We start from the raw sequence: 226,038 nt of genomic DNA, 5'->3' as shown, positions 1-226,038 counted from the left end.
TCTTCCATTCCCCCTTCTTTCCTTCCTTTCTCCTATTCTTTCCTTCCCCTCTCCTATTCTTTCCTTCCCTTCTCCCATTCCTTCTTTCCTTCCCTTCTTCCATTCCCCTTTTTTCTTCCCTTCTCATTCCTCCCATTCTTTCATTCACCCCTTTCTTTCCTTCCCTTCTCCCATTCCCCTTTTTTTCTTCTCTTCTCTCATTCTTCCCATTCTTTCATTCCCTTTTCCTTCCCTTCTCTCATTCCACCTTTTTTCTTCCGTTTTTCCATTCTCCCTTCTTTCCTTCCTTTCTCTCATCCTCCCCCCCATCTTCCCCCTTCTTCCCTTCCCCCATTCTTTCCTTCCCTTCTCTCATTCCTCCCATTCCTTCATTCCCCCTTTCCTTCCCTTCTCCCATTCCCCTTTTTTCCTTCCCATCTCTCATTCCTCCCATTCTTTCATTCCCCCTTTCTTTCCTTCCCTTCTCCCATTCTCCCCTCTTTCCTTCCCTTCTCCCATTCCCCTTTTTTTTCTTCCCTTCTCTCATTCCTCCCATTCTTTCATTCCCCTTTCTTTCCTTCCCTTCTCTCATTCCCCCTTTTCTTCCTTCCCTTTTTCCATTCTCCTTTCTTTCCTTCCCTTCTCTCATCCTCCCCCCTCTCATCTTCCCCCTTCTTCTCTTCCCTTTTCTCATCCCTCCTTCATCCCTTCTCCTCTTTCTCTTCCCCCCCTCACCTCCCAGCTGTCTCCCCCACCACTTAATGGCATTTGTGAAGCACACACTAAATAATAATAATGATAATGACATTTATTAAGCACTCACTATGTTGAAAGCACTGTTCTAAGCCCTGGGGAGGTTGCAGGGTGATCAAGTTGTTCCACGGGGAGCTCGTAGTCTTAATCCCCATTTTACAGATGAGGTAACTGAGGCCCAGAGAAGTGACTTGCCCAAAGTAAATGTGAAACCCTGTTCTAATCTCTGGGGTAGATGCAAGATAACCTGGTCAGGAACAGTCCTTATCCTCCATGGGGCTCACAGTCGAAGTAGGAGGTTGAACAGGGATTCAATTCCCATTGTGCAGTTGAGGAAACTGAGGCCCCGAGAAAACTTGCCCAAGATCCCTGGGAGTCAAGTGAGCTCCAGCTGGCGGAGGGGGTTATGTGGGAGAGAAGGGAGGGAGGTGGGGGAGAAAGAGAGGGGATGAAGGAGAGGGGGTCCGGGAGAGATTTCTATTTCTATTGATGTCTGTTTATTTGTATCGACGTCCATCTCCTCCCACCCGCCCCCCCCAGACTATGAGCTCTTTGTGGGCAGGGATTGTCACTTTTCATTGCTGTACTGTACTTTCCCAAGCGCTTAGTACAGTGTTCTTCACACAGTAGGCGCTTAATCCCAGCTCCGCCACTTTTCAGCTGTGTGACTTCGGGCAAGTCACTTCTCTTCTCTGGGACTCAGTTCCCTCATCTGTCAAATGGGGGGGGAGACTGTGAGTCCCACGTGGGACAACCTTGATTACCTTGTAATAATAATAATACTAATGGCATTTATGAAGCGCTTACTATTTGCAAAGCACTGTCCTAAGGGCTGGGGAGGTTACAAGGTGATCAGGTTGTCCCACGGGGGGCTCACAGTCTTAATCTGTATATATGTTTGTACGTATTTATTTCTCTATTTATTTATTTTACTTGTACATATCCTATTTATTTTATTTTGTTAATATGTTTTGTTTTGTTCTCTGTCTTCCCCTTCTAGACTGTAAGCCCACTGTTGGGTAGGGACCGTCCCTATATGTTGCCAACTTGTACTTCCCAAGCGCTTAGTACAATGCTCTGCACACAGTAAGCGCTTAATAAATACGATTGATTGATTGATTGATTAATCCCCATTTTCCAGGTGAGGTAACTGAGGCCCAGAGAAGTTAAGTGACTGGCCCAAAGTCACACAGCTGACAAGTGGCGGAACCAGGATTTGAACCCATGAACTCTGACGCCAAAGCCTGGGCTCTTTCCACTGAGCCTTGCTGCGCTTAGAACAGTGTTTGGCACATAGTAAGTGCTTAACAAATACCAACATGATGATTATTATTAATTATTATTAGAAGCAGCATGGCTCAGTGGAAAGAGCCCCGGCTTTGGAGTCAGAGGTCACGGGTTCAAATCCTGCCTCCGCCAATTGTCAGCTGTGTGACTTTGGGCAAGTCACTTCACTTCTCTGGGCCTCAGTGGCCTCACCTGGAAAATGGGGATGAAGACTGTGAGCCCCCCGTAGGACAACCCGATCACCTTGTAACCTCCCCAGCGCTTAGAACAGTTCTTTGCACATAGTAAGCTCTTAATAAATGCCATTATTATTATTATTATTTCTCTGGGCCTCAGTGACCTCATCTGTAAAATAGGGATGAAGACCGTGAGCCCCCCCCGTGGGACAACCCGATCACCTTGTAACCTCCCCAGCACTTAGAACAGTGCTTTGCACATAGTAAGCACTGTTGGGTAGGGACCGTCTCTATATGTTGCCAACTTGTACTTCCCAAGCGCTTAGTACAGTGCTCTGCACACAGTAAGCGCTCAATAAATACGATTGATTGATTGATTAATAAATGCCATCATCATTATTATTATTATTATTATAAATTCGATTGAGTGAATGAAAGGGAAAGTGGAGGGGATCGGGTCCAATCTTGAATCTACCCCAGCGCTTACTACGGTACGTGGTACCTAGTAAGGCCTTAACAAATACCATTTTTAAAAAACCAGCAACAAGTAGGCCACGAACGGAAAGCTCAAAGCAGCAGCGGCCCAGCACGTGACACTGGGGGACGTGCGGATGGCAGATGGGGTTGTCGCCTGGGAGCCCGACGGGGCCGACCTGAGGGAGGGCCAGCTGGGGGAGGTGGCCCCTTGTCCAGTTCATCATCATCATCATCATCAATCGTATTTATTGAGCGCTTACTGTGTGCAGAGCACTGTACTAAGCGCTTGGGAAGTACAAGGTGGCAACATATAGAGACAGTGGGCTCACAGTCTAAAAGGGGGAGACAGAGAACAAAACCAAACATACCAACAAAATAAAATAGACTAGAGATGTACAAGTAAAATAAATAAATAGAGTAATAAATATGTACAAATATATATATATATATATACACAGGTGCTCTGGGGAAGGGAAGGAGGCAAGATGGGGGAAGGAGAGGGGGACGAGGGGGAGAGGAAGGAAGGGGCTCAGTCTGGGAAGGCCTTCTGGAGGAGGTGAGCTCTCAGTAGGGCCTTGAAGGGAGGAAGAGAGCCAGCTTGGCGGATGGGCAGAGGGATTGGGGGCATTCCAGGCCAAGGGGAAGAGGTGGTCCGGGGGTCGACGGCGGGACGGGCGAGAACGAGGCCCGGTGAGGAGGTGAGCGGCAGCAGAGGAGCGGAGGGTGCGGGCCGGGCTGGAGAAGGACAGAAGGGAGGGGAGGGAGGAGGGGGCCTGGGGATGGATGGACAGCCTTGAAGAGCAGGGTGAGGAGTTTTGGCCTGATGTGTAGGTTGACTGGTAGCCACTGGAGATTTTTGAGGAGAGGAGTGACATGCCCAGAGTGTTTGTGCACAGAGATGATCCGGGCAGCGGCGTGAAGTATAGACTGAAGCGGGGAGAGACAGGAGGATGGGAGATCGGAGAGGAGGCCGATGCAGTCATCCAGTCGGGATAGGATGAGAGATTGAACCAGCAGGGTAGCGGTTTGGATGGAGAGGAAAGGGCGGATCTCGGCGATGTTGCGGAGCTGAGACCGGCAGGTTTTGGTGACGGCTGGGATGTGAGGGGTGAACGAGAGAGCGGAGTCGAGGATGACACCGAGGTTGCGGGCTTGTGAGACGGGAAGGATGGTAGTGCCGTCAACAGTGATGGGAAAGTCAGGGAGAGGGCAGGGTTTGGGAGGGAAGACAAGGATTTCAGTCTTGGACATGTTGAGTTTTAGGGGGCGGGCAGACATCCAGATGGAGATGTCCTGAAGGCAGGAGGAGATGCGAGCCTGGAGAGAGGGGGAGAGAGCAGGGGCAGAGATGTAGATCTGGGTGTCATCAGCGTAGAGATGATAGTTGAAGCCGTGGGAGCGAATGAGATCACCAAGTTCCAAACCGTGGCCGTGACCCGGGCCCCAGCCCGGCACCGATACGGACCCGGAGGCTTCGGTGTTTGGGTTCTGACGACTTGACACCTGTCCACATGTTTTGTTTTGTTGTCTGTCTCCCCCTTCTAATAATAATAATGGCATTTATTAAGTGCTTACTATGTGCAAAGCACTGTTCTAAGCACTGGGGAGGTTACAAGGTGATCAGGTTGTCCCACGGGGGGAGCTCACAGTCTTAATCCCCATTTTCCAGAAGAGGTAACCGAGGCCCAGAGAAGTGAAGTGACTTGCCCAAAGTCACCCAGCTGACAACTGGCGGAGCGGGGATTTGAACCCATGATCTCTGACCCCAAAGCCACCGAGCCACGCTGCTTCTCCAAGTATTAGAGCCGGGGATTAGAAGCCGGGTCTCCTGACTCCCAAACCGGGGATTTTTCCAGGAGACCACGTTGCTTTTCGACTGAGTGGGATGGGGTGCGCCCAGGGCGGCGGAGGGGGGCAGGGAAGCCTCTGAGGGTAAAAGGGCAGAAGTGAGGAGGAGGAAGAGGAGGAGGAGGAGGAGGAGGAGGAGGACATGGGAGGTTGATGTGTGGCTAAGCGTGTTGTCAGCCCAAACACGCATTGCAACAGTCGTGTCCCAAGTAGCAACAAGGCCCCGGAGCCTGCCATCCTCCCTCCCCGGAGGCCTTCCCAAGGTGACCCACGTCACGGCCCGCTCTCTCGGCTCCCAACCTGGGCCGGCCAAGAGCTCATTCATTCATTCATTCATTCAATCGTATTTATTGAGCGCTTTCTGTGTGCAGGGCACTGGACTAAGCGCTTGGGAAGTCCAAGTCGGCAACATAGAGAGACGGTCCCTACCCACCAACGGGCTCACAGTCTAGAAGGGGGAGACAGGCAATGAAACAAAACGTGTGGACGGGTGTCAAGTCATCAGAACAAATAGAAATAAAGCTAGATGGACATCATTAACAAAATAGAATAGTAAATATGTACGAATAAAATAGAGTAATAAATCTCTGCAAACACATATAATAATAATAATAATGGCATTTGTTAAGCGCTTACTGTGTGCGAAGCGCTGGGGGGATACAAGGTGATCAGGTTGTCCCACGTGGGGCTCACAGTCTTCATCCCCATTTTATAGTTGAGGGAACTGAGGCACAGAGAAGTGATTTATTTTATTTGTACGTATTTATTCTATTTATTTTGTTAATATGTTTTGTTTTGTTCTCTGTCTCCCTCTTCTAGACTGTGAGCCCACTGTTGGGGAGGGACCGTCTCTATTTGTTGCCAACTTGGACTTCCCAAGCGCTTAGTACAGTGCTCTGCACACAGTAAGCGCTCAAGAAATACGATTGACTGAATGAATGAATGAGCCCCACATTCATTCATTCATTCATTCAATCGTACTTATTGAGCGCTTACTGTGGGTAGAGCACTATACTAAGCGCTTGGGAAGTACAGTGAGACTGGGACGGTGTCCAACCTGATTTGCTTGTATCCAACCCAGCACTTAGTACAACTCTTGGCGCATAGTGAGAGCTGAACTAATACAGCAGTTTATGATTATTATTATTATTATTCATTCATTCAGTCATATTTATTGAGCACTTACTGTGTGCAGAGCACTGTACTAAGCGCTTGGAAAGTACCAATCAGCAACAGTCTTCTAGACTGTGAGCCCACTGTTGGGTAGGGACCGTTTCTATATGTTGTCAACTTGTACTTCCCAAGCGCTTAGCACAGTGCTGTGCACACAGTAAGCGCTCAATAAATACGATTGAATGAATGAATGAACATATAGAGACGGTCCCTACCCAACACAGGCCTCGGTTACCTCATCCATAAAATGGGGGTGGAGACTGTGAGCCCCACACTCATTCATTCATTCAATCGTATTTACTGAGCACTTACTGTGCGCAGGGCACTGTACTAAGGCCTCAGCTACCTCATCTGGGAAATGGGGATTAAGACTGTGAGACAACCTGATCACCTTGTAACCTCCCCAGCGCTTAGAACAGTGCTTTGCACCTAGTAAGCGCTTAATAAATGCCATCATTATTATCATTATTATCCATCATCATCATCATCGTATTTATTGAGCGCTTACTGCGTGCAGAGCACTGTACTAAGCGCTTGGGAAGTACAAATTGGCAACATATAGAGACAGTCATCATCATCATCATCAATCATATTTATTGAGCGCTTACTGCGTGCAGAGCACTGTACTAAGCGCTTGGGAAGTACAAATTGGCAACATATAGAGACAGTCCCTACCCAACATTGGGCTCACAGTCTAAAAGGGGGAGACAGAGAACAAGACCAAACATACTAACAAAATAAAATATTTATCCATCGTCATCATCATCAGTCATATTTATTGAGCGCTTACTGCCTGCAGAGCACTGTACTAAGCGCTTAGGAAGTACAAGTTGGCAACGTATAGAGACAGGGAAGTACAGTGAGACCGGGACTGTGTCCAACCCGATTTGCACTGTACTAAGCGCTTGGGAAGTACAAGTTAGCATCATATAGAGACAGGGAAGTACAGCGAGACCGGGACTGTGTCCAACCCGATTTGCACTGTACTAAACGCTTGGGAAGTACAAGTTAGCATCATATAGAGACAGGGAAGTACAGTGAGACCGGGACTGTGTCCAACCCGATTTGCACCGTACTAAGTGCTTGGGAAGTACAAGTTGGCATCATATAGAGACAGGGAAGTACAGTGAGACCGGGACTGTGTCCAACCCGATTTGCACTGTACTAAGCGCTTGGGAAGTACAAGTTGGCATCATATAGGGACAGGGAAGTACAGTGAGACCGGGACTGTGTCCAACCCGATTTGCACTGTACTAAGCGCTTGGGAAGTACAAGTTGGCATCATATAGAGACAGGGAAGTACAGTGAGACCGGGACTGTGTCCAACCCGATTTGCACTGTACTAAGCGCTTGGGAAGTACAAGTTGGCATCATATAGAGACAGGGAAGTACAGTGAGACCGGGACTGTGTCCAACCCGATTTGCACTGTACTAAGCGCTTGGGAAGTACAAGCTGGGATCATATAGAGACAGGGAAGTACAGTGAGACCGGGACTGTGTCCAACCCGATTTGCACTGTACTAAGCGCTTGGGAAGTACAAGTTGGCATCATATAGAGACAGGGAAGTACAGTGAGACCGGGACTGTGTCCAACCCGATTTGCACTGTACTAAACGCTTGGGAAGTACAAGTTGGCATCATATAGAGACAGGGAAGTACAGTGAGACCGGGACTGTGTCCAACCCGATTTTCTTGTATCCGACCCAGCACTTAGTGCAATTCTTGGCGCACAGTGAGAGCTGAACTAATACCGCAGATCATTATTATTATTATTTTATTATTATTATTAGAGACACGCTCACCCAGCTCAAATGGAAGTAGCACCTCCTGGTGCCAGGGGCCCTGGCAGGGGCGGTGATCGCGGTCCTCTGTCTGGGCGCGGAGCTGAGCGGGGACATAGTGGCCTCCGCCGCGGGAGTTGTGCGGGCCCTTGGGGTGCGGGGGGAGTGTGTTTGTGTGGGTTTTGGGAGTTGGCATTTACGGTCAGCGCCGGGGACTGACCAGCCGGAACCGGCCCTACGATGGAGCGGGAGGAGAGGAGGGGCCCCGGCTCTATAAGAGCCCAGGGGCCAGCAGCTGGGGGCCACTGGCCACCAGCCTCCCCGGGGAGCCCACCTACGGATGCCCCGTCCTGCCCGCGGGGGTCGGTGAGTAGGCCCGGCGGGCGGCGGAGGACAGGGGGTGGTGAGGATGAGGATGCTTTTAGACTGTAAGCCCACTGTTGGGTAGGGACTGTCTCTATATGTTGCCAATTTGTACTTCCCAAGCGCTTAGTACAGTGCTCTGCACACAGGAAGCGCTCAATAAATATGATTGATGATGATGATGATGCCCACCCTGAGAGCCGGGAGGTCCCGCTTCCTGGTAGTAAGGTCTCACACAGGACTCGTAAGAACGGGGATTGAATCCCCATTTTGAACGTGAGGCATAGAGAAGCAGCGTGGCCCGGTGGAAAGAGCCCGGGCTTGGGAGTCAGAGGTCGTGGGTTCAAATCCCGGCTCCGCCGATTGTCAATCAATCAATCAATCGAGGCGCTTACTGTGTGCAGAGCACTGTACTAGGCGCTCGATCAATCAATCGTATTTATTGAGCACTTACTGTGTGCGGAGCGCTGGACTAAGCGCTTGGGAAGTCCAAGTCGGCAACATATAGAGACGGTCCCTACCCAACAGCGGGCTCACGGTCTAGAAGGGGGAGACAGAGAACAAAAGCAAACATACTAACAAAATAAAATAAATAGAATAGATATGTACAAGTAAGGTAAATAAATAAATTGAGTAATAAATATGTCAGCTGGGTGACCTTGGGCAAGGCACTTCACTTCTCTGCGCCTCAGTGACCTCATCTGTCAAATGGGGATTAAGAGTGTGAGCCCCACGTGGGACAACCTGATCACCTTGTATCCTCCCCAGCGCTTAGAACGGTGCTTGGCATCATCATCATCATCATCAACCGTATTTATTGAGCGCTTACTGTGTGCAGAGCACTGTACTAAGCGCTTGGGAAGTACAGGTTGGCAACATAGAGAGACAGTCCCTACCCAACAGTGGGCTCACAGTCTAAAAGGGGGAGACAGAGAACAAAACCAAACATACCAACAGAATAAAATAAATAGAATAGATATGCACAAGATAAATAAATAAATTGAGTAATAAATATGTCAGCTGGGTGACCTTGGGCAAGGCACTTCACTTCTCTGCGCCTCAGTGACCTCATCTGTCAAATGGGGATTAAGAGTGTGAGCCCCCCGTGGGACAACCTGATCACCTTGTATCCTCCCCATCATCATCATCATCATCAATCGTATTTATTGAGTGCTTACTGTGTGCAGAGCACTGTACTAAGCGCTTGGGAAGTACAAATTGGCAACATATAGAGACAGTCCCTACCCAACAGTGGGCTCACAGGGGCTAAAAGGGGGAGACAAAACCAAACATACTACCAAAATAAAATAAATAGAATAGATATGTACAAGTAAAATAGAGTAATAAATATGTACAAACATATATACATATATCCAGGTGCTGTGGGGAAGGGAAGGAGGTAAGATGGGGGGGATGGAGAGGGGGACGAGGGGGAGAGGAAGGAAGGGGCTCAGTCTGGGAAGGCCTCCTGGAGGAGGTGAGCTCTCAGTAGGGCCTTGAAGGGAGGAAGAGAGCTAGCTTGGCGGATGGGCAGAGGGAGCAGGGCATTCCAGGCCCGGGGGAGGACGTGGGCCAGGGTGCTTGGCCCATAGTAAGCACTTAATAAATGCCATCGTTACTATTATTATTATTCCCCCATGGAAATTTTCCCCAGGAAATGGTGGGGGTCGTGAGTTGGGCGGGGGGAATCGGTCCGGACTCTGCTGAGTTGAGCTGGGAGTGGTTTCTGGGGGCCACAAATGGGGGGGAGTGAGTCCCGGCTCCTCACGGGCCTTGGGGTTCCCATCTACTGACCCCTAAAAGACCTCCGGCCAACGACCGGGGTCACGGGCGTGAGGGGCAGCCAGCGAATTGTTCATTCATTCATTCATTCATTCATTCATTCAATCATATTTATTGAGCACTTACTGTGTGCAGAGCACTGGGCTAAGCGCTTCGGAAGTCCAAGTCGACAACAGATAGAGACGGTCCCCTCCCAACAACGGGCTCACAGTCTAGAAGCAGCGTGGCTCAGTGGAAAGACCACTGGTTTGGGAGTCAGAGGTCATGGGTTCAAATCCCGGCACTGCCAACTGTCAGCTGGGTGACTTTGGGCAAGTCACTTCACTTCTCTGGGCCTCAGTTCCCTCATCTGGAAAATGGGGATGAAGACTGTGAGCCCCCCCCGTGGGACAACCTGATCACCTTGTAATCTCCCCAGCTCTTAGAACAGTGCTTGGCACATGGTAAGCGCTTAATAAATGTCATCATTATTATTATTATTATTATTAGAAGGGGGAGACAGACAACAAAACAAAACATGTTTGTTGCAGGGAGAGTTGGGGACAGTGGCTAGAGTCTGGGCCTGGGGGGTCAGAAGGCCCTGGGTTCTAATCCCGACTTTGCCACTCATGTGCCGTGAGACCTTGGGCAAGTCACTTCACTTCTCTGGGCCTCAGTTCCCTCACCTGGAAAATGGGGATTACGACTGTGAGCCCCATGTGGGACAGAGACTGCGTTCAACCCCATTTTCTTGTAATAATAATAATAATAATGATGGCATTTATTAAGTGCTTACTAAGTGCAAAGCACTGTTCTAAGCGCTGGGGAGGTTACAAGGTGAACAGGTTGTCCCATGGGGGGCTCAAAGTCTTAATCCTCATTTTTCCAGATGAGGGAACTGAGGCCCAGAGAAGTGAAGTGACTGGCCCGAAGTCACACAGCTGAGAAGCGGCGGAGCCGGGATTTGAACCCATGATCTCTGGCTCCAAAGCCCGGGCTCTTTCCACTGAGCCACGCTGCTTCTCACGGGAGTGAGGGGCAGACGGTGAATTGTTCATTCTTTCATTCAATCATATTTATTGAGCGCTTACTGTGTGCAGAGCACTGGACTAAGCGCTTCGGAAGTCCAAGTCGGCAACAGATAGAGACGGCCCCTTCCCAACAACGGGCTTACGGTCTAGAAGGAGCGTGGCTCAGTGGAAAGAGCCCAGGCTTTGGAGTCAGAGGTCATGAGTTCGAATCCCGACTCCACCACATGGCTGCTGGGTGACCTTGGGCAAGTCACTTCTCTGAGCCTGTTACCTTTCATTCAATTGTATTTATTGAGTGCTTACTGTGTGCAGAGCACTGTACTAAGCGCTTGGGAAGTCCAAGTTGGCAACATATAGAGACAGTCCCAGGGGTTTCTGGACAAAGACAATCCGGGCAGCGGCGTGAAGTATGGATTGAAGCGGGGAGAGAAGGGAGGATGGGAGATCGGAGAGGAGGCTGATACAGTAATCCAGAGGGGATCATCATCAATCGTATTTATTGAGTGCTTACTATGTGCAGAGCACTGTACTAAGCGCTTGATAGGATGAGATAGGATGAGATGGGATGAGATGGGATAGGATGAGAGCATCTGTAAAATGGGGATTAAGACCGTGAGCCCCACGTGGGACAACTTGATCACCTTGAATCCCCCCAGCGCTTTGAACAGTGCTCTGCACATAGTAAGCGCTTCCCAAATGCCATCATCATTATTATTAAATATTCATTCATTCATTCAATCGTATTTATTGAGCGCTTACTGTGTGCAGAGCACTGTACTAAGTGCTTGGGAAGTACAAATTGGCAACATATACCGCAGTTATTGTTATTACGGAGCAGAGCGGTCCCCGGGGTGGGGCGGTGGCGTTGACATTACTCACCCAGGGCTGCGAGGTGCCCCAATCTGGGAACAAAGGGCAGTGCCCCGTTGGGGTGGCACGAGGGAGGGTGTGAACGGAGAGGAAGTTGGCAAGGATAAAGGGCAGCCCGGGCACCTGGGTGTGCCCCTCTTCCCCTCGGGCCAGGAGCTCCGGACGCAGCCCCGACCCGGACCCACCGTCCATCACACCGTCCCCCGGAGGATGAAAGGTCGTGGCTGCCGCTACACCCTGCTGGTACGTGGGTCTTCCCCAGCTCTTTCATTCATTCACTCTGTTTATTGAGCGCTTACTATTCATTCATTCAATCGTATTTACTGAGCGCTTACTGTGTGCAGAGCACTGGACTAAGCGCTTGAGCAGTCCAAGTTGGCGACATCGAGAGACGGTCCCTACCCAACGGCGGGCTCACGGTCTAGAAGGGGGAGACAGAGAACAAAACAAACTAAATAGAATAAATATGTACAAATAAAATAAATCGAATAATAAATCTGTGCAAACATATATACATATATACAGCTGCTGTGGGGAGGGGAAGGAAGGAAGGCGGGGGAGATTCATTCATTCATTCAATAGTATCTATTGAGCGCTTACTGTGTGCAGAGCACTGTACTAAGCGCTTGGGAAGTACAAGTTGGCAACATCTAGAGACGGTCCCTACCCAACAGTGGGCTCACAGTCTAGAAAGGGGAGACAGAGAACAAAACAAAACGTAGTAACAAAATAAAATAAATAGAATAAATATGTACAAATGAAATGAATAAATAAAGAGTAATAAATATGTACAAACATATATACAGGTGCTGTGGGGAGGGGAAGGAGGTAAGGCGGGGGGGATTGATTCATTCATTCATTCAATCATATTTATTGAGCACTTACTGTGTGCAGAGCACTGGACTAAGCGCTTGGGAGGTACAAGTTGGCAACATATAGAGACGGGGACGGGGAGGAGGGGGAGAGGAAGGAGGGGGGCTAGAAGCAGCGTGGCTCAGTGGAAAGAGCCCAGGCTTTGGAGTCCGAGGTCATGGGTTCAAATCCCGGCTCCGCCGACTGCCAGCTGTGTGACTTTGGGCAAGTCACTTCACTTCTCTGGGCTTCAGTGACCTCATCTGTAAAATGGGGGTTAAAACTGTGAACCCCCCCGTGGGACAACCTGATCACCTTGTAACCTCCCCAGCGCTTAGAACAGTGCTTTGCACATAGTAAGCGCTTAATAAATGCCATTATTATGATTATTATTATAGTAAGTGCTAAAAAAATACCATTATTATTATTATTATTAAGGCCTCCTGGAGGAGGTGAGCTCTCAGTAGGGCTTTGAAGGGAGGGAGAGAGCGAGGTTGGTGGATGTGCGGAGGGATTGGGGGCATTCCGGGCCAGGGGGAGGACGTGGGCCGGGGGTCGACGGCGGGACGGGCGAGAGCGAGGCCTAACGGTGAGGAGGTGAGCGGTGGCAGAGGAGCGGAGGGTGCGGGCTGCAATGGAGAAGGACGGAAGGGAGGGAAGGGAGGAGGGGGCCGGGGGATGGACAACCTTGAAGCCCAGGGTGAGGAGTTTTGGCCCTCTTTCCCTTCCCCTCCTTGGGAGACACCCCCAGGACTACCCGGGGCCCGGCCCAGTCTGACCTCCAATTGTGGGAGTGCTCCCGGAACCCCCACACCCTTTCATTCACTCCTTCGATCGTATTTACTGGGAAGCAGCGTGGCTCGGTGGAAAGAGCCCGGGCTTTGGAGTCAGAGGTCACGGGTTCAAATCCCGGCTCCGCCAATTGTCAGCTGGGTGACTTTGGGCAAGTCACTTCACTTCTCTGGGCCTCATTGACCTCATCTAGAAAATGGGGGTTAAGACTGTGAGCCACCTGATCACCTTGTATCCTCCCCAGCGCTTAGAACAGTGCTTTGCACATAGTAAGCGCTTAATAAATGCCACTATTATTATTACTATTATTCTCTGGGCCTCAGTGACCTCATCTGGAAAATGAGGATGAAGACTGGGAGCCCCCCATGGGACAACCTGATGACCTTGTAACCTCTCCAGCGCTTAGAACAGTGCTTTGCACATAGAAAGCGCTTAATAAATGCCATCATTATTATTATCCACCCATTCAATTGTATTTACTGAGTGCTTACTCGGTGCAGAGCACTGTACCAGACACTTGGGAGAGTCCAATATAACAGACACAGTCCCAGCCCATCCCTTCCCCGAACACCCACCGGTCTCAGAGCCTTTTCATTCATTCATTCATTCATTCATTCAGTCAGTCATATTGATTGAGCGCTTACTGTGTGCAGAGCACTGGACTAAGCGCTTGGGAAGTCCAAGTTGGCAACATATAGAGACGGTCCCTACCCAACAGCAGGTTCACAGTCTAGAAGAGAAGCAGCATGGCTCGGTGGAAAGAGCCCAGGCCCAGGCTTTGGAGTCAGAGGTCATGGGTTCAAATCCCCGCTCCGCCAATTGTCAGCTGGGTGACTTTGGGCAAGTCACTTCACTTCTCTGGGCCTCAGTGATCTCATCTGGAAAATGGGGATTAAGACTGTGAGCCCCCCGTGGAACACCCTGATCACCTTGTAACTTCCCCAGCGCTTAGAACGGTGCTTTGCACATAGTAAGCCCTTAATAAATGCCATCATTAGAGAAGCAGCGTGGCTCAGTGGAAAGAGCCCGGGCTTTGGAGTCAGAGGTCATGGGTTCAAATCCAAGCTCCACCCCGTCTGCTGGGCAAGTCACTTAACGTCTCTGAGCCTCAGTTACCTCATCTGTAAAATGGGGATTAAGACTGTGAGCCCCCCCGTGGGACACCCTGATCACCTTGTAACATCCCCAGTTCTCAGAACGGTGCTTTGCACATAGTAAGCGCTTAATAAATGCCATCATTATTATTATTCCTGCGCTTAGAACGGTGCTTTGCACATAGTAAGCGCTTAATAAATGCCATCATTATTATTATTATTCCCGCGCTTAGAACGGTGCTTTGCACATAGTAAGCGCTTAATAAATGCCATCATTATTATTATTATTATTAGAAGGGGAAGACAGACAACAAAACTAAGCATATTAACCAAACCTTCCTCATCCGGGGTTGGGGTCCCACCCAGGCCGGCCAGCTGGACGAAGACGAGGACCGGGCCGCGGCGGCGGGCCCCGCTGACCCGGCGCCCGTGGGCGAGGAGGAGGAGGAGGAGTGGGCCCCATCTTTGGCCGAGGAGAGCAGGGTCCTGGGGGCGGAGGAGCTCAGGCAGGTAAGGGGAAGGGGACACAGGGTGGGTCCTCACCCCCAGTCCCACCAGTACCCCCCTTCCTCCTTCCCAACGCTTGCCCCACCTGTGCCCCTTTCCCCTGGGCCCTGACCCCCAGAGAGCAGCCCCTTCCCCTCTCGGCCCCCCAGCTGGCCCCTCATCTCCCCCCACGAGTGACCTGTTGCCCGTGGACCCTACTATTCTGCACGGCCCGCGACGGATTCAGCCTGCGGACGCTCTACCGGAGGATGGAGGGGCTCAGCGTGGCCGTGCTGCTTGTGGTCCGGGACACCGCCGGACAGGTGAGGGGGACGGGCCCGGCCCACCTGCCGCCCGTCTGTCCTTCAAACCAGTTTGCCCAGTTGTCAGCTGGGTGACTGTGGGCGAGTCACTTCAAATTTGGGACTCACCTCGGGGGGCCCGGGAGTGACCGCGAGGCCCGTCTTGGCCTGTGCCGGAGCTCAGGGCTGGGAACCTGATAATAATAATAATATTAAGTGCTTACTATGTGCAGAGCACTGTTCGAAGCGCTGGGGGGGATACAAGGAGATCAGGTTGTTTCACAGAGGTCACTGAGGGCTCGGGGCTGGAGACCTGGTAATAATAATAATAATAATATTAAGCACTTACTATGTGCCAAGCACTGTTCGAAGCGCTGGGGGGGATACAAGGAGATCAGGTTGTTTCAGGGAGGTCACTGAGGGCTCGGGGCTGGAGACCTGGTAATAATAATAATAATAATATTAAGCACTTACTATGTGCCAAGCACTGTTCGAAGCGCTGGGGGGATACAAGGAGATCAGGTTGTTTCACGGAGGTCACTGAGGGCTCGGGGCTGGAGACCTGATAATAATAATAAGAATAATATTAAGCGCTTACTAGGTGCAAAGCACTGTTCTAAGCGCTGGGGGGGATGCAAGGAGATCAGGTTGTTTCACGGAGGTCACTGAGGGCTCGGGGCTGGAGACCTGATAATAATAATAATAATAATATTAAGCACTTACTAGGTGCCAAGCACTGTTCGAAGCGCTGGGGGGATGCAAGGAGATCAGGTTGTTTCACGGAGGTCACTGAGGGCTCGGGGCTGGAGACCTGATAATAATAATAATAATAATATTAAGCGCTTACTATGTGCAGAGCACTGTTCGAAGGGCCGGGGGGATACAAGGAGATCAGGTTGTTTCACGGAGGTCACTGAGGGCTCGGGGCTGGAGACCTGATAATAATAATAATAATAATATTAAGCGCTTACTATGTGCAGAGCACTGTTCGAAGGGCCGGGGGGATACAAGGAGATCAGGTTGTTTCACGGAGGTCACTGAGGGCTCGGGGCTGGAGACCTGGTAATAATAATAATAATAATATTAAGCACTTACTATGTGCCAAGCACTGTTCGAAGCGCTGAGGGGATACAAGGAGATCAGGTTGTTTCACGGAGGTCACTGAGGGCTCGGGGCTGGAGACCTGATAATAATAATAAGAATAATATTAAGCGCTTACTAGGTGCAAAGCACTGTTCTAAGCGCTGGGGGGGATGCAAGGAGATCAGGTTGTTTCACGGAGGTCACTGAGGGCTCGGGGCTGGAGACCTGATAATAATAATAATAATAATATTAAGCACTTACTAGGTGCCAAGCACTGTTCGAAGCGCTGGGGGGATACAAGGAGATCAGGTTGTTTCACGGAGGTCACTGAGGGCTCGGGGCTGGAGACCTGATAATAATAATAATAATAATATTAAGCGCTTACTATGTGCAGAGCACTGTTCGAAGCGCTGGGGGGATACAAGGAGATCAGGTTGTTTCACGGAGGTCACTGAGGGCTCAGGGCTGCAGACCTGATAATAATAATAATAATAATATTAAGCACTTACTATGTGCAAAGCACTGTTCTAAGCGCTGGGGGGGATGCAAAGAGATCAGGTTGTTTCACGGAGGTCACTGAGGGCTCGGGGCTGGAGACCTGATAATAATAATAATATTAAGCGCTTACTATCATCAATCATCATCATCAATCGTATTTATTGAGCGCTTACTATGTGCAGAGCACTGTACTAAGCGCTTGGGAAGAACAAATTGGAAACATCTAGAGACAGTCCCTACCCAACAGTGGGCTCACAGTCTAAAAGGGGGAGACAGAGAACAAAACCAAACATACTAACAAAATAAAATAGACTAGATATGTACAAATAAAATAAAAAATTACTATTCTAAGCGCTGTGGGGGGGATACAAAGAGATCAGGTTGTTTCACGTGGGGCTCCAGTCTTAATCCCTGCTTTACAGATGAGGTCACTGAGGCTCAGAGAAGTTAAGTAACCTGCCCAAGGTCACGCAGCAGGCATGTCGAACCCATGACCTCTGACTCCAAAGCCCGTGCTCTTCCCACTGAGCCACGCTGCTTGCCGTGTGGTCCAGTGGGTAGGGCCCGGGAGTCAGAAGGACTTGGGTTCTCATCCCGGCTCCGCCGCTTGTCTGCTGGGTGACCTTGGGCGAGTCACTTCACTTCCGTGGGCCTCCGTTGCTTCGTCTGGAAAATGGGGATGGTGACTGTGAGCCCCACAGCTCGATTAGCTTGTCTCGACCCCAGCACGTAGGATGGTGCCTGGCATATAGTAGGCGCTTAGCAAATACCACACTTACTATTATTATTATCCCCCCGGCCAGGTTATTCATTCATTCATAATAATAATGGCGTTTATTAAGCACTTACTATGTGCAAAGCACCGTTCTAAGCGCTGGGGAGGTTACAAGGTGATCAGGTTGTCCCCCCGGGGGGCTCACGGTCTTAATCCCCATTTTACAGATGAGGTAACTGAGGCCCAGAGAAGTGAAGTGACTTGCCCCAAGTCACCCAGCTGACAAGTGGAGGAGCCAGGATTTGAACCCCTGACCTCTGACTCCAAAGCCCGGGCTCTTTCCACTGAGCCACGCTGCTTCTCATTCATTCATTCAATCGTATTTATTGAGCACTTCCCTTCCCTGAGCACCCACAGGTCCCGGAGCCCCTTCATTCATTCATTCATTCATTCAATCGTATTTATTGAGCGCTTATTGTGTGCAGAGCACTGTACTAAGCGCTTGGGATGTACAAGTTGGCAATGTATACAAGCTCACGGTCTAGAAGGGGGAGACGGACAACAAAACAAGACACATAGACAGGTGTCTAAATCATCAGAACAAACAGAATTAGAGCTATATATGCACATCATCATTGAGGAGAAGCAGCGTGGCTCAGTGGAAAGAGCCCGGGCTTTGCAGTCAGAGGTCATGGGTTCGAATCCCGGCTCCGCCACATGGCTGGTGTGTGACCTTGGGCAAGTCACTTAACTTCTCTGAGCCTCAGTTACCTCATCTGTCAAATGGGGATGAAGACTGGGAGCCCCACGTGGGACAATCTGATCACTTTGTATCCCCCCCGCAGCGCTTAGAACAGTGCTTTGCACATAGTAAGCGCTTAACAAATGCCAACATTATTATTATTATCATTCACAAAATAAACAGAATAGTAAATATGGACAATTCAAATAAATAGAATAATCTGTCCGAACATCTATACAAGGGCTGTGGGGAGGGGAAGGAGGTAGGGCCGGGGGGATGGGGAGGAGGAGAGGAAAAAAGGGGGCTCAGTCTGGGAAGGCCTCTTGGAGGAGGTGAGCTCTCCCAATCCCTCCTAACTCCAGCCAGGGGTGAGGGTGGGCGTCCAGCGGGGGCCCGGAAAGAAGGTGGAGAGGGCGAGGAGCGGCGCTGCTCCCAAGCACTGAGCACGAAAGGCTGTTAGTCGCCTTTATTGAGCGCTGACTGGGTGCAGAGCACTGTAATAATAATAATAATGTTGGTATTTGTTAAGCGCTTACTATGTGCAAAGCACTGTTCTAAGCGCTGGGGTAGATACAAGGCAATCAGGTTGTCCCACGAGGGGCTCACGGTCTTCATCCCCATTTTCCAGATGAGGGAACAGAGGCCCAGAGAAGTGAAGTGACTTGCCCAAAGTCACACAGCTGACAAGTGGCGGAGCTGGGATTTGAACCCAAGGCCTCTGACTCCAAAGCCCGGGCTCTTTCCACTGAGCCATGCTGCTTCCCACTGTACTAAGCGCTCGGGAGAGTACACTGCCCCTGTGGCACTTGAACCTATATATATGTATATATATATATATATATATGTATATAAGTTTGTACTTATTTATTACTCTATTTATTTTACTTGTACATATCTATTCTATTCATTTTATTTTGTTAGTATGCTTGGTTTTGTTCTCTGTCTCCCCCTTCTAGACTGAGAGCCTACTGTTGGGTAGGGACTGTCTCTATATGTTGCCAACTTGGACTTCCCAAGCGCTTAGTCCAGTGCTCTGCACACAGTAAGCGCTCAATAAATACGATTGATTGAACCTTGTACATATTTACTATTCTACTATTCTATTTATTTTGTTAATGATGTGCATCTAGCTTTACTTCTATTTATTCTGATGACTGGACACCCGTCCGTATGTTTCGTTTTGTCGTCCGCCTCCCCCTTCTAGACCGTGAGCCCTTTGTCGGGTAGGGACCGTCTCTAGATACACCTGTATATATGTTTCTACATATTTATTACTCTATTTATTTATTTATTTTACTTGTCCATATCTATTCTATTTATTTTATTTTGTTAGTATGTTTGGTTTTGTTCTCTGTCTCCCCGTCTTAGACTGTGAGCCCGCTGTTGGGTAGGGACTGTCTCTATATGTTGCCAACTTGTACTTCCCAAGCGCTTAGTACAATGCTCTGCACACAGTAAGAGCTTAATAAATATGATTGATTGATTGACAAATGTGGCCGGCTTGGACCTCCCAAGCGCAGGTGGGACAGGGACCGGGTCCAATCTGATTAGGGAAGCAGCGTGGTTCAGTGGAAAAGAGCCCGGGCTTTGGAGTCAGAGGTCATGGGTTCAAATCCCGGCACCGCCAACTGTCAGCCGGGTGACTTTGGGCAAGTCACTTCACGACTGTGAGCCCACCGTTGGGTAGGGACCGTCTCTCTATGTTGCCACCTTGTACTTCCCAAGCGCTTAGTCCAGTGCTCTGCACACAGTAAGAGCTCAATAAACACGATTGATGGATTGATTGACTCTCTAGGCCTCAGTTCCCTCATCTGGAAAATCGGGATTCAAACTGGGAGCCCCCTGGGGGGGGGCAACCTGATCACCTTGTCACCTCCCCAGCGCTTAGAACAGCTGAGTAACAATAAGCGCTTAGTAATACTAATGATGGCATTTGTTAAGCGCTTACTATGTGCAGAGCGCTGTTCGTTATTTTTTATTTTATTTTATTTTGTTAGTACGTTTGGTTTTGTTCTCTGTCTTCCCCTTTTAGACTGTGAGCCCACTGTTGGGTAGGGACTGCCTCTAGATGTTGCCAATTTGTACTTCCCAAGCGCTCAGTACAGTGCTCTGCACATAGTAAGCGCTCAATAAATACGATCGATGATGATGATGATGCTCTGCACACGGTAAGCGCTCAATAAATACGAACGAATGAACGAACCCCATCCCGGCTGCTGCGGACGGGGCCCCGCTGACCTGGTTTTTGTTCGGTCCAGATATTCGGGGCTTTCTCCTCGACGGCCATCCGCATCAGCAGCTGCTTCTACGGCACCGGGGAGACCTTCCTCTTCTCCTTCTCCCCCGAGCTCAAGGTGACGCCGCCCCGCTCCGGGGGGCTTCTGGCGGGGGGCTGGGGAGGACGGGGAAACCGACGGCCCAGTGGATGAAGCAGCAGCGTGCCTCAGTGGCAAGTTATCACTCTATTTATTTTCCTTGTCCATATCTATTCTATTTATTTTATTTTGTTCGTATGTTCGGTTTGGTTCTCCGTCTCCCCCTTTTAGACTGTGAGCCCGCTGTCGGGTAGGGACCGTCTCTAGATGTTGCCAACTTGGACTTCCCAAGCGCTTGGTATAGTGCTCCGCACACAGTAAGCGCTCAATAAATACGACTGATTGATTTGGAGTCAGAGGTCGTGGGTTCAAATCCCGGCTCCGCCAACTGTCAGCCGGGTGACTTTGGGCCAGTCACTTCACTTCTCTTTTAGACCGTGAGCCCACTGTTGGGTCGGGACTGTCTCTATATGTTGCCAACTTGGACTTCCCAAGCGCTTAGTTCAGTGCTGTGCACACAGTAAGCGCTCAATAAATACGACTGATTGATTCTCTGGGCCTCAGTTCCCTCATCTGGAAAATGGGGATTAAAACTGTGAGCCCCCCGTGGGACAACCTGATCACCTTGTCACCTCCCCAGCGCTTAGAACAGTGCTTTCCATATAGTAAGCGCTTGATAAATGCCATTATTATTATTATTATAAAGCTTGGGTGTCATTCATTCATTCAATCGTATTTATTATTATTATTAATAATAATAATGATGGCATTTGTTAAGCACTTACTATGTGCAGAGCACTGTTCGAAGCACTGTGGGGGGATACAAGGTGATCAAGTTGTCTCACGGGGGGCTCACAGTCTTAATCCCCATTTTACAGATGAGGGAACTGAGACTCAGAGAAGTTAAGTGACTTCCCCAAGGTCACACAGCAGACATGTGGTGGAGCTAGGATTTGAACCCATGACCTCTGACTCCAAAGCCCGTGCTCTTTCCACTGAGCCATGCTGCTTCATTTATTGAGAGCTTCCTGTGTGCAGAGCACTGGACTAAGCGCTTGGGAAGTCCAAGTTGGCAACACATAGAGACGGTCCCGACCCAACAGTGGGCTCACAGTCTAGAAGGGGGAGACAGAGAACAAAACAAAACAGATTAACAAAATAAAATAAATAGAATAGATATGTACAAGTAAAATAAATACATAAATAGGGTAATAAATCCGTACAAACATATATACATATATCCAGGTGCTGTGGGGAGGGGAAGGAGGTAAGGCGGGGGGGATGGAGGGGAGGAGGAGGGGGAGAGGAAGGAGGGGGCTCAGTCAGGAGGACCTGGGTTCTAATCCTGGCTTCGCCACTCGTCTGTTGAGGGACTTTCGTTTCTCCGGGCCTCAGTTCCCCCATCTGGAAAATGGGGATGGAGACTCTGAGCCGCACGTGGGACAGGGACTGTGTCCAATCTGATTAGGGAAGCAGTGTGGCCTGGTGGAAAAGAGCCCGGGCTTTGGAGTCAGAGGTCAGGGGTTCAAATCCCTGCTCCGCCACTTGTCAGCTGGGTGACTTTGGGCAAGTCACTTCACTTCTCTGGGCCTCAGTTCCCTCATCTGGAAAATGGGGATTAAGAATGTGAGCCCCCCATGGGACAACCTGATCACCTTGTAACCTCCCCAGCGCTTAGAACAGTGCTTTGCACATAGTAAATGCTTAATAAATGCCATTATTATTATTAGCTTGCCTTGACCTCAGCACTTAGTACAGTGCCTGGCACATAGTAAGCGCTTAACAAATACCCTAATTATCATCATAATAATAAATAATAATGGCATTTATTAAGCACTTACTATGTGCAAAACACTGTTCTAAGTAATAATAATAACAGTGCTTTTGCACACAGTAAGTGCTTAATAAATACTATCAAGCACTGGGGAGGTTACAAGGTGATCAGGTTGTCCCACGGGGGGCTCACAGTCTTCATCCCCATTTTCCAGACGAGGTAACTGAGGCATGGAGAAGTGAAGTGACTTGCCCAAAGTCACACAGCTGACAGTTGGCAGAGCCGGGATTTGAACCCATGACCTCTGACTCCAAAGCCCGGGCTCTTTCCACCGAGTCACGCTGCTTTGCTGGGGAGGTTCCACGGTGATCAGGTTGTCCCCCGGGGAGCTCCCAGTCTTCATCCCCATTTTCCAGATGAGGTCACTGAGGCCCAGAGAAGTGAAGTGACTTGCCTAAGGTCGCACCGTGGCTCAGCGGATAGAGCCCGGGCTTTGGAGTCAGAGGGTGTGGGTTCAAATCCCGGCTCTGCCAATTGTCAGCTGTGGGACTTTGGGCAAGTCACTTCACTCCTCTGGGCCTCAGTGACCTCATCTGTCAAATGGGGATGAAGACTGTGAGCCCCCCGTGGGACAACCTCATCACCTTATAACCTCTCCAGTGCTTAGAACAGTGCTTTGCACATAGTAAGCGCTTAATAAATGCCATTATGATTATTATTAAGTGGTGGAGCCAGGATTTGAACCCATGACCCCCAACTCCACAGCCCGTGGTCTTTCCATTGAGCCACGCTGCTTCATCAGCCCGGGCGTCCAGCAGTGGGGAAGGGGCACCAGGCCCCGGCGCAGTCCCCTCCCCTGCTCCAACAAGTTGTGTTGCCAACTTGTACTTCCCAAGCGCTTAGTACAGTGCTCTGCACACAGTAAGCGCTCAATAAATACGGTTGATGATGATGATGCTCCGGTCTCCCAGCTGACGCCGGACCTGGTGGTAGACTGTGAGCCCGCTGTTGGGTAGGGACCGTCTCTATACGTTGCCAACCTGTACCTCCCAAGCGCTTAGTACAGTGTTCCGCACACAGTAAGCGCTCAATAAATACGATTGATTGATTGATTGATTCCCCTTTGCAGGTGTTCAAGTGGACGGGAAGCAACTCCTTCTTCGTCAAAGGCGACGTGGATCAGCTGGCGATTGGCAGTGGCGGGTCTGTAGCTCTCTCACCCCAGGATGCCATCTTCCAATAATAATAATAATAATAATAATAATAATGGCATTTATTAAGCGCTTGCTATGTGCTAAGCGCTGGGGAGGTTACAAGGTGATGAGGTTGTCCCACGGGGGGCTCCCAGTCTTCATCCCCGTTTTTCAGATGAGGGAACTGAGGCCAGAGAAGTGACTTGCCCAAAGTCACCCAGCTGATAAGTGGTGGCGGGGGGATTTGAACCCATGATCTCTGACTCCAAAGCACGTGCTCTTTCCACTGAGCCACGCTGCTTCCCAGCTTTTAGACTGTTAGCCCACTGTTGGGTAGGGACGGTCTCTATATGTTGCCAACTTGTACCTCCCAAGCGCTTAGTACAGTGCTCTGCACACAGTAAGCGCTCAATAAATATGATTGATTGATTGATCAGGCTGTCTCCCACTTCTAGACTGTGAGCCCACTGTTGGGTAGGGGCTGTCTCTATATGTTGCCAACTTGGACTTCCCAAGCGCTTAGTACAGTGCTCTGCACACAGTAAGCGCTCAATAAATACGATTGATTGTTTAGAACAGTGCTTTGCACATAGTAAGTGCTTAACAAATGCCATTATTATTATTATTATCCATCAGGGGCATTTCTTGAGTGCTTCCCGGGTGCAGAGCACTGCACTAAGCACTCTCCCGGCGGTTCAGTCATTCGTTCATTCGATCGTATTTACTGAGCGCTTCCTGTTTGCGGAGCACCGACTAAGCGCTTGGGAGAGTACCACAACGAACAGACGCGCTCCTGCCCACAAAATGGGACAAAATTCATTCATTCATTATCATCAATCGTATTTATTGAGCGCTTACTATGTGCAGAGCACTGTACTAAGCGCTTGGGAAGGACAAATCGGCAACATATAGAGACAGTCCCTACCCAACAGTGGGCTCACAGTTTAAAAGGGGGAAGACAGAGAACAAAATCAAAAATACTAACAAAATAAAATAAATAGAATAAATATGTATTCATTCATTGAATCGTATTTATTGAGCGCTGCCTGTGTGCAGAGCACTGCACTAAGCGCTTGGGAAGTACAATTCGGCAACGGATAGAGACAGTCGCCGCCCAACAGCGGGCTCACAGTCTAGAAAGGGGAGACGGACAACAAAACAAGTAGACGGGCGTCAATAGCATCAGAGAAGCAGTGTGGCTCAGTGGAAAGAGCCCGGGCTTTGGAGTCAGAGGTCATGGGTTCGAGTCCCGGCTCCGCCAATTGTCAGCTGTGTGACTTTGGGCAAGTCGCTTCACTTCTCTGGGCCTCAGTGACCTCATCTGGAAAATGGGGGTGAAGACTGTGAGCCCCCCGTGGGACAATCTGATCACCTTGTAACCTCCCCAGCGCTTGGAACAGTGCTTGGCACATAGTAAGCGCTTAATAAATGCCATCGTTATTATTATTAGAAGGGGGAGACGGACAACAAAACAAGTAGACGGGCGTCAATAGCATCAGAGAAGCAGCGTGGCTCAGTGGAAAGAGCCCGGGCTTTGGAGTCGGAGGTCATGGGTTCAAGTCCCCGCTCCGCCAATTGTCAGCTGGGTGACTTTGGGCAAGTCGCTTCACTTCTCTGGGCCTCAGTTCCCTCATCTGGAAAATGGGGGTGAAGACTGTGAGCCCCCCGTGGGACAACCTGATCACCTTGTAACCTCCCCAGCGCTTAGAACAGTGCTTGGCACATAGTAAGCGCTTAATAAATGCCATCGTTATTATTATTAGAAGGGGGAGACGGACAACAAAACAAGTAGACGGGCATCAATAGCATCAGAGAAGCAGCGTGGCTCAGTGGAAAGAGCCCGGGCTTTGGAGTCGGAGGTCATGGGTTCAAGTCCCCGCTCCGCCAATTGTCAGCTGGGTGACTTTGGGCAAGTCGCTTCACTTCTCTGGGCCTCAGTTCCCTCATCTGGAAAATGGGGGTGAAGACTGTGAGCCCCCCGTGGGACAATCTGATCACCTTGTAACCTCCCCAGCGCTTAGAACAGTGCTTGGCACATAGTAAGCGCTTAATAAATGCCATCGCTATTATTATTAGAAGGGGGAGACGGACAACAAAACAAGTAGACGGGCGTCGATAGCATCAGAGAAGCAGCCTGGCTCAGTGGAAAGAGCCCGGGCTTTGGAGTCGGAGGTCATGGGTTCGAGTCCCCGCTCCGCCAGTTGTCAGCTGGGTGACTTTGGGCAAGTCGCTTCACTTCTCTGGGCCTCAGTGACCTCATCTGGAAAATGGGGATGAAGACTGTGAGCCCACCGTGGGACAACCTCATCACCTTGTAAACTTCCCAGTGCTCACAACAGTGCTTTGCATAGTATGCGCTTAATAAATGCCCTTATTATTATTATCAAAATAGATAAATAGAATTATAGACACATACACACAGCTAATCGGGTTGGACCCAATCCATGTCCCACTTGGGGCTCACAGTCTTTATCCCCATTTTCCAGATGAGGAAACTGAGGCCCAGAGAAGTGAAGTGACTCGCCCCAAGTCACACCGCTGACAAGTGGCGGAGCCGGGATTTGAACCCATGGCCTCTGACTCCCAAGCCCGGGCTCGTTCCACTGAGCCACGCTGCTTCTCTAAGTGACTCGCCCGAGCTCACACGGCAAAGTGTTGCCGAACTGTACTTTCCAAGCGCTTAGTACAGTGCTCTGCACACAGTAAGCGCTCAATAAATACGATTGATTGATTGATTGAATGAAAGTGGTGGAGCTAGGATGAGAACCCACGACCTTCTCACTCCAAGGCCCAGGCTCTATTCACTCATTCATTCAATCGTATTTATTGAGCGCTTACTGTGTGCAGAGCACTGGACTAAGCGCTTGGGAAGGGCAAGTCGGCAACATATGGAGATGGTCCCTACCCGACAACGGGCTCACGGTCTAGAAGGGGGAGACGGACAACAAAACAAAACAAAACACGCGGACGGGTGTCAAGTCGTCACTACGCCCCGCTGCTTCTCTCTGTGCCACAGTTCACTCACGCGTGGCTCAGTGGAAAGAGCCCGGGCTTGGGAGTCAGAGGTCGTGGGTTCAAATCCCGGCCCTGCCACTTGTCAGCTGGGTGACCTTGGGCAAGTCACTTCGCTTCTCTGGGCCTCAGTTCCCTCATCTGGAAAATGGGGATGGAGATTGTGAGCCCCACGTGGGGCAACCTGATTACCTTGCATCCACCCCAGCGCTTAGAACAGTGTTTGGCACATAGTTTTGTTGAACCTTTGTTGAACAAAACATAGTTTTGTTGAAGCAGCGTGGCTCGGTGGAAAGAGCCCGGGCTTTGGAGTCAGAGGTCATGAGTTCAAATCCCGCCTCCGCCAATTGCCAGCTGTGTGACCTTGGGCAAGTCACTTAATCAATCAATTGTATTTATTGGGCGCTTACTGTGTGCAGAGCACTGTACTAAGCGCTTGGGAAGTCCAAGTTGGCGCCATATAGACGGTCCCTACCCAACAGTGGGCTCACAGTCTAGAAGGGGGAGCCTCTGAGCCTCAGTTACCTCCTCTGTAAAATGGGGATGAAGACTGTGAGCCCCCCGTGGACAACCCCATCACCTTGTAACCTCCCCAGCGCTTAGAACAGTGCTTTGCACATAGTAAGCGCTTAATAAATGCCATTATCATAGTAAGCGCTTAAATACCAACATTCTTATTATTACTATCTGCAAAATGGGGATGAGGGACCTGGATAATAATAATAATAATGATGGCATTTGTTAAGCGCTTACTATGACAATGGCATTTACTAAGCGCCGGGGAGGATACAAGGTGATCAGGTTGTCCCACGGGGGGGCTCACAGTCTTCATCCCCATTTGACAGATGAGGGAACTGAGGCACAGAGAAGTGAAGTGACTTGCCCAAGGTCACACAGCTGACCGTTGGCAGAGCTGGATCAATCCCAGCGCTTACTACGGTGTTTGGCACATAGCGCTTAACAGCTTAACAAATACCACAATACATCGCCCGTCTGCGCCCACTTGGCCAACTCTAACGCACACACGTGAGTGCTTAACAAATACCACAATTATTAATACATCGCCCGTCTGCGCCCACTTGGCCGACTCTAACGCGCACACAAGTGTGTGCGTCGGGGTGGGGGGGATTGTCCCACCCACGTACGTCTCGGGCTGGGGTCCCGTTGGTCGGGCACGGGGTTTGAGGCCGAGGGCTCCCGTCCCCGTTCCCAGGGGCCGGTTCGGGCTGTGGCTGGACGGAGACCTGAACCACGGCGGGAGCCATCCCTGCGCCACCTTCGACAACGAGGTGTTGTCTCACCGGGAGGAATTCTTCATCCAGGAGCTGGAGGCCTGGGCCCCGAGCTGAGGCCCGGCCCCCCACGCCACCCCGCGGACTCTGCCCGTCCCCCTCAATTAAAATCCCGACCCAGGCCGACCCCGCCGACCGAGCACGTGTGGACGAGACAAGGCCTTCCGGTGGGCGCCGCGGCCGGAAAGACTCGGAGCCGAGTCGCCCCGGTGGGACGGGGGTGAAGCCGGGAGGACGGACGGGATTCCCGTGCCCGCTCCTCGGTGAGGGCGGGCGACGGCCTGCGGGGTTGGGAAAGGAGGCCAGGCCCAGAAGGAACGGCGGGACGGAAGGAAGAGAGGGAGGACCGAGGTACATTCAGGAGGTTTTATTGTTAAGGGTCACCGGACCCCGCTGGGCAGAGAGACCCCGCGGCCCCCTTCCCGCCGGCCGAAGGTCCCACACCCTGAAATCCGGGCCACGGGGACGGGGCGGGGTGAGATGCTGACTTTTGCACAGTAAAATCAAAAGATACGAGACCCCGGTTTGCGTACTCACGTCCCGACGCGCCCCTGGGGAGAGCCCGCCGCGAGGCAGGGCCCCTCCGGGAAACCGAGGGTGAGGCGGGTGGTCGCCGACGGCAACCGCGGGATGCTCTTGGCCCGGCTGCGGTCCCAGCTCTCCCCCGAATCCTTCCGTTGTCCCTTTCAGCCGGCAGGGCCCGGGCCTCCCCCGGCCCCTGAAACCGGCCCCACAACGATCCTCCAGTCCGGTGTCGGGGCGGGGAAGTGGACGGGACACCCCGCTCCTTTGGGAACTTGCGGGGGAGGTAGACGGCGACTCCATATGTGCGTGTGTGACCCCAGGCGGCCCGTTGGTCGCCGCCGGCCCCGAGCCCACCGACTATTCGATTTTCGGTCAGTTGAGACTCGGGCCTGGTGGTGAGCGAGGTTTGCTAGCGGATGATGCTTTCCAACAGTAAGCCCAGGAAAGGCTGAGCAGCACGTGACATTCGGGGAGGGAGGGAAGGACGGAGGATGGACGGTTCTGCGAGGTCCTCAGGCCACGGCTAGCGTGCGAACCATCCGGACCCCTGAGGAAAGCCCCTCGTCCCGCTTCCCCGGATGGAGGACGGCCTCCTATCCCGGGGGGCGGAGGCCCGCGGATGTGAGCCCGACGGCTTGGCAGATCTCGCCGGCCCGGGGCCCGGTCAGACTTGCCCCCCGTGAGTCGCAGAGGTGAGAAGCGGAGGAGAGAAGCAGAGGGGAAGGAGGAGGGGGACGGCGAGAGGACGTGAGGATCGGGATCGCTTCAGTCTTCCCACACATAGGAGGCTTTCGCCGGGGAGCGGGGGTCCCCGATACGTCTATTTCTGGCTCGAAGAGTTCTCGGAGCATGAGGGGGGACATCCAACTCAAAACCCTCCACGAGGTACGTCGGGTGGCCCGGGGGCGTCTCCCGAACCCGCCTCCCGTGCCCCTCCCTGGAGGCTGTCGGTATTCCTGACGGAGCGTGAGGATGCTCCAATGGGGAATGCCGCGCCCCGGCCCCCCCGTTATAAAAGGACCACCCCCTCCCCCCCGCCGGGAGTTCACCACGGACACCGGAGCCAGACGCCGAGCGGGGCAGACGTCCTCCGGCCCGAGACGGCCGGGAGGGGGGGGGGTCTTCCCGCGGCCGGCGGTCACTTATACAGCCTGGTTCTGGCCTTCTTCCCGTCTTGGAGGGCGGACGATCTATTCCAGTTGGGTTTCCGGGGCGTCAGTGTCGGGGCCACAATGTCCCCATCCTGGCAGGGCGGGAGGAAAGGGTGGCCGGGATGCTCCCGGCTCTCGCCGTCAAGTGCGCCTTCCCCCGCCTCCTCGGACTCCCCCTCAGCGCTTAGAACTGTGCTTTGCACATAGTAAGCGCTTAACAAATACCATCATTATTATTATTATTACAGTCCGGTGGGCTTCCCAGCTGCAGCCGCTGAGCGCGGGCCCGGAAGACCTCTCTCCCTGATTCAGAGCCTTACTGAAGGCACACCTCCTCCAGGAAGCCTTCCTGGACTGCGCCCTCCTTCTCTCTTCTCCCACTCCCTTCCGCGTCACCCCGACTTGCTCCCTTTACTCATCCCCCTTCCCGGCCCCTCAGTGCTTAAGCCCATATATGTCATTAATAATAATAATAATAATAATAATGATAGCATTTATTAAGCGCTTACTATGTGCAAAGCACTGCTCTAAACGCTGGGGAGGTTACAAGGTGATCAGGTTGTCCCACAGGGGGCTCACAGTCAATCCCCATTTTACAGATGAGGCAACCGAGGCCCAGAGAAGTCCAGTGACTTGCCCAAAGTCACACAGCTGACAGTTGGCAGCCGGGATTTGAACCCATGACCACTGACTCCAAAGCCCATGCTCTTCCCACTGAGCTACGCTGCTTCTCCGATTTCTATTAATGCCCGTTTCCCTCTCTAGACTGTCAGCTCGTTGTGGGCAAGGAATGTGTCTTTTTATTGTTAGGGTGGACTCTCCCAAGCACTTAGTACAGTGCCCTGCACACGGTAGGCGCTCAATAAATATGACCTACCGACCTAAACTGGCCCATGTCAACCGACGAAGCCTTCGCTGGCCTCGGGCCCCCCATCCTGGCCCAGCTGGTGGCCCCGGCCGCTCTGTCCAGACAGGCTCACTCCTAGGGGGTGGGTTCTCCTTTCACTCATTTACTATTTCATTCATTCAATCCTACTTATTGAGCACTTACTGCGTGCAGAGCACTGTACTAAGCACCTGGGAGAGTATGATATAATAAACAGTTACATTCCCTGCCCTGTCCCGGCCCAGCTGATGGCCCCGGCCGCTCTGTCCAGGCGGGCTCACTCCTAGGGGGTGGGGGTGGCTTCTCCTTTCATTCATTTATTCTGTCAATCATTCAATCCTATTTATTGAGCACTTACTGCGTGCAGAGCACTGTACTAAGCACCCGGGAGGGTATGATATAACAATAAACAGTTACATTCCCTTCCCTGTCCTGGCCCAAATGGTGGCTCCGGCCGCTCTGTCTAGAGGGGCTCACTCCTAGGGGGTGGGTTCTCCTTTCATTCATTTATTCTTCCATTCATTCAGTCCTATTTATTGAGCACTTACTGCGTGCAGAGCACTGTACTAAGCATCTGGGAGAGTACGATATAACAATAAACAGTCACATTCCCTGCCCTGTCCCGGCCCAGCTGATGGCCCCGGCTGCTCTGTCCAGGCCGGATCACTCCTAGGGGGTGGGGGTGGCTTCTCCTTTCATTCATTTATTCTTTCATTCATTCAGTCCTACTTATTGAGCACTTACTGCGTGCAGAGCACTGTATTAAGTGCCTGGGAGAGTACAATATAACAATAAACAGTCACATTCCCTGTACCATCCTGGCCCAGCTGATGGTCCCGGCCGCTCTGTCCAGATAGGCTCACTCCTAGGGGATGGGGGTGGCTTCTCCTTTCATTCATTTATTCTTTCATTCATTCAATCCTACTTATTGAGCACTTACTGCGTGCAGAGTACTGTACTAAGCGCCTGGGAGAGATGATATAACAATAAACAGTCACATTCCCTGCCCTGTCCCGGCCCAGCTGATGGCCCCGGCGGCCGCTCTGTCCAGACAGGCTCACTCCTAGGGGATGGGGGTGGCTTCTCCTTTCATTCATTTATTCTTTCATTCATTCAATCCTATGTATTGAGCACTTCCTGCGTGCAGAGCACTGTACTAAGCACCTGGGAGAGTACGATATAACAATAAACAATTACATTCCCCGCCCTGTCCTGGCCCAGCTGATGGCCCCGGCTGCTCTGTCCAGACGGACTCACTCCTAGGGGGTGGGGGTGGCTTCTCCTTTCATTCATTTATTCTTTCATTCATTCAATCCTACTTATTGAGCACTTACTGCGTGCAGAGCACTGTACTAAGCGCCTGGGAGAGATGATATAACAATAAACAGTCACATTCCCTGCCCTGTCCTGGCCCAGATGGTGGCTCCAGCCACTCTGTCTAGACGGGCTCACTCCTAGAGGGTGGGTTCTCCTTTCATTCATTTATTCTTTCATTCATTCAATCCTACTTATTAAGCACTTACTGCGTGCAGAGCACTGTATTAAGCGCCTGGGAGAGTACTATATAACAATAAACAGTCACATTCCCTGCCCTGTCCTAGCTGATGGCCCCCGCCGCACTGTACATTCATTCATTCATTTATTCAATCGTATTTATTGAGCGCTTACTGTGTGCAGAGCACTGTACTAAACGCTTGGGAAGTCCAAGTTGGCAACGTATAGAGACGGTCCCTACCCAACAGCGGGCTCACAGTCTAGAAGGGGGAGACAGACAACAAAACAAAACATATTCACAAAATAAAATAAATAGAATAAATATATACAAGTAAAATAAATAAATAAGTCCAGACGGGCTCACTCCTAGGGGGTGGGGTCTCCATTCATTCATTCATTCTTTCAATCCTACTTATTGAGCACTTACTGCGGGCAGAGCACTGTACTAAGCACCTGGGAGAGTACGATATCATCATCATCATCAATCGTATTTATTGAGCGCTTACTATGTGCAGAGCACTGTACTAAGCGCTTGGGATTTAACACTAAACAGTCACATTCCCTGCCCGCAAAGAGCTGACAGTCTGGGGTCGGGTTGGGGGGGGGGGGGGGGGATTTCGTTGGTTTGGACTCTCCCAAGGACTCAGTCCAGTGCTCTGCACATAGTAAGCGCTCGATGAAGGTCTGTCGCGTTTGGGGAGGGAGGGCGTCCCAGGCCAGGGGCGGGATGTGGGCGAGCGGCGCGACAGCCCCCCGCAGCACGGGAGCTGCATCAGTCGCGATAATAATAATAATAATAATGATGGCATTTATTAAGTGCTTACTATGTGCAAAGCACTGTTCTAAGCGCTGGGGAGGTTACAAGGAGATCAGGTGGTCCCACGGGGGGCTCACAGTCTTAATTTCCATTTTACAGAGGAGGGAGCTGAGGCACAGAGAAGCTAAGTGACTTGCCCGGTCACACAGTTGACAATTGGCAGAGTCAGGATTCAAACCCACGACCCCGGACTCCAAAGCCCGTGCTCTTTTCCACTGAGCCACGCTGCTTCTCGGATGAGGACACGAGGGATGAGGACAGTGGTACGAGGTTGGGGTGGCGGGATTGGGAAAAGGAGAGAAGTACAGACGCAAGGAGGCAGACAGGCAGAGAATCGGCCGCTCAGTGGTAATTCCCGAGCGCTTACTGCGTGCAGAGCACTGTACTACGCACTTGGGAGAGTACGATGATCCTGAGCGCTTAGTACAGTGCTCTGCACACAGTAAGGGCTCAATAAATACGGCTGAATGAATGAATGAATCCTGTATGTCTAGCGGTCAGGCAGGCCCCCTTTGCGTGGCTCAGTGGAGAGAGCCCGGGCTTTGGAGCCAGAGGTCATGGGTGCAAATCCCGGCTCCGCCCATTGTCAGCTGGGTGACTGTGGGCAAGTCGCTTCACTTCTCTGGGCCTCAGTTCCCTCATCTGGAAAATGGGGATGAAGACTGGGAGCCCCCCCGTGGGACACCTGATCACCGTGTAACCTCCCCAGCGCTTAGAACAGTGCTTTGCTCCTCCAGGAGGCCTTCCCAGACTGAGCCCCTTCCTTCCTCTCCCCCTCGTCCCCCTCTCCATCCCCCCATCTTACCTCCTTCCCTTCCTCACAGCACCTGGATATATGTATATATGGTTGTACATATTTATTACTCTATTTATTTATTTTACTTGTACATTTCTATCCTATTTATCTTATTTTGTTGGTATGTTTGGTTCTGTTCTCTGTCTCCCCCTTTTAGACTGTGAGCCCACTGTTGGGTAGGGACTGTCTCTATGTGTTGCCAATTTGTACTTCCCAAGCGCTTAGTACAGTGCTCTGCACATAGTAAGCGCTCAATAAATACGATTGATTGATTGATTGAACATAGTAAGCGCTTAATAAATGCCATTATTATTAGAGAAGCAGCGTGGCTCAGTGGAAAGAGCCCGGGCTTTGGAGTCAGAGGTCATGGGTTCAAATCCTGCCTCTGCCAACTGTCAGCTGTGTGACTTTGGGCGAGTCACTTCACTTCTCTGGGCCTCAGTGACCTCACCTGTAAAATGGGGATGAAGACTGTAAGACCCCTGTGGGACACCTGATCACCCTGTAACTTCCCCAGCACTTAGAACAGTGCTTTGCACATAGTAAGCGCTTAATAAATGCCATCATTATTATTAGTAGTAGTGTTAGAAGGCTCTCAGACCACCAACACCGCTGCTGGGATCGGTTCGGGGAGGGAAGATTCGCGGAGGGCAGGGAATGTGTCTGTTCACTGTTGTACTGGACTCTCCCAAGCGCTTAGTACAGTGCTCGGCACACAGTCAGAGCTCCATCAATACGACGGAAGGAGTACATTCATGAATGAATGGTTTCAAATCCCGGCTCCACCAATTGTCAGCTGTGTGACCTTGGGTAAGTCACTTCACTTCTCTGTGCCTCAGTTACCTCATCTGTCAAATGGGGATGAAGACTGTGAGCCCCTCGTGGGACAACCTGATCACCTTGTATCCTCCCCAGAGCTTAGTCCAGTGCTCTGCACACAGTAAGCGCTCAATAAATACGACTGAATGAATGAATGAGCCCGGTGATGGTTTTGAGAAGCGGCGTCGCCCAGCAGGTACAACCCGGGCCTGGGATTCAGAAGGACCTGGGTTCTCATCCCGGCTCCGGCTGGGTGACCTTGGACAAGTCATTTCATCATCATCATCAATCGTATTTATTGAGCGCTTACTGTGTGCAGAGCACTGTACTAAGCGCTTGGGAAGTCCAAGTTGGCAACATATAAAGACAGTCCCTACCCAACAGTGGGCTCACAGTCTAAAAGCCTCTCCAGGCTTTGGTTCCCTCATCTCAAAAACGGGAGCCCCAGATGGGATGGGGACTGCGGCCAACCTGATTAGCTTGGATCTACCCCAGCGCTTAGTACAGTGCCGGGCACCTAATAAGCGCTTAACAAAACTGAGAAGCAGCGTGGCTCAGTGGAAAGAGCCCGGGCTTGGGAGTCATAGGCCATGGGTTCTAATCCCGGCTCCGTCACTTGTCAGCTGGGTGACTTTGGGCGAGTCACTTCACTTCTCTCTGCCTCAGTTATCACATCTGTAAAATGGGGATTAAGACTGTGAGCCCCACGTGGGACAACCTGATTACCTTGTATTCCCCCCACCACAAGCGCTTAGAACAGTGCTTGGCACATAGTAAGTGCTTAACGAATACCATTAAAATTAAACAAATGCCGCTATTATTATTTTTGGGTGGAGCCTAGGCCTGAGAGTCTGGTGTCAACTGGTCACGGCTCTTAATAATAATAATAATTATGTTGGCATTTGTTAAGCGCTTACTATGTGCAAAGCACTGTTCTAAGCGCTTGGGGGGCTCTTGTCTGTCGTATGACCTTGGGCAAGTCACCTAGCTTCTCTATGCCTCAGTTGTTTCATCTGCAAAATGGTGATTAAGATTGGGGGCTCCATGGTGGGACGCAGACTGGGTCCAACCAGCTTGGATCTACCTCGGCGCTTAGTACAGTGTCGGGCACATAATAAGCGCTTAACAAAACTGAGAAGCAGCGTGGCTTGGCGGAAAGAACCCGGGCTTGGGAGTCAGAGGTCGTGGGTTCAAATCCCGACTCCGCCACTTGTCAGCTGTGTGACTTTGGGCGAGTCGCTTCACTTCCCTGGGCCTCGTTTACCTCACCTGTATAATGGGGATGAAGCCCACGTGGGACAACCTGATTACCTTGTATTCCCCCCCAACCACAAATGCTTAGAACAGTGCTTGGCACATAGTAAGCGCTTAACAAATACCATTAAAATAAACCAAATGCCACTATTATTATTTTTGGGTGGCGCCTAGGCCTGAGAATATGGCGTCAGCTGGTCACGGCTGCTTGCCTGTCGTATGACCTTGGGCAAGTCACCTACCTTCTCTATGCCTCAGTTGTTTCATCTGCAAAATGGTGATTAAGATTGCGGGCTCCATGGTGGGACGCAGACTGGGTCCAATTAGCTTGGATCTACCTCGGTGCTTAGTACAGTGTCGGGCACATAGTGAGCGCTGAATAAATACCACATACCTGTGGCTTGGTGAAGTTATTCTTCATACACCACTCGACAAAATGGTGCCTGGCGGCAAACAGGCTCTCGTCGTCGGTCTTCTTGCAGTAGACGCGGATGAGCTGTTCGGCAAATCTCTCCGGCAGGAACTGGGACACCTGGAGTATCAATCAATCAATCGTATTTATTAATCATCATCATCAATCGTATTTATCGAGCACTTACTGTGTGCAGGGCACTGTACTAAGCGCTTGGGAAGTCCAAGTTGGCAACATAGAGAGACGGTCCCTACCCTACAGTGGGCTCACAGTCTAAAAGACTGGGAAAGAGAGAGGGAGACAGGGTGGCGTTCACGCATCCATTCAATCGCATTTACTGAGCGCTTATTCATTCATTCATTCACTCCATCCTATTTCTGGAGTGCTTACTGCGGGTGGGAGCACCGTACCACGAGCTTGGAGAGTCAAATTCGGCAACCGATAGGGACAAACCCTATCCGACAAAGGGCTCACAGCAAAGCACTGTACTGAGTGCTCGGAGAGTACAACAGGAACAATAAACATTCGTTCATTCAATCGCATTTATTCAATCAATCAATCAATCGTATTTACTGAGCGCTTACTGTGTGCAAGGCACTGTACTAAGCGCTTGGGAAGTCCAAGTTGGCAACATAGAGAGACGGTCCCTACCCTACAGTGGGCTCACAGTCTAAAAGACTGGGAAAGAGAGAGGGAGACAGGGTGGCTTTCACGCATCCATTCAATCGCATTTACTGAGCGCTTATTCATTCATTCATTCACTCCATCCTATTTCTGGAGTGCTTACTGCGTGTGGGAGCACCGTACCACGAGCTTGGAGAGTCAAATTCGGCAACCGATAGGGACAATCCCTACCCGACAAAGGGCTCACAGCAAAGCACTGTACTGAGTGCTCGGAGAGTACAACAGGAACAATAAACATTCGTTCATTCAATCGCATTTATTCAATCAATCAATCAATCGTATTTACTGAGCGCTTACTGTGTGCAGGGCACTGTACTAAGCGCTTGGGAAGTCCAAGTTGGCAACATATAGAGACGGTCCCTCGCCAACAGTGGGCTCACAGTCTAAAAGACTGGGAAAGAGAGAGGGAGACAGGGTCGCTTTCACGCATCCATTCAATCGCATTTACTGAGCACTTATTCATTCATTCATTCACTCCATCATTCATTCACTCCATCCTATTTCTGGAGTGCTTACTGCGGGCGGGAGCACCGTACCACGAGCTTGGAAAGTCAAATTCGGCAACCGATAGGGACAATCCCTACCCGACAAAGGGCTCACAGCAAAGCACTGTACTGAGCGCTCGGAGAGTACAACAGGAAAAATAAATATTCATTCATTCAATCGTATTTATTCAATCAATCAATCAATCGTATTTATTGAGCGCTTACTGTGTGCAGGGCAATGTACTAAGCGCTTGGGAAGTCCAAGTTGGCAACATATAGAGACGGTCCCTACCCTACAGTGGGCTCACAGTCTAAAAGACTGGGAAAGAGAGAGGGAGACAGGGTGGCGTTCACGCATCCATTCAATCGCATTTACTGAGCGCTTATTCATTCATTCATTCACTCCATCCTATTTCTGGAGTGCTTACTGCGGGTGGGAGCACCGTACCACGAGCTTGGAGAGTCAAATTCGGCAACCGATAGGGACAAACCCTATCCGACAAAGGGCTCACAGCAAAGCACTGTACTGAGTGCTCGGAGAGTACAACAGGAACAATAAACATTCGTTCATTCAATCGCATTTATTCAATCAATCAATCAATCGTATTTACTGAGCGCTTACTGTGTGCAAGGCACTGTACTAAGCGCTTGGGAAGTCCAAGTTGGCAACATAGAGAGACGGTCCCTCGCCAACAGTGGGCTCACAGTCTAAAAGACTGGGAAAGAGAGAGGGAGACAGGGTGGCGTTCACGCATCCATTCAATCGCGTTTACTGAGCGCTTATTCATTCATTCATTCACTCCATCCTATTTCTGGAGTGCTTACTGCGGGTGGGAGCACCGTACCACGAGCTTGGAGAGTCAAATTCGGCAACCGATAGGGACAAACCCTATCCGACAAAGGGCTCACAGCAAAGCACTGTACTGAGTGCTCAGAGAGTACAACAGGAACAATAAACATTATATTGTATTTATTCAATCAATCAATCGTATTTATTGAGCGCTTACTGTGTGCAGGGCACTGTACTAAGCGCTTGGGAAGTCCAAGTTGGCAACATATAGAGACAGTCCCTACCCAACAGTGGGCTCGCTTACTGTGTGCGGAGCGCTGTACTAAGCGCTTGGGAAGTACACGTTGGCGACATATAGAGACGGTCCCTTATGTTGGTCTCCCCCCTTCTAGACTGTGAGCCCGTCGTGGGCAAGGATTGTCTCTCTTTGTTGCTGAACTGTACCTTCCGAGTGCTCAGTACAGTGCCCTGCACACAGCAAGCGCTCAATAAATACGATGGAAGGAAGGAATGAATTCCCCACCCACCATCAGTTTACAGCCCAGAGACGAGTCTAGCCTCACGGCCTCGAGCCCCAAATGTGGGACCATCTTGAGGACGGCCCTACCAGGGCCCCGGTTTCACGTTTATCGACCGGTGCTATTTATTGAGCGCTGACTGTGCGCAGAGCACTGTACTAAGCGCTTGGGAGAGGACAATCCCACCGAGTTGGTAGGTGCCATCCCGGCCCGTGAGTTTGCGCACCCAACTGATCAAAACTATTCTATTTATTTTCATTTCTTATTATGTTTTGTCTTGTGTCCCCCCCTTCTAGACTGCGAGCCCGTTGTTGGGTCGGGACCGTCTCTATATGTTGCCGACTTGGACTTCCCAAGCGCTTAGTACAGTGCTCTGCACACAGTAAGCACTCAATAAATATTATTATTATATGTGTGTATGTTTGTACAGATTTATTACTCTATTTATTTTACCTGTCACATATAGGGTGGTGCTTAACGGGCACCACAATCATTATTATTAGGGCGCTTCCCAAGTACCCTACGAGTGACGACTCTTACCTGGTCTTTGGTGATGATGATGGCTTGGCTCTCGTTGCTCTTGCAGTAGAAGCGGACTTTGTCGATGGGATTTTCGTCTTTCATGCCGTAATCCATGTTGATAACCTGGGCGGGGAGAACGGCTCTTTATGGGCGGGGGCGTGCTCTCCTCTCCCAGGCGCTTAGTACAGTGCTCTGCACACGTTCATTCATTTATTCAGTCGCATTTACTGAGCCCTTACTATGTGCAGAGCACTCTACGAAGCGCTTGGAGAGCAGTGAGTGCTCAATGAATACCGCTGAGGGAGAATCAATCAATCGCGTTTATTGAGCGCTTACTGTGTGCAGAGCACTGTACTAAGCGCTTGGGAAGTATAAGTTGGCAACATATAGAGACAGTCCCTACCCAACAGTGGGCTCACAGTCTAAAAAAATAGGCCGCACTCCCCGGAGGCCCTCAGGGTTCTTCCCGCAAGCCAACTTGTACTTCCCAAGCGCTTAGTACAGTGCTCTGCACACAGTAAGCGCTCAATAAATACGATTGATGATGATGATGAAGCCCAGTTCCCCATGGAAATCAGATCCCCCACCACCGCCTCATTCATTCATTCATTCAATTGTATTTATTGAGCGCTTACTGTGTGCAGAACACTGTACTAAGCGCTTGGGAAGTACAAGTTGGCAACATCTAGAGACGGTCCCTACCCAACAGCGGGCTCACGTTCTAGAAGGGGGAGACGGACAACGAAACAAAACATGTGGACGGGTGTCAAGTTGTCAGAATCAACAGAAATAAAGCCAGATGCACATCACGAACAAAATAAATAGACAACAAAACAAAATGTGGACGGGTGTCAAGTCGTCAGAATCAACAGAAATAAAGCTAGATGCACATCGTTCACAAAATAAATAGACAACAAAACAAAACATGTGGACGGGTGTCAAGTCGTCAGAATCAATAGAAATAAAGCTAGATGCACATCGTTAACAAAATAAATAGACAACAAAACAAAACATGTGGACGGGTGTCATCAGAATCAATAGAAATAGAGCTAGATGGACATCGTTAACAAAATAAATAGACAACAAAACAAAACATGTGGACGGGTGTCAAGTCGTCAGAATCAATAGAAATAAAGCTAGATGGACTTCGTTAACAAAATAAATAGAATAGTAAATATGTACAAGTCAAAAAGAGTAATCAATCTGTCCAAACATATATATACAGGGGCTGTGGGGAGGGGAAGGAGGTAGGGCGGAGGGGATGGGGAGGAGGAGAGGAAAAGGGGGCTCAGTGTGGGAAGGCCTCTTGGAGGAGGTGAGCTCTCAGTAGGGCTTTGAAGGGGGGAATCAATCAATCAATCAATCGTATTTATTGAGTGTTTACTGTGTGCAGAGCACTGGACTAAGTGCTTGGGAAATACAAGTTGGCAACACATAGAGACGGTCCCTAACTAACAGTGGGCTCACAGTCTAGAAGGGGGAGACAGGGAACAAAACCAAACATACTAACAAAATAAAATAAAATAGAATAGATATGCACAAATAAGAGTAATAAATATGTACAAACATATATACATACATACAAGTGCTGTGGGGAAGGGAAGGAGGTAAGACGGAGGGGATGGAGAGGGGGATGAGGGGGAGAGGAAGGAGGGGGCTGAGTGTGGGAAGGCCTCCTGGAGGAGGTGAGCTCTCAGTAGGGCCTTGAAGGGAGGAAGAGAGCGAGGTTGGCGGATGTTTGGAGGGATTGGGGGCATTCCAGGCCTGGGGGATGACGTGGGCCGGGGGTCGACGGCGGGATGGGCGAGGACGAGCCCCGGTGAGGAGGTGAGCGGCGGCAGAGGAGCGGAGGGTGCGGGCTGGGCTGGAGAAGGACAGAAGGGAGGGGAGGGAGGACGGGGGCCAGGGGATGGACAGTCTTGAAGCCCAGGGTGAGGAGTTTCTGCCTGATGCGTAGGTTGACTCGTAGCCACCGGAGATTTTTGAGAAGGGGAGTGACCTGCCCAGAGCGTTTCTGCACAGAGATGATCCGGGCAGCGGCGTGAAGTATAGACTGAAGCGGGGAGAGACGGGAGGATGGCAGATTGGAGAGGAGGCCGATGCAGTCATCCAGGCGGGACAGGATGAGAGATTGAACCGGCAGGGTAGCCGTTTGGATGGGGAGGAAAGGGCGGATCTCGGCGATGTCGCGGAGGTGAGAGCGGCAGGTTTTGGTGACGGATCGGATGTGAGGGGTGAATGAGAGAGCGGAGTCGAGGGTGACACCCAGGTTGCGGGCTTGATAGATGGGAAGGAATTGGCGAGTTAAGGCAGCATAAGATTTCTCTGAACATTCTTTAGCAAACAGCTCTGCCGCTTGTCTGCTGTGTGACCGTGGGCAAGTCACTTCACTTCTCTGGCCTCAGTTGCCCCATCTGTAGAATGGGGACGAAGACGGCGAGCCCCACGTGGGACAGGGACTGTGGCCAACCTGATTAGCTTGGATCTACGCCAGCACTTAGTACAGTGCCTGGAACACAGTAAGCGCTTAAATACCACAATTATTAATATTATTGTTACTATATTTGTGGAATGCCCACCCCAGGGGGGAGTGGGGTGAGAGAAATCAATCAATCAATCGTATTTATTGAACGCTTACTGTATGCAGAGCACTGTACTAAGCACTTGGGAAGTACAAGTTGGCAACATATAGAGACAGTCCCTACCCAACAGTGGGCTCACAGTCTAAAAAGGGGAGACAGAGAACAAAACCAAACATACTAATAAAATAAAATAAATAGATAAAATAAAAAGAGAGAGAGAGTGTGTGTGGGTGTATATGTGGTGGTCTCTGGTGATTAATAATGATGATAATTGAGGTATTTGGGAAGCACATAACCTGTGCTAAGCTCTGGGATAGAAGCAGTGTGGCTCAGTGGAAAGAATATGGGCTTTGGAGTCAGAGGTCATGGGTTCAAATTCCCACTCCACCGAAAGTCAGCTGTGTGACATTGGGCAAGTCACTTCACTTCTCTGGGCCTCAGTTCCCTCATCTGTAAAATGGGGATGAAGACCGTGAGCCCCACGTGGGACAACCTGATCACCTCGTGGCTCAGCGGAAAGAGCCCGGGCTTTGGAGTCAGAAGTCATGGGTTCGAATCCCGGCTCCACCACTTGTCAGCTGTATGACCTTGGGCAAGTCACTTCACTTCTCTGGGCCTCAGTGACCTCATCTGGAAAATGGGGATGAAGACTGTGAGCCCCCCGTGGGACAACCTGAACACCTTGTAGCCTCCCTAGCGCTTAGAACAGTGCTTTGCACATAGTAAGCACTTAATACATGCCGTCATTATTATTATCACCTTGCATCCCCCAGCGCTTAGAACAGTGCTTTGCACATAGTAAGCGCTTAATAAATACCGCCATTATTATTATCACCTTGCATCCCCCAGCGCTTAGAACAGTGCTTTGCACATAGTAAGCACGCTTAATAAATGCCGTCATCATTATTATTATCACCTTGCATCCCCCAGCGATTAGAACAGTGCTTTGCACATAGTAAGCACGCTTAATAAATGCCGTCATCATTATCATTATCACCTTGCATCCCCCAGCGCTTAGAACAGTGCTTTGCACATAGTAAGCGCTTAATAAATGCCGTCATTATTATCACCTTGCATCCCCCAGTGCTCAGAATAGTGCTTTGCACATAGTAAGTGCTTAATAAATGCCGTCATTATTATTATCACCTTGCATCCCCCAGCGATTAGAACAGTGCTTTGCACATAGTAAGCGCTTACCAAATACCATCATCATTATTATTATTATTATTATTATTACTATTTAAAATCTTCAGGTGGGACACACTCCCCGTCCCACCTGGGGGGCTCCAGTCTAAGTAAGGGGAAGGACAGGGATGGGATCCCCAATTGGGAAATGGGAGGCCCAGAGACGGGAAGCGACTTGCCCACGGTCGCCCAGCAGGGAAGGGGGTTTTACGGGCGAGGCTACTTACGTCCACTATGAAGTCCTCCGCCGTCAGTTTCGCCTTCAAGTCGATGCCGGTCGGAGAAGACGCGGCGACTTCCCTCCGGAGTTTATCGTACTCCTCCTGGGGGACCAACGGGTGGCACGCCCATCACCCGCAACCCCCGCAGCCCGGACCGCGTGGGTCATCATCACCATCATCAATTGTATTTATTGAGCGCTTACTGTGCGCAGAGCACTGTACTAAGCGCTTGGGAAGTACAAATTGGCAACATATAGAGACAGTCCCTACCCAACAGTGGGCTCACGGTCCCGGGGATGGGCACCCTCCCGCCCGCTCCTGGGAGGACCCCACGTCCGCCCGAGTCGGGAGCAAGGAGGGTTTTCCGAGCCTGAGCTGATGTCCCGGCGAAGGGGTTGGACGCGCTATAATAATGATCGCATTTATCTATTTATATTATATCTTTATTTATATTATATTATTATATATTATATTATATAATTATAATATTATACTATATTATACTATTATATATCACATATATTATTTATTTATATTATATCTTTATAATATATTTATTTTATATAATTATTATATTTATATCTATTATATTTATTTATAATAATGATCACCCTACTGAGAGCTCCCCTCCTCCAGGAGGCCTTCCCAGACTGAGCCCCTTCCTTCCTCTCCCCCTCGTCCCCCTCTCCATCCCCCCTGCATCTTACCTTCTTCCCTTCCCCACTGCACCTGTATATATATATATATATATATACATACATATATATATATATATATATATATATATATGTTCGTACATATTTATTACTCTATTTTACTTGTACATATCTATTCTATTTATTTTATTTTGTTAGTATGTTTGGTTTTGTTGTCTGTCTCCCCCTTTCAGACTGTGAGCCCACTGTTGGGTAGGGACCGTCTCTATATGTTGCCAACTTGGACTTCCCAAGCGCTTAGTACAGTGCTCTGCACACAGTAAGCGCTCAAGAAATACAAGTCATCATGATTTATTAAGCGCTTACTATGCGCAAAGGCACTGTTCTAAGCGCTGAGGAGGTTACGAGGTGATGAGATTGTCCCACGGGGGGCTCACAGCCTTAATCCCCATTTGACAGATGAGAGAACTGAGGCCCAGAGAAGTGAAGTGACTTGCACTACAGGCTTTGTTCTAGTGCCGCCTAATAACAACAATAAAGTCGGTATTTGTTAAGCGCTTACTATGTGCCAAGCCCTGTTCTAAGCGCTGGGGGGGATACAAGGTAATCAAGGTTGTCCCACGTGGGGCTCACAGTCTTAGGGGAAGCAGCATGGCTCAGTGGAAAGAGCCCGGGCTTTGGAGTCGGAGGTCATGGGTTCAAATCCCGGCTCCACCAACTGTCAGCTGGGTGACTTTGGGCAAGCCACTTGACTTCTCTGGGCCTCAGTTCCCTCATCTGTCAAATGGGGATGAAGACTGTGAGCCCCCCGTGGGACAACCTGATCACCTTGTAACCACCCCAGCGCTTAGAACGGTGCTTTGCACATAGTAAGCGCTTAATAAATGCTATTATTATTATTATTAATCCCCATTTTCCAGATGAGGGAACTGAGGCCCAGAGAAGTGCTCAAGTCATGCGGCCTGACAAGTGGCGGAGCCGGGACCCATGACGTCTGACTCCCAAGCCCGTGCTCTTTCCATTGAGCTACGCGCTAAGCGCTTAGTACAGTGCTCTGCACACAGTAAGCGCTCGATAAATACGACTGAATGAACATCCTGGTTAGGCACAAAAGGGAAAACCGAGGCTTCCCCGGCCCCCTCTAAACTATGATAATAATAATAATGACGGCATGGAATGTACCTATTGCTATATTGTACTCTCACAAGCACTTAATACAGTGCTTTGCACAGTAATAATAATAATTCATTCATTCAATCGTATTTATTGAGCGCTTACTGTGTGCAGAGCACTGTACTAAGCGCTTGGGAAGTCCAAGTTGGCAACATATAGAGATGGTCCCTACCCAACAGTAGGCTCACAGTCTAGAAGATATTAATGATGGCATTTATTAAGCGCTTACTATGTGCAAAGCACTGTTCTAAGCGCTGGGGAGGCTACAGAGTGATCAGGTTGTCCCACGTGGGGCTCACAGTCAATCCCCATTTTCCAGATGAGGTAACCGAGGCCCAGAGAAGTGAAGTGACTCGCCCAAAGTCACCCAGCTGACAATTGGCAGAGCCGGGATCTGAACCCATGACCTCTGACTCCAAAGCCCGGGCTCTTTCCACTGAGCCACGCTGCTTCGAGTACAGTGCTCTGCACACAGTAAGCGCTCAATAAATACGACCGAATGAACATCCTGGTTAGGCACAAAAGGGAAAAACCGAGGGTGCGGTCGGGAGAAACAGGGACGGACCACCCACACCAGGCTATCACCTCCCTGTGGGTAAGAAATGTACCTATTGCTATATTGTACTCTCCCAAGCGTTTAATACAGTGCTTTGCACACCGTACCTCGTTCTCGCCTGTCCCGCCATCGACCCCCGGCCCACGTCCTCCCCCGGGCCTGGAATGCCCCCAATCCCTCTGCCCATCCGCCAAGCTGGCTCTCTTCCTCCCTTCAAGGCCCTACTGAGAGCTCACCTCCTCCAGGAGGCCTTCCCACACTCAGCCCCTTCCTTCCTCTCCCCCTCATCCCCCTCTCCATCCCCCCATCTTACCTCCTTCCCTTCCCCACAGCACCTGTATATATGTTTGTACATATTTATTACTCTATTTATTTATTTTACTTGTACATATCTATTTTATTTATTTTATTTTGTTAGTATGTTTGGTTTTGTTCTCTGTCTCCCCCTTTTAGACTGTGAGCCTACTGTTGGGTAGGGACTGTCTCTATATGGTGCCAACTTGGACTTCCCAAGCGCTTAGTACAGTGCTCTGCACACAGTAAGCGCTCAATAAATACGATTGATGATGATGCTGCTGCACACATTAAGCACTCAATAAACACGACTGAGTACATGAAAGCACTCAGAGAAGAGAAGCAGCGTGGCTCAGTGGAAAGAGCCCGGGCTATAGACCGTCTATAGACGGCTATAGACCGTCTCTGTATGTTGCCAACTTGTACTTCCCAAGCGCTTAGTACAGTGCTCTGCACACAGTAAGCGCTCAATAAACACGATCGATTGATTGATTGATTGAAGTGACTTGCCCAAAGTCACACAGCTGGAAGTTGGCGGAGCTGGGATTTGAACCCATGACATCTGACTCCGGAGCCTGGGCACCTTCCACTGAGCCACGCTGGATATCTGTAGCATGGCTCAGCGGAAAGAGCCTGGGATTTGGAGTCAGAGGTTAGGGGTTCGAATTCCGGCTCCGCCACGTCTGCTGTGTGACCTTGGGCAAGTCACTTCACTTCTCTGAGCCTCAGTTCCCTCATCTGTCGAATGGGGATTAAGACTGTGAGCCCCACGTGGGACAACCTGATCACTTTGCATCCCCCCCGAGCACTTAGAACAGTGCTTTGCACATAGTAAGCGCTTAACAAATGCCAACATTATTATTATTATTATGATGATGATGATGATGATTATTATTATTAAGCAGCTACCCAGCCCTCCTGCGATCCCCCCGCCCCAGATGTGGCCGGAGCGGCCCGCCCACCCTACTCACGGGCCAGATCTTCCTGTCGTGGGACGGCTGCGTCTCGCCCACGTACTTGTACAGCTCCCGGCGTTCCACTTTGTGCAGGATCTCCTGGGCCTCCGCCAGGTTGGGATCCGAGGAGTGCAAGATCTCCAGAAAGATGTGATCTGCCCAATCAAACAATCAATCAGTCAATCAATCGTATTTATTGAGCGCTTACTGTGTGCAGAGCACTGGACTAAGCGCTTGGGAAGTCCAAGTTGGCAACATATAGAGACAGTCCCTACCCCACAGTGGGCTCACAGTCTAAAAGGGGAGCCCGGGCCCCCGAGGCCGGGAAATCGAGCCATCCGTCTTCCCGCTCCCGGAGGGGCCCGTGAGCTCGCTGGGGGCGGGGAACGCGGCTCCCACCCCGGTTGTGTTGTCCGGCCCCAAGCGCTTGGCCCAGTGCTCCGCACACAGTCAGCGCTCAATAAATTATTGTGGTAATAATAATAAAGTGGCATTCATTAAGCGCTTACTATGTGCAAAGCACCGTTCTAAGAGCTGGGGAGGTTAATTATACTATACTATACATACTATATATGTACAGTAAGCACTCAATAATAATAATAATAATGGCATTTATTAAGAGCTTACTATGTGCAAAGCACTGTTCTAAGCACTGGGGAGGTTACAAGGTGATCAGGGTGTCCCGTACGGGGCTCACAGTCTTCATCCCCATTTTAATTAATTAATGATGGCATTTATTAAGTGCTTACTATGTGCAAAGCACCATTCTAAGCGATGGGGAGGTTACAAGGTGATCAGGGTGTCCCATGGCGGGCTCACACTCTTCATCCCCATTTTAATTAATTAATGATGGCATTTATTAAGTGCTTACTATGTGCAAAGCACCGTTCTAAGCGCCGGGGAGGTTACAAGGTGATCAGGGTGTCCCACGGGGGGCTCACAGTCGTCATCCCCATTTTAATTAATTAATGATGGCATTTATTAAGCGCTTACTATGTGCAAAGCACCGTTCTAAGTGCCGGGGAGGTTCCAAGGTGATCAGGGTGTCCCACGGGGGGCTCACAGTCGTCACCCCCATTTTAATTAATTAATGATGGCATTTATTAAGTGCTTACTATGTGCAAAGCACCGTTCTAAGTGCCGGGGAGGTTACAAGGTGATCAGGGTGTCCCACGGGGGGCTCACAGTCTTCATCCCCATTTTAATTAATTAATGATGGCATTTATTAAGCACTTACTAGGTGCAAAGCACTGTTCTAAGCGCTGGGGAGGTTCCAAGGTGATCAGGGTGTACCACAGGGGCTCACAGTCTTCATTCCCATTTTAATTAATTAATGATGGCATTTATTAAGCGCTTACTATGTGCAAAGCACTGTTCTAAGCGCTGGGGAGGTTACAAGGTGATCAGGGTGTCCCACAGGGGGCTCACAGTCGTCATCCCCATTTTAATTAATTAATGATGGCATTTATTAAGCGCTTACTATGTGCAAAGCACCGTTCTAAGCGATGGGGAGGTTACAAGGTGATCAGGGCGTCCCACAGGGGGCTCACAGTCGTCATCCCCATTTTAATTAATGATGGCATTTATTAAGCGCTTACTATGTGCAAAGCACCGTTCTAAGCGCTGGGGAGGCTACAAGGTGATCAGGGTGTCCCATGGGGGGCTCACAGTCTTCATCCCCATTTTAATTAATTAATGATGGCATTTATTAAGCGCTTACTATGTGCAAAGCACCGTTCTAAGCGATGGGGAGGTTACAAGGTGATCAGGGTGTCCCATACGGGGCTCACAGTCTTCATCCCCATTTTACAGCTGAGGTCACTGAGGCACAGAGAAGTGAAGTGACTTGCCCAAAGTCACACAGCTGACAACTGGCGGAGCCGGGATTTGAACCCATGACCTCTGACTCCAAAGCCCGGGCTTTTCCCACTGAGCCACGCTGCTTCGCTATGTGCCAGGCACTGTACTAAGCGCAGGGATGGATGTGATCTAATCAGGGCGGATGCAGCCCCAATCCCGCACGGGGCTCCCAGTCTCAATCCCAATTTTACGGATGATGCCCAGAGAAGGGGAGCGACTTGCCCAAGGCCACACAGCAGACGTGGCGGCGCCGGGATGAGAACCCAGGACCTTCCGACTCCCAGGCCCGGGCTTGGCTCAGTGGAAAGAGCCCGGGCTTTGGAGTCAGAGGTCACGGGTTCGAATCCCAGCTCCGCCAGTTGTCAGCTGGGTGACTTTGGGCCAGTCGCTTCCCTTCTCTGGGCCTCAGTTCCCTCATCTGTCAAATGGGGATCATCATCATCATCATCAATTTATTGAGCGCTTACTATGTGCAGAGCACTGTACTAAGCGCTTGGGAAGTACAAATTGGCAACATATAGAGACAGTCCCTACCCAACAGTGGGCTCACAGTCTAAAAGGGGGAGACAGAGAACAAAACCAAACATACCAACAAAATAAAATATATAGAATAGATAGGTACAAGTAAAATAAGTAAATAAATAGAGTAATAAATATGTACAAACATATATACATATATACAGGTGCTGTGGGGAAGGGAAGGAGGTAAGATGGGGGGGATGGACAGGGGGACGAGGGGGAGAGGAAGGAAGGGGATGAAGACTGTGATCACCCTGTAACCTCCCCAAGTGCTTAGAACAGGGCTTTGCACATAGTAAGAGCTTAATAAATGCCATTATTATTATTATTATTATTATTATTCCGGCCGATCGAAGGGCCTCGCTCACCGGTCAGCTTGGTATAGGCTTCCATGTCGTCGATGGCGGTGGAGATCCGGAACGTTTCCTGGCCCTTGGCCCCGCGGATCTGCACAAAGGGGTCCGCTTTGAGGAAGGCGTCGGTGATCCTGTGGAGGATCCAGAAATCCACCGTGTTAACTGAGCGCTACAGCGTGGCTCGGTGGAAAGAGCCCGGGCTTTGGAGTCGGGGGTCATGGGTTCAAATCCCGGCTCCGCCACTTGTCGGCTGGGTGGCTTGGGGCGAGTCACTTCACTTCTGCGGGCCTCAGTTCCCTCGTCTGGAAAATGGGGATGAAGACTGGGAGCCCCACGTGGGACAGCCTGATCACCTTGTATCTACCCCAGCGCTTAGAACAGTGCTTGGCACATAGTAAGCGCTTGACAAACACCAACATTATTATTATTATTATGCCCACAGCACTGGATTAAGTGCCAGGGAGAGGACAAGAGAACGAGAGTTGGTAGCCACGTGTCCTGCCCACAAGGAGCTGACGGTCTAGAGGGGGGAGACAATACTAATAATGACGATAATAATAATGACATTTGTTAAGCACTTACTATGTGCCCAGCCCTGTTCTAAGCACTGGGGGAGAGATAAAGTAACTGAGTTGTCCCACGGGGGGCTCACAGTCTTAATCCCCACCTAACAGATGATGGAACTGAGGCACAAAGAAGTCAAGTGACTTGCCCGAAGTCACAAAGCTGGCAAAAACAATAATAATAAGATTAGAATAAATTCAATAAATGAATATGATTTAATAATATCAATATACTATCTATATATATATCAATATATTCAATAAATATGAATGAATGATTGAATGAATGAAAGTCACCCAGCTGACAACTGGCAGAGCCGGGGTTTGAACTCATGACCCTCTGACTCTTTCCACTGAGCCACGGTGCTTCTCTATAAATATGATAATAAATAAATAAATAGGATTGAATGAATAAATTCAATAAACGAATATGATTTAATAATATCAATATACTATCTATATATATCAATATATCAATATAATATCAATATATATCAATATATATATTCAATAAATATGAATGAATGAATGAAAGTCACCCAGCTGACAACTGGCAGAGCCGGGGTTTGAACTCATGACCCTCTGACTCTTTCCACTGAGCCACGGTGCTTCTCTATAAATATGATAATAAATAAATAAATAGGATTGAATGAATAAATAAATTCAATAAATGAATATGACAATAATATCATTATACTATCTATATATATCAATATATTCAATAAATATGAACGAATGATTGAATGAATGAAAGTCACCCAGCTGACAACTGGCAGAGCTGGGGTTTGAACTCATGACCCTCTGACTCTTTCCACTGAGTCACGGTGCTTCTCTATAAATATGATAATAAATAAATAAATAGGATTGAATGAATAAATTCAATAAATGAAAATGATTTAATAATATCAATATACTATCTCTCTCTATATATCAAAATATAGCAATATAATATCAATATATATCAATATAGTCAATAAATATGAACGAATGACTGAATGAATGAAAGTCACCCAGCTGACAACTGGCAGAGCCGGGGTTTGAACTCATGACCCTCTGACTCTTTCCACTGAGCCACGGTGCTTCTCTATAAATAGGATAATAAATAAACAAATAGGATTGAATGAATAAATAAATTCAATAAATTCAGAGATGTGAAGTGAATTCAATAAATGAAAATGATTTAATAATATCAATATCCTATCTATATATATCAATATATATCAATATAATATCAATATATACATATCAATATATTCAATAAATATGAAGGAATGATTGAATGATTGAATGAATAAATGAATGAATGAGTAGCCCAGTATAAGGTGATGTCCCAAACTCCTAAATCACGAGCTGGTCTAATACAGAGGCGCCGCGGCCACTCACATGGTTTCGATGATGTTGCCGACCTTGTGCTGATACGCGCGGCGATGGAGGGAGTTCCTCGTGTGGAACATGTCGTAGAGATTGCCAACTTCCTGCGGGGAAAAGGGCAGCCGTATGTCAGGGGCGTCTACTGCGGGCGCGGAGAGCCGGGCTGGACGCTTGGGACGGGATGCCCAAGCGCTTAGTCCAGTGCTCACAGTAAGCACTCAATAAATACAATTGATTGATTGATTGATCCCAGCCGACCGGGAACGTACGGTCTAACGGAGTGGGAACGCCGCGCCCGACGAGGCCAAAGCCTTGGGAAGCAGCGAGGCCTGGTGGAAAGAGCCCGGACCCGAGCGGTGTCGGAGGACGTGGGGTCTAATCCCAGCTCCTCCGGTTAGGTCTGTTGGGTGACCTTGGGTAAGTCACTTCACTTCTCCATAATAATAATAATAATGGTGGCATTTGTTAAGCGCTTACTTTCATTCATTCAATCGTACTTATTGGGCGCTTACTGTGTGCAGGGCACTGGACTAAGCGCTTGGGAAGTCCAAGTTGGCAACATACAGAGACGGTCCCTACCCAACAAGTGGGCTCACAGTCTAGAAGGGGGCTCACGGTCTAGAAGGGAGCATTTGTTAAGCGCTTACTATGTGCAAAGCACTGTTCTAAGTGCTGGGGGGATACAGGGTGATCAGGTTGTCCCACGTGGGGCTCACAATCTTAATCCCCAATGTACAGATGAGGTAACTGAGGCTCAGAAGGTTTTTTTTTTTAATGGCATTTATTAAGCGCTATGTGCAAAGCACTGTTCTAAGCGCTGGGGAGGTTATATGTTGCCAACTTGTACTTCCCAAGTGCTTAGTACAGTGCTCTGCACACAGTAAGTGCTCAATATGATTGAATGAATGAAGGAATGAACAGTGCTTTGCACATAGTAAGCGCTTAACAAATACCATCATTATTATTATTATGTCTGCTGTGTGACCTCGGGCAAGTCACTTAGCTTCTCTGGGCCCTCAGTTCCGTCATCTGTAAAATGGGGATTAAGACTGTGAGCCCCAAGTGGGATAACCTGATCACCCTGTAACCCCCTCAGCGCTTAGAACAGTGCTTTGCACATAGTAAGGGCTTAACAAATGCCATTATTATTATTATTATTATTAACATAGACTACAATTATTATTTTTTTTTCAGGCCTATTTGGAAATCAGTGCTTAGAACAGTCCTTTGCACATAGTAAGCGCTTAATAAATGCCATCAAAAAAAAAAAAGATAAACCCACAACTTCCCTCCAGTATCGTTTCTTTTTTTTATGGTATCTGTCAAGTGCTTAACCATGTGTCAAGTGTTTACTATGTGCCAAGCACTGTTCTAAGTGCTGGGGAAGATACAAGCAAATCGGGTTGGACACAGTCCCGGTCTCACATGAGGCTCACGGTCTTCATCCCCATTTTCCAGATGGGGGAACTGAGGCCCAGAGAAGTGAACTGACTCGCCCAAGGTCACGCAGCAGACAAGTGGCGAAGTCGGCACGATCCTTTTGACTCCCAGGGCCGTGCTCTTGTGACGTTTAGAGGAGCAGCACGACCTGGTGGAAAGAACCCAGGCCTGGGAATCAGAGGTCCAGATTTCTGATGCCGGCTCTGCCACGGGCCTGCTGTGGGGCCTTGGACGGGTCACTTCCCTTCTCTGGGTCTCAGTTACCTCATCTGGAAAATGGGGGTTCAATCCCTGTTCTCCCTCTTACTGAGATTTTGAATTTCATGTGGGACAGGGACTGGGTTTCATTCATTCATTCATTCAATTGTATTTACTGAGTGCTTAACTGAGTGCTCAGTTACCTCATCTGGAAAATGGGGGTTCAATACCTGTTCTCCCTCTTACTGAGATTTTGAATTTCATGTGGGACAGGGACTGGGTTTCATTCATTCATTCATTCAATTGTATTTACTGAGTGCTTAACTGAGTGCTCAGTTACCTCATCTGGAAAATGGGGATTCAATCCCTGGTCTCCCTCTTACTGAGATTTTGAATTTCATGTGGGACAGGGACTGGGTTTCATTCATTCATTCAGTCAATCGCATTTATTGAGCACTTAACTGAGCGCTCGGTTACCTCATCTGGAAAATGGGGATTCAATACCTGTTCTCCCTCTTACTGAGATTTTGAATTTCATGTGGGACAGGGACTGGGTTTCATTCATTCATTCATTCAATCGTATTTATTGAGCGCTTAACTGAACGCCAGTTACCTCATCTGGAAAATGGGGGTTCAATACCTGTTCTCCCTCTTACTGAGATTTTGAATTTCATGTGGAACAGGGACTGGGTCTCATTCATTCATTCATTCAATTGTATTTATTGAGTGCTTAACTGAGTGCTCAGTTACCTCATCTGGAAAATGGGGATTCAATACCTGTTCTCCCTCTTACTGAGATTTTGAATTTCATGTGGAACAGGGACTGGGTTTCAATCATTCATTCATTCAGTCAGTCAATCGTATTTATTGAGCACCTAACTGAGCACTCAGTTACCTCATCTGGAAAATGGGGGTTCAATACCTGTTCTCCCTCTTATTGAGATTTTGAATTTCATGTGGAACAGGAACTGGGTTTCTTTCATTCATTCATTCATTCAATCGTATTTATTGAGCACTTAACTGAGCACTCCGTTACCTCATCTGGAAAATGGGGATTCAATACCTGTTCTCCCTTTTACTGAGATTTTGAATTTCATGTGGAACAGGGACGGGGTTTCATTCATTCATTCAGTCAATCGTACTTATTCACTCATTCAATCGTACTTATTGAGCACTTACTATGTGCAGAGCACTGTACTAAGCGCTTGGGAAGTACAAGTTGGCAACATATAGAGACGGTGAGCACTTAACTGAGCGCTTGGTTACCTCATCTAGAAAATGGGGATTCAATACCTGTTCTCCTTCTTACTGAGATTTTGAATTTCCTGTGGGACAGGGACTGGGTTTCATTCATTCATTCATTCAGTCAATCGTATTTATTGAGCGCTTAACTGAGCACTCAGTTACCTCATCAGGAAAATGGGGATTCAATACCTGTTCTCCCTCTTACTGAGATTTTGAATTTCATGCGGGACAGGGACTGGGTTTCATTCATTCATTCATTGTCAATCGCATTTATTGAGCACTTAACTGAGCACTCAGTTACCTCATCTGAAAAATGGGGATTCAATACCTGTTCTCCCTCTTACTGAGATTTTGAATTTCATGTGGAACAGGGACGGGGTTTCATTCATTCATTCAGTCAGTCGTACTTATTCACTCATTCAATCGTACTTATTGAGCACTTACTATGTGCAGAGCACTGTACTAAGCGCTTGGGAAGTACAAGTTGGCAACATATAGAGACGGTGAGCACTTAACTGAGCGCTTGGTTACCTCATCTAGAAAATGGGGATTCAATACCTGTTCTCCCTCTTACTGAGATTTTGAATTTCCTGTGGGACAGGGACTGGGTTTCATTCATTCATTCATTCAGTCAATCGTATTTATTGAGCGCTTAACTGAGCACTCAGTTACCTCATCTGGAAAATGGGGATTCAATCCCTGTTCTCCCTCTTACTGAAATTTTGAATTTCATGTGGGACAGGGACTGGGTGGGTTTCATTCATTCATTCAGTCAATCGTATTCACTGAGCGCTTAACTGAGCGCTCAGTTACCTCATCTGGAAAATGGGATTTAATCCCTGTTCTCCCTCTTACTGAGATTTTGAATTTCATGTGGAACAGGGACAGGGTTTCATTCATTCATTCAGTCAATCGTATTTATTCATTCATTCAATCGTATTTATTGAGCGCTTACTATGTGCAGAGCACTGTACTAAGCGCTTGGGAAGTACAATTTGGCAACATATAGAGACGGTGAGAGCTTAACTGAGCGCTCAGTTACCTCATCTGGAAAATGGGGGTTCAATCCCTGTTCTCCCTCTTACTGAGATTTTGAATTTCACGTGGGACAGGGACTGGGTTTCATTCATTCATTCAGTCAATCGTATTTATTGAGCGCTTAACTGAGCGCTCAGTTACCTCATCAGGAAAATGGGGATTCAATACCTGTTCTCCCTCTTACTGAGATTTTGAATTTCATGTGGAACAGGGACGGGGTTTCATTCATTCATTCAGTCAATCGTACTTATTCACTCATTCAATCGTACTTATTGAGCACTTACTATGTGCAGAGCACTGTACTAAGCGCTTGGGAAGTACAAGTTGGCAACATATAGAGACGGTGAGCGCTTAACTGAGCGCTCAGTTACCTCATCTGGAAAATGGGGGTTCAATAACTGTTCTCCCTCTTACTGAGATTTTGAATTTCATGTGGAACAGGGACTGGGCTTCATTCATTCATTCAGTCAATCATATTTATTGAGCGCTTAACTGAGCGCTCAGTTACCTCATCTGGAAAATGGGGATTCAATACCTGTTCTCCCTCTTACTGAGATTTTGAATTTCATGTGGGACAGGGACTGGGTGTCATTCATTAGAGAAGCAGCGTGGCTCAGTGGAAAGAGCACGGGCTTTGGAGTCAGAGGTCATGGGTTCAAATCCCGGATCCGCCACTTGTCAGCTGTGTGACTTTGGGCAAGTTACTTGACTTCTCTGTGCCTCAGTTCCCTCATCTGTAAAATGGGGATTAAGTCTGTGAGCCCCACGTGGGACAACCTAATCACTTTGTATCCTCCCCAGCGCTTAGAACAGTGCTTTGCACATAGTAAGCGCTTAATAAATGACATCATCATTATTATTATTATTCATTCAATCATTCATTCAGTCAATCGTATTTATTGAGCCCTTAACTGAGCACTCACTTACCTCATCTGGAAAATGGGGATTCAATACCTGTTCTCCCTCTTACTGAGATTTTGAATTTCATGTGGAACAGGGACTGGGTCTTATTCATTCATTCAATCGTATTTATTGAGAGCTTACTGTGTGCAGAGCACTGTACTAAGCGCTTGGGAAGTACAAGTTGGCAATATATAGAAACAGTCCCTACTTGACGGGCTCACAGTCTAGAACGGGGAGGCAGAGAACAAAACAAAACATGTGGACAGGTGTCAAGTCATCAGAATAAATAGAGATAAAGCTAGACGCACATCATTAACAAAATAAATAGAATAGTAAATATGGACAATAGTACGTATTTATGTTTAAATAGTAAATATTGTTAAATGGTAAATATGAATGTTTCACCTGATTACCTTGCACCTTCCCCAGTGCATAGAACAGTGCTGAACACATAGTAAACGCTTAACACATACCACAATCATTATTATTACGACTATTATTATTACCATTATTATTATAATCTAATCAATCCTATTTATTGAGCGCTTACTGTGTGCAGAGCACAGTACTAAGCGCTTGGGAAATACAAGTTGGCAACATATAGAGACAGTCCCTACCCAACAGTGGGCTCACAGTCTAAAAGGGGGAGACAGAGAACTAAACCAAACATATTAACAAAATAAAATAAATAGAATAGATCAATCAATCAATCATGTTTATTGTGCACTTACTGTGTGCTAGAGCACTGTACTAAGCGCTTGGGAAGTCCAAGTTGGCAACATATAGAGACAGTCCCTACCCAACAGTGGGCTCACAGTCTAAAAGGGGGAGACAGAGAACAAAACCAAACATACTAACAAAATAAAGTAAATAGAATAGATATGTACAAGTAAAATAAATAGAGTAATAAATATGTACAAACATATATACACATATACAGGTGCTGTGGGGAAGGGAAGGAGGTAAGATGGGGGGTGGAGGGGGGACGAGGGGGAGAGGAAGGAAGGGGATATTTTAATATCTGTTATAACAGATATTATAATATCTGTTAAGTCTTATGTACCAAGCACTGTAATAAGTACTGGGGAAAATACAATTCAATCTGGACACAGTAACTACGGTTAAGAGGGAGGAAGAATCGGTATTTCATCCCATTTGGCAGTTGAGGAAACTGAGGAACAGAGAAATGACTTCCCCCAAGTCACCCAGCAGACAAATGGCAGAGCTGGGATTAGAACCCAGGTCCCCAACTCCTAGGCCCATGTTCCTTTCCAATAATAATAATAAAAATAAAATAATAATAATAATACCACCATTTATTAAGCCATGTGCAATGTTCAAAGCACTAGGCCTCTGCTTCTCTGACCCAAATGAAAGCAAGGCTCCAGCTTGGAGCTAATCAATGGTATTTATTGAGCCCTTACTATGTGCAGAGCACTGCACTAAGCGCTTGGGAGAGTTCAATACAACAGAATTAGCAGATACTTTCCCTGACTGTGACGGATTTACAGTCTTGTGTAAGTTTACAGTAGAACTGAACGCTCTGCACATAGTAAGCGCTCAATAAATACGATTGATGAACTGAGATCATTTCTGGGACTTTAGAGAGAAAGGGATCATCAGGAACCCATTGTTGGGTAGGGACCGTCTCTATATGTTCCCAACTTGTACTTCCCAAGTGCTTAGTAATAATAATAATAATAATAATAATGGCATTTATTAAGCGCTTACTATGTGCAAAGCACTGTTCTAAGAGCTGGGGAGGTTACAAGGTGATCAGGTTTTCCCATGGGGGGGCCTCACAGTCTTAATCCCCATTTTATTCATTCAGTTGTATTTATTGAGCGCTTACTGTGTGCACAGCACTGTACTAAGCGCTTGGTACACTTTACCAATTACCATTTTACAGATGTAAAGTTACCATTTTACAGATGAGGGAACTGAGGCCCAGACAAGTGAAGTGACTTGCCCAAAGTCACCCAGCTGACAATTGGCGGAGCCGAGATTTGAACCCGTGACCTCTGGCTCCAAAGCCCGGGCTCTTTCCATTGAGCCACGCTGCTCTGCACACAGTAAGCGCTCAATAAATATGACTGAATGAATGAATGAATCAGGAAATTCAGCCCGAACCAAAACAGAAACTCCAGAGTTTTTTTTGTCATGTTACAACATTGAAACAGATGGCTGTGTGAGAGCGCAAAAATCATAAATGAAGCGTGGTGATTTTCCCCTTTGAAAAGTGATGAATTAAAAGAAAACTCCAACGGTGAGACACCACTGGAGAGGCAGCGCAGCTCAGCGGAAAGAGCCCGGGCTTTGGAGTCAGATGTCACGGGTTCGAATCCCGGCTCCACCAACTGTCAGCTGGGTGACTTTGGGCAAGTCACTTCACTGGGCCTCAGTTCCCTCACCTGGAAAACGGGGATTGAGACTGTGAGCCCCCCCCGGGGGACAACCTGATGACCTTGTAACCTCCCCAGCGCTTAGAACAGTGCTTTGCACATAGTAAGCGCTTAATAAATGCCATTATTATTATTATCATTATCTCTTCCTTTCCTTTTCCAATCCCCGATGGCATTTGTTAAGTGCTTACTCCGTTCCAGGCACTGCACTCAACTCGGCGTACGTACAAGCTGATCGAATCGGACACGGTCCACGTCCCACACGGGGCTCACAGTCTTAACCCCCCCATTTTACAGACGAGGTTAACTGAGGCCTAGAGAAGGGAGGTGACTTGCCCCAAGTGGAGCAGAGGAGCAGGATTAGAATCCAGGTCTTTCCGGCCACCGGACGACGCAGCTTCTCTCCCTTTCCTCTGTCGGCTCCTTTCCTTCGCAAGACCTTACCTTGTCTCTGGTACAGATGTGCTTCTTCTTGTCGACGTCGCAGACCCGCGCGAACTTGATGAAGCGCTTGTAGTCGAAGGTATTCTGGATTCCCAGGTGGTGGCAGTCCCTGCGGAGACAGTCCGGGGAGACTGAGTTATTCTGGATTAATAATCAATCAATTAATCAATCGTATTTATTGAGCGCTTACTGTGTGCAGAGCACTGGACTAAGCGCTTGGGAAGTACAACTTGGCAACATAGAGAGACGGTCCCTACCCAACAGTGGGCTCACAGTCTAGAAGGGGGAGACAGAGAACAAAACCAAACATACTAACAAAATAAAATAGAATAGATCAATCAATCAATTAATTGTATTTATTGAGCGCTTACTGTGTGCACAGCACTGTACTAAGCGCTTGGGAAGTCCAAGTTGGCAACATATAGAGACAGTCCCTACCCAACAGTGGGCTCACAGTCTAGAAGGGGGAGACAGAGAACAAAACCAAACATATTAACAAAATAAAATAAATAGAATAGATCAATCAATCAATCGCATTTCTTGAGCGCTTACTGTGTGCAGAGCACTGTACTAAGCGCTTGGGAAGTACAAGTTGGCAACATATAGAGACAGTCCCTACCCAACAGTGGGCTCACAGTCTAAAAGGGGGAGACAGAGAACAGAACCAAACATACCAACAAAGTAAAATAGAATAGATATGTACAAGTAAAATAAATAGAGTAATAAATATGTACAAACATATATACAGGTGCTGTGGGGAAGGGAAGGAGATAAGATGGGGGGGATAGAGAGGGGGACGAAACGTCATTAATAAGCATAATGACGGCACTTGTTAAATAATAATAATAATAATGGCATTTGTTAAGCACTTACTATGTGCAAAGCACTGTTCTAAGCGCTGGGGGATACAAGGTGATCAGGTTGTCCCGCACGGGGCTCACAGTCATCATCCCCATTTTACAGATGAGGTAACTGAGGCTCTGAGAAGTTAAGTGACTTGCCCAAGGTCACACAGCAGACATGTGGCGGAGCCGGGATTTGAACCCACGACCTCTGACTCCAAGGCCCGGGCTCTTCCCACTGAGCCACGCTGCTTCTAATAATAATGATGGCATTTGTTAAGCGCTTACTTTGTGCAAAGCACTGTTCTAAGCGCTGGGGGGATATAAGGTGATCAGGTTGTCCCACAGGGGGCTCACAGTCTTCATCCCCATTTTACAGATGAGGGAACTGAGGCCCAGAGAAGGTAAGTGACTTGCCCAAAGTCACACAGCTGACAATTGGCGGAGTCAGGATTTGAACCGATGACCTCTGACTCCAAAGCCCGGGCTCTTTCCACTGAGCCACGCTGCTTCTCGTGCTGCTTTATTCAATGTTCAGCGCTTACGATGTGCAAAGCACTGTTCTAAGCGCGGTCCCTGCCGAGAAACCACGTTAATTCTCGATTCCAAGGGACGGAGGTCCCTGCAGAAGGAATCTAGGGAAACCGTGTTGGATTAGAATCCAAGGAGATAGTGGATCCCTGCAGAGAGAGTCATTCATTTATCAATCAGTCGTATTTATTGAGCGCTTACTGTGTGCAGAGCACTGGACTAAGCGCTTGGGAAGTCCAAGCTGGCAACATATAGAGACAGTCCCTACCCAACAGTGGGCTCACAGTCTAGAAGGGGGAGACAGAGAACAAAACCAAACATACTAACAAAATAAAATAAATAGAATAGATAGGTACAAGTAAAATATAGAGTAATAAATATGTACAAACATATATACATATATACAGGTGCTGTGGGGAAGGGAAGGAGGTAAGGCGGTGGGGGGGGATGGAGAGGACATTTCAGAGAATGTGTCTGGGGTATGGTACTCTCCCAAATGCTTAATACAGAGCTCTGCACACAATAAGCGCTCCATCGACCCGAGCGATTGGTTGAAGGTGCAGAACTGCGCAGTGGATAGAATGCACTTAATAATAATAATGATAGTAATGATGGCATTTGTAAAGCGCTTACTATGTGCAAAGCACCATTCTAAGCACTGGGGAGGATACATGGTGTTCAGGCCATCAACGTGGGGCTCACAGTCTTAATCCCCAGATGAGGTGACTGAGGCATTCATTCATTCAACTGTATTTATTGAGCGCTTACTGTGTGCACAGCACTGGACTAAGCGCTTGGGAAGTACAGATCGGCAACATATAGTCCGGAGAAACCTAAGGGATCTAGGGAAACCATGTTGTTCTACAGTCCAAGGAGATAGTGGATCCCTGCAGAGAGAGTCATTCATTCAATCGTATTTATTGAGCGCTTACTGTGTGCACACTGGACTAAATGCTTGGGAAGTACAGATCGGCACATTTAGTCTGGAGAAACCTAAGGAATCTAGGGGAACCGTGTTGCATTAGAATCCGAGGAGATAGTGGATCCCTGCAGAGAGAGTCATTCATTCAATCAATTGTATTTATTGAGCGCTTACTGTGTGCACAGCACTGTACTAAACGCTTGGAAAGTACAGATCGGCAACATATAGTCCGGAGAAACCTAAGGGATCTAGGGAAACCATGTTGTTCTACAGTCCAAGGAGATAGTGGATCCCTGCAGAGAGAGTCATTCATTCAATCGTATTTATTGAACGCTTACTGTGTGCACAGCACTGGACTAAGCGCTTGGGAAGTACAGATCGGCAACATATAGTCTGGAGAAACCTAAGGGATCTAGGGAAACCATGTTGTTCTACAGTCCAAGGAGATAGTGGATCCCTGCAGAGAGAGTCATTCATTCAATCGTATTTATTGAGCGCTTACTGTGTGCACAGCACTGTACCAAGTGCTTGGGAAGTACAGATCGGCAACATATAGTCCGGAGAAACCTAAGGGATCTAGGGAAACCATGTTGTTCTACAGTCCAAGGAGACAGTGGATCCCTGCAGAGAGAGTCATTCATTCATTCATTCAATCGTATTTATTGAGCGCTTACTGTGTGCACAGCACTGTTCTAAGCGCTTGGGAAGTACAGATCGGCAACATATAGTCCGGAGAAACCTAAGGAATCTAGGAAAACCATGTTGTTCTAATGAATAATGATGGCATTTATTAAGCGCTTACTATGTGCAAAGTACTGTTCTAAGTGCTGGGGAGGTTACAAGGTGATCAGGTTGTCCCACTGGGGGCTCACAGTCTTAATCCCCATATTACAGATGAGGGAACTGAGGCCCAGAGAAGTGAAGTGACTTGCCCAAAGTCACACAGCTGACAAGTGGCGGAGCCAGGATTTGAACTCACGACCTCTGACTCCAAAGCCCGGGCTCTTTCCACCGAGCCACGCTGTTTCTCTGTTCTACAGTCCAAGGAGATAGTGGATCCCGGCAGAGACATTCCAGAGGAACAAAGTTATTATAGTAATAATTCATAATTATGGTATTTGTTAAGCGCTTACTATTCAAGTGCTTAGTAATAATAATAATAATAATAATGATGGCATTTGTTAAGCGCTTGCTATGTGCAGAGCACTGTTCTAAGCGCTGGGGGGGAATACAAGGTGATCAAGTTGTCCCACGGGGGGCTCACAGTCTTAATCCCCATTTTCCAGATGAGGGAACTGAGGCTCAGAGAAGTGAAGTGACTTGCCCAAGGTCACACTTAGTACAGTACTCTGCACACAGTAAGAGCTCAATAAATACGACTGAATGAATGAGCACTGTTCTAAGCGCTGGGGTAGATACAAGGCAATCAGATCGTCCCACACGGGGCTCACACTTCTAATCCCCGTTTTACAGACGAGGTCACTGAGGCCCAGAGATGTGAAGTGACTTGCCCAAAGTCACCCAGCTGACAAGAGGCGGAGTTGGGATTAGAACCCACGACACATGATCAATCAATCAATCAATCAATCGTATTTATTGAGTGCTTACTGTGTGCAGAGCACTGTACTAAGCGCTTGGGAAGTACAAGTTGGCAACATACAGAGACAGTCCCTACCCAACAGCGGGCTCACAGTCTAAAAGGGGGAGACGGAGAACAAAACCAAACATACTAACAAAATAAAATAAATAAAATAGATATGTACAAGTAAAATAGAGTAATAAATATGTACAAACATATATACATATCAATCAATTGTATTTATTGAGCGCTTACTGTGTGCAGAGCACTGTACTAAGCGCTTGGGAAGTACAAGTTGGCAACATCTAGAGCCAGTCCCTACCCAACAGCGGGCTCACAGTCTTAAAGGGGGAGACAGAGAACAAAACCAAACATACTAACAAAATAAAATTAATAGAATAGATCTGTACAAGTAAAATAAATAGAGTAATACATATGTACAAACATATATACATATATGCAGGTGCTGTGGGGAAGGGAAGGAGGTAAGATGGGGGGATGGAGAGGGGGACGAGGGGGAGAGGAATCAATCAATCAATCGCATTTATTGAGCGCTTACTGTGTGCAGAAGACTGTGAGCCCATTGCTGGGTAGGAACCGTCTCTGTATGTTGCAAACTTGGACTTCCCAAGCCCTTAGTGCAGTGCTCTGCACCCAGTAAGCGCTCAATACGATCGAATGAATGAATGAATATTTACTTATTTATTTTATTTGTACATATTTATTCTATTTATTTTATTAACATGTTTTAGTTTTGTTCTCTGTCTCCCCCGCCTAGACTGCGAGCCCATTGTTGGGTAGGAACCGTCTCTGTATGTTGCCAACTTGGACTTCCCAAGCGCTTAGTGCAGTGCTCTGCACACAGTAAGCGCTCAATAAATACGACTGAACGAATGAATGAGTGAATATTTATTTATTTATTTTATTTGTACATATTTATTCTATTTATTTTATTTTGTTAATATGTTTTAGTTTTGTTCTCTGTCTCCCCCGCCTAGACTGTGAGCCCACTGTTGGGTAGGGACCGTCTCTAGATGCTGCCAACTTGGACTTCCCAAGCGCTTAGTCCAGTGCTCCGCACACGGTAAGCGCTCAACAAATACGACTGAATGAATGATTCCCAAGCCCGGGTTCTTTCCGCTAAGCCACGCTGTTTCTGGATCTCTGGTCTCTGCAGAGGAGCCGAGTTGTTTTGGACGCCCAGAGGGTGGCCATCCCTGCAGAAGAATTTCGGAGAGCCCAAGAGCCGGGGCCACACTCCAGAATCAATCAGTCGTATTTATTGAGCGCGTCCTGTGTGCAGAGCACTGTACTGAGCGCTTGGGAAGTCCAAGTTGGCAACATTGAGAGACGGTCCCTACCCAACAGTGGGCTCACAGTCTAGACGCGCCCCCCGCCCCGCCAATTTTCAGCGAAGAGACCGCGGGCGAAACCTGGGCGCCTTGTGCTCTTCTGAGAACGCCGCTGGGTACCTGGCAAAGTAGTCCCACTTGTCCACGTCGATGCCGTTCCTCTTGTTGGCCACGATCTCGTAGAGAAAGCTCTTTTCTTCGGGCCGGCCTTGATAGGGCCACGGGGAGAGGGCGGAGTCCTCCTGGTGGCCGTCGACAAGTGACCTCATCTGTAAACAAAACACAACTAAAACCTATTAACATAATAAGATCAATAGAATAAATATGTACAAATTAAATAGATAAATAAATACGCACTCATTCATTCATTCAATCGTATTTATTGAGCGCTCACCCGCTCATCCCCGTGCCCCCCGAGGGCTGCCCACCTCCCGCCACTCTGAGCTGCTCACCGGCAAGATGAACGGGGGGCGGGAGGGAGGGATTGGGTGGATCAATCAATCAATCAATCGTATTTATTGAGGCAGAGCACTGGACTAAGCGCTTGGGAAGTCCAAGTTGGCCACATAGAGAGACGGTCCCGACCCAACAGTGGGCTCACACAGTCCACAGTCTAGGGTGGGTGGACGGATCGATGGAGCCCCCCTCCAAGCCCCCCAGCTCGGTCCCTGATGTACTCGCGGAACCGGACGGACAAAGCCCGCCCCTGCCCAGTGCCCATAATAATAATAATAATAATGGCATTTATTAAGCGCTTACTATTTGCAAAGCACTGTTCTAAGCGCTGGGGGGGTTCAAGGTAATCAGGTTGTCCCACGTGGGGCTCACAGGGTTCATCCCCATTTTCCAGATGAGGGAACTGAGGCCCAGAGAAGCGAAGTGACTCGCCCAAAGTCACCCAGCTGACAAGTGGCGGAGCCGGGATTTGAACCCCTTCCTTCCTCTCCCCCTCGTCCCCCCTCCATCCCCCCCATCTTACCTCCTTCCCTTCCCCACAGCACCTGTACATATGCATATATGCTTGTACATATTTGTCACTCTATTTATTTTACTTGTACATATCTATTCTATTTTATTTTGTTAGTATGTTTGGTTTTGTTCTCTGTCTCCCCCTTTTAGACTGTGAGCCCACTGTTGGGTAGGGACCGTCTCTATATGTTGCCAACTTGGACTTCCCAAGCGCTTAGTCCAGTGCTCTGCACACGGTAAGCGCTCAATAAATACGATGGATTGACTGATTGATAGGGACCGTCTCTCTATGTTGCCAACTTGGACTTCCCAAGCGCTTAGTCCAGTGCTCTGCACACAGTAAGCTCTCAATAAATACGATTGATGATGATGAGGCGCCAAGGTGCCCCAACCCGGCAGGCGGTTGCCAGGGAGACTCCACCGGCCCCCGGCCCAGCCCTTCCGTCCCGTCCGGCGACTCACCGAGGCGTCCTCGGACCAGGCCTCAGTGGGCCCTCCGATCTGCTCCTTGATGAAATCCAAGTCCTCGGGCAGGACGAGACCGTAAGACTCCATGACCGCTTCCAGCTTGTTGGCGGAAACCAGGTGGTCGAACATTTCGATGGATGCCACTTCGTGCTGAAAAATGGGGAGGGAAGGGAAGCACGGTGGCCCAGTGGCTACAGCCCGGGCCCCGGGCCCAGAAGGGCCTGGGTTTTAGTCCCGGCTCTCCCACTCGTCTGCTGGGTGACCTTGGGCCAGTCGCTTCACTGGGCCTCGGTTCCCTCATCTGGAAAATGGGGATGAAGCACGGCTCAACGGAAAGAGCCCGGGCTTGGGAGTCGGGGGTCATGGGTTCAAATCCCGGCTCTGCCAACGGTCAGCTGTGTGACCTCGGGCAAGTCACTTTCAACTTCTCTATGCCTCAGTTACCTCATCTGTAGGTAAAATGGGGATGAAGACTGTGAGCCCCACATGGGAAAACCTGCTCACCTTGTATCCTCCCCAGTGCTTAGAACAGTGCTTTGCACACAGTAAGCGCTTAACAAATGCTATCATTATTATGTGAGCCCACTGTTGGGTAGGGACTGTCTCCGTATGTTGCCAACTTGGACTTCCCAAGCGCTTAGTACAGTGCTCTGCACACAGTAAGCGCTCAATACGACTGATTGATTGATTGATTGATGAAGACTGTGAGCCCCAGGATGGACAGGGACTGGGTCCAACCTTATTAATTTATATCTACCCCGGCACTTAGAACAGTGCTTGATACATAGTAAGCACTTAACAAATACCATCATCATCACCATTGTTATTATTATGACAATAATAATAATAATAATGGCATTTATTAAGCGCTTACTAGGTGCAGAGCACTGTTCTCAGCGCTGGCCAGATTTTTCATAACCTCCTTTTCCTTCTCCTCTTCTTCTCGCCCACTGTTGGGTAGGGACCGTCTCTATGTGTTGCCAACTTGCACTTCCCAAGCGCTTAGTACAGTGCTCTGCACACAGTAAGCGCTCAATAAATACGATTGATTGATTGATTCTCCATTCCCGCTTTTCCTCCTCCTCTCGTTTGGACTTCCAGCTGGGCTCGTCCACCTGCTCAGAGACTTTTCCCGCTGGAGGGCCGCCCCCGGCCTCCCCCAAAATAATCCCCCGCCCCCCGTCGGGTCCAACTCCTCCGGAATAATCCTCCCTCAGCTCTAGCTCCCCGAAAATAACCCTCCCGGCTCCAGCTCCCCAGGAATAATCCTCCCTCAGCTCCAGCCCCCCAACCCAAAATGACTCTCCCCCAGCACCAGTTCCCCCCAAATGGACCCTTCCCCCTACGTGGGGGCCTGGGCCAGTTCGTACCTTCCACTTTTTATCCGGGCGGGCCTGGGGAATGAACCTTCCATCAAACATGTGGGAAAAGGGCCCGTGACCTAAAAGAGATGCGGAGGAGCCGTGAAAGAAAGAGCCCGGGCTTTGAAGTCAGAGGTCAGGGGTTCAAATCCCGGCTCCTCCAACTGTCAGCTGGGTGACTTTGGGCCAGTCACTTCACTTCTCTGGGCCTCAGTTCCCTCATCTGGAAAATGGGGATGACGACTGTGAGCCCCCCGTGGGACAACCTGATCACCTTGTAACCTCTCCAGTGCTTTGCACATGGTAAGCACTTAATAAATGCCATCATTATTATTATTATTATCTGTCTGCTCTGTGACCTTGGGCAAGTCGCTTCACCTCTCTGGGCCTCAGTTCCCTCATCGGTCAAATGGGGATGAAGACGGTGAACCCCTGTGGGACAGGGGCTGGGTCCAACCTGATTAGCTTCGATCTACCCCACAGCTTAGTCATAATAATAATAATAATGGCATTTATTAAGCGCTTACTATGTGTCGAGCACTGTTCTAAGTGCCGGGGAGGTGATCAGGTTGTCCCACGGGGGGCTCACAGTCTTAATCCCCACTTTACAGATGAGGTCACTGAGGCACAGAGAAGTGAAGTGACTCGTCCAAAGTCACCCAGCTGACAACTGGCGGAGCCGGGGTTTGAACCCATGATCTCTGACTCCAAAGCCCGGGCTCTTTACGCTGTGCCACGCTGTTTCTCTGTAGAGTTGGTAGAGTCCGTGGCGCCTAGTAAGTGCCCCAAAACCCCAATTACGGTGATTTTCGGGACTGGAAGGCTTACCCAAGTCGTGGCAGAGCCCGGCGATTTGAACACAGAGCAGGTCCCTGTTGCTGATCTGCAGTTCTGGCTGCTTCTCTTGCAGGGCTCTGACCAAACATCCAGCCAGGTAGCCGACCCTGTCGGAAGAGGATTCGGGGGAATCCATCGGTGGGGTTTACTGAGCGCCGCCCGGGTGCACAGCGATGGACTAAATGCCGAGGGGAGTCCAATATAATACAGTTGGTAAGCACAACTCTCACCCTCAAGGAGCTGATGTGGTATTTACCGAGCGCTGCTTGCGTACAGAGCACTGGACTAAATGCCAAGGGAGTCCAATATAACAAGAGTTGGCAGGCACAACCCTTGCGCTCAAGGAGCTGACAATCTACCGATAAATCCGAGGTATGTAGTGAGCGCTCTCTGTGTGCAGGGTGATGGACTAAACACCTAGGAGAGTGCAATACGAAAGAGCTGTTTGGAGGATCTCTGTGCTCAAGGAACTGACGATGATGACGGTATTTCTTAAGCGCTCACTATATGCCGGGCACCGTTCTAAGCGCCGGACCGGTAATCTACCAAGCGATCCGAGGTATTTATCGAGCCCTCCCGATGTGCAGAGCACTGGACTAAACGCTTAGGGGAGTCCAGATAGAATGGAGTTGGTAGGCACGATCCTTGCCCTTACGGAGCTGACAATCTAATCGCTCGATCTGAGGTACTTCTTGGACGCTCTCTGTGTGAGGAGCACTGGTCTAAGCGCTTGAGAGAGGACAAGAGGACAATAATAATAATAATAATAATAATAATAATACGGACAAGTGTTTAGGTCAGCGCTCTGAAAACAGTAAGCGTTCAATAAAAATGATAATGAAAGAACAAAGCTTGCTGTGGGCAGGGGATGTCTGCTTATTGTTATATTGTACGCTCCCAAGCGCTCTGTACAGTGCTGTGCATGCAGCAAGTGCTCAATAAATATGACTGAATAAATGAATAAATGACAAGAGAACAGCACGGCCGAGTGATAAGAGCCCGGGCTCGGGAGTTAGAGGTCTGCTGTGTGACCCTGGGCAAGTCACTTCCCTTCCCTGGGCCTCGGTTCCCTCATCTAGAAAATGGGGATGGGGACGGTGAGCCCCGTGTGGGACAACCTGATGACCCTGTATCTCCCCCAGGGCTCAGAACAGTGCTTGGCACATAGTAAGCGCTTCACAAATACCATCATTATTAATTATTATTATTATTATTAACAGAGTCGGTAGCCACGTTCCCTGCCAACGATGTCCTCCTCAATGGACGGACAGAGGAGGCGGCTCGGTTTGGAGGCCCCCGGGGAGGTGGTGTGGGGGACCCCCTTACCCCAGGGAGTGTTCAAATCGGTTGTGGGAGGCTCCTGGGAAGACGTAGTAGGTGCCCCCCAGCTGCTTGATGTAGCGGAGGCGCTGGAACTGGGGCGTGTCGATGATGCGGACGAGGAGGGGGTGGAGATCGAAGTGGCCGTGAATAGGATCGTTGAACACCTGCGGAAACAGCGTGGGGATTCATTCATTCGATCCTATTTACTGAGCGCTTACTGTGAGCAGAGCACCGGACTGAGCGCTTGGGAGAGGACAATACAACAATAAACAGACATACTCCCTGCTCACAATTAGCTGACATTCATTCATTCATTCAATCGTATTTATTGAGCGCTTACTGTGTGCAGAGCACTGGATTGAGCGCTTGGGAGAGGACAATACAACAATAAAACAGACATACTCTCTGCTCACAACGAGCTGACATTCATTCATTCATTCAATCGTATTTATTGAGCGCTTACTGTGTGCAGAACACTGTACTGAGCGCTTGGGAAGTCCAAGTTGGCGACATATAGAGATGGTCCCTACCCAACAACGGGCTCACAGTCTAGAAGGGGGAGACAGACCGCAAAAACGAAACAAGCAGACAGGTGTCAACACCATCGGAATAAACAGAATTACAGCCATCTTCACATCATTAGTGGAAAGAGCCCGGGCTTGGGGGTCAAAGGTCATGGGTTCTAATCCCGGCTCCGCCACTTGTCCGCTGTCTGACTTTGGGCAGGTCACTTCACTCATTCAATCGTATTTATTGAGCGCTGACTGTGTGCAGAGCACTGTACTAAGCGCTTCGGAAGTCCAAGTTGGCAACATCTAGAGACGGTCCCTACCCAACAGTGGGCTCACAGTCTAGAAGGGGGAGACAGAGAACAAAGCCAAACATATTAACAAAATAAAATAAATAGAATAGATATGTACAAGGAAGATAAATAGAGTAATAAATACGTACAATAAATATGCAATAAATTTATTTATTTATTATAAATAAATTTATTGTTTATTATTTAAATTTATTATTTTAAATAAATAAATAGAGTAATAAACACATACAATAGAAAGGCAATAAATAAATAAATTTATTTACAATAAATAAATAGGCACTTCACTTCTCTGTGCCTCAGTTCCCTCATCTGTAAAATGGGGATAAAGACTGTGAGCCCCACGTGGGACAGCCTGATCACCCTGTATCCTCCCCAGTGCTTAGAACAGTGCTTTGCATAGTAAGCGCTTAACAAATGCCATCATTATTTTTTATTTTTTTAAATTAAAATAAATAGAGTAATAAATACGTACAAATATACTCAAGCGCTTAGAGAGGCAGCGTGGCTTAATGGACAGACCTCAGGCCTGGAAGTCATGAGGACTTGGGTTCTAATCCTGGCTCCGCCACCTGTCTGCTGGGTGACCTTGGGCAACTGTTGGGTCGGGACCGTCTCTATATGTTGCCAACTTGGACTTCCCAAGCGCTTAGTACAGTGCTCTGCACACAGTAAGCGCTCAATAAATACGACTGAATGAATGAATTGAATGAACTCGCTTCACTTCTCTGGGCCTCAGTTACCACATGTGTAAAATGGGAATGAAGAGCGTGAGCCCCACGTGGGAGAGGGCCTGTGTCCAACCTGATTCATTTGTATCTACCTCAGTGCTTAGCACAGTGCTGGGCACATAGTAAGCACTTAACAAGTACTATTAGTACTTACAAATTTAACATATTTATTCCATTTATTTTATTTTGTTAATATGTTTTGTTTTGTTCTCTGTCTTCCCCTTCTAGACCGTGAGCCCACTGTTGGGTAGGGACCGTCTCTATATGTTGCCAACTTGGACTTCCCAAGCGCTTAGTCCAGTGCTCTGCACGCAGTAAGCGCTCAATAAATACGATTGAATGGAATAATATCCCGGCTCCGCCGACTGTCAGCTGTGTGACTTTGGGCAAGTCACTTCACTTCTCTGGGCCTCAGTTCCCTCATCTGGAAAATGGGGATGAAGACTGTGAGCCCCCCGTGGGACAACCTGATCACCTTGTAACCTCCCCAGCGCTTAGCACATAGTAAGCGCTTAATAAATGCCATTATTATTATTAATAATAATAATTTGTTCATTCAATCGTATTTATTGAGCCCTTACTGTGTGCGGAGCAGTGGACTACGCGCTTGGGAAGTACAAATCGGCAACATATAGAAACGGCCCCTAACCAACAACGGACGCACAGTCTAGGAGGGGGAGATAGACAATAAAACAAATTATGTTTAAGGTTGTTTAAGGGGTAATTGTATAATGCCTTAAAGACACAGAGGTGCTACTACCTCCCCCGTGACAAGTCCCCTGCGGTGAAAAGACCCCCCTTTTTGGCCTCACTCCTCTTGGTCGCACTGATATCTTAAGAAGGTTTAAGGCTGGATCGTGTAATTCATTCATTCAATCGTATTTATTGAGCGCTAACTGTGTGCAGAGCACTGTACTAAGCGCTTGGGAAGTCCAAGTTGGCAACGTAGAGAGATGGTCCCTACCCAACGGCGGGCTCACGGTCTAGAAGACAGAAGGCCCTAGTGAGATATGAACTCGCGACCCCTGATTGACAAGACCGGTGCTTTAAACCTTACGCGATAGGGCCATTTTTAGGGAGCAGAGCGGGAGGTGGACAACAAAACAAGACATATTAACCAAATAAAATAAACAGAATAAATATGTACAAATAAAATAGAGTAATAAATATGGACAAACATATATACAGGTGCTGCGGGGAGGGGAAGGAGGTAAGGTGGGGGAATTTATTATTTACATTTATTATTTTAAATAAATAAATAGAGTAATAAATACATACAACAGAAAGGCAATAAGGCGGGGTAAGGCGGAGGTAAGGCGGGGGGGGTGGAGAGACTGTGAGCCCACTGTTGGGTAGGGACTGTCTCTATATGTTGTCAACTTGTACTTCCCAAGCGCTTAGTACAGTGCTCTGCACACAGTAAGCGCTCAATAAATACGATTGATGATGATGATGATGGAGAGGGGGAAGTGAATAAAATATTAGGCCTCCCAAAGATGCCGCCTTTCAGTGTGGCATTTGGGGAGTTTTCCGTCCTCTACCAGTACATATTTGTACATATTTATTACTCTATTTATTTATTTTACTTGTACATATCTATTCTATTTATTTTATTTTGTTAGTATGTTTGGTTTTGTTCTCTGTCTCCCCCTTTTAAACTGTGAGCCCACTGTTGGGTAGGGACTGTCTCTCTACGTTGCCAACTTGGATTTCCCAAGCGCTTAGTCCAGTGCTCTGCACACAGTAAGCGCTCAATAAATACGATTGATTGATTGATCACCAGTCTCAGCTATGGGAGGGAGAGTCAAGCTGAGGCCTGGCCAGTCCATCCCGAGCTTGGCTAGCGAGAGGAAAGCCAACTGCTACAAGTCCAAAGTCCCCTGTCCCGGGCAGCAGGGAAACGGGATTGAGTCGAGGACGGAGAACCGTTTACTGTGAGGAAGGAGGATTCCGTATTTTTCCCAAGAAAACTCTCTGGATTCACAATGAGAACGACCGCGGATGGAGGGAGAGATGCGTCCGTGGTGTCGCCACGGGTCGGAAACGACTCGACCGCGCAAGGCAAAAGACTCTAAGGCCAGAAAGCAAGGACTGGTTGGTGCTAACGGGATCATCCGGACATACACAGAGAAGCAGCGTGGCTCAGTGGAAAGAGCCGGGGCTTTGGAGTCAGTGGTCGTGGGTTCAAATCCCGGCTCCGCCAACTGTCAGCTGTGTGACACTGGGCAAGTCGCTTCACTTCTCTGGGCCTCAGTCCCCTCATCTGGAAAATGGGGATTGACGGTGAGCCCCAAGTGGGACAACCTGATCACCTTGTAGCCTCCCCGGCGCTTAGAACAGTGTTTCGCAATTAGCAAGCGCTTAACAAGTGCTCAATCGTGTTTATTGAGCGCTTACTGTGTGCAGAGCACTGTACTAAGCGCTTGGGAAGTACAAGTTGGCAACATGTAGAGACGGTCCCTACCCAACAGTGGGACAAGGACTGTGTCTGACCTGATTATCTCATATCTACCCCGGCGCTTAGTGCAGTGCTTGACACGTAGTAAGCACTTAATAAACACCAATTTTTTTTTAAAAAGGACTCCACCACCTGTATGTATAAATAATAAATAATAATGATGGCACTTGCCCAAGGTCACACAGTAGGCATGTGGCGGAGCCGGGATTCGAACCCATGACCTCTGACTCCAAAGCCCATGCTCTTTCCACTGAGCCACGCTGACTGTGAGCCCACTGTTGGGTAGGGACTGTCTCTATATGTTGCCAATTTGTACTTCCCAAGCGCTTAGTACAGTGCTCTGCACACAGTAAGCGCTCAATAAATACGATTGATGATGATGATGATGATTATTATTATTATTGCTATTATCATCATTGAAGAGCCCGGTGCATGGCACGTAGTAAGCACGTAACAAATACCAACATTATTGGCTTGGGAGTCAAAGGTCGTGGGTTCCAATCACTGCGCTTGGAAAGTACAAGTCGGCAACATCTAGAGACGGTCCCTACCCGACAACGGGCACACGGTCTCGAAGGGGGACACAGACAACAAAACAAAACAGGTGGATGGGTGTCAAGTCGTCAGAACAAATAGAATCAAAGCTAAATGCACATCATTAACAAAATAAATTGAATAGTAAATATCAATCAATCGTATTTATTGAGCGCTTACTATGTGCAGAGCACTGTACTAAGCACTTGGGAAGTACAAATTGGCAACACATAGAGACAGTCCCTACCCAACAGTGGGCTCACAGTCTAAAAGGGGGAGACAGAGAACAGAACCAAACACACCAACAAAATAAAATAAATAGGATAGAAATGAACAAGTAAAATAGATAAATAAATAAATAAATAGAGTAATAAATATGTACAACCATATATACGTATATATAGGTGCTGTGGGGAAGGGAAGGAGGTAAGATGGGGGGATGGAGAGGGGGACGAGGGGGAAAGGAGGGAAGGGGCTCAGTCTGGGAAGGCCTCCTGGAGGAGGTGAGCTCTCAGCAGGGCCTTGAAGGGAGGAAGAGAGCTAGCTTGGCGGAGGGGCAGAGGGAGGGCATTCCAGGGCATTCCAGCAAATATGCCTGCTGAGAGACTTTGGGCAAGTTGCTTCACTTCTCTGGGCCTCAGTTCCCTCATCTTTAAAATGGGGACCCAATCCTACTCCCTCCATTTTAGACGGTGAGTCCATTATAATAATAATAATGTTGGTATTTAAGCGCTTACTACGTGCCATGCACTGTTCTAAGCGCTGAACCACGCTGCTTCTCATACCAGATACTACTACTACTAATAATGACGGCATTTATTAAGCGCTTAGTATGTGCCAAGCACTGTTCTAAGCGCTGGGGAGGTTACAAGGTGATCAGGTTGCCCCACGGGGGGGCTCACAGTCTTCATCCCCATTTTACAGATGAGGTCACTGAGGCCCAGAGAAGTCACCAAACAATCCAAACACCCAGTCCGTTTCGGGGTTCACACACACACACACACAAACCTTCATTTTGTCCACGGGGTTCGGCAGGGAGAGGTCCCGGATGCAGCTCAGCAGCTGCTGCTGCTCGTCCCGGGAGCTGGGGAGCAGAAACCAAAGGTCAGTCAGGTCATAAATTCGTTCATCCAATTGTATTTATTGAGCGCTTACTGTGTGCCGAGCACTGGACTAAGCGCTTGGGAAGTCCAAGTCGGCAACGTAGAGAGACGGTCCCTACCCAACGGCGGGCTCACGGTCTAGAAGACAGAAGGCCCTAGTGAGATACGAACTCACGACCCCTGATTGATAAGACCGGTGCTCTAAATCTTACGTGATAGGGCCATTTTTAGGGAGCAGAGCGGGAGGTGGACAACAAAACAAGACATATTAACCAAATAAAATAAACAGAATAAATATGTACAAATAAAATAGAGTAATAAATACGGACAAACATATATACAGGTGCTGTGGGGAGGGGAAGGAGGTAAGGCGGGGGGGATGGAGAGGGGGACGTGAATAAAATATTAGGCCTCCCAAAGATGCCGCCTTTCAGGGTGGCATCTGGGGAGTTTTCCGTCCTCCACCAGTACATATTTATTACTCTATTTATTTATTTTACTTGTACATATCTATTCTATTTATTTTATTTGGTTAGTATGTTTGGCTTTGTTCTCTGCCTCCCCCTTTTAGACTGTGAGCCCACTGTTGGGTAGGGACTGTCTCTTAATGTTGCCAACTTGGACTTCCCAAGCGCTTAGTACAGTTGGTTATCGTATTTACTGAGCGCTTCTTGTGTGCACGGCACTGGACTGAGCCCTTGGGAGAGTCCAACTGCACAACAGAACGGACACAGTCCCGACCCACAACCAGCTGAGGGTCTAGACGGGGAGACAGACAGGGATGTTAAGAAAACGAGGGATAATGAGGGCTTGGAGGGGGGGAACAATCAATCAATTAATCAATCGTATTTATTGAGCGCTTACTGTGTGCAGAGCACCGTACTAAGCACTTGGGAAGTACAAGTTGGCAACATATAGAGACGGTCCCTACCCAACAGTGGGTTCACAGTCTAAAAGGGGGAGACAGAGAACAAAACCAAACATACTAACAAAATAAAATAAATAGAATAGATATGTACAAGTAAAATAGAGTAATAAATATGTACAAACATATATACATATATACAGGTGCTGTGGGGAAGGGATAATAATAATAATAATGATGGGATTTGTTAAGCGCTTACTATGTGCAAAGCACTGTTCTAAGCACCGGGGAGGTTACAAGGTGATCAGGTTGCCCCATGGGGGGCTCACAGTTTTAATCCCCATTTTACAGATGAGGGAACTGAGGCACAGAGAAGTTAAGTGACTTGCCCAAAGTCACACAGCTGACAGTTGGCGGAGCCGGGATTTGAACCGATGACCTCTGACGCCAAAGCCTGGGCTCTTTCCACTGAGCCACGCTGCTTCTCTATGAATAAAGGGAGGAACTCAGGGTGACGCACCACCATCGTCACGATTTGCTTTACATGCGATTTTCATTCGATCGTATTTATGATCGTATTTATTTACAGAGAATGAGCGTGGCTCAATGGAAACAGCACGGACTTTGGAGTCAGAGGTGATGGGTTTAAATCCCGGCTCCGCCGCTTGTCAGCTGTGTGACTTTGGGCAAGTCACTTCACTTCTCTCCCCTTCTCTCCTTCTCCAGCCCAGTCCGCACCCTCCGCTCCTCTGCTGCTAATCCCCTCACTGTACCTCGTTCTCGCCCGTCCCGCCGTCGACCCCCGGCCCACGTCCTCCCCCGGGCCTGGAATGCCCCCAATCCCTCTGCCCACCCGCCAAGCTAGCTCTCTTCCTCCCTTCAAGGCCCTGCTGAGAGCTCACCTCCTCCAGGAGGCCTTCCCAGACTGAGCCCCTTCCTTCCTCTCCCCCTTGTCCCCCTCTCCATCCCCCCATCTTACCTCCTTCCCTTCCCCACAGCACCTGTATATATGTATATATGGTTGTACATATTTATTACTCTATTTATTTATTTATTTATTTTACTTGTACATTTCTATCCTATTTATTTTATTTTGTTGGTATGTTTGGTTCTGTTCTCTGTCTCCCCCTTTTAGACTGTGAGCCCACTGTTGGGTAGGGACTGTCTCTATGTGTTGCCAATTTGTACTTCCCAAGTGCTTAGTACAGTGCTCTGCACATAGTAAGCGCTCAATAAATACGACTGATTGATTGATTGATTCTCTGGGCCTCATCTGTAAAATGGGGATGAAGACTGGGAGCCCCGATGGGACAACCTGATCACCTCGTAACCTCCCCAGCACTTAGAACAGTGCTATGCACATAATAAGCGCTTAATAAGTGCCATTATTATTATTATTATTATGAGGTGCTCACTGCGTGTAGAGCACTGTACTAAGCGCTTGGAAAGTACAATTCGGCAACAGATGGAGCCAACCCCTCCCCAACAACAGGCTCACAGTCTTGAAGGGGGAAGACAGACAACAAAACAAGTAGACAGGCATCAATAGCATCAAAAGAGATTAACAGAATTTTATATATATATAAAATATATAAATATTTTACATATATATACATATATAAAATATATACATGTATATATAAATATATACATCATTGGTAAAATAGAGAAATATATATGTACTGATAGACACATGATTTCCTCAGAGACTGCGACTCCCCCATCCCAGAACCACCAGACACCCGCCAGAAAACCTTGGGACCCCAGTCTCGGTGTTTAATATTGCTAATAATAACTGTGGTATTTGTTAAGCGCCTACTACGTAGCTGGGGCGGGGGGGGGGAGGGGGCGACACCCCCTGGCCCAGAATGCCCTCCCTCCGCACATCCGCCACTCTTCCTCCCTTCAAAGCCCTACTGAGAGCTCACCTCCTCCAGGAGGCCTTCCCACACAGTCTTCTAGACTGGTTCCTGGTAATAATAATGATAATAATAATGATGATGATTGTGGTGTCTGTTAAGCGCTTACTACGTGCCAGGCACTGTTCTTTTAGACTGTGAGCCCGCTGTTGGGTCGGGACCGTCTCTCTATGTTGCCAACTTGTACTTCGCAAGTGCTCAGTACAGTGCTCTGCACACAGTAAGCGCTCAATAAATACGATTGAATGAATGAATGAGCCCCCTTTTTCCTCTCCTCCTCCCCATCCCCCCCGGCCCTACCTCCTTCCCCTCCCCACAGCACCTGGATATACGTTTGTACAGATTTATTCCTCTAGTTATTTTACTGTTCCCAAGGCCAGGCTCTTTCCACTAGGCCACGCCGCTTCTGGGCGAGAGAAGTCAAAGGACTTCCCCAAGAGGCAGAACCGGGATCCGAACCCAGGCCCGGGCTCTTCCCACCGGGCCGATTTGCCTTCACCGGGAAAATCCAACCTCTGGGTTCACCCCCTCCTGCTTGCGTGCACGTGTGTGTTCGTTCAGGGCGGGAAACGGGAAGCAGCGTGGCTCAGTGGAAAGAGCCCGGGCTTTGGAGTCAGAGGCCATGGGTTCAAATCCCAGCTCCGCCACTTGTCAGCCGGGTGACTATGGGCAAATCACTTCACTGGGCCTCAGTGACCTCATCTGGAAAATGGGGATGAAGACTGGGAGCCCCCCGTGGGACAACCTGATCACCTTGTGAACTCCCCAGCGCTTAGAACAGTGCTTTGCACATAGTAAGCGCTTAATAAATGCCATTATTACTATTCTCTGGGCCTCATTCATTCATTCAATCATATTTATTGGGCGCTTACTGTGTGAAGAGCACTGTACTAAGCGCTTTGGAGGTACAAGTTGGCAACATATAGAGACAGTCCCTACCCAACAACAGGCTTACAGTCTAGAAGGGGGACACAGACAACAAAACAAAATATGTGGTCAGGTGTCAAGTCATCAGAATAAATAGAAGTAAAGCTAGAAGCACATCACTGACAAAATCAATCAATCAATCGTATTTATTGAGCGCTTACTGTGTGCAGAGCACTGTACTAAGTGCTTGGGAAGTACAAGTTGGCAACATATAGAGACGGTCCCTACCCAACAGTGGGCTCACAGTCTAATAGAATAGTAAATATGTACCAGGCCTTAGTTCTCTCATCTGTAAAATGGGGATGAAGACTGTGAGCCCCACTTGGGACATCCTTGATTACCTCGTATCCCCCCTGGTGCTTAGAACAGTGCTTGGCCCGTAGTAAGCTCTTAACAAATACCAACATTATTATTAGTGGATAAAGCCCGCGCCTGGGAGCCCGAAGGACCTGGGTTCTAATCCTGCCTCCGCCGTATGTCTGCTGTGTTTGGACAGGTCACTTCATTTATTCAGCCAATCGTCTTTATCGAGCGCTTACTGCGTGCAGAGCACTGTACTAAGCGCTTGGGAGAGGACAATACAACAATAAACAGACATATTCCCTGCCCACAACGAGCTGACGGTCTACAGGGGAGGAGACAGACATGAATATCATCACCATCATCAATCGTATTTATTGAGCGCTTACTATGTGCACAGCACTGTACTAAGCGCTTGGGAAGTACAAATTGGCAACATATAGAGACAGTCCCTACCCTACAGTGGGCTCACAGTCTTAAAGGGGGAGACAGAGAACAAAATCAAACATACTAACAAAATAAAATAAATAGAATAGATATGCACAAATAAAATAAATAAATAAATAAATAAATAAATAGAGTAATAAATATGTACAAACATATATACAGGTGTTTGGGCACTTGGAAAAGGGTACAGACTCATGCTGGGAAACTCTTTAGAAGTACAGCTAGCACTATGCATGATAATTTTTAAAATTACTTACCACATAAGGTAATGCAAATTCTTCACACATTTCTACAGCAGTGTAGTCTGCTTTCTGAATTCCTACACCGCTATCCACTAACAAAAATGTTCTCGACAGGCTCTGCCTGTCAGTCAAGGACAAAAGTGCTGTGAGGCTGGCACAGGGGAAGAACAAAGCGAGCGAGTCCGCGTGACGCAGAAGGGCGTGGGAGAAGAGTACAGTGCTTGGCACGTAGTAAGCGCTTAACCAACACCATCATTATTAAGAGGAATAGTCGGGGAAGACCTCTTGGGGACTTCCCTTCTCCGGGCCTCGGTTTCCTCATCTGTAAAATGGGGATTAAGACTGTGAGTGCGGGACAACCTGATTACCTGTATCTACCCCAGCGTTTAGAACAGCGCTTGGTACATAGTAAATGCTTAAATGGAGCGTTATTAAATGGAGGAGAAAAGAAGAAGTGGGGGGGGGGGGTCCCTGGAGATTTCTGGCCCACGCCCTTCCTGCGTGCCGGGAAAGAGTGCAAGCATCCCCCACACTCCCTCACACGCTCACAGACTCCTTCTCCGTCTCTCTGTCCTCCGGACACTTTCGCAATCATCATCAATCGTATTTATTGAGCGCTTACTGTGGGCAGAGCACTGGACTAAGCGCTTGGGACGTACAAGTTGGCAACATATAGAGACAGTCCCTACCCAACAGTCGGCTCTGCAGGCTCAGAGCCAGGCAGGGCTGGGCCGATCAGTCAGTGGTATCTACTGAGCGTTCAGTAATAATAATAATAATAATGGCATTTATTAAGCGCATACTATGCGCAAAGCACCGTTCTAAGCGCTGGGGAGGTTACAAGGTGATCGGGTTGTCCCACGGGGGGCTCACAGTCTTCATCCCCATTTTGAAGATGAGGGAACTGGGGCCCAGAGAAGTGACTTGCCCAAAGTCACCCAGCTGACAGTTGGCGGAGCCGGGATTTGAACCCATGACCTCTGGCTCCAAAGCCCGGGCTCTTTCCTGCTGAGCCACGCTAAGGGAGCAAGGAGGGCCCAGTCAGGGAAGGCCTCTTCTTCCTCCCCTCTCTGAGTCACCCTGCTTTGCTCCTTTTTTCCTCCCCCCACGTCAGTCCTACACCACTTAAGTCCAAATCTGCCATTTATTTATTTCTATTAGAAGAATATTATATTAGAAAATATTGCATTAGAGAAGCAGCGTGGCTCAGTGGAAAGAACCCGGGCTTGGGAGTCAGAGGTCACGGGTTCGAATCCCAGCCCCGCCACATGTCTGCTGTGGGACCTCGGGCAAGTCACTTCACTTCTCTGAGCCTCAGTGACCTCATCTGTAAAATGGGGATTAAGACTGTGAGCCCCCCGTGGGACAGCCTGATCACCCTGTATCCGCCCCAGTGCTTAGAACAGTGCTTTGCACATAGTAAGCGCTTAACAAATGCCATCATTATTATTAATGTTTTGTCTCCCATGGACTAGATTGTCAGCTCCTTGTGGGCAGGGACTGCGCCTGTTTAATGTTGTATTGTCCTCTCCCTAGGACAGTGTTCTGCACACAGTAAGAGTTCAATAAATACAACTGACAAGTACTCAGTGGAAAGAGCCCGGGCTTTGGAGTCAGAGGTCATGGGTTCAAATCCCAGTTCTGCCAACTGTCAGCTGTGTGACTGGGCAAATCACTTAACTTCTCAGTGCCTCAGTTACCTCATCTGAAGAATGGGGATTGAGACTGTGAGCCCCCCGTGGGACAACCTGATCACCCGATAGCCTCCCCAGTGCTTAGAACAGTACCTTGCACATAGTAAGTGCTTAATCAATCAATCGTATTTATTGAGCCCTTACTGTGTGCAGAGCACTGTACTAAGCACTTGGGAAGTACAAGTTGGCAACATATAGAGACTGTCCCTACCCAACAGTGGGCTCACAGTCTAGAAGGGGGAGACAGACAACAAAACCAAACATATTAACAAAATAAAATAAATGGAATAGATATGCACAAGTAAAATAAATAAATAAATAGAGTAATAAATACGTACAAACATATATACAGGTGCTGTGGGGAAGGGAAGGAGGAAAGACGGTGGGGATGGAGAGGGGAACAAGGGGGAGAGGGAGGGGGCTCAGTCGGGGAAGGCCTCCTGGAGGAGGTGAGCTCTCAGTAGGGCCTTGAAGGGAGGAAGAGAGGTCTTAATAAATGGCTTAATAAATGCCATCATCATTATTATTAAGTACGGGCTCTACACACAGCAAGTGCTAAGTAAATATCACCGATGAACCGGTGCCCTTCCGGTGCTGTATTCATTTTGCCCCAAACCAGATGTCGGGTGGTCTGGGGGAGGTAGATAAAATCTTACCTGCAAAGAAAGGCCTTTTCTTAAGCACTCAACATCTCCATGGTAACTTAAACAAAGTAGAGTATTTATAAACCTTCAGAAACTTCCTTTTAGGGGCTACCAACTTCCTCCTCTGCCCAACCACCGACCCCAACGCCCCCAGCCTCCCCTCCCCTTACCATCCTCCTGCTAATAATGATATATAGGTTTGTACAGATTTATTACTCTATTTAGTTTACTTGTACATAGTTACTATTTATTTTGTCAATGATGTTCTTCTAGCTTTTCTTCTATTTATTCTGATGACTTGACACCTGTCCAACATGTTTTGTTTTGTTGTCTGTCTCCCCCTTCTAGACTGTGAGCCCGTTGTTGGGTAGGGACCATCTCTCTATGTTGCCTTCCCAAGCGCTTAGCACAGTGCTCTGCACACAGTAAGCGCTCAATAAATATGATTGAATGAATGATAGCATTTATTAAGCGCTTACGATGCGCCAAGCACCGTTCTAAGCGCTGTGGGGGGATACAAGGTGATCAGGTTGTCCCACGGGGGGCTCACGGTCTTCACCCTCATTTTACAGATGAGGTCACTGAGGCGCAGAGAAGTGAAGCGACTTGCCCAACGTCACTAATGTCTCCCTTGGGCTGTTCTCTAGGACACTGCCTTTGGGCGTTCTCTACAGCACTCCCTCCTCCACCCCCTTTTCCCTTACTCTCTTCTTTTTTCCCCTCCTCCTCTTCTTCACGTCTTCACCTTCTCACTGTCTCTGGACCTCTCGCCCACGTCTTCCCTCTGGCCTGAAACGGTCCCCCCTCGTCATAGCCCACAGAGGATCGCTTTCCTACCCCCTTCAATCAATCAATCAATCAATCAATCGTATTTATTGAGCGCTTACTATGTGCAGAGCACTGTACTAAGCGCTTGGGAAGTACAAATTGGCAACACATAGAGACAGTCCCTACCCAACAGTGGGCTCACAGTCTAAAAGGGGGAGACAGAGAACAGAACCAAACATACCAACAAAATAAAATAAATAGGATAGAAATGTACAAGTAAAATAAATAAATAAATAAATAAATAAATAGGGTAATAAATATGTACAACCATAATAAATATGTACAACCTTCAAACCCGACTGAAGACCCACCTCCTCCAAGGGGCCTTCCCTGACTGCGTCGTTGCCCTGACTTGCTCCTTTTATTCATAGGGAAGCAGCGTGGCTCAGTGGAAAGAGCCCAGGCTCTGGAGTCAGAGGTCAGGGGTTCAAATCCCAGCTCCGCCAACTGTCAGCTGTGTGATTTTGGACAAGTCACTTAACTTCTCTGGGCCTCAGTTACCTCATCTGTAAAACGGGGATGAAGACTGTGAGCCCCCCGTGGGACAACCTGATCACCTTGTAACCTTCCCAGCGCTTAGAACAGTGCTTTGCAAATCTCTAGACTGGGAGCCCGTTGTTGGGTAGGGACCATCTCTATACGTTGCCAACTTGTACTTCCCAAGTGCTTAGTACAGTGCTCTGCACACTGTAAGCGCTCAATAAATACGATTGAATGAACTGTACTTCCCAAGAGCTTAGTACAGTGCTCTGCACACAGTAAGCGCTCAATAAATACGACAATGAATGAATAGGAAGTGCTTAATAATGCCATCATTATTATTATTATTCATCCCTCCTCCCAGCCCCACACCACTTAATGTCGCTATTTGTCACTTATTTCTATTAATGTCTCTCTTCCCCTTTAGACCGTAAACTCGTTGTGGGCAGGGAATGTGCTTATTTATTAATCAATCAATCAATCGTATTTACTGAGCGCTTACTGTGTGCAGAGCACTGGACTAAGCGCTTGGGAAGTCCAAGTTGGCAACACAGGGAGACGGTCCCTACCCAACAGTGGGCTCACAGTCTAGAAGGGGGAGACAGACAACAAAACATATTAACAAAATAAAATAAATAGAATAGATATGTACAAGTAAAATAGAGTAATAAATACGTACAATCATATATACATATATACAGGTGCTGTGGGGAAGGGAAGGAGGTAAGGCGGGGGGGTGGAGAGGGGGAGGATTATTATTGTATTATACCCTCCCAAGTGCTTAGTAGAGTTCTGCACAAAGTAAGCGCTCAATATAAATGAATTACTGAGTACTGAGCACTTGGGAGAGCCCGCTACAACAGAGTTGGTAGACACATTCCCCACCCACAACACTCTTCCTCCTCATCCTCCTCCTCCCTCTAATTCAACCGGACATCTTCTCACGACTTAGCTAGAGTGCGATGCAAATTCCGGGCTTACCTTAATCTGAGTTTTTCGAGACCAGCTTTGTCGAGGCAAGGTAACTTTGCGCCCGTGACTTGGTTTCCTTTAAAAATAAAAAGGAGAGGGAGAAAAGTGCACATGTAAAAATTGCATCTGTGTACGTCAGAGCCACTGAATAGAATTATTCCCAATAATAACGATGGTATTCGTTAAGCGCTTACTCAGTACCAAGCACTGTCCCAAGCGCTGGGGCAGGGACAAGGTGATCAAGTTGTCCCACATGGGGCTCGCAATCTTAATCCCCATTTTACAGATGAGGTAACTGAGGCCCGGAGAAGTGAAGTCATCAATCATCAATCGCATTTATTGAGCGCTTACTATGTGCAGAGCAAGAGTGACTTGCCTAAAGTCATACAGCTGACAAGAGGCGGAGCCGGAATTTGAACCCACGACCTAAGCTTTTGTCCGGCGCTCTGCGCAGAGTAAGCGCTCAATAAAAAGCCTGGCCTTTGGAGGCAGAGGGCGTGGGTTCGTATCCCGCCTCCACCACAAGTCTGCTGTGTGACCTTGGGCAAATCACTTAACTTCTCTGAGCCTCAATGACCCCATCTGTAAAAATGGGGATTAAGACTGTGAGCCCTACGTGGGGCAACTTGATCGCACTGTATCCCCCCCAGCGCTTAGAACAGTGCTTTGCACGTAGTAAGCGCTTAACAAATGCCATGATTATTATTATTATTATAAATACGATTGAATGAATGAATGACCTAGGCATTTGGCTTTTTAGGGTGGGTTGCGGAAGGATGGGGAATTCAAGGCCCTCTCGGCCCCACAGCGTGTAGGTCCCAGCCGTATTTTATTTTAATTCCCATCTCCTTGTGGGTCCCTGCCCATCACCTCTGCTGGACTGGACTCTCCCAAATGCTTAGCACACAACGTGCTAAGCGCTCAATAAATAGCCCTGATTGACTGACAGAGGTTATGAGCCCCTAGAGGGACAGGGTCCGTGTCTAATTCCCACCCATCTACTCTTTCCCCACTCTTAGTACAATCAACGCTCTGCGCTCAGTACGTGCTTCATAAATATTACTATCAACCAATCCAATCGTAGTATTTAAGCAGCGTGGCTCAGTGGAAAGGGCCCGGGCTTGGGAGGCAGAGGTCATGGGTTCAAATCCCGGCTCCGCCAATTGTCTGCTGTGTGACTTTGGGTAAGTCGCTTCACTTCTCTGGGCCTCAGTGACCTCATCTGGAAAACGGGGATGAAGACTGTGAGCCCCACGTGGGACAGCCTGATCACCTTGTATCCTCCCCAGTGCTTACAACAGTGCTTTGCATCATCATCATCATCAATCGTATTTATTGAGCGCTTACTATGTGCAGAGCACTGTACTAAGCGCTTGGGAAATACAAATTGGCAACCTATAGAGACAGTCCCTACCCAACAGTGGGCTCACAGTCTAAAAGGGGGAGACAGAGAACAAAACCAAACATACTAACAAAATAAAATAAATAGAATAAATAGAATAGATATGTAACAAAATAAAATAAATAGAATAGATATGTACATAGTAAGCACTTAACAAATGCCATCATTTTTTTTTAAGTGCTTACTGTGTGCAAGGCACTGTATTAAGTGCTTGGGAGGGTTCAGTATAACAGTTGGTAGGCAAGTTCCCTGCTCAGGACAAGCTTATTAATAATAACAATAATAATAATGGTATTTGTTAAGCGCTTACTATGTGCCAACCACTGTTCTAAGTGCTGGGGCAGATACAAGGTTGTCCCACATGGGACTCACAGTCTTAGTCCTCAGGACTAGAACTCAGGTCTCCGGGCTCCCAGAGCCGAGCTCTTCCACCCACCCCCAGCAAGGACCGTAGAGCTTCTGATAATAATAATAATGATGGTATTTGTTAAGCGCTTACTATGAGCAAAGCATTGTTCTAAGCGCTGGGGGGGATACAAGGCGATCAGGTTGTCCCAAGGGGGGCTCACAATCTTAATCCCCATTTTCCAGATGAGGGAACTGAGGCCCAGAGAAGTGAAGTGACTTGCCCAAAGTCACCCAGCGGACAGGTGGCGGAGCCAGGATTTGAACCCATAATAATAATAATGATGGTATTTATTAAGCGCTTACTATGCGCAAAGCACTGTTCTAAGCCCTGGGGAGGTTACAGGGTGATCAGATTGTCCCACGGGGGGCTCACAGTCTTAATCCCCATTTTACAGATGAGGGAACTGAGGCACAGAGAAGTTAAGTAACTGAGGCACAGAGAAGTTAAGTAACTTGCCCAAAGTCACACAGCTGAAAAGTGGCGGAGCCGGGATTTGAACCCATGACCTCTGACTCCAAAGCCCGGGCTCTTTCCTACTGAGCCACGCTGCTTCTCTAATCCTGATCCTCTTCTAATTCTGGATAAATCTCCCCCTTTTAGACTGTGAGCCCACTGTCGGGTAGGGACTGTCTCTATGTGTTGCCAATTTGTACTTCCCAAGCGCTTAGTACAGTGCTCTGCACATAGTAAGCACTCAATAAATATGATTGATGATGATGATGATGATGATAAATCTGGATAGGATAATTCTGATCCTCTACCTGGGACCCCCAAGCTCTCACTGGACACCCCCAAAGGGTTCTCTGTCGCCTTAGGGATGCCACAGTTGTGAGCCAACATGGTTTCTAGATTGTGAGCCCGTTGTTGGGCAGGGATTATCTCTACTTGTTGCCAAATCGTACTTTCCAAGCGCTTAGTACAGTGCTCTGCACACAGTAATAGTAATAATCATAATAATGGCATTTATTAAGCACTTACTATGTGTTCTAAGCGCTGGGGAGGTTACAAGGTGATCAGGTTGTCCCACGTGGGGCTCACAGTCTTCATCCCCATTTTCCAGATGAGGCCCAGAGAATCAATCGCGCTTAATAAATGCCATCATTATTATTATTCTTATCAATCAATCAATCGTATTTATTGAGCGCTTACTGTGAGCAGAGCACTGCACTAAGCGCTTGGGAAGAACAAGTTGGGGAGTGAAGTGATTAGCCCAGAGTCCCACAGCTGACAACTGGCAGGGCAGGGATTCGAACCCATGACCTCGGACTCCAAAGCCCAGGCTCTTTCCACTGAGCCACGCTGCTTCCCATAAGCGCTCAATAAATGCGATTCAGTGAGTGAATGACTGTGCTGGGGGGCCCCGGGGGGGGGGGTAGGTGGGACGCCTTCGCGGAAGTTGCGATTCTGTTATTTTGCGATCGAGATCTCGGCTCCTCTGGGCGTAATCGAAAGCGAGAGAATGACTAAGGCAACCAGAAATTCCCCTCTGTTTCTAAGCATTTCGCAGAAACCATTTTGGCAAGGGTCCAAACCCGCAGCTGGGGGCTGGGGCGGAGGAGGGAGGGGAAAAGGAGAAGCAGCGGGGCTCGGTGGAAAGAGCCCGGGCTTTGGAGTCCGAGGTCATGGGTTCGAATCCCGGCTCCGCCGCTTGCCAGCTGGGTGACTCGGGGCAAGTCACTTCACTTCTCTGGGCCTCAGGTCCCTCATCTGGAAAATGGGGATGAAGAATGGGAGGCCCCCCCCCCCACCGTGAGAAGCAGCGTGGCTCAGTGGAAAGAGCCCGGGCTTTGGAGTCAGAGGTCATGGGTTCGAATCCCAGCTCCACCACATGTCTGCTGTGTGGCCTTAGGCAAGTCACTTAACTTCTCTGAGCCTCAGTTACAGCATTTGTAAAATGGCGGTTAAAACTGTGAGCCCCCCGTGGGACAACCTGATCACCTTGTATCCCCCCAGCGCTTAGAACAGTGCTTTGCACATAGTAAGCGCTTAACAAATGCCATCATCATTACTATTATTATTATTACTGTCACCTCCCCAGCGCTTAGAACAGTGCTTTGCACATAGTAAGCGCTTAATAAATGCCATCATTATTATTATTATTATAACCTCCCCAGTGCTTAGAACAGTGCTTGGCACATAGTAAGCGCTTAACAAATGCCATCATTATTATTATCATTATTGTAACCTCCCCAGCGCTTAGAACAGTCCTTGGCACATAGTAAGTGCTTAATAAATGCCATTGTTATTATTATTATTATTGTAACCTCCCCAGTGCTTAGAACAGTGCTTTGCACATAGTAAGCGCTTAACAAATGCCATCATCATTACTATTATCATTATTGTCACCTCCCCAGCGCTTAGAACAGTGCTTTGCACATAGTAAGCACTTAATAAATGCCATCATTATTATTATTATTGTAACCACCCCAGCGCTTAGAACAGTGCTTGGCACATAGTAAGTGCTTAACAAATGCCATCATCATTACTATTATTATTATTATTGTCACCTCCCCAGCGTTTAGAACAGTGCTTTGCACATAGCAAGCGCTTAATAAATGCCATTATTATTATTATTATTATTATTGTCACCTCCCCAGCGCTTAGAACAGTGCTTTGCACATAGTAAGCGCTTAACAAATGCCATCATCATTACTATTATTATTGTCACCTCCCCAGTGCTTAGAACAGTGCTTTGCACATAGTAAGTGCTTAATAAATGCCACAATTATTATTATTATTATTGTAACCTCCCCAGTGCTTAGAACAGTGCTTGGCACATAGTAAGCGCTTAATAAATGCCATCATCATTATTATTATTATTATTGTAACCTCCCCAGCGCTTAGAACAGTGCTTGGCACATAGTAAGCGCTTAACAAATGCCATCATTATTATTATTATTATTATTATTATTATTATTGTAACCTCTCCAGCGCTTAGAACAGTGCTTGGCACATAGTAAGCGCTTAATAAATGCCATCATCATTATTATCATTATTATTGTAACCTCCCCAGCGCTTAGAACAGTGCTTGGCACATAGTAAGCGCTTAACAAATGCCATCATTATTATTATTATTATTGTAACCTCCCCAGCACTTAGAACAGTGCTTGGCACATAGTAAGCGCTTAATAAATGCCATCAAATAAAAAGGGCTCAGCTCCCGGCTCTGCCAGGCTCCTTACCCGGGAGGACTCCTTTCTCGACTATCTGGTACCTCAGGCGGGCGAGGAGGGCGGGCATCTGGAGTGGGGAGGTTGGCACAGAAGCGCCCAGGGCGGGATGGGTGATGCCTCCCGTTGCCAACCCCGGCGTCAGAGGGAATTTGGGATCGGGAAGGCCGGGCTGTTTGGGAAGCTGAGGGATCGACCAGGGTGGCTGGGAAAGGGCTCTCCTGCCCACACTACGGCGCTCAAACTATCCTTTCCCAAGCGCTTAGTAAGCGCTCAATTTAATAATGATAGTAATAACGATGGTATTCGTTAAGCGCTTACTATGTGCCAAGCACCGTCAATACGATTGACGGCCTAGCGCCCGCACTGTCATTCCTGCGCTGTGATGCTGGGTGACTTTGGGCAAGTCACTTCACTTCTCTGGGCCTCAGTTCCCTCACCTGGAAAATGAGGATGAAGACTGTGAGCCCAACTGCGGGACAACCTGATCACCTTGTAACCTCCCCAGCGCTTAGAACAGTGCTTTGCACATAGGAAGCGCTTAATAAATACCATTATTATTATTATTATGATAACAATGGTATTTGTTACGTGCTTACTACGTGAAAAGCACTGTTCTAAGTGCTGGGGGGGGTACAAGGTCACCACATTGTCCCACGTGAGGCTCACAGTCTTCATCCCCTTTTTACAGATGAGGTTACTGAGGCCCAGGGAATAATAATAATAATAATAATAATGGCATTTATTGAGCGCTTACTATGTGCAAAGCACTGTTCTAAGCACTGGGGAGGTTACAAGGTGATCAGGTTGTCCCAAGGGGGGCTCACAGTTTTAATTCCCATTTTACAGATGAGGGAACCGAGGCACAGAGAAGTTAAGTGACTTGCCCAAAGTCACACAGCTGACAAATGGCGGAGCTGGGATTTGAACCCATGACCTCTGACTCTAAAGCCCGGGCTCTTTCCACTGAGCCACGCTTGACTTGCCCAAAGTCACCCGGCTGACAAGGGGCGGAGCCAGGATTAGAACCCATGACCTCTGACGCCCAAGCCCGTGCTCTTTCCACTGAGCCACACTGCTTTTCACCCAAGGTCAGTCGTCTTTATTGAGCGCTTACTGTGTGCAGAGCACTGGACTAAGCGCTTGGGAGAGGACAACAGAGCAGACACTTTCCCTGCCCACAAGGAGCTTAATTAGAGAAGCAGCGTGGCTCAGTGGAAAGAGCCCGGGCTTTGGAGTCAGAGGTTATGGGTTCAAATCCCGACTCCACCCCCTTTTTATTTATTGAGCGCTTACTATGTGCACAGCACTGTACTAAGTGCTTGGGAAGTACAAGCTGGCAACACATAGTGAAGGTCCCTACCCAACAATGGGCTCACAGTCTAGAAGGGGGAGACGGACAGCAAAACAAAACACGTGGGCGGGTGTCAGCTGTGTGACTTTGGGCAAGTCACTTAACTTCTCTGTGCCTCAGTTCTCTCATCTGGAAAATGGGGATAAGACCGTGAGCCCCCCATGGGACAACCTGATCACCTTGTATCCACCCCAGCGTGGCTCAGTGGAAAGAGCCCGGGCTTTGGAGTCAGGGGTCATGGGTTCGTATCCCGGCTCTGCCAATTGTCAAGCTGGGTGACTTTGGACAAGTCACTGCACTTCTCTGGGCCTCAGTGACCTCATCTGTAAAATGGGGATGACTGTGAGGCCCCCCGTGGGACAACCTGATCGCCTTGTAACCTCCCCAGCGCTTACAACATCATCATCATCATCATCAATCGTATTTATTGAGCGCTTACTGTGCGCAGAGCACTGTACTAAGCGCTTGGGAAGTCCAAGTTGGCAACATATAGAGACAGTCCCTACCCAGCAGTGGGCTCACAGTCAAAAAGGGGGAGACAGAGAACAGTGCTTGGCACATAGTAAGCGCTTAATAAATGCCATTATTATATTATTATGATTATTATTATCCAGGTGAGCAGCCCCGCTGAGATCTTCTGGCAGGGCCTCGGTCTCACCCCCCAAGGGCCCGTGGCGGGCAGGGCGCCTGGCCAAGTTGAGTGCGGTTCCCCACATGGCCCCGGGGCCCCCATCACAGGAAGTGCTCCCTGCCAAGGAGGAAACCCAAAGGGGAAATGGCAGTGTGATGGCCGCTCCGCCCAACCCCTTCAGCTGCAGCTAGCTGGAACCTGGAACCCCTCGAGTCCCTGACCCCGGAGCCTGGTTCAAATCCCGGCTCCGCCACTTGTCAGCTGTGTGACCTTGGGCAAGTCACGGCGCGGCTCAGTGGAAAGAGCCCGGGCTTTGGAGTCAAGAGGTCACGGGTTCGAATCCCGACTCCGCCACGCCTGCTGTGGGACCTGGGGCAAGTCACTTAACTTGTTGCCAACTTGTGCTTCCCAAGCGCTTAGACTGGGAGCCCACTGTTGGGTAGGGACTGTCTCTATATGTTGCCAACCTGTACTTCCCAAGCGCTTAGTCCAGTGCTCTGCACACAGTAAGTGCTCAATAAATACGACTGGTTGATGGATTAGTACAGTATTCTGCACACAGTAAGTGCTCAATAAATATGATTGATTAACTTCTCTGAGCCTCAGTGACCTCATCTGGAAAATGGGGATGAAGACTGGGAGCCCCACGTGGGACAACTTGATCCTTGTATCCCCCCCCCCCCCAGCGCTTAGAACAGTGCTCTGCACATAGTAAGCACTTAACAAATGTCATCATTATTATCATTATTATTCTCTGGGCCTCAGTTACCTCATCTGGAAAATGGGGATGAAGTCTGTGAGGCCCCCATGGGACAACCTGATCACCTTGTTAACCTCCCCAGCACTCAGAACAGTGCTTTGCACATAGTAAGCACTTAATAAATGCTATCATTATTATTATTAAGTCACTTCACTTCTCTGTGCCTCAGTTCCCTCACCTGTAAAATGGGGATTAAAACTGTGAGCCCCACGTGGGACTGACTGATCACCTTGTTAACCTCCCCAGCGCTTAGAACAGTGCTTTGCACATAGTAAGCGCTTAATAAATGCCATCATTATTATTATTATTAAGTCACTTCACTTCTCTGTGCCTCAGTTCCCTCACCTGTAAAATGGGGATTAAAACTGTGAGCCCCACGTGGGACCAACTGATCACCTTGTAACCTCCCCAGCGCTTAGAACAGTGCTTTGCCCACAGTAAGCGCTTAACAAACGCCATCATTATTATTATTCTTCTCTGGGCCTCAGTTACCTCATCTGAAAAATGGGGATTTAAGACTGTGAGCCCGATCACCTTGTGACCTCCCCAGCGCTTAGAACGGTGCTTGGTGCATAGTAAGCGCTTAATAAATGCCATCATTATTATTATTAGGAGCCCCCAAATCCCGGAGTCCCCTGACCCTGGGGTTCTAGGAGCCCCTTGCCCCCACTCTTTAACCCTGAGTTTCCTCTGTGTATGTTGGGGATTGGGGGGAGGGGGGGTCAAAGGACCTGACTTGGCCGTCCACCCCACTGCCCTTCCCCCCGTCCTGCCTTTCCCTTCACCCCCAGCTCCGTCCCCCTTCCCCAATCCCCTTCATCGCCCTCTGCCCACTCCGACCTTCGCCCCTCAATCAATCAATTGTATTTATTGAGCGCTTACTGTGTGCAGAGCACTGTACTAAGCGCTTGGGAAGTACAAGTTGGCAACATATAGAGACAGTCCCTACCCAACAGTGGGCTCACACCTTCCTCGCCCCCTCCCATTTCCCTCCGTCCCCCCAGTCTCCCTCCCCTCTATCTCCCCCTTCACCCACCCCCCTCTGTCTCCCCAGGCCCCCTCCTCTCCTATTTTCTATCATCATCAATCATATTTATTGAGCGCTTACTGTGTGCAGAGCACTGGACGAAGCGCTTGGGAAGTCCAAGTTGGCAACATCTAGAGACAGTCCCTACCCAACAGTGGGCTCACAGTCTAAAAGGGGGAGACAGAGAACAAAACCAAACATACTAACAAAATAAAATAAATAGGATAGATAAGTACAAGTAAAATAAGTAAATAGAGTAACAAATATGTACAAACATATATACATATATACAGGTGCTGTGGGGAAGGGAAGGAGGTAAGATAGTAGGGATGGACAGGGGGACTAGACTGTGAGCCCGCTGTTGGGCAGGGACCGTCTCCATCTGCTGCCGACTTGTAATAATAATGACATTTTTATTAAGCGCTTACTATGTGCCAAGCACTGTTCTAAGCGCTGGGGGGATACAAGGTGATCAGGTTGTCCCACGGGGGGCTCACAGTCAACCCCCATTTTCCAGATGAGGTAACTGAGGCCCAGAGAAGTTAAGTGACTTGCCCAAGGTCACACAGCTGACAAATGGCGGAGCCGGGATTTGAACCCGCAGCCACTGACTCCAAAGCCCGGGCTCTTTCCACTGAGCCACGCTGCTTCTCTTGTACTTCCCAAGCGCTCAGTACAGTGCTCTGCACAAAGTATGTGCTCACTAAATACGATTGAATGAATTTTCCCCTTCACCCCCTTTCCCATCCCCTTCTGTCCTCCCCGGCAGCCTCCTATTTTCCCCTTCACCCCCCTTCCCATCCCCTTCTGTCCTCCCCGGCAACCTCCTATTTTCCCCTTCACCCCCCTTCCCATCCCCCTCTGTCCTCCCCGTTGGCCTCCTATTTTCCCCCTTTTCATTCATTCATTCAGTCGTATCTACTGAGCGCTTCCTGTGTGCAGAGCACTGTCCTAAGCGCTTGGAAAGTACAATACAGCAATAGAGACAATCCCCACCCCACTCTGTCTAGGGGACAGAGAGAGACATCAAAACAAGTACACAGGCAGTACACGGGCCCCGCCCCCCCACCTTTCATTCATTCATTCCCATTCATTCATTCATTCATTCCCAGCTTGCCTTACTGCACCAACCTCCCCGCGGACCTCCCTGCCTCCAGTCTCTCACCTCTCCGGTCCATACTTCACTCTGCTGCCTGGATCGCTATTCTCAAATGTCGTTCGACCACCCTCCCATTCCTCAAAGACCTCCAACGGTTACACAATTCCTCCCTGCATCAGGTAGAATCTCCTTTTACATCCCTTTTTCAGCTGGGCCCAGGAAAACCGCCCCCATTCCATTTCCCCAGTTCTTCTCCCATTTTATGCTGTGAGCCCACTGTTGGGTAGAGACTGTCTCTATATGTTGCCAACTTGGACTTCCCAAGCGCTTAGTACAGTGCTCTGCACACAGTAAGCACTCAATAATCAATCAATCAATCATATTTCATCATCATCAATCGTATTTATTGAGCGCTTACTGTGTGCAGAGCACTGTACTAAGCGCTTGGGAAGTACAAGTTAGCACCTGTATATATGTATATATGTTTGTACATATTTGTTACTCTATTTATTTATTTATTTTACTTGTACATATCTATACTATTTATTTTATTTTGTTAGTATGTTTGGTTTTGTTCTCTGTCTCCCGCTTTTAGACTGTGAGCCCACTGTTGGGTTAGGGACTGTCTCTATATGTTGCCAACTTGTACTTCCCGAGTGCTTAGTACAGTGCTCTGCACACAGTAAGCGCTCAATAAATACAATTGATTGATTGATTACCGCCCCCTGACAGCAACACGGTCCCCGGGACTTTTCTAAACCCTGACTCTGTTAGCCGCCCTCGGCCCGGCTCTGGGCCTTACTCTCTCTCTGCCTACAGAACCGGGCTAGGCACCTGTATATTTGTATATATGTTTGTACATATTTATTACTCTATTTATTTATTTATTTTACTTGTACATTTCTATTCTATTTATTTTATTTTGTTACCATGTTTGGTTTTGTTCTCTGTCTCCCCCTTTTAGACTGTGAGCCCACTGTTGGGTAGGGACTGTCTCTAGATGTTGCCAACTTGGACTTCCCAAGCGCTTAGTACAGTGCTCTGCACACAGTAAGCGCTCAATAAATACGATTGATGATGATGAAATACTATTGATTGATTGATTACCGCCCCCTGACAGCAACACGGTCCCCGGGACTTTTCTAAGCCCTGACGCTGTTAGCCGCCCTCGGCCCGGCTCTGGGCCTTACTCTCTCTCCGCCCACAGAACCGGGCTAGGCACCTGTATATATGTTTGTACATATTTATTACTCTATTTGTTTATTTATTTTACTTGTACATTTCTATTCTATTTATTTTATTTTGTTACCATGTTTGGTTTTGTTCTCTGTCTCCCCCTTTTAGACTGTGAGCCCACTGTTGGGTAGGGACGGTCTCTATATGTTGCCAACTTGTAATTCCCAAGCGCTTAGTACAGTGCTCTGCACACAGTAAGCACTCAATAAATACGATTGATTGATTGATTCATTCGTTCATTCATTCAATCGTATTTACTGAACGCTTCCTGTGTGCAGAGCACTGTCCTAAGCGCTTGGAAAGTACAATACAGCAATAAATACAGACAATCCCCACCCAAACGGGGTTTACGGTCTAGGGGACCAAGAGAGACATCAAAACGAGTACACAGGCAGTACACACGCAACCCCCCCTCACCTTTCATTCATTCAATCGTATTTACTGAGCGCTTACTGTGTGCAGAACACTGTACTAAGCGCTTGGGAAGTACAAGTCAGCAACATATAGAGACGGTCCCTACCCAACAGCGGGCTCACAGTCTAGAAGGGGGAGGCAGACAACAAAACATATAAGCCAAATAAAATAAATAGAATATGTACAAGTAAAATAGAGTAATAAACATGTACAAATATATATATGTATACATATATTATGTATATATGTTTGTACATATTTATTACTCTATTTATTTATTTATTTTACTTGTACATATCTATTCTATTTATTTTATTTTGTTAGTATGTTTGGTTTTGTCTCCCCCTTTTAGACTGTGAGTCCACTGTTGGGTAGGGACTGTCTCTATATGTTGCCAATTTGTACTTCCCAAGCGCTTAGTACAGTGCTCTGCACACAGTAAGTGCTCAATAAATACAATTGATGATGATGATGATGATTCATTCAATCCTTTCTAGACTGTGAGCCCGCTGTTGGGTAGGGACCGTCTCTGTATGTTGCCGACTTGTACTTCCCGAGCGCTTAGTACAGTGCTCTGCATACAGTAAGCGCTCAATAAATACGACTGAATGAATGCATGAATGAATGAATTTATCGGGTGCAGAGCACTGTTTTAAGCGCTTGGGAGAATCTACTTCAACACCTAACACCTTCTAGACTATAAGCCCGGTGTGGGCAAGGGTCGTCTCTCTCTATTGTCGTATTGTAATAATAATGATGGTATTTGTTAAGGGCTCACTATGTGCCGAGCACTGTTCTAAGCACTGGGGTGGATACAAAGTCATCAGGTTGTCCCACGGGGAGGCTCACAGTCTTCATCCCCCATTCTACAGATGAGGTCACTGAGGACCAGAGAAGTCAAGTGACTTGCCCAAAGTCACCCAGCTGATCGGTGGCGGAGCCGGGATTAGAACCCATGATCTCTGACCTCCAAGGCCGGGTTCTTTCAGTGTTTAGGACAGCGCTCTGGACACAGTAAGCGTTCAACAAATATGGCTGAATGAACCAAACAGGCCCATTCCCTGCCCACCACGAGCTCCCCTCCCCTTCTGTGGTGCCCAACCCCTTAAAAATAAGAATAATAATGACTGATGATGATGATACAGTGCTCTGCACATAGTAAGCGCTCAAGAAGTACGACTGAATGAGTGAATTGAATGAATGAAATTCACCAATGCGCTCCGGAGGCTGATGGCGATTCATAATAATAATGATAATGGCATTTATTGAGCGCTTACTATGTGCAAAGCACCGTTCTGAGCGCTGGGGAGGTTACAAGGTGATCAGGCTGTCCCATGGGGGGCTCACAGTTTTAATCCCCATTTTCCAGATGAGGTAACTGAGGCACAGAGAAGTGAAGTGACTTGCCCAAAGTCACACAAATGACAGTTGGCAGAGCTGGGATTTGAACGCATGACCTCTGACTCCAAAACCCGGGCTCTTTCTGTTACTATTATTATTCATAATAATAATGATAATGGCATTTATTGAGCGCTTACTATGCGCAAAGCACGGTTCTAAACGCTGGGGAGGTTACCGAGGTGATCAGGTGGTCCCCCGCGGGGGGCTCCCAGTCTTCATCCCCATTTTCCAGCGCTTAGAACAGTGCTCTGCACATAGTAAGCGCTTAACAAATGCCATCATTATTATTATTACTTTCCAGATGAGGGAACTGAGGCCCAGAGAACTGAAGTGTCTTGCCCAGAGTCACCGAGCTGCAGCTGGCGGAGCCGGGATGTGCTGAGCGCCGCGGTGACTAGACTGGGAGCCCACTGTTGGGTAGGGACCGTCTCTATATGTTGCCAACTTGTACTTCCGAAGCGCTTAGTCCAGTGCTCTGCACACAGTAAGCACTCGATAAATACGATTGATTGATTGATTGACCATCTCTAGATGTTGCCAACTTGTACTTCCCAAGCGCTTAGTCCAGTGCTCTGCACACAGTCGGTGGGCGCTCAATAAATACGATTGATGAATTAGATGTGGCCAACTTGGACTTCCCAAGCGCTTAGTCCAGTGCTCCGCACACAGTAAGCGCTCAATAAATATGACTGAATGAATTAGATGGGGCCAACTTGGACTTCCCAAGCGCTTAGTACAGCGCTCTGCGCACAGTAAGCGCTCAATAAATACGACTGATTGATTGATTGACCATCTCTATATGTTGCCAACTTGTACTTCCCAAGCGCTTAGTCCAGTGCTCCGCACACAGTAAGCGCTCAATAAATACGATTGAATGAATTAGATGGGGCCAACTTGGACTTCCCAAGCGCTTAGTCCAGTGCTCTGCACACAGTAAGCGCTCAATAAATACGATTGAATGAATTAGATGTGGCCAACTTGGACTTCCCAGGCGCTTAGTCCAGTGCTCCGCACACAGTAAGCGCTCAATAAATACGATTGAATGAATTAGATGTGGCCAACTTGGACTTCCCAGGCGCTTAGTCCAGCGCTCCGCACACAGTCGGCGCTCAATAAATACGACTGAATGAATTAGATGGGGCCAACTTGGACTTCCCAAGCGCTTAGTCCAGCGCTCCGCACAGTATGCGCTCAATAAATACGATTGAATGAATTAGATGGGGCCAACTTGGACTTCCCAAGCGCTTAGTCCAGTGCTCCGCACACAGTCGGCGCTCAATAAATACGACTGAATGAATTAGATGGGGCCAACTTGGACTTCCCAGGCGCTTAGTCCAGTGCTCCGCACACAGTAAGCGCTCAATAAATACGATTGAATGAATTAGATGGGGCCAACTTGGACTTCCCAGGCGCTTAGTCCAGTGCTCCACACACAGTAAGCGCTCTATAAATACGATTGAATGAATTAGATATGGCCAACTTGGACTTCCCAAGCGCTTAGTCCAGCGCTCCGCACACAGTAAGCGCTCAATAAATACGACTGAATGAATTAGATGGGGCCAACTTGGACTTCCCAAGCGCTTAGTCCAGCGCTCCGCACACAGTCGGCGCTCAATAAATACGACTGAATGAATTAGATGTGGCCAACTTGGACTTCCCAGGCGCTTAGTCCAGTGCTCCGCACACAGTAAGCGCTCAATAAATACGATTGAATGAATTAGATGGGGCCAACTTGGACTTCCCAGGCGCTTAGTCCAGTGCTCCTCACACAGTAAGCGCTCAATAAATACGATTGAATGAATTAGATGGGGCCAACTTGGACTTCCCAAGCGCTTAGTCCAGTGCTCCGCACACAGTAAGCGCTCAATAAATACGATTGAATGAATTAGATGTGGCCAACTTGGACTTCCCAAGCGCTTAGTCCAGTGCTCCGCACACAGTAAGCGCTCAATAAATACGATTGAATGAATTAGATGTGGCCAACTTGGACTTCCCAGGCGCTTAGTCCAGTGCTCCGCACACAGTAAGTGCTCAATAAATACGATTGAATGAATTAGATGGGGCCAACTTGGACTTCCCAAGCGCTTAGTCCAGTGCTCCGCACACAGTAAGCGCTCCATAAATACGACTGATTGATTGATTAACCATCTCTAGATGTTGCCAACTTGTACTTCCCAAGCGCTTAGTCCAGCGCTCCGCACACAGTAAGCGCTCAATAAATACGATTGAATGAATTAGATGTGGCCAACTTGGACTTCCCAAGCGCTTAGTCCAGCGCTCCACACACAGTATGCGCTCAATAAATACGATTGAATGAATTAGATGGGGCCAACTTGGACTTCCCAAGCGCTTAGTCCAGTGCTCCGCACACAGTCGGCGCTCAATAAATACGACTGAATGAATTAGATGGGGCCAACTTGGACTTCCCAGGCGCTTAGTCCAGTGCTCCACACACAGTAAGCGCTCAATAAATACGACTGATTGATTGATTGACCATCTCTAGATGTTGCCAACTTGTACTTCCCAAGCGCTTAGTCCAGCGCTCCGCACACAGTAAGCGCTCAATAAATACGATTGAATGAATTAGATGGGGCCAACTTGGGCATCCCAAGCGCTTAGTCCAGTGCTCCGCACACAGTCGGCGCTCAATAAATACGACTGAATGAATTAGATGGGGCCAACCTGGACTTCCCAGGCGCTTAGTCCAGTGCTTCCCACACAGTCGGCGCTCAATAAATAGGACTGAATGAATGAATGAATTGAATGAGGGCGGCGCGGCGTCCCACCTCGGACCCGTCGGAGCAGCTGCGGGGCGTCCCAGCGGCTCGGCTCCGGGCCCTGGCCGTCCTCCACGTCGTCGTCCTCCTCCTCCTCCTCCACCTCGTCCTCGTCATTGTCGTCGTCGTCGTCATGGCGACGGGGGTGAGGAGGGCGGTACCGGGCCCGCTTCGGGGCTGTGGCGGCGGCCGCCCGGCTCCCGCTCCCGCTCATGGCGCGGCCGCCTCAGGAGGCGCGAGGACGGACTGACGGACAGCCTGCGGCCCGCTCGCGCAGGCGCACTGCGCTCACCCGCCGGAGGGGCGGGGCTGCGGCGCGCGGGCCTGGAGGGGCGGGGCCCTCGTGGGGGCGTGGCCATCATGAGGGGCGGGGCCTAACGCGAGACGGGGGCGGGGCCTCGCCGCGAGAAGGGGACGGGGCCTCTGTGGGGGGCGGGGCCCTCATGGGGGCGGGGCCGGGCGCGCGGACGGGAGGGGCGTGGCCATCGTGAGGGGCGGGGCTGAGGCCGGAGAGGGGGCGGGGCTACCATGAGGCGGGTCCGAGGCGCGAGAGGGGGCGGGGCCATCATGGGGGCGGGGCCCGGCGCGCGGTCTGGAGGGGCGTGGCCATCGTGAGGGGCGGGGCTGAGGCGCGAGGAGGGGGCGGGGCCTACCGCGAGACGGGGGCGGGGCCTTCATGGGGGGCGGGGCCTCGCCGCGAGAAGGGGACGGGGCCTCTATGGGGGGGGGGCATCATGGGGGCGTGGCCGGGCGCCCGAAGGGAGGGGAGCGGCTGAGGCGCGACAAGGGGGCGGGGCCTACTGCGAGACGGGGGGGCCGGGGCTGAGGCGCGAGACGGGGGCGGGGGCCTCTCTGGGGGCGAGACGGGGGCGGGGCCATCATAGGGGGCGGGGCATCGCCGCGAGATGGGGACGGGGCCTCTCTGGGGGTCGGGGCCGGGCACGCGGACGTGAGGGGCGGGGCCACGTCGCGGGGCAGGGCTGAGGTGCAAGAAGGGGGCGGGGCTTCGTTGGGGGCGGGGCCTCGCCGGGGCGGGGCCCACCGGGAGACGGGGCGGGGCCTCGCCGCGAGAAGGGAGGCGGGGTCGTGCGCGCGGACATGCAGGGGCGGGGCCTCTCTGGGGGGCGGGGTTGAGGCGCGAGAAGGGGCGGGGCCATCATGGGGGCGGGTCGGAGGCGCGAGAACGGGGCGGGGCCTCTCTGGGGGCGGTGCTGAGGTGCGGGAAGGGGCGGGGCCTACAGCGAGACGGGGGCGGGGCCATCACAGGGGGCGGGGCCTCACCGCAGGAAGGGGACGGGGCCTCTCTGGGGGGCGGGGCCGGGCACGTGGACCTGAGGGGGCGGGGCCACGCCGCGGGGCAGGGCCAATCATGGGGGGCAGGGCTGAGGCGTGAAAAGGGGCGGTGCCCGCCGCGAGACGGGGGCGGGGCCAGGCGCGCAGACGTGAGGGGAGGGGCCACGCCGTGGGGCAGGGGCGGGGCCACCATGGGGGGGCGGGGCGGAGGTGCGGGGAAGGGGGCGGGGCCCGCCGCGAGACAGGGGCGGGGCCGTGCGCGCGGACCTGGAGGGGCGGGGCCTGTCGGGGGCGGGGCCGCCGCGCGAGACGGGAGCGCGCGGACCTGAAAGGGCGCGGCCTCCCCGCGAGACGGGGACGGGGCCAGCGTGGGGGGCGTGGCTGAGGCGCCAGAAGGGGCGGGGCCCCCCAGTGGGGCGGGGCCACGCCGCGGAGCCATCGTGGGGGCGGGGCTGAGGCGCAGGGAGGGGGAGGGGCCTCTCTGGGGCGGGGCCCACCGCGAGACGGGGGCGTGGCCTCGCTGCGATAAGGGGGGGCGGGGTCGTGCGCGCGGACCTGGAGGGGCGGGGCCCCTCTGGGGGGCGGGGCGGGGGCGCGCGGACCTGAGGGGCGGGGCCGCGCCTCGAGACAATAGCGGGGCCATCATGGGGTGGGGCCGAGGCGCGGGGCGGGAGCGCGCGGACCTGGAGGGGCGGGGCCTCCGTGGGGGCGGGGCCGAGGCGCAAGGACTTGGCGGGGCCGCGCCGCGAGACGGGAGCGCGCAGACCTGAGGGGCGGGGCCGCCCCGCGAGGCGGGGTTGGGGCCGAGGCACGGAAAGGGGGCGGGGCCTCGCCGCGAGAAGGGGGTGTGGCCGGGCGCGTGGACCTGGAGCCTCCAGTGGCTGCCAATCAATCTGCGCATCAGGCCGAAACTCCTCCCCCTGGGCTTCCAGGCCGTCCATCCATCCACCCATCCCCTGGCCCCCTCCTCCCTCCCCTCCCTTCTCTCCTTCTCCAGCCCAGCCCACACCCTCCGCTCCTCCGCCGCTAATCTCCTCACCGTTAGGCCTCGTTCTCGTCCGTCCCGCCGTCGACCCCCGGCCCCCGTCCTCCCCCGGGCCCGGAATGCCCCCAATCCCTCCGCCCATCCGCCAAGCTCGCTCTCTTCCTCCCTTCAAGGCCCTACTGAGAGCTCACCTCCTCCAGGAGGCCTTCCCACACTCAGCCCCCTCTTCAAGCGCTTAGTACAGTGCCCATTTTATTTGTACATATCTATTCTATTTATTTTTTGTTTATATGTTTGGTTTTGTTCTCTGTTTCCCCCTTCTAGACTGTGAGCCCGCTGTTGGGTAGGGACTGTCTCCATATGTTGCCAACTTGGACTTCCCAAGCGCTTAGTCCAGTGCTCTGCACACAGTAATCGCTCAATAAATACGATTGATTGATTGATTGCCAGCTTGGACTTCCCAAGCACTTAGTCCAGTGCTCTGATTGCCAGCTTGGACTTCCCAAGCACTTAGTCCAGTGCTCTGCACACAGTAAGCGCTCAATAAATACGAATGAATGAATGAATGAATGAATTTGCTACTTGGGAAGCAGCGTGGCTCAGTGGAAAGAGCCTGGGCTAGGAATGTAGTTCTCTGAGGAACCACAAAGCTGAAGCGCGATATGGACGATCTGGAGGAACCAAAAGAGAATGATAGAAATCAATCAATCAATCATATTTATTGAGCACTTACTGTGTGCAGAGCACTGTACTAAGCGCTTGGGAAGTCCAAGTTGGCAACATCTAGAGACAGTCCCTACCCAACAGTGGGCTCACAGTCTAGAAGGGGGAGACAGAGAACTAAACCAAACATACTAACAAAATAAAATAAATAGAAATGTTTAAAGTCAGGTTAAATGAAAGATTAGAAGCAAGATTAAAAATGGGCTTCCCTGCTTGGAGAACGTGAGAGGCCTTAATCAAGGAACCCAAGGAAGTGAAGGAATAGCATACCTTCTAGATATCTTCTAGACTGAGCCCGTTGTTGGGTAGGGATTGTCTCCATCTGTTGCTGAATTGTACTTCCCAAGCGCTTAGTACAGTGCTCTGCACACAGTAAGCACTCAATAAATATGATGGAATGAATGAATGAATGAGTCAGAGGTCATGGGTTCGAATCCCAGCTCCGCCAATTGTCAGCTGGGTGACTTTGGGCAGTCGCTTCACTTCTCTGGGCCATAGTGACCTCATCTGTAAAATGGGGATGAAGCCTGTGAGCCCCCCCCGTGGGACAACCTGATCACCTTGTAACCTCCCCAGAGCTTAGAACAGTGCTTGGCACATAGTAAGCGCTTAATAAATGCCATCATTATTATTATTACCTGAGGTGCTCAGTAAATGCGATGCAATACGTGGGCCCCTGAGGGGGAAAGAAGGCAGGCGTCGCTAATTCACGGGCGATAGTCTCCAAAACCGCGGGCCGTTTATTACCGAACGGCGTAATTCAACCAAGCGAAAATCGCTCCCCATCTCCCCTTCCGTGGGCCAAGCACCCCATCTCTCGAGGCGCCCGGGGAGGTGCTCACACAACGCACCCCTCTCCCCACAGAGCGGGGGGGGCCCCCAACGTGGGGCCGAATTACACGGAAATAGGTACACAGACAGACAGACAGACGCTCCGGCTGGGCCACGCCGCGATTGTCTTCCTACTTTGTCACGGCGAAGATAGAAAAGGACGGAAAATCCAAAGGTTTGTAAGTTGAAGAAAGAAACTTCTGGGAGGGCGGGTGAAAAAGAAGACGGGAGGGGGTGTAGAGGCGTGAACGAGGGGAGGTAGAAGGGATGGGGGCCCGGGGGGTCTCCCCCAGCCCTGCCCTTTCGGCGGGGAATCCGCGGAGAGAATTCGGCCCTGATCCCCCCAAACTACTAGTTTCTCTAGGCCGTGAGCAGGCCCTCTCCCAAGCGCTTAATTCAGTGCTGCGCACCCCGTCGAGCGCTCAAAAAATACCACCGATGGACTGGGCGACTTCCCGGTTCCGTCTTTCTCCCGTCCGCCAAGGCAGACGGATATCCGGGAGGGACGAGAGCCGGCGCACTCAGGTTTTTTTTCCCTCCCCTCCAGAGCCCGAATTAAGGAAGACACTTAATGGGCCCGGCCGCGGCGGCCTGACTCCGGGGAGGCCAACCTCCCGCGGCGGGAGGGCATCAGTGCGGAGTGGTCCGGGTGGCCCGACCGGGTTGAGGGGGAACCCGACGGGGAGGGCGGGTCAGTGGTTAGCCCGCTCGCTGACCACGTCCTGCAGGCGCTTCAGCAGCACGTCGTCGTTCTCCTGGCAGAGGCGCTTGGCGGACCGATCGGCCTCGCCGTCGATGCTGAGCGCTCGCTTCTTGCTCCTCGGCTCGCCTCGCTGGATCATGTTGTTAATATCCTTCAGGCTCTGTCCGGAAACACAGAGGATATTAGGGAGGCAGCGTGGCTCAGTGGAAAGAGCACGGGCTCTGGAGTCAGGGGTCATGGGTTCAAATCCCAGCTCCGCCACATCTGCTGTGTGACCGTGGGCATGTCACTTAACTTCTCTGAGCCTTAGTTCCCTCATTTGTAAAACGGGTATTAAGACTGTGAGCCCCACGCGGGACAACCTGATCACCTTGTACCCTCCCCAGTGCTTAGAACAGTGCTTTGCACATAGTAAGCGCTTAACAAATGCCATTATTATTATTATTATTATTAACAACATGATCCAGAGAGGCCGCCTTCCCCGCCTCAGCCCCCGTTTCCTTTTCTCCCGCTCCCTTCGTTCATTCATTCAACCGGATTTACTGAGCGCTTACTACGGCCCAAACGCTGTACTGAGTACGCTATAAAAATAAACAGACACACATTCCCTGCCCACAGCGAGCTCACGGTCTGAGGGGGAGAAAGACATGAACATACCTATAGAAATTAATAAATTACAGATATATACCTAGGTGCTGTGGGGCTGGGACGGGGGGGATAATAATAATAATAATAATAATGATGGCATTTGTTAAGCTCTTACTATGTGCAGATAATAAGTATGGCATAGGGATAGAGCAAGGGCCTGGGAGTCACAAGGTGAAGACTGTGAGCCCCGTGTGGTACAGGGCCTGGCAAGCGAGCGTTCAGTACATACCAGAGATCACTAGATAACCATCGATAGATAAGCAGTAGGGCATAGGGATAGAGCACGGGCCTGGCAAGCGAGCGCTCAGTACATACCAGAGATCAATAGATAACCATCGATAGATAAGCAGTATGGCACAGGGTTAGAGCACGGGCCTGGGAGTCACAAGGGTAAGACTGTGAGCCCCGTGTGGGACGGGGCCTGGCAAGCGAGCGCTCAGTACATACCAGAGATTACTAGATAACCATCGATAGATAAGCAGTATGGCATAGGTATAGAGCACGGGCCTGGGATTCACAAGGTTAAGACTGTGAGCCCCGTGTGGTACAGGGCCTGGCAAGCGAGCGCTCAGTACATACCAGAGATCACTAGATAACCATCGATAGATAAGCAGTATGGCATAGGGATAGAGCACGGGCTTGGCAAGCGAGTGCTCAGTACATACCAGAGATCAATACATAATAATCGATAGATAAGCAGTGTGGCATAGGGATAGAGCATGGACCTGGGAGTCACAAGGTTAAGACTGTGAGCCCCGTGTGGGACGGGGCCTGGCAAGCGAGCGCTCAGTACATACAAGAGATCACTAGATAACCATCGATAGATAAGCAGTATGGCATGGGGATAGAGCACGGGCCTGGGAGTCACAAGGTTAAGACTGTGAGCCCCGTGTGGGACAGGGCCTGGCAAGCGAGCGCTCCGTACATACCAGAGATCACTAGATAACCAGCGATAGATAAGCAGTATGGCATAGGGATAGAGCACGGGCCTGGCAAGTGAGTGCTCAGTACATACCAGAGATCACTAGATAACCATCGATAGATGATAAGCAGCATGGCATAGGGATAGAGCACGGGCTTGGGAGTCACAAGGTTAAGACTGTGAGCCCCGTGTGGGACAGGGCCTGGCAAGCAAGCGCTCAGTACCTACCAGAGATCAGTAGATAACCATCGATAGATAAGCAGTAGGGCATAGGGATAGAGCATGGGCCTGGCAAGTGAGCACTCAGTACATACCAGAGATCACTAGATAACCATCGATAGATAAGCAGTATGGCAGAGGGATAGAGCACAGGCCTGGCAAGCGAGCGCTCAGTACATAACAGAGATCAATAGATAAAGTAGTATGGCATAGGGATAGAGCATGGGCCTGGCAAGCGAGCGCTCAGTACATACCAGAGATCACTATATATAACCATCGATAGATAAGCAGTATGGCAGAGGGAGAGAGCACAGGCCTGGCAAGCGAGCGCTCAGTACATACCAGAGATCACCAGATAACCATTGATGGATAAGCAGTATGGCATAGGGATAGAGCATGGGCCTGAGAGTCACAAGGTTAAGACTGTGAGCCCCGTTTGGGACAGGGCCTGGCAAGCGAGCGCTTAGTACATACCAGAGATCACTAGATAACTATCGATAGATAAGCAGTACGGCACAGGGATAGAGCACGGGCCTGGCAAGTGAGCGCTCAGTACATAACAGAGACCACTATTTAACCACCGATAGAAAAGCAGTATGGCATAGGGATAGAGCACGGGCCTGGGAGTCATAAGATTAAGACTGTGAGCACCGTGTGGGACAGGGCCTGGCAAGCAAGCAGTCAGTATATACTAGAGATCACTAGATAACCACCGATAGATAAGCAATAGGGCATAGGGATAGAGCACGGGCATGGCAAGTGAGTGCTCAGTACATACCAGACATCACTAGATAACCATCAATACATAAGCTGTATGGCATAGGGATAGAGCACGGGCCTGGGAGTCACAAGGTTAAGACTGTGAGCCCCGTGTGGGACAGGGCCTCGTAAGCGAGCGCTCAGTACATACCAGAGATCACTACATAACCATTGAAAGATAAGCAGTATGCCATAGGGATAGAGCACGGGCCTGGAAAGCGAGCGCTCAGTACATACCAGAGATCAATAGATAACCATCGATAGATGAGCAGTACGGCATAGGGATAGAGCACGGGCCTGGCAAGTGAGCGCTCAGTACATACCAGAGATCACTAGATAACCATAGGTAGGTAAGCAGTACAGCATAGGGATAGAGCACGGGCCTGTCAAGCGAGCGCTCACTACATACCAGAGATCACTAGATAAACATTGATAGATAAGCAGTATGCCATAGGGATAGAGCACGGGCCTGGGAGTCACAAGGTTAAGACTGCGAGCCCCGTGTGGAACAGGGCCTGGCAAGCGAGCGCTCAGTACATACCAGATATCACTAGATTACCATCGATAGATAAGCAGTATGGCATAGGGATAGAGCACGGGCCTGGGAGTCACAAGGTTAAGACTGTGAGCCCCGAGTGGAACAGGGGCTGGCAAGCAAGCACTCAGTACATACCAGAGATCACTAGATAACCATCGATAGATAAGCAGTATGGCATAGGGATAGAGCACGGGCCTGGCAAGCGAGCGTTCAGTACATACCAGAGATCATTACATAACCATCGATAGATAAGCAGTATGGCATAGGGATAGAGCACGCGCCTGGCAAGCGAGCGCTCAGTACATACCAGAGACCACTAGATAACCATCGATAGATAAGCAGTATGGCAAAAGGATAGAGCACGGGACTGGCAAGCGAGCCCTCAGTACATACCAGAGATCACTAGATAAACATTGATAGATAAGCAGTATGCCATAGGGATAGAGCACGGGCCTGGCAAGTGAGTGCTCAGTACATACCAGAGACCGATATATAACCATCGATAGATAAGCAGTATGGCATAGGGATAGAGCACGGGCCTGGGAATCACAAGGTTAAGACTGTGAGCCCCGTGTGCTACAGGGCCTGGCAAGCGAGCACTTAGTACAAACCAGAGATCACTAGATAACTATCAATAGATAAGCAGTAGGGCATAGGGATAGAGCACGGGCCCGGCGAGCGAGCGATAAGTACATACCAGAGACCACAAGATAACCATTGACAGATAAGCAGTATGGCGTAGGGATAGAGCACGGGCCTGGGAGTCACAAGTTTAAGACTGTGAGCCCCGTGTGGGACAGGGCCTGGCAAGTGAACGCTCAGTACATACTAGAGATCACTAGATAACCATCGACAGATAAGCAGTAGGGCACAGGGATGGAGCACGGGCCAGGGAGTCACAATGTTAAACTGTGAGCCCCGTGTGGGACAGGGCCTGGCAAGCGAGCGCTCAGTACATACCAGAGATCACTAGAGAGCCATCGATAGATAAGCAGTATGGCATAAGGATAGAGCACGGACCTGGCAAGCGAGCGCTCAGTACATACCAGAGATCACTAGATAACCATTGATAGATAAGCAGTATGGCATAGGGATAGAGCACGGGCCTGGCAAGCGAGCGCTCAGTACATACCGGAGATCAATAGATAACCATTGATAGATACACAGTATGGCATAGGGATAGAGCACGGGCCTGGGAGTCACAAGGTTAAGGCTGTGAGCCCCGTGTGGGACAGGGCCGGCAAGCGAGCGCTCAGTACATACCAGAGATCACTAGATAACCATCGATAGATAAGCAGTATGGCATAGGGATAGAGCACAGGCCTGGGAGTCACAAGGTTATGGCTGTGAGCCCCGTGTGGGGCAGGGCCTGGCAAACGAGTGCTCAGTACATACCAGAGATCACTAGATAACCATCGATAGATAAGCAGTATGGCATAGGGATAGAGCACGGGCCTGGGAGTCACAAGTTTAAGACTGTGAGCCTCGTGTGGCACAGGGCCTGGCAAGCGAGCGCTCAGTACAAGCCAGAGATAACTAGATAACCATCGATAGATATGCAGTATGGCAGAGGGATAGATCACGGGCCTGGCAAGCGAGCGCTCAGTGCATACCAGAGATCACTAGATAACCATCGATAGATAAGCAGTATGGCATAGGGATAGAGAATGGGTCTGGCAAGCGAGCGCTCAGTACATACCAGAGATCACTAGATAACCATCGATAGATAAGCAGTATCGCATAAGGATAGAGCACGGGCCTGGCAAGCGAGTGCTCAGTACATACCAGATATCACTAGATAACCATTGATAGATAGGCAGTATGGCAAAGGGATAGAGAACGGGCCTGGCAAGCGAGCGCTCAGTACATACCAGAGATCAATAGATAACCATCGATAGATACGCAGTATGGCATAGGGATAGAGCACGGGCCTGGGAGTCACAAGGTTAAGGCTGTGAGCACCGTGTGGGACAGGGCCTGGCAAGAGAGCGCTCAGTACATACCAGAGATCACTAGATAACCATCGATAGATAAGCAGTATGGCATAGGGATAGAGCACGGGCCTGGCAAGTGAGTGCTCAGTACATACCAGAGATCATTAGATAACCATCGATAGGTAAGCAGTATGGCATAGCGATAGAGCACGGGCCTGGGAGTCACAAGGTGAAGACTGTGAGCCCCGTGTGGGACAGGGCCTGGCAAGCAAGCGCTCAGTACATACCAGAGATAACTAGATAACCATCGATAGATTAGCAGTATGGCATATGGATAGAGCATGGGCCTGGCAAGCGAGCGCTCAGTACATACCAGAGATCACTAGATAACCATTGACAGATAAGCAGTATGGCAAAGGGATAGAGCACGGGCCTGGCAAGTGAGTGCTCAGTACATATCAGAGATCACTAGATAACCATTGATAGATGATAAGCAGTATGGCATACGGATAGAGCACGGGCCTGGCAAGCGAGCGCTCAGTACATACCAGAGATCACTAGATAACCATCGACAGATGATAAGTAGTATGGCATAGGGATAGAGCACGGGCCTGGGAGTCACAAGGCAAAGACTGTGAGCCCCGTGTGGGACAGGGCCTGGCAAGCAAGCGCTCAGTACATACCAGAGATCACTAGATAACCACCGATAGATAAGCAGTATGGCATAGGGATAGAGCACGGGCCTGGCAAGTGAGTGCTCAGTACATATCAGAGATCACTAGATAACCATTGATAGATGATAAGCAGTATGGCATACGGATAGAGCACGGGCCTGGCAAGCGAGTGCTTAGTACATACCAGAGATCACTAGATAACCATCGACAGATGATAAGCAGTATGGCATAGGGATAGAGTACGGGCCTGGGAGTCACAAGGCTAAGACTGTGAGCCCCGTGTGGGACAGGGCCTGGCAAGAGAGCGCTCAGTACATACCAGAGATCACTAGATCACCATCGATAGAGAAGCAGCATAGCATAGGGATAGAGCATGGGCCTGGCAAGCGAGCGCTCAGTACATACCAGAGATCACTACATAACCATCAATAGATAAGCAGTATGGCATAGGGATAGAGCACGGGCCTGGGAGTTACAAGGCTAAGACTGTGAGCCCCGTGTGGGACAGGGCCTGGCAAGCGAGCACTCAGTACATACAAGAGATCACTAGATAACCATCGACAGATAAGCAGTATGGCATAGGGATAGAGCACGGGCCTGGCAAGCGAGCGCTCAGTACATACCAGAGATCACTAGGTAACCATTGATAGATGATAAGCAGTATGGCATAGGGATAGAGCACGGGCCTGGGAGTCACAAGGTTAAGACTGTGAGCCCCGTGTGGGACAGGGGCTGGCAAGCGAGCGATCGGTACATACCAGAGATCACTAGATAACCATCGATAGATAAGCAGTATGGCATAGGGATAGAGCACGGGCGTGGCAAGAGAGCGCTCAGTACATACCAGAGATCACTAGATAACCATCGATAGATAAGCAGTATGGCATAGGGATAGAGCACGGGCCTGGGAGTCACAAGGTTAAGACTGTGAGCCCCGTGTGGGACAGGGCCTGGCAAGCGAGCGCTCAGTACATACCAGAGATAACTAGATAACCATCGATAGATTATAAGCAGTATGGCATAGGGATAGAGCACGGGCCTGGGAGTCACAAGGCTAGGACTGTGAGCCCAGTGTGGGACAGGGCCTGGCAAGCGAGCGCTCAGTACATACTAGATAACCATCGATAGATAAGCAGTATGGCATAGGGATAGAGCACGGGCCTGGCAAGTTTGTGCTTAGTACATACTTGAGATCACTAGATAACCATCAATAGATAAGCAGTATGGCAAAGGGATAGAGCACGGGCCTGGGAGTCACAAGGTTAAGACTGTGAGCCCCGTGTGGGACAGGGCCTGGCAAACGAGTGCTCAGTACATACCAGAGATCACTAGATAACCATCGATAGATAAGCAGTATGGCATAGGGATAGAGCATGGGCCTGGCAAGCGAGCGCTCAGTACATACCAGAGATCACTAGATAACCACTGACAGTTAAGCACTATGGCAAAGGGATAGAGCACGGGCCTGGCAAGTGAGTGCTCAGTACATATCAGAGATCACTAGATAACCATCGATAGATGATAAGTAGTATGGCATAGGGATAGAGCACGGGCCTGGGAGTCACAAGGCAAAGACTGTGAGCCCCGTGTGGGACAGGGCCTGGCAAGCGAGCGCTCAGTACATACCAGAGATCACTAGATAACCATCGATAGATAAGCAGTATCGCATAAGGATAGAGCACGGGCCTGGCAAGCGAGCGCTCAGTGCATACCAGAGATCACTAAACATTGAGAGATAAGCAGTATGGCATAGGGATAGAGCACGGGCCTGGGAGTCACAAGGTTAAGATTGTGAGCCCCGTGTGGGACAGGGACAGGCAATCCAACGCTCAGTACATACCAAAGATCACTAGATAACCATCGATAGATAAGCAGTATGGCATAGGTACAAAGGAAGGGCCTTGGAGTCACAAGGTTAAGACTGTGAATCGCGTGTGGGACAGGGCCTGGCAAGCAAGCGCTCCGTACATACCAGAGATCACTAGATAACCATGGATAGATAAGCAGTATGGCATAGGGATAGAGCACGGGTCTGGCAAGTGAGTGCTCAATACATACCAGAGATCACTAGATAACCATCGATACATAAGCAGTATGGCATAGGGACAGAGCACAGGCCTGGGAGTCACAATGTAAAGACTGTGAGCCCCGTGTGGGACAGGGCCTGGCAAGCGAGCGCTCAGTACCTACCAGAGATCACAAGATAACCATCGATAGATAAGCAGTATGGCATAGGCATAGAGCACGGGCCTGGCAAGCGAGCGCTCAGTACATACCAGAGATCACAAGATAAACATCGATGGATAAGCAGTATGGCATAGGGATGGAGCATGGGCCTGGCAAGTGAGCGCTCAGTACATACCAGGGATCACTAGATATAGCCATCGATAGATAAGCAGTACGGCATAGGGATAGAGCACGAGCCTGACAAGTGAGCGCTCAGTACATACCAGAGATCACTAGATAACCATCGATACATAAGCAGTATGGCATAGGGATGGAGCACGGGCCTGGGAGTCACAAGGTTAAGACTGTGAGCCCCGTGTGGGACAGGGCCTGGCAAGCGAGCGCTCAGTACATACCAGAGATAACTAGATAACCATCGATAGATTATAAGCAGTATGGCATAGGGATAGAGCACGGGCCTGGGAGTCACAAGGCTAGGACTGTGAGCCCAGTGTGGGACAGGGCCTGGCAAGCGAGCGCTCAGTACATACTAGATAACCATCTATAGATAAGCAGTATGGCATAGGGATAGAGCACGGGCCTGGCAAGTTTGTGCTTAGTACATACTTGAGATCACTAGATAACCATCAATAGATAAGCAGTATGGCAAAGGGATAGAGCACGGGCCTGGGAGTCACAAGGTTAAGACTGTGAGCCCCGTGTGGGACAGGGCCTGGCAAACGAGTGCTCAGTACATACCAGAGATCACTAGATAACCATCGATAGATAAGCAGTATGGCATAGGGATAGAGCATGGGCCTGGCAAGCGAGCGCTCAGTACATACCAGAGATCACTAGATAACCACTGACAGATAAGCACTATGGCAAAGGGATAGAGCACGGGCCTGGCAAGTGAGTGCTCAGTACATATCAGAGATCACTAGATAACCATTGATAGATGATAAGCAGTATGGCATACGGATAGAGCACGGACCTGGCAAGCGAGCGCTCAGTACATACCAGAGATCACTAGATAACCATCGATAGATGATAAGTAGTATGGCATAGGGATAGAGCACGGGCCTGGGAGTCACAAGGCAAAGACTGTGAGCCCCGTGTGGGACAGGGCCTGGCAAGCGAGCGCTCAGTACATACCAGAGATCACTAGATAACCATCGATAGATAAGCAGTATCGCATAAGGATAGAGCACGGGCCTGGCAAGCGAGCGCTCAGTGCATACCAGAGATCACTAAACATTGAGAGATAAGCAGTATGGCATAGGGATAGAGCACGGGCCTGGGAGTCACAAGGTTAAGACTGTGAGCCCCGTGTGGGAAAGGGACAGGCAATCCAACGCTCAGTATATACCAAAGATCACTAGATAACCATCGATAGATAAGCAGTATGGCATAGGTACAAAGGAAGGGCCTTGGAGTCACAAGGTTAAGACTGTGAATCCCGTGTGGGACAGGGCCTGGCAAGCAAGCGCTCCGTACATACCAGAGATCACTAGATAACCATCGATAGATAAGCAGTATGGCATAGGCATAGAGCACGGGCCTGGCAAGCGAGCTCTCAGTACATACCAGAGATCACAAGATAAACATCGATGGATAAGCAGTATGGCATAGGGATGGAGCATGGGCCTGGCAAGTGAGCGCTCAGTACATACCAGGGATCACTAGATATAGCCATCGATAGATAAGCAGTACGGCATAGGGATAGAGCACGAGCCTGACAAGTGAGCGCTCAGTACATACCAGAGATCACTAGATAACCATCGATACATAAGCAGTATGGCATAGGGATGGAGCACGGGCCTGGGAGTCACAAGGTTAAGACTGTGAGCCCCGTGTGGGACAGGGCCAGGCAAGCGGGCGCTCAGTACATACCACAGATCACTAGATAACCATCGATAGATAAGCAGTATGGCACAGGGACAGAGCACGGGCCTAGCAAGCAAGCGCTCAGTACATACCAGAGATCACTAGATAACCATCGATAGATAAGCAGTATGACAAAGGGTTAGAGCACGGGCCAGGGAGTCTCAAGGTTAAGACTGTGAGCCCCGTGTGGGACAGGGCCTGGCAAGCGATCGCTCAGTAAATAACAGAGATCACTAGATAACCATCGATAGATAAGCAGTATGGCATAGGGATAGAGCACGGGCCTGGCAAGCGAGCGTTCAGTACATACCAGCGGTCACTAGATAACCATCGATAGATAAGCAGTATGGCATAGGGATAGAGCACGCGCCTGGCAAGCGAGCGCTCAGTACATACCAGAGACCACTAGATAACCATCGATAGATAAGCAGTATGGCATAGGGATAGAGCACGGGACTGGCAAGCGAGCCCTCAGTACAAACCAGAGATCACTAGATAAACATTGATAGATAAGCAGTATGCCATAGGGATAGAGCACGGGCCTGGCAAGTGAGTGCTCAGTACATACCAGAGATCAATATATAACCATCGATAGATAAGCAGTATGGCATAGGGATAGAGCACGGGCCAGGCAAGCGAGTGCTCAGTACATATCAGAGATCACTAGATAACCATCGATAGATGATAAGCAGTATGGCATAGGGATAGAGCACGGGCCTGGGAGTCACAAGGTTAAGACTGTGAGCCCCGTGTGGGACAGGGCCTGGCAAGCGAGCACTCAGTACATACCAGAGAGCACTAGATAACCATCGATAGATAAGCACTATGGGAGAGGGATAGAGCACGGGCCTGGCAAGCGAGCACTCAATATATACCAGAGATCACTAGATAACCATTGATAGATAAGCAGTATGGCATAGGGATAGAGCATGGGCCTGGCAAGTTTGTGCTTAGTACATACTTGAGATCACTAGATAAGCATCGATAGATAAGCAGTATGGCAAAGGGTTAGAGCACGGGCCTGGGAGTCACAAGGTTAAGACTGTGAGCCCCGTGTGGGACAGGGCCTGGCAAGCGAGCGCTCAGTACATACCAGAGATCACTAGATATCCATGGATAGATAAGCAGTATGGCATAGGTATAGAGCACGGGGCCGGCAAGTGAGTGCTCAGTACATAGCAGAGATCACTAGATAACCATCGATAGATGATAAGCAGTATGGCATAGGGATAGAGCACGGGCCTGGGAGTCACAAGGTTAAGACTGTGAGCCCCGTGTGCGACAGGGCCTGGCAGGCGAGCGCTCAGTACATTCCAGATATCACTACATAACCATCGATTGATAAGCACTATGGCATAGGGATAGAGCACGAGCCTGGCAAGCGAGCGCTCAGTACATACCAGAGATCACTAGATAACCATCGATAGATAAGCAGTGTGGCATAGGGATAGAGCACAGGCCTGGAGTCACAAGGTTAAGACTGTGAGCCTCGTGTGGCACAGGGCCTGGCAAGCGAGCGCTCAGTACAAGCCAGAGATAACTAGATAACCATCGATAGATAAGCAGTATGCCATAGGGATAGAGCACGGGCCTGGGAGTCACAAGGTTAAGATTGTGAGCCCCGTGTGGGACAGGGCCTGGAAAGCGAGCGCTCAGTGCATATCAGAGATCAATAGATAATAATCGATAGATAAGCAGTATGGCATAGGGATAGAGCATGGGCCTGGCAAGTGAGCGCTCAGTATATACCAGAGATCACTAGATAAAACCATCGATAGATAAGCAGTATGGCATAGGGATAGAGCACGGGCCTGGCAGGCGAGCGTTCAGTACATACCAGAGATCACTAGATAACTACCGACAGATAAGCAGCATGGCATAGGGACAGAGCACGGGCCTGGGAGTCACAAGGGTAAGACTGTGAGCACCGTGTGGGACAGCGCCTGGTAAGCGAGCGCTCGGTACATACCAGAGATCACTAGATAACCATCGATAGATAAGCAGTATGGCATAGGGATAGAGCACGGGCCTGGCAAGCGAGCGCTCAGTACATACCAGACATCACTAGATAACCATCGATAGATAAGCAATATGGCATAGGGATAGATCACGGGCCTGGCAAGCGGGCGTTCAGTACATACCAGAGATCACTAGATAACCATCAATAGATAAGCAGTGTGGCAGAGGGATAGAACATGGGCCTAGAAAGCGAGCGCTCAGTACATACCAGAGATCACTAGATAACCATCGATAGATAAGCAGTATGGCATAGGGATAGAGAACGGGCCTGGCAAGCGAGCGCTCAGTACATACCAGAGATCACTACATAACCATCGATAGATAAGCAGTATCGCATAAGGATAGAGCACGGGCCTGGCAAGCGAGCGCTCAGTACATACCAGAGATCACTAGATAACCATTGATAGATAAGCAGTATGGCATAGGGATAGAGCATGGGCCTGGCAAGCGAGCGCTCAGTACATACCAGAGATCACTAGATAACCATCGAAAGATAAGCAGTATGGCATAGGGATAGAGCACGGGCCTGGGAGTCACAAGGTTATGGCTGTGAGCCCCATGTTGTACAGGGCCTGGCAAGAGAGCGCTCAGTACATACCAGAGGTCACTAGATAACCATCGATAGATAAGCAGTATGGCATAGGGATAGAGCACGGGCCTGGGAGTCACATCGTTAGGACTGTGAGCCCCGTATGGGACATGGCCTGGCAAGCGAGCGCTCAGTACATACCAGAGATCACTAGATAACCATCGATAGATAAGCAGTATGGCATAGGGATAGAGCACGGGCCTGGCAAGCGAGCGCTTAGTACATACCAGAAATCACTAGATCACCATTGATAGATAAGCAGTATGGCATAGGGATAGAGCACGGGCCTGGGAGTCACAAGGTTAAGACTGTAAGCCCTGTGAGGGACAGGGCCTTGCAAGCGTGCGCTCAGTACATACCAGAGATCACTAGATCACCATCGATAGATAAGCAGTATGGCATAGGGATAGAGCACAGGCCTGGCAAGCGAGCACTCAGTACTTATCAGAGATCACTAGATAACCATCGATAGATGATAAGCAGTATGGCAGAGGGATAGAGAACGGGCCTGGGAGTCACAAGGTTAAGACTGTGAGCCCGTGTGGGACAGGGCCTGGCACGCGAGCGCTCAGTACATACCAGAGACCACTAGATAACTATCGATAGATAAGCAGTATGGCATAGGGATAGAGCAAGGGACTGGGAATCACAAGGTTAAGACTGTGAGTCCCGTGTGGGACAGGGCCTGGCAAGCGAGTGCTCAGTACATACCAGAGATCACTAGATAACCATCGATAGATAAGCAGTATGGCATAGGGATAGAGCACGGGCCTGGCAAGAGAGCGCTCAGTACATACCAGAGATCACTAGATAACCATCGATAGATGATAAGCAGTATGGCATAGGGATAGAGCACGGGCCTGGCAAGCGAGCGCTCAGTACATACCAGAGATCACTAGATAACCATCGACAGACATATAGAGACGGTCCCTACCCAACAGTGTGACCTTGGGCAAGTCACTTAACTTTGAGCCTCAGTTACCTCATCTGTAAAAATGGGGATTAAGACTGTGAGCCCCACGTGCGACAACTTGATCACCTCGTATCCCCCCCCAGCGCTTAGAAGAGTGCTTTGAATGTAGTAAGCGCTTAATAAATGCCATCATTATTATGATTATTACTAAGCGCTTGGGAAGTACAGCTGGGCGACATATAGAGAGAGTCCCTACCCAACAGTGTGACCTTGAGCAAGTCACTTAACTTCTCTGAGCCTCAGTTACCTCATCTGTAAAAATGGGGATGAAGACTGTGAGCCCCACGTGGGACAACTTGATCACCTTGTATCCCCCCCAGCGCTTAGAACAGTGCTTTGCACATAGTAAGCGCTTAACAAATGCCATCATTATTATTATTATTGGAACTCGGGTCCCCCGTGGGCAGCGGGGACTCTTGACTGTCACGAAGGAAGCCCCCACCCCGGCCCCGGGAGCACAGCAGGAACACCGAGGGGGTCTGGCCGCCCACAATGGGAACCCCGAAGGGCATCCGCCGTCAGGCCCTGGGGTGGGCGCCCCTACCTTGGAAGGGCTCTTCTGGAACTGGTACAACAGGGCGGTCCTGGGGGTGAGGCAGGCCCTGCTCTTGTGGGGGGACACATACACCGAGTGATGCTGGGAAACCCGCCGCGGGGACACTGGCTGAGCCTGCTGCTTCGCCGTCGGGAAGGGCGACAGCGGCGGGGCTTCCACCTGTCGGAGAATCCCGCTTAGGAGGGGCTCACCCGCCCCCGGAGACCCCCTGCCCCCCGGCAGCCCCCTGGGCCGAAACCAGCCCCGCTCATTGCTCTCCTCGCCCTCGCCCGACCCAGCGACGGTAGGACGGAAACAATCTCCCCGCCGACACGAGGTTCAGCGCCCGGCGGAACAACAGGCGGGATCCGACCACCCCTGGAAGCGCCCGGTCGTGGCCGGCTTTCCCACTCGCTCCCCCCGGCCCCAAACCCGGCCTGCTTTCAACTGGTGCCGTTCCGGGAGGGGACTCGCGTACGGTGGGATCCTGCGGCAACACATTGTACTTCAGGGCGAAGGATTTCGCTCTCTTGACGTAGACGGCGTTGTAAAACTGGATTATGTCCCCTCTCTCCTCCTTTCCCGGCGGCGTGGGAGAACCCAGGGCTTCGCCCATGGCTGGGGTGCTCTGGAACTCTGTTTCTGTTTAAAAGGAAGGAGATATCTCCATCCCCCCCGCCTTACCTCCTCCCCTTCCCCACAGCACGTGTATATATGTATATATGTTTGTACGGATTTATTACTCTATTTTATTTCTACATATCTATTCTATTTATTTTATTTTAATATGTTTGGTTTTGTTCTCTGTCTCCCCCTTCTAGACTGTGAGCCCACTGTTGGGTAGGGACCGTCTCTAGATGTTGCCAGCTTGGACTTCCCAAGCGCTTAGTACTGTGCTCTGCACACAGTAAGCGCTCAATACATACGACTGAATGAATGAATGAATGAATGAGCAAAGCACTAAGTGAAGCGGCATGGCTCAGTGGAAAGAGCCCAGACTTTGGAGTCAGAGGTCATGGGTTCAAATTCCAGCTCCGCCAATTGTCAGCTGTGGGACTTTGGGCAAGTCACTTCACTTCTCTGGGCCTCAGTTCCCTCATCTGGAAAATGGGGATGAAGACTGTGAGCCCCATGTGAGACAACCTGATCACCTTGTAACCTCCCCAGAGCTTAGAACACTGCTTTGCCCATAGTAAGCACTTAATAAATGCCATTATTATTATTATTATTATTCTACCCCACTTTCCAACATGCTTATGTGTCCCTTATCCTAAAAAGAAAAACCCTCCCTGGACCCCATCTCCCTCCTATCATTTCTGTTCAGACTTACCAAGCTATTTATACCCATTTCCACTTCCTCTCCTCCAGACTTTTTCTCCGTCCCCTTCAATCTGGCTTCCGCCCTCTTCATTCCATGGAAACAGCCCTCGTTAAGGTAATTAATGACCTTCTTCTCAGCAGATTTCATGGCCTCTCCTCTACCCTAATCCTCTCAGACCTCTCAGCTGCCTTATAAACTGTCAACCAGCTGCTTCTCCTGGAAACTTTATCCAGCCTTGGCTTCCCTGACTCTGTCCTCTCTTGGTTTTCCTCCGATCTCGCTTACCGCTCCTTCTCAGTCTCTGTTGCTGGCTCCTCCTCTGCCTCCCACCCTCTGACAACGGGGAGACCCTCAAGGTTCAGTTCGGGGTCCCCTTCTTGTCTCCCTCCACACCTTGTAGAACTCACTCGCTCCCACGGATTCAACTGCCACCACTCTACAGGTGATTCCTGAATCTCCATCTCCAGCCCCGACCTCTCTCCTTCCAGGCAATCTCACATTTCCTCCCGCCTTGAGGACATCTCAACCTGCAATGCATCTCAACCTCACACTAAACACATCCAAAACCAAACTCCTTACCTTGCCGCCCAAATCCTGGCCGCCCCATCCTACTGTAGACAACCCCAGTATCCATCCTATCTCAAAAGCCCGTAACCTTGGCGTTGTCCTCAAATCATCTTTCATCCCACCCACGTATTCAATCTGTTACCAAACCCTGTCGGTTCTATCTTCGCAACGTGGCCCAAATCCGTCCCTTCCTCATCATCCAAACTGCTTCCACGCTGATCCAAGCAGTGATCCTTATCCCGACTCAATTACTTTATCAGCCTCCTGACCTCCCAGCCTCTTGTCTCTCCCCACTCCAGTCCACACTTCCCTCTGCTGCTCGGCATTTCCGGATGCCAGCACCCGAGGGATTCTCTCTCAGCATCACTTATACCCAAGGATGTCGCCACACTTATGACACTTTTTTTTTAACATGATATGTTAGGTGCTTACTACAGGCCAGCCACTGTACTAAGTCAAATTGTCCACTGCCCCACATGGGGCTCACAGTCTTAAGCCCCATTTTCCAGCCAAGGCCCAGAGAAGTGAAGTGACTCGCCCGAGGGCACACAGCGGGACAAGAATGCTGGTCTTTCTGATTCCCAGGCCGGGGCTCTTTCCACGAGAGACTAGGGACGGGGACTGTGTCCAACCCAACTCGCCTGTAGCCACCCCAGCGCTTAGCACGGTGGCTGGAATGTAGTAAGCGTTCGGAAACCGCAATTTTTACTATTATTATTACCACAGTCGACCATTTCCACGTCCTGACTGGTGCTTCCGTCGCCTGAGGTGGCTCCTCCGGGCCCGGCCTTCAGGAGGACGCTCCGATAAACCTGAAGGATGGAAACGGGAAGTCCGACCCAGGGCGATCTTCGCACCGCTCCATCGGAAAGCCATAGGGTGGGAGAGAGGGAACGGGAAAGGGGGGAAGGGGTCCGGATGGTCACCGGGAATGCTTTGGGCTCCAGAGGTTGGAAGTTCACCCCGCCCCCAACCCCACGGCGCTCACGTCTCCATCTGCCTGACACATAGTAACCGCATAATAGATACAATTATTATTATTTAAATTCTACATTAGAAATCACTTATTTATTCATATCCATGTGTCTCCCCCTCTAGACTGTCAGCTTGTTATGGGCAGGGAACGCGTCTGCTCATTCTGTTGCGTGTAGTCTCCCAAGTGCTTAGTACAGCTCTGCAAAACCGTGAGCGCTCAATAAATAACACGGATGGACCGATAGGGAGTGCCGCGGGAGGAAGAGCAGCAGCGTGGCTCAGTGGAAAAGAGCCTGCGCTTTGGAGTTAGAGGTTATGGGTTCAAATCCCGGCTCCGCCAATTGGCAGCTGTGTGACTTTGGGCAAGTCACTTCACTTCTCTGGGCCTCAGTGATCTCATCTGGAAAATGGGGATTAAGACTGTGAGCACCCTGTGGGACAGCCTGATCATCTTGTCACCTCCCCAGTGCTTAGAACAGTGCTTTGCAAATAGTAAGCGCTTAATAAATGCCATCAGTATTATTATTATTAAAAGGAGGCAAACGCCAGCCAGCCTCAAGGAGTCGTAGGTTAGGGGATGTGCTGAGCACTGGAAACTCATTTTTTTTTATGGTATTTGTTCAGCGGTCACTTCACTTCCCTGGGCCTCAGTTCCCTCATTTGGAAAAATAATAATAATAATAATAATGATGGCATTTATTAAGAGCTTACTATGGGCAAAGCACTGTTCTAAGCACTGGGGAGGTTACAAGGTGATCAGGTTGTCCCACGGGGAGCTCACAGTCTTAATCCCCATTTGACAGATGAGGTCACTGAGGCCCAGAGAAGTGAAGTGACTTACCCAAAGTCACAGAGCTGACAAGCGGCGGAGCCGGGTTTTGAACCCATGACCTCAGACTCCAAAGCCCGGGCTTTTTCCACTGAGCCACGCTGCCAGTGGGGATTCAGACTGTGAGCTCCGTGTGGGACGGGAATTGGGTCCTACCGGATTGACTTGTTCCTACCCTGGCGTTTAGTACAGTGCCTGGCACATAGGAAGCGCTGAACAAACACCACAAAGAGCCTTTTTTTAAAAAGGACTTCCACTGAGGATTTTCCAATTCGTTCCTTACGTAGCTATTGGCTTGGGGTTGGTTCCGGTAGTTCTTCATGATGTCCTGAAAGGTCCTTTCTTCTTTCGTCACCTACGGAGACAGAGACACCACGCTGCTCAGGCAGGGCCGAACGGAAACCCGTTAGCTCGCCCGTAGACGGACACGAGCCCGGGCTTGGGAATCAGAGGTCATGGGTTCGAATTCCGGCTCTGCCAATTGTCCGCTGTGTGACTTTGGGCAAGTCACTTCACTTCTCTGAGCCTCAGTTACCTCATCTGTAAAAGGATTAAGACTGTGAGCCCCACGTGGGACAACCTGATCACCCTGTATCCCCCAGCGCTTAGAACAGTGCTTTGCACATAGTAAGCGCTTAACAAATGCCATCATCATCATCAAGTCACTTCACTTCTCTGGGCCTCAATGGGGATTAAGACTGTGAGCCCCATGTGGGACCACTTGATCACTTTGTATCCTCCCCAGCGCTTAGGACAGTGCTTTGTCCATAGTAAGTGCTTAACAAATGCCATCATCATCAAGTCACTTCACTTCTCTGGGTCTCAATGGGGATTAAGACTGTGCTTAGAACAGTGCTTTGTACATAGTAAGCGCTTAACAAATGCCATCATCATCATGATCAAGTCACTTTACTTCTCTGAGCCTCAATGGGGATTAAGACTGTGAGCCCCATGTGGGACAACTTGATCACTTTGTATCCTCCCCAGTGCTTAGAACAGTGCTTTGCACATAGTAAGCGCTTAACAAATGCCATCATTATTATTATTACAGAGCTAGTCCGGGCGAGGCCGAAGGCGGAGGCCTAGGCCGCCGGTGACTTAGTACAGCGCCTGGCACGTAGTAAGCGCTTAACGAACACCACCACAAAAAGAAAATGAACACCGGTCTCATCCCCCGGGGCCGCTCCGCTCTCCCCGCTCGCAGCGGCTGAGCCAGCCGCCCTCCTTCCCTTCCCGGGTCCCGAGGGCGAGGCCCTGCGGGTACCTTGGCCATGAGGTAAAAGGCGCAGAGCAGGAGCTGATCTAAGTGGCGGTCCCGCAGGAGGTCGGTGCAGTGAACCAGCGTGAATTCAAAGCAGGTCCAGATCTTCCTCCGCAGGTCGTTGGACACGTCCAGCTTCAGGCACAAGTCCCGCAGGCGGACGCTGGCTAGGTGGTAGACCTGAGGAGCCGGGGGCGGGACGGTGAGCCCGGAGGATTCTGCGAGAACCGGGAGCTGAGGGAGGGAATGCCCTCCAACGGCAGCCACTCAATCAATCAATCAATCAATCAATCGTATTTATTGAGCGCTTACTGTGTGCAGAGCACTGTACTAAGCGCTTGGGAAGTCCAAGTTGGCAACATCTAGAGACAGTCCCTACCCAACAGTGGGCTCACACCTCGCTGGAACACCAAGGCGTAACTCCTCCAAGAGGCCTTCCCTGATGGCGCCCTCCTTTCCTCTTCTCCCACTCCCTTCTACGTCGCCGAGACGTGCTCCCTTTATCTAATCATTCATTCAATCGGATTTACTGAGCTTTCATCCCCATTTTCCAGATGAGGTAACTGAGGCGCAGAGAAGTGAAGCGACTCGCCCCAAGTCACCCAGCTGACAAGTGGCGGAGCCGGGATTAGAACCCGTGACCTCTGGCCCCCCAGCCCGGGCTCTTTCCACTGAGCCACGCTGGGATTAGAATCCGGGTCTTTCTGACTCTCGGGCCTGGGCTTTAACCACTAGGCCACACTGCTTCTCCTGTGGTAGTCATTCATTCATTCAATTGTATTTATTGAGCGCTTACTGTGTGCAGAGCACTGGACTAATGCTTGGGAAGTCCAAGTTGGCAACATCTAGAGACGGTCCCTACCCAACAGCGGGCTCACAGTCTAGAAGGGGGAGACAGACGACAAAACAAAACGTATTAACAAAAATAAAATAAATAGAATAGTAAATATGTACAAGTAAAATGGAGTAATAAATATGTACAAACATATATACAGGTGCTGTGGGATGGGGAAGGAAGTAAGACGGAAGGGATGGGGAGGGGGAGAGGCCCCGCCTCTCCCCACAGCACTTATGTCCACATCTGTCACTGATTTATTTATATTAATGTCTGGGTGTGAAAAGGGAGGGCCTTCCAGGCCGGAGGCAGGAACCTCTCCCCCGCCTGACATTTATCCTAGTCATAAACTTGGCTCAGTGGAAAGAGCCCGGGCTTTGGAGTCAGAGGTCATGGGTTCGAATCCGGCTCTGCCAACTGTCAGCTGGGTGACTTTGGGCAAGTCACTTCACTTCTCTGGGCCTTAGTGACCTCACCTGGAAAATGGGGATTAAGACTGTGAGCCCCACGTGGGACAACCTGATCACCTTGTAACCTCCCAGGCGCTCAGAACAGTGCTTTGTACATAGTAAGCGCTTAGTAAATGCCATCATTATTATTATTATTATAACTCTGCTCTACTGTCCTCTACCCAAGCGCTGAGGCCAGGGCTCTGCACACTTGTAAGCGCTCAATAAATACCCCTCTGATTGACTCTGAGACCGCCCCCAGCCCCCGGCCGCCCAAACCCTGCTTCCCCGACTCCGAACGAGGAGCCGAGCTGGTGACGGTTGGTCATCATCATCAATCGCATTTATTGAGCGCTTACTGTGTGCAGAGCACTGTACTAAGCACTTGGGAAGTACAAGTTGGCAACATATAGAGACAGTCTCTACCCAACAGTGGGCTCACAGTGGTCAGCCCGAGGAACGGCCCATGAAGGCGGAGCTGATGGGACGGACCGGCCCGATCGACGAGACCCCCCCCGCCGTCTTACCTCCTTCCCTTCCCCACAGCACCTGTATATATGTATATATGTTTGTACATATTTATTAGTCTATTTATTTATTTTACTTGTACATATCTATTCTATGTATTTTATTTTGTTAATATGTTTGGTTTTGTTCTCTGTCTCCCCCTTCTAGACTGTGAGCCCACTTTTGGGTAGGGACCATCTCTAGATGTTGCCAACTTGGACTTCCCAAGCGCTTAGTCCAGTGCTCTGCACACAGTAAGCGCTCAATAAATACGATTGATTGATTGACTGAAATAGGGCCAGGTGGTTACCTTCCTGAAGAACAGGGCCACAGACCCCGTTCTCCTCGGCTTGCCTCCTCCTCCGCCTCCTCTTCCTCCCGCTTCCGGCGCCGTGGCGGCCTGGGCGTGTTTCGGGGACGCTCCCATCAACGCCTGGGCCGTGAGCGGGGCCGGGCTGCCCGTCGGGGGCTGCGGGCACGAATTCCTGGACTCGGGTAGCAGGTTGGAAATACCTGCAAACAAGTGGGCACGGCCGTGACCGGCACGCAGGGCATGGCGGGGAGGGGAAGCCCGCCTCTCGGGCATGGGCACCGCGGCTCACTCGGCGGGGTTCCCCGGGGACCGCTTGTCTCCGGGGTGATGATGATGATGGCATTTATTAAGCGCTTACTATGTGCAAAGCACTGTTCTAAGCGCTGGGGAGGTTACAAGGTGATCAGGTTGTCCCACGGGGGGGGCTCACAGTCTTCATCCCCATTTTACAGATGAGGTAAATGAGGCCCAGAGAAGTGAAGTGACTTGCCCAAAGTCACCCAGCTGACAATTGGCGGAGTCGGGATTCGAACCCAGGGTGGGTCATGGGGGCCTGTCTACTTGGTTTGTTTTGCTGACCCCCTTCTAGACTGTGAGCCCGTTGTTGGCTATGGACCGTCTCTATCTGTTGCCGAATTGTACTTTCCAAGCGCTTAGTACAGTGCTCTGCACACAGTAAGCGCTCAATAAATACCACTGAATGAATGAATGACTATAAGCTACCTCTAGACTGGAAGCTCCTTAATAATAGTAATAATAATGATGGCATTTCTTAAGCGCTATGTGCAAAGCACTGTTCTAAGCGCTGGGGAGGTTACAAAGTGATCAGGTTGTCCCACGTGGGGCTCACAGTCTTGATCCCCATTTTACAGATGAGGTAAATGAGGCCCAGAGAAGTGAAGTGACTTGCCCAAAGTCACCCAGCTGACAACTGGCGGAGTCGGAATTCAAACCCATGACCTCTGACTCCAAAGCCAGGCCTCTTTCCCCTGAGCCATGCTGCTTCTCTAAGCAGCATGTCCCCTTCCTTGTGGGCAGGGAACATCTCTACCAACTCTGCTGCACCGGACTCAGCCAAGCGCTTAGTACAGTGCTCTGCGCACAGTAAGCGCTCAATAAATACCACCGATTACCTGATCAGAGAAGAAGAGTGGCCTAGTGGATAGAGCGTGGGCTTTGGGGTCAGAAGGACCTGGCATCTAATCCCATCTCTGCCACTTGTCTGCTGTATGACCTCGAGTGCTTAGTACAGCGCTTAGTACAGTGCTCTGCACAAAGTAAGTGCTCAATAAATACGATTGATTGATTGAGTGAGTCACTTTACTTCTCTGGGCCTCAGTTACCTCACCTGTCAAATGGGAATGAAGCCTGTGAGCCCCCTGGGGGACAGGGGCTGGGTCCAATCTGATGACTTGGGATCTACCCCGGCGCTTAGAACAGCGCTTGGCATAAAGTAAGCACATGACACCACAGTTATTATTATTATCATTACTATTGCTGTTATTAGGGAAGCAGCGTGACTCAGTGGAAAGAGCCCGGGCTTTGGAGTCAGAGGTCATGGGTTCAAATCCCGGCTCTGCCGCTTGTCAGCTGGGTGACTTTGGGCAAGTCACTCCACTTCTCTGCGCCTCAGTTCCCTCATCTGTAAAATGGGGATAAAGACTGTGAGCCCCCGTGGAGCAACCTGATTACCTTGTAACTTCCCCAGCGCTTAGAACGGTGCTTTGCACATAGTACGCGCTTAACAAATACCATTATTATTATTATTATTATTATTATTAATTGCTCCAGGTTGGCATATACTGTTTCAGAGGAACCTGGCTGCAAGGGAGGGCTTTCTGCTGGCTACTTAAGGGGTTGGGCAGGGCAAAGCGGAGGGAGAGTATGTATGTGTGTGTGTGTCTGTGTGTGTTTTGGGGGGGTGCCCCCAAGTTTCCGAGACCGCTGTGTACCCCAAGACAGAACCCACAGCTAGCCCAACCTAGAGGATTCCCAAGACCAGCCCGCTCAACCCCACACTGGGCTGGGGGGCGGTTTCAAAGCTCCCGGGGGGAGACCATTCTACTTGGACTTCCCAAGCGCTTAGTCCAGTGCTCTGCACACAGTAAGCGCTCAATAAATACGATTGAATGAATGAATGAATGAATGAAATGCCCACTGGGCAGGGGAGCGACAAGGGGGTTTACCGTGCAATGGCATGGTCATCTTCGGCCCGGCCGGGCCCGGCTCCGTCGCCCCGGTGATGACGGTCTTCCTGGGTACCACGGCCAGGGTTTTGGAAAGAGTTCCGGGCGCGGGGCCGATGGTCAACTTGGTCCCTTTGGCGGGGGCCTGGGCCCTCTCCCCAGAGCCGGCCTCGCCAAACAGCCTCCTCTTTGCGCTGCCGGCGGCCGGAGAGTTGAAGCGCTCGTGGGCCGAGATGGGGGACAGGTGCCGCAGACCTGGGGGGGCGAGACACGGCCGGACCGCAAGAGCCCCTCGTTTCCCCTCCCCGGCCCCCCTGCCTCAACTACACACTTGGCCTCCTACCCTCTCTTGGCCGAGAAGCGGCCATTTCGTCATCTTCCCCCTCCCTGAGTCTTTCCTCTACCACCAGATCTGCTCCCTTTTATCACCACCCCGCGGCCCTTCCGTCCAGATCCGTAATTTATTGATTTCTCTTAACATCTGCCTCCCCCTCTAGACTGTGAGCTCGTTGTGCTTAGATTTTCCTCTCCCAACCGCTTAGTAGAGTGCCTGGCACATAGTAAGCGCTTAACAGATATCATATCAGATTCCCCCTTCTAGACTCCCCCCCCACCCCCTTTCTAGACTGTGAGCCCACTGTTGGGTAGGGACTGTCTCTATATGTTGCCAACTTGTACTTCCCAAGCGCTTAGTACGGTGCTCTGCACACAGTAAGCGCTCAATAAATACGATTGATTGATTGGTAAAACGTTTTTTTTTTTAAGGGGGGGAGAGCGATCGTCTGCCAGATGTGAAGAGGGAGCGTGTTCCAAGCCAGGGGAAAGTTGCGGAAGAGGAAGGGGAGCCCAGGGTTTGGGTGGGAAGATGAGTTCTGCTTTGGAGAGAAGCAGCGTGGCTCAGTGGAAAGAGCCCGGGCTTTGGCGTCACAGGTCACGGGTTCAAATCCCGGCTCCGCCAATTGTCAGCTGTGTGACTTTGGGCGAGTCACTTCACTTCTCTGGCCCTCAGTTCCCTCATCTGGAAAATGAGGGTGAAGACTGTGAGCCCCCCGTGGGACAACCTGATCACCTTGTAACCTCCCCGGAGCTTAGAACAGTGCTTTGCACATAGTAAGTGCTTAATAAATACCATTATTATTTGGACACGCTAATTTTGAGGTGTCAGACTGACATCCAAGTAGAGATGTCCTGAAGGCAGGAGGAAATCTGAGACAGTGGAGAAGGAGATCAATTGTCCCTAATAATAGTGGTGGTATTTGTTAAGCGCTTACTATGTGACAAGCACTGTTCTAAGCATTGCGGGGGATACAAGGTGATCAAGGTTGTCCCATGTGGGGCTCACAGTCTTATTCCCCATTTTCCAGATGAGGGAACTGAGGCCCAGAGAATCAATCAATCAATCGTATTTATTGAGTGCTTACTGTGTGCAGAGCACTGTACTAAGCGCTTGGGAAGTACAAGTTGGCAACATATAGAGACAATCCCTACCCAACAGTGGGCTCACAGTCTAAAAAGAGAAGTGAAGTGACTTGCCCAAGGTCACACAGCCGACAAGTGGCGGAGTTGGGATTCAAACCCATGACCTCTGACTCCCAAGCCCGGGCTCATTCCACTAAGTCACGCAGCTTCCCAATGGAAAAGAGGATGTTACGTCGGATAGAATTCAAAACTAATGCTTCTAGGAGACGGGATGGGGGGGTCGAAGGCACTAAGGAAGATTAGGATAGAATAGGATAGGATAGAATAGATTAGGATAAAATAATAATAGTAATGACATTTATCAAGTGCTTCTTTATTAAGAAGATGCCTTTGGATTTGGTAGTAGACTATCGGTGACTTCTGTGGAGCGAAGGGGGCGGACGCCAGATTGGAGGGGGGCGAGGAGAGAATTGGAGGAGAGGAACTTGAGGCAGCGGGTATACACAACTCACTCAAGAAGTTTGGAGAGGAACGGTAGGAAGGAGATGGGGCGATAACTGGGGGGAGCGGTGGGGTCAAGGGAGGGTTTTTTAAAGATGGGGGAGACGTGACCATTTTTGAAAGCAGTGGGGAAGAAGTCACTGGAGAGTGAACGGTTGAAGAGGTGGCCAGGGAGGGAAGAAGGGAGAGGACAAGTCCATCACTGAGGTGTGGAGACACACACACAACCCAGTCCACACTCTCCGCTCTTCTAACACCAACTTACTCACTGTACCTTGATCTCAACTCTTTCGCCGCCGACCCCACACCCACGTCCTGCCTCTGGCCCGAAATACCCTCCCACTTCACATCTGACAGACCATCGCTGTCCCCGCCATCCAAGCCTTATTTAAAAAATCCCATCTCCTCCAAGAAGTCTTCCCTGACTAAGCCCTCATTTCACTTACTCCCACTTCACATCTGACAGATCATCGCTCTGCCTGCCATCCAAGCCTTATTAAAAAAATCCCATCTCCTCCAAGAAGTCTTCCCTGACTAAGCCCTCATTTCACTTACTCCCACTTCACATCTGACAGACCATCGCTGTCCCCGCTATCCAAGCCTTATTAAAAAAATCCCATCCCCTCCAAGTCTTCCCTGACTAAGCCCTCATTTCACTTACTCCCACTTCACATCTGACAGACCATCGCTGTCCTCGCCATCCAAGCCTTATTAAAAAAAATCCCATCTCCTCCAAGAAGTCTTCCCTGACTAAGCCCTCATTTCACTTACTCCCACTTCACATCTGACAGACCATCGCTGTCCCCGCCATCCAAGCCTTATTAAAAATATCCCATCTCCTCCAAGAAATCTTCCCCGACTAAGCCCTCATTTCACTTACTCCCACTTCACATCTGACAGACCATCGCTCTCCCCGCCATCCAAGCCTTATTAAAAAAATCCCATCTCCTCCAAGAAGTCTTCCCTAAGCCATTTCACTTACTCCCACTTCACATCTGACAGACCATCGCTCTCCCCGCCATCCAAGCCTTATTAAAAAAATCCCATCTCCTCCAAGAAGCCTTCCCTGACTAGGCCCTCATTTCACTTACTCCCTTCTGCATCGCCCTTGCACTGGGATTTGCTCTCTTTATTCACCCCCTCCTCGTCCCCAGAGTGGCATCTATGTCCCTATCTGTAATTTATTTCTTTATATTAATGTCTGCCTCCCCTATAGACTGTAAGCTCCCGGTGGGCAGGGAACCTATCTACCAATTCTATTCTACTGAACTCTCCCAAGTGCTCTGCACGACGTGAGTGCTCAACAAATGCCGCTACACGAACGAGAGCTCGTTTGCTCCTCAAAGGCAAAGATCGCGTTTACCGGCTCTTTTATACCGGTCCCTCCCAATCGCTCAGTACAGCCCTGTACACAAAGGGCTGTTTGGTAAATACCACTGACTGGCTGACAAATTCCTCAGAAGACCTACCTCTCCTCAAATTCCCGCTATCAATCTGCACTTCTTTGACGCGGGGGTGCATGATGGGAGGCATCAGGATCAAAGGGCGATGTCCTGGGCCGCCGCCTCCATTTCCTGCCTCGAAATTCGCGGGGATCATGACCTAGAGACACCAGTATACACACACAAAGCCTGCTCAGTACACCTCGCTGCTGCCGATGGAGGTTTTTGCAGTGTTGTACATTGAGGGGGTGGGCCTTGGGTGGGTGGGGTTCCTGGTGGTGGTGGTTTTTAGGTTGTGTAGACATTGGCCGTTGGTTTTAGGTTGGAGGGGTTTGAGATGGTGTGTATGGTGGTTGTGATTTGGGGGCTGATGGGGTTTGTGGTGGTTTACGTGGTGGCAGTTGGTTTTAGGTTGTGGGGTTTGTGGTGGTTTATGTGGTGGCAATCGATTTTAGGTTGTGGGGTTTGTGGTGACAGTTGGCTTTAGGATGTGGAGTTTGTGGTGGTTTATGTGGTGGCAGTTGGCTTTAGGTTGTGGGGTTTGTGGTGGCAGTTGACTTCCGGTTGTGGGGTTTGTGGTGGCAGTTGGCTTTAGGTTGTGGGATTTGTGGTGCTGCATGTGGTGGCAGTTGGTTTTAGGATGTGGAGTCTGTGGTGGTTGATGTGGCGGCAACTGGTTTTAGGTTGGGGGGTTTGTGGTGCTGCATGTGGTGGCAGTTGGTTTTAGGTTGTGGGGTTTGTGGTGCTGCATGTGGTGGCAGTTGGTTTTAGGTTGTGGGGTTTGTGGTAGTTAAAGTGCTGGAGATTGGTTTTAGGCTGTGGGGTTTGTGGTGGCAATTGGTTTTTGATGATTGTGGGGTTTGTGGTGGTTTATGTGGTGGCAGTTGGCTTTAGGTTGTGGGGTTTGTGGTGGTGTATGTGGTGGAAATTAGTTTTAGGTTGTGGGGTTTGTGGTGCTGCTTGTGGTGACAGGTGGTTTTAAGGTGTGGGGTTTGTGGTGGCTTATTTGGTGGCAATTGATTTTAGGTTGTGGGGTTTGCGGTGTTTTACGTGGTGGCAATTGGTTTTACGTTGTGGGGTTTGTGGTGGTTTATGTGGTGACAGTTGGCTTTAAGTTGAGGGGTTTGTGGTGGTTTATGTGGTGGAAATTACTTTTAGGTTGTGGGGTTTGTGGTGCTGTTTGTGGTGACTGGTGGTTTTAAGGTGTGGGGCTTGTGGTGGTTTATTTGGTGGCTTTAGGATGTGGGGTTTGTAGTGGTAGTGGTTTTTAGATTGGAGGGGTTCACTGTGGTTTGTGCGGTGGGGGCTGTGACAGGTTTGGGGTTGGAGTTCCTGGTGGTTTTGCTTGTGTTAGTTGGGAAGCAGTGTGGCCTAGTGGATAGAGCCCGGGCCCAGGAGTCCGAAGATCTGGATTCCAAACCTGGCTCAACCACTCCCATCTGCTGTGAATCTTTAAGTAAGTTGCTTCACTCCTCTGGGCCTCAGTTTCCTCATCTAATAATAACAATAATAATAATTTTGTTATTTGTTAAGCGCATACTATGTGCAAAGCACTGTTCTAAGCACTGGGGAGGATACAGGGTGATCAGGTGGTCCCACGGGGTGGGGGGGGGCTCACAATCTTAATCCCCATTTTCCAGATGAGGTCACTGAGGCCCAGAGGAGTGAAGTGACTTGCCCAAAGTTGCACAGCTGACAGGCGGCGGAGCGGGGATTTGAACCCATGACCTCTGACTGCCAAGCCCGGGCTCTTTCCACTGAGCCACGCTGCTTCTCATCTGGCAAAAGGGGATTTGATTCTCCCTCCTCCTACCTAGACCGTGGGCCCCAAGTAAGACGGGGACTGGGGCCCGCGTGGTTATCGTCTATCTAGAAGCAGTGTGGCTCAGTGGAAAGAGTCTGGGCTTTGGAGTCAGAGGTCATGGGTTCGAATTCCGGCTCCGCTAGCTGTCAGCTGGGGGACTTTGGGCAAGTCACTTCACTTCTCTGGGCCTCAGTTCCCTCATCTGGAAAGTGGGGATTAAAACGGTGAGCCCCCCCGTGGGACAACCTGACCACCTTGTAACCTCCCCAGCACTTAGAACAGTGCTTTCCACATAGTAAGCACTTAAAAAATACCATCATTATTATTATTATTATTATCTACCCCAGCGCTTAGAACAGTGCTTGACACACTGTAAGTGCTTCACAAATGCCACGATCACTATAATAATGAGGGAAGCAGCACTGCCTAATAATCATAATAATAATAATGATGGCATTTGTTAAGCACTTACTCTGTGCCAAGCACTGTCTTGATAATAATAATAATAATAATAATAATAATAATGGCATTTGTTAAGCGCTTACTATGTGCCAAGCACTGTTCTAAGTGCTGGGGAGGTTACAAGGTGATCAAGTTGTCCCACATGAGGCTCACAGTCTTAATCCCCATTTTACAGATGAGGGAACTGAGGCACAGAGAAGTTAAGTGGCTTGTCCAAGGTCACACAGCTGGCAAGTGGCGGAGCCGGGATTCGAACCCATGAACTCTGACTCCAAAGCCCGGGCTCTTTCCAAAGCACTGGGGGGATACAAGTAATCAGGTTGTCCCACGGGGGGCTCACAGTCTTCATCCCCATTTCCCAGATGAGGGAACTGAGGCCCAGAGAAGTGAAGTGACTTGCCCAAAGTCACCCAGCAGACAAGTGGCGGAGCCCGGATTAGAACCCGCGACCTCTGACTCCCAAGCCCAGACTGTTCCCGCTGAGCCATGAGGGCTTAGCGCAGTGCCCGGCACATAGGAAGCGCTAAACAAACACCATTAAAAAAAAAAAATCGGAGGATCTCACAAGTCGCGCGCAAGGTGATAATAATGATGGCATTTATTAAGCGCTTACTATGTGCAAAGCACTGTTCTAAGCACTGGGGAGGTTACAGGGTGATCAGGTTGTCCCACGGGGGGCTCACAGTCTAGAAGGGGGAGACAGACGACAAAACAAAACACATAAACCAAGTAAAATAAATAGAATAAATCTGTACAGGTAAAATAGAGTAATAAATATGTACAAACATATATACATATAATAATAACAATAATGATACTACTTTCATTCACTCATTCATTCATTCATTCAATCGTATTTATTGAGCGCTTACCGTGTGCAGACCACTGTACTAAGCGCTTATCATTATTATTATCATTACTATTCCCCCGGCCCGGAATGCCCTCCCTCCGCACATCCGCTAAGCTTGCTCTCTTCCTCCCTTCAAAGCCCTACTGAGAGCTCACCTCCTCCGGGAGGCCTTCCCACACTGGGCCCCCTCCTTCCCCTCCCCACAGCACCTGGATATGTGTTTGTACGGATTTATTACTCTATTTATTTTACTTGTACATATTTATTCTATTTATTTTATTTGGTGAATACGTCTTGTTTTGTTGTCCACCTCCCCCTTCTAGACTGTGAGCCCGCTGGTGGGTAGGGACCGTCTCTCTATGTCGCCAACTTGGACTTCCCAAGCGCTTAGTCCAGTGCTCTGCACACAGTAAGCGCTCAATAAATACGATTGAAAGAATGAATGAATGAATGAATGAATACGAGTTGGCAACATTAAACTGTGAGCCCACTGTTGGGTAGGGACTGTCTCTATATGTTGCCAATTTGTACTTCCCAAGCGCTTAGTACAGCGCTCTGCACATAGTAAGCGCTCAATAAATACGACTGATGATGGTGATGATGATAACTTCTCTAGCTTGTGTTCATTCATTCAGTCGTATTTATTGAGCGCTTACTGTGTGCAGAGCACTGGACCAAGCGCTTGGGAAGTCCAAGTTGGCAACACCTAGAGACGGTCCCTACCCAACAGCGGGCTCAATCAATCAATCAATCAATCGTATTTATTGAGCGCTTACTGTGTGCAGAGCACTGTACTAAGCGCTTGGGAAGTCCAAGTTGGCAACATCTAGAGACGGTCCCTACCCAACAGCGGGCTCAATCGATCAATCAATCGTATTTATTGAGCGCTTACTGTGTGCAGAGCACTGTACAAAGCGCTTGGGAAGTACAAGTTGGCAACATAGAGAGACAGTCCCTACCCAACAGCGGGCTCCCAGTCTAAAAGGGGGAGACAGAGAACAAACCAAATTAACAAAATAGCCACCCCAGCGCTTAGTACAGTGCCTGGCACACTGTAAAATGGGGATTAAGACTGTGAGCCCCACGTGGGACAACCTGATCACTTTGTATCCCCCCCCCCAGCGCTTAGAACAGTGCTTTGCACGTAGTAAGCGCTTAACAAATGCCAAAAAAAAAACCCCATAGTAAGCGCTTCAGCAGAAGTCCCGATCTGCCCGCTGCGCCCTCCAAAACTCACGTCCTCACAGGTGGGGGGCCCGAGGTCGGAAGCCCGGAGGCCGTCCCAGAGGGCCGAGTCCCGGGCCCAGGCCAAGCTCTCCAGGATCTGCTCCTCGATGCGGTTCAAGTGTTTGACCATGTCGCGGGACAGTCCTTCCTCCGACCGGATCAAGACCTCGATGACCTGTAATAACAGAAGACTGTGAGCCTAATATTAGAGTCGAGACGGCGTCTGACACGGACCCCAGACGGACAACGGTCCCAATCCGGTCCCCTGGCCCCCGCGAGCTGGACCGGGAAATGCGGCATTCCCGGATCCCGGCAGACCCTTCCAGACCGTGAGCCCGTTGTTGGGTAGGGACCGCCTCTATATGCTGCCAACTTGTAATAATAATAATGATGAAAGCATTTATTAAACGCTTACTATGTGCAAAGCACTGTTCTAAGCGCTGGGGAGGTTACAAGGTGATCAGGTTGTCCCACGGGGGGCTCTATCTGTTGCCGAATTGTAATAATAATAATGAAAGCATTTATTAAGCGCTTACTATGTGCAAGCACTGTTCTAAGCGCTGGGGAGGATACAAGGTGATCAGGTTGTCCCACGGGGGGCTCACAGTCTTAATCCCCATTTTCCAGATGAGGGAACTGAGGCCCGGAGAAGTGAAGTGACTTGCCCAAAGTCACACAGCTGACAAGTGTGGCTCAGTGGAAAGAGCCTGGGTTTGGGGGTCAGAGGTCCATGGTCTCAGATTTCCTCCTGCCTTCAGGACATCTCTACTTGGATGTCAGTCTGACACCTCAAAATTAGCGTGTCCAAATAATAATACTAATAATGGTATTTATTAAGCGCTTACTATGTGCAAAGCACTGTTCTAAGCGCTGGGGAGGTTACAAGGTGATCAGGTTGTCCCACGGTTGGGCTCACAGTCTTCATCCTCATTTTCCAGATGAGGGAACTGAGGCCCAGAGAAGTGAAGTGACTTGCCCAAAGTCACCCAGCTGACAAGTGGCGGAGCCGGGGTTTGAACCCATGACCTCTGACTCCAAAGCCCGGGCTCTTTCCAATGAGCCACTCTGTGTACTTCCCAAGCGCTTAGTCCAGCGCTCTGCACACAGTGAGCGCTCAATAAATACGATTGAATGAATGAATGAATAGTAATAATAATAATAATAACGGCAGCCCCCTTCTGGACCGTGAGCCCGTTGCTGGGTAGGGACCGTCTCTATCTGTTGCCGAATTGTAATAATAATAATAATAATGAAAGCATTTATTAAGCACTTACTATGTGCAAAGCACTGTTCTAAGCACTGGGGAGGATGCAGGGCAGAGCCGCCGGCCTGACCGAAACGGGACGGACGCGGGGCAGAGCCGCCGGCCTGACCGAAGCGGGACGGATGCGGGGCAGAGCCGCCGGCCTGACCGAAGCGGGACGGATGCAGGGCAGAGCCGCCGGCCTGACCGAAGCGGGAGGGACACGGGGCAGAGCCGCCGGCCTGACTGAAGCGGGAGGGACGCGGGGCAGAGCCGCCAGCCTGACCGACGCGGGACGGACGCGGGGAAGAGCCGCCGGCCTGACCGAAGCAGGACGGACGCGGGGCAGAACCGCAGGCTTGATTGAAGCAGGATGGATGCGGGGCAGAGCCGCCGGCCTGACCGAAGTGGGACGGACGCGGGGTAGAGCTGCCGGTCTGACAGAAGTGGGACAGACGCGAGACAAAGCCGCCGGCCTGACCGAAGCGGGACGGACGCGGGGCAGAACCACAGGCCTGATTGAAGCAGGATAGACGCGGGGCAGAGCTGCCGGCCTGACCGAAGCGGGACGGATGCAGGGCAGAGCCGCCAGGCTGACTGAAGCGGGACGGACGCGGGGTAGAGCCACTGGCCTGACCGAAGTGGGACGGATGAGGGGCAGAGCCGCCGGCCTGACCGAAGCGGGACGGACACGGGGCAGAGCCGCCGGCCTGACTGAAGCGGGAGGGACACGGGGCAGAGCCACTGGCCTGACCGAAGCGGGACGGACGCGGGGAAGAGCCGCCGGCCTGAGCGAAGCGGGACGGACGCAGGGCAGAGCCGCTGGCCTGAGCGAAGCGGGACGGATGCGGGGCAGAGCCGCCGGCCTGACCGAAGCGGGACCGACGCGGGAAGAGCCGCCGGGCTGACCGAAGCGGGACGGACGCAGGGCAGAGCCACTGGCCTAAAGCGGGACGGACGTGGGGCAGAGCCACTGGCCTAAAGCGGGACGGACGCGGGGCAGGGCCGCCGGCCTGACCGAAGCGGGACGGACGCGGGGCAGAGCCGCCAGCCTGACCGAAGCGGGAGGGACACGGGGCAGAGCCGCAGGCCTGACCAAAGCGGGCCGGCCCCTCACCTTATAGAAATAGAAGGAATTGATGTTGAGGGTGTCCAGTACCCAGGGAAACGTGCGCGGGGAGCTGTAGGCCGACAGCACGATTTCCAGGCAGCAGGCCAACAGCGAGCGGTGGAAAACGTCCTGCTCCAGGAGACCCTGAAACGACACGGAGACGTCAGTCAGCCCGCCGGGACCGGGCGGAGCCCGGGATCCAAACGCCGGGATCCGGGAATGCCGCATTTCCCGGTCCGGCTCGCGGGGGCCGGGGGACCGGATTGGGACTGTTTTCCGTCTGGGGTCCGTGTCAGACGCCGTCTCGACTCTAATATTATAACAATAATAATAATGGTACTTGTTAAGTGCTTACTATGTGCTAAGCGCTGTTCAAAGCACTGGGGTAGACCCAAGCTCAATAGGTGGGGCACTCTTCATTCATTCATTCAATCGTATTTACTGAGCGCTTACTGTGTGCAGAGCACTGTACTAAGCGCTTGGGAAGTACAAGTTGGCAAAATCCAGTCTTAATCTTAATCCACTAAGCCACGCTCCTTCCTTAAGTGATGATGATGACATTTGTTAAGCGCTTACTATGTGCAAAGCACTGTTCTAAACGCTGGGGAGTACAAATTGGCAAAATCCAGTCTTAATCCACTAAGCCACGCTCCTTCCTTAAGTGATGATGATGACATTTGTTAAGCGCTTACTATGTGCAAAGCACTGTTCTAAACGCGGGGGAGTACAAATTGGCAAAATCCAGTCTTAATCCACTAAGCCACGCTCCTTCCTTAAGTGATGATGATGATGATGATGATGGCATTTGTTAAGCGCTTACTATGTGCAAAGCACTGTTCTAAGCGCTGGGGAGGATATAAGATGATCAGGTTGTCCCACGGGGGGCTCACAGTCTACATCCCCATTTTACAGATGAGGTAAATGAGGCCCAGAGAAGTGAAGTGACTTGCCCAAAGTCACACAGCTGACAACTGGCGGAGCCGGGATTTGAACCCATGACCTCTGACTCCAAAGCCCGGGCTCTTTCCACTGCGCCACGCTGCTTCAACGGTAGAGTTGGTGGACACGATCCCAGCCTGGAGAGACTGATAATCCAATCGTTCACATTTACTGAGGGCTTAGAAGCAGCGTGGCTTAACGGGCCTGGGAGTCCGAAGGACCTGGGTTCGAATCCCAGCTCCCACACTCGTCTGCTAGTTATGTCACTTCTCTGGGCCTCAGTTCCCTCATCTGTTAAATGGGGGTGAAGCCTGTGAGCCCCATGTGGGACAGGGACTGTGTCCAATCTGATGAACTTTTTTCATTCATTCATTCAATCATACTTATTGAGCGCTCACTGTGTGCAGGGCACTGTACTAAGCGCTTGGGAAGTCCAAGTTGGCAACCTCTAGAGACGGTCCCTACCCAACAGCGGGCTCACAGTCTAGAAGGGGGGAGACAGACAACAAAACAAAACATATTAACAACTTGTATCTACCCCAGTGTTTAGAACAGTGCTTGGCACATAGCGTTTAACAAGTACCATAATTAGTATTATTACTCTGTGCAGAGCGCTGTACAAAGCAGCGTGGCTCAGTGGAAACAGCATGGGCTTGGGAGTCGGAGGTCATGGGTTCTAATCCCGGCTCCGCCACTTGTCAGCTGTGTGACTCTGGGCAAGTCACTTCCCTTCTCTGGGACTCAGTGACCTCATCTGGAAAATGGGGATGAAGATCGTGAGCCCCCCGTGGGACAACCTGATCACCTGGTATCAGAGAAGCCGCGTGGCTCAGTGGGAAAGAGCCCGGGCTTTGGAGTCAGAGGTCATGGATTCAAATCCCGGCTCCGCAACTTGTCAGCTGTGTGACTTTGGGCAAGTCACTTCACTTCTCTGTGCCTCAGTTCCCTCATCTGTAAAATGGGGATGAAGACTGTGAGACCCACATGGGACAACCTCATCACCTTGTATCCCCCCAGCGCTTAGAACAGTGCTTTGCACATAGTAAGCGCTTAATAAATGCCATCATTATTATTATTATTATTATAATTTATTTTACTTTGTCAGTATGTTTGGTTTTGTTCTCTGTCTCCCCCTTCTAGACTGTGAGCCCGCTGTTGGGTAGGGACTGTCTCTATGTGTTGCCGACTTGTACTTCCCAAGCACTTAGTACAGTGCTCTGCACACAGTAAGCTCTCAATAAATACGATGATTGATTGATTGGTAAACGGGAATTAAGATCGTGAGCCCCCCGTGGGACAACCTGATCACCTTGTATCCTCCCCGGCGCTTAGAACAGTGCTTTGCACATAGTAAGCGCTTAACAAATGCCATCATCATCATTATTATCATTATTATTATTAATAAACTATTTGGAAGAGTACAACCGGGTGGCTAGGAATGATCCCAGCCTGCAGAAACTTACAAATCAATCAATCACATTTAATAAGTGCTTACCCTGTGCAGAGCACTGTACTAAGCACTTGGGAGAGTCCAATAGAGTTAGTAGACATGAAACCTCCCCTCACGGGGCTTCCAGTCTCTCAATCAACGATATGTATTGAGGGTCTAATCAGAGCACTGTACTAAGTACTTGGGAGCATACAACAGTTTAGCTGTTCTGGTCAGAGGGACTGTAGTCATCTCCTTCCCTGCCCAGCTTAAAGACACTGAGCAGTTGCCCTCGCGTCTGGTAATAATAATAATGGTATTTGTGAGGTGCTTACTACGTGCCGGGCACTGTACTGAGCACTCTCCCCCTTTCTAGACTGTAAGCCCGTTGTTGGGTAGGGACCGTCTCTCTTGTGAGCCCCCCGTGGGACAACCTGATCACCTTGTAACTTCCCCAGCGCTTAGAACAGTGCTTGGCACATAGAAAGCGCTTAATAAATGCTATCATTATTATTATTATTATTATATGCTGCCAACTTGTACTTTGCAAGAGCTTAATACAGTGCTCTGCACACAGTAAGCGCTCAATAAATACGACTGGATGAATGTACAAAGTGATTGTGTTGGACACAGTTGCCGAATTGTACTTCCCAAGCGCTTAGTACAGTGCTCTGCACACAGTAAGCCCTCAATAAATACGATTGATTGACTGATTGGTACAAAATAAGCACTTAACAAATACTGCCACTTAGCTGTGTGACGCTGGGCAAGTCACTTATCTTCTCCGTGCCTCAGTTACCTCATCTGTAAAATGGGGATTAAGACTGTGAGCCCCCCGTGGGACAACCTGATACCTTGTAACCTCCCCAGCGCTTAGAACAGTGCTTTGCACAAAGTAAGCGCTTAATAAGTGCCATTATTATTATTATTACGTTCCACACAGGGCTCACAGTCGGAGTCCTCATTTTCCAGTTCTGGTAACTGAGGCCCAGAGAAGGGAAGTGACTTCTAGACTGTGAGCCCACTGTTGGGTAGGGACCGTCTCTATATGTTGCCAACTTGGACTTCCCAAGCGCTTAGTACAGTGCTCTGCACACAGTAAGCGCTCAATAAATATGATTGATTGATTGATTGAGGTCACGCAGCAGACAAGGGGCAGAACTGGAATTCGAACCCAGGTCCTTCTGACTCCCAGGGCTGGGCTCTATCCGCTAAGCGATGCTGCTTCTAATAATGATAATGTTACTATTTGTTAAGCGCTTACTACGTGCCAAGCACCGTTCTAAGCGCTGGGGGGGATACAAGGTGATCGGGTGGTCCCACGTGGGGCTCACAGTCTTCATCCCCATTTTACAGATGAGGGAACCGAGGCACGGAGAAGTGAAGTGACTTGTCCAAAGTCCCACAGCTGACAAGTGGCAGAGTGGGATTAGAACCCGTGACCTCGGACTCCCAAGCCCGGGCTCTTTCCTGTGAGCCACGCTGCTTTGTACAGCGCTCTGCACAGAGTAATAATACTAATTATGGTACTTTTTACGCATTATTTGCCAAGCACTGTTCTAAACACTGTGGTAGACACAAGTTGTTAATATGTTTGGTTTTGTTGTCTGTCTCCCCCTTCTAGACTGTGAACCCGCTGCTGGGTAGGGACCGGCTCTACATAATAATAATAATAATAATGAAAATGACATTTGTTAATCAATCAATCAATCGTATTTATTGAGCGCTTACTGTGTGCAGAGCACTGTACTAAGCGCTTGGGAAGTACAAGTTGGCAACATATAGAGACAGTCCCTACCCAGCAGTGGGCTAGCGCTTATTATATGCCAAGCACTGTTCTAAGCGCTGGGGGGGATACAAGGTAATCAGGTTGTCCCACGGGGGGCTCACAGTCTTAATCCCCATTTGACAGATGAGGGAACTGAGGCCCAGAGAAGTGAAGTGACTTGCCCAAAGTCACACAGCTGACAAGTGGCAGAGCCAGGATTTGAACCCCTGCCTTCTGACTCCAAAGCCCGGGCTTTTTCCACTATATGTTACCAACTTGTACTTCCCAAGCGCTTGGTACAGTGCTCTGCACACAGTGAGCGCTCAATAAAGACGACTGAATGAATGAATGAAAAAAAGTTAATCAGATTGGACACAGTCCCTATCCCAAATGGGGCAGAATAATAATAATAATAATATTGGTATGTTAGGCTCTTACTATGTGCCAAGCACTGTTCTAAGCGCTGGGGTAGGTACAAGGTAATCGGGTTGTCCCACGGGGGGCTCACAGTCTTAATCCCCATTTTCCAGACGAGAGAACTGAGGCCCAGAGAAGTGAAGTGACTTGCCCAAAGTCACCCAGCTGACAAGTGGCGGAGCCGGGATTCGAACCCATGACCTCGGACTCCCAAGCCCGGGCTCTTTCCACCGATCCACGCGTCTTCTCTGGCCTAGACCTCCTAGACTGTAGGCTCGTTGTGGGCAGGGAATGTGTCTGTTTATCGGTCCACCGGCCTCTCCCAAGCACTTCGTCCAGTGCTCTGCGCACAGTCGGCGCTCAATAAATCCGACTGCTTCTCTAAGCAGGGTGGTCCCATTTAGGGGCATGAAGAGGGACCCCCGTGATCCCCTCCGCCTTCTCGAAGCCCCCAAACCACCCCGGCCTCTTACCGACATGTCCATCCCGTGAAGCCTCCGCATTTCCTGCACCAGTATGGACTCCAAGATTTTGTAGTACAAGACCTCCGCCAGTTTGAAGCGATTGACGGCAAAATCTGCAAGGGAACGGAGGCGAACGGACAATGGCCCGCGGGCCGACCTGGGCATCGCTGGCCCCTAACAGGCCTCTCTGGTCTGGGAATCCCTGAGGGAAGAAATGCCGTTCGGTTCGCCCCCGACGCGGAGGTCCAATCAATCAATCAATCAATCAATCATATTTATTGAGCGCTTACTGTGTGCAGAGCACTGAGCGCTTGGGAAGCACAAGTTGGCAGCACATAGAGACGGCCCCTCCCCAACAGTGGGCTCACGGCCTAGAAGGGGGAGACGGACAATCAATCATTCAATCAATCAATCGTATTTATTGAGCGCTTACTATGTGCAGAGCACTGGACTAAGCGCTTGGGAAGTACAAATTGGCAACACATAGAGACAGTCCCTACCCAACAGTGGGCTCACAGTCTAAAAGGGGGAGACAGAGAACAGAACCAAACATAGCAACAAAATAAAATAAATAGGATAGAAATGTACAAGTAAAATAAATAAATAAATAGAGTAATAAATATGGACAACCATATATACATATATACAGGGACAACAAAACCAAACGTATTAACAAAATAAAATAGAATAGATATGGACGAGTAAAATAAATCGATAAATAGGGTAATAAATCTGTACAAACATATATACGTATATACAGGTGCTGTGGGGAAGGGAAGGAGGCCAGTGGGGTCGGAGGCCGGGGAGCCCTTTCCACCATATTGTGTTTATTAAAAAGCAACTACGCTGTGAGGTAGGTGGGGCACCTCACTCATTCATTCATTCATTCATTCATTCATTCATTCAATCAATCGGATTTATTGAGCGCTTACTGTGTGCAGAGCACTGGACTAAGCGCTTGGGAAGTCCAAGTTGGCAACATATAGAGACGGTCCCTACCCAACAGCGGGCTCACAGGCTAGAAGTCTATGTACATGTACAAACACATATATATACAAATGCACACATATATATACATATGCATATACATATACACGTACATTCATTCAATCATTCAATCGTATTTATCAAGCGCTTACTGTGTGCAGAGCACTGTACTAAGCGCTTGGGAAGTCCAAGTTGGCAACGTATAGAGACGGTCCCTACTCAACAGCAGGCTCACAGGGTAGAAGTCTATGTACATGTACACACACATATATATACAGATGCACATACGTATATATACATATGCACATACATATATACATAAATTCATTCAATCATTCAATCGTATTTATTGAGTGCTTACTGTGTGCAGAGCACTGTACTAAGTGCTTGGGAAGTACAAGTTGGCAACATATAGAGACGGTCCCTGTACACACACATATATACAAATGCACATACATATACATACATTCATTCAATCAATCATTCAATCGTATTTATTGAGCGCTTACTTGTATCTCCCCCTGTGCTTAGAGCAGTGCTTGGCACATTCATTCAATCGTATTTGTTGGGCGCTTACTGTGTGCAGAGCACTGGACTAAGCGCTTGGGAAGTCCAAGTTGGCAACATATAGAGACGGTTCCTACCCAACAGTGGGCTCACAGTCTAGAAGGGGGAAACAGAAAACAAAACATATTAACAAAATAAAATAAATAGAATAAACATGTAGAAGAGGAAGCAGCATGGCTCAGTGGAAAGAGCACGGGCTTTGGAGTCAGAGGTCATGGGTTCGAATCCCAACTCTGCCAATTGTCAGCTGGGTGACTTTGGGCAAGTCACTTCACTTCTCTGGGCCTCGGTTACCTCATCTGGAAAACGGGGATTAAGGCTGCGAGCCCCCCACCGTGGGACAACCTGTTCACCTTTTAACCTCCCCAGCGCTTAGAACAGTGCTTCGCACATAGTAAGCGCTTAATAAAGGCCATCCTTATTATTATTATTATAATTACAGTACTTGTTAAGCGCTGGCCACGTGCCAAGCACTGCTCTAAGCGCAGGGGGAGATACAAGGTAATCAATCAACCAATCAATCGTATTTATTGAGTGCTTACTGTGTGCAGAGCACTGTACTAAGCGCTTGGGAAGTCCAAGTTGGCAACATATAGAGACAGTCCCTCCCCAACAGTGGGCTCACAGTCTAGAAGGGGGAGACAGAGAACAAAACCACATATTAACAAAATAAAATAAATAGAATAGATAGGTACAAGTAAAATAAATAGAGTAATAAATATGTACAAACATATATACAGGTGCAAAGGCCGAGAAGCGATGAAGAAGGTAATGGGGTTGGCCACAGTCCGTCCCCGCTGGGGCTCACGTTCTTCATCCCCATTTCACAGACGAGGTAACTGAGGCCCAGAGAAGTGAAGCCCCTTCACTTCTCCTAGACTGAGCCCCTTCCTTCCTCTCCCCCTCGTCCCCCTCTCCATCCCCCCCATCTTACCTCCTTCCCTTCCCCACAGCACCTGTATATATGTATATATGTTTGTACCTATTTATTACTCTATTTATTTATTTAACTTGTACATATCTATCCTATTTATTTTATTTTGTTAGTATGTTTGGTTTTGTTCTCTGTCTCCCCCTTTTAGACTGTGTGTGCCCACTGTTGGGTAGGGACTGTCTCTCTATGTTGCCAATTTGTACTTCCCAAGCGCTTAGTACAGTGCTCTGCACATAGTAAGCGCTCAATAAATACGATTGATTGATTGATTGATTGAAGCGACTGGCCCAAGGTGGCTTGGCGGAGCCGGGATTCGAACCCAGGTCCTTCTGGCTCTCAGGACATGCCCTATCTGCCAAACCAGGCTGCTTCCACACTCAGGCATGCCGGGTTAGGAATTGTTTTCCAAATCTCTTACCGATGTGGGAGCCGGGCTGCTCTTGGGTGGACAAGGTGTAGCAGTGACAGAAGGTCTCTCTGATGGCGCTGACAGTGCTCGCCACGCGCTCCAAGGGGTTGCGGGAGCAGGATCTGTGGAGGACAAGCCGCGGGGAAACTGAGTCACCGTGGGCCCGGACCACCGGGGGAGGCCCGCGAGGTCCCACGGTCCGACGCGGTGGGGGCCCGTGGGCCCTTTGGAGGAAGTCTGCCAAGGTGGCGTCTCCCCCGGCCCCCCAATTCAGCGTCACACTGCGTTTCTGTCCCTGCAAACACTTGGGCCTAGAAGCTGGGTTTTTGGGAGCTCCTGGGAGCCGGAGGACCTGGGTTCTAATCCTGCCTCTTGGGCAGGTCACTTCACTTCTTTGGGCCTCAGTTCCCACACCGGGAAAATGGGGCTTAAGACTGGGAGCCCCTCGTGGGATTGGGACCGCGTCCAACCTGCTTACTTTCTATCTACACCGGCGGTTAGTACAGTGCCTGACACATAGGAAGCGCTTAACGAATACAAAAAAAATTAAAAAAAAAAAAAAGAGGCGGCAGCATGACTTGGTGGAAAGACCCCACGCCTCGGAGTCAGAAGACCTGAGTTCTAATCCCGGGCTCAATCAATCAATCAATCAATCAATCGTATTTATTGAGCGCTTACTGTGTGCAGAGCACTGTACTAAGCGCTTGGGAAGTACAAGTTGGCAACATATATAGTCCCTACCCAACAGTGGGCTCACAGTCTAAAAGGGCTCACCGTTTAATAATAATAATGATGGCATTTATCAAGTGCTTACTATGTGCAAAGCACTGTCCTAAGCACTGGGGAGGTTACAAGGTGATTGGGTTGTCCCACGTGGGGCTCACTGTCTTCATCCCCATTTTCCATATGAGGTCACTGAGGCCCAGAGAAGTGAAGTGACTGGCCCAAAGTCACACAGCTGACAGTTGGCGGAGCCGGCATTTGAACCCATGACCTCTGACTCCAAAGCCCGGGCTCTATCCACTGAGCCACACCGCTTCTCTTAGATCACCCAGCAGACCATCTGCCTGCTGGGTGATCTTGGGTGAGTCGCTTCACTTCTCGGGGCCTCAGTTTCCTCATCTGTGAAATGGAGAGTATACCCCAGTTCTCCCTCCTGCTTAGACTGTGAGCCCCAGATGGGGCAGGGACCGTGTCTGTCCCGATTTCTCTACCCCAGCGCTTAGTACAGTGCTGGGCGCTTTGGCAATGGAGGGCTGACCACTGGAGGAGAATCTGGCCCACGGGAATGAGCAGGGCTGCAGGCTCATTGGAAGATTTTGTGCTTTTTAAAAAATGGTATTTATTAATAATAATAATAATAATGGCACTTATTAAGCGCTTACTATGTGCAAAGCACTGTTCTAAGCCCTGGGGAGGTTACAAGGTGATCAGGTTGTCCCACGGGGGGCTCACAGTCTTCATCCCCATTTTACAGATGAGGTAACTGAGGCACAGAGAAGTGAAGTGACTTGCCCAAATAATAGTAATAATAATAATGGCACTTATTAAGCTCTTACTATGTGCAAAGCACTGTTCTAAGCGCTGGGGAGGTTACAAGGTGATCAGGTTGTCCCACGGGGGGCTCACAGTCTTCATCCCCATTTTACAGATGAGGTAACTGAGGCACAGAGAAGATAAGTGACTTGCCCAGCATCACACAGCTGACAAGTGGTGGTATTTGTTAAGTGCTTATTTTGTACCAATCAATCAATCAATCAATCGTATTTATTGAGTGCTTACTGTGTGCAGAGCACTGTACTAAGCGCTTGGGAAGTCCAAGTTGGCAACATATAGAGACGGTCCCCACCCAATAGTGGGCTCACAGAAGCACAGGGATACACACAAGATGATGATGACGGTATTTGTGAAGCGCTTCCTATGTGCCAAGCACTGTTCTAAGCGCTGGGGTAGATATAAGGTGATGAGGTTGTCCCCCGTGGGGCTCACGGTCTTCATCCCCATTTCACAGATGAGGGAACTGAGGCACGGAGAAGTGAAGTGACTTGCCCAAATAATAGTAATAATAATAATGGCACTTATTAAGCGCTTACTATGTGCAAAGCACTGTTCTAAGCGCTGGGGAGGTTACAAGGTGATCAGGTTGTCCCACGGGGGGCTCACAGTCTTCATCCCCATTTTACAGATGAGGTAACTGAGGCACAGAGAAGATAAGGACTTGCCCAGAGTCACACAGCTCAGTGGCGGTATTTGTTAAGTGCTTATTTTGTACCAATCAATCAATAAATCGTATTTATTGAGCGCTTACTGTGTGCAGAGCACTGTACTAAGCGCTTGGGAAGTACAGGTTGGCAACATATAGAGACGGTCCCCACCCAATAGTGGGCTCACAGAAGCACAGGGATACACACAAGATGATGATGACGGTATTTGTGAAGCGCTTCCTATGTGCCAAGCACTGTTCTAAGCGCTGGGGTAGATATAAGGTGATCAGGTTGTCCCCCGTGGGGCTCACGGTCTTCATCCCCATTTCACAGATGAGGGAACTGAGGCACGGAGAAGTGAAGTGACTTGCCCAAATAATAGTAATAATAATAATGGCACCTATTAAGCGCTTACTATGTGCAAAGCACTGTTCTAAGCGCTGGGGAGGTTACAAGGTGATCAGGTTGTCCCATGGGAGGCTCACAGTCTTAATCCCCATTTTACAGATGAGGTAACTGAGGCACAGAGAAGATAAGTGACTTGCCCAGAGTCACACAGCTCAGTGGCGGTATTTGTTAAGTGCTTATTTTGTACCAATCAATCAATAAATCGCATTTATTGAGCGCTTACTGTATGCAGAGCACTGTACTAAGCGCTTGGGAAGTACAGGTTGGCAACATATAGAGACGGTCCCCACCCAATAGTGGGCTCACAGAAGCACAGGGATACATACAAGATGATGATGACGGTATTTGTGAAGCGCTTCCTATGTGCCAAGCACTGTTCTAAGCGCTGGGGTAGATATAAGGTGATCAGGTTGTCCCCCGTGGGGCTCACAGTCTTCATCCCCATTTCACAGATGAGGCAACTGAGGCACAGAGAAGTGAAGTGACTTGCCCAAATAATAATAATGATAATAATGGCACTTATTAAGCGCTTACTATGTGCAAAGCACTGTTCTAAGCGCTGGGGAGGTTACAAGGTGATCAGGTTGTCCCACGGGGGGCTCACAGTCTTCATCCCCATTTTACAGATGAGGTAACTGAGGCACAGAGAAGATAAGTGACTTGCCCAGAGTCACACAGCTCAGTGGCGGTATTTGTTAAGTGCTTATTTTGTACCAATCAATCAATAAATCGTATTTATTGAGCGCTGACTGTGTGCAGAGCACTGTACTAAGCGCTTGGGAAGTCCAAGTTGGCAACATATAGAGACGGTCCCTACCCAACAGTGGGCTCACAGAAGCACAGGGATACATACAAGATGATGATGACGGTATTTGTGAAGCCCTTCCTATGTGCCAAGCACTGTTCTAAGCGCTGGGGTAGATATAAGGTGATCAGGTTGTCCCCCGTGGGGCTCACAGTCTTCATCCCCATTTCACAGATGAGGCCACTGAGGCACGGAGAAGTGAAGTGACTTGCCCAAAGATCATCAGAGTGCACATGAGGCTCACAGGGAGGGAGAACAGGGAGTGAATCCCCACCGCGCAGAAGAGGGCCAGATAAGTGAAGTGACTCGCCCACGGTCACTCAGTAGACAAGCGGCGGAGCCGGGATTCGAACCCAGGTCCTCGGACCCCAAGGCCAGGGCTCCTTCCCTGCTTCGGCTCGCCCACCCCTCACAGCGGGAGAGCCGTCCGACCGCTCACGGCAGGACCCCCGGGGGTCTCAGCAAACCGATCCGCCCAACTCCCGGACCCTTGGAGAGACTTCTTATTTCCTAATAACAATAAGAACGATGGTAGTTGTTAAGCCCTCTCAACCTTGCCCTCTTGCCCTCTCATGGCTCAGAGGAAAGAGCCCGGGCTTTGGAGTCGGAGGTCACGGGTTCAAATCCCGGCTCCGCCACATGTCTGCTGTGTGACCTTGGGCAAGTCACTTCCCTTCTCTGAGTCTCAGTTACCTCATCTGTAAAATGGGGATTACGACTGTGAGCCCCACGTGGGACAACCTGATCACCTTGTATCCCCCCCCCCCCCAGTGCTTAGAACAGTGCTTTGCACAGAGTAAGCATGTAACAAATGCCATTATTATTATTATTAAGCAGCGTGGCTCGGTGGAAAGAGCCCGGGCTTTGGAGTCAGAGGTCATGGGTTCAAATCCCAGCCTCCGCCAATTGTCAGGTGTGTGACTCTGGGCAAGTCCCTTCACTTCTCTGGGCCTCAATTCCCTCATCTGTAAAATGGGGATTAAGACCGTGAGCCCCACATGGGACCACCCAATCACCTTGTAACACTCCTAGCGCTTAGAACAGTGCTTTGAACATAGTAAGTGCTTAATAAATGCCACAGTTATTATTATTATTATTACTAAGCGCTTACTATTTATTCAATCGTATTTATTGAGCGCTTACTGTGTGCAGAGCACTGCACTAAGCGCTTGGGAAGTACAAGTTGGAACCATATAGAGACGGTCCCTACCCAACAGTTACCATGTGCCGAGCACTGTTCTAAGCGCTGGGGTAGCTACAAGGTGATCAGGTCGTCCTGTGTGGGGCTCACAGTCTTCAGCCCCGTTTTACAGATGACGTAACTGAGGCCCAGAGAAGTGAAGTGACTTGCCCAGCGTCACACGGCTGACAAGTGAGCCCGCTGTTGTGTAGGGACCGTCTCTCTATGTTGCCAACTTGTACTTCCCAATAATAATAATAATAATGGTATTTTTTAAGTGTGCAAAGCACTGTTCTAAGCACTGGGGAGGTTACAAGGTGGTCAGGTTGTCCCACGTGGGGCTCACCGTCTTTAATCCCCATTTTCCAGATGAGGTTAGTACAGTGCACTGCACACAGTAAGCGCTCAATAAATACGATTGAATGAATAGCTCTCTTCCTCCCTTCAAGGCCCTGCTGAGAGCTCACCTCCTCCAGGAGGCCTTCCCAGACTGAGCCCCTTCCTTCCTCTCCCCCTCGTCCCCCTCTCCATCCCCCCATCGTACCTCCCTCCCTTCCCCACAGCACCTGTATATACGTATATATGGTTGTACATATTTATTACTCTATTTATTTATTTATTTATTTTACTTGTACATTTCTATCCTATTTATTTTATTTTGTTGGTATGTTTGGTTCTGTTCTCTGTCTCCCCCTTTTAGACTGTGAGCCCACTGTTGGGTAGGGACTGTCTCTATGTGTTGCCAATTTGTACTTCCCAAGCGCTTAGTACAGTGCTCTGCACATAGTAAGCGCTCAATAAATACGATTGATTGATTGATTGATTGATTCATCCCCATTTTACAGATGACGTAACTGAGGCCCAGAGAAGTGAAGTGACTTGCCCAGCGTCACACGGCTGCCAAGTGAGCCCGCTGTTGTGTAGGGACCGTCTCTCTATGTTGCCAACTTGTACTTCCCAATAATAATAATAATAATAATGGTATTTATTAAGCGCTAACTATGTGCAAAGCACTGTTCTAAGCGCTGGGGAGGTTACAAGGTGGTCAGGTTGTCCCCATTTTCCAGATGAGGTTAGTCCAGTGCTCTGCACACAGTAAGCGCTCAATAAATACGATTGAATGAATGAATGAATGAGGTGGTGGAGCCGGGATTAGAACCCACAACCTCTGACACCCAAGCCCAGGCTCCTTCCACTAAGCCACGCTGCTTTTCACAGGGCGGGCCTCCGAGCCCATGTTCCCGGTGACCTTCCGCCGCCCGCGGTGACCCTGTGGGGTAGTCGGGACGGTCCTCGGAGCGTACGTTCCCGTTATCTCCCGCCCTCCTTGGTGACCCCATTACCGGTAGGACCCCGGAGCCAGGGGGAGGTTTGGTGCCGCCCAGGCTCCAAGGAGGGAGCTAACTCGCACTTCCCAAGCGCTTAGTACAGTGCTCTGCACGCAGCAGGCGCTCAATAAGTACGATTGACTGAATGAGGGAGGAAGAGAGGGTCTCTGGGGAATGGGCGCGCCGGGACTTACTCAAAAATGCTCAGAAGCTGCTCGCTGGGGGAGTTCCTCAGGCCGGCCACGATGCCCTGCAGCTTGCTGACGCTCTGCGTCGCGGAAGCGACGGGTGTGCTGGCCGCCTCCTTCCCTCGCAGGTAGCGCCTGCCCGTCAGCGGGGTGGAGGGGGCGAGACATCCTTTCTGCCCGAGGAGAAAGGCGGAGACGCTCGTTAAACCCAAGTCGATTTCTCCGATATTAATCAATCAATCAGTCACATTTATTGAGCGCTTACTGTGTGCGGAGCACTGGACTAAGCACTTGGGAAGTCCAAGTTGGCAACGTATACAGTCCTTACCCCACAGTGGGCTCATAGTCTAAAAGGGGGAGACAGAACAAAACCAAACATACTAACAAAATAAATTGAATAGATGTGTACAAGTAAAATAAATAAATAGAGTAATAAATATGTACAAACATATATACAGGTGCTGTGGGGAAGGGAAGGAGGGAAGGTAAACCCACGTGATCTGGGTTTATATTAATACCAATAATGATGGTATTTGTTAAGAAGGAGGTAAGGTAAACCCAAGAGATCTGGGTTTATATTAATGCCAATAATGATGGTATTTGTTAAGAAGAAGGTAAGGTAAAACCCAAGTGATCTGGGTTTATATTAATACCAATAATGATGGTATTTGTTAAGAAGGAGGGAAGGTAAACCCAAGTGATCTGGGTTTTTATTAATACCAATAATGATGGTATTTGTTAAGAAGGAGGTAAGGTAAACCCAAGTGATCTGGGTTTATATTAATACCAATAATGATGGTATTTGTTAAGAAGGAGGTAAGGTAAACCCAAGTGATCTGGGTTTATATTAATACCAATAATGATGGTATTTGTTAAGAAGGAGGGAAGGTAAACCCAAGTGATCTGGGTTTATATTAATACCAATAATGATGGTATTTGTTAAGAAGGAGGTAAGGTAAACCCAAGTGATCTGGGTTTATATTAATACCAATAATGATGGTATTTGTTAAGAAGGAGGGAAGGTAAACCCAAGAGATCTGGGTTTATATTAATGCCAATAATGATGGTATTTGTTAAGAAGAAGGTAAGGTAAAACCCAAGTGATCTGGGTTTATATTAATACCAATAATGATGGTATTTGTTAAGAAGAAGGTAAGGTAAACCCAAGTGATCTGGGTTTATATTAATACCAATAATGATGGTATTTGTTAAGAAGGAGGTAAGGTAAACCCAAGTGATCTGGGTTTATATTAATACCAATAATGATGGTATTTGTTAAGAAGGAGGGAAGGTAAACCCAAGTGATCTGGGTTTATATTAATACCAATAATGATGGTATTTGTTAAGAAGGAGGGAAGGTAAACCCAAGTGATCTGGGTTTATATTAATACCAATAATGATGGTATTTGTTAAGAAGGAGGGAAGGTAAACCCAAGTGATCTGGGTTTATATTAATACCAATAATGATGGTATTTGTTAAGAAGGAGGTAAGGTAAACCCAAGTGATCTGGGTTTATATTAATACCAATAATGATGGTATTTGTTAAGAAGGAGGGAAGGTAAACCCAAGTGATCTGGGTTTATATTAATACCAATAATGATGGTATTTGTTAAGAAGGAGGTAAGGTAAACCCAAGTGATCTGGGTTTATATTAATACCAATAATGATGGTATTTGTTAAGAAGGAGGGAAGGTAAACCCAAGAGATCTGGGTTTATATTAATGCCAATAATGATGGTATTTGTTAAGAAGAAGGTAAGGTAAAACCCAAGTGATCTGGGTTTATATTAATACCAATAATGATGGTATTTGTTAAGAAGAAGGTAAGGTAAACCCAAGTGATCTGGGTTTATATTAATACCAATAATGATGGTATTTGTTAAGAAGGAGGGAAGGTAAACCCAAGTGATCTGGGTTTTTATTAATACCAATAATGATGGTATTTGTTAAGAAGGAGGGAAGGTAAACCCAAGTGATCTGGGTTTATATTAATACCAATAATGATGGTATTTGTTAAGAAGGAGATAAGGTAAACCCAAGTGATCTGGGTTTATATTAATACCAATAATGATGGTATTTGTTAAGAAGGAGGTAAGGTAAACCCAAGTGATCTGGGTTTATATTAATACCAATAATGATGGTATTTGTTAAGAAGGAGGTAAGGTAAACCCAAGTGATCTGGATTTATATTAATACCAATAATGATGGTATTTGTTAAGAAGGAGGTAAGGTAAACCCAAGTGATCTGGGTTTATATTAATACCAATAATGATGGTATTTGTTAAGAAGGAGGTAAGGTAAACCCAAGAGATCTGGGTTTATATTAATGCCAATAATGATGGTATTTGTTAAGAAGAAGGTAAGGTAAAACCCAAGTGATCTGGGTTTATATTAATACCAATAATGATGGTATTTGTTAAGAAGAAGGTAAGGTAAACCCAAGTGATCTGGGTTTATATTAATACCAATAATGATGGTATTTGTTAAGAAGGAGGGAAGGTAAACCCAAGTGATCTGGGTTTTTATTAATACCAATAATGATGGTATTTGTTAAGAAGGAGGGAAGGTAAACCCAAGTGATCTGGGTTTATATTAATACCAATAATGATGGTATTTGTTAAGAAGGAGATAAGGTAAACCCAAGTGATCTGGGTTTATATTAATACCAATAATGATGGTATTTGTTAAGAAGGAGGTAAGGTAAACCCAAGTGATCTGGGTTTATATTAATACCAATAATGATGGTATTTGTTAAGAAGGAGGTAAGGTAAACCCAAGTGATCTGGATTTATATTAATACCAATAATGATGGTATTTGTTAAGAAGGAGGTAAGGTAAACCCAAGTGATCTGGGTTTATATTAATACCAATAATGATGGTATTTGTTAAGAAGGAGGTAAGGTAAACCCAAGAGATCTGGGTTTATATTAATGCCAATAATGATGGTATTTGTTAAGAAGAAGGTAAGGTAAAACCCAAGTGATCTGGGTTTATATTAATACCAATAATGATGGTATTTGTTAAGAAGGAGATAAGGTAAACCCAAGTGATCTGGGTTTTTATTAATACCAATAATGATGGTATTTGTTAAGAAGGAGGGAAGGTAAACCCAAGTGATCTGGGTTTATATTAATACCAATAATGATGGTATTTGTTAAGAAGGAGATAAGGTAAACCCAAGTGATCTGGGTTTATATTAATACCAATAATGATGGTATTTGTTAAGAAGGAGGTAAGGTAAACCCAAGTGATCTGGGTTTATATTAATACCAATAATGATGGTATTTGTTAAGAAGGAGGTAAGGTAAACCCAAGTGATCTGGGTTTATATTAATACCAATAATGATGGTATTTGTTAAGAAGGAGGGAAGGTAAACCCAAGTGATCTGGGTTTATATTAATACCAATAATGATGGTATTTGTTAAGAAGGAGGGAAGGTAAACCCAAGTGATCTGGGTTTATATTAATACCAATAATGATGGTATTTGTTAAGCACTTAGTATGTGCCAAACAGTGTTCTAAGCGCTGGGGTAGATACAAGGTCATCAGGTTGTCCCCCGTGTGGCTCACGGTCTTAATCCCCCTTTTAGACTGTGAGCCCACTGTTGGGTAGGGACTGTCTCTTTATGTTGCCAACTTGTACTTCCCAAGCGCTTAGTCCAGTGCTCCGCACACAGTAAGCGCTCAATAAATACGATTGATTGATTGATTGATTGATTGTAGACTGTGAGCCCACTGTTGGGTAGGGACTGTCTCTTATGTTGCCAACTTGGACTTCCCAAGCGCTTAGTCCAGTGCTCCGCACACAGTAAGCGCTCAGTAAATACGATTGATGATGATGATGATGACTGTCTCTTATGTTGCCAACTTGTACTTCCCAAGCGCTTAGTCCAGTGCTCCGCACACAGTAAGCGCTCAATAAATACGACTGATTGATTGACTGATTTTACAGATGAGGGAACTGAGTCACAGAGAACCAAAGTGGCACATGCGGAAGAGCCGGGATTAGAAGCCCCGACCGCTGGCTCCCAAGCCTGGGCTGTAATGGCCACGGTGACCCCGCAAGGCAGTTGGGGCGACCTCCCGCCCGCCCTTGGCAACCTTGGCGAGGAAGTTGGGGCGAGCCTCCGCGCCCATGTTGCCAGCCCACCTCCCCACGTGGAGTTGGGCACCGGAGTCTCTCCCCTCTCCTGTCCATATTTCACTCTGCTGCCCGGATCATTTTTCTACGAAAGCTTTCAGGCCGTGTTTCCCCACGCCTCACGGACCTCCAGTGCTTGCCCAATCAATCAATCAATCAATCCATCAATCATATTTATTGAGCGCTTACTGTGTGCAGAGCACTGGACTAAGCAGTTGGCAGCATATAGAGACGGTCCCTACCCAACAGTGGGCTCACAGTCTAGACGGGGGAGACAGAGAACAAAACCAAACATATAAACAAAATAAATAGAATAGATATGTACAAGTAAAATAAATAGAGTAATAAATACGGACAAACATATATACATATGTACAGATGCTGTGGGGAAGGGAAGGAGGTAAGGTGGTGGGGGGAGGGGGGAGGAGGGTCTGCAGGGTCGTGGCCCGAAGGTTTTTGGAGAAAAATGATCTGGGCAGTAGGGTGAATATGAATAGGGCAGCGGGTGTAGACAACTTGGATTTTTGAAAGGAAGGGTAGGAGGGATATGGGGCGATAACTAGAAGGGGAGGCGGGGTCAAGAGAGGTTTTTTTAGGATGGGGGAGACGTGGGTGTGTTTGAAGGCAGAGGGGAAGGAACCATCGGCCTCCACATCAAACAGAAACGCGTCATCGTCGGCTGGAGAGCCCTCAATCCCCTCGCCCCCTCCTACCTCACCTCACTACTCTCCTACTCCAACCCAATCTGCCCACTTTACTCCTCTAACGCCAAACCTCTCGCTGTCTGTCCCTCCGTCTCGTCTATTTCACTGCCAATCTCTCGCCCACATCCTTCCTGCCCATCCGCCGAGCTGGCTCTCTTCCTCCCTTCGGGGCCCTGCTGAGAGCTCGCCTCCTCCAGGAGGCCTTCCCAGACTGAGCCCCTTCCTTCCTCTCCCCGTCTCCATCCCCCCCGTCTTACCTCCTTCCCTTCCCCACAGCACCTGTATATATGGATATATGTTTGTACATATTTATTACTCTATTTATTTATTTTACTTGTACATATCTATTCTATTTATTTTATCTTGTTACTATGTTCGGTTTTGTTCTCTGTCTCCCCCTTCTAGAATGTAAGCCCACTGTTGGGTAGGGACTGTCTCTGTGTGTTGCCAACTTGTACTTCCCAAGCGCTTAGTACAGTGCTCTGCACACAGTAAGTGCTCAATAAATACGATTGATGATGATGATGATGATGATGATGATGATATCTAACAGACAATGACTCGCCTCACCTTCAAAGCCTTATCGGAGGCCCATCTCCTCCAAGAGGCCTTCCCTGACTGCGCCCTTCTTTCCTTTTCCTCTTCTCCCGCTCCCTTCTGGGCCGCCTTGACTTCATCCCCCCCATCCCCGCCCCACAGCATTTATGCACCTATCTGTCATTCTATTTATTTATATTAATGTCTGTCTCCCCCTCTAGACAAAGATCAATCAATCAATCATATTTATTGAGCGCTTACTGTGTGCAGAGCACTGTACTAAGCGCTTGGGAAGTACAAGTTGGCAACATATAGAGACAGTCCCTACCCAACAGTGGGCTCACAGTCTAAAAGATCGTTGTGGGCAGGGAATGCATCCGTTAGATTGTCCTCTACCCAACACTCAGTACAATGCTCCGCACACGGTAAGCATCTATCTACAATTCTATTTATTTATACTGATGCCTGCTTACTTGTTTTGATGCCCGTCTCTCCCATTCCAGACTGTAAGCCCCGTGTGGGCAGGGATTGTCTCTCTTTATTGCTGAATTGTGCTTTCCAAGTGCTTAGTCCATTGCTCTGCACACGGTAAGCGTTCAATAAATATGGCTGAATTCATTCATTCATTCAATCGTATTTATTGAGCGCTTACTGTGTGCAGAGCACACCCAATGTGATCTACTGACAGCTAGACGTGATTATTCTACCCTGGTGCTTAGTACATAGTAAGCACTTAATAAACGCCGTGATTATTATTATTATTATTCCTCCCCACCTTCTAAATCTGCCAGCCCAGCCATCTACCGACGTGATCCGCTGACAGCTAGACCTGATTATTCTATCTACCCCAGCGCCTAGCACACAGTAAGCGCTCAACAAATAACCCAATCATCATTAACACTATTATTCCCGCCCACCTGCCCACCCACCCAAGGTGACCCACTGACAACCAGACTCTGTACTAAGCGCCTGAAAGAGGACAAATAATAATAATAATGATGGCATTTATTAAGCGCTTACTCTGTGCAAAGCACTGTTCCGAGCGCTGGGGAGGTTACAAGGTGATCAGGTTGTCCCACGGGGGGCTCACAGTCTCAATCCCCGTTTTACGGATGAGGGAACTGAGGCCCAGAGAAGTGAAGCGACTTGCCCAAAGTAACACAGCTGGCAATTGGAGGAGCCGGGATTTGAACTCATGACCTCTGACTCCGAAGCCCACGCTCTTTCCACTGCGCCACGCTGCTTCTCCAGTAAGATGCAGTTATTCCATCCACGGCCCTACCCGCTCCAACGGGGACAACAGGCGGGCACTGAGGACGGGGGCCCTGGCACGGAGCAGGGAGAGGGTATTACCTTCTCGAAATGCTGCTCGAAGTGACACTCCCCGTGAGCCCGGGCGCCCGGCCTGCCTGTGGGCGGCTCCCTGGGCAGCCAACCCGGGGCTCCGATCTCCTCTTCGGCGTCCGCTCCCAGGAAAACCCTCTCGTCGAAGTCGCCGATGGTGAGCACGTACTCTTCGTACGCTTTGTTGATCGCCTGGCTGAAACGGGGGGAGAGGGGCGCGCGGCGATCGTCAGGCTGGAGGACGGGTGGCCCCCGTGCCTCTGCTGGGAAGCCCACCCCCGACAACCATCATCCCCAACAAAACTCTCTCCCTGCCTCGTTCCTAGCTGCCCCCATCGCCACCCGAATCCCACACGCCCGGGTTTCCGTCCGGGGAGGCGACCCAAGCCGGAAATTCAAAATGCATGAGGAAGGCAGTAGTGCTTTGCACATAGTAAGCGCTTAACAAATGCCATTATTATTATTATTATTATTATTATTATTATTATTATTACATCGCTTGGTTCTACCCCCGGCTCTGCTCCTGGCCTGCTGGGTGACCCTGGACGAGTCTCTTAATAATAGTAATAATAACAATCGGTATTTGTTAAGCACTTCCTATGTGTTAGGCCCTGATCTAAGCGCTGGGGTAGATACAAGGCCATCGGGTTGTCCCACGTGGGGCTCACGGTCTTCTCCTGGCCTGCTGGGTGATCCTGGACGAGTCTCTTAATAACAGTAATAATAACAATTGGTATTTGCTAAGCGCTTCTTATGTGTTAGGCCCTGATCTAAGCGCTGGGATAGATACAAGGCCATTGTGTTGTCCCACGTGGGGCTCACGGTCTTCTCCTGGACTGCCGGGTGACCCTGGACGAGTCTCTTGACAACAGGAATAACAACAATTGGTATTTGTTAAGTGCTTCTTATGTGTTAGGCCCTGATCTAAGCGCTGGGGTAGATACAAGGCCATTGTGTTGTCCCATGTGGGGCTCACGGTCTTCTCCTGGACTGCTGGGTGACCCTGGACGAGTCTCTTGATAACAGTAATAATAACAAATGGTATTTGCTAAGCGCTTCTTATGTGTTAGGCCCTGATCTAAGCGCTGGGGTAGATACAAGGCCATCGTATTGTCCCACGTGGGGCTCACGGTCTGCTCCTGGCCTGCTGGGTGACCCTGGATGAGTCTCTTGATAACAGTAATAATAAAAATCGGTATTTGCTAAGCGCTTCTTATGTGTTGGGCCCTGATCTAAGCGCTGGGGTAGATACAAGGCCATCGTGTTGTCCCACGTGGGGCTCACGGTCTGCTCCTGGCCTGCTGGGTGACCCTGGATGGTCTCTTGATAACAGTAATAATAAAAATCGGTATTTGCTAAGCGCTTCTTATGTGTTAGGCCCTGATCTAAGCGCTGGGGTAGATACAAGGCCATCGGGTTGTCCCACGTGGGGCTCACGGTCTTCTCTTGGCCTGATGGGTGACCCTGGACGAGTCTCTTGACAACAGGAATAATAACAATTGGTATTTGCTAAGCGCTTCTTATGTGTTAGGCCCTGATCTAAGCACTGGGGTAGATACAAGGCCATCGTGTTGTCCCACGTGGGGCTCACGGTCTTCATCCCCATTTGACAGATGAGGAAACTGAGCAGCGTGGCTCAGTGGAAAGAGCCCGGGCTTTGGAATCAGAGGTCATGGGTTCAAATCTCGGCTCCGCCAACTGGCAGCTGTGTGACTTGGGGCCAGTCACTTAACTTCTCTGGGCCTCAGTTCCCTCATCTGTCAAATGGGGATCAAGACTATGAGCCCCCTGTGAGACAACCTGATCACCCTGTATCTCCCCCAGCGCTTAGAACAGTGCTTTGCACATAGTAAGCGCTTAATAAATGCCATTATTATTATTATTTGTTAAGCACTTCTTATGTGTTAGGCCCCGATCTAAGCTTTGGGGTAGATACAGGGTCATCGGGTTGTCCCACTTGGGGCTCACAGTCTTCATCCCCATTTGACAGATGAGGGAACTGAGGCCCAGGGAAGTTAAGTGACCTGCCCAAGGTCACCCAGCAGACGAGAGGCGGATCCGGAATCAGAATCCAGGTCCTTTTGGCTTCCAGGCGCAAGCTTTATCCACTTGCCCTCCCTGAGCCTTGGTCTTCTCCTCCGTAAAATGGGGCTGGGATCCCTCAAATCCCCGGCCCTTACGCTGCAAAGCCCGAGTGGGACAGGGCCAGTGTCCCATCTGACTCTCCTGTCTCTCTTAATAATAATGGAGATATTTCTTAAGTGCTTATTATGTGCCAAGCACTGAACTAAGCACGAAGATGGTTACAAGCATTTCAGTCCCTGTCCCACGTAGCGCTCACCGTCTCAATCTCCATTTTACAGATGAGGCAACTGAGGCACAGGGAAGTGAAGCGACTTGCCAGAGACCACAGAGCAGACAGACAATGGCAGAGGCAGGATTAGAACCCATGACCTCCTGAATCCCAGGTCCTCCCCCTGGCCTGGAATGCCCTCCCTCCCCAAATCCGCCAAGCTCGCTCTCTTCCTCCCTTCAAAGCCCTACTGAGAGCTCACCTCCTCCAGGAAGCCTTCCCACACAGAGCCCCCTTTTTCCTCTCCCCCTCCCCATCCCCCCCGCCCTGCCTCCTTCCCCTCCCCACAGCACCTGTATATATGTTTGTACAGATTACCCTATTTATTTTACTTGTCCATATTTACTATTCTATTTATTTTGTTAACGATGTGCGTCTAGCTTTACTTCTATTTATTCTGACGACTTGACACCCGTCCACATGTTTTGTTTTGCTGCCCGTCTCCCCCTTCTAGACGGTGAGCCCGCTGTCGGGTAGGGACCGTCTCTCTATGTTGCCGACTTGGACTTCCCAAGCGCTTAGTACAGTGCTCTGCACACAGTAAGCGCTCAATAAATACGACTGACTGACTGACTGAATGAATGAATGAATGAAAGAAACAAAAACCATCAGCCGGTGGTTCGATCCGGCTGGAGGCCAGGGGCCACTTATCCATTTCCTAGACGCCAGCGGGTGTTTTTTGGTTTTTAAATGGTATCTGTTAAGCGCTTACTATGTGGCAAACACTCTACTAAGCGCCAGAGTGGGGCACGGCCCAAAGTTTGGCTAAGGGCGAGGATCTACCAAACCCACGCCGCTTGGATCGACGGTACTGACCTGTTCTCTGCAAAGCTGGAGGGATCCGGGATGCGGTCTCCTTTCAGAATCTGGAGGGGGGAAAGGAAGCAGGGAAGCGGGGGAAGAGCGGGGAAGAGCGTAACCCCGGAAATCCCTGAGAAATTAATACCTCCTTCATTGAGTGCTCACTGTGTGCAGAGCACTGTGCTAAATTCGCGGCCCACAGTTAGCTGACGGTCTAGAGGCAGGGGGAAGCGGCGGTGGCCACCGAAGGGGTCACACGCTAAGTCATTTACCCGCTCTGGGTCAGTCAATCGCCGATCCACCGTACTTACTGAGCGCTCACTGTGGGCAGAGCGCTGTACTAAGCGCTTGGAAGAGGACACTATAGCCGAGCTGGGAGGCGCGTTCCCTTCCCCCATGGAATTTACGGTCCGGAGGGGGAGACCTCTAGAAATAAATAGATTATGGATAGGTACGTAAGTAGTATGGGGCGGAAGGAGGGGTGAATAAAGAGGGCAGGGCTGCTAAACTCTCCCAGGCGACCGGACAGGTCTACGTGAATGCCCTCGCTCTCTAGGCTGTAAGCTCACTGTGGGCAGGGAATGTACCTGCTTATTGTTATTTTGTAATAATAATAACGATGGCATTTGTTAAGCGCTTACTATGTGCGAAGCACCGTTCTAAGCGCTGGTGGGGGGGGATACAAGGTGATCAGGTGGTCCCACGGGGGGCTCACGGTCTTCATCCCCATTTTCCAGATGAGGTCACCGAGGGCCAGAGGAGTGACTTTTTTTTTTTTGATGGCATTTATTAAGCACTTACTGTGCGCTGTTCTAAGCGCTGGGGGGGGTTCCAAGGTGATCAGTTTGTCCCACAAGGGGCTCACAGTCTTCACCCCCATTTTACAGATGAGGTCACCGAGGCCCAGAGAAGTTAAAGGACTCTCGCCCAAAGTCACACAGCTGACAAGCGGCGGAGCCAGGATTTGAATCCACGACCCAGCCCGTGTTCTTTCCCCCGAGCCACGCTGCTTCTCGCCCGAAGTCACCCAGCTGACAGGCGGCGGGGCCGGGATTAGAACCCACGACCTCTGACTCCCGAGCCCGGGCTCTTTCCACTGAGCCACGCTGCTTCTCTGAACACAGGAAGTGCTCAGCAAGTGTTTGAGGGAACGAAGTGGATGTAACCACCCCCCCGACTGCTCTCCACAGGGCGCCAGGGGCTGATTTTAGGCTGATCTTTTAGACTGTGAGCCCACTGTTGGGTAGGGACTGTCTCTATATGTTGCCAACTTGGACTTCCCAAGCGCTTAGTCCAGTGCTCTGCACACTGTAAGCGCTCAATAAATACGATTGATTGATTGATTGATTTTCCCACCCCCGAACCCCGACGTCAAGTGCCCTCGGACGGGGGCACCGAGGGGCGGGATCCCCCTCACCTTCCTGCGGAAGAGTTTGGTCATGTATGCCTTGAAGTAGTACTCCTTGATGCTCTTTGCCTCGACCAGAAGCCCGTCGTGGAGGGTGCAGAGGGTGGCGATGACGCAGGGGGGCTTGGCAGGGGCCTTGAACTTCGTGCTGTGGAAGTTGGGGGGCAGGCCTGCGGGGCGGGGGGGGGGGTCGAGCCAGAACAGGGCACCACGGGGGAAACGAGGAGGCTCAGTTTCCCCCGTCCCCCATCACCGCGCCTCCCCCGGGGCGCGTCCCCGGTCCCCGGCCGGTCCTACCTCGGAAGGAGGGGTTGAGCAGATCCCGCCTGTTGGAGCACGAGATGGCGAGGGCGTACGTCAGATCCAGGCAGCAGAGGAGTAAATGGTAGGAGTTGACTAAGTCATCCCCAATCCTACGAAAGTGGCCTTTACGGAGGACGCGGGAGACGGAGACACGGAACAAAACCAACAGAAGGCCGGAAGCCGGTCACGGGAAGGCCGAGCGGATGCCCGCGGGATTGGCAGGGGCGGGGGCCTCTCACGGGGGTCCGGTCCACGGGGACCACGGACCGCTAGCCAAGGGCCCGTCGGGACCGAGCCGTCCTTCCTTCTGGGATCCCGCCCCCGCGCTCCCCACGCAAGGAGAAATGAAGACTGAGCCCCTTCCCAGACTGAGCCCCTTCTTTCCTCTCCCCCTCGTCCCCCTCTCCATCCCCCGTCTTACCTCCTTCCCTTCCCCACAGCACCTGTATATATGTATATATGGTTGTACATATTTATTACTCCATTTATTTATTTATTTATTTATTTTACTTGTACATTTCTAGCCTACTTATTTTATTTTGTTGGTATGTTTGGTTCTGTTCTCTGTCTCCCCCTTTTAGACTGTGAGCCCACTGTTGGGTAGGGACTGTCTCTATGTGATGCCAATTTGTACTTCCCAAGCGCTTAGTACAGTGCTCTGCACATAGTAAGCGCTCAATAAATACGATTGATTGATTGATTGATTGACTGTGAGCCCACTGTTGGGTAGGGACCGTCTCTATACGTTGCCAACTTGTACTTCCCAAGCGCTTAGTACAGTGCTCTGCACACAGTAAGCGCTCAATAAATACGACTGATGATGATGATGATGAAGGGGGCACCTCGGCTCCCTCGGTCAGTCCATCGATCGAAGGTATTTATTGAGCGCTTACTGCGCGCAGAGCACTGTACTACATGCTCGGGCGAGTCCGCTACGAGGAGCGGTCAGTCGCGCTCCCTGCCCCGAAGGAGCCAAGTCTCCGGCCTCTTACCCTTGGTGTACACGAACAGAGTCCAGCAGAAATTAAAGAGATCGCCGGCAGTGCCAGGGGTCGGTCTAGAGAGACAAAAGAAGAGATTTTTTTTTAAGAAAAATGGGATTTGTTAAGCGCTCACTATGTGCCAGAGGCTGTGCTGACCACTGGGAGCGATACGAGCTAACCAGGTTGGACGCAGTCCCTCTCCCACCTCGGGCTCCCAGTCTTCACCCCCATTTTACAGATGAGGGAACTGAGGCCCAGAGGAGGGAAGCCACTCGCCCGAGGTCACTCAGCATGCTAGTGGCGGAGCTGGGATGAAAATCCAGTCCTGATTCCCAAGTCCGGGCTCTATCCACTAGGCCACACTGCTTCGAAGCACTGGACCGCACAATGCTCTTCGGAGTGTTGACGCGCTTTAGAAAGACCTCATTCCTCAGCCCACTGGGGAGAGGTCAGAGATCTGGCATTTGATCGCCATTTTACAGATGGGGAAACTGAGGCCCGGAGATGTTTAGTGACTACCCAAGGTCCTCAGCAGGCCCGTGGGGAAGCCGGGACTTATTATTATTATTATTTATTATTTATTAAGCGCTTACTATGTGCAAAGCACTGTTCTGAGTGCTGGGGTGATCAGGTTGTCCCACGGGGGGCTCCCAGTCTTCATCCCCATTTCACAGATGAGGGAACTGAGGCTCAGAGAGGTGAAGGGACTTGCCCAAGGTCACACAGCAGACATGTGGCGGAGCCGGGATTAGAACCCGTGACCTCCGACTCCAAAGCCCGAGCTCTTTCCACTGAGCCACGCTGCCTCTTCTAGACTGTGAGCCCACTGTCGGGTAGGGACCGTCTCTATGTGTTGCCAACTTGGACTAACCAAGCGCTTGGTACAGTGCTCTGCACACAGTAAGCGCTCAATAAATACGATTGATTGATTGATTGATTGAGAGGGGCCCAGCAATAAAACAGCCAGAGGAGAAGCAGCATGGCTCGGTGGAAAGAGCCCAGGTTTTGGAGTCGGAGGTCATGGGTTCAAATCCTGGCTCCGCCAACTGTCAGCTGGGTGACTTTGGGCAAGTCACTTCACTTCTCTGGGCCTCAGTTCCCTCATCTGTCAAATGGGGATTAAGACTGTGAATCCCCCGTGGGACAACCTGATCACCTTGTAACCTCCCCAGCGCTTAGAACAGTGCTTTGCACATAGTAACCGCTTAATAAAGGCCACTATTATTATCATTATTATTATTATTATTATTATTATTATTATTATTATTATTATTATTATTATTATTATGGCAGTATTCACCATCCAACGGCCCAAGAGTCGGGGGGAGCCCAGCCTCCGACCCCAAATCTGCCCCTGAAAAGTCCGCGGTCATCCTTCTTTTAACCGCGTTAAGCGCTTACTATATGCCAGGCACTGAACTAGACACTGGGGCAGACACCCGTTAATCAGGTTGGAGGACACGGTCCCTGTCCCACGTAATCCCCATTTTACAGACGAGGTAAACTCAGCCAGGAACCGTACTGAGCGCTGGGGTAATAATAATAATAATAATAATTATTATTATTGTATTTGTTAAGCGCTTACTATATGCCAAGCACCGTTCTAAGCGCTGGGGTAGATACAAGATAATCCGGTTGTCCCATATTGGGCTCACGCTTTTTAATCCCCATTTTACAGATGAGGTAACTGAGGCCCAGAGAAGTGAGGTGACTTGCCCAAGGTGACCCAGCAAGCGAGTGGCGGAGCCGGGATTAGAACCCACGTCCTCCCGAGTTCCCCGCGGAAGGCAGAAAGGGAAGAAGGGACCAAGATTTTCCCACCTCACGCCGCTTTCTCCGGGATCTGGGCTCTGACGGGATTTTCCCGCCTCGCCCTGCCTCCTCCGCGGTCGGAGCGCTGAACTGGAAACTCGCTAAATCTCTCGGAAAAGCGGCTCCCTAAAGCCGCTCCCGAGATTCCCGGCGCCTCACCTCTGCCTCTTGCTTCTCAGCACCCTGCGGGGTCCTTCGTACGGGTTTTGAAAGACGTCCCGAAAAATGGGCTCGAATTTCTTGAAAATCACAGTGGACACCTCGAAGTTCCTCTCCAGCCTTCCCATGCGTTCGCGGAATTCCTGAGGCAGGTTGGACATGTCCATCCACGTCTTCATTTTATTAAAAAACTGGATCAGGCTTCAGAAACAAATATGAAAGGGAAGGTTTGTTCAAATCGGCGCTTCCGTCACCCACGCTGATGTATATTGTCCTTATCCTGAGAAACAGGGTAGCCTAGTGGGAAGACCGTGGGCTTAGGAGTCAGAGGACCTGGGTTCTAATCCCGGCTCCGACGACTCGTCTGCTGTGTGACCTTGGGCAAGTCGCTTCTCTTCCCTGGGCCTCAGCTCCTTCATCTGCAAAATGGAGAGTCAAATCCCGTTCTCCCTTCCTTCTTAGACTGTGAGCCCCACGTGGGACCTGATTATCTTGCCTCTACTCCAGTGCTTAGTAATAATAATAATAATGGTGATGGCATTCGTTAAGCGCTTACTACGTGCGAAGCACTGTTCTAAGCGCTGGGGAGGTTACAAGGTGATCAGGTTGTCCCATGGGGGGCTCACAGTCTTCATCCCCATTTTACAGATGAGGGAACTGAGGCACGGAGAAGTGAAGTGACTTGCCCAAAGTCACCCAGCTGACAATTGGCGGAGTCGGGATTTGAACCCATGACCTCTGACTCCAAAGCCCGGGCTCTTTCCACTGAGCCACACGGCTTCATCTGCAAAATGGAGATTCAAACCCCCTTCTCCCTTCCTTCTTAGACTGTGAGCCCCATGTGGGACCTGATTATCTTGCCTCTACTCCAGTGCTTAGTAATACTAATAATGATGACGGCGTTCATTAAGCGCTTACTATGTGCAAAGCACTGTTCTAAGCGCTGGGGTGGTTACAAGGTGATCAGGTTGTCCCATGGGGGGTTCACAGTCCTCATCCCCATTTTACAGATGAGGGAACTGAGGCATGGAGAAGTGAAGTGACTTGCCCAAAGTCACCCAGCTGACAATTGGCAGAGTCGGGATTTGAACCCATGACCTCTGAATCCAAAGCCCAGGCTCTTTCCACTGAGCCACACTGCTTCATCTGCAAAATGGAGATTCAAATCCCGTTCTCCCTTCCTCCTTAGACTGTGAGCCCCATGTGGGACCTGATTATCCTGCCTCTACTCCAGTGCGTAGTAGTAATAATAATAATAATGGTGATGGCATTTGTTAAGCGCTTACTATGTGCAAAGCACTGTTCTAAGCGCTGGGGTGGTTGCAAGGTGATCAGGTTGTCCCATGGGGGGCTCACAGTCTTCATCCCCATTTTACAGGTGAGGGAACTGAGGCCCAGAGAAGTGAAGTGACTTGCCCAAAGTCACCCAGCTGACAATTGGCGGAGTCGGAATTTGAACCCATGACCTCTGAATCCAAAGCCCAGGCTCTTTCCACTGAGCCACGCTGCTTCATCTGCAAAATGGAGATTCAAACCCCCTTCTCCCTTCCTTCTTAGACTGTGAGCCCCATATGGGACCTGATTATCTTGCCTCTACTCCAGTGCTTGTAATAATAATAATGATGACGGCATTCATTAAGCGCTTACTATGTGAAAAGCACTGTTCTAAGCGCTGGGGTGGTTGCAAGGTGATCAGGTTGTCCCATGGGGGGTTCACAGTCTTCATCCCCATTTTACAGATGAGGGAACTGAGGCACGGAGAAGTGAAGTGACTTGCCCAAAGTCACCCAGCTGACAATTGGCGGAGTCGGGATTTGAACCCATGACCTCTGACTCCAAAGCCCGGGCTCTTTCCACTGAGCCACACTGCTTCATCTGCAAAATGGAGATTCAAACCCCGTTCTCCCTTCCTTCTTAGACTGTGAGCCCCATATGGGACCTGATTATCTTGCCTCTATGGAACCTGATTATTTTGCCTCTACTCCAGTGCTTAGTACTAGTAATAATAATGATGATGGCATTCGTTAAGCGCTTACTATGTGCAAAGCACTGTTCTAAGCGCTGGGGTGGTTGCAAGGTGATCAGGTTGTCCCATGGGGGGCTCACAGTCTTCATCCCCATTTTACAGGTGAGGGAACTGAGGCCCAGAGAAGTGAAGTGACTTGCCCAAAGTCACCCTGCTGACAATTGGCGGAGTCGGGATTTGAACCCATGACCTCTGAATCCAAAGCCTGGGCTCTTTCCACTGAGCCACGCTGCTTCATCTGCAAAATGGAGATTCAAACCCCCTTCTCCCTTGCTTCTTAGACTGTGAGCCCCATATGGGACCTGATTATCTTGCCTCTACTCCAGTGCCTAGTACTAGTAATAATAACGATGATGGCATTCGTTAAGCGCTTACTATGTGAAAAGCACTGTTCTAAGCGCTGGGGTGGTTGCAAGGTGATCAGGTTGTCCCACGGGGGCTCACAGTCTTCATCCCCATTTCACAGGTGAGGGAACTGAGGCACAGAGAAGTGAAGTGACTTGCCCAAAGTCACCCAGCTGACAATTGGCGGAGTCGGGATTTGAACCCATGACCTCTGAATCCAAAGCCCATGCTCTTTCCACTGAGCCACGCTGCTTCATCTGCAAAATGGAGATTCAAACCCCCTTCTCCCTTCCTTCTTAGACTGTGAGCCCCATATGGGACCTGATTATCTTGCCTCTACTCCAGTGCTTGTAATAATAATAATGATGACGGCATTCATTAAGCGCTTACTATGTGAAAAGCACTGTTCTAAGCGCTGGGGTGGTTGCAAGGTGATCAGGTTGTCCCATGGGGGGTTCACAGTCTTCATCCCCATTTTACAGATGAGGGAACTGAGGCACGGAGAAGTGAAGTGACTTGCCCAAAGTCACCCAGCTGACAATTGGCGGAGTCGGGATTTGAACCCATGACCTCTGACTCCAAAGCCTGGGCTCTTTCCACTGAGCCACACTGCTTCATCTGCCAAATGGAGATTCAAACCCTGTTCTCCCTTCCTTCTTAGACTGTGAGCCCCATGTGGGACCTGATTATCTTGCCTCTACTCCAGTGCTTAGTAATAATAATAATAATAATAAATAATAATAATAATGATGGCATTTGTTAAGCGCTTACTATGTGCAAAGCACTGTTCTAAGCGCTGGGGGGATACAATGTGATCAAGTTGTCCCGCGTGGGGCTCACAGTCTTAATCCCCATTTTTTTTTTACAGATGAGGGAACTGAGGCTCAGAGAAGTGAAGTGAATTGCCCAAGGTCACACAGCCACCTTGTGGTGGAGCCGGGATTCGAACCCACGACCTCTGACTCCAAAGTCCGGGCTCTTTCCACTGAGCCACACTGCTTCTCTTAATAATAATAATGGTGATGGCGTTCGTTAAGCGCTTACTATGTGCGGAGCACCGTTCTAAGCGCTGGGGAGGATACAAGGTGACCAGGTTGTCCCACGTGGGGCTCACAGTCTCCATCCCCATTTTCCAGATGAGGTCACTGAGGCTCAGAGAAGTGAAGGGACTAGCCCAGGGTCACACAGCAGACACGGGGCAGAGCCGGGATTAGAACCCATGACCTCTGACTCCCAAGCCTGGGCTCTTTCCACAGAGCCACGCTGCTTCTCCTTAAGAGCACCCCTGCAGACACCATCATCATCATCAATCGTATTTATTGAGCGCTTACTATGTGCAGAGCACTGTACTAAGCGCTTGGGAAGTACAAACTGGCAACATATAGAGACAGTCCCTACCCAACAGTGGGCTCACACGCTCCCCAACTCCAAAATTCAACTCTCTGGACCTTGGGGGGCTAGAGGACTCCCACAACAAGAAGGGAAGTGTGGCACACTGAGCCCCCTTTTTCCTCTCCCCCTCCCCATCCCCCCCGCCCTACCTCCTTCCCCTCCCCACAGCACCCGTAAATATATTTGTACAGATTAATTACTCGATTTATTTTACCTGTGCATATTTACTATTCTATTCATTTTGTTAATGATAATAATAATAATAATGGCATTTGTTAAGCGCTTACTATCTGCAAAGCACTGTTCTAAGCGCTGGGGGGGGGGATACAAGGTGATCAGGTTGTCCCACGTGGGGCTCCCAGTCTTAATCCCCATTTTACAGATGAGGTAACTGAGGCTCAGAGAATAATAATAATAATGGCATTTGTTAAGCGCTTACTATGTGCAAAGCACTGTTCTAAGCGCTGGGGGGGGATACAAGGTGATCAGGTTGTCCCACGTGGGGCTCCCAGTCTTAATCCCCATTTTACAGATGAGGTCACTGAGGCTCAGAGAAGTTAAGTGACTTGCCCAAGGTTACACAGCAGTCATGTGGCGGAACTGGGATGATGGGCATCGAGCTTTAATTCTATTTGTTCTGACGATTTTGACACCCGTCGACATGTTTTGTTTTGTGGTCCGTCTCCCCCTTCTAGACCGTGAGCCCGTTCTTGGGTAGAGACCGTCTCTACACGTGGCCGACTTGGACTTCCCAAGCGCTTAGTGCAGTGCTCTGCACACAGTAAGCACTCAATAAATACCACTGAATGAAACGATTGAATGAATAGAGGCTACGGCCCAGGCCTGGGAGTCTGAAGGCCCTGAGTTCTCATCCCGGCTCCACCACATGTCTGCTGGGTGACCTTGGGTGGGTCACTTTCCTCCTCTGAGCCTCGGTTCCCTCATTTTCAATCAATCAATCAATCAATGGTATTTACTGAGCGCTTACTGTGTACACAGCACTGGACTAAGCGCTTGGGAAGTACAAGTTGGCAACATCTAGAGACAGTCCCTACCCAACAGTGGGCTCACAGTCTAAAAGGGGGAGACAGAGAACAAAACCAAACATACTAACAAAATAAAATAAATAGAATAGATATGTACAAGTAAAATAAATAAATAGAGTAATAAATATGTACAAACGTAAATGCGTATATACAGGTGCTGGGGGGAAGGGAAGAAGGTAAGATGGGGGGGATGGAGAGGGGGACAAGGGGGACTTTCATTAATTCATTCCTTCAAACGTATATACTGAGCGCTTACTGGGAGCAAAGCACTGTACTAAGCGCTTGGGAGAGGACAATGTGACGATAAACGGACACATTCCCGCCCTACAATGAGCTTCGAGTCTAGAGTCGAGAAGCAGCGTGGCTCAGTGTGAAGCGCTCGGTCTTTGGAGCCGGTGGTCATGGGTTCAAATCCCGGCTCCGCCAATTGTCAGCTGGGTGACTTTGGGCAAGTCACTTCACTTCTCTGGGCCTCAGTGACCTCATCTGCAAAACGGGGATGAAAACTGAGAGCCCCCCGCGGGACAACCTGATCACCTTGTAACCTCCCCAGAGCTTAGAACAGTGCTTTAAATAAATAAACTTATTTATTTCTAGACTGTGAGCCCGCTGTTGGGTAGGGATCATCTTGTACATATCTATTCTATTTATTTTATTTTGTTAATATGTTTGGTTTTGTTCTCTGTCTCCCCCTTCTAGACTGTGAGCCCACACTTGGGTAGGGACCATCTCTATATGTTGCCAACTTGTACTTCCCAAGTGCTTAGTACAGTGCTCTGCACACAGTAAGCGCTCAATAAATATGATTGATTGATTGATTGATTGCTTTGCACATAGTAAGAGCTTAATAAATGCTGTCATTATTATTATTATTATTATTAGACAGGGAGACAGACATGATAAGAAATAAATAAATGAGAAATGTGGAAATTAGCAGTGTGGGGCAGGGAGGGGGGGGGATGAAGAAAGGGAGAAAGTCAGGGCGTCACAGAAGGGAGTGGGAGACAAGGAAAGGGGGGCTAAAATACGTATTAAAGACTGTGAACCCATGTGGGACATGGACTGTATCCCAACTGATTAGCTCATATAATAATGATGGCATTTATTAAGCGCTTACTATGTGCTGTTCTAAGCGCTGGGGTAGATATAAGCCGATCAGATTGTCCCACGGGGGGCTCACAGTCTTAATCCCCATTTTACAGACAAGGGAACTGAGGCCCAGAGCAGTGAAGTGACTTGCCTAAAGTCCCACAGCTGACAAGCGGCGGAGCCGGGATTTGAACCCATGGCCTCTGGCTCCAAAGCCTGGGCTCTCTCCACTGAGCCTCGCTGCTTCCTGGTATCTGCCCCAGGGTTTAGTACACTGTCTGGCACATAGTAAGTCAATCAATCAATCAATCAATCGTATTTAGAATGAGCCCCTTCCTTCCTCTCCCCCTCGTCCCCCTCTCCATCCCCTGCATCTTACCTCCTTCCCTTCCCCACAGCACCTGTATTTATGTATATATGCTTGTACATATTTATTACTCTATTTATTTATTTATTTTACTTGTACCTATCTATTCTATTTATTTTATTTTGTTAGTATGTTTGGTTTTGTTCTCTGTCTCCCCCTTCTAGACTGTGAGCCCACTGTTGGGTAGGGACTGTCTCTATATCTCTCTGTCTATATCTGTCTCTCTCAGCTTGTACTTCCCAAGCGCTTAGTACAGTGCTCTGCACACAGTAAGCGCTCAATAAATACAATTGATTGATTGATTGATTGAGCGCTTACTGTGTGCAGAGCACTGTACTAAGCGCTTGGAAAGTACAAGTTGGCAACATATAGAGACAGTCCCTACCCAGCAGTGGGCTCACAGTCTAGAAGGGGGAGACAGAGAACAAAACCAAGCATACTAACAAAATAAAATTAATAGAATAGATATGTACAAGTAAGATAAATAAATAGAGTAATAAATATGTACAACATATATACAGGTGCAAAGGCCGAGAAGCGATGAAGTACAAGTCGGCAACACATAGAGACAGTCCCTACCCAACAGCGGGCTCACAGTCTAGAAGGGGGAGACAGAGAACAAAACCAAGCATACTAACAAAATAAAATAAATAGAATAGATATGTACAAGTAAGACAAATAAATAAATAGAGTAATAAATATGTACAAACATATATACAGGTGCAAAGGCCGAGAAGCGATGAAGTACAAGTCGGCAACACATAGAGACAGTCCCTACCCAACAGCGGGCTCACAGTCTAGAGGGGGGAGACAGAGAACAAAACCAAGCATACTAACAAAATAAAATAAATAGAATAGATATGTACAAGACAAACAAATAAATAAATAGAGTAATAAATACGTACAACATATATACAGGTGCAAAGGCCGAGAAACGATGAAGTACAAGTCGGCAACACATAGAGACAGTCCCTACCCAACAGCGGGCTCACAGTCTAGAAGGGGGAGACAGAGAACAAAACCAAGCATACTAACAAAATAAAATAAATAGAATAGATATGTACAAGTAAGACAAATAAATAAATAGAGTAATAAATATGTACAAACATATATACAGGTGCAAAGGCTGAGAAGTGATGAAGTACAAGTCAGCAACACACAGAAACAGTCCCTACCCAACAGCGGGCTCACAGTCTAGAAGGGGGAGACAGAGAGCAAAACCAAACATATTAACAAAATAAAATAAATAGAATAGCTATGAACAAGTAAAATAAATAAATAAATAGAGAAATAAATATGTACAAACATATATACAGGTGCAAAGGCCGAGAAGCGATGAAGTACAAGTCGGCAACACATAGAGACAGTCCCTACCCAACAGCGGGCTCACAGTCTAGAAGGGGGAGACAGAGAACAAAACCAAACATGCTAACAAATAAAATAAATAGAATAGATATGTACAAGACAAATAAATAAATAGAGTAATAAATATGTACAAACATATATACAGGTGAAAAGGCCGAGAAGCGATGAAGTACAAATCGGCAACACATAGAGACAGTCCCTACCCAACAGCGGGCTCACAGTCTAGAAGGGGGAGACAGAGAACAAAACCAAACACGCTAACAAAATAAAATAAATAGAATAGCTATGAACAAGTAAAATAAATAAATAAATAGAGTAATAAATATGTACAAACATATATACAGGTGCAAAGGCCGAGAAGCAATGAAGTACAAGTCGGCAACACATAGAGACAGTCCCTACCCAACAGCAGGCTCACAGTCTAGAAGGAGGAGACAGAGAACAAAACCAAACATATTAACAAAATAAAATAAATAGAATAGATATGTACAAGTAAAATAAATAAATAAATAGAGTAATAAATATGTACAAACATATATACAGGTGCAAAGGCCGAGAAGCGATGAAGTACAAGTCGGCAACACATAGAGACAGTCCCTACCCAACAGCAGGCTCACAGTCTAGAAGGGGGAGACAGAGAACAAAACCAAACATATTAACAAAATAAAATAAATAGAATAGATATGTACAAGTAAAATAAATAAATAAATAGAGTAATAAATATGTACAAACATATATACAGGTGCAAAGGCCGAGAAGCGATGAAGTACAAGTCGGCAACACATAGAGACAGTCCCTACCCAACAGCGGGCTCACAGTCTAGAAGGGGGAGACAGAGAACAAAACCAAGCATACTAACAAAATAAAATAAAAATAATAGATATGTACAAGTAAGACAAATAAATAAATAGAGTAATAAATATGTACAAACATATATACAGGTGCAAAGGCCGAGAAGCGATGAAGTACAAGTCGGCAACACACAGAGACAGTCCCTACCCAACAGCGGGCTCACAGTCTAGAAGGGGGAGACAGAGAGCAAAACCAAACATATTAACAAAATAAAATAAATAGAATAGCTATTAACAAGTAAAATAAATAAATAAATAGAGTAATAAATATGTACAAACATATATACAGGTGCAAAGGCCGAGAAGCGATGAAGTACAAGTCGGCAACACATAGAGACAGTCCCTACCCAACAGCAGGCTCACAGTCTAGAAGGGGGAGACAGAGAACAAAACCAAACATATTAACAAAATAAAATAAATAGAATAGATATGTACAAGTAAAATAAATAAATAAATAGAGTAATAAATATGTACAAACATATATAGAGGTGCAAAGGCCGAGAAGCGATGAAGTACAAGTCGGCAACACATAGAGACAGTCCCTACCCAACAGCGGGCTCGCAGTCTAGAAGGGGGAGACAGAGAACAAAACCAAGCATACTAACAAAATAAAATAAGTAGAATAGATATGTACAAGACAAATAAATAAATAGAGTAATAAATATGTACAAACATATATATATAGTAAGTGCTGAACAGATACCATTAAAAATAATATATATATATATAATCAATCGGATTTATTGAGCGCTTACTATGTGCAGAGCACTGTATATATATATATATATATATATACATATATATATATATATATATATATGTATATATATATATATATATATACATAAAATAAACTCCGTCGGGAGGGAGAAGGGTCAGAGAAAAGGGCCTTACCTGAGTTTCGCGGAGCGGAGGATCCTGGTCAGCGACACGCAGTTCTTTTCCATGCCGCCCTTCCCCGCCGTGGGTAGGACGCTTTTGTGACACGCCACATACAAAGCACACGCCAGCCAGTGCACGACATCTCCCTGGGGGGGAGGGTTCGGAAATCAGGCGGGGAGTCTCGCCACAGACCCCTCGCCCACCTCCTTCCTCTAATAATAATTACGGCATTTATTAATCAATCAATCAATCAATCGTATTTATTAAGTGCTTACTGTGTGCACAGCACTGTACTAAGCACTTGGGAAGTACAAGTTGGCAACAATTAGAGACGGTCCCTACCCAACAGTGGGCTCACAGTCTAGAAGGGGAAGACGGAGAACAAAACAAAACATATTATCAAAATAAAATAAATAGGATATGTACAAGTAAAATAAATAAATAAATAGAGAAATAAATACATACAAACACATATACATATATCCAGGTGCTGTGGGGAAGGGAAGGAGGTAAGGCGGGGGGATGGAGATGGGGAGGAGCGGGAGAGGAAGGAGGGGGCTCAGTCTGGGAAGGCCTCCTGGAGGAGGTGAGCTGCTTATTAGCTGCTTACTATGTGCCAGGCACTGTACTATGTGCTTGGGAGAGGACGGTACAACAGAATTAGCAGACACGTTTCCTGCTCGTAATGAGTTTATAATCTAGAGACTATAGACTCTCTATATAGTATATACACTTATATATACCATATATACTATAGTATACATATATTATTTATACCAGAAATTACATACGGTATATACATACACATATACTATATATGTGTGTATATATAGTATATATATATATATGTATAGTGTATGTATGTATGTATATACCATGTGTAATTTCTGGTATAAATAATATGTGCATACATATACATATATACTATATATAATATATGTATACATATATAGTGGAGAGAGAGAGAGAGAGTATGGTCTATATACTATAGACTATAGTCTACAGTAGCTCCGCCACTTGTCAGCTGTGTGACTTTGGGCAAGTCACTTAGCTTCTCTGGGCCTCAGTTCCCTCATCTGTAAAATGAGGATTAAGACTGTGGGCCCCCCGTGGGACAACCCGATCACTTTGTAGCCTCCCCAGCGCTTAGCACATAGTAAGCGCTTAATAAATGCCATCATCATTATTATTATTAGAAGGCAGCATTTTCATTCATTCATTCAATCGTACTTATTGAGCGCTTACTGTGTGCAGAGCACTGTACTAAGCGCTTGGGAAGTCCAAGTTGGCAACATATAGAGACGGTCCCTACCCAACAGTGGGCTCACAGTCTAGAAAGGGGAGATGGAGAACAAAACAAAACATACTAACAAAATAAAATAAACAGAATAGATATGTACAAGTAAAATAAATAAATAAATAGAGTAATAAATACGGACAAACATATATACCTATCTACAGATGCTGTGGGGAAGGGAAGGAGGTAAGGCGGGGGGGTGTAGAGGGGAAGGAGGGTCTGCGGGGTCTTGAAGAGAAACGTGGCCTGAAGGTTTTTGTAGAAAAATGATCTGGGCAGTAGGGTGAATATCATCATCATAAATCGTATTTATTGAGCGCTTACTGTGTGCAGAGCACTGTAGTAAGCGCTTGGGAAGTACAAGTTGGCAACATATAGAGACAGTCCCTACCCAACAGTGGGCTCACTGTCTAAAATGGGGAGACAGAGAACAAAACCAAACATACTAACAAAATAAAATAAATAGAATAGATATGTACAAGTAAAATAAATAGAGTAACAAATATGTACAAACATATATACATATATACATATGAATAGGGCAGCGGGTGTAGACAACTAGGAGTTTGGAAAGGAAGGGTAGGAGGGAGATAGGGCGATAATTAGGAGGGGAGGTGGGGTCAAGAGAGGGTTTTTTTTAGGATGGGGGAGACGTGGGCATGTTTGAAGGCAGAGGGGAAGGAATCGGTGGCGAGTGAACGGTTGAAGATGGAAGTTAAGGAGGGGAGGAGGGAAGGGGCGAGAGATTTGATAAGATGAGAGGGAATGGGGTCGGAAGCACAGGCGGATGGAGTAGCGCTTGAGAGGAGGGAGGAGAGCTCATCTGAGGATACTGCTGGGAAGGATGGGAGAGTAGCGGAGATGGTTGAGAGCCGGGGGGTTGGAGAAAGGGGAGGAGTGATTTGGGGGAGCTCAGATCTGATGGAGTTAGTTTTAATCAATCAATCAATCAATCATATTTATTGAGCGCTTACTGTGTGCAGAGCACTGGACTAAGCGCTTGGGAAGTCCAAGTTGGCAACATATAGAGACAGTCCCTACCCCACAGTGGGCTCACAGTCTAGAAGGGGGAGACAGAGAACAAAACCAAACATATTAACAAAATAAAATAAATAGAATAGATATGTACAAGTAAAATAAATAAATAGAGTAATAAATATGTACAAACATATATACAGGTGCAAAGGCCCAGCAGCGATGAAGAAGGTAGCAGTTTGGCGAGGAAACCTGGCCTGAATCCCAGGCCAGTGCTCTACAATCATCATCAACATCAATCGTATTTATTGAGCGCTTACTGTGTGCAGAGCACTGTACTAAGCGCTTGGGAAGTACAAATTGGCAACATATAGAGACAGTCCCTACCCAACAGTGGGCTCACAGTCTAAAAGGGGGAGACAAAACCAGACATACTACAAAATAAAATAGAATAGATATGTACAAGTAAAATAAATAAATAAATAAAGAGTAATAAATATGTACAAACATATATACATATATACAGGTGCTGTGGGGAAGGGAAGGAGGTAAGGTGGGGGGGATGGAGAGGGGGACAAGGGGTAGAGGATCCACTATCCACTAAACCAATCTGCTTCTCGTAAGTAATGCAGCCAGAACCCTAGTCTTCTGCCTCCCAGGACAATGCTCTTTCCATTAAAGAAGTAACACTGCCTAGTGGATAATAATAATAATAATAATGGCATTTGTTAAGCGCTTACTATGTGCAAGAGCACTGTTCTAAGCTCTGGGGGGGGGATACAAGGTGATCAAGTTGTCCCACGTGGGGCTCACGGTCGTAATCCCCGTTTTACAGATGAGGTCACTGAGGCTCAGATCAATCAATCAATCAATCAATCGTATTTATTGAGCGCTTACTATGTGCAGAGCACTGTACTAAGCCCTTGGGAAGTACAAAGTGGCAACACATAGAGACAGTCCCTACCCAACAGTGGGCTCACGGTCTAAAAGAAGTGACTTACCCAAGGTCACACAGCAGACGTGGCGGAGCCGGGATTCGAACCCGTGACCTCTGGCTCCAAAGCCCGGGCTCCTTCCCACTGAGCCACGCCGCTTCTCAAGCTCAAGTTTTACTAATGAAGTCGGAGGCCAGGTCGCTGGGGGTAAGGGAAGGGACGGCGGGCCTGAGGGGGGAGTTGAATGTACGTTACAGCTGACGGGGATGATGGGCGTGGGTGTCGATAAGGGAGGAGAAAGAGTTTGGCCTGGCAGAGGAGAGGGCAGAGTTAAGGCAGGAGAGGATAAACTTGAAGTGAACGAGGTTGGCATGGTGTTTAAGACTTTCGCCAGCGGCGTTCAGAAGCTCGAGCGTAAGAGCGAAGGAGGCGGACGGCGGCGGTGGTCCGGGGCTGTGGGCTAGTGGTGCGAGAGCGGCCAAGGGAAAAGGAAGCGAGTTGAGCTGAGTAGAAAGGGTAAAGTTAAGTAATCTGGTCATCAAGACTGGGTAGAAGATCATCATCATCATCAGTCGCACTTATTGAGCGCTTACTATGTGCAGAGCACTGTACTAAGCGCTTGGGAAGTCCAAATTGGCAACATCTAGAGACAGTCCCTCCCCAACAGCGGGCTCACGGTCTAAAAGGGGGAGACAGAGAACAAAACCAAACATACTGACAAAATAAAATAAATAGAATAGATATGTACAAATAAAATAAATAAATAAATAGAGTAATAAATATGTACAAACATGGAACCTCCCGTCCATCCGTCCGCCTGCCCGGTGGAAGAAGGACCTTCCTGCCCCCCGAGAGGATGGAGATAATAATTATAATAACGATAGCATTTGTTAAGTGCCTGCTATAGGCAAAGCACTGCTCTAAGCGCTGGGGAGGATACAAGGCCATCAGGTTGTCCCATGCGGGACTCGCAGTCTTAATGCCCACTTTACAGATGAGGTAACTGCGGCACGGAGAAGTTAAAAAGTCACACAGCTGACATTTGCGGCGTGGCTCAGTGGAAAGAGCGCGGGCTTTGGAGTCAGAGGTCATGGGTTCAAATCCCGGCTCCGGCCAACTGTCAGCTGGGTGACTTTGGGCAAGTCACTTTACTTCTCCATGCCTCAGTTACCTCATCTGTAAAATGGGGATTAATAATAATGATGGTATTTAAGCACTTACTATATGCAAAGCACTGTTCTAATAATAATAATAATGACGGCAGTTGTTAAGCACTTACTATGTGCAAAGCACCGTTCTAAGCACTGGGGAGGTTACAAGGTGATCAGGTTGTCCCACGCAGGGCTCACAGTCTTAATCCCCATTTTGCAGATGAGGTAACTGAGGCCCAGAGAAGTAAAGTGACTTGCCCAAAGTTACACAGCTGACAACTGGCAGAGCTGGGATTCAAACCCAGGACCTCTGACTCCCAAGCCCGGGCTCTTTCCACTGAGCCACGCTGCTTCTCTGCTCTAAGCACTGGGGGGGATACAAGGTGATGAGGTTGTCCCACGTGGGGCTCACAGTCTTCATCCCATTTTGCAGATGAAGGAACTGAGGCCCAGAGAAGTAAAGTGACTTGCCCAAAGTCACCCAGCTGACAAGTGGCGGAGCCGGGATTTGAACCCATGACCTCTGACTCCCAAGCCCGGGCTCTTTCCACTGAGCCACGCTGAGATGAAGATGGAACTGCCCGTCCCCTCCCGCAGAGGATGGGGACGAAGATGGAACTGCCCATTGGTCCCCTCCCGTCATTCATTCATTCATTCAATCGTATTTATTGAGTGCTTACTTTGTGCAGAGCACTGTACTAAGCGCTTGGGAAGTACAAGTTGGCAACATATAGAGACGGTCCCTACCCGACAACGGGCTCGCAGTCTAGAAGGGGGAGTCAGACCACAAAACGAAACATGTGGACGGGCGTCAAGTCGTCAGAATAAACAGAAATAAAGCTAAATGCACATCATTAACAAAATAAATAGAATAGTAAATATGTACAAGTAAAATAGAGTAATATATCCGTGCAAACATATCATCATCATCATCAATCGTATTTATTGAACGCTTACTGTGTGCAGAGCACTGTACTAAGCGCTTGGTAAGTACCAGTTGGTAATATAACATATGTTGGTAACATATATAACATATATCCAGGTGCTGTGGGGAGGGGAAGGAGGTAAGGCGGGGGGGATGGGGAGGGGGAGAGGAAAAAAGGGGCTCAGTCTGGGAAGGCCTCCTGGAGGAGGTGAGCTCTCAGTAGCTCTCCAGTCCCCCACGCCGGGGAGGGGGATGAAAATGGAACCGCCCATCGGTCCCTCCCGTCCCCCCCTACAGGGGATGGGGATTTATTCATTCATTCATTCATTCAATCGTATTTATTGAGCGCTTACTGTGTGCAGAGCACTGTACTAAGCGCTTGGGAAGTGCACGTTTGTAACATATAGAGACCGTCCCTACCCAACTGAAGATAGACCCAGGCACCGGTCCCTCCCGTCCCCCCCCCTCAGGGGATGGGGATGAAGATGGACCTGCCCATTGGTCCCTCCCGTCCCCCCCGCTCAGGGGATGGGGATGAAGATGGACCCGCCCATCGGTCCCTCCCGTCCCCACACTACAGGGGATGAGGATGAAGATGGACCCGCCCATCGGTCCCCTCCCGTCCTCCCCCTACAGAGGATGGGGATGAAGATGGAACTGACCATCGGTCCCCTCCCGTCCCCCCCCCCCTACAGGGGATGGGGATGAAGATGGACCCGCTCATCGGTCCCCTCCCGTCCCCCCCCCACAGGGGATGGGGATGAAGATGGACCCGCCCATTGTGTCCCTCCCCCCACCCCGTCAGGGGATGGGGATGAAGATGGAACCACCCATCGGTCCCTCCCGTCCCCCCCTACAGGGGATGGGGATTTATTCATTCATTCATTCATTCAATTGTATTTATTGAGCGCTTACTGTGTGCAGAGCACTGTACTAAGCGCTTGGGAAGTGCAAGTTTGTAACATATAGAGACCGTCCCTACCCAACTGAAGATAGACCCACCAATCAGTCCCTCCCGTCCCGTCCCCCCCCAGGGGATGGGGATGAAGATGGACCCGCCCATCGGTCCCTCCCGTCCCCCCCATACAGGGGATGGGGATGAAGATGGACCCGCCCATTGGTCCCCTCCCGTCCCCACACTACAGGGGATGAGGATGAAGATGGACCTGCCCATTGGTCCCTCCCGTCCCCCCTGCTCAGGGGATGAGGATGAAGATGGACCCGGCCATCGGTCCCCTCCCGTCCCACCCCCCAGGGGATGGGGATGAAGATGGAGCCGCCCATTGGTCCCTCCCGTCCCCCCCCCTACAGGGGACGGGGATGAAGATGGAATCGCCCATCGGTCCCTCATCATCATCATCATCATCAATCGTATTTATTGAGCGCTTACTGTGTGCAGAGCACTGTACTAAGCGCTTGGGAAGTCCAAGTTGGCAACATACAGAGACAGTCCCTACCCAACAGTGGGCTCACAGTCTAAAAGGGGGAGACAGAGAACCAAATCAAACATACTAACAAAATAAAATAAATAGAATAGATATGTACAAGTAAAATAAATAAATAAACAAATGGAGTAACAAATCTGTACAAACATATATACATATATACAGGTGCAGTGGGGAAGGGAAGGAGGTAAGATGGGGGGGATGGAGAGGGAGACGGGGGGAGAGGAAGGAAGGGGCTCAGTCTGGGAAGGCCTCCTGGAGGAGGTGAGCTCTCAGCAGGGCCTCCCGTCCCCCCCTGCCAGGGGATGGAGATGGAGATGGAACCTCCCATTGGTCCCCTCCCGTCCCCCCCTACAGGGGACGGGGATGAAGATGGACCCGCCCATCGGTCCCCCCCCCATCATCATCATCATCAATCGTATTTATTGAGCGCTTACTACGTGCAGAGCACTGTACTAAGCGCTTGGGAAGTACAAATTGGCAACATATAGAGACAGTCCCTACCCAACAGTGGGCTCACAGTCTAAAAGGGGGAGACGGAGAACAAAACCAAACATACTAACAAAATAAAATAAATAGGATCAATATGTACAAGTAAAATAAATAAATAAATAAATAGAGTAAAAAAATATGTACAAACATATATACATCTATACAGGTGCTGTGGGGAAGGGAAGGAGGTAAGATGGGGGGATGGAGAGGGGGACGAGGAGGAGAGGAAAGAAGGGGCTCAGTCTGGGAAGGCCTCCTGGAGGAGGTGAGCTCTCAGTAGGGCCTCCCGTCCCCCCCGCTAGGGGATGGAGATGGAACCTCCCATTGGTCCCTTCCCGTCCCCCCCTACGGGGGACGGGGATGAAGATGGACCCGCCCATCGGTCCCCCCCCTACAGGGGACGGGGATGAAGATGGACCCGCCCATCGGTCCCCCCCCCCCCTTACAGGGGATGGGGATGAAGATGGACCCGCCCATCGTTCCCCCCCTACAGGGGATGGGGATGAAGATGGACCCTGTATATATGTATATATGGTTGTACATATTTATTACTCTATTTATTTATTTATTTATTTATTTATTTTACTTGTACATTTCTATCCTATTTATTTTATTTTGTTGGTATGTTTGGTTCTGTTCTCCGTCTCCCCCTTTTAGACTGTGAGCCCACTGTTGGGTAGGGACTGTCTCTATGTGTTGCCAATTTGTACTTCCCAAGCGCTTAGTACAGTACTCTGCACGTAGTAAGCGCTCAATAAATACGATTGATTGATTGATTGACCCGCCCATCGGTCCCCCCCCCTACAGGGGATGGGGATGAAGATGGACCCGCCCATCGGTGTCCCCCGCCACAGGGGATGGGGATGAAGATGGACCCGCCCATCGGTCCCCCCCCCCCTACAGGGGATGGGGATGAAGATGGACCCGCCCAGCGGTCCCCCCCGCCACAGGGGATGGGGATGAAGATGGACCCGCCCATCGGTCCCCCCCCCCACAGGGGATGGGGATGAAGATGGACCCGCCCATCGGTCCCCCCCCGCCACAGGGGATGGGGATGAAGATGGACCCGCCCATCGGTCCCCCCCCCTACAGGGGATGGGGATGAAGATGGACCCGCCCATCGTTCCCCCCCCCCCCACAGGGGATGGGGATGAAGATGGACCCGCCCATCGGTCCCCCCCCCCTACAGGGGATGGGGATGAAGATGGACCCGCCCATCGTTCCCCCCCCCCCACAGGGGATGGGGATGAAGATGGACCCGCCCATCGGTCCCCCCCCTACAGGGGATGGGGATGAAGATGGACCCGCCCATCGGTCCCCCCCCCCTACAGGGGATGGGGATGAAGATGGACCCGCCCATCGGTCCCCCCCCCCTACAGGGGATGGGGATGAAGATGGACCCGCCCATCGGTCCCCACCCACCCCCGTCAGGGGATGGGGATGAAGATGGACCCGCCCATCGGTCCCCCCCCGTCAGGGGGATGGGGATGAAGATGGACCCGCCCATCGGTCCCCCCCCCCCTACAGGGGATGGGGATGAAGATGGACCCGCCCATCGGTCCCCCCCGCCACAGGGGATGGGGATGAAGATGGACCCGCCCATCGTTCCCCCCCCCCCCCACAGGGGATGGGGATGAAGATGGACCCGCCCATCGGTCCCCCCCACTACAGGGGATGGGGATGAAGATGGACCCGCCCATCGGTCCCCCCCCCGTCAGGGGATGGGGATGAAGATGGACCCGCCCATCGGTCCCCCCCCCCCCCCTACAGGGGATGGGGATGAAGATGGACCCGCCCATCGGTCCCCCCCCGCCACAGGGGATGGGGATGAAGATGGACCCGCCCATCGTTCCCCCCCCCCACAGGGGATGGGGATGAAGATGGACCCGCCCATCGGTCCCCCCCAATACAGGGGATGGGGATGAAGATGGACCCGCCCATCGGTCCCCCCCCCCCCCTACAGGGGACGGGGATGAAGATGGACCCGCCCATCGGTCCCCCCCCCCTACAGGGGATGGGGTTGAAGATGGACCCGCCCATCGGTCCCCCCCCCTACAGGGGATAGGGATGAAGATGGAACCGCCCATAGGTCCCCCCCCCACAGAGGATGGGGATGAAGATGGACCCGCCCATCGGTCCCCCCCCTACAGGGGATGGGGATGAAGATGGACCCGCCCATCGGTCCCCCCCCTACAGGGGACGGGGATGAAGATGGACCCGCCCATCGGTCCCCCCCCCCCTTACAGGGGATGGGGATGAAGATGGACCCGCCCATCGTTCCCCCCCTACAGGGGATGGGGATGAAGATGGACCCTGTATATATGTATATATGGTTGTACATATTTATTACTCTATTTATTTATTTATTTATTTATTTATTTTACTTGTACATTTCTATCCTATTTATTTTATTTTGTTGGTATGTTTGGTTCTGTTCTCCGTCTCCCCCTTTTAGACTGTGAGCCCACTGTTGGGTAGGGACTGTCTCTATGTGTTGCCAATTTGTACTTCCCAAGCGCTTAGTACAGTACTCTGCACGTAGTAAGCGCTCAATAAATACGATTGATTGATTGATTGACCCGCCCATCGGTCCCCCCCCCCTACAGGGGATGGGGATGAAGATGGACCCGCCCATCGGTGTCCCCCCCCCCCCCCCCGCCACAGGGGATGGGGATGAAGATGGACCCGCCCATCGGTCCCCCCCCGCCACAGGGGATGGGGATGAAGATGGACCCGCCCATCGGTCCCCCCCCCGCCACAGGGGATGGGGATGAAGATGGACCCGCCCATCGGTCCCCCCCCTACAGGGGATGGGGATGAAGATGGACCCGCCCATCGGTCCCCCCCCTACAGGGGATGGGGATGAAGATGGCACCGCCCATCGGTCCCCCCCCCCCCACAGGGGATGGGGATGAAGATGGACCCGCCCATCGGTCCCCCCCCCACAGGGGATGGGGATGAAGATGGACCCGCCCATCGGTCCGTCCCCCCCCCACAGGGGATGGGGATGAAGATGGACCCGCCCATCGGTCCCCCCCCTACAGGGGACGGGGATGAAGATGGCACCGCCCATCGGTCCCCCCCCCCCACAGGGGATGGGGATGAAGATGGACCCGCCCATCAGTCCCCCCCCTACAGGGGATGGGGATGAAGATGGACCCGCCCATCGTTCCCCCCCCCCCCACAGGGGATGGGGATGAAGATGGACCCGCCCATCGGTCCCCCCCCTACAGGGGATGGGGATGAAGATGGACCCGCCCATCGGTCCCCCCCCCCCCTACAGGGGATGGGGTTGAAGATGGACCCGCCCATCGGTCCCCCCCTACAGGGGATGGGGATGAAGATGGACCCGCCCATCGGTCCCCCCCCCCTACAGGGGATGGGGATGAAGATGGACCCGCCCATCGGTCCCCCCCCCCCCCCCGCCAGGGGATGGGGATGGTCCGTCCCTCCCGTCCCCCCTGACCTCCAGACTGTAGGTGGCCCGGATGGCGGTGAAGTCCTCCACGGCTTCGGCCGCGCGGCTGTTGTCCAGCTTCAGCTCGTGGCACAAGGCCTGCAGGACCTCCCGGGGGGACGGGGGCCCCTCTCCATCCCCCTCCCCATCCCCCTCCCCGCCGGCGGTACCCGGACCCTCCAGCATCCCCGGCAACCGGCCCGGGAATTACCCACAGTCCTCCGCGGCAAAGCGCGCGAAAAACCCGGTCGCTTAGCAACAGCGTCGCTCGCCGCCGTATCCTTCCGCCGCTCCTCCCTCAGGGAAAAAAGTCCGCCCCTTTTTCCCTCACCTCATCTCCTCCATCTTTTCTTCTTCTCCTAATCTCCCAATCTCCAAGAACAGGAATGTCATCCCGGGGTCGGGTGGGGGGGGGGGGGGAAGAAGGGCAGCGAAGATATTAAAAATGCAGGGGCGGAGGGATTCGAGCAGGACTTTTTCTTTCGCAAGGGCTGCCGGGAGTGGTAGTCCGCGACGGCGGCGTTGGCCCCGTCATTCATTCATTCATTCCATCGTATTTATTGAGCGCTTCCTGTGTGCAGAGCACTGGACTAAGCGCTTGGGAAGGACAAGTTGGCAACATAGAGAGACGGTCCCTACCCGACAGTGGGCTCACGGTCTAGAAGGGGGAGAATAATAATAATCATTATTATCATAATAATAATCACAAGCATGTAATAATATCATATCATCACATATAATAATATATTATTATTATATATAATGATGTATTAAATTTTATGTATTATATTATTATATATTGTATAATAATATATTATTTGTCATATAATAATATTATATTATCATATAACAAATATATCATATATCACATTATATAATATTAATATGTTATAATCAATATGATATATTATATATTCTATTACTATATTGTAATTAATATGATATATTACATATATTAATATAACATAGTATTATATTATATAATAATACGTAATAATATATTATTATATATAGCATAATGTATTAGCATTATATATAGTATTATATTATATATGATATATAATGATATAGTGCATAGTAATATCATAATCATAATAATTATCATAATAATCATGATGCTCCCTCACATAATAATAATAATAATGATGGCATTTATTTACTAGTCTTCTAGCCTGTGAGCCCACTGTTGGGTAGGGACCGTCTCTAGATGTTGCCAACTTGGACTTCCCAAGCGCTTAGTCCAGTGCTCTGCACACAGTAAGCGCTCAGTAAATACGATTGAATGAATGAATGAACTTGTATTTCCCAAGCGCTTAGTCCAGTGCTCTGCACGCAGTAAGCGCTCAATAAATACGATTGAATGAATGAATGAACTTGTACTTCCCAAGCGCTTAGTCCAGTGCTCTGCACGCAGTAAGCGCTCAATAAATACGATTGAATGAATGAATGAACTTGTATTTCCCAAGCGCTTAGTCCAGTGCTCTGCACACACTAGGCGCTCAATAAATACGATTGAATGAATGAATGAACTTGTACTTCCCAAGCGCTTAGTCCAGTGCTCTGCACGCAGTAAGCGCTCAATAAATACGATTGAATGAATGAATGAACTTGTACTTCCCAAGCGCTTAGTCCAGTGCTCTGCACGCAGTAGGCGCTCAATAAATACGATTGAATGAATGAATGAACTTGTACTTCCCAAGCGCTTAGTCCAGTGCTCTGCACACAGTAAGGGCTCAATAAATACGATTAAATGAAAATGAAATGTATTAAGCGCTTACTATGTGCAAAGCGCCGTTCTAAGCGCTGGGCGGGGGGAATTACAAGGTTTTCAGTTGTCCCACGTGGGGTTCACAGTCTTCATCTGCTGCTCCTTCCCAGAGAAGCGGCGTGGCCCGGTGGAAAGAGCCCGGGCTTTGGAGTCAGAGGTCATGGGTTCGAATCCCAGCTCTGCCATTTGTGAGCTGGGTGACTTTGGGCAAGTCACTTCACTTCTCTGGGCCTCAGTTGCCTCATCTGTAAAACGGGGATTAAGACTGTGAGCCCCCCCCCGTGGGACAACCTCGTCACTTTGCTTAGAACAGTGCTTTGCACAGAGTAAGCGCTTAACAAATGCCATTATTATTATTACTATTATTATTAATCCCCATTTTACAGATGAGGTAACTGAGGCCCCCCCGGCCACGTCCCCATGGCTTTCCCCGCCCCCATCCACGCCTACTGGCCACGCCCCCTCGGCCCTTCCCACCAATCGCCACGCCCCCTATTGACCACGCCCCCGCGCCCCCTATAGGTCACACCCCCTGGCTCTTCCCGCCCCCCGGACCACGCCCCCTATCGGTCAGGCCCCCATGCCCCTTCCCACCCCCTGACCACGCCCCCGTGACGTTCCCAACCCCCCGACCACGCCCCCTGTTGATCGCGCCTCTTCCCGCCTCCCGACCACGCCCCCTAGTGGTTACGCCCCCGCGCCTCTTCCCACCCCCTGACCACGCCCCCTCCTGGCCACTATCCCATTGCTCTCCCCGCCCCGGCCACGCCCCCTATTGGTCACGCCCTCGCTTCCCTTCCCACTTCTGGCCACGCCCCATCGCGCTCTCCCCGACCACGCCCCCACCGACCACGCCCCCGGCTCTTCCCGTCACCGACCACGCCCCCTATTGGTCCCGCTCCCGCCCTTCCCACCCCCCGACCACGCCCCCTCCTGTCGACGTTCCCATCGTTCTCCTCGCCCGACCACGCCCCCATTGGTCACGCCCCCGCCCCTTCCCTCCCCTCGTCACGGCCACGCCCCCATCGTGCTCCCCGCCCCGACCATGCCCCCTATTGGTCAGGCCCCCTGGCTCTTCCCGCCCCGTGACCACGCCCCCTATAGGTCACGCCCCCTGGCGCTTCCCGCCCCCGACCACGCCCCCATCGGTCACGCCCCCGCGCCTCTTCCCCCCGTGGCCACGCCCCCGTCACCTCCCGTCCCTGACCACGCCCCCGTTTGGTCACGCCCTCGCGCCCCATTCCACCCCCCGGACCACGCCCCTATTGGTCACGCCCCCTTGGTTCTTCCCCCAGACTACGCCCCCTATTGGTCCCACCCCTTGCCCGTGCCCCCTATTGGTCCCGCCCCCATCGCTGTCCCCGGCCCGACCACGCCCCGTTGGTCACGACCCCTGGCTCTTCCCGCCCCCCGGACCACGCCCCCTATTGGTCACGCCCCCGGCTCTTCCCGCCCCCGGACCACGCCCCCCATTGGTCACGCCCTCAAGCCCCTTCCCACCCCCTGACCACGCCCCTCCCCCTGTTGGTCCCGCCCCCATCGTTCTCCCCGCCCCGACCGCGCCCCCTGTTGGTCACGCCGCCGCGTCCCTTCCCACCCCCTCGCGACGCCCCCATCCTTCTCCCCGGCCTCACAACGCCCCCTATTGGTCATGCCCCCGCGCCTCTTCACGCCCCCGATTGGTCACGCCGCCATGGCTCTTCCCGCCCCGACCACGCCCCCTATTGGTCAGGCCCCCGCGCCCCCTATTGGCCTATTGGTCACGCCCCCATGGCTCTTCCCGCCCCCGACCACGCCCCCTATTCATCTCGCCCTCGCGCCCCTTCCCAGCCCTAGGCCACGCCCCCTATTGCTCCCGCCCCCATCATTCTCCCCGCCCCGACCGCGCCCCCGGTTGGTCACTCCCCCACGCGTCTTCCCACCCACTGGCCACGTCCCCTTCGTTCTCCCCGCCCCGACCACGCCCCCGGCTCTTCCCGCCCCCTATTGGTCACGCCCTCGCGCCCTTACCAGACCCTGACCACGCCCCTCCTGGCCACGCCCCCTTGTCTCTTCCCCCCGACCACGCCCCCTATTGGTCCCGCCCCCGCGCCCGTTCCCACCCCTGCCCACGCCCCCCATTGGTCCCGCTCCCATCGTTCTGACCGCGCCCCCTGTTGGTCACGCCCCGCTCCCCTTATTGGTCGCGCCCCCGCCACGCCCCCTATTGGTCACGCCCCCGCGCCTCTTCCCACCGTCCGACCACGCCCCCTACTGGTCACGCTCCGCGCCCCCATTGGTCCCGCCCCCGCGCCTCTTCCCGCCCCCCGGACCACGCCCCCTACCGGTCACGCCCTCGCACCCCTCCGCACCCCTGACCACGCCCCTCCAGGCCACGCCCCCGCGGCCCCCCCCGCCGACTACGCCCCCTGTTGGTCCCGCCCCGGCCACGCCCCCTGCCGGTCCCGCCCCCACCGTTCTCCCCGCCCCGACCGCGCCCCCTGCTGGTCAGGCCCCCTTGGCTCTTCCCACCATCGGTCCCGCCCCCTAGCGGTCCCCGCCCCGGTCGGAGCGGCGGCTGCAGCGGGCGGCGGCTCCGCCGGAGAGCCCAGGGGCACCGGGCCCCTCCACCCCCCCTCCCGCCCCAATCCCGTGAGTAACCCCCGGGGGGCCGCCCGGAGGAGGAGGAGGAGGAGGAGGAGGAGGGCAGGGGAGGGGAGGGCAGGGGAGGGGAGGGGGTCCCCCCCGACACCCCCCTCCCGAGGACGGGCGGGGGGTCCCAGGTGAGAGAGAAGGGGCAGTCACCGAGGTGGGATGGGGAGGGGACAGTCGGGAGCTGTGGGATGGAGAGGGGAGAGTCGGGGAGGTGGAGAAAGCGGAGTCACAGATGTGGGATGGAGAGGGGAGAGTCGGGGAGGGAGAAGGGAGAGAGTCGGAGAGGGGGGGATGGACGGGGAGAGTCAGAGAGGTGGGGTCCATGGAGAAAGGAGAGTCAGAGGTAGGGGACAGTCAGAGACAGAGGGGGCAGTCGGAGAGGTGGGACGGAGAGAGAAAGACGCAGGATGGGAAGGGGACAGTCAGAGATGTGGGGGGCAGAGGGGGCGGTCAGGGAGGGAGAAGGGAGAGGCAGAGATGTGGGGGGGAGAGGGGACGGTCAGGGAGGGAGAAGGGAGAGGCGGAGATGTGGGGTGGAGAGGGGACGGTCAGGGAGGGAGAAGGGAGAGTCAGAGATGTGGGATGGAGAAAGGGAGAGTCAGGGAGGGAGAAGGGAGAGGCAGAGATGTGGGATGGAGAGGGGAGAGTCAGGGAGGGAGAAGGGAGAGGCAGAGATGTGGGGTGGAGAAAGGAGAGTCAGAGATAGGGGAGAGTCAGAGAGAGATGGGACAGTTGGAGATGTGGGATGGAGAGAGAAAGAGTCAGGGATATAGTAATAATAATAACAATTTTGGTATTCATTAAGCGCTTACTACGTGCAAAGCACTGTTCTAAGTGCTAGGGGACAGTCAGGGATGGGGAAGGGAGAGTCAGAGGTAGGGGAGAGCCAGAGAGAGAGGGGACTGTCAGAGATGTGAGATGGAGAGAGAAAGAGGCAGGGATGGAAAGGGGACAGTCAGGGAGGGAGAAGGGAGAGTCAGACATGTGGGATGGAAAGGGGAGAGTCAGGGAGGGAGAAGGGAGAGGCAGAGATGTGGGATGGAGAAAGGGGGAGTCGGGGATGGAGAAAGGAGTCAGAGAGGTGGGGTGGAGAAAGGAGAGTCAGAGGTAGGGGAGAGTCAGAGAGAGAGGGGACAGTCAGGGATGGAGAAGGAAGAGTTAGAGATGTGGGATGGAGAAAGGGAGTTGGGGATGGAGAAAGGAGAGTCAGGGTAGGGGAGAGTCAGAGATAGAGAGGGAAGAGTCAGAGATGTGGGGTGACAAAAGAGAGAGAGAGATAGAGAGGGGAGAGTCAGGGATGGAGAAAGGAGAGTCAGAGATAGAGAGGACAGAGAGATGTGGGATGGGGAGAGGACAGTCAGAGACGGAAAGGGGAGAGTCGGGTGTGGGCTGGAGGGAGAGAGAGCAGGGATGGAGAAGGGAGAGTCGGGGAAGGAGCCAGGATGTGGGATGAAGAGGGGAGAGGCGGGGCTGGAGAAGGGAGAGTCAGGGGTGTGGATGGAGAGGGGAGAATCGGGGATGGAAAAGGGAGAATCCAGGATGTGGGATGGAGAAGGGGGAATCGGGGCTGGAGGAGGGAGAATCCAGGATGTGGGATGGAGAGGGGAGAATCGGGGCTGGAGAAGGGAGAATACGGGATGTGGGATGGAGAGGGGGGAATCGGGGCTGGAGAAGGGAGAATCCGGGATGTGGGATGGAGAGGGGAGAATCGGGACTGGAGAAAAGAGAGTCAGAGGAGTGGGATGGAGAGGGGAGAATCGGGGCTGGAGAAAGAGTCAGAGGAGTCGGATGGAGAGGGGAGAATCGGGGCTGGAGAAAGAGTCAGAGAAGTGGGATGGAGAGGGAAGAATCAGGGGTGGAGAAGGGAGAATCCTGGATGTGGGATGGAGAGGGGAGAATTGGGGCTGGAGAAAAGAGAGTCAGAGGAGTACGATGGAGAGGGGAGAATCCGGGATGTGGGATGGAGAGGGGAGAATTGGAGATTAGAGGGGAGAGCCGAGGCCCACAGGGGCAGGGCGAGACGCCTCGGCGAGACGGGTTCGCACCCGGGGCAGGAGGGTGGGGGTGGGGGGGGCCAGACCTGGGGAAATTGGTTTAAACCTCCGGGCAGCTTTTCCTGTCTTTGCCAGACACCCAAGGAAGGACCACACGGTCATTCATTTATTCGTATTATTTACTGAGCGCTTACTGTGTGCAGAGCATTGAACTAAGCGCTCGGGAGAGTACAATCCAATAGTAAACACCCACATACCTTGACCACGCCAGGCTTACAGTCTACAGGGGGGAAACACATGTTCATACACCCAGGTGTAATAATAATAATAATGATAATAATAATAATGGCATTTATTAAGCGCTTACTATGTGCAAAGCACTGTTCTAAGCACTGGGGAAATTACAAGGTGATCAGGTTGTCCCACCGGGGGCCTCACAGTATTTACAGATGAGGTAACTGAGGCACAGAGAAGTTAAGTGACTTGCCCAAAGTCACACAGCTGACAACTGTACATGCCTAGACACACAGGGACACGCGTGCACACGTGTGCGTTCCTCCCATGAAACCGGAGGCAGAGAAGCAGCGTGGCCCAGCGGAAAGAGCCCGGGCTTTGTCGTCACAGGTCATGGGTTCCAATCCCAATGGTCAGCTGGGTGCCTTTGGGCAAGTCGCTTCACTTCTCTGGGCCTCAGTTCCCTCATCTGTCAAATGGGGAGGAAGACTGGGAGCCTCACGAGGGGGGGCAACCTCATCACCTTGTCTCTCCCCGGCGCTTAGAACGGCGCTTGGCACGGAGTAAGCGCTTATCAAATACCATCATCATTGTTATTATTAGGAAATAATAATTGTATGTTGCCAACTTGGACTTCCCAAGCGCTCAGTACGGTGCTCTGCACACAGTAAGCGCTCAATGAATACGATTGATGATGATGATGATGAAAGCAGAAGGGCATTTGGAGGCCGCAGGCCCCGGCGTCCTCCGGGGAGGGGGATTTAGGGGCCGAATCCCCCTCCCTCGGCCCCTCTGGCTGGATTCATCCCACCCCATCCCCTGCCAACACCCCTTATCTCCGGCCCCCGCTCCCAAAATAGCCCGGCCCGGGCCCGGCTCCTGTCTGCGCCTCTGGAGTGGCCCCCCATGGGACCCTCCCCTACAGGACCCTGGAGGCCGTGGGCCTCCCCCCCTATTCAGGGGTCACAAGCCGGGGATACACACACACACCACTATCCCCCTTTTCATTCATTCACTCAATCATATTTATTGAGCGCTTACTATTATTATTATAACAGAGCCCGGGCCTGGCTTCTACTCCCAGCCCCGTCGCTTGTCTGCCCTATGACCCTGGGCAAGCCGCTGAATTTGTCGGTGCCTCAGTTGCCTCACCTGTAAAATGGAAATGAAGACTGTGAGCCCCATCTAAGGAAGCAGCGTGGCTCGGGGGAAAGAGCCCGGGCTTTGGAGTCGGAGGTCATGGGTTCAAATCCCTGCTCTGCCAATTGTCAGCTGGGTGTCACTGAACTTCTCTGTGCCTCAGTGACCTCATCTGTAAAATGGGGATTAAGACTGTGAGCCCCCCGTGGGACAACCTGATCACCTTGTAATCTCCCCGGCGCTTAGAATAGTGCTTTGCAGAGTGTGTGCAGAGCACTGGACTAAGCGCTTGGGAAGTCCAAGTTGGCAACATAGAGAGACAGTCCCTACCCAACAGCGGGCTCACAGTCTAAAAGGGGGGAGACAGAGAACAAAACCAAACATACTAACAAAATAAAATAAATAGAATAGATATGTACAAGTAAAATAAATAAATAGAGTAATAAATATGTACAAACATATATACATATATACACACCACGACCAACCCCCCCAGCCACCCATGGCACACCTGGACCACCCCCCTTTCTGCCCATACCATACACGCATCGCCCCTCACCACGCCCTGGTTGGAGGGCTAATAATAATAATAATAATAATAATGATAATAATAATAATAATGGCATTTGTTAAGCGCTTACTATGTGCCAAGCACTGTTTTAAGCGCTGGGGGATACAAGGCGATCAGGTTGTCCCACGTGGGGCTCACGGTCTTCATCCCCGTTTTCCGGATGAGGTCACTGAGGCTCAGGGAAGTGAAGCGACTTGCCCAAAGTCACACAGCTGACAATTGGCGGAGCCGGGATTTGAACCCACGACCTCTGACTCCAAAGCCCGGGCTCTTTCCACTGAGCCACGTTGCTTCTCCCGAATGGGTCCCTGGGGAGGAATCGGTGCCCACGAGCGCTGCCAACCGCACCCCCCAACCCTTAACTTCCATTGTAGAAGCATGTAGAAGCAGCACGGCTCAGTGGAAAGAGCCCGGGCTTTGGAGTCAGAGGTCATGGGTTCGAATCCCGGCTCCGCCACATGTCTGCTGTGTGACCTTGGGCAAGTCACAACTTCTCAGAGCCTCAGTTCCCTCATCTGTAAAATGCGGATGAAGACTGTGAACCCCACGTGGGACAACCTGCTCACCTTGTATCCCCCCCAGCGCTTAGAACAGTGCTTTGCACATAGTAAGCGCTTAACAAATGCCATTATTATTATTATTATTATTATTATTATTATTATTATTATTTTCTGGTGAGGGGCCGAGCTCCGTGGCCCAGTTAGCCCAGGAGGACCACTCCCCTCATCCCCTGGCACAGGAGCCAGGCTGCGTGCACAGTCCCAGTCCAGCCCACAGAGGTGATGCAGACCCCCAGCTGGGTAACTGAGGCCCGGAGAATAATAATAATAATAACAATAATTATAATAATAATTTAATTATATTAATTACAATATATTAATTATATTATATATTATATATATTAATTATAATATTTTAATTATATATTAATTTGTTAAGCACTTACTAGAGAAGTAGCGTGGCTCAGTGGAAAGAGCCCGGGCTTTGGAGTCAGTGGTCGTGGGTTCAAATCCTTGCTCCGCCGCTGGTCAGCTGTGGGCAAGTCACTTCACTTCTCTGGGCCTCAGTGATCTCATCTGGAAAATGGGGATGAAGACCGTGAGCCCACGTGGGACAACCTGTTCACCTTGTAACCTCCCCAGTGCCTAGAACAGTGCTTTGCACAGATTAAGCGCTTAATAAATGCCATTAGTAGTAGTATTATAATTATTACAAGCAAATCGGGTTCAACACAATGCCTGTCCGACGTGGGGCTCACAGTCTCATGCCCATTTTACAGGTGAGGTAGCTGGGTCCCAGAGGAAAAAAAGTAACAATGATGGTATTTATCAAGTGCTTACTACGTGCCGAGCACTGTTCTGAGCGCTGGGATGGATACAAGGTGATCAGGTTGTCCCACGTGGGGCTCACAGTCTTCATCCCCATTTTGCAGATGAGGGAACTGAGGCACAGAGAAGTGAAGTGACTTACCCAAGGTCACACGGCAGATGCATGGCGGAGGCGGGATTGGAACCAATGACCTCCTGACTCCAAGGCCTGGGCTCTAGCCTCTAAATTTAGAGAAGCAGCGTGGCTCCGTGGAAAGAGTGCGGGCTTTGGAGTCAGAGGTCATGGGTTCAAATCCCGGCTCCGCCAATTGTCGGCTGTGTGACTTTGGGCAAGTCACTTCACTTCTCTGGGCCTCAGTGACCTCATCTGTAGAATGGGGACTAAAACTGTGAGCCCCCCGTGGGACAACCTGATCACCTTATAACCTCCCCAGCGCTTAGAAGAGGGCTTTGCACATAGTAAGTGCTTAACAAACACCATCATTATTATTATTATTATTAAATGTACTCTCCCAAGCACTTAGTACAGCGCATTGCACTCTGTAAGTGCTCAATAAATACAATGGAATGCACATTTATTGATTATCTTTTGAGAAGCAGCGTGGCTCAGTGGAAAGAGCCCAGGCTTTGGAGTCAGGGGTCATGGGTTCTAATCCCGGCTCCGCCACTTGTCAGCTGTGTGACTTTGGGCAACTCACTTCATTTCTCTGGGCCTCAGCTACCTCATCTGGAAAATGGGGATGAAGACTGTGAGCCCCACGTGGGACAACCTGATGACCTTGTATCTCCCCCAGTGCCTAGGACAGTGCTTGGCACATAGTCAGCGCTTAACAAATACCAACATTATTATTGCTTAGAGAAGCAACATAACATTAATAATAATGATGGGATTTGTTAAGCGCTTACTATGTGCCAAGCATCATCATCAATTGTATTTATTGAGCGCTTACTGTGTGCAGAGCACTGTACTAAGCGCTTGGGAAGTACAAGTTGGCAGCTGTTAGAGCACTGTTCTAAGCATTGGGGTAATAATAATAATGGCATTTATTAAGCGCTTACTATGTGCAAAGCACTGTTCTAAGCGCTGGGGAGGTTACAAGGTGATCGGGTTGTCCCACGGGGGGCTCACAGTTTTAATCCCCATTTGACAGATGAGGTAACTGAGGCACAGAGAAGTTAAATGACTTGCCCAAAGTCACCCAGCTGACAAGTGGCGTAGCTACAGGGTGATCAGGTTGTCCCACTTGGGGCTCCCAGTCTTCACCCCCATTTTCCAGATGAGGGAACTGAGGCCCAGAGAAGTGAAATCAATCAATCAATCGTATTTATTGAGCGCTTACTGTGTGCAGAGCACTGTACTAAGCGCTTGGGAAGTCCAAGTTGGCAACATATAGAGACGGTCCCTACCCCACAAACCGTCTCACAGTCTAAAAGGGGGAGACGGAGAACAAAACCAAACATACTAACAAAATAAAATGAATAGAATAGATATGTACAAGTAAAATAAGCAGAGTAATAAATCAATCAATTGTATTTATTGAGTGCCTACTGTGTGCCGAGCACTGTACTAAGCGCTTGGGAAGTCCAAGTTGGCAACATCTCGGGACGGTCCCTACCCAATAGCGGGCTCACAGTCTAAAAGGGGGAGACGGAGAACAAAACCAAACGTACTAACAAAATAAAATAAGTAGACTAGATAGGTACAAGTAAAATCAATCAATCGTATTTATTGAGCGCGCTTACGACTTGCCCAAAGTCACACGGATTTGAGCCCATGACCTCGGACTCCGTAGCCCGGGCTCTTTCCGCTGAGCCCCGCTGCCGCTTCCTGTATCCACCCCAGCGCGTAATAGGGTACCTGGCACATAGTAAGCGCCTAACAAATTCCCTTATCGTTCGCAGGGAGGCCGGAGCATGGCGTCCCCGCCCCAGATCCCGGAGGCCGACGAGAAGTCCCCGGAGTCCAAAGACCTGCTGGCCAGCCAGACGGCCAGCTCCCTGTGCCCCAGCTCCCGCAGCGGGTCGGTGTGGACCACCGCTCCCAGGAGCAACTGGGAGATCTACCGCAAGCCCATCGCGGTCGTGTCCGTGGGCAGCGCCGTGCTGCTGCTGGGCATCGTCCTCACCGCCCTGGCCTACGCCCTGCAGCTGCCCGCCGAGCAGGAGAAGGGCTTCCGGCTGAGCGGGCCGGCCTTCCTCTCCGTGGGCCTCATGCTGCTCGTCTGCGGCCTGGTCTGGGTGCCCATTGTCAAGAAGAAGCAGAAGCAGCGGCAGAAGTCCGTCTTCTTCCAGAGCCTCAAGGCCTTCTTCCTCAACCGCTGAGGCGCGGGGGGCCGCTTGCGGTGCCCCCCGGCCGCTCTCTTCGGTGCCGGGCCGGTCCGGGGCGACGGGAGAGCGGGCGCGGGCTCGGACGACCGATCGATCAATCAATCGTATTTATCGAGCGCTTACTATGTGCAGAGCACCGCACTAAGCGCCTGGGAAGTACAAATTGGCAACACATAGAGACAGTCCCTACCCCGCAGCGGGCTCACAGTCGAAAAGGGGGAGACGGAGAACGGAACCAAACATACCAACAATCAATCAATCAATCAATCGGTCGTATTTATTGAGCGCTTACTATGTGCAGAGCACTGCCCTAAGCGCCTGGGAAGTACAAATTGGCAACACATAGAGACAGTCCCTACCCCGCAGCGGGCTCACAGTCGAAAAGGGGGAGACGGAGAACGGAACCAAACATACCAACAATCAATCAATCAATCAATCGTATTTATTGAGCGCTTACTATGTGCAGAGCACCGCACTAAGCGCCTGGGAAGTACAAATTGGCCACACATAGAGACAGTCCCTACCCCGCAGCGGGCTCACAGTCGAAAAGGGGGAGACGGAGAACGGAACCAAACATACCAACAATCAATCAATCAATCGATCGTATTTATTGAGCGCTTACTATGTGCAGAGCACCGTACTAAGCGCCTGGGAAGTACAAATTGGCAACACATAGAGACAGTCCCTACCCCGCAGCGGGCTCACAGTCGAAAAGGGGGAGACGGAGAACAGAACCAAACATACCAACAAAATAAAATAAATAGGATAGAAATGTACAAGTAAGATAAATAAATAGAGTAATAAATATGTACAACCATAAATAAATATGTACAACCCCTTTTAGACTGTGAGCCCACTGTTGGGTAGGGACTGTCTCTATGTGTTGCCAATTTGTACTTCCCAAGCGCTTAGTACAGTGCTCTGCACATAGTAAGCGCTCAATAAATACGATTGATTGATTGATCGATTAACCACAGACCACCCCCGTGCCTCCCTGGAGCCGGCTTGCCCCTGACCGCGGGCACAAGTGGGCCCACCCCGATGGCTCCGGCAGTCCTCTCGCCAGAGCTGGGGCGGGCAGGGGCGAGATGGGCGGCCAGAGTGACCCCAAGGCCCAAGCCAGAAAGGAAGTCGAAGCGCAGACGCCGGAACGAAGACCCCCTGGGAGGGGCAGCCAAAATGCCCCCCTTCCTCCTCCTTCCTGGGCCGCGGACGGCCAAGGTGACCCGTCCGGACGCTTCCACCTGCCCACCACCCCTCACCAAAGGTGCCCAAACACCAAAGACCCCTCGCACGCCTCGCCCCTGGCCACGAAACCGGCTCCCGAGTTACCCCCCAGCTGAGGGCAGCGGGCTGGCGACCCCCAAGTAGCCTCGGCTCATCTTCCAGATGAGCCCATCTTCCGGAGGAGGGCAAGGGGGTATCCCGAGAACTAGCCCCTCAACGGATAACACCTTCCCTGGCCCCAAGAGAAGCCCCCTTGGGACAGGGACCGCGCCCGACCCGCTGTCTTGCATTCACCCCAGCGCTCAGTACGGTGCCTGGCACATAGTAAGCGCTTAACAGCGACCGCAGTTATCATTATTATCATTCCTGGCCCTGCCATCTTCCTCGGCGGTCTATAACCCGGTCGGCTGGGCTCCGGAGAGGGAGGGGAGTCCCTCCCAGGCCCCCTCCTCGGTGGGGCAGAGGGGGAATGGGCCCCTGTTCTCGTCGGGCCGCCCCCCGAAATCCAGTCTGGCTCCCGAAGCCCAGGAGGGAGGGCCCCAACGCCCAGTGCGGTGCCCGCTCAACTCTATTTAACCCAGCGCATCTGTACCTGCTGTATAAGACGCGTTCAAAATTAAAAACTCATTTCGAGGGAATCAAAAAATAGCTCTCTGTCGGTTTCTTCTCTCCCCCGCAGCCCCCGAAAGTCTCTCCCCTCTCCCATCCAGGCCCACGCTGCTCAGGTGGCATCCCGGTGGAAGAGCAAATGAGGAAATGGAGTCCTGGCTCTGCCTGGAGGAGCGCTTAGTACGGTGCTCTGCACACAGTAAGCGCTCAATAAATACGATTGATCGAATAATAATAATGTTGGCATTCGTTAAGCGCTTACTATGTGCCAAAAATTGTTCTAAGCGCTGGGGGGATACAAGGTAATCCCACGTGGGGCTCACAGTCTTCCTCTCCGTTTTACAGATGGGGGGGCTGAGGCCCAGAGAAGTGAAGCGACTTGCCCAAAGTCACACAGCTGCAAGTGGCGGAGCCGGGATTAGAACCCATGACCTCAATTTGTAATAACGGCATTTATTAAGCGCTTGCTACGTGCAAAGCACGGTTCTAAGCGCTGGGGAGGTTACAAGGTGATCAGGTTGTCCCACAGAGGGCTCACAGTCTTCATCCCCATTTTATAGATAAGGCAACTGGGGCACAGAGAAGTGAAGTGACCTGCCCAAAGTCACACAGCTGACAATTGTCATTGTCAGCGCTCGATAAATACAGTTCATTCATTCAATTGTATATATTGACCGCTTACAATCAATTGATTAGAGAAGCAGCGTGGCTCAGTGGAAAGAGCCCGGGCTTCGGAGTCAGAGGTCATGGGTTCAAATCCCGGCTCTGCCAATTGCCAGCTGTGTGACTTTGGGCAAGTCACTTCACTTCTCTGTGCCTCAGTTCCCTCATCTGTAAAATGGGGATGAAGACTGTGAGCCCTCCGTGGGACAACCTGATCACCTTGTAACCTCCCCAGCGCTTAGAACAGTGCTTTGCACACAGTAAGCACTTAATAAATGCTATAAAAAAAATTGGCGGAGCCAGGATTTGAACCCATGACCTCTGACTCCAAAGCCCGGGCTCTTTTCCACTGAGCCATACTGCTTCTCTAATCAATTGATTGTAAGCGCTCAATATATACAATTGAATGAATGAATTGTATTTATCGAGCACTGACAATGTGTCCTAGGGGGTTCCAGGTAACCGGCAGGGACTGCCTCCTCCCATATCCCAGAATTCCTGTTGGGATCAGGACTGGATCCCCCCCCCGCCGGCCGCTCCATGATTTTCCCTCTGGTTTAGCTCCCCCATCCCGCCCACTCTCCATCTCCACTTCCTTCCCCCGGGAGGAAGAAGGAAGTGGGATCTAATCCCAGCTCCGCCACCTGTCTGCTGTGTGGCCTTGGGCAAGTCACTTCACGTCTCTGGGCCTCGGTTACCTGATCCGTAAAATGGGGATGAGTGTGAACCCCACGTGGGACAGGGACCGCATCCAACCTGATTAAATTGTATCTCCCTTAGTGCTTGGAACAAAGCGTGGCATGTTTTTAGACTGTGAGCCCACTATTGGGTAGGGACTGTCTCTATATGTTGCCAACTTGTACCTCCCAAGCGCTTAGTACAGTGCTCTGCACACAGTAAGCGCTCAATAAATACCACTGATGTAGTAATAATAGTAATAATGATGCCATTTGTTAAGCGCTTACTATGTGCAAAGCACTGTTCTAAGCGCTGGGGAGGATACAAGGTGATCAGGTTGTCCCATGTGGGGCTCACCGTCTTAATTTTACACCCATTTTACAGAGGAGGTAACTGAGGCCCAGAGAAGTGAAGTGACTTGGCCAAAGTCACCCAGCTGACAAGCGGCGGAGCCGGGATTCAAACCCATGACCTCCAACTCCAAAGCCCGGGCTCTTTCCACTGAGCCACGCTGCTTCTCTAGTAGTAGTAGTAGCACTTTACAAGTAACATTATTATTATTATTATTACTATTATTATTCCCCATCCCTCTAGGCCTCCCACTACAATAGACCACCACTCCCACCCCATACTTTTTTTTTTGATGGTATTTGTTAAGCGCTTACTATGTGCAAAGCACTGTTCTAATCGCTGGGGAGGATACAAGGTGATCAGGTTGTCCCACGTGGGGCTCACCGTCTTAATCCCCATTTTACAGAGGAGGTAACTGAGGCCCAGAGAAGTGAAGTGACTTGGCCAAAGTCACCCAGCTGACAAGCGGCGGAGCCGGGATTAGAACCCATGACCTCTGACTCCCAAGCCCGGGCTCTTTCCACTGAGCCACGCTGCTTCTCTAGTAGTAGTAGTAGTAGCACTTTACAAGTAATATTATCATTATTATTAATTACTATTATTATTCCCCATCCCTCTAAGTCTCCCACTACAGTAGACCACCACTCCCACCCCATACTTCTTTTTTTGATGGTATTTGATAAGCGCTTACTACGTGCAAAGCAGTGTTCTAAGCGCTGGGGGGATACAAGGTGATCAGGTTGTCCCACGTGGGGCTCACAGTCTTCATCCCCATTTTACGGATGGGGGAACTGAGGCCCAGAGAAGTGAAGTGACTTGCCCAAAGTCACCCAGCTGACAATTGGCGGCACTAGGATATGAACCCATGACCTCTGACTCCAATCAATCAATCAATCAATCGTATTTATTGAGCGCTTACTGTGTGCAGAGCACTCCAGAGCCCAGGCTCTTTCCACTGAGCCACGCCGCTTCTCTAGTAGTAGTAGAGCTTAGTACAGTGCTCTGCACACAGTAAGCGCTCAATAAATACAATTGATTGATAGCAGTAGCACTTTACAAGTAACATCATCATTATTATTATTATTATTACTATTATTAATCCCCACCCCTCTAGGCCTCCCACTACAGTCGACCACCACTCCCACCCCATACTTGAGAATTCTGCGCCCTCTTCACGCTCTAGATTCATTCGTTCATTCAATCGTATTTATTGAGCGCTTACTGTGTGCAGAGCACTGGGCTAAGCGCTTGGGAAGTCCAAGTCGGCCACAGATAGGGACGGTCCCTACCCGACAACGGGCTCACGGTCTAGAAGGGGGAGACGGATGACAAAACAGAACATGTGGACGGGTGTCAAGTCGTCAGAGCAAATAGAATTAAAGCTAGATGCACATCATTAACAAAATAAATAGAATAGTAAATATGAACAAGTAATATAGAGCAATACATCTGCACAAATATATATATACTATATATTTATATATAAATATATTATATTTATATATACTATATATTTATATATAAATATATTATATTTATAATATAATAAATATATAATGTTTATATCATCCTATAATAATCACTATATAATAATCACATGTTAATCATATAATTTTATCTAATTATGTATTTATAATTATATAATTATGATTGTATAATCATTGTAATAATTATTATAATATAATATATAGATATATTATATTATTATACATTTTTATATATATGCAGAGAAGCAGCGTGGCTCAGTGGAAAGAGCCCGGGCTTTGGAGTCGGAGGTCACGGGTTCAAATCCCGGCTCTGCCACTTGTCAGCTGGGTGACTTTGGGCAAGTCACTTCACTTCTCTGGGCCTCAGTGACCTCATCTGGAAAAGGGGGATGAAGACTGTGAGCCCCCCCCGTGGGACAACCTCATCACCTTGTTACCTCCCCAGCGCTTAGAACAGTGCTTTGCACATAATAAGTGCTTAATAAATGCCATCATTATTATTATTATTATTATTACAAGTGCTGTGGAGAGGGGAAGGAGGGAGGGCGGGGGGGATGGGGAGGAGGAGAGGAAAAAGGGGGCTCAGTCTGGGAAGGCCTCTTGGAGGCCTCTCCAAAGCGCGTAGGACAGTGCTCTGGGCCTCAGTTCCCTCATCTGTAAAATGGGGATCAGGACTGTGAGCCCCCCGTGGGACAACCTGATCACCTTGTAATCTCCCCTTCGCTTAGAACAGTGCTTTCTCCCCCTTCTAGACTGTGAGCCCACTGTTGGGTAGGGACCATCTCTGTATGTTGCCAACTTGTACTTCCCAAGCGCTTAGTACAGTGCTCTGCACACAGTAAGTGCTCAATAAATACAAATGAATGAATGAATGAATGCTCTGCACACATTAAGCGCTCAATAAATACGACCAAATGAAATAGGAGAGCACGACATAACAGAGTTGGTCGAAACGTTCCCCTCCTAAAAGGAGTTTCTAGCCTCGCTGGGGAGCCAGACCTGAAAATAAATTACGGATTCGGACATAAGAGCTGTGTGACCTCGGGCAAGTCACTTCACTTCTCTGGGCCTCAGGTCCCTCACCTGCAAAATGGGGATTAATAATAATAATGATGGTATTTGCTAAGAGCTTACTATGTGCCAAGCACTGTTCTAAGCACTGGGGGAGATACAGGGTAATCAGGTTGGCCCACGCGGGGGCTCACAGTCTTAATCCCCGTTTTACAGACGAGGTCACTGAGGCCCAGGGAAGTGAAGTGACTTGCCCAAAGGCACACAGCAGACAAGCAGTGAAGTGGGGATTAGAACCCACGACCTCGGACACCCAAGCCCGGGCTCTTTCCACTGAGCCACACTGCGAAGAGCCTGGGCTTTGGAGTCAGAGTTCATGGGTTCAAATCCCGGCTCTGCCAATTGTCAGCTGTGTGACTTTAGGCAAGCCACTTAACTTCTCTGTGCCTCAGTTACCTCATCTGTAAAATGGGGGATAAGACTGTGAGCCCCACATGAGACAACCTGATCGCCTTGTAACCTCCCCTGCGCTTAGAACAGTGCTTTGCACATAGTAAGTGCTTAATAAATGCCATCATTATTATTATTATTATTACCCTGGGACCTTGGGCAAGTCACTTCACTGGGCCTCAGTTCCCTCATCTGTAAAATGGGGGTTAAGACTGTGAGCCCCACATGAGACAACCTGATCACCTTGTAACCTCCCCAGCGCTTAGAACAGTGCTTTGCACATAGTAAGTGCTTAATAAATGCCATCATTATTATTATTATTATTACCCTGGGACCTTGGGCAAGTCACTTCACTGGGCCTCAGTTACCTCATCTGTAAAATGGGGGATAAGACTGTGAACCCCACGTGAGACAACCTGATCACCTTGTAACCTCCCCAGCGCTTAGAACAGTGCTTTGCACATAGTAAGTGCTTAATAAATGCCATCATTATTATTATTATTATTATTACCCTGGGACCTTGGGCAAGTCACTTCACTGGGCCTCAGTTACCTCATCTGTAAAATGGGGGATAAGACTGTGAGCCCCACATGAGACAACCTGATCACCTTGTAACCTCCCCAGCGCTTAGAACAGTGCTTTGTACTTAGTAAGCGCTTCATAAATGCCATCATTATTATTATTATTACCTTGGGACCTTGGGCAAGCCACTTCACTGGGCCTCAGTTCCCTCATCTGTAAAAGGGGGATAAGAGTGTGAGACCTATGTGGGACAGAGACTGTGTCCAACCTGATTATCTTGGATTGATTTACCCCAGCACTTAGAACAGTGCCCGGCACGTAGTAAGCGCTTAACAGACACCACAATCATCATCATTATTATTATCATTATTATTACCAGGAACCAGTGGAAACTCAATTCAATTCAATCATATTTACTGAGCGCTTACTGTGAGCAGAGCACAGTACTAAGCGCTTGGGAGAGGACAATATCAGACTGGGAGCCCCATGGGGGACGGGGACTGTGTCCGACTTGATTCAAGCGCTTAGTACAGTGCTCTGCACACGGTAAGCGCTTAGAGAAGCAGCGTGGCTCAGTGGAAAGAGCCCGGGCTTTGGAGTCTGAGGTCATGGGTTCAAATCCCGACTCCGCCACTTGTCAGCTGCGTGACTTTGGGCGAGTCGCTTAACTTCTCTGGGCCTCAGTTCCCTCATCTGGAAAATGGGGATGAAGACTGTGAGCCCCATGTGGGACAACCTGATCACCTTGTATCCCCCCAGCCCTTAGAACAGTGCTTTGCACATAGTAAGCGCTTAACAAATACTATCATTATTATTATCCCGGCTCTGCCACTTGTCTGCTGTGTGACCATGGGCGAGTCACTTAACTTCTCTGAACCTCAGTGACCTCCTCTGTAAAATGGGGATGAAGACTGTGAGTCCTACGTGGGACAATCTGATCACCTTGTATCACCCCCGGAGCTTAGAACAGTGCTTCGCACGTAGTAAGCGCTTAACAAATGCCACCATTATTATTATTCATTCATTCAATCGTATTTATTGAGCGCTTACTGTGTGCAGAGCACTTAGCGCTTGGGAAGTACAAGTTGGCAACAGAGACAGTCCTTACCCAACAAAGGGCTCACAGTCTAGAATTACTACTACTACTAATAATAATGGCATTTATTAAGCACTTACTATGTGCAAAGCACTGTTCTAAGCGCTGGGGAGGTTACAAGGTGATCAGGTTGCCCCACGGGGGGCTCACAGTCTTAATCCCCATTTGACAGATGAGATAACTGAGGTACAGAGAAGTGGTGACATGCCCAAAGTCACACAGCTGACATTCATTCATTCATTCATTCAATCATATTTATTGAGCGCTTACTGTGTGCAGAGCACTGTTCTAAGCGCTTGGGAAGCGCAAGTTGGCAACATATAGAGACGGTCCCTACCCAACAGCGGGCTCACAGTCTAGAAGACAATTGGCGGAGCTGGGATTTGAACCCATGACCTCTGACTCCAAAGCCCGGGCTCTTTCCACTGAGCCACGCTGCTTCTCTATTACTGTAAAGATGATTAAATGAATGACTGACCTTTTATCTACACCAGCGCTTAGAGCAGTGATCTTGGAACATAGTAAGCGCTTAACATTCCTTCCCTTCCCCACAGCACCTGTATATATGTCTATACGCTTGTACATATTTATTACTCTATTTATTTATCTTACTTGTACATATCTATTCTATTTACTTTATTTTGTTAGTATGTTTGGTTTTGTTCTCCGTCTCCCCCTCCTAGACTGTGAGCCCACAATCGGGTCGGGACCTTCTCTATATATTGCCAACTTGGACTTCCCAAGCGCTTAGTCCAGTGCTCTGCACACAGTAAGTGCTCAATAAATACGACCGATTGATTGATTTTATTTTGTTAGTATGTTTGGTTTTGTTCTCTGTCTCCCCCTTCTAGACTGTGAGCCCGCCGTCGGGTCGGGACCGTCTCTCTGTGTTGCCAACTTGGACTTCCCAAGCGCTTAGTCCAGTGCTCTGCACACAGTAAGCGCTCAATAAATATGACTGATTGATTGATTTTATTTTGTTAGTATGTTTGCTTTTGTTCTCCGTCTCCCCCTCCTAGACTGCGAGCCCGCCGTCGGGTCGGGACCGTCTCTCTGTGTGGCCAACTTGGACTTCCCAAGCGCTTAGCCCAGTGCTCTGCACACAGTAAGCGCTCAATCACCATCACCATCAATCATATTTACTGAGCGCTTACTATGTGCAGAGCACTGTCCTAAGCGCTTGGGAAGTCCAAGCTGGCAACATCTAGAGACAGCCCCTACCCAACAGTGGGCTCACAGTCAATAAATACGACTGATTGATTGATTGATTAGCAAGTTATTAATAAAACAATCAACCAGGCCCACTCCCCGTCCACAGGGAGCGGACAATCCGGAGATCAATCAATCAATCAATCGTATTTATTGAGCGCTTACTATGTGCAGAGCACTGTACAAGTTGGCAACATATCGAGACAGTCCCTACCCAACAGTGGGCTCACAGTCTAAAAGACAGTGGGCTCACAGTCTAAAAGGAGACGGGCTTACCTCGGCAAAGCCGCTCCGCCACTTGCCTGCCGTGTGACCTTTGACCAGTCACTTCACTTCTCAGGCCTCAGTTCCCTCTTCCGGGCCCCAGGCGGACTGGTCCAGCCCGGACGGGGCCTGCCGGCGGCATTCCTGAGCCGTGAAATGGCCCGGGAACGCCCGGATCCTGGCCCGCGGCCTGCCCCGTCGACACTCGGAGCAGGGACGGAGGGCTAGCGGACGCCCTTGACCGCAGCGGGGCCACGATGCCGGCGGCCGGACGCTGTGCCCTCTTTCTCCTGGTGGCCCTGCTGCTGGACCTGGCCGGACTGGCCCTGCTGCTCCTGGGCATCTGTGCCCGCCTCCCGAGCTGGGATTTCTTCATCTACAGCGGCGCCTTGCTGCTGGCCTTCAGTGTACTGGCCTGGACACTGTGGTACACGCTCAGCCTCCAGGTGGGCCCGGACTGGCCGGACCGGTGAGCGGCTCTCCTGTCCGGGAGCGGGTGAGTGGGGAGGTCGAGTCCCCGCCGGGCGCGGCCTCCTGGGCAGGGGGTTTGGAGCTGAGTTTGTGTCAGTCATCTGATTCTATTGCCCTCTCCCAAACGCTCAGTACGGTCAGCGCTTAGAACAGCGCTTGGCACCAAATAAGCGCTTAACAATTACCATCATTATTATAATAATGATATAGCAATATGTACACCAAGAGAAGCGGCGTGGCGCAGTGGAAAGAGCTCGGGCTTTGGATTCAGAGGTTGTGGGTCAATCAATCAGTCGTATTTATTGAGCGTATTTATGCTTTGGATTCAGAGGTTGTGGGTCAATCAATCAGTCGTATTTATTGAGCGTATTTATTGAGTGTATTTATTAAATAATTTATTGAGCGTATTGAGCGTATTTATCGAGCGTATTTATTAAATAATTTATCTATCTATTTATTTATTTATTTGATTTCAATTATTAAATTTATTAATTTATCATTAATATATGCGATTGATGGTGATGATGATGAGCGCTGACTGTGTGCAGAGCACTGTACTGAGAGTTTGGGAAGTACGTCGGCAACACATAGAGACGGTCCCTACCCAACAGCGGGCTCAGTCTAGAAGTCGGGTCAAATCCCGACTCCGCCGCTTGTCAGCAATGTCATCATCATCATCAATCGTTTTTATTGAGCGCTGACTGTGTGCAGAGCACTGTACTAAGCGCTTGGGAAGTCCAAGTCGGCAACACATAGAGACAGTCCCTACCTGACAGCGGGCTCACAGTCTAGAAGTCGGGTCCGAATCCCAACTCCGCCGCTTGTCAGCCGTGTGACTTTGGGTGAGTCACTTCACTTCTCTGGGCCTCAGTTCCCTCATCTGGAAAATGGGGATGAAGACCGTGAGCCCCCCGTGGGACAACCTGATCACCTTGTAACCTCCTCAGCGCTTAGAACACATAGTAAGCGCTTAACAATTACCATCATTACTATAATAATGATATAGCAATATATATACTAAGAGAAGCGGCGTGGCGCAGTGGGAAGAGCTCGGGCTTTGGATTCAGAGGTCGTGGGTCAATCAATCAATCGTATTTATTGAGCGCTGACTGGGTGCAGAGCACTGTACTAAGCGCTTGGGAAGTCCAAGTCGGCAACACATAGAGATGGTCCCTACCCAACAGCGGGCTCACAGTCTAGAAGTCGGGTCAAATCCCGACTCCGCCGCTTGTCAGCAGTGTCATCATCATCATCATCATCAATCGTATTTATTCATCATCATCAATCGTATTTATTGAGCGCTTACTGTGTGCAGAGCACTGTACTAAGCACTTGGGAAGTCCAAGTCGGCAACACATAGAGATGGTCCCTAACCGACAGCGGGCTCACAGTCTAGAAGTCGGGTCAAATCCCAACTCCGTCGCTTGTCAGCACTGTCATCATCATCATCATCGTCATCAATCGTATTTATCGAGCGCTTACTGTGTGCAGAGCACTGTACTAAGCGCTTGGGAAGTCCAAGTCGGCAACACATAGAGACGGTCCCTACATGACAGCGGGCTCACAGTCTAGAAGTCAGGTCAAATCCCGACTCCGCCGCTTGTCAGCTGTGTGACTTTGGGCAAGTCACTTCACTTCTCTGGGCCTCAGTTCCCTCATCTGGAAAATGGGGATGAAGACCGTGAGCCCCCCGTGGGACAACCTGATCACCTTGTAACCTCCCCAGCGCTTAGAACAGTGCTTGGCACATAGTAAGTGCTTAATAAATGCCATCATTATTATTATTATATATACATATCTGGGCCTCAGTTCCCTCATCTGGAAAATGGGGATGAAGCCTGAGAGCTCCACATGGGACAACCTGATCACCTTGTATCTACCCCAGCGCTTAGAACAGTGTTTGGCACACAGTAAGCCAAGTAAGTTGGCACATAGAGAAGCAGCGTGGCTCAGTGGAAAGAGCCCGGGCTTTGGAGTCAGAGGTCATGGGTTCAAATCCCGGCTCTGCCAATTGTCAGCTGTGTGACTTTGGGCAAGTCACTTCACTTTTCTGGGCCTCAGTTACCTCATCTGTAAAATGGGGATTAAGACTGTGAGCCCCCTGTGGGACAACCTGATCACTTTGTAACATTCCCAGCGCTCAGAACAGTGCTTTGCACATAGTAAGCGCTTAATAAATGCCATCATTATTATTATTATTATTATAGTAAACGCTTAACAGATGCCATCATTGTTGTTATTATTATTACTGGGGGGGGCTGGGGGAATCAGGGACAACCTGATTCCCTTGTATCTACCCAGGCGCTTAGAACAGTGCTTGGCACATAGTAAGCGCTTAACAGATGCCATCATTGTTATTATTATATCTCTATATGTTGCCAACTTGTACTTCCCAAGCGCTTAGTACAGTGCTCTGCACACAGTAAGCGCTCAATAAATACGATTGATGATGATGATTATTATTACTGGGGGGCTGGGGGAATCAGGGACAACCTGATTCCCTTGTATCTACCCAGGCGCTTAGAACAGTGCTTGGCACATAGTAAGCGCTTAACAGATGCCATCATTGTTATTATTATTACGGGGGGGCTGGGGGAATCAGGGACAACCTGATTCCCTTGTATCTACCCAGGCGCTTAGAACAGTGCTTGGCACATAGTAAGCGCTTAACAGATGCCATCATTGTTATTATTATATCTCTATATGTTGCCAACTTGTACTTCCCAAGCGCTTAGTACAGTGCTCTGCACACAGTAAGCGCTCAATAAATACGATTGATGATGATGATTATTATTACTGGGGGGGGCTGGGGGAATCAGGGACAACCTGATTCCCTTGTATCTACCCAGGCGCTTAGAACAGTGCTTGGCACATAGTAAGCGCTTAACAGATGCCATCATTGTTATTATTATTACGGGGGGGCTGGGGGAATCAGGGACAACCTGATTCTCTTGTATCTATCCAGGCGCTTAGAACAGTGCTTGGCACATAGTAAGCGCTTACCAGATGCCATCATTGTTATTATTATATCTCTATATGTTGCCAACTTGTACTTCCCAAGCGCTTAGTACAGTGCTCTGCACACAGTAAGCGCTCAATAAATACGATTGATGATGATGATGATTATTACTGGGGGGACTGGGGGAATCAGGGACAACCTGATTCCCTCGTATCTATCCAGGCGCTTAGAACAGTTACCATCATTATTATAATAATGATATAGCAATATATATACTAATATATATATATATATAGCAATATATATACACTTGGCACATAGTAAGCGCTTACCAGATGCCATCATTGTTATCATTATTACGGGGGGGCTAATATAGCAATATATATACTTAGTATATATATTAGTATATAATTAGTATATATATATACTAATATAGCAATATATATATACTTGGCACATAGTAAGCGCTTACCAGATGCCATCATTGTTATCATTATTACGGGGGGGCTGGGGGAATCAGGGACAACCTGATTCCCTTATATCTACAGTCTTAATCCCCATTTTACAGATGAGGGAACTGAGGCGCAGAGAAGTGCCTCAGGCGCTTAGAACAGGGCTCGGTGTGCCGTCAATCAATCAATCAATCAATCAATCGTATTTACTGAGCGCTTCCTGTGTGCAGAGCACTGTACTAAGCGCTTGGGAAGTCCAAGTTGGCAACATATAGAGGCAGTCCCTACCCAACAATGGGCTCACAGTCTAAAAGGGGGAGACAGAGAACAAAAAACCAAACATACTAACCAAATAAAATAAATAGAATAGATATGGACAAGTAAAATAAATAGAGTAATAAATATGTACAAACATATATACATATATACACACCACGACCACCCCCCTAGGCGCCCATGGCACACCTGGACCACCCCCCTTTCTGCCCATATCATACACGCATCGCCCCTCACCACACCCTGGTTGGAGGGCTAATAATAATAATAATAATACTAATAACAAATACCATGATTAAGCGCTTAGAACAGCGCTCGGCCCTAGCAAGCGCTTACCAAATACCATCATCATTATCATTCCGCGGGGCTAACGATCTTAATCCCCATTTTACAGAGGCGAGAGAACGGAGGGCCAGAGAAGCGAAGCGACCTGCCCAAGGCCACGGAGCAGCCAGGCGGCGGAGCCGGAATTCGAACCCATGGCCTGGCGACTCCAAGGGCCCAAGGTCTACCAACTAGGCCGCACGCGCCTCCCACTCATCCTCCCGGCCCTCCCGCCTCCTGCTCGCCCGGCCGGAGGGGCTGGCGGCCTCCGGAGAAGGCTGGCAAGTTGTGCCCGTGCTGTGTTTGCCAACTTACTGGTGCCAACCTGCTCTCTATCCCTCGATCTCGCCGCCGGCCTCTGACCCACCATGCCCTTTCTCCTCATAGGAGAAAATACGATCGACTGATTGATTGATTGATTGGGACCGTCTCTACGTGTGGCCGACTTGTACTTTGATTCATCCGTTCAATCGGATTTATTGAGCGCTTCCCGCGTGCGGAGCACTGGACTAAGCGCTTGGGAAGTCCAAGTTGGCGACAACTGGAGACGGTCCCCGCCCGACAGCGGGCTCACGGTCGAGAAGGGGGGGACAGAGAACAAAAACAAACATATTAACAAAATAAAATGAATAGAATAAATATGTACAAGGAAAATAAATCAATAAATAGAGTAATAAATGCGTACAAACATATATGCCGTCATTATTATTATTATTCGCCCCCGCCTCACACCGCTTACGTCCACATCCCTCACTTATCGATTTCTATTCATAATGATAATAATGATGGCATTTGTTAAGCGCTTACTATGTGCCAAGCACTGTTCTAAGCGCTGGGGAGGTTACAAGGTGATCAGGTTGTCTCACGTGGGGCTCACAGTCTTCATCCCCATTTTCCAGATGAGGTCACTGAGGCCCAGAGAAGTGAAGTGACTGGCCCAAGGTCACACAGCTGACAACCGGCAGAGCCGGGATTTGAACCCATGACCTCGGACTCCCAAGCCCATGCTCTTTCCACTGAGCCACGCTGCTTCTCTGTCTTTCTCCCCCTCTACACTATAATCTCCTCGTGGGCGGGGAATGTGTCTGTTTGCTGTTGTATTGTCCTCTCCCAAGCCCTTAGTACAGTGCTTTGCACCTAGTAAGCGCTCAATAAATACAACTGAATGAATAAACGCTCAATAAATCCGATTGACTGGCTGACTGAGAGTCAAGAACGCGGCACAGTGAAAAGGAGAACTTGGGAGGAATGGAGAGAACAAGCTGGGGGCTGCTGAGAGAAGGGAGTGGATAAGTAGTAATAATAATAATATTCATTCATTCGTATTTATTGAGCGCTTACTGTGTGCACAGCACTGTACTAAGCGCTTGGGAAGTCCAAGTCGGCAACATATAGAGACAGTCCCTACCCAACAGCGGGCTCACAGTCTAGAAGGGGGAGACACAACAAAACAAAACATGTGGATGGGTGTCAAGTCATCAGAATAAATACAGATAAAGGTAGATGCACATCGTTAACAAAATAAATAGAATAGTAAATACGGACAAGTAAAATAAATTCATTCATTCATTCAATCGTATTTATTGAGCGCTTACTGTGTGCAGAGCACTGGACTAAGCGCTTGGGAAGTACAAGTCGGCAACATAGAGAGACGGTCCCTACCCAACAACGGGCTCACAGTCTAGAAGGGGGAGACACAACAAAACAAAACATGTGGATGGGTGTCAAGTCATCGGAATAAATAGAGATAAAGCTAGATGCACATCATTAACAAAATAAATAGAATAGTAAATATGCACAAGAAAAATAAATTCATTCATTCATTCGTATTTATTGAGCGCTTACTGTGTGCAGAGCACTGGACTAAGCGCTTGGAAAGTACAAGTCGGCAACCTATAGAGACGGGGAGACACAACAAAACAAAACATGTGGTTGGGTGTCAAGTCATCGGAATAAATAGAGATAAAGCTAGATGCACATCGTTAACAAAATAAATAGAATAGTAAATATGGACAAGTAAAATAAATTCATTCATTCATTCAATCGTATTTATTAATAATAATAATAATAATGGCATTTATTAAGCGCTTACTATGTGCAAAGCACTGTTTTAGCGCTTACTGTGTGCAGAGCACTGTACTAAGTGCTGGACTAAGTACAAGTTGGCAACATAGAGAGACGGTCCCTACCCAACAATGGGCTCACAGTCTAGAAGATGGGAAACACAACAAAACAAAACGTGGACGGGTGTCAAGTCATCGGAATAAATAGAGATAAAGCTAGATGCACATCATTAACAAAATAAATAGAATAGTAAATACGTACAAGTAAAATAAATAATAATGATGGCGGTATTTGCTAAGCACTTACTATGTGCCCGGCACTGTACTAAGCACTGGAGTAGATACAAGGGAATCGGGTTGGACACAGTCCCTGTCCCAAACAGGGCTCACAGTCTTAATTTCCATTTTACAGATGAGGCAACTGAGGCACAGACAAATTAAGCGACTTGCCCAGGGTCATAGGGCAGACAAGCGACGGAGCCGGGACTAGAAGCCAGGCCCGGGCTCTATAATAATAATAATAATAATAATAATACTAATAACAACAACAACAATAATAATAATAATAATAATAATAATAATGGCATTTATTAAGCGCTTACTATGTACAAAGCACTGTTCTAAGCGCTGGGGAGGTTACAAGGTGATCAGGGTGTACCACGTGGGGCTCTATAAAAATGATGGTATTCATTAAGCTCTTACTATGTGCCAAGCACTGTTCTAGGCCCTGGATCCCCTAGGCCATGATGCTTCTCTAAGTAGTGGGTGGTTCCTTAAATAATAATAATAATAATGGCATTTATTAAGCACCTACTATGTGCAAAGTACTGTTCTAAGCGCTGGGGAGGTGACAAGGTGATCAGGTTTGTCCCACGGGGGGCTCACAGTCTTAACCCCATTTGACAGATGAGGGAACTGAGGCCCAGAGAAGTGACTTGCCCAAAGTCACGCAGCTGGCAGTTGGCAGAGCTGGAATTTGAACCCATGACCTCCGACTCCAAAGCCCGGGCTCTTTCCACTGAGCCACGCTGCTTCTCTTAAAGCCAAAGGCCAGTGCTTGGGAGGGACGGGCAACCTCCCTCGGAGGTTTCTGAGGTGTAGAAAGACGTGCAGCGGGGCTTAAAGACAAGCAGCGTGGCTCAGTGGAAAGAGCCCGGGCTTTGGAGTCAGTGGTCGTGGGTTCAAATCCCGGCTCCGCCGCTTATCAGCTGTGTGACTTTGGGCCAGTCACTTCACTTCTCTGGGCCTCAGTGACCTCAGCTGTAAAATGGGGATGAAGACTGTGAGCCCTGTATGGGACACCCTGATCACCTTGTAACCTCCCCAGCACTTAGAACAGTGCTTTGCACATAGTAAGCGCTTAATAAATGCCATCACTAATTAAAATGGGGATGAAGACTGTGAGCCCCCCATGGGACATGGGAACTGAGGGCCTCAGTTCCCTCATCTGTCAAATGGGGATGAAGTCTGGGAGCCCCATGAGGGACAACCTGATTACCTTGTTTCAACTCCGGCGCTTAGAACAGTGCTTTGCACATAGTAAGCGCTTAAGGAATGCCATCATTATTATTATTACCCCAATGCTTAGAACAGTGCTTGGCGCATAGTAAGCGCTTAGTAAGGTTTCTGAGGTGTAGACTGTGAGCCCACTGTTGGGTAGGGACTGTCTCTATATGTTGCCAATTTGTACTTCCCAAGCGCTTAGTACAGTGCTCTGCACACAGTAAGCGCTCAATAAATACGATTGATGATAGAAAGACGTGCAGTGTGGCTTAGAGACAAGCAGCATGGCTCAGTGGAAATAATAATAATAATGATGGCATTTGTTAAGCGCTTACTATGTGCAAAGCACTGTTCTTAGCGCTGCGGGGGATACAAGGTGATCAGGTTGTCCCACTGGGGGCTTACAGTCATCATCCCCATTTTACAGATGAGGGAACTGAGGCTCTGAGAAGTGAAGTGACTCGCCCAAGGTCACACAACAGACATGTGGCGGAGCCGGGACTCGAACCCCTGACCTCTGACTCCAAAGCCCGGGCTCTTTCCACTAAGCCACGCTGCTTCTCCAGAGCCCGGGCTCGGGAGTCAGAGGTCGTGGGTTCAAATCCCAGCTCCGCCAACTGGGTGACTTTGGGCAAGTCACTTCACTTCTCCGGGCCTCAGTGACCCCATCTGGAAAATGGGGATGAAGACTGTGAGTCCCACATGGGAGAACCCGATCACCTTGTAACCTCCCCGGCACTTAGAACAGTGCTTTGCACGTAGTAAGTGCTTAATAAATGCAATTATTATTATTATTATGTGTACAGAACAAAAGCCTTTCCCATCTTTACGGCTTTCGGGAAATCCCGGCTCTGCTGGGAGGTTTTCCTGATGATTCTCTTCTCCCCAGACACATCCTCCCAGCACTTAAGTATTCCCGGCCACCCAGAGCGGTTCCGTCCATATCGATTTACGTCCTCTCCCATTAAAGCACTGCTTCTCTCACCTCTCCCTCTTCCCGTCCTCGCCTTCCTCCTCACGGTCCTGCATTTTTGACGCAATTCACTCATTCATCGGTACTTTTTGAGCGCTCACTGTGCGCGGGAGGCTGTACGAAGCGCTTGGGAGAGGACAACAACAACAACAATAATAATAATAATAATAATAATAATAATAATAATAATAATAATAATAATAATGGCATTTGTTAAGCGCTTACTATGTGCAAAGCACCGTTCTAAGCGCTGGGGGGGGATACAATGTGATCAAGTTTTAGACTGTGAGCCCACTGTTGGGTAGGGACTGTCTCGATATGTTGCCAATTTGTACTTCCCAAGCGCTTAGTACAGTGCTCTGCACATAGTAAGCGCTCGATAAATACGATTGATGATGATGATCAAGTTGTCCCACGTGGGGCTCACAGTCTTCATCCCCATTTTTACAGATGAGGGAACTGAGGCTCAGAGAAGTTAAGTGACTTCCCCGAGGTCACACAGCAGATTTGTGGTGGAGCCGGGGATTCGAACCCATGACCTCTGACTCCAAAGCCCGGGCTCTTTCCACTGAGCCATGCTGCTTCTCTAATAAACAATAAAGAACAATAAACAGATATGTTCCCTTCCACTTAACGAGATTAAAGTCCAGAGGAGGGGCTGATCCTGGGCCTGGCTCCTTTCAGATGTGCAAACTCCTGGAGGACAGGGTTTGCCCTCAAGAGGCGGCCTAGTGGGTAGAGCCGAGGTCGTGGGTTCAAATCCCGGCTCCGCCGCTTGTCAGCTGGGTGACTTGGGGCAAGCCACTTCATTCAGTCAGTCATTCAATCGTATTTATTGAGCGCTTACTGTGTGCAGAGCACTGGACCTTAGTCCGTATAGAGGCGGCCCCTATCCAACAGCGGGCTCACACTCTAGAAGGGGGAGACAGACAACAAAACATATTAACAAAATAAAATTAATAGAATAAATACGTACAAGTCAATAAATAGCATAATAAATATGTACAAACATATTCATTCATTCAATCGTATTTATTGAGCGCTTACTGTGTGCAGAGCACTGGACTAAGCGCTTGGGAAGTCCAAGTGGGCAACATAGAGAGGCGGTCCCTACCCAACAGCGGGCTCATAGTCTAGAAGGGGGAGACAGAGAACAGAACAAAACATATTAACAAAATAAAATAATTAGAATAAATATGTACAAATAAAATAAACAAATAAATAGAGTAATAAATACGTACAAATATATATACATATATATATATACACTTCACTCTCTGGGCCTCAGTGACCTCATCTGGAACAAGGGAATTAAGATTGTGAGCCTCACATGGGACAACCTGATCACCTTGGATCCTCCCCAGCGCTTAGAACAGTGCTTTGCACAAAGTAAGCGCTTAACAAATACCAAAATTATTATTATTCTCAGCCCGGCTCTGCCACGTATCCCACAGACAATGACTCTTCTCTGCTTCGAAGCCTTACTTTTAGACTGCGAGCCCACTCTTGGGTAGGGACTGTCTCTATATGTTGCCAACTTGTACTTCCCAAGCGCTTAGTACAGTGCTCTCCACACAGTAAGCGCTCAATAAATACGATTGATTGATTACTGAAGGCCCATTCCCTGACTAAGCCCTCCTTAGTTGAAAGAGCCCGGGCTTGGGAGCCAAAGGTCGTGGGTTCTAATCCCGGCTTGCCACTTGTCTGCTGTGTGACCTTGGGCAAGTCACTTCACTTCTCTGTGCCTCAGTTCCCTCCTCTGTCAAATGGGGATTAAGACTGTGAGCCCCACGTGGGACAACCTGATCACCTTGTATCTACCCCAGCGCTGTGAGCCCGCTGTTGGGTAGGGACCGTCTCTATATGTTGCCAACTTGCACTTCCCAAGCGCTTAGTACAGTGCTCTGCACACAGTAAGTGCTCAATAAATACGATTGAATGAATGAATGAATGAATGCTTGGCACATTAGTAAGTGCTTAACAAATACCAGAATTATTATTATTACCTTTTCTACAACTCCCTTCTGCGCAGCCCCGACTATCTCCCTTTATTTCCTCCCTTTATTAGAGAAGCAGTATGACTCAGTGGAAAGAGCCCAGGCTTTGGAGTCAGAGGTCATGGGTTCAAATCCCTACTCCGCCACTTGTCAGCTGTGTGACTTTGGGCATGTCACTTAACTTCTCTGTGCCTCAGTTACCTCATCTGTAAAATGGGGATGAAGACCGTGAGCCCCCCGTGGGATAACCTGATCACCTTGCAACCTCCCCAGCGCTTAGAACAGTGCTTTGCACATAGTAAGCACTTAATAAATGCCATCATTATTATTATTATTATTATTCATCCACTTCTTGCAGCCCCACTGCGCTTATGTCCGTTATCTAACATTTATTTATTTCTATCACTGTCCGTCTCCCCCTCTAAACACTGAATGCAGGGGACTTTTTTCATTGTTGCACTGTACACTCCCAAGCGCTTAGTACAGTGCTCTGCACACAATAAGCGCTCGATCAATACGACCGACTGCTGCGTGACCTTGGGCAAGTCACCTAACTTCTCTGCCTCGCTTACCTCATCTGTAAAATGGGGATGAAGACCGTGAGCCCCACGGGAGACAGGGCCCGGGTCCAACGCAATTTGCCTGTATTCAGCCCGGCGCTTAGTAAGGTGCCCGGCCCATAGTAAGCACCGGACAGATCCCATGATTATTATTATTATAATCACGTCTTGACGGGAAATTCAGCGCTTATGCTGCTTACTCATCCTGGCATTTTTGCTCATCACAACCAAACCAGTGCCCACCCATTAGCTCATCATCCCGGAAGAAGCTGTGAGTCTGGCCCTCGCTGACCCGACCGGATAATAATAATAATGATGATGGCATTTATTCCGGACCGGATAATAATAATAATAATAATAATAATAATGGCATTTATTAAGCGCTTACTATATGCCAAGCACTGATTTAAACACTGGGGAGGTTACAAGGCGATTTGTTTTGTTGTCTATCTCCCCCTTCTAGACTGTGAGCCCGCTGTTGGGTAGGGACCATCTCTATATGTTACCAACTTGTACTGTCCAAGCGCTTAGTACAGTGCTCTGCACACAGTAAGCGCTCAATAAATACGATTGAATGAATGAATGAAAGGTGATCAGGTTGTCCCACTTGGGGCTCCCAGTCTTCATCCCCATTTTCCAGATAATGGCATTTATTAAGGGCTTACTATGCACAAAGCACTGTTCTAAGTAATAATAATAACAATGATAGCATTTATTAAGCGCTTACTATGCACAAAGCACTGTTTCTAAGTAATAATAATAATAATAATAGCATTTATTAAGCACTTACTATGCGCAAAGCACTGTTCTAAGCACTGGAGAGGTTACAAGGTGATCAGGTTGTCCCACGGGGGGCTCCCAGTCTTCATCCCCATTTTCCAGATGAGGTCACTGAGGCCCAGGGAAGTCAAGTGACTCGCCCAGAGTCACCCAGCTGGCAATTGGCGGAGCCGGGATTTGAACCCATGACCTCTGACTCCAAAGCCCGGGCTCTTTCCACTGAGCCACGCTGCTTCCTGGCCTGCTCAGCCTACTGGACTTTGGGGAAAAAAGGGGGTCTTATCCAGGGTGGAGGGAGGGGAGAAGAAAGGTCAGAGGTTACAGTCCACCCAAATGCCGCCCCCCCTTCTCTGCTGTTGCCAACTTGTACTTCCCAAGCGCTTAGTACAGTGCTCTGCACATAGTAAGCGCTCAATAAATACAATTGATTGATTGATTGATTGAGACAGAGTTGCCCCCCTCCCTTTTTCTCCTGGGGGCAAAGGTCAGGGAGACCCCTTTGGGACAGTGCCTGAGGGTTGGGCATTCAGCTCTGAGGAGAGAGCTCCATCCCAACGGCCTCCTTCTCCTCAGCCCCTATTCTTACTAATAATAATAATAATAATAATAATGATAATAATAATAATAATAATAATAACTGTGGCATTTAATAATAATGATGACATTTGTTAAGCGCTTACTATATGCCAAGCACTGTTCTAAGCACTGGGGAGGATACAAGGTGATCAGTTTGCCTCACATGGGGCTCACAGTCTTCATCCCCATTTTCCAGATGAGGGAACTGAGGCCCAGAGAATAATACTAATAATGATGGCATTTATTAAGCGCTTACTAAGTGCAAAGCACTGTTCTAAGCGCTGGGGAGTTTACAAGGTGATCAGATTGTCCCACATGGGGCTCGCAGGCTTAATCTGCATTTTACAGATGAGGTAACTGAGGCATGGAGAAGTGAAGTGACTTGCCCAGAGTCACCCAGCTGACAATTGGCAGAGCCGGGATTTGAACCCATGACCTCTGACTCCAAAGCCCGCGCTCTTTCCACTGAGCCCCGCTGCTTCTCCACTTGCCCAAAGTCACCCAGCTGACAAGTGGCGGGGCCGGGATTCGAACCCACGACCTCTGACTCCCAAGCCCGGGCTCTTTCCACTGAGCCATTCTGCTTCTCGCTTCTCTTTGTTCATTCATTCACTCATTCAATCGTATTTATTGAGCGCTTACTGTGTGCAGAGCACTGTACTAAGCGCTTGGGAAGTACAAGTCGAACAACAAAACAAAACATGTGGACAGGTGTCAAGTCATCAGAATAAATAGAAGTAAAGCCAGATGCACATCATTAACAAAATAAATAGAATAGTAAATACGTACAAGTAAAATAAATAGAGTAAAAAATCTGTACAAGCATATCTACAGGTGCTGTGGGGAGGGGAAGGAGGTGGGGGGGGATGGGGAGGAGGAGAGGAAAAAGAAGCAGCGTGGCTCAGTGGAAAGAGCCCGGGCTTTGGAGTCAGAGGTCATGGGTTCAAATCCCGGCCCTTCAATTGTCAGCTGTGTGACCTTGGGCAAGTCATTTCACTTCTCTGGGCCTCAGTTCCCTCATCTGTAAAATGGGGATTAAGACTGTGAGCCCCCCGTGGGACAACCTGATCACCTGGTAACCTCCCCAGTGCTTAGAACAGTGCTTTGCACATAGTAACCACTTAACAAATGCCCAAAAAGGGGGCTCTGTTACATCCTTAGTACATGCTAGACACTGTACTAAGTGCTGGGGTGGATACAGGAAAATCGGGTTGGACAAAAATCCCTGTCCCGCGTCTGAATCCCCATTTTACAGATGAGGTCACTGAGGCCCCGAGAACAATAATAAAATAATAATAATAATAATGGAATTTATTAAGCGCTTACTACATGCAAAGCACTGTTCTAAACGCTGAGAAGGTTACAAGGTGATGAGGTTGTCCCACGGGGGGCTCACAGTCTTCATCCCCATTTTACAGATGAGGTAACTGAGGCCCAGAGAAGTGAATTGACTTGCCCAAAGTCACACAGCTGACAACTGCCAGAGCCGGGATTTGAACCCATGACCTTTGACTCCAAAGCCCGGGCTCTTTCCACTGAGCCACGCTGCTCCTTAAGAGAAGCGACTCACCCAAGGTCCCACGGCAGACAAGGGGCAGAGCCGGGATTAGAACCCACGACCCTCTGAATCCCAAGCTCTAACCACTAGGAATGCTGCTCTTTTCCCAGCTACTCCACCCCCTTTCCCGGACTGGAGTGGGGAGAGGCAGAGCAGACCGGGATTGGGCCAGTTGCCTCAGTGACCTCATCTGTAAAATGGGGATGAAGACTGTGAGCCCCCCGCGGGACAACCTGATCACCTTGTAACCTCCCCAGCGCTTAGAAGCAGCATGGCTCAGTGGAAAAGAGCCCGGGCTTTGGAGTCAGAGGTCATGGGTTCAAATCCCGGCTTGGCCAATTGTCAGCTGTGTGGCTTTGGGCAAGTCACTTCGCTTCTCTGGGCCTCAGTCGCCTCATCTGTAAAATGGGGATTGACTGTGAGCCCCCTGTGGGACACCCTGATCACCTTGTAACCTCCTCAGGGCTTAGAACAGTGCTTTGCACATAGTAAGCGCTTAATAAATGCCATTATTCGATTCTTCTTCTCCTTAGAACAGTGCTTTGCACATAGGAAGCACTTAATAAATGCCATTGTCATCATTGGGCCTACCCTGGCCCTCCTTCCCCGGGCCTGTGGGAGTCCATGAGGGCCTGGTAGCACACCCCGGCGCTCAGTACACTGCCCGGCCCCTGGCAGCGCCGACTCAAATTGTTTTGGATTGCTCATCCGCTGTTCGAGCCCGAGTCTCTGGGGAGGATGGGGTGGCAGGGGAGGGAAAGATGAGGATGGGGAGGGGCAGAGCCAGAGAGAGACGCAACTAAGGGCAACTGCGTGTGTGTCCGTGTGCTTTTATGTTGCCAACTTGTACTTCCCAAGCGCTTAGTACAGTGCTCTGCACACAGTAAGTGCTCAATAAATACAATTGAATGAATGCTTTGTGCCGCCGTGTGGGCTGCTGTTGTGCGCTACTGTGTGTACTGTTGTGGGTTTCGGGGTGTCAGACAAGGACCCCAGGCCCCGGTGCATGTCTTTTGGGTAGGGACCGTCACTATATGTTGCCAACGTGGACTTTCCAAGCGCTTAGTCCAGTGCTCTGCACACAGTAAGCGCTCAATAAATACGTTTGAATGAATGCTTTGTGCTGCCGTGTGGGCTGCTGTTGTGCGCTACTGTGTGTACTGTTGTGGGTTTCGGGGTGTCAGACAAGGACCCCAGGCCCCTGTGCATGTCTTTTGGGTAGGGACCATCCCTATATGTTGCCAACGTGGACTTCCCAAGCGCTTAGTCCAGTGTTCTGCACACAGTAAGCGTTCAATAAATACAATTGAATGAATGCTTTGTGCTGCTGTGTGGGCTGCTTTTGTGCGCTACTGTGTGTACTGTTGTGGGTTTTGGGGTGTCAGACAAGGACCCCAGGCCCCGGTGCATGTCTTTTGGGTAGGGACTGTCTCTATATGTTGCCAACTTGGACTTCCCAAGCGCTTAGTCCAGTGCTCTGCACACAGTAAGCGCTCAATAAATACGATTGAATGAATGAATGGCTGGGCCGGGCAGTGCCCGCCTGCTGACTCTGCCGCTCTGCTAATGCTGCCGCCACTCTGGTCTGCTCAGCGGCCTCCTCTCTGATCTGCCATCCTCCCGTCTCTCCCGGCTTCAGTCTATTCTTCACGCTGCTGCCCGGATCATATTTGTGCAGAAAGGCTCTGGGCATCCTCTCCCTGACTTTCCCATCTCTGTTGACGGCACTACCATCCTTCCCATCTCACAAGCCCGCAACCTCGGTGTCATCCTCGACTCCGCTCTCTCATTCACCCCTCACATCCAAGCCGTGACCAAAACCTGCCGGTCTCAGCTCCGCAACATTGCCACGATCCGCCCTTTCCTCTCCATCCATACCACTACCCTGCTCATTCAAGCTCTCATCCTATCCCGTCTGGACTACTGCACCAGCCTCCTCTCCGATCCCCCATCCTCGTGTCTCTCTCCACTTCAATCCATACTTCATGCTGCTGCCCGGATTATCTTTGTCCAGAAACGCTCTGGGCATATCACTCCCCTCCTCAAAAATCTCCAGTGGCTACCAATCAATCTGCGCATCAGGCAGAAACTCCTCACCCTGGGCTTCCAGGCTGTCCCTCCCCTGGCCCCCTCCTACCTCACCTCCCTTCTGTCCTTCTCCAGCCCAGCCCGCACCCTCCGCTCCTCCGCCGCTAATCTCCTCACCGTACCTCGCTCTCGCCTTTCCCGCCATTGACCCCCGGCCCACGTCATCCCCCGGGCCTGGAATGCCCTCCCTCTGCCCATTCGCCAAGCTAGCTCTCTTCCTCCCTTCAAGGCCCTGCTGAGAGCTCACCTCCTCCAGGAGGCCTTCCCAGACTGAGCCCCTTCCTTCCTCTCCCGCTCGTCCCCCCTCCATCCCCCCATCTTACCTCCCTCCCTTCCCCACAGCACCTGTATATATGTATATATGTTTGTACATACTTTTTTTACTCTATTTATTTATTTATTTAATTTATTTGTACATATCTATTCTACTTATTTTATTTTGTTAGTATGTTTGGTTTTGTTCTCTGTCTCCCCCTTTTAGACTGTGAGCCCACTGTTGGGTAGGGACTGTCTCTATATGTTGCCGATTTGTACTTCCCAAGCGCTTAGTACAGTGCTCTGCACATAGTAAGCGCTCAATAAATACGATTGATGATGATGATGATGATGTTACTCCCCTCCTCAAAAATCACCAGTGGCTACCAGTCAACCTACGCATCAGGCCAAAACTCCTCACCCTGGGCTTCCAGGCTGTCCATCCATCCCCTGGCCCCCTCCTCCTTCACCTCCCTTCTGTCCTTCTGCAGCCCAGCCCGCACCCTCCGCTCCTCTGCCACCACTAACCTTCTCACCGTTAGGCCTCGTCCTCGCCCGTCCCGCCGTCGACCCCCGGCCCACGTCCTCCCCCTGGCCCGGAATGCCCCCAATCCCTCCAAACATCCGCCAAACTAGCTCTCTTCCTCCCTTCAAACCCCTCCTGAGAGCTCACCTCCTCCAAGAGGCCTTCCCACACTCAGCCCCCTTTTTCCTCTCCTCCTCCCCACTCCCCCCATCACCGTACCTCCATCCCCTCTCCACAGCCCCTGTAATAATAATAATAATAATAATGATGGCATTTCTTAAGCGCTTACTATCATCATCATCATCATCATCAATCGTATTTATTGAGCGCTTACTATGTGCAGAGCACTGTACTAAGCGCTTGGGAAGTACAAATTGGCAACATATAGAGACGGTCCCTACCCAACAGTGGGCTCACAGTCTAAAAGGGGGAGACAGAGAACAAAACCAAACATACTAACAAAATAAAATAAATAGGATAGATATGTACAAGTAAAATAAATAAATAAATAAATAGAGTAATAAACATGTACAACCATACTATGTGCAAAGCACTATACTAAGCGCTGGGGAGGTTACAAGGTGATCAGATTGTCCCATGCGGGGGCTCACAGTCTTCATCCCCATTTTACACATGCGGTAACTGAGGCGCCGAGAAGTGAAGTGACTTGCCCAAAGTCACACAGCTGACAACTGGTGGAGCCGGGATTTGAACCCATGACCCCTGACCCCAAAGCCCGAGCTCTTTCCACTGCCCCACGCTGCTTCTCTTATATATATATATATATATTTGTACAGATTTACTACTCTATTTTATTAGATGTGCATATATCACTTTGTGAACTCCCCAGCGTTTAGAACAGTGCTTTGCACATAGTAAGCGCTTAATAAATGCCATTATTATTATTATTATATAACTATAATTCTATTTATTTTGACAGTTTTGACACCTGTCTACATGTTCTGTTGTCCATCTCCCCCTTCTAGACCGTGAGCCTGCTGTTGGGTAGGGACTGTCTCTATCTGTTGCCCAATTGTACTTTCCAAGCGCTTAGTACAGTGCTCTGCACACAGTAAGCGCTCAATAAATATGACTGAATGAATGCTCCTCCCGAAGAGACTTCTGGGGGAACTAACCAAACGATAATAATGATAATATTCATTCAATCGCATTTATTTATTTATTTATTTAGAGCAGCAGCGTGGCTC

The 226,038-nt window shown here is 49.6% G+C and overlaps 4 protein-coding genes across 4 annotated transcripts; 2 read left to right on the top strand and 2 right to left on the bottom strand.

Moving 5' to 3' along the window:
* Positions 1 to 11,671: 11,671 nt before the first annotated feature.
* On the top strand, positions 11,672 to 28,160 carry TLDC2 (TBC/LysM-associated domain containing 2). The gene is made up of 6 exons (XM_038750238.1): positions 11,672 to 11,742; positions 14,604 to 14,747; positions 14,894 to 15,046; positions 20,322 to 20,417; positions 23,282 to 23,355; positions 27,571 to 28,160. The coding sequence occupies exons 1-6, from the start codon at positions 11,710 to 11,712 to the stop codon at positions 27,704 to 27,706; spliced, it is 636 nt and encodes a 211-aa protein (XP_038606166.1). The 5' UTR covers positions 11,672 to 11,709; the 3' UTR covers positions 27,707 to 28,160.
* On the bottom strand, positions 28,104 to 99,811 carry SAMHD1 (SAM and HD domain containing deoxynucleoside triphosphate triphosphohydrolase 1). Its single transcript, XM_038750237.1, has 16 exons — positions 99,602 to 99,811; positions 83,922 to 83,988; positions 74,500 to 74,575; positions 68,952 to 69,112; positions 67,617 to 67,732; positions 66,798 to 66,868; positions 65,422 to 65,577; positions 64,111 to 64,259; positions 58,765 to 58,873; positions 51,107 to 51,198; positions 49,173 to 49,291; positions 46,441 to 46,580; positions 42,797 to 42,892; positions 38,821 to 38,925; positions 35,786 to 35,923; positions 28,104 to 29,417 (listed from the first exon to the last, which is right to left on the bottom strand). Exons 1-16 carry the CDS (start codon positions 99,804 to 99,806, stop codon positions 29,313 to 29,315), a joined length of 1,905 nt encoding a protein of 634 aa, XP_038606165.1. The 5' UTR covers positions 99,807 to 99,811; the 3' UTR covers positions 28,104 to 29,312.
* Positions 99,812 to 103,842: 4,031 nt separating this feature from the next.
* On the bottom strand, positions 103,843 to 186,091 carry RBL1 (RB transcriptional corepressor like 1). The gene is made up of 22 exons (XM_038750079.1): positions 185,915 to 186,091; positions 175,241 to 175,374; positions 165,866 to 166,066; positions 163,904 to 163,968; positions 162,906 to 163,034; positions 162,618 to 162,778; positions 161,216 to 161,265; positions 158,056 to 158,242; positions 151,326 to 151,492; positions 145,216 to 145,328; positions 142,319 to 142,422; positions 137,299 to 137,436; positions 134,949 to 135,113; positions 130,623 to 130,755; positions 127,234 to 127,488; positions 125,045 to 125,247; positions 122,947 to 123,123; positions 121,966 to 122,037; positions 120,600 to 120,690; positions 118,469 to 118,632; positions 118,000 to 118,170; positions 103,843 to 104,287 (listed from the first exon to the last, which is right to left on the bottom strand). Exons 1-22 carry the CDS (start codon positions 186,089 to 186,091, stop codon positions 104,117 to 104,119), a joined length of 3,228 nt encoding a protein of 1,075 aa, XP_038606007.1. The 3' UTR covers positions 103,843 to 104,116.
* Positions 186,092 to 197,486: 11,395 nt separating this feature from the next.
* Positions 197,487 to 198,059, top strand: PIRT (phosphoinositide interacting regulator of transient receptor potential channels). Its single transcript, XM_038750729.1, has one exon. It carries the CDS (start codon positions 197,489 to 197,491, stop codon positions 197,894 to 197,896), a length of 408 nt encoding a protein of 135 aa, XP_038606657.1. The 5' UTR covers positions 197,487 to 197,488; the 3' UTR covers positions 197,897 to 198,059.
* The last annotated feature ends 27,979 nt before the right edge of the window (positions 198,060 to 226,038 follow it).

Source organism: Tachyglossus aculeatus, chromosome 8, assembly GCF_015852505.1.
Source record: "Tachyglossus aculeatus isolate mTacAcu1 chromosome 8, mTacAcu1.pri, whole genome shotgun sequence".
Taxonomy (NCBI): domain Eukaryota; kingdom Metazoa; phylum Chordata; class Mammalia; order Monotremata; family Tachyglossidae; genus Tachyglossus; species Tachyglossus aculeatus.
This window is presented reverse-complemented; position numbering and strand designations above follow the sequence as displayed.

Bases quoted from the DNA above. Each gene is read 5' to 3' on its own strand.
- TLDC2 (XM_038750238.1), top strand. From the start codon at position 11,710: ATGAAAGGTCGTGGCTGCCGCTACACCCTGCTG. The intron at 11,743-14,603 runs GTACGTGGGTCT...GGTCCCACCCAG, and splicing joins GCTGCCGCTACACCCTGCTG to GCCGGCCAGCTGGACGAAGA. The intron at 15,047-20,321 runs GTGAGGGGGACG...TGTTCGGTCCAG, and splicing joins TCCGGGACACCGCCGGACAG to ATATTCGGGGCTTTCTCCTC.
- SAMHD1 (XM_038750237.1), bottom strand. From the start codon at position 99,806: ATGAGCGGGAGCGGGAGCCGGGCGGCCGCCGCCACAGCCCCGAAGCGG. The intron at 83,989-99,601 runs GTGGGACGCCGC...TTATTTTTAAAG, and splicing joins GCTGCTCCGACGGGTCCGAG to GAAACCAAGTCACGGGCGCA. The intron at 65,578-66,797 runs GTACGAACTGGC...CCCATTTTTCAG, and splicing joins GCCCGGATAAAAAGTGGAAG to CACGAAGTGGCATCCATCGA.
- RBL1 (XM_038750079.1), bottom strand. From the start codon at position 186,091: ATGCTGGAGGGTCCGGGTACCGCCGGCGGGGAGGGGGATGGGGAGGGG. The intron at 151,493-158,055 runs GTAATACCCTCT...CTCCTCGGGCAG, and splicing joins TCGAGCAGCATTTCGAGAAG to AAAGGATGTCTCGCCCCCTC. The intron at 137,437-142,318 runs GTAAGAGGCCGG...GTGTCGTTTCAG, and splicing joins TTCACGGGATGGACATGTCG to GGTCTCCTGGAGCAGGACGT.
- PIRT (XM_038750729.1), top strand. From the start codon at position 197,489: ATGGCGTCCCCGCCCCAGATCCCGGAGGCCGACGAGAAGTCCCCGGAG.